Source organism: Pseudorasbora parva, chromosome 1 (genome assembly GCF_024679245.1).
Source record: "Pseudorasbora parva isolate DD20220531a chromosome 1, ASM2467924v1, whole genome shotgun sequence".
NCBI lineage: Eukaryota > Metazoa > Chordata > Actinopteri > Cypriniformes > Gobionidae > Pseudorasbora > Pseudorasbora parva.
The window spans coordinates 44,120,737-44,409,094 of NC_090172.1; the positions used below are offsets into that span (position 1 = coordinate 44,120,737).

The 288,358-nt window shown below is 37.4% G+C and overlaps 6 protein-coding genes and 1 pseudogene across 18 annotated transcripts; 3 read left to right on the forward strand and 4 right to left on the reverse strand.

Annotated features, from left to right (window-relative positions):
• Positions 1-817: 817 nt before the first annotated feature.
• tpma (alpha-tropomyosin) lies at positions 818-8,022 on the reverse strand. Of its 4 annotated transcripts, XM_067442197.1 has the most exons (10): positions 7,782-8,019; positions 7,381-7,506; positions 4,796-4,929; positions 4,122-4,239; positions 3,918-3,988; positions 3,736-3,811; positions 3,521-3,583; positions 3,261-3,330; positions 2,480-2,558; positions 1,832-2,148 (listed from the first exon to the last, which is right to left on the reverse strand). In XM_067442197.1, exons 1-10 carry the CDS (start codon positions 7,893-7,895, stop codon positions 2,145-2,147), a joined length of 855 nt encoding a protein of 284 aa, XP_067298298.1. In that variant the 5' UTR covers positions 7,896-8,019; the 3' UTR covers positions 1,832-2,144. The 4 variants fall into 4 exon arrangements, with proteins under 4 accessions (XP_067298316.1, XP_067298325.1, XP_067298298.1 ...); XM_067442215.1 differs by lacking the exons at positions 1,832-2,148; positions 2,480-2,558 and adding an exon at positions 818-1,489 and having other exon boundaries at positions 7,782-8,022; XM_067442206.1 differs by lacking the exons at positions 7,381-7,506; positions 7,782-8,019 and adding an exon at positions 5,371-5,540.
• A 5,626-nt stretch (positions 8,023-13,648) lies between these two features.
• tln2a (talin 2a) lies at positions 13,649-80,278 on the reverse strand. Of its 3 annotated transcripts, none has more exons than XM_067441870.1 (59): positions 80,171-80,278; positions 63,315-63,362; positions 59,291-59,459; positions 59,069-59,166; positions 57,570-57,699; positions 54,645-54,797; positions 54,040-54,182; positions 53,559-53,686; positions 53,216-53,279; positions 52,963-53,067; positions 50,942-51,097; positions 50,159-50,260; positions 49,872-49,948; positions 49,349-49,529; positions 49,029-49,142; positions 47,998-48,106; positions 47,615-47,823; positions 45,595-45,693; positions 45,339-45,506; positions 44,943-45,237; positions 44,333-44,499; positions 42,608-42,736; positions 42,346-42,459; positions 42,137-42,250; positions 41,883-42,017; positions 40,866-40,994; positions 40,637-40,739; positions 34,697-34,905; positions 33,857-33,976; positions 33,494-33,691; positions 33,267-33,406; positions 33,090-33,183; positions 32,913-33,002; positions 31,768-31,890; positions 31,523-31,666; positions 31,258-31,419; positions 31,011-31,151; positions 30,741-30,922; positions 30,515-30,647; positions 29,484-29,585; positions 29,204-29,374; positions 28,970-29,116; positions 28,737-28,838; positions 27,492-27,611; positions 27,259-27,405; positions 26,960-27,129; positions 23,678-23,861; positions 23,440-23,565; positions 23,207-23,275; positions 22,613-22,729; positions 21,452-21,637; positions 21,248-21,355; positions 20,421-20,526; positions 19,889-20,013; positions 17,480-17,605; positions 17,088-17,150; positions 16,818-17,000; positions 16,537-16,662; positions 13,649-15,689 (listed from the first exon to the last, which is right to left on the reverse strand). In XM_067441870.1, exons 3-59 carry the CDS (start codon positions 59,424-59,426, stop codon positions 15,561-15,563), a joined length of 7,701 nt encoding a protein of 2,566 aa, XP_067297971.1. In that variant the 5' UTR covers positions 59,427-59,459; positions 63,315-63,362; positions 80,171-80,278; the 3' UTR covers positions 13,649-15,560. The 3 variants fall into 3 exon arrangements, with proteins under 3 accessions (XP_067297971.1, XP_067297982.1, XP_067297990.1); XM_067441881.1 differs by lacking the exon at positions 80,171-80,278 and adding an exon at positions 79,874-80,103; XM_067441889.1 differs by lacking the exon at positions 23,207-23,275.
• A 4,615-nt stretch (positions 80,279-84,893) lies between these two features.
• Positions 84,894-149,236, forward strand: vps13c (vacuolar protein sorting 13 homolog C). 7 transcript variants are annotated; one of them, XM_067442325.1, is made up of 86 exons: positions 84,894-85,102; positions 87,185-87,228; positions 87,620-87,662; positions 89,227-89,322; positions 90,036-90,068; positions 91,119-91,220; positions 95,800-95,862; positions 96,115-96,183; positions 96,370-96,479; positions 96,604-96,663; positions 96,787-96,846; positions 96,958-97,038; positions 103,764-103,821; positions 104,732-104,859; positions 105,513-105,619; positions 105,702-105,873; positions 106,045-106,107; positions 106,205-106,340; positions 106,666-106,760; positions 107,117-107,259; positions 107,415-107,607; positions 108,409-108,523; positions 108,634-108,770; positions 108,857-108,989; positions 109,066-109,183; positions 110,028-110,163; positions 112,501-112,585; positions 112,804-112,904; positions 113,099-113,252; positions 113,345-113,424; positions 113,529-113,588; positions 114,266-114,416; positions 114,728-114,844; positions 114,965-115,068; positions 115,151-115,318; positions 115,565-115,597; positions 117,069-117,373; positions 118,031-118,178; positions 118,281-118,389; positions 118,466-118,593; positions 118,701-118,857; positions 119,009-119,088; positions 120,811-120,870; positions 120,948-121,101; positions 121,191-121,310; positions 121,637-121,740; positions 121,895-122,062; positions 122,138-122,442; positions 122,644-122,791; positions 122,969-123,101; positions 123,188-123,315; positions 123,426-123,586; positions 124,064-124,317; positions 125,603-125,826; positions 125,998-126,090; positions 126,742-127,197; positions 127,321-127,476; positions 127,896-128,154; positions 128,546-128,706; positions 128,853-128,974; positions 129,957-130,254; positions 130,901-131,290; positions 131,487-131,591; positions 131,681-131,842; positions 131,932-132,057; positions 132,145-132,278; positions 132,721-132,847; positions 132,929-133,164; positions 134,163-134,307; positions 134,396-134,536; positions 134,630-134,711; positions 134,821-134,890; positions 135,444-135,555; positions 135,751-135,864; positions 138,858-138,991; positions 139,105-139,186; positions 139,305-139,418; positions 140,803-140,878; positions 140,979-141,142; positions 141,278-141,323; positions 141,519-141,642; positions 145,199-145,313; positions 147,536-147,627; positions 147,721-147,844; positions 147,983-148,066; positions 148,509-149,236. In XM_067442325.1, exons 1-86 carry the CDS (start codon positions 85,003-85,005, stop codon positions 148,605-148,607), a joined length of 11,277 nt encoding a protein of 3,758 aa, XP_067298426.1. In that variant the 5' UTR covers positions 84,894-85,002; the 3' UTR covers positions 148,608-149,236. The 7 variants fall into 7 exon arrangements, with proteins under 7 accessions (XP_067298426.1, XP_067298436.1, XP_067298444.1 ...); XM_067442335.1 differs by having other exon boundaries at positions 112,504-112,585; XM_067442343.1 differs by lacking the exon at positions 90,036-90,068.
• A 1,466-nt stretch (positions 149,237-150,702) lies between these two features.
• On the forward strand, positions 150,703-213,014 carry rorab (RAR-related orphan receptor A, paralog b). 2 transcript variants are annotated; one of them, XM_067442382.1, is made up of 11 exons: positions 150,703-151,198; positions 192,125-192,154; positions 203,503-203,588; positions 204,523-204,664; positions 207,103-207,519; positions 208,052-208,173; positions 208,586-208,718; positions 208,836-208,943; positions 209,042-209,152; positions 210,328-210,440; positions 211,958-213,014. In XM_067442382.1, the coding sequence occupies exons 1-11, from the start codon at positions 151,042-151,044 to the stop codon at positions 212,120-212,122; spliced, it is 1,584 nt and encodes a 527-aa protein (XP_067298483.1). In that variant the 5' UTR covers positions 150,703-151,041; the 3' UTR covers positions 212,123-213,014. The 2 variants fall into 2 exon arrangements, with proteins under 2 accessions (XP_067298483.1, XP_067298489.1); XM_067442388.1 differs by lacking the exons at positions 150,703-151,198; positions 192,125-192,154 and adding an exon at positions 197,685-197,837.
• A 9,094-nt stretch (positions 213,015-222,108) lies between these two features.
• On the forward strand, positions 222,109-229,080 carry anxa2b (annexin A2b). The gene is made up of 13 exons (XM_067451029.1): positions 222,109-222,128; positions 222,940-222,997; positions 223,119-223,212; positions 225,052-225,146; positions 225,298-225,411; positions 226,113-226,203; positions 227,468-227,547; positions 227,671-227,730; positions 227,898-227,991; positions 228,069-228,164; positions 228,480-228,538; positions 228,645-228,767; positions 228,886-229,080. Exons 2-13 carry the CDS (start codon positions 222,947-222,949, stop codon positions 228,943-228,945), a joined length of 1,017 nt encoding a protein of 338 aa, XP_067307130.1. The 5' UTR covers positions 222,109-222,128; positions 222,940-222,946; the 3' UTR covers positions 228,946-229,080.
• A 6,986-nt stretch (positions 229,081-236,066) lies between these two features.
• On the reverse strand, positions 236,067-256,452 carry LOC137049847 (intelectin-like; annotated as a pseudogene).
• A 6,537-nt stretch (positions 256,453-262,989) lies between these two features.
• On the reverse strand, positions 262,990-264,831 carry foxb1b (forkhead box B1b). Its single transcript, XM_067451041.1, has one exon. The coding sequence runs from the start codon at positions 264,506-264,508 to the stop codon at positions 263,618-263,620; it is 891 nt and encodes a 296-aa protein (XP_067307142.1). The 5' UTR covers positions 264,509-264,831; the 3' UTR covers positions 262,990-263,617.
• Positions 264,832-288,358: the final 23,527 nt, after the last annotated feature.

Consider the following 288,358-nt stretch of genomic DNA (forward strand, 5'->3'; position numbering starts at 1 on the left):
TCCATCCTTTACCATCAGGTCAACTAATAGGTGTGTTTGTGTTTTGTTCCAGCATGAGGTTGTCTCATGCCCTAATGCCATCTTTTATTGGAACAGACTTGTTGGTAACATTAACTGGGATAGTGTGAGCTCTGCCCCAACCCATTTTTTATATGCAATAAAATCAAAAAAGTGTATTATAGAATGATACATTAGTGCTATCCTACAAAAATAAAAAAATAAAAAAATAATAATAATTATATATATATATATATATATATATATATATATATATATATATATATATATATATATATATATATATATATAATTTATTTATTTATTTTGTAGGATAGCACTAATGTGTGTGTGTGTGTGTGTATATATATATATATATATATATATATATATATATATCACTAATACACATTATGAAAGAGAAGATATAGATGTTTTTTTATTTATTCAATCTTATTTTGTTCCAGGCTAAATAATTTATAGACTAATGTATGTTTGGTAAGAGTAAGCCTTTTTTTGGACATGTAAAACTGGTTTCTGAAGTAAAAACTGTGAATCTTTTAAAATGTAGTATGTAATTGCTCTCTGGCATATAATATATTGTCTTTCTGGTTTTTTTGTTTTTTTTTATGTGTTCAGTAAAAATAAAATAAAATGGTTGTAATAACTGATTACATTTAATCTGGATTACATAATCAAATTAGTTACATTTTTCATGCCATTTGGAATCAATAACCAACTACAATTTGTAGGTAATCTACCCAGCACTGTATACTATATAGTATATATGTTTTGTCAATAAAGAAGCAAGAATTAGGCATTTTGAGATTCAATTATTTGTATTTTATTCAGGTATATTGATCATTTCGGCAGTTGCAAAAAAAATGTAAACATTTCTATTTTTGTACCTGAGGGTTGTGCATTTCAATTATCCATGTTACATGTGATAACCATGGATTGATAGTTTTAAGTGTCTTATTTACTTACTTGCTCTAGTCATATTTTCTGATTTTAGAAGTACTTCTGACATAAAGCCTATAAACAATCGTACAACACCACACACCTTTGGTAATGATCCAAAGTGAGTTATATAATGCAGAAGGCACTTACACCTTTCTATGTAAACTTTTCCCTCAACATAAAATACATTGAAAGGTCAGGTCTGTTAATCATATAATTGAAACAGGTTGCCATGTTTTTTAAGCTTTAGTTTTTGTGGATGCAACCCATACACAGTAAATTTATGCATTTGAAATATTTTTAGCCCTGACATAAAAAGATCAAGATCTCCAGTATCAACAATAACAGAATAACGAATTATGGATTATCTGTCATCACAGATAATTGGTTACTCTGTGTGCACCACAAACAATAGACAGAATGTAATATTTAGGTGTTGTTTTTTTCTTATAGTCAGGTTAGAATTCATTAAGTGCTAAACTGAGCTCATGTGAAAGGACCCGGTTTTTCTGGAGCTGTTGATATAGGGGGTCTGGTGAGAAGAGAAGAGAAGAGAAGAGAAGAGAAGAGAAGAGAAGAGAAGAGAAGAGAAGAGAAGAGAAGAGAAGAGAAGAGAAGAGAAGAGAAGAGAAGAGAAGAGAAGAGAAGAGAAGAGAAGAGAAGAGAAGAGAAGAGAAGAGAAGAGAAGAGAAGAGAAGAGTGAAAATTAAAGGAGAGGTGTTAGTTCCAAGAGCATTTACCCAAAATGGTTTATTAAAGATTATGCTGAAATCTTTCCTTCAATTCTATATTTACAATGCAATAGAACCTATGGTGAAAAGTCATAATGGTATGAATATGATCATAAGCTGTCGAAGAGAGAAGCAACATGAGGTGATGAGAAGGAGCTTTTTTTGGATTTTATTCAAGCTTCTCGACAATAAATTAAGGACATATGAAATCAAAAGAGTTAAGACATACTAAAGAGAGAAAGGAGTGGGGAGCTTACAGAGATGGGAGGAAGTTTTATTTTACAGAAAGCAAAAAATTTCTGTACAAGTGATGGGACTATAGTGCTGAGTGCTCCATCCCCACTGAGAATAGTGTGATGGAGTAAGCGGCAATAGAGAAAAAGAGAGAAATGTGGAAGAGAATGAAGGAGATGCCGCTCAGATGGTGCCCGGAGCCAGAGATGAGATGTAAAAAATTTAACTGTGTAGGGGGAAGAAAGAAAAAAAGAGTTGGAACAAATGATAGATAGTGATATTGAACAACGAAGGCCATGCAAGTGGTAGAAAAAAAAGAGTCATCATGCATTGCAAATGATATACAGTGTGTGTTTGTTTGTATGTAATCTTAACTTTTCTATATCACTTTATACTGAGTAAACCAATAGAACCACTTTTGTGATGCAGGCTCTAAAATGTATAGTGGATTCAGTCTAAAATCCATCAGAAAACTTCTATTACCAGACAGATAATCTGGAAATGCTATGAAACCAAAAGCATGCTTGCACACTCGAGTAACAGGTGGTGATAGTTACATGGAGGTCATGTCGTTGAGAGCGTGGTCCAGCTCCTCGCTGATGGCTTTGTACTTGAGTTTCTGAGCATACAATTCATCTAAAGTAGCCAATTAAAGGCCAGAACGGTGGCGGGTGTTGAATGGGGAGGAATGGAAAAGAATGGAGAAATAGAAAATAAGGGAGAGGAAGCAGTGCAAAGTCGGAATGAACAGTGACAAGTGGCCACAGAGAGACAAAAAAAAAGAAAGGCTAAGAAAAAAACTAAATTAAACTGAAATGAATTGAAATGAAGTGAAATTACCTTCTTCAATAATGAGACATATGACTTATGATCTTTTAAATACCCAAATATAGTAGTGCCAATAAGTACTCCTGCTAATGTATTTTCCCCTTTGAAATCACTGTAAACATACACTCTTAGAAATAAAGGTTCTAAAAGGGTTTTTTTCCCAGGGATGTCAAAGAATAACCATTTTGAACCTTTCAGTGATCAATTCTTAAAATAACCGTTTTCTTCATGTGAAGAACATTTTAATAATCTAAGAACCTTTTTCCACTATAAGGAACATTTTATGCAAATTTCATTGATTTTAAACGTTCTTTATGGAACCAAAGAAGCCAATTAACAACCATTTTTTTTAAGTGTATGAATGCAAAAAAGACTTGATCCTGTTATTGTAAGGATGTGACCAATGTCTCTATAAAATGAAAAATGTAAGTCTTACATTGATTCAAAATAGCTTGTTTTAACCCGTGTCTAATTGCAGCATGAAAAACAGTGAGGTACAAGCTGACATACCCTCCAGATCATCAATGGTCTTCTCAAGCTTGGCAACTGATCTCTCAGCAAACTCAGCACGAGTCTCAGCCTGGAACACAGAGAGATGTCAGGCCCTCTTATATCAATGCTCTCACACACACACATTATAGTGAGTGAGTGAGTGAGTGAGTGAGTGAGTGAGTGAGTGAGTGAGTGAGTGAGTGAGTGAGTGAGTGAGTGAGTGAGTGAGTGAGTGAGTGAGTGAGTGAGTGAGTGAGTGAGTGAGTGAGTGAACTCACCTCCTTCAGCTTGTCAGTCAAGACCTTGATCTCCTCCTCATATTTGTCTTCCTTAGCGGAGTACTGTAAATGGGAAAGACAGGATTAAAGGGCTGTCTATAAACACTAAAACACAAAACAAATATGCACAGATGTTCATTCATGCATACACATGAATACCTATACATACACACACACACACACACACACACACACACAAACATTTACAAGCTTACCTTCTCAGCCTGGGCCTCCAGAGACTTCATGGTGTTGGTCACAGTTTTCAACTCCTCCTCCAACTCAGAGCACTTGCTGTGTGAGGGAGTGAGAGAAAATATTGTCAGACAAAAATTGTTCCAACAGAGGTTAAGGTAAGCAGGCATGTTTTTTTTTAAGAATTCAATTTGCTTGTTTTTACCCCTCATTGAGCTCAGCACGCTCCTCAGTACGCTCCAGCTCAGCCTCAACAATCACCAGCTTACGGGCCACCTGTGCACCATCACAAAAGAGAAAAGTTGTGAGCGAGTGGAAGACATTATTCATGAAAATGACTTATTCATAATTGGACTTTGTTTATCTATAATGAATTATTAGAGAGAGAGAGAAAAGAGAGAAAACCAACCTCCTCATACTTGCGATCAGCCTCCTCAGCAATGTGCTTGGCCTCTTTCAACTGGATCTCCTGCAGCTCCATCTTCTCCTCATCCTTCAGGGCCCTGTTCTCAATGACCTTCATGCCTCTGAAAGAGAGAGAGAGTTTGGGTGTCAATATTGCTCCCTTAAAAAATGAGACCTATTACATATGTTTGACTATCTAATAACTACCGAGTTCACTGCATCAAAAGTAGCTAGTTTCGAAAAATCAAAAGTCTTTTCTTCTCTTAAAATTGTGAGTTTTGTTCTATCCTATGTCAGAGGTTTGGGCCTTATATCTAAAAATTAAAGTTACACTTTACCACAATTTGACAAAACCTACTGAATTGATATTGAATCCACTGTAATAAAAACTATAATATATAACTAGTTTTAACTAATTTGTTTAATTAACTTTTATTTGACTGATATAATTTTATATCTGTTTAATGTTTATTGCTCAAAATTTGCATATCATGGTTTTAAATTGTGTGCATAGGCTACGTCTCAATTTTTTCTTTATAATACTAATTTAAAAAAAACAGGGAACACATTTAAGGGAAAATTTGTTTGGCCTCCAGTTATTCACTTGCCATTTATTGGCAATACTTAAGAGTCCCAGGCCCTATTTTGTGCCTTGGTGATATGAGTTACCATACACACCTCTCACTCTCATCAGCAGCCTTCTCAGCCTCCTCCAGCTTCTGCAGAGCAGTGGCCAGACGCTCTTGAGCGCGATCCAACTCCTCCTCAACCAGCTGGATACGTCTGTTCAGGGAAGCGACATCGCCCTCAGCCTGCGCACAGACATCTAGCAATGAACTCACGACGCACGAATACGCGTCTGGTCTAAATCATAGAAATGCAATTTCACTTGCAGACAGAGTTCGCTGAATCTAGAACTTAAAAAACTCGCGTTTTTCTCAAACTAATAAACTAATAGGTGATCCGTTGTGTTGACCAATACCGCGCAACATATAACGCTTATCGACTAGTATTTTTGGAGAACATTAGCACTGAAAGACATTATACAGGAGGATGGGAGCTGTCAAAAAGCATCACCGCCCTCCCCCTCTTTTAAGCGCCAGTTGACAATCAATTATCGCGAATTAACTTTCAAAGGACGAAAACACGTTGTTTAAACATCCTTTCAACGACATTATCCTGCCTCTTGACGCGATGCGAGAACGCGCTACAGTTGGCCTGCTAATGCACTTAAATGATTATCGTAAACTCACAGATTTCCTGGCTGTGCGCTCGGACTCGAGCTCCTCCTGTAGTCTCAGTATACTGCTTTCAGCATCGTCTGCTTGTTCTTGCAGTGATCTGATTTTCTTTTTCACAGCCTCGAGATACGCCGTACCAGCCATCACAGATTATACGGGTCGTTTGAATGGTTATCACGGGGACAAATTGCATGCGCTCCGGCGAAGCAAGTCGTTCAACCTGATCCCTAGCCAGAGATTGGTAACGCTTTACCAAAAACCGGAAGTCAATCCATCTACGCTGAATTGTCGTATTTTAAATGACCGCTTTGGCCACAATATCTGTTTATAAATTGCATTAGAAATTTCATTTGTGAAGTGTATTATAAGAAAAATGAATGTTGCCATAAATAGGGGCAATGTTAAAAAATAAATAAAAATTCAGTGTAATGATTTGCAAAACTGCAAATTGCTAAATGTATTTAAAACGCGTTGATCTCTCCGTCTGTTATGTTTTACATTATAGCCTCTGCGGAGTTTGCACTCATTTAACTGTGATTATCTGAGCGCACAGCACCATCTTGTGTTATCTTGCTGTAATACAGATGGAGCACAATTTCTCAAGTAGGGGTCTGGCGTAAAAAATAAAAATAAAAATAAAAAAAATTCTCAGAAAATAAATAAAAAAATAAAAAAATCAACCCTTCTCTTTCTTTTTTAAATTACATTTATGTTTGTATTTTGTTAAATGATGAAATGATTCACGCCGTCCGCTTTATTGTTGCCATAATGTTTGCGTTCATTGGCAGTTAACAGTTAACTTCCGGTGGCCGTTGCCGTTCCATCAGCAGTTTTTGCTTAAAGTCCATATTTAATATAATAAATAGCCTAGATATTCCTATATGTAGGCTATGATATATTATGATGTATGATTGTTTTCGTTCGGTGAAACTAGGCAGCCTATTCTGGGCTTCTTTTCTGATTACATCCCAACGCCTCTTCCCCAGGAACTACAAAGAAATAGGGGGGCCAAAAAGCCAGGGGTAGGCTATATTATTTTAACATACGTTTTTTTAACATAAACATTTAGTTAGTGTACGCTAAATAGATGTTCCTCTCGAACATAAATTGCTTTTGTTTGAAGTGATATCTATAGCAACAGCTGCTCGAACGCAACAAGAGGCCATTATTTATTATAGGCCTATTAGATTAAGACATCACAGATAGCCTATTATACAGTGCGTCCTTAGTGTTTTGTGATCTGGCGTCGCTAGGGGCGCCAAAAGCTGAATGATCCTCCTTTAATTGCGCCCCAAAAAATTAATGACAGAAATCGTTTCAGGAACTGACTTGAGAGCGCGTCCATGTCCATTTTTTTAAACTAGGAAACTAGTAATTTTAAAAGCACGCGAAGACTGCATAAGTCTATGCCTATATTTATTAAAATCAAAATCTACATATTACTAATATATTACTAAATATGCCTACATATTGTATTGTGTTGTATATTGTATGTATAATGGGTTGCTATTAATTTTTAATCCTAGAACTATTATTGATAGCCTATAAATTGTATTATATATGCCTAATATAATTATGTGAATCATGGGTGATCGCTGCTGGTCTTAAGCTATAGTCTATCCAGCGAGAGTGAGGTGAAATTCTACACGGACCCTATTAAGACGCGTGTAGGTGGGCAAGATGAACCCCCAGACGCAATTGCCTTATAAAGCGCACTTCTAAATTTAACCTGCCGTTTGCTTATTACACTTTCCTGCAACTTTATATGACAGGCTGTATTCCCATCCTTGGCTTAGTTTACCAGGTGGTGCAACTACCCTTATGAATGGCCTTGTGTCATTAAAAAAACACTATTTAGTTGTTTCCGATAAAGTTTAGTTGGTAAAACATTGTCAAAGTAGGCCTACTTGATGGTAAATATGAAATCACGTTTAGACTATAGGCCTAAGTTCAAGACTGTCGGGCAGGGGTGGGCACAGGTTGCGCGCGATCAGACGGGACACCCTAAGTGCCCATGCTTACATCGGTAGCTTTCTTCTCAGCCAACTCCAATTTCTCCTGGGCATCCTTAAGAGCCTCGGAGTATTTGTCCAACTCATCCTCAGTTGCCTTCAGCTTCTTTTGCAGGGCGACCAGGTCATCATCAAGCTGCATGAAAAACACGTGTATCAATAGACATGTAGAGGCACAAGAACAACAGCCATTCATCAATTAATCGTGCAGGCCTCTAATAAAACAAGATGCTCTACAGTATTAGTGAGACATCTATCATGAAAAGCTGAAGAAGTTGTTTAAATAGAATACAATATAATATATATAGAAAGGCTGATTAAAAGCTTATTGATGCTAGTGAACATAAAAAGCAGACTTCATTAAGTCATATATAAAGGTGTAAACGAGACACCCAGATGCCCATGTCCAACCTGTTTGCTTCTGTCCTCTGCTCCCTTCTTATCGGCCTCAGCCTGCTCTGCTCTGTCCAAGGCATTCTCCTTGTCGAGCTTGAGCATCTGCATCTTCTTCTTGATGGCATCCATGGCTGTGTTAGTGTATGGGTGGTCGCACTGGACTGAGAGAGGCGAAGAGCGTCTGTGCTGAACCGAAAGCTGAGCTGGAGTGCGAGCTCGTCTCGCTGTAGCCTGTCAAATATGTGCCTTCACAGGAGCCTGAGAAGTTCCGCAAGACACCCAATCCTTTTTTTGGGAAGGGCCCTTGGCGGTTCCTCCTGTCTCGTCTTTTTTTAAGGATCTGGACGGCGATTCGCTGCCCTCAGACATTTGACCATTGAAATGCCTATATATGGGATCTGAGGGCCAAGACGTCTTACAAGGGGGCCGTGTTCCTATTTCTAACACCCTGAACCTGTAGTGAAAATGAGGAAAGAGGAGCAAAAGTGTCCGGAAAGCAATTTACTCGCTGTCCAATTCATGCTAAACGCTGCATATGCGAACACCCAAATATAAAATGTATTATTTCCCCTCGTAAACTCTACAAAGAAAAGTAAAAGCCTTTATAAGGAAAAATCGATTGACTTTATACAGCACACGAGGGGCTCATGAAAGTAATTATCTTAAGGAAAGGAGTTAGGCTACTATCTCTGGGTCAGTCTCGTAACACATGGGCATGTCAACGAGTCCCTCAGGCATTGTTCATAATCTGAAGAGCTTTAGATACGGTGGCTGTTGAACAACAATCTCTCAGCACGCTCGCATTCATCGCCAAGCACCGTGCTGACTTTAATCGGTCGTGGTAAAACCCCCCAAATCTCTTGGAATCACAACGACGTGTCGTGTGGCAAAGCTTCAGCTGTCGGCCATGCCGAGAAGATACAAGCCCCATGTAACGCGTCTATTTGGACTTTGCTACACCATTTAATAAATTGTCACTTATGACCGAGGTTACTTGGGTCCAAATATCTTATACTTGCACGTTTGGAGAGAAAATGGGCTGGGTTATATTTGTTCTACAGTTTTTACCTTCTTAATAGTTCTAATCTAAGAAGATCATAAAAGTGTTTCTACAAAGCTGAGGTGTTTGCACTAAACATTTGGCTAATTTCTCACTCTCACATTCCCACTGAACTTTTTCCAGGAGGTTATTTTTACCCTTCCCCTCCTGAAGGAAGCACCTGCCACAGTCTCTTCTTAGCTTTTGTAAGACAAGCTTTGCAACATGCACAACTAATCTTAATCATAGATCACACAACAGTGTTTATATCATTGTGTAGCAAATGTTCTAAACAATACCAATACATTTGTATGTATCTGCTTTTGTGCATGTTTAGTGCTGTTATTAATTAAATATGCATGGAATATATACAACTGACACTTTATTTGCTTTCATGGTCTTACATTGTGTTTAAACAACCTTTTTGTGTGCAGAGAAACTGATGGAAAAACATACACTTATTGCTTCTGTATGAACGAATATGTGTAATACCTTAAAAATGAACTATTGATTAATTATTTTCCTCACAGTTTTTTCTTCCATACAAATCAGACTAACAAATGGTAGCCAGAGACATTCAAGCAGACGTGCAAAGCTTCCTTATGGGGAAAACCTTTCAACGGCACATTTACGCCTGGCGCTCCAACCTGTTAAATGCCTTTGATTCAACTTCAAGATTTTCTGGATGCTGCTTACTTTGATACTATGTTGTGTCATTCGAATGATGTAATTTGCAGTAATACACACTCTTAAAAGGTTCCAAGAGTGAGTCTTCACTGCAATACCATTAAAGTACCATTTGAAACACTGAACATTTCTTAAAGTAGCAATTTTGTAATGTAAATAACATTTGAATAATCTAAAAAACCCTAAAGAAACTTTGTGCAATGGAAAGGTTCCATGGACCCATTGATGCGAATAAATAACCTTTATTTTTAAAAATGTAATCTAAAATTGATTGACAGAAAGCTGCAAAAATAACTGATGATAACCGACACTTTTAATGTTTAGATATGGTTATATTCTGTTTACTGAGATCTAAGATAAAAGTATTGCTGTTATTAAGTAATTGAACTAAATTGCCATAAACTGCATTATGCGGACACAAAACATAACTCTACACATTCTTCTCTTCTCACTATCGCTCCACACTAAAATGATACAGACGGTGTAATGCTTGAAACGTCTGCCTGAAAACATTTACATTTTGAGGAAATTTGTCAGTTCTACTTGCCAATCCAGTTGAAACTCTAATTGTACTAACTGTAAATCTTTAAACATGCATATCTGCTATGATCATCTCCCCTCAGGGGACTAAAATTAGCACCTCTCTGAGTATGTGATCCCACCCAATATAGCCCCATACCCTCATGCTGACTAAGACATACCACCTCAGCCCTACCCAATGCCAAAGACCAATGGCTTAAGGGGCAGCCAGCCTGAACGTAGTGCAGTACAGCCATACAGAGCTAGGACCAGATTACACTATCTTAGTTCACAATCATAAAGAACATACTGTCAGAATAATAGTAGAACCGGTAGAAACAGGACACAGAGCACAAGCTTTAAAATAAGGAGACAGAGTTTGTGCCAGTTGATTTAACAAGTAACTGAGATGCAAAATATAAGTATACTTTGTTTAAAATATATACATCTCACAAAGCATTACTATGGGGAGAAGGGTGAGAAAATTTGCTTCTAGGCATCTTGCAATGATATTTCTCCTTTTTTCAAAGGAAGATTTGTCACACACACACTAATATTAAACTTTGTGATTAACTTTTTGTTTCTAACACACAGTCTCTCAGCTGCCAAATATTTTATATTACTTTTTTACTACAAATGTTTAGTGTTTCCCTTGTTTAACACAGTAAACCCTAACACTCAAAATAATTAATTGGTTTGAGCCAACTCAAATTCATAAATGAGTTCGAACAAACTTTTATGAGTATTTAAAACTTTCTTTTGAGTAATCTGAATTGTTTCGTTGTTTTGATTTAATTTTCCAGCATGCTTTGCCATGATACTCAAAAGTGAGAGTAAATGCTAAAATTAAGTGTTATATAATGTTTTTTGTGTGTGTGTGTGTGTGTGTGCAAAATTAATGTTAATCGAGAAATGAGTGTTTAATGTTTTGCTGTTAGTTTAGAGTTGATGACCATCATGGTGACAAGTGAAGCATGAGCATAGTTTGAGAACAGATATACAGTATGCTAATCCCTAGTTCCATAAAACAGGCTTAAGCTAGTCCAGTGCTGCGTTCCACTACACTATTAGACACGCACTTGCAAACTTCCCTTAACACTTCCCCTCTGGGAAATTCCCGCCGCCGTGAAGTGGACAAGGAAAGTTTAAATGAAAAGACCCTTGCTCCCTCGATTTTGACCGAGGGAGCGAGTCTGCTTTATATGTACACTTCAACACTTCAGGAAGCTTCATATACCACAATGCAACATGATTGTGACATCACCGCATATCGTGTTTAATTTACCACACAAACGACTGATAAAATTATATTTTAAATATTTTTAAAAACATTTAAAACAACCCAAACACACACACACACACACACACACACACACACACACACACACACACACACACACACACACACACACACACACACACACACACACACACACACACACGCACACGCACACGCACACACACACAGCTGCATTAAACAAGTTAAAGGAACACTTAGGGTGTTCCAGTTCAGTCCATTGCAAAGGTTCCACCAAGTGGACACTCATGAGTCATGCAACGTAAGCAATGACACTGAGTGAACGAGATGGAGGGAAGTTATGCGTTCCACTCCACTATTAGACACTCACTTGCTAACTTCCCTAAGCACTTCACCTCGGGGGAATCCCCGCCACCATTTTGAAGTGCGTTCCACTTCATGAAGTGGACAAGGTAAGTTTATATGGACAGACCCTTGCTCCTTCGATTTTGCCCGAGGGAGCGAGTCTACGGCTGCGTACGAAAGTGGCAAAATGCTGCCTTCGGATGACACAATTGAAGGCAGGAAGGCATCGAGGCACGTCCGAATCTAATATTAGCTTCACTTCCTGTCTCCTGAGATCCCTTCATCTTAACGATTTCTGAAGGCAGCATACATGTATCCTTCGCTGCCTTTGATATCCCACAATCCTGTACTTTCCATTCAATGACATGCTGCGGTCCACTCCACTTTAAGACACGCACTTGCAAACTTCCCTAAGCAACGTCCCCTTGGGGGAATCTTGAAGTGATTGACCGCCGCCATTTTGAAGTGCGTTGCACTTCGTGAAGTGGACAGGGGAAGTTTGGCCCTGTCCCAAATGGTACACTTCATGGGCACTTTCAGTCTTGTGGACTTACAATGGGCATTGGGCCAGAGCGTAGGGTGTCCCATTCGTCATTTAAGCTTAAATAAGAGTGCTAGTGAGCGCCCCCTTTGCGGCTGCTATGCGCCCTCGATGCACACTTCAGCTGAGCCCGCAAGTTTGCGAGCTACGCAGAGGACTTCTACCCGGCAGTCAAAGCGGCATTACGTCGGGAAAGTGCGGATTCAGAGGAAGACCGTGAGGGTTTAGGGTGCCATTTGGGATAGGGCCTACATGGACTGACCCTTGCTCCCTCGATTTTGACCGAGTGAGCGAGTCTACTTCACATGTACACTTCAGGCAGCTTTATATACCACAATGCAACGCGATTGTGACGCATGTCGTGTTTAATTTACCTCACCACAAACAACTCTGATATTTTTAAAAACATTTAAAACAACCCAAACACATCCATGTACATATAGAATGCTGCATTAAAACAATTTCGTAAAGGAAAAAAATAAATAATAAATCAACTCCATAGTGGATTCCAAGGGCGTTCCAGTTCAGTCCATTGCAAAGTTTCTGCCAGTAGTGGACTGGACACTTATGCAACGTAAGCAATGACGCACAACCGAGTGAACGAGATGGAGGGACGTTCTCGCGCGAGTGAAGGGCATAATAAAAAACGATCTGGAACGCAGCACAGGACTTCAATGCATGTTTGAGCTTTTTTAATTAAAAGAATCTTGCACTGTGCAGTATGTCAGTGCCATTGTTTTATCTCAACATGCACACACCAGTAATGTTTTTTTCTAAGGCATGATTATAAAAGCTACTTAAACGCCAAAATTGAACTAAGACCTAATCCTGGCTTAGTCCGACTCAAAGCCCTGTCTGTGAAACCAGGAAAAGTTATATATTGCTGTACTCATTTAACAATTGCTATGCTAATGCCATCAAAATATTGTGTTACCAGTTTGTAAGGTAGAAAGTAGCTAGTTAAAGCTAGCCAAGATTAATTTAAATGTGAATAAGCTTGTTATCGAGTTAAGAGCAATTAAGTACAAAATAAAAAATCTACAAAATAAAAATCTGCAATTTCTGCTTACTTAAACTTTGCATTTCTTAACTTAAAAAATTTGATGTAACTGACTGCCAATTTATTCAGGTTTATAGTGCATGTTAAGATGTTTTTAATATGTACAATAACTACTGCTACCAATATTATTATTACTCCTGCTATTATTATTAAAGTATTAATACATTATTATTCTACACATTAAACTAGATAAGGGAAGTGACAGGCAGCGGAGGCCAGTGTAAATCTTTTTGTAACATACCACTTTAATAAATAAAATAATAAAATAAAAGGTTTGTGAGAGTTCATTCTTATATCATAAAATATAAGAAACCTTTTTAAAATAAGAACTGTGAGAGTTAACTCTCTAACAGTGTTCAGTGCACAACCAGCAACTACTGTAGTTTTGCAGGCAAGATACATAAAAACATTCCATATGGAGATGGACATCATATGAAGAGAACTATACTTCGAAACCCTTTATTTTAAGTTAAAATGTTCTTCATTATAGACAGATGCTTTACATGTACAACTTCAGGTCTATGCGTTTATTGCAATGTAATTTGTAAACTTACAAGTAATTATTCAAAGACACACAAAAATAAACAAGCCCATTTCCTCAAAGTCTGAAGTCACATTCAGGACTTTCTTAACATTTTATACACTTCTAGTTATCACAATGCATGAGATGGCAACACTGATCCTTCTGCAGCTCTTCCCATTAGAAGTCATGGAGCATGCACAAGAAACGCAGGGCAAACATGTGCTGTATTAACATAGTCACATATTTGTATATAAGCCATATACATTTACAGCAACATGGAGACAGACACTTTCCAGAACTAGCTAAAGGGGAAGCTGCTTAAAGTGATTGCACAGGACACTTTATGACATACAATGACTTGTTGCAGCAATTACCAAACTCCAACTTGTACTCTTCCAGCTCCGAGCATCATAGAGAACAAACGTAGTTACAGATTAGCAGCAACTCAGCTTTGACAGACACACTATGGTGAATGCAAGCCAAAATATTAACACCTGATCTTGTCTCCTAGTCAGAGAACTGATACGTTCATTTGATTGATAAACTAAGGCACTGAAACTAAATAAAGCCAGACATAGGAGGGCTGTCGTAGCAAAGCAATGAAGCACCGAGAACTGAACGGGATTTCCAGGATTGCATATAACCAACATACAAGCATAAAAGTGACATGCTAGAAGATAAGGTTAAAAATCCAAAAATCATACCAGCATCAAATGATTTAGATAATATGTAATTAAAAGAAAAAGAGAATCACTCAAACTTGTTACAAACAGCACTAGAAAATACTTCAGTGGCCAATCATTTCAGGATGAGAAGAAAAAACAGAAATTGAAAAATTAGTATAAATGTCAGTTACAGTATGTCTGGCTCTACATAAAGTGAAATGCAACATTCAGTCAGCCTTTAAAGCATACATCCTCACGCCTGCAAACAACAAATATGAGAAATTCTATTACATTTTAACACATACATTCAACATTTAGGGTTCTTTCATGTAAAAAAAAACTGCTGTGGTATTGTCCTTTTCTTACTTATGGTTTTAAGGGGTTAGAAGGGGTGAATTCCACAGTACTTTTGAGGTTAATATGGTTTTTTGATTCTCCATTTATAATCCACGAATCACTACATCCAGCCATTGCATTCTCAAAAAGTGTATGGTCAGAGAGAAATAAATCATTTGAGGATCTGCATTTTAGAGTGATTTTGTTTTACACTGCACATTGACGCATATTTCGCTACATAAATATCTTTTATTTGTTACTTTGTGAACTTCGAAGCAATGAAAGTAAAACATAAAAAAATGTATCTCACCATTACAAATGTACAAATGTTAAACATTCACTGGAGTTTAAAAGGCTGTTCTCAAACAATCTGCTTGACTTTGAACTTGATGTAAATAGCAAAGTCTGCACCTTGTTCGAAACCCTAAAATGCTTTATTTTAATGACAGCTCAAACAGAGGGCCCATCTTATTAGGTCATCCTCAACACTCCAATCCCAAGTGGAATCCCACTGTTCGGCACGCACATGAAAACCTTCATGCATACATTGACAAGTTCAGAATCATGCCATAAATCCAAAGCTTCTTCATGAGGGTGTGGTGGAGGCATGAACACATTCACGGTAAAGGAGACGAGATGGTTGTTGTTTGAATAGTTCTTTAAGAGTTTAAATATTTAAAAACTCACAATCCAGTCAACCAATTCAATGATCCATCATCGGTTTAGCAGGTATAATATGGACTGGACTAATCCATCTGCATTCTAAAAGACAAAAATCAAATGGTGGACAACTTGATCACGAGGAAGCCAACATATAATGCTTAGTCCTCATCTTCTCGGAGTTCACTTGGCAGGAACTTGTACTGCTGTTGTCTGATCTGTGCCAGCTTCTTACGGGCCTCTTCCAGCTCCCTCTCCTTCCTCAACATCTCCTCCTGAGCAGCAATAATCTGGACCAAACAGACAAAGGAAATCAACACAGCTGAAACATTAACTGAACAAAGGCAATATAGGACAGCATAATCTTAAAATGCAAAAAATAAAATAATAATAAAATAAATATTACCAATAAAACATTTATTTTTTAGTTATTATTATTATTATTTATAGTTAGCTAGCATATTGTACAACACAAGATGTATTCAGTGATTTTGTATTACATTTCTTATTAAATTCACACATCACTGGCTAGATGATTGTATTCATTTACTTAACCTTTATCTATTTAACTTAAGAAATCTATTTAACTTTACGAAAAAAGTTTTTTTTAATTAAATTGCACATTTACATAGATTTCATTTTCTACATAAATATTATTTTATACATATCATTTTTTGTTTATATTTAAATTTGGCTATTTATTTTATTTAGTGCTGGGGGAAAAAATATTACGATTATTCACAACCAAAATAAAAGTTTGTTTTTATATGATACGTGTGTGTGTACTGTGTATAATTATTATGTACTATATATAAATACACATATATTTTTATTACATACATACACACACACACGTATATATATATATATATATATATATATATATATATATATACACACACACACACACACACACACATATATACACACACACACACACACACACACACATATATATATATATACATAAAATCACAATTCATTTTTCCCCAGCACTAATTTTTATTATTAACAACAACAATCATAAATTAATAATTAAATTATAAATTAGTATTAAATTGTTTATCATACAAATTATAAAAATAGTACATTAATAACAAATATTTTTTTATTTTCAATTCAGCCAGGAAATATTACCTGAGCAATTCCTCCGACAAACCTGGTCTTGACCACGACATTGTCATCATCGTTCTTGTTGAAGGCAGCTTTCTGGGCAGCTCGAACCAGACTGTCAGAGGCACGTTTCACAGCATTGCCCGCAGCCTGCAGATACACACAAGAAGTTTAAGAAATATTTCTATGAAATACATGTTTAATGAGGATAGTACACCAAGGCTTCCATGTGAACATTTACAGTGGAGTTACTATTTAAATATCAGAATTAATTTATTCTCTTTTCTTTATGTAAACGTATATACCTGTAGCCTCCTCATAGCCTCTGAATCCTGGTCAGCTTTAACCTTGCACGCCACCAACAGCTGTGCAGTGGAAGCAGCCACTTGTTTGGCAGAAGAGATGAGCTTTTCTTCACTGGCATGGCCTTGGACTGACGCGTTCGCTGCCTCACAGAGGTTACTGGTGGCTGCGGCAACCATGCGTGCCTGTAACAGAGGATACAAAGCAGTCATACAGAGGTACAACATGTACACTTTACACAACAAGACACTGTTAAATGCTTAAGGACTTACAGCAGATATCAGCCCTTGGGACCACTGTCCATCATCCACAGCATTGGCAGGGATGGCTCCCACCTTCACAATGGAAAATAGATGGCTATTGTGACTCTATGAATACTATTATGAGTCAATGGAAAATTCAAGAAACAGCTGCTTTTAAAGTCACGCTATGAAATCAAAACTGACAACTCTTTTTTTGCAGTGCTTATTAAAATTATTTACCCAGTCAACCCAATCAATTCCTGATGGACAAAAATCAAGCCATGCCCTACATTTTTTTCCTCATTCAAGTAGGATATACGCCACTATATGGAAGAAAATACTATCACAACTTCTGTTTCATGATGACATTATACTGACTAATCAGATTAAAGCTTTTTTCGGTTCATGCTATGTTTTCTTACCTTGCCTTGGGCTACGAGTTCTCTCTGAGCTGCTGAAGCTGATTTTACAAGGGCACTGGTGGCTGCAGCGATAGATTTGGCTGCCTCAAGTATCTGCTCTTCAAAATTTAAACTCTCATCAGCTTGCTGCAAAGAAAAAATATCAACAGTTCAGTTATTTCATTTAATGGGTGGAACAACAACGATAGCAAAAGGTGTTTACTGAACAGGAATAGAAAATGTTAGCAATGTAGTTCCTTTAAGAGTTGATTAAAGGGGGGGTGAAACACTCAGTTTCAGTCAATCTCATGTCAATCTTGGGTACCTATAGAGTAGTATTGCATCCTTCATATCTCCGAAAAGTCTTTAGTTTTATCATATTTATAAAAGAAATATAGGCTGTACCGAGTCTTTCCGGAAAAAAACGAGCGCCTGGAGGCGTATCGTGTAAGCGGAGCTAAAGAATGACAAGCGCGCAAAGCGGTGACGTCCTCAAGCGTGGAGAAACCCATCGCTATCTCAGCTAATACAGATAATGATCCAGAATCAAATCTGAGGGAGAAATAAATTGAACAGGAGAAACGGCAACATCAGGACGTCCGTCTCTGTGGTATGTAAGTTACTGTATTTAGTGGCCTCTCCACATTTCTGTGTCTTTACTCGCAGTGTATGAGGACATGATTCGGTTTATGGACTATTGCATGCGACTAGACCTTAGAAGTAGCAAGCAAAACGGTTTTGCACGTCAGAATACTGTAACGTTATACAGAACAACAATGGAGTAACCGTTAGCGCATTTGAATGACGAAGCACGCGATCGTGTCGTTTACTGATGTTTACTCATGCGTCCGTAGCCAAAAGCAGAGACATTTGAAGCAGATTTACTCACCGGCTGCTTCCAAAGCAGGACCAAACCTTTATCGCTGGGACTGCTCCGTCAAAAACACACTTCTTTGGTATGATTTGGTAAAGTCATGACAGCAGTGGCGTGTAAATCCATTTTGAGACGCAACTGAAACGATGTTGTGAAGCTTCCCATCATTTCTGCGTTCAAATCGGTTCAAATGCAGCGCTGCCTTCCCGGAATGCTGTGCTGAAGCGTTGAAGTCGCTCGACGTCACCCATAGGAATAAAGAGAAGCGCGGCGCCACATAAGTGTTCACGGACGACTGGATCTGCATCTGAGAGACTGTTTACGGCGTGCTCTAGTCACGCGCGCGCGCACCCTACCGGGAGAAGAGCCCGTACGACCCACACAAGGACCTTCCGCTCTTATTAACGTCAAGTAGACCCATACTCGAAAAAAACTCGCCGAAACTTGTGAGAAACCGGAAGGAGTATTTTTGACACAGAAATACTCCATCAAACGTCCAACATTAGTTTTTGAAACTTTGTCTATGTTTAGGATGGGAATCCAAGTCTTTAACAGTGTAAAAAGCTCAGTATGCATGAAACAGCATTTCACCCCCCCTTTAAGAATTAGCTCCTGTAAGAAATGATAATCTGGGTTGAGGCAGACTCATGCTCATTCCCCAAAATGGCTTAATTATCATTGAGAAGAACAAAGTCATTTGTTTTATTGCTTCTGCATCACATCTTAAGCAAATGGTCATCAATTGTAGAGTGGGAACATGTGTGAGAAACTGAAAGCTATCTCAGACAATGGGGTGTCTGAACTTCATTAACACAGACCACAGCTGTTAAAACAGTAACAACTTCATTTATATGAGCAGTAGTAAATTGTAACTCTATAAAAAGGTTTGAGTTCAGGATGTTCAGGGTACATTCAGACTCAGTTAAAACCAAGCTTCTGTGTACTTTCTTACTGCTACGCTGCAATTAACTTTTTCATCGAGATATTCAACATCCTCATTTATTACACTAGCTTTATAATGTTGTATTATTTATATTTGCAGTTAAGGGGACACATAACATTCGGAAAAAATGTATATTTACATTTTTAATGTTATTATTGTGGTTATTAAAGTTATTATTGTGGTAATAACTTTTTCTTGTACAATAAAACTATTTATTTGTAAAAAATAAAAGTTTAAAAAAAGTTTTAAAAAAGCTCAAGTTTTTACTGGGCAAGTTTGCAGTTGGAATTCCAGTACACTACAAATACATGCAAACATATACAATTTTTATATGTATTATAGAATACAAAAATACATTATACATTTTTAATATACATATATTAATATTCTACCCGTCAAAACATTGGAATAATTAAGATTTTGATTAAGAACATATAATCCAATAATCGTTTTATATCAATTAAAATTGTTTTATATTTTATTATATTCTTCTATTACAATTTATTCCTGTTAAAACTGATTTTTTAGCATCATTGCTCTAGTCTTCAGTGTCACGTGAGCCTTCAGAAATAATTCCAGATATCATAAATAGTGCATTAAGCATGTGCATTACCCTGGGTTTGGCTCTTGGTTTGAGCTGCTCAAGTTTCTTGGCCGCTGCTTCAATTGAGGCAGCAGCTCCCAATAACTCAGTTTCAGCGATCACAGTAGGATCCTCAGGGTCGACCCACTCAGTGCCTAAACACACAACACACACACACTGATCACAACTGTTTGCCAGGCCTAGATTAAACATGTAGGTGGCATGCTGCTTTAACTGAATGTGTGTGTCAGTTGCATGGGCAATGGATGCTGTCTTTTAAAACAAAATAATCCTGAGTGTAATTCGTTTTGCCACAGTGATGCACACAAATTAAATGAATCAAAACAACTGAACAAGACACAAATGTGGATAAATAATTAAATGTTCTAAATGGAGTTTGGAAAGATGGATTAACATTTGTACTGGCACCGTATGGTACTTACCCTCATCTTGAGCGAGACAGGAAAGACAGGAAACTTTACTCAGCACAACAAATCCACAGATTACACTGAGAAAGTGTGTATGTGTCTTCATGTAGGTGTGTGTCTGTGAGCGAGGTTACCTTTCATGGCCTCAGCTGTTTGAATCAGTTCAGTAACAGCTGCAGCAACCTTCTTAGAGAACATCGCCAACTTTTGTTTCTGGTCCCCTGTTGGCTTTTGTAAGACCTGAAACAAATACATGCACATAAACTGTTCTGGTTAAACTGCCCCATTATGTTTTTTTCCCTCAGATATTACCGTTGATGTAGTGTGTTTTATATCTGTGAATGTAAAAGGGCTGGCAAAGTTTCAAATATCAAAGTGCATGTTAAATGGAATTGTCCTCCAAAAGAACAGATCGATTTTGAACTGCTTGAAAGAAGTTGTCAGTAATTCCAGTCTTACTTCTTGCATGAACCTATGTAGGTATGAAACAATTTTTCCTAATGCCAGCCTATAGTCTTCATTGGCTTCCTGCAAACAACGTCTGCTTTGACTGGACCAAAAACACTGTAGTGCCTAAAAAACGCTTTGTTTATGCTCTGCAAAAGCAAATCCAATTGGCATACAGTAAAACCAAAGCCATGGTTACTTCCTTTATATGAAGAACAGATCAAATTTAAGCTTTGAACATTTAAACAATGATCAATGAACATAAACAGAAGCTTAACCAAACTGCTTGTCAAGCGCGAACAAACCTCTTGTGGAAGTTCAAACGTGCTGCATGGATGTGTGTGTTGATGAATGTTTAAAATATTAATAAAAGCCTAAATTAAATCTGTTCATCATATAAAGCTATTGTGTCTCTTCAGAAAATGTGGACTAAACAGTAAAATTCATATGGATTAGTTTTACAGCAAAGCACCGTGCAGATGCATTTTGTGTGTGAACGAGTGTGTGTTTGTACCTGTAGGACATGTTCTAGGAGCTCTATATAACCATTGGTACATTCAGTGCCGTATAACAGAGCTCTGCTCCTGACGTCCTCACTCACTTCCTCATGATATGCCGCTTGCTGAGGTGGAAAATACTGAGTCCATTATGCACACCAAAACCACCTTCGCTACCTCACAGATAATAAAGCATAAATGGAAATGAGTAGAAAACACACCTTGCATGTGGTCAGCATATCAGCTATGACCTTGCGGCTGAGGTTCGCCGTGGAGATTATATCTTCCTGTCTAGCAGAGTTTCCTGCTGCAACAGCTTTGGCAGTTGCCGTGGTGATGCCCTTCGTCATGCGAATGAACTCTTCTGGAGTGGTTGACTTCTCAGGGGCTTCTTTAGACTGAAACAGCTGAGTGCCATGACAACAATTGTCAAGTGGGATGTTTCACATTTAGCTTTGTAAGCATGAGTGTCTGTCTGTGTTTGTGTAAGATTTGTAATTAGCACTAAGCATAGGTCAAAAATCAAGGTTAAACGAAAGAAAGGGATGGTTAGCGTTAAAGGCTTCTATATACTTCAAGCGAAGAACAAACTGGTGTGACGCTATTTCAAACAAAACCAAGACTAAGCAAAGTTAGTTTAGAGATCAAAACAGCTTCCCAAAAGCAAACTTTACCAGATAAGTACACTCCGATTGGTACACACTATTGGTCTGTGGTGATTACGTAATAAGTACTGGTAGGTGTGTGTTATGAGTCTCTGCCTTCTTTGGAAAATGTATCTGGTTAATTTCTTCTGTTCAGTTGGTCGAGGTCAGGCACAAGTGAAAAAACAAAAGAACTGGAGAGTAACTTAATAGTAGAAATTGTAGTAATTCTAAGTGAAAGTGATACCGACATTGTTTTAAAGCAATACATTGCAAAAAGTGGTACATAATGAATGAATGAATGAATGAATGAGGCATTTATATAGCGCTTTCAAATGTACTACTGTACACACAAAGCGCTTCACACTCATGTCAGGGGTCTCTCCTCAATAAATAAAAACGTGACTTGATTGAAGTGCCCTATTACAGAGCTTGTGCAAACGTGTGCATCCCAATGATCAGATGCGTTCTGCGTTCTCTTACAACTGTCATCTAAACGCTGCTCTAAGACGCATGGGTTGTGTCGGGATGTTTGCTAATAGTGTTCAGCTGCAGAGGTATTTCAAACTTTTTTTTAACCCCTAAATGAAGAATGAAAAATCTTTGCAATGAGTATAATAGGGCCTTAACCTTTTTTTTAAAATAAGTTACTGGCTGAAAAAAATAAAAGGATAGAAGAAAAGGTACATAACAAACCAGTCAATAAGGAAACCATTTTTTCTGTGTTTGCGGTCTTACTGTGAGTTCCTGTTTAATGCACTCGATAGTGGATTCCAGAGCTCTTGTTCCTCTTGAAGCCTCGTCCTCCACTGCCTTCACCGTTTTCAGTAAGGATGTTACATTAGTTACCATAACCTGAACACAGAGGCAGAGACACACAAACACACACGTGACACGTCACTTACATTTTCAGAATGAAGAACACCACATTCTTCGTGAACATTAATTACATTTTTACAGAAAAACATCTGAGGTCAAAATTCACTATTGCAAAAGCCTTTGGAAACCAGCTATTTATAGACTCCAAATTATTTTCTCCCATCTTTTTAATTAAAAAGACAAAAAATAGCTATTTATACCCTAAAACGTTATACACTTGCTTTATTCTAATTAAAGGATGAAAGGTTAAATTGATTAAACCACCATTTCTTTGAATTCTAAAAATTAATGACCCCAAACTCATGCAGAAGTATGCTATTAATAAAGTAGTTCATTTTATAGCACAATAGTTGGACTAAGTGTGCAATGGGAGGTATAGTAGAAGAACACAGATTAATTTTCTCGTTCATAATTAATCTGATAAAACGGCACACGCTGAAATGAGTTTCTCACCAGAACACTTCTACTGATATCTGAGTTAGAAGACATTTCCACCCCTGCGGCCAGACTTCTGAGGGACAACTGGGAGATTACAGTTTCAGAGACAAATATATGACAGCTAATTGTCTAGCTGGACTGTTTCTAGCCAAGTTCTGTGCTCTTGAGGTATGAAGGAACATTTGCAAAAGGGAGAATAATATTTATGTAACGCAGAAATGAGGCCTGAGTGTTTTTCGCAGTCCTACCTTGGCTGCACTCTTGAGCTGGTACATGGAGGGGTCATCGGCAGATTTTCCTGCCGCGCACTTGGTGGCACTAATGAGCTCAGCTAAGGCTTTAGCAACATCTTTCACTGCGTTGATCAACACCACCTACGAGGAGATGAACGATAATAACACATGAACATTCCAGAAAGATAACTTACGACTGGCTGCTGATAAATTCCTGTGTTGGACTTCTCATCACTTTCCCCGTGTCTCTCACCTGAGTTTCTGGGTCATCTGGGCCTATGCTGGCTGCTCCCAATTTCACCACATCTGTAAGTTGTGTAATGGTCTTGGCAGAAGATTGGGCGGCCTGGGCCAGCTTCTCTTGACTTGATGCAGCACCTGAAACAAGGTTCTTAGTGTCCTCCACCAGCGCTTTAGCCGTCTTCAGAATATTCTCCCTAAAAGCAAAAAAACAAAAATAAAGAGAGAGAAAGAGAGAGAGGTGATAAAAGTTTTATTTATAATGCTTATGTATGTGAATATTCTTCCTTCTTGGTTGGTCTATTGTACATTCTAGGGGTCAAATATTTTTGACTGTTCTCTCTCCCATGCTGTTTCTAGTATCCCTACCTGGCCTCTTTCCACTCACAGAATACAATAAAATGTAATATACAAATCAATTTCGAAACAAAATAAATAAATAACTTCAATATATTAAAGGGATCTCACTTTAAAGAATATTGGTAACAAATAGTTGATGGGGCCTAATGATTTCCATAGTATGGAAAAAAAATATTATGGAAGTCAATAGGGCCAACTGGGGCCTACACACATTCTTCAAAATATCTTCTTTTGTGTTCAGAAAGAGGAATAAAATTATATTTAAGATTTATACAGGTTTGGAACAACTTGGGAGTGAGTAAATTATCACAGAAGTTTCATTTTTGGGTGAACTATGCCTATATTAAATTCAATATATAAAATTAAATAAATTCAATAAAAATATATTCTATATTTAATGTCCACTTATTTAATATTTGGTTATCAGCAGTGTAATTAAGTGTGATATTTGTTAGTCACCTGGTAATGATCTGCAGACTATCTGCAGACACTATCTGCAGACGATCTTGCCCATTTTTTCACAGATAAAACCACACTCATCAGCAGTCAGTTCCCACCTCCACACACACACACAATTTTAAATCAGCCACATCCATAGCCAAACATCTTCTCTCGTCCTTCTCTAGACTCACTGAGGATGAAGTATCTAAACCCACAGATGATCCCACAGTAGCTGCACGAATCTCAAGCTGTCTGGCAGACATCTCGGCATAGGTTTAACATCCAGCTAGGTTCATCTTTCATTACTCCTTCAGGGTCGGTCAGAAATCTTGGAGTAATCTTTGATGACCAGCTGTCCTTCAAAGACCACATCTCAAAGACAGCTCGGTCATGCAGGTTTGCATTGCACAACATCAGGAAAATCAGACCGTTCCTTACGGAGCATGCAACACAGCTTCTTGTCCAAGCCCTGGTCATTTCTAGACTTGACTATTGCAATGCGCTTCTGGCTGGACTTCCATCTTGTGCAATCAAACCGCTGCAAATGATCCAGAGCGCTGCGGCACGTCTTGTATTCAATGAGCCCAAAATGGCTCATGTCACACCTCTATTCATCTCTCTGCATTGTCTACACCTCACTGCCCGGATCAAATTCAAAGCCCTGACTCTTGCTTATGGATCTTCCACAAGCTCAGCACCCGAATACTTCGACTCACTCCTACGAGTCTACACACCCACCAGAAGCCATCACAGAGAGGCATGAAATCCCTCTCTAGAACTTTTTCTTTCATTGTTCCTGGTTGGTGGAATGATCTTCCGTACTCCATAAGCATGACAGAATCACTCGCTTCATTCAAAAGAAAGGTAAAAACTCATCTCTTCCATGAGCACTTAATCTTACATAAAAAAAATAAAAATAAAATAATAATAATAATAAAAAAAACTCTTTCCTCCTTTATTTCTCCTTTCTTCTTCCCTTTTCTGGTTTTTGCTACTCTGAGCGGTATACAAATCTTGGTATTTGGGGCACTTTTTGTGTTTCTTTGCCTCTTCTTGACGGATCGCTTCCTGTTCTCCTGAGTTATAAGTCGCTTTGGATAAAAGCGTCTGCTAAATGCACAAATGTAAATGTAATAACTGCAAAATAAATAACTGACTGGATGCACATTATCCTGCTTTTTGCATGGCAAATAATAGATAATTAATTAGACATGAAATATTGATCAGAATCAAACACATCTATCTCTCTTGCTTACAACTGCCCATAAGGTCTGGGAGTTAGCCTAGAAATCTAGACGCACCCTAGCGGCAGCAAATCTAATCTGCTGCAAGTGTCGTCTAGCAACTCTCAATACACTTCTGAGCTGTAAAAACCAAACTCTGGTCAGGCCAATCACATCATGTATAGAGTTGGTGGGCAGGGCTTAACATAATGACGGCCGAGTTGCGCTTGCGTGTTACTAGTAAACATAGAAGCTGGAGAACGGCGGTCTTTCGAATCAGCTTTGACCGCGACTCTGGAAGACTTGGAGTTAAGCTTTTCTCTGAGAAAAGAACGACACTGAAGTCATTCTTAAAAAGGGAAGATGTGTTCTGAGTTTTGCAGACCGGATAAGGTGAAAGTTTAATCTATCAACTAGCTCCGCTTCACCTTCATTACTCTGGTTGGTTGTAGCGTTATCCAATTGTGTGCAGAGGGAGTTTGAAAGACAACTGTTTATCCCGCCCCTCGGATTGAGCCCTGTCAATGGTGAGTTTACAGACCAAACATCTTGATGTGGGTCTGGTTTGTTAGGCTAGCTGGGAGTTTAAGAAGGGTCTAGTTTTGGGTGTATTGTCATTGTCTTATTAGTATTGTTGAGAGTGTAAAGCACTTTGGTCAACTTATGTTGTTTTTAAACATGCTATATAAATAAATGTTGATTTGATTTGATTTGAACACCGTTTTGTTATCTTATAATCCATTACAGTGTACAAAAAAATCATTGCAAAAAGTCTGAACAAAATGACAAACACAGAAGCAGCTGTGTTCGTATGAAATAAGAGAGCGACATAATTAAACAACTGTACACAAATGACTGATTTGAGGTATAATTCTTAATTAGTTCACCAAACATACAACGTAAAAAAACGTCCCTAGCAAGTAAAGTGCCAACTTCAGTGACAGTTACTTGGATAAGCCTGTGTTAACAGTTTTTACCGGGTGTTATCGGAGGACAACATGGCGCAATTGACCAATCAGAATCAAGAATTCCACAGAGCTGTGTAATAATTTGCAATAATGACAGAGAGATGCACCGAAATTGTCCTTCTAAAAATTACAGCCAAAAAAGGGACATAATTTTTATTGCAAAAATAGTCTAATTTAAAATATAAATATTACATTTTTTGACCCAATGTGTCCAAAATGTTTGGTTTCGCCCAATAATTTTTATTTCCGGTGTATAACCAATGACTATAAATTACCTTGTTGTATTATGTATTTGTGTGATACCTGTGATCAGCGAAGGAGTCTGAATCGTTCTCAGCATTGAGTGTTCCAGCAGAAGCAAACATGATGGTAGTGTCCAGGTCAGCGATGATGCCTGATACAGCACTGGCTGCAGTGATACAGGCTTGAGTGCCCTTATTACCGGCTTGTAATGCAGACAGCACCATAGACACCTACAGAAAACACACACACATTAAAATAAATTCTACATGGAAAATCTCTTTGTACACTCTTACAACGTAAACTCTTTGATAGAAAGTTGTAAGTAATGCATCTGAATTTGTTGTGTGTTGTTCCAGTACCTTCTCAGTGACGGCTCGTGCACACTCAATAAGTTCCCTCTTTGTGAATGAGTCAGATGGACTGATCTGCAGTGATCCAGCTTTCTGAACGAGCACAATGCAGCCGTGTCCCAGTTCCTGCACGCGTGTCTTTATCTGGAACCCGATCTAAAATCAGCAAAACATGTCAGAGGTCAGAGTGTGTGTGAAATAAATATGAAGAGTGACTGACTGTGCATCTGTATGTCAATTACCTCCTCTGGTTCTGCAGTAACGGCAGCTAGACGTCCTTGAACTGCGAGCTGACTGTAGTCTGCAGTGACCTGTGAGGCCAAAGTGCCCAGATCCTCTGGAGCACTCACTGATTTAGTGATCTGAGGGAGGGAATAAAGGGATGCAATCAAATTGAACAAGGCTATGACTAAAATTTTTTTTATTGAAATTATACTGTATCGAGATGTTTTATACTGTATGTGTGTATATATACACACTCACCTAAAGGATTATTAGGAACACCATACTAATACTGTGTTTGACCCTCTATCGCCTTCAGAACTGACTTAATTCTATGTGGCATTGATTCAACAAGGTGCTGAAAGCATTCTTTAGAAATGTTCGCCCATATTGATAGGATAGCATCTTGCAGTTGATGGAGATTTGTGGGATGCACAACCAGGGTACGAAGCTCCCATTCCACCACATCCCAAAGATGCTCTATTGGGCTGAGATCTGGTGACTGTGGGGGCCATTTTAGTTCAGTAAATTCATTGTTATGTTCAAGAAATCAATTTGAAATGATTTGAGCTTTGTGACATGGTGCATTATCCTGCTGGAAGTAGCCATCAGAGGATGGGTACATGGTGGTCATAAAGGGATGGACATGGTCAGAAACAATGCTCAGGTAGGCCGTGACACTTAAACGATGCCCAATTGGCACTAAGGGGCCTAAAGTGTGCCAAGAAAACATCACCACACCATTACACCACCACCAGCAGCCTGCACAGTGGTAACAAGGCATGATGGATCCATGCTCTCATTCTGTTTACGCCAAATTCTGACTCTACCATCTGAATATCTCAACAGAAATCGAGACTCATCAGACCAGGCAACATTTTGCCAGTCTTCAACTGTCCAATTTTGGTGAGCTTGTGCAAATTGTAGCCTCTTTTTCCTATTTTCACGGTTGTGCATGAAAATCCCAGTAACTGAGCAGATTGTGAAATACTCAGACCAGCCCAACTGGCACCAACAACCATGCCACGCTCAAAACTGCTTAAATCGCCTTTCTTTCCCATTCTGGCATTCAGTTTGGAGTTCAGGAGATTGTCTTGACCAGGACCAAACCCCTAAATGCATTGAAGCAACTGACATGTGATTGGTTGATTAGATAATTTCATTAATGAGAAATTGAACAGGCGTTCCTAATAATTCTTTAGGTGAGTGTACACATTATAATGTATATGCTAAAGATATACAGCAAGAAAATTATGATTTCTCACCATCTCCTGTGCACTGACAGCAATAGCTTTGGAGTATCTCACCATGGTGGTCTGATATTCTACAAATGATCCTTCTGGTTCTGGTGGAGAACCTTCTCCTAACTACAGGATCACAGGATCATTTAAACATTTTACATGGCTGATTGCATATTTATAGACACTCAAAAGGTGCTCACTTAAATAGAATTAGTATATTAAGGCAGTTTATAATGCAAAAGTATGTGGGTTGTTACCTTCCCCATGGCATCAGCAATCGAATCCACCATGCCACTGACCATGCCAACCTCACTGGCAGCTTCATTAAGGGTCAGCAAGAGGTCATCCACAGCTTCCCTCATTAACTGTGCAGCTTCTGCTATGGCATCATGGGTATGAGCAGCCTAAAGAAACAGTAAATAAATAAAACAGTTGAAAGATTGAAATTTTACATGGAGAAAACACAGATTGATTGATTGGATGAGATGTACCTTAGGGTTTCCGCCACCTTCCTTGGCAGCGTACAGCATTTGTAGAGCAGACTCAGCAAGAGTCTTGGTCTGATCCAGAAGGTTCATCTGCTGCTGATGATCAAAGATTTTGGAGGCCATGCCCATAGAAGCTGAGATCAGCGGAGTGAAGTAACTGACCAACTGAGACACCTGAGGAACAGAGAAAGGTTTGAGTTCATACTTATGGGATGCATTAAGATGAGTTGAAAACCATATGAAAATGTATTTTAGACTGGAAAGGCTTCATCATTTTATTTACCTTATGTCCCAGCTGTGCTGCTTCTCCTTTTGCTGATGTGGAAATCGGCTCAATCAGGTGACCCACCTCCTGAACAGAGGATGTTAGCTGCTCCTGCAAAGCCTGATACAATACAACAAGGATTAAAGGGTTAGTTCTCCCAAAAATGAAATGTATGTCATTAATGACTCACTCTAATGTTGTTCCACACCCGTAAAACCTCAGTTCATCTTAAGAACACAGTTTAAGATATTTTATATTTAGTCAGAAAGCATATCCAAGTGTGTTTGCACACTATACTGTCCATGTCCAGAAAGGGAACAGAACATCATAAAAGTAGTCCATATGTGATTTTAGTTAGATAATTAGAATATTGTCCCGGTTTCTTTTCATTCCTCAAATAAAGATTCAAGCAGATTTGAATCGGCAATGTCACGTGATTTCAGCAGTTTGGCACGCGATCCGAGTCATGAATTGCTCCGTTGATTCATAACCGTTTGAATCTTTATTTGAGGATTGAAAACAAACACGGAAGAGAAGACAATGCTGAATAAAGTCGTAGTTTTTGTTATTTTTGGGCCAAAATGTATTTTTGATGCTTCAAGAGATTCTAATTAACCAACTGATGTCACATATGGACTACTTTGATGATGTTTTTATTCCCTTTCTGGACATGGACAGTAAAGTGTGCATACACTTGCATACGCTCTCAGACTAAATATAAAATATCTTAAACTGTGTTCTGAAGATGAACGGAGGTCTTATGGGTGTGGAACAACATTAGGGTGAGTCAATAATGACATAAATTTCATTTTTGGGTGAACTAACCCTTTAAAGATTCCTATATAGAAAACTCACTTTATTTCATCTTTCCAGACATTAAAACAAGATATGTTTAAAAATATATATAAAGGAGAACACTAGACTAGACTGGTTGACTATTCCAACACATCCCTAATTGATATGCTGCTCTAATGAGCACAACAGAGTTGGGGTTACAGCCATGAAAGTAGAAATAAACATCCAGGCAGCTACTGTAGAAACACATTTACCTCAGATGAAACTTCGTCTCTAGGAGGAAGATTCTGGCTGACTGCTGCAAGAGACGCTTGCTCAATATCTCGGATGCATTTATTGATATTATCAATGGCTGAGTCACATTCCTTCTGGCCAGGGGCTTTATCCCTGTAATACCAAACACATGAACATAAATTATTTGAATATTTTTCTATTCTGCCTTTCTTATACTAACAACAAAAGTGAGTATATATGTGTTACCTGATAGCAGTGATGAGGCTCTTGATGGAGTCTGACACGGTGCGTGAATGGCCCGCCAGTAATGACCACGTGGGCGGATCTTTAGGGTTCATAACCAATGACCGTGCTGTCTTTAAAAGGTGGGTGGAGCTGTCAAGCATAGAGCGTGCTGATTGGATGATTGGCTCCTGTGCAGCAGATCCCTAAATTGTGAGTATAAAAATATAAATATCATTAACAACAAGAAAGACCCAGTTTTGAATAATAGTTCAATGACGAAGAAACTTATACCTCTTTACTTATCTGTGCAGGCACACTAGAAAACTCAGGATTGGAAGCGAACGTGGTGAGATTGTCAACAGATTCAATGAGCGGCGCTGTTGCAACACGACATTTCTCACGGTTTTCCTCAGAGAAATCCCCATCTAATGCCTATGGTGGGAGAGAAGAGGCTAAATAAATGATGTTTGAAAGCAATCATTTGCTTTCATTGGAGTGGATAAAAGTTGGAATCGTTTATAAAGAGGAGTGGTTTAACCTTGATTGTTTTGACCAGGTTGGCTGTGCTGTTGGCCACTTCTTTGGCCGACTGCACAAAGTGTCGTTTAGCCACAGGGTTGGCAGTCTTAGAGGAAGCCAGTCGACAAGCATTACACAGCGCTGAGGTGTGTTTGGCAACAATAGTGGCAGCTGAGAGCACCTGCAACATGCATATTTTAATACTTTGGCCTTAATATTGCAGATTGATATGTTTTGGGCTTAAGTCCAAACACCATGCCCAAGATTTGACAGAAAGAAGCTACCTGTGATGGACTACTATCTGGGTCAACAAGATTTTGGCAAGCCATCTGGATTGCCTGATTAGCACGTGCAAACTGAATGGGATCCACTAAGCCTGGATGCCCAGATTGGCTGCTGGGGTCAGACACACCCACAAGGTAAGACGCCTAGAGACACATCAAAAAACAAGTATGAACCGTACATACACAAAGCAAAAGTGTTCAGAGGGAAAAAAATGTAATGGCTGAGAATGAATTTAGTTTCTTACCTGACCAGCTGCTTCGGTCAGTCCACACAGAGCTTTAGAGGCTCCAACCACACAGTCTCCAAACGCTGGAACATCTCCTGTCTTACAGTTATGAGAGATGCCAGCCATAGACTCACCGAGTATCTAACAGAATAATGTGGATTACAGATAAGTCATCATCTAGTGATGTGCATTTACATTTATCTGTATCAAAAGGCTATAAGAATGTTTGCAGTTCAGTATTTTAACAGACCATTTAGAATGCCAGATTCAACTGCATATTAAGGGTGCTTTCACACTAGTACTTTTGGTGCACACCCGGGTTCGACTGACATCAGAGTTCGGTTCATTTGGATGATGTGAACACGGTCTTCCGAACTCGGGTGTGCACACGCAAACCATACCCGAGTCCGCATAATGAGGTGGTCTGGGGTTCGGTTGATGTAAACTCCGGTACAGTTTGTTGCTGATGAGAACGCAATCGTACTAAATCGTAGAAGTGAACTGCTATTAATGACATATGATTTGATAAAGAAATGACATATGATTTGATAAAGATGTGTGTTTTGTGTGCGTTTCACTTTTACCTGACGAGCATCACTGACATACTGCAAGCAGAGAGATGTAGATCTAATCTCTGCTCGTCTTCAGCATTTTTTTTGAGCACTTGCAGTGCATTTGCGGCAAAAAGACACAGGTGCCATTACGTACTGAAGCTTTGGTAACAAAAGCAACAGTTCAAAAACAAAAATATAAAAGTGATGGGAGCAACGTTATGCATTTCGGCGGCTTCACGCTCGCTGTCGTTGCGAAGCAACCGGGTAAACCGCTGCTGCTTTGATGACGCAAACGAACCTCGGTTTAGACCCTAATAATATAATATGAACACAGTCCAGTGCAGGCAATCGAACCAAGTGTGAAAACACCCTGAAAGTGCTTAAACTACTCAATATGCAAACTTGATTTTGACTTTTTTAATAATGTATACTATTTTAGCATTAACGTTATAATATGTATATATTATGTATACTTTTTTAGCATTAACATTTAGCACAATCTTAGTAAATGACAAGTTCCTTTGTATAAAAAAGCTAATATGAATATTTGCAATAAAAATATGAATGGAATTCCAAGTAAAGCCTCCAATATAATCCTATTGCTGTTACCTTAGAGTTCTCCATGACACTTTCAATGCAGTCAAAGTAGGAGAGATCATTGACTGGCTCATTCGGATTATCCAGCAGTCCCCTAACAGCCTGTAACCCACAAAAAAGGCAACATTCCATTTTTTATTCAATAGTAAGATAAATTACTCTTTACTATGCATTGTTCATATATAATACCTCAAGCTCTCTAAGAGCATTGTCACATTCCCTCTGTCCTGGGGCATTCTGGGTACACATGGTAATCAGCTGATTGATGCTGTCAGTCACCGTTCTGAATAAACATAGGAGAGTGTGGTTAAAAAGAGAAACTAGAGCATATATAAAACGCAAATGAACAAACATGCCGTGAAGTACCTGGCGGCAGCAGCAAGCAGGTTCTTTGCATTTCCTGCTCCAGGGTCTACAGACAAAGACTTGGCAGCCAACAGCAGCTTACTGGAGGCCATTGAGATGTTCTTCAAATTCCCAATCACCTGCATCTGATCATTCTTACCCTAAAATCAACCAAGAATTACTTCTTAAGAAAAGAAAAGTAAGATCTATTCACTTTCTCATGTTCTGTCCTGCTCCACACAACGTACCTGGGTATGGCCAGCCATCTCAATGCCAGCATCTAGAAACTCATCAAAGTCCTCACTGAACTTTCCAGATGCATCTGCAAGCTGTACAGTGGTCCCTCTAGAGGCATGGACCACATCTCCAGCAGACTGGTTCAGATCGGCAGCAGTCTGGTTCAGGTCACTCTGAGCCTCCTGGAAGGTCTTACTGCAGGGAGGGAGCTGCAATAAATAAATGAAAAGTCACGAAACACTTCAGAGACACAAGGCTGCGTACATCTAATAATTGAGTGCACTATGTTGAGGGCAGAGAGAGTATATTAAGGAATAAAGCAATCTTCAAGTATCTTCAAGCATTTGTGGTAATGACAAATGTTTGTTGCTCACGGTCTCTACAAGTAGTTTTTTGCTGGCTTCTCCAATGCTCTTTAGAGCCATATCAACGTCTTTTTGTCCAGGTAGACAATTCACACACGCATTCAGTGAGTGAGACACAGCCTTTGCGACCTAAAACACAAAATAGAGAAATACACAATAATAAAGTCAAAAATATTACTTGAAAAAAAAAGAACAATTTTATTCAGCAACAATAGATTAAATTAATTAAAAATGGCTTAACAACATAACAATGTTAACATTTATTTCCATCAAGAGGTATGTAGATTTTTGGTCAAGATCTATGCAAAAGCCAAACACTCTGTAAAGTCTACTACATCCCAAAGACTTTCAATGAATTTGAGGTCTGGACTCAGAGGTACCAATTTAATGTGTGAAAAATATCCTTCATGCTCGCACACAGCTATTCTTTCACAATTTGAGCCTGAGGAATCTTGACATTGACATCCTGGACTATGGCCCTGATCTGTATTCCTACATATTTATTTAAGAAATGAAAAGCTACACACTCCATTAAATAGGGGTAGAAGAACTGTTGACAATCATATAACATGCTAGAAACAATCACTAAAACTGATCCAATTATAGACTTGTGTGTATATTAGTATTAGTCTAAACTGAAACCAACTAATACAGCTCTTTTCAAGGTTACATTTTTGCTCAAGCATCTTTACTACTACTCTTGAAATTCTGCACTGCTCATATTGTTGGCTCCTGAATTATAAATTGTGTGCATTTCCTAATATCCAAGTTAGAAAAATAGATATCTGATAAATTATTAAATGTTTTATTTAGTATTTTTCCCATTATATTTACATTTACCCCGCTCACCTGTGCTAGCCTCTGTTGTATCTCTGCATCACCAGGAGCAACCAGCGCCTCCTTGGCTTCAGAAATTAATTTAGCGGACCCTTCCATAACCTCACAAGCAGAATCCAACATGGCTGCGGCACCAGCAGGGTCTGAGGTGGTAGCAGCAACACCTCTCGCAGCCTGTGCTAATGCCTTGAGAGCCTGGGCAGTTTCGCTAGCAGCAACACCTGTGAACACATACAATTAATGTGTTTGGGAGTATATATAGATATACATGCGTGTGTATGAGAACTTTTTGGAGTATGTATGTTTGAGTTTACTTGGTTAAAAAAAAAGAAATAAAAAAAAACTGCCCTTGGAAGTTAATCTAAGTTGGAAGTTGGAAGAATCTTAATGAGACGAAACCTCTCTTTGGGAACATTCTCATTTAAATACAAAATGTAAGGTTACACTTTATTTTAAGGTGACGTTGTTAGTACAATTACACAAATAAGTAATATTAATTAAAGGTGTACTATGCAACTTTCCATCCCCTAGATGGCGCCTATTCAAAACAAAGGCGTAGTTTGATGACACCAAGTTTGAGCTCAGCAACTTTGAGTTTGAGCTCAGCAAAAACCGCTCTTCCGTTCCGATTAGAACATCAAACAGGTTCTCCCCACTCAGTGATGCACCCACTGAGGATCCTGTTGAAAGTGCCCTAGTTATTGGCGATTCTATTACACGGAATGTGAAAATAGAGACACCAGCCACCATAGTCACATGTTTACCGGGAGCCAGAGCGCCTGACATCAAAGCAAATTTAAAAGTGCTGGCTAAAGCTAATCGTAAATTCTCTAAGATTATTATTCACGTTGGCACTAATGATGTTCGACTTCGCCAGTCGGAGATCACCAAAATTAACATTAAAGAGGTGTGTAAACTCGCAAGTACGATGTCAAGAGCCGTAGTTTTCTCTGGTCCTCTCCCTGCGAAAAGGAGTGATGAAATAGTTAGCAGATTATCATCACTCAATGGCTGGTTGTCTAAGTGGTGTCTGCAAAATAACATAGGGTTCATAGACAATTGGAAAAGTTTTTGGGGCAGACCTGACCTGTTGAAGATAGACGGCATTCATCCCTCCTGGGCTGGTGCTGCTCTTCTCTCTAGTAATTTGGCACATAGTCTTAGAGCTAAACCTTGACTCACTGGGGCCCAGGTCAGGAAGCAGACAAACTGGCTAAACCAACCGTCTGCTAGCTGTCTCACGTCACCAAAGTCAGCTAAATCCCAGCACATAGAGACTCTTTCACCTAGATATTATCAAATAGAGACTGTGTCTGTTCCCCGAATTAGTAAATACAAAAAACCATCAAAACCATTCAACAGTAAAAATTTAATTGATGTCCAACAAATAAACAACAGATATAATACGGATGAACAATTGATAAAGCTTGGGTTGCTGAATATTCGATCCCTTTCGCCAAAAACGTTTGTTGTCAATGATATGATTATAGATCATAACTTAGATGTGCTGTGCTTGACAGAAACCTGGCTAAAACCTGACGATTACATTACTTTAAATGAGTGCACCCCCCGAGATTATTGTTATAAACATGAGCCACGTCTGAAAGGTAAAGGGGGAGGTGTTGCTATAATTTATAATAATATTTTCAGTATTACTCAGAAGTCTAGTTTCAAATATAATTCCTTTGAAGTTTTGGTGCTTTATGTAACGTTGTGTAGTGTAAATGATAAATCCCGTCTGACATTTGTGTTGGCTACTGTATACAGGCCACCAGGGCACAATACAGACTTTATCAAAGAATTTGCTGGTTTTGTATCGGAGTTAGTATTAGCTGTAGATAAAGTACTAATTGTTGGGGATTTTAATATCCACGTAGACAATGAAAAAGACACATTGGGATTGGCATTTAGAGACATTCTAAACTCTATTGGAGTTAGACAACACGTATCGGGACCCACTCATCGCCTTAATCATACTTTAGATCTAATAATGTCACATGGAATAAATGTTGATACTGTTAAAATTCTGCAGCAGAGCGATGACATCTCAGATCATTACCTAATATCATGTATACTTAATTTACCTAAGGCTGCAAAGCCATCCCCTCGGTTCAAATATGGCAGGACGATAACCGCTGCGACTAAAGATTGCTTTGTACATAATCTTCCTCATCAGTTCCATCTCCTCCGCATTACAGATAGCCAAGAGGAACTTGATGCTGCAACAGAAACTATTGACTCTCTCTTTACTAGCACTTTAGACATAGTTGCTCCCCGGCGCTTAAAGAAGATTAAAGCAAATAATCCAACGCCGTGGTACAACGAGCACACTCGGGCCCTTAAAACAGCAGCCAGAAAAATGGAGCGCAGCTGGAAGAAAACAAAACTGGAGGTTTTTCGCAATTTGTGGAAAGAGAGCATGATGGCATACAGAAAGGCCATAAAAACGGCTAGATCTGCTTATTTCTCAACTCTTTTAGAAGAAAACAAACACAACCCTAAGTATTTATTCGATACAGTAGCTAAATTATCAAAAAATAAAGCTTCAGCTTCTGATGTTTGTAAACAACACAGCAGTAATGACTTTATGAACTTCTTTACTAGTAAGATTGATAATATTAGGAATAAAATTATAACCATGCAGCCGTCTATTACAGTATCACTTCAGACAGAGCGCTGTAGTGTCACTGAGGAAAAATTACACTCATTCACTAGTATAGGAGGAGAAGAATTGGCTAAACTTGTAAAATCATCAAAATCAACAACATGTATGCTTGACCCTATACCGACTAGGCTATTAAAAGAGATACTTCCAGAGGTCATAGATCCTCTGCTTAATATCATTAATTCATCTTTGACATTAGGATATGTACCGAAAACTTTTAAGTTGGCTATAATTAAACCACTTATTAAAAAAACGCAACTTGATCCTAAAGAATTAGTCAATTACAGGCCAATCTCGAATCTACCGTTTCTATCAAAAATACTAGAAAAGGCTGTGTCTTCACAATTATGCTCCTTTTTAGAAAGAAATGGTATATGTGAGGATTTCCAGTCAGGATTTAGACCGTATCATAGCACTGAGACTGCTCTAATTAGAGTTACAAATGATTTACTCTTATCATCTGATCGTGGTTGTATCTCTCTATTAGTGTTACTCGATCTTAGCGCTGCATTTGATACTATCGATCACAATATTCTTCTGAATAGAATCGAAAATTATGTTGGCATTAGTGGAACTGCTTTGGCATGGTTTAAATCGTACTTATCTGACCGTTATCAGTTTGTAGCAGTAAATGAAGAGATGTCACACCAATCACAAGTTCAGTATGGGGTACCGCAAGGCTCAGTGTTAGGACCGTTGCTTTTCACCCTGTATATGCTACCACTGGGAGATATCATTAGGAAACATGGCGTTAGCTTTCATTGTTATGCTGACGATACTCAGCTCTATATTACCTCACGCCCTGACGAAACCTACCAATTCACAAGATTAACGGAATGCATAGCTGATATAAAAAATTGGATGAATAGTAATTTCCTGCAACTTAATTCAGATAAAACTGAATTTTTAATTATTGGACAGAAAAGTTCCACAAGTAGTAACCGAGAATACTGTCTAACACTTGATGACTGCTCTGTCAAGCCCTCGTCGTCAGTGAGGAACCTGGGTGTGCTCTTTGATACCAATCTTTCATTTGAAAGCCACGTTTCTAGCATCTGTAAAACCGCATTTTATCATCTTAAAAATATATCTAAATTACGGCACATGCTTTCAATGCAAAATGCTGAACAGTTAGTACATGCGTTCATGAGCTCAAGGCTAGATTATTGTAATGCTCTACTGGGTGGTTGCCCTGCTCGCTTAATAAACAAACTCCAGCTAGTCCAAAATGCAGCAGCTAGAGTTCTTACTAGAACCAGGAAGTATGATCATATTAGTCCAGTTCTGTCAACATTGCACTGGCTCCCTATTAAACATCGCATACATTTTAAAATCTTGCTTATTACTTACAAAGCACTAAATAGCTTAGCTCCCCGGTACTTAAGCGAGCTCTTAACGCATTATACTCCATCACGTCTATTGCGGTCTCAAAACTCTGGCCAGTTGATAATACCTAGAATATCTAAATCAACTGCAGGCGGTCGATCATTTTCCTATTTAGCTCCTAAACTGTGGAATAGTCTTCCTAGCATTGTTCGGGAAGCAGACACACTCTGTCAGTTTAAATCTAGACTAAAAACACATCTCTTTACTATGGCATACACATAGAACATTTGTAACTTTTTATTATTCAATTCAATTGACTGATTGTTAGGCTGCATTAACTAGGTCAGCCGGAACCGGGAACACTTCCCATAACACCTGATGTACTCGTTACATCATAAAAAGAGTGGCATCTACGCTAATGTTGTCTCTCTGTTTATCCCGAGGTTTATCCCGGATCTGGGCCCTGTCCGGATCGGATGGTGGACCTGCCTGGACATGACCAGCTCATCCTGGAGTGTCTGCTGAGCCGTGTCAAATGGTGTCTCCTCCGAATTTGCCTCACTGGCACGACATGCTCAAAACCCGTCTTCGGCGCAATAATTCCGATCTTTCATGTATTCATACTCTTGTGTAATCGACGCACCATCCCATCATTTATTTCCAAATAAATAAAATAAATCTGTCTCTTCCGTTATACCCTGAAATTTTGAATATTCCAATCTAATATGATTTCTGACCTGTAAGGTTGCCAGAATAATATTCTTACACGGTGTGTTAATAGGCCAGAGGAGAACTGGCACCCCGACTGAGTCTGGTTTCTCCCAAGGTTTATTTTTCTCCATCACGCCCTGATGGAGTTTTGGTTCCTTGCCACTGTCGCCTTTGGCTTGGCTTGCTCAGTTGGGGACACTAAAAATATGATTAAAGTTATTCAACTTATTATACAAATAAAATGTATGAATTAGGTCTTATTTAATTCTATAAACTTAAATACTGATCTGCCAACATTGTTGCTATATGATAAATTAAACTAAGCTGATAACATCACTGTTTTCTCCAGTACGACTGTACAGCCAAATCTAATTTTGTCGCAATATTATCCTGTTTGACACTGTGAAGCTGCTTTGACACAATCGTGATTGTAAAAGCGCTATATAAATAAAGTTGATTGAAGTTGATTGATTGAGCAACTGTGGTCTTCACCTTACAGCCGGTGGAAAATAGGACTTTGGCAGAAATCACGTTCATGAATGCGGTTATTAATGTTACTGTAGTGTGAAGCAGAGCAGGACCAAGTGTTGTGGAGCTGAGGACAGCTGCTGGAAAGATTGATACACAAACACATGCCTCGCGAGCACCGGGACATTTATTAAGACGAAATTCAGTTGCCGGGCGCCCGTGCCATTTCTGCTTTTCCAGTCATGAGTATAAGGTAAAGCAGCTCTGTTTATCCTATTAGATACATTTAAGTGCGTTTAAAACGATGTTATGACGTTACTCTGTGCGTTCGCTCGGCGTCTGCTGTGTCACTTGTTCACACAGCTAAGAGAAAAACGCTTCTGCAGAATAAAACCGGAAACCAATGGTAACGCAGATATGACACAATTGACAGGAGACTACCTCAGGCGCTATAGTGAGATGCCCCGGGTCCTTGGTTAAAATAGCAATTTTCTCACAATTTACAAATAGTTGGAAACTATTATTCCATGATTTTACCGATATTTTAAGTACTCAACTGAACAAAATATATAACACTGGTCTAGTGTTTTCTGGATATTTTTCTGCAAAAATACTACATAGTGCACCTTTAACCACATACTATACTATACTATACTATACTATACTATACTATACTATACTATACTATACTATACTGTTAAGGTGAGGATTAGTTACAGAGCTCTAAGGTATGTTTCCATTTAGCCAAATAAATGGGTTTCATTTGCGAGTGAGTGTATTACCTGTGTAGTGCTCATTTCCCTGTGCTGCACAGGTAAGCAGTTGGGCCATTGACGAGCCAACGGCCTTAGATGTACCACCCAGATCCTGAGTACACTTTTCCAACTAAAACAAAAAATTGCATCACACAATGGATGCATAATTCACAAAATCACTCAATATGTTCTAGCAAAGATCTCTTTTTTTTTCAAGTGTAAAAAAAAAAAAAAAAAGTATCACTGATCAACTCACTGATTCTCCAGGTAATGGTTTCAGCTGTCCTTCAGAAGTTGCTATTTTTGCATCCTGGAGTTCATTCTTAAGCGTTTGCACCGCTATAAGAGCAGAGTCTATCTCCATGGGGCCGCACGCTTCATGAGCCTAAATATCACAAGACAGGATTTCATCATCATCATCAACAACTTTATTTATATAGCACTTTTACAATGACGATTGTTTCAAAGCAGCTTCACAGTGTTAAACAGGACAATATTGCAACAACATTTCATTTGGCTGTCTAGTCGTTCTGGAGAAAACAGTGATGATTTCATTATTTCATTATTGAATAGTTCACCCAAAAATGAAAATTGTGTCATCATTTACTTAAGCTGATGTCATTTCAAACATCTTTTTAGTTCTGCAGAAAAAAAGAAATACACAGAAGATTTTTTAAACCATTTTGGTACCAACACTTTTATGTTCTACAGAAGAAAGTCCATCATCAGGGTTTGGAAGGACATGAGGATGGTGACAGAAATTCCATTTGCGTACCCCATTATTAAAATTTAAATTGTTCTCGGATGTCAGAAATTCAGAGTTCCCAGTAGGAACTTTAACTGGAATGGCCCCTCAAGTTGGGGATCTGACTCAGAAAATCAGAGGAACTGCAACAACCCTGACTTCAGAAACCAATATGGCTGCTCAGTGCATCAACAGTAGTGAAACAGTAGTAATATATTGTTTATTAGCATTTCTGTTTATCTGTGTCCAATAAACTCAGTGGCGCAGACAGCACTATCCAATCTCTATCAGTGGACATGATACAAATCGGCATTATCTGTGCACAATACCATTTTATTATGCATATGCACTCCGAAAGAGCAAGCACAACAAAGGTTCGCCTAGACACGGCCATCTTGCTTTTCCAACAGTGTACTGTAATGCGGTCAACTCTGGTGTGACGTCATTCCCAGCTTCGGCATCCGACTTTCGAGGTAAATGGAATGCAGCACTTTACTCATTAAATACATGTGTGGAGAGATTAAGTACCGTCTGTGCAGCCGTGCGGAGTTCAGCTAGGCTGGTGGCCAGATTCTTTGCACACTGCCCAAGCTGCATGGCAGCCGCCTGATCAGTCACAGTTGGCACAGAGGACTTCGCTGAAGATACCATCTTACTTCCAGGCTGGAAAAAATATATACATGGAATTAGACATTTTAGTACTGAAGGACAACTTTTAAAAGAGAGTGATGTAATCTGATGAGTGACAGGTGATGAGTATCAGTGAAAGGGTTAATGGTTACCTGAAGGAAGTTCTGGCTGGCAATGATAAGGGCAAGCTGGGCACTACAATCCTCTGGCTGACCCTGACTGCCTCTCACTCCCTGCACCAGCTGGGGAATATGGTCAGCAACAGCCTAACACACGTTAACGTATAGAGAATACAGTGGTATAAGCAATAGGAGGACTTCATCAACACTTTAGATATTTACAAACTAATACTTATACAAACCCTGCAGCTCTGAACAAGTTGTTGGTGGGCGGCAGTGTTCTTGTTAGAGGCTGCTGCATTCTGGGATGCCGCAATAGTTTGAGTGGCAGCGGCAGCAGCTTGTTTAGCAGCATTCTGGAAAGATAGAAAGCAGACACACAGTAAGTTCAGAGTTTCATTCAAACGGTTGGCTTTACGTCAAATATTTACTCCCATGCACAGATCACACGTAATTCTGCCTAAATTGAATTCATTTTCTCAATCATAACCATCAGTCACTGACCTCCAGTCTTGTTATGAGTTTTTTCTTGATGGCGTTCTGTGCAGCTGCATTGGTGGCCACACGTAGCCCCTCCGCAGCCTCCCGTAGCTTCTGCTGCTGGTCTTCATTCTCGGGGTACGCAGCAGCTCCCTAAACACACACACAGATGTTTAACAAGTCAATTGCATATGTATTAGGTCACAGCTTTATTAATCGGAGAGATGCTAAACCTTTAGAAAATGTCTCCAATTTATTAAATACTTAAAGGGTTAGTTCAAGCAAAAATGAAATTTACGTCATTATTGACTCACCCAATGTCATTTGACACCCGCAAGACCTCCGTTCATCTTCAGAACACAAATTAAGATATTTTTGTTGAAATCCGATGGCTCAGGCAGCCCTTCATTGACACCAATGTCATTTCCTCTCTCAAGGCCCATAAAAGGCACTAAAGACGTAGTTAAAAAATCCATCGAACTGAATTGGCTCTACAATAATTTTTTGAAGCGACGAGAATAGTTGTGTGCAAAAAAAAACCTAAATAATGACATATAGTGATGGGCCAATTTCAAAACAAAGTTTCAAACCGTTATGAATCAGTGTATCGATTCATGCTTCGGATCACCAATGAAACGTGATTTCAGCAGTTTGACCAGTTTGATCTGAATCGTGAATCAACAGACTGATTCATAACCGTTCGAAACTTTCTTTTGAAATCGGCCCATCACTATACAAGTCGTTATTTAGGTTTTTTTGCACACAAAAACGAATTCTCGTCGCTTTATAAAATTATTGTAGAACCACTGTAGTGAGATGGGCTTTGTAACAACGTCTTTAGTGCCTTTTATGGCTCTTGAGAGAAGAAATGACATTGGTGTCAATAAAGGCCTGCCTGAGCTCTCGGATTTCAACAAAAATATCTTCATTTGTTTTCCAAAGATGAACAGAGGTCTTACTGGTGTCGAACGACATTAGGATAAGTAATTAATGACATAATTTTCATTTTTGGGTTAACTAACCCTTTAACAATTTGTAAGTTTTTTCCTGATAGCTATGATTAATGCATCTCCTTAATTGGTATAAAAAAGTGGTTCTCAAGCAGGGGGCTGAGGCCCACTAGGGGGCCTCAGGAAACTTCCAATGGGGCTGCAGGATGAGGTATTTCAGTTAATAAAATACTACCACTCAAAAGTTTGTGCTCAGTAAGATTTTTTTTGGGTTTTGCGTTTTGGTTTTGTGTTAGAAAGTCTATTATGCTCACTAAGACTACATTTATTTGATAAAAAATACAGTAAAACACTAATATAGTTAAAACCTTTTACAATGTAAAAGGTTTTACTGTCACTTTTGATCAACAATGCATCTTTGCTGAATATAAGCATTATTTTATTTCATAACAAGAAAAAAAATATTACTGACTCAAAACTGAACAGTAGAGTACTGTAAATTAAATCTAACTCTAATCAAAATTAAAGCATTAAAACCCCCCCACATAAAATCAAGATGTAAACTGAAATCGTATTTATTTTTATTGTCCCTCAATAACTGTTTTTTTTATTGTAAAACATACGGTTCTTAAAACATGGAGTGAAAGTTGTCATAATTACAGCAGAAATATGTTCTTCAAGTCAAAAAGGTTGAGAACTACTGGTATAGGAAATTACAAAAATACATTTCATTAAATGTAAAGTCATTGAACTTATATGTTTCTACTTTCTAATGTGAGCCAAAGTTTGATCAACCCACCTTTGCAGCCTCGACCATTCGAGCAGTGGCATCTGCAAGCAGTTTAGCAGCCGCAAGAAGCTTTTTGGAGTTGTTTACATCCACCTCAACCTCAGCATCTGATCTCATGGCATTCACCAGGTCAGATGTTGCCTGGGCAAGAACCCGTGCTTGTCGGACCATCTCACCTACAGGACAAAATGGTAAATGTTTACTATTACACAGCCTAGAAGAACTACGAAAATAAAACATACAGGGATAGACTACCGTTCAAAAGTGTGAGTAAGGTTTTTTGTTGAAATCAATACTTTTACTCAGAAAGGATGCATTAAATTGATTAAAATTGAAAGTAATTTAATAATACAGTAAAATAGATGCTGTTCTCTTAAACTTTTTTTAAGAGGGGTGGGTGGGGGAGTATCAGAGTTTCCAACAAAAAAAATTAAGCGACAACTGCTTCACCAAAAGCACCAAATCAGCCTGTCAAAATGAAGAATCGTGACAGCTTTGCCATCACAGGGATGAATTACACTTTAAAATAAACAGTTTCAAGAGACTTTCCAAATCATTAAAAAAAATCTTATACACTGCCGTTAAAAAGTTTGTGGTTTATATGATGTATTCATTTTACCAGCATCACCCATGGAGCTGAATATACTCTCTGTAACCGTCATGATGGTGTCCGTGGCCTGGTCATAGCGTCCGATGGGCTCCCCGCGAGTGGCGTAGTTCCTCACATGTGTGAGTAGGTCGCTAAGAGCCTGTGTGACAATACCAGCTGCTGCACTGACAGCCTTGAGAAGCTCTCCATCACTGGTAGCTGACAGACAGGCCTTCACACAACCTTCTACTGAACGGTCCACCAGCTTCCCTGCTTCAATCAGCTGCTCTTGACACACAGGGGAGCTGATAGTAGGGCTCACAACCTGATACACAAACACACACAAAAACAAGGTTATCCACCTTGAAGAAATATTTTATTTCTTTTAACCAATTTGGATTAGAAGCACATGTTGGTGAACTCCACCTTGGCACAGGCCACGAGTTGTGAAGTGGACAGGGCACACTGGGTCGCAGCTGCAATAACCCTGTTCTGCAGGACGTTGTCTTCAGAAAACTGTGCCACGTTTTTGGCCTTCAGAACCATCATGGCTGCTGCATTAGCCACAGCTTTAGCTAGGTTCATCAGAATATCCTGAAACACACACATGTACGGTACGCTCAGGGTGATAAACACTCAAAAACACAATGTACATCATGCGTTTCATAAGACATCTGTGTACCTGGAAGCGCTCGTCTGTTTCATTCTCTCCAATCTGTCTAAGCAGATCTCCACTGGCTTGACCGATGCTGCCCGCAGCAGTCAGAACTGTCTGCCGTGGCTGCATGAGAAAACACATGCACACACACTCTTAAACATAGCCAAGTCACTCAAACATTAAAGAGTTAGTTCACCCAAAAATAAAATTAATGTCATTCATGACCCACCCTAATGTCGTTCCACACCCGTAAGACCTCCTTTCATCTTCTCTTCCTTGTTTGTGTTCAATCCTCAAATAAAAATTCAAACGGTAATGAATCAGTGTATAGATTCATGATTCGGATAGCCAGTGTCACGTGATTTCAGCAGTTTGGTACATGATCCGAATCATGAATCAATAAGCTGATTCAAAACCATTTGAATCTTTATTTAAGATTGAACACAACAAGAAAGACAAGACAATGCTGAATGAAGTCATAGTTTTTGTTATTTTTGGACCAAAATGTATTTTCGATGCTTCAAGAGATTCTAATTAACTAAATGATGTCACATTTGGACTACTTTGATTATGTTTTTATTCCCTTTCTGGACATGGACAGTATAGTGTGCATACACTTAGATACGCTCTCGGACTAAATATAAAATATCTATTGTGTTTCCCGAAGATGAAAGGAGGTTTTACTGGTGTGGTACGACATTAGGGTAAGTCATTCATGACATACATTTTGGGTGAACTAACCCTTTAAGGTCATGCAAAGGCATTTAAATCAGTAAAATCTGTCAAAAATACATTTATTCTTATCCATAGTAAGGTATAAAATATGATTCCTTCAGAAAGATTACCACAGAAACAATGAAAATATTAATTTAATTATATTTGTGTATCTCAAGACATTTAACTGCATTTATTGTTTGGAAAAATAAAAAACAAAAACTTTGGGAATGACAAAAAATGTACAGCACAATCAGGGCCGTTTCTAGCCTTCCTGGCACCATAGGCGAGATTCATAAGTTCATAAAAAAGGGCCTAGTGACGCCCATGGTTATGACAGTATTAGCCTACTTGATCAATTTACACTAAATAGCTATCTCTGATGTAAAATATATATATATATATATATATATATATATATATATATATATATATATATATATATATATATATATATATATATATATTCAAATTAACTGCTATAATGTTCTGCAACTGAAATGAGCATGGCGTGTGGTCCGTTCAGTACTAATATTCAGTGTAATGTTTTGCTCAACCTTATGATAGAGCGGCCAGCTTAGTAGAACAAGTAACCAATAAGTAGGCTAACATACCTGTATATTTCACTTTCTTTATTTATATTTCCTCTTTTTTCTTTTTACGATACTGAGCCCCTGATCGCTTTGACCTTTCCATGATGATTAAACTAAAGCACGCTGTAACGAGTAGAAATATAGTGTGGCCCCTTTAAGAGTTGCGCGCGCTCCCTGCAAACGAAGTCTGCATTTTGTGTATGTGCGCACTGAGTCTTGAGCTCCCATGTGTGTGGGGATTATTTTCTGTTTTCTGTTGCTAACAGTCAGTTATTTTGTTTTATTAAGTAATGCTGTGGACGGAAAGGGAGTTTGTGATGAGAGTTCAGCGGGAATAAAGTGCGATCTGTTTAATGTTAATCGCCTCCGTGTTTGCATCCACTCCAGTTACATTTTTTTCACTCGGACACAAGCGTTACAACGCCACGGATGACGACGTTCCCTGCCGCCCTCTACATGATCTCATTTTATTACAGCAGCGCCACTATCACCATGGCGACTTCACTCCAATAATCGCAACTAATCATAATGCCTTGAAATAGCAAAAGTACGAAATATTAATAATTAAATATATATGAAATAACTAAAAAATCTTGTTGGGGCGGGGGCTCATTGGCGCCCCCCAGCTGTTGGCGCCCTAGGCGACCGCCTAGTTTGCCTATGCCTAGAAACGGCACTGAGCACAATCCATCAAAATGCCAGATAGTAATCTTTTGCAGGACATCCTGTGCTCGCACCTCTCCTGATGTAGGCTCCACAGCTTTGAGCAGGTCAGAGACAGCTCCAGTGAGGGTCTTGGCAGCCCTCATGAGGTCATGCCCACTGCCCACCTCATCCTCCATCAAAGCTGCCAGCAGCTTCACACCTTTCGACATCTCCGTCAGATTAGAGGAGATTGTGGTAATCGCACAGCCCACCGCTGTATAATCTGTGTCCGTCGGATCACCTGGAAAATAGAATGGGAAATTGTAGATGTACAATCAAAATGTAAAGTGTAAGGAAGGGCTTTTCATTTTGAAGGGCCAGTCAAGTTTTTCATTAGTTTTTACAGTAAAGCTGCATAGTAAGTGTTGGAAACATTTCACTAATTTAATCAGTTTTAATTCGACCAAGGCTTTACCTGCAGTAAGATTAACCACAGAGGCAGTTCCAGCTGTAATTGCGTCCACCTGAGAGTGAATATCATGCTTGGACTCATCCATCTTGTTCTGAATCCACATTTTAGAAGCCTGAAATAAAAAAAAAAAACAATTAAATATGAATAAATAAAAATGTAATGGGTTCTTATTAACAAAATAAGAATACATATAATTTAAATTAACTATAAGTAAATATGAGACCTGCACACTCATAAGATATGCTTACGAACTATGGGCAAGATTTACTCACATACCCTCTTTTGGCGTAAAAAAAAAAAAAAAAAAAAAACTACTGTCAGGATTTACTAAAGATAGTGGAACAATTAGCACTGAAAAGGCATGGATAAGGTTATTTTTTTGGCTGACCTTATTGCATACGCATTTGTAGGAGTTTGCAAAATGTATGGGAGAAGATGTAAATTGTAAATTAATCGTTGCACTGTGATTTACTAAAGTTTGCACCGGTCAAGTTACTGGTATTTGCTCCTTTATTTACACCCAAATAAAGCATGTATTAAACCATACGCTGATTTGTAGAGCTCTTGGTAAATTGCATTGGTCATTATGGAAATGCGTCTGTGTTCTTTCAGTTGCACGCTGTCAGTAGATCACACACAGAACTGATAGATCACAGAACACACACAGTAGATCAATTCAGAACAAATTTCAGAATAGGATTAGATTTTGATTCACAAGCTTGTGATTTGATTTACTTTGATTCAATATTGAATAATTTAGGGCCTGTCAGGTACAGTATATGGTTAATTTCCTCAAAGAAAAATTCTCTCTAAACTAATGCTGTAAACTATACAGAGAACTCCAGTTGGTGGTACATTATAATATTAAAGGTTAAGCCATTAAAGATCACAGGTGCAAGAGACATCTAAGCTCTCACTCCAGTCTATGGGAAATTAGCCTATTTTAGATCCTTCTGAGGTTTATTGTGCTTGTAATGCAATACATTGCGCTGGTAACAAGAGTAAATGTGACGTGTCATGTAGCATTTTCTCACCATATCATCTCCAAGTGGTGGCAGCTCTTGCACCTCCTCCAGGTCCTCCTGTGCCTGCTGCACCGCTTGCATACTGGTGTTTATGGTTCCCACGAGAGCCTGTTGGGCTGCACTCTGATTGCCAAATAAAGGATAGCAATAATTACACATTCAGCCATTAACATATCTAAATTATGACAGCTGTAACCAATATGCGTTATGAAGGTGATATATAGACAGCAATGTGGTCTATAGCCTATATGAGGTTAAATAATGGACAATTAATTACCTTTGCTGATTAAGTGCTCCATGAACATGAGCATTGGTATATGTGGACTCACCAGTGGTGGCATATGCCCAAGATGCATCTGTCCAATGGTGATCTGTTGTTGTGGAGAGGGCATGGAACCCATGTTCAGGGTTTCTGGGCCGACAGAACCTGACCTCAAGATCCCAGGCAATGCCACCGAGCCATGCTCTACCTGTCCGGCACGGTTAAACTGCTGCTGCAATATAGTAGATCTGTGAAAGATAGTGAGAGAAAAAAAAAACAGATGAATTTACAAAGAAAGGTAAAAAAATATTTTTTTATTATTGTGTTTGTACTAGAGGGACTATTCAAGAATAGAAGACGTCGGCACTCTTTCAAAATAGGCTGAATATATTACTGTGCGTGGCGCAGGTAACCTCAGCTCAATCTTGATAAATAGAAACCAAGATAAGGTTTTTCCACAGTGATTTTCCTGTAATGCTGCACTAGTCTGATTACAGAAGTATTCGTAAGACAACTGGCAAGAAATTACAAAACCTTGAAAGGAAATATGGTCCTTATCGCTGCAGACTCAAAATTTGTACACGTCTTACTTTTTGGGAGAAACGGATTCCTCTAACATGGTGGCCTCCTCATCTCCCTCTAAACCAAAACGGTCCTTGCTTTGTTTCTGCAGGGGCAAACATGCATACAATACACACACATTTACACACAAGACTCAGGTATAATCTGGTAACATTGTGCATATTGTAATCTGAACGCTGTTAATCTGTAATACAAAAACCCTTCATAATCCAGGAGATTTTCAGGAAAAGCACACGATAAGATTAAATGTTGAATATTTTATGAAGGAAAGGCAGATAAAGGAGTTAATACGAGCCTTCTTGAGAATGATATCGATGTAACCAGCTATAAGTTGCGATATCTGCTCCCCCTCAGTGGTTTGAACAGAGTAGTAGCTCTCCTGATACTCTCCGAAATCCTGCATATGGGGAAAAACACAGGTGGTCAGACTTTAAATAGAATTAATGGGTATAAAATGTGTGTGTGTGTGTGTGTGTGTGTGTGTGTGTGTGTGTGTGTGTGTGTGTGTGTGTGTGTTCAAAACTTTGGTGTCAGTAAATTAAGAAATTAATACATTTGGGCAACCAAAAGAAGTTAAATTGATCAAAAGTAACAGTAAAGACATTTAAAAATGTTACAAAAGAATTGTAATTTGACATAAATTATGTTCTTTTGAACTTTTAATTCATAAAATAATCCTGGAAACAAATTATAACAAGGTTTTCAAAGAAATATTAAGCAGCACAACTGTCTTCAACTAATAAGAAATCTTGAGCACCAAATCAGCCTATTAGAATGATTTTTGAAGGATCATGTGACACTGAATATAAGTATTGACTGCAGACAATTCAGCTTTGCCATCACAGGAATAAATTACATTTAAATTATTTAAAAATGTCACAATATTATTCTTTTCATTTTAATTTTTCATCAAATAAATGCAGCCTTAGGTGAGCATTAGAGACATCAAAACCATTTTTAAAAATCTTACATAGCCCAAACTTTTCAACAGCAGTGAATATATGAAAAGCCCTGAGCCCTTCAAGCCATCTGGATGTCAACGTGAGACTGTAAGAAGATGTATATGTTATGTAAGTACCAGTGTAAAGCTCTTAGGTGAGGCGGCCCATCTCTTTACTGTAGTGAGTGGCCACTCTTGAACCACATCTTTGGTTTTCTCATCCACTCGCATCACTGATTCTTTGGTTATACCCAGCAGTCTTGGGACAAGTTTATTTTTACTTTTCATTTTTTCCTGAAAAAAAAGAAACAATACAAAAAATCTATACAAAATGAAAAGTTGAACTCAAAATGTTCCAACAATACAAATGATACACCAAAATCTTCCTGCTGTGTTTACATTTTTCCACTTATTTTCACATACACTCTTCCAGTATCCTCTCAGATTCTCTAAAGCCTACTGTCTTTCTTCTTTTTCCATACCTTCTCTCTCTCAGAGCTGTCAGCAGATGGATGAGCTGAGCTGAGCTCTGCTCGCCTGTCTGAGTTTCAGAGTTGTGCCGTGCCAATATTTCTCACTTTAGCTTTTTGCACAACCGCATTTTCCATTAAAAGGTCAACGTTTTAATTTATGAATACAGAGAACAATTTGGTCATAAGAGATAAATAAAAGCCAGAACAAAACTAAAATCAGTAACTTGTGATCTTTATTTTAGGCATAAGCACATCTGCTCCACCTTAACTTTACAACTCAAGCAGAGCTGAATTGTAATCAGTCCATGAGTCATGCAGACCACCACTGGCCAGGAATGGGGGTGGAAAAGATGGAAGAATTCTGGAGGTGGAATTCCTCTCAGATGATGAAAGCTCTCATGAGAACATTGATTGGCAACATGTACATCAAAGAACATTTCTGGACTCCTGACCTCAAAACACCTTTACAGTATGTGAGCGGATTCAGAAATAAGATTTGAAGGTAAACACATAACACAACATGGGCGTGTCCATATGGGTGGTCCTGGCCAAAAAATTTGATTGGCCATCCCAGCTGCCGGATATTCGAATTAACTAGGGGAATCAGACCTTTAACACGCACACGGAAATCAAAGCAGAAAACGGTGTACATTTTTGGTTGTACATACAAAAAAAAAAAAAACACAGCACACAAACACACAACCAGTGTTGGGTGAGTTAGTCTAAAAAAGTAATGAATTACCATTTACTAGTTACATCTACAATAGGTTAATTAGATTACTGTATAAACTACTCTCTCCAAAAATTATTTAATTACTTTTTACTCTCCAAAAATTATTTAATTACTTTTTACTCTCCAAAAATTATTTAATTACTTTTTACTCTCCAAAAATTATTTAATTACTTTTTATACTCTCCAAAAATTATTTAATTACTTTTTACTCTCCAAAAATTATTTAATTACTTTTTATACTCTCCAAAAATTATTTAATTACTTTTTACTAATTACTTTCTAAATCTCGGGACATGCTAGCTGGCAACATAGGATTCCATTCATTATGCTAAGCTAAGCTGCCGGCGACCCTGCCAAACTAAAACAATGCATGCACTGAGACAAAAATGCATTTGCCCACATATCTAAATGTAGGAAAGAAGTTAAATAAGCCCTATTTCTAAAAACGGTGGTGTTCCTTTAAGTGATTCAAGGAAAGACATGAAACGACTTCATTCAAATAAATAATATAAAATGACAAATTATTCTTATTAACTGACCAAAGTATTGCAAATGTGAGAAGGACACATAAACATGCACTTTAAAGTTAGACTTTAGATTTTTATTTTATTTACACTATTGTAATAACTATGATTCTTCTAGTCTGCACAGTATTTAGTTCAATTACATCAGAAGTAACTAATTCAATTACAGAAAAAAATTATTCCTTACGTCAAGAAAAAAGTAATTAAAATTAATTACCAAAAACTAATTACTAACTAGTTACACCCAACACAAAACCAATAAAATCAATGTATTTATTTGTATTGCCATATCAGCATCCGTGGCTATTTTCTTTATAAATCAAATGTAAGCTATTATTTTCATCATCATCATCAGGGAAGTCTGTTCATTCTACTGTAACAAATATAGCTTATATAAGCAAGTACAACACAAACACACATGCGCTTTACCTTCACCAAGAAGAAAGACACTCCATATGTTCTGAGTGATCTCGCAAGCTTCACATATTTCACTTTGGCTTCGATCTCTGTCATTTCTCCACATGCCTTATGTTCCTGTAAAATACATGAAGCGCTTATTCATCTAATTAGTTCATTTATCTCATTCATCTCTGCTTACAAATAGTGAAGTTTAAGATAAAACGACAAGTGTGTAAAATCATAATATCCATATAGAAACAAATTGCAGGATAAACTGAGCCACCTGAAAGATCTTCTTCTCTGCTCCTCTCTGTTTGATGTATTCCTTCGGCAGAAACTCCTTCAAGCTGAACGAAATGAAATGAACATTCAATGTGAAAAGATTAGAGACAATATACTGAACTGCAAACTGGCATTATACGATAAGCATTAAATATTTAAATGCAACTAAGCACTTTTCATTTGAGTTTGTTAAACTCATTACCTGAATGGACCATATGGTCATTACAACATCTAGATTTCACACATCATTTCTTGGCTTTTAATAATGCAGCACCCTTGATTATAAAGCAGAAGGACAATAAATGCTGTGCACTATAATCGAAAGTACTGGGACATAGCCTTACTCTAGAAATCCAGATTTATGTTTATGTTCTATATGAGGTCCGAACTGGATCTGTGTTTGAATTCCACCAAATTCACAAGCCTTGTCAAATGACACGGGATGAGAACCATTCAGGATGTCGTCACGCGCCTGGGAAAACAAGCAGGAAGACACTTTTGTTATTAAAGCCTTCAGAAATCACACAGCAGAAATGATCCAGATCAGCAACTGAGTCCCTGACAGAAGGAGAGCTTATAAAAAGGTAATAGGGACTGCGCTACTTATAGATCGATACAATGTGTATAACAGCATGCAGTGCAGCACTCAAAAAGGCTTTTATGGTCATACGTCGATAAGAGATTTACAGCATTTCAATCCATGTATCCATATATTGAACCGTGGAATCATATCATTTAGGTCAATATGAGGCTGTTGACAACTGATCAAGGCTTTCACCTCACATCCCTATAAAATAACATAAAAAGACAAGAGGTGTTTCTAACCTGTACATAGAGCAGATTGAGCTGCACCGGATCTCGCGAGTCCACATTTTGATCGGAGTAGAAAAACTTTCGTCTCAACAGTAGAGTTTCGCTCTCCTCGACTCCCTGCTCTCTAAACGTACGCCCATGATCCAACCAATTCACTGTGAGAGAAGCAGAAATAAACCATTTATATATTTTTGTTATATAGCAAACTGTTTTTACACAGTTATTCACAAAAGATACACTATAGTTCAAAAGACTGCGTCATGCATGCCAAGACTGCATTTTCTGATACAAACATAAAGAGTAATATTATGAAATGGAAATAAATAAAAAAAATTACAATATATGTACTGTCAGTACAGTATGCTACTGTCTCTTTTGATCAATTTAATGCATCATTGCTGAAGAAAAGTACTAATTTCTCTCTATATATATACATACACACTGACCCAACATTTTGAACAGTAGTTTACATACTTAGAATAAGTAAAATATAATGAGTGACTAAAGGGAAGCACAGATAAACCCTGAAACAATTTTAAACCTGAACTATATTGACTTATTTTGGCCTGTTTTAAAGCTAAAGCATGTCTACATATGGTGGCTGATGTGTTACCTACAGTCATCATCTGTGTGCAGTTTAGCTTTGAGTTTCTCCATCTTCCTCTCTTCCCTCAGTAAAGTCCTGTCTTTCTTCAGTGTTCCCGTCCCTTCATCTTTCTTCTCCTCTACCACCTCCTGAATGAGAGAGTACTCTTCATAGTTTGTGATTCCTGGAGGGAGAAATGATACAGTTATAGACTTGTTATGGCCTGTGTTGAGTGTATGTGTGTATTTAACATCAGAAGTACTGAATATATATCCACAAATTACGGACCTTTTTTTAAGGGGTGATGAATTGAGAAATCAACATTCCCTTGAGCTTTTGATATATAAAAGGTCATGGTAATATAAGATTATCCTGTACATTTCAGAGCTGAAAAAGTCCTTGTTAGTCAAAGAAAAGCTTTTATAGACACCAGGCCCAGAAAACGATCGTGTTCGCATCTTGACGTCATCGACTGATGAAACAACACCTTTAAAGAATAATAAGCACGTGTAATTCAGTAGCCCTGCCCACCGGCTCATAGAGCTGTTCGGATCACGCAAGCAGCAGCAATAAACATGCCGAAGGATATAGCAAGATATTGCGCTATTCCTGGTTGTGGAAGAACACAGTCGCTGCATAAGCTTCCTTCGGGGCCTAATATTAGGAATGTGTGGTTGAACTTTATATTTAATGGATGTTCCAGCTCACATGGGGAAGACATAGGTGTTCACTGAATTTCACTGTGGGATCGTTTGTAAACAAATCTCACAATGCTTTTCTTCTATATTGGATCCAACAGGAGGAATGGTGCAACACACTTATGTGAGTAAAATGTGTTTTATATATGTAATAGTATTGCATTGTTATAGATCGTTTTGATCATGTGTACGTGTCTAACAGAACCATACCTTTAGCACGCTGGACGCTCGCAAAGCCCAACGTCCCGGGGCTGTGTTACCAAAATGGAAGCCCGTCGGCAGGCCGATTAATCTCATAATATTCCTTTCTTGTTCTGCCCCATTCATTCTCTCGACTTGACATTTGAAGAACTCATATCGACATTTAAGTTTGCGCTTATATCGAACGATTGTGCAGGCTATGTAATGCATAAATAATAGTCAAAAAAATCGTGGGTGGATGAGTAATAAATCATTGTGTTTGTTTGATAAAGAAGTACTTGAATCATTCCGGTTGCCGCTTTCAAAACAGCCCCTACATCATGTGAACCGAACTGACAGGGGCATAGATATGACAGGAGCTGAAGCTCATTAAATATGCAAATGTGATCCAATCCTAGCCGTGGGCGTTTACTTCCAAGTCTCCAGTGTGTCCATCAAAACCCAGTGTTCAGGAGAGAGCCTCAAAACCAGAGTAGAAAATAGCATATTACTTACTTAGTTATGACGTTTTTGAATGAAAAAAAAACACACAAACGTCATTAGTTAAAATCAGACAACAGTATAAAAAAAAAAAGTCAGTTCATGACACCTTTAAACAAAAGTTTGGGGATGGTATACAATTTTTAGTGTTTTTGAAAAAGAAGTCTCTTATGCTGACCAAGATAGCATTTATTTGATCAGAAATACAGTAAAAACTGCAATATTGTAAAATAATATTCCAGTTTAAAATGTTTTTTCTATCTACATATATTTTAAAATTTAATTTATTCCTGTGATGGTAAAGCTAAATTTTCAACATCATTACTCCAGTCTTTAGTGTCACATGATCATTCAGAAATCATGTGAATATGTCGATTTGCTGCTCAAGAAACATGGTCAATGTTGAGAACAGTTGTTTATTATTAACTTGTTTAACAGTTTTTCAGCAGGCTTTAATGAGTTCAAATGCATTCATTTGGATTAGAAATCTTTGGTAACATTACAAATGTGATTACTTTTACTTATCATCAATTTAACGCACCCTATGTACAAAACAAGCATTTGTCTTAAAAGATATAGCAAATAATGGTCAGTCCAATGGAGCTGAATCTATGTGCAAATCATTGGAATTTGAACCCAGGTTGTCCTTTAACTTTAAAGGTGTCATGAACTGGCTTTTAAAGGTCCCGTTCTTCGTTCTTTTCACACAATTAACTTATCTGTACACCGCTGTTTTCTCTATCCTAAAAACGGCCTGATGATTTCCTTGTTCTGTGAAGTCTCTCCTTCAGAAACACGTAATGAGTTCTGATTGGGCCAGCGCTTCCAGTGTTGTGATTAGACAGCAGCTTAGCGCACTTTGCCCGGAAAGGTCCCGCCTCTTACCATAACGGGGAGATGCAAGCGCAAGACAACGCCCCCTATTTTGCATGTACTTGTGGGCGAAGGGTTAGTCAACAAACGGTTCTAGTTACGTCATTCAAGCAAGGAAGTGCAGGTCTATAGTCCAAACCAGCCGTTCGCTGTAGGCTTTGAAAGGGAACTTCTGTTAAATAAAATATCTCGCTTGGCATTGAACTTTGAGCTTTATAAATTTATCTGTCAGCTCCCCTGTCAGTTCACATGAGGGAGAGATTGTTTTGAAAGTGGCAGCCGGAATGATTTTCTCGATCACATGGCTCATAAACGTCTTTATCAAACAAACACAATGGTTTATTGTTCATCCACCCGCGATTGATTGAACTATTATTTTTATATTACACATAGCCCGCACAATCGGTCGATATAAACGTGAACTGCGTGCGCACACACGTGCACGTATGCCCTTTAAATGTCAAGTCGAGAGAGACAAGAGCATTCATCGGCCTGCCGGGCTTTGCGAGCCCTTGCCCATACGTGTCTGAGTCCAGCATGCAAAAGGTATGGTTCTGTTAGACACATACACATTAGCAAAACGATTTATAACAATGCAATACTATTACATATAAAAACACATTTTACTCACATAAGTGTCAGGACTGCCACAGATGCCCACTCAAAATAACACATATTTATACATACAGTATTGTATTCCTGACCTATTCTACTGCAGATGGTGACAAGGAGCTCTCCCACAGTTTTGGAATCATCCACCATGATGGTTTTCACTGCACCATCCAGCATTTTTATCTTCTGAGGTCTCTGTTTTTTCTTATACTCCAGTATATCCTGAGAGAGAGAGAGAGAGAGAGAGAGAGAGAGAGAGAGAGAGAGAGAGAGAGAGAGAGAGAGAGAGAGAGAGATGAACACTTAATTAAAGGGCGCATTTAACGAACACTATGAGAGAGAGAACAAATCATTTTAAAGTTTAAGATGTTTTGATGAGCATAAAGCAAAAAAAAAAATTAAATATATGCAAGGAAGACAATAAAATTTAGATATAAGAAATAAGATCAATGACCATTCAGTATGCTGATATTATGATAACATTTTTAATGCCGTTTAGATTTGCAAAACCAGATCTAACCTAAAACAGATTATCTACAAAAGTTCTCTAACTAAAGCGTATTGTGTTGAATTATTTGCACAATTGCAAAAAGAACAAATCCTAACCAGAATGTTTGAGGAATACAAATGAACTGCTGCCTTGCAAACACTGTAAGGAATGTGAATGTGTTTGTGAGAGAAACAAGAGGAAAGGGATATGTAAAAAGTGATCTGCGTGCAAAATACAACAAATTAGACACGCAAAACATGTGGCTGTGAGAGCTGAACATCTGTGTGTGTGTATGAGGGAGAAGAAGAGATCTTTTCATGTCAACTTCTGACAAAAGATGAAACTGCTGACGAAATCTTCATTTAACACTTCTCAATTTACCCCGCAGACAGATTTTTATGTCTTCCTAGGAACAAGCATTCATTTGTTTTTAATATATATATACTCAGAAAAAAAGGTACAGTTCTGTCACTTGGGCAGTACCCTAAGGTACAAAAGTGAAAAGGTACATCTTTGTACTTTACTCACCCCTAAATGGTACATATTAGTACCTATTACATATCAGTACTTAATTAAGAGTGCAAATTAGTACCTTAAAAGTACATAGTAGAACCTTAAAGGTACATATTAGTACCTTTTCGATTTTGTACCTTAGGGTATCGCCCCAGTGACAGAAATGTACCTTTTTTTCTGAGAGTGTATATACACACAACACTTCACACAAGCACAGAGACTTACAAGCTTAAACAAATACAAACAAAAACCACATGGTGCAGTGACCAAAGTCCTTAAATCACAACACTGTAGCTTGTCCCAGAAAGTGTAGACACTAAGGGGAGCCATTCCTCTCTCACATACACAGAGACTATAAAAATAACTAAGAGCAGAGTTAAGACCTCTTCTCATCTTTCAACACACACACACACACACACACACACATACACACACACACACATACACACACACACAGATGTTTTGAAGACACGTCACAAAAACAAGACAAGAGTCCAAAGACATGTGACAGAACATTTGACAGGAGCTTGTAAAATAGGGAGAGCGAGAGAGAGCGAGAGAGAAAGAAAGAAAGATCAAAGAACTTACCCCATTTCTCAGCATGTAATAATCCAGCGTCCGGCCCCCTTCCAGCCAGATGCCTTTCCTGGGGTCTTCATCTGACAGAAACAGCCCATATTCTGAAGCTGAGAAACAACAGGCACTGTATTAAAACTTATATTTGGCAAAATGATACAACATTATCAACTAGATTTGCAATCATTCTAAATCTTATTATACAAAGAATAACGGAGATCAAGCAAGTCCCACCTTGTCCTGTCTGGGCTTCCGGAACCCTCTCTCTGATGACCCGGCATGCATCATACACAGCCGTTGATGGCTCAAACTGCATCGTCTTCACCACATTACACTGTCTCACACAGATCTTCAAAGACAGCGCCACCATCCTGCCAGGTCAAGTATTACAAAGATTCTGCACCTGTGGAGAGAGATGGGAGATGAGAGGGACAGAGAACAGATCGTAAATTTTCTGAATTATGACTGAATTATTAAATAGATTTCACATTCTAAAAAATGATTTGCAAAAACTTTGCTCTGTGTTATAGACACAGTGGTTCGTGTGTGTGTGTGTGTGTGTGTGTGTGTGTGGGGGGGGGGGGATATGTCATACTCCTGATGATTTATAGACAATTTATCCCTTCACTGCCATGTGTTTTTTTTTTGGTCAATTTCCCATTAACTTCCTATGGTCGCCATTATTGACTAAAGACCATGATTTTTTTTTTTTACGACCACTTAGCCTGTTTGAAACATGCCCTAGTTTTTTTTGTGATTTTTAACATTTCAAAATGTAAAATTCTCCAGTCAGAAATGACCAGAGAACACTAAGGGTTTTAAAGTTTACAACTCATTTTCGTTTGACATTGTGTGTGTTGCTAGGAAGGTATCTGGATTCTGTTCCCTCTCTCGCCCTCTCTTTCTTTCTTTCTATCTCTCTCTCACCCTCCCTCTTGTTAGCACCTGAACATCCAGTCAGCTGTCTTTACTCTTTCAGCACTATCCAAACTGCACATTATATGAAACACTGTCTAGTTTACACACACACACACACACACACACACACACACACACACACACACACACACACACACACACACACACACACACACACACACACACGAGGATAGAGTTTCACTTTGAAGGTTCAAACCGCTTTGACTGAAGCATAAAGAGAATTATAACGGTTCATTCCCTCCGCCTGCACTTCTAAATCAGCATGAAATCAACATCCAATATAGAACCAAAATTATTATATTAAAGTCAGAGTATCTCTCAGCATTTAGCTAACCTTTACTCTGTATGCATGTCTGTGGATGGAAGATGCCTTTGTGCACAGTTGGCACACTGAACACTGGCATGGGTTTGGCAGCGATCTGACCTAGTATGTCAGGGACAAGCTGTAGAGCGCTAAGCCGTTTTAGACAGACATATATAGACCAGGAAACGCATTGTCAGAAACTCAATAGTCATGACACAATGTCTCGATTTAAATCTGCGTATATATGTACATAAAGTACACAAAACTCGTTTCATTTTAAAAACAGACATGACAAAACTACCGAGTCATTGAGTCAAATGTTGATTGAGTAACTGCTCTGACACAGTCAGTTCATTTACTGAAGGATTCATCAGACTGATTCACACCATAAGCTACATATGTTTGTGAATCTTTTAGAAACACTCATTAAAAAAACTACAGGTTTACAAGAGTCATTTGCTTGTGAATCAGACTACACTGGTTGCACTGGGCTGTGTGTGCAGCCCACAAAGACAATTCAATAGTTGGATGTGTTGTGTTTTCTTGTCATTATTGCTTTTCATCCCATTTTTTTATAGAAATGATGAAAATTATATTTAAAAATGTATACCAGAATTTAATTATAATTGGTATATTTCCCACCCCAGCACCTGTGTGGTGCTTTCAAAACATTAATAAAAAAAAAAAAATAAAAAAAAATTCTACCTCATATTAATGCCATGAGTTTAGGGTGGGACTATTCTTGTGTTCAAAACATGGTGGATTGAAAGAGATGAGGTGGAAGAGTAGTGTTCTGAAATCCTCTTTGGGGATCAAATTTTGTTTGCCAATTTACAGAATATAACTAATATAATTAGGCCTAAATCTAAATGAACTATAGTGTTCACTGTATAATTAAATGTAGATTAAGCTTTGTTAATGCTGTGTTTTGTTGTTTGATTAACATTCACTTATTGGTTGCTGTCACTTTAAGTCCGAATGCTTTGATCCGATATTGATAGCCAGTCAGTGTTTTGTTGGCATTGGTCTGGGTTTGTTTTCTCCCGACTGAACATGTTCAGTCGCCGTTTGTTGAGCCGTGGAATATCAGAGCATTGTGGTATGATTTTCCTAACAAACTCTGACTTAATCTGACCTGCAGAGTGCCCAAGAACCGTTACCTTGACTACGAGGCAAGTCCCTTGCGAAACTTTCAGGTTTCTGGACAAATCAGAAGACAATTCCAGAGAAAGAACAAGATGATATTCGCAAGAGAACACTGGGCAAAGTTTGAAAACGTGTCTAATAAGTTATTATGTGCTGCATGCGAGCAAGTACTCTCATGTTACAATAATGCGTTCTTGACATTTAACGGCATAGAAACGGCCTCAAATGACCTATAAAACAAGCAGTAGTAGTGCCTGAAAGCTGCAAAGTTTTATTTTTAGTGGATTAAATGAATGGGAAGTATATAATTTTACGGCATTAAACGGCACATATTTTCAGCTCATATTTGGCTGCTTTTCTCTTTTGACCAAAAACCTAAAATGCCATTTTTGGCCAATCATTTTTGGTGCATCCCTAAGTAAAACACCAAACCCCTGTACAGAAAACCAGCCCATGTTGTACTAATGGAACAACACAAAAATCAGACGTAAACTCTTATTTGCATATGCATGGCACACTCTTCTGGATGTTTGCAAGCATATTAGATCCACACACACACACACACACACACACACACACACACGACCAGCTCGCCGGAGACATCATAACCCTCCAGAGAATGCTCTTCCATTTATAGACGTTTAACAGGAACACATGCTACATTCAGGTTAGCAAAGTGACTGAAGTCTGATTACTCACTCAAGTTCTTACAGTAATGAAACACACACATGCAGCCATTCAATTAACACAGCCTTTTATTTCCACTGCCTCATATCAGCAAGACTCAGCAGCTATATTCTCCCATAGAGTCATACACTCATACACTTCTAGACGTGACTCATGTCATGTCTGTCACCAGTGTTTCTATAGTAACTGTGGGCTACTGAAATATGATTACGGCGCTAAATATTTTGTAGACGGTGGAGTTACGTTAATCTGAACTCCTCAAATAGTGTATGAATGTGTATAAAACTCAGATTACTTTGAAAGATTTTAATAAACCTAAACTTATATATATATATTCTTTTTTTTTTTTTTTTTTTTTTGCACTAAAAACTTCACTGCATTGTTGTTCACTTCATTGATTTGCACTATATCGGTTATATTTGCCTTGAGCTGCTTTATTTTTAATTTTAATTATAGGTCTTTTTTTATCATTACCTTATTGTATAGTTGTACCTACATTTTATATTTGATCTAGTTATTTTTTAAGCTTTCATGTGAATGTTATCTGTATGCACCGGGGTCTGAGAGTAATACAATTTCGATTCTCTCTATGTATGTATGTACTGTACATGTGGAAATTGACAATAATTTTTTACTAATTTGTACTCATTTTAGTACTTTACTCAATTCCATTTTTAACTTAATTGAATTGTCTGCAAGGCAACAATTCTAATTTTCTTGTTATTAGTTTTTATCCAATATTTATATTTAACTTTAGCTTTATTTTAATTACCAAATTACGATGTAGTTTTTCAACACAAGAAACGCTTGTGTTGTGAAGCAGTGTTGGCTTTTTCTTACAACCAAATGTTTTGGCAAATCAAACTTGCATAGAAACCCCTTCAGTTTGAAAAGAAATGACTGGTTGAGTCAGTTTTTTACCCAAAGTATTGATTGTCTTTTTTAGTTGAAATGTGAATAACTGTAGTGCGTAATGCTAATTTTAATAATGCTGATGCTAAATGATATCCAATATTAAAAAAATAAAAATAAATGAGCCCTTACTGATGGGGCTGTTTGATGTATAAAACCAAAAAGGCTGGAAAAAGACATTTCTTCAGCAATGAAAGACAACGAAAAGCAGCACCACTATATAGTTTGGGGGGGGGGCATTTGAAAGAGGTACAGATAGTTTGGTCTTACCGTAAATTTGAGGTGTATCCAACTCTAAAGCACTGCAGATATTCACAGCTATGGAGACAGTAAGAAAGAAAGACTGATGTCAGACAAGCAAATTAGGTGACATTAACAATAAAGACCACAGTAATATATGTTGTATTGGACCTGACAAGGTTTTCCCACATAATAGTTTCAATAGAACTGGGTGTAAGAAATGTATTTCAATTAATCATAAAATGGCCCTGTTATGCCACTAAACATTAAGAAATCATGTTAATTTCAAATTTAATTTCGGCATCCGAATTGCCAGATCTGCTCTAGTTAAGTTTTCCTGCTGGATCCTGCAGACAACCTCGAGTCAGGGGTGGGGTGGGAGCTAGTGATCGCAGTACCAGTTTTGGCCACAATCTTACATACACTACCTTTAAAGTTCTTAATCCATCACAACTGCCAAAGAAGACGTTTATCAATTTAGCCATGACAGATTATTCAGTCCAAATATTATTTCCATTAGCCATGATGGGTGGAAGATATAACAGATGGGCAAGTTTGAAGAAAAAAAAAAAAGCTACTTTAAGAAGGAAATCCTACCAGTGATGGTGTGTGTGTGTGTGTGTGTGTGTGTGTGTGTGTGTGTGTGTGTGTGTGTGTGTGTGTGTGTGTGTGTGTGTGTGTGATAGCCTCATGAGGGATGAGTTAAAGCCGCAGTAATTAACCCAGGTCTATCTACTAATGATCTCATGATTGAAGAGCTGACTCAAGGCCAGAAGCCTATAAACACACTTAAAAGACAAGAGCTTATATTAAACTCATAAATTACCAAATGAGCTTATTAAATAAAAGGTGAAATTAAAGGTGATCAAGTTAGAGCATATAACACTGTTTTAACACATACTGTATACACTTCATCATCTTACAAAAATAACATTTAGAACATTAACAAAACCATCTTACAAAAAATATCAAGAGTCAGACAATAAGTACTTCTAAATCTAAAGCTCTTCTAAATCTGAAGACAACAGCATATGAAATTACTGTATGACTGCATGACGTATAGTCTACAAGTCAAGTCATCAACTGTGACTAGCCCAGCTAGCAGATGAGGGTCATAGAGCTGCTCCTGTTGTATTGAGTTGCATTGAGTGTGTGGTAAGTGACCTCAGTGAGTGGTAGGAACATCTGCGCAGCAGCTGCTGCCATTCAACCACTACAGAGGTCAACAAGAGTCCAGTACAGATCATTAAATTCACACTGAATTATCACAGCAACCTCACAAATAAAATAAAACAAAAACATAAAAAATGCTGGGTTGTTTGTTTCAACTTATCCAATTATGGACCAACCAGTCTTAATTTTTAAATTCAATTGTAATTTGTGAAAAACAGCATAAAGGGTAGTATGTCACAATACACAACAATAGGCAAATAGTGATGGGGCGGGACAACCTGTCACTCAAATGAGATCACCGCAATAGCAAACCACAAAAATCCAACCATCCAATCCATTTAGGGACTTACAAAATTAAGTCCCGCCCTACATTTTTTTTTCTTGTTTGAGAAGTTTTCACTCTGATATACGTCACAATAGGGAAGAAAATACTATCAAAACATTAATTTTATATTTTCATTCTTCAAAACTCTCTTTTTGTGCTTCATTAAAGAAAATCATGGAGGTTTGGAACAACAAGGGAGAGTGACAATTTAATTCTAATTAATCTATTCAGACTATTGAGCTCTTTATTATTTATACCAAGTTGGAAATCTAATAGCTTCTGAATTAATTTTCAAATTTAATCACAAAAAGTAGATCATAAATAACCATTAGAGAACTATAGTATAGTAAAAAAGTACAATAGCCATTTTAATTAAATCTCAAATACAAATATTCAGAAATCCTCTTCCCCTTGCCACCAAGAGCACTGCATAAAATAAGGGAAAGGTTGGAAGAGAGATGGATAGAAAAAAAAAAAACGAGTGACTGGTAAAGCATGATGCTTGAGAAGAGAAGGCCTGTGTGATGAACAGCAGACATGGCCTTCACTGGCATGGCTTGCATGTGTAGGCGGTGAAGTTCACATGACCATGCTGGCAACACACCAGTGCATCAGACGGCTTCTCAATGACTCACCATCACTGAAAGACAGAGTGAACAACCCCCTGCAGCATGTTCATGCAGGACTACAGATCAGTTTAGAGCCAAATTCAGGCCATGTTTAACATATTAAAGCAGAGCCCATTTACAGTTTATGTTCAATGAATAACACAAATCTCTCATTAAAGAATCACGAGGAATCAAACTGTCCCTGATCTTTTGAGATAAGAGCTCAATGTAAAGTTACAGTGTAACTTTAAGAAATTAAAACTTGCATGAGAACAAAAATCACTGGTTCTTGTGCATCATGCAAGTATGTTTGAGCTGCTTTTTGTGTGCACTGTAAAAAAAATACCCGTAAAAAAACGGAAATATTCCGGCAGCTGGGGCGCCAGAAAAAAACGGTAAAAAAACAGAAAATAACCAACACGTAAAAAAACGGAAATATTCCGGCAGCTGGGGCGCCAGAAAAAAACTGTAAAAAAAACAGAAAATAACCAACACGTAAAAAAACGGAAATATTCCGGCAGCTGGGGCGCCAGAAAAAAACTGTAAAATAACAGAAAATAACCAACCCGTAAAAAAACGGAAAAATTCCGGCAGCTGGGGCGCCAGAAAAAAACTGTAAAATAACAGAAAATAACCAACCCGTAAAAAAACGGAAATATTCCGGCAGCTGGGGCGCCAGAAAAAAACTGTAAAATAACAGAAAATAACCAACCCGTAAAAAAACGGAAATATTCCGGCAGCTGGGGCGCCAGAAAAAAACTGTAAAAAAACAGAAAATAACCAACACGTAAAAAAACGGAAATATTCCGGCAGCTGGGGCGCCAGAAAAAAACTGTAAAAAAAACAGAAAATAACCAACACGTAAAAAAACGGAAATATTCCGGCAGCTGGGGCGCCAGAAAAAAACTGTAAAATAACAGAAAATAACCAACCCGTACAAAAACGGAAATATTCCGGCAGCTGGGGCGCCAGAAAAAAACTGTAAAATAACAGAAAATAACCAACCCGTAAAAAAACGGAAATATTCCGGCAGCTGGGGCGCCAGAAAAAAACTGTAAAAAAAACAGAAAATAACCAACCCGTAAAAAAACGGAAATATTCCGGCAGCTGGGGCGCCAGAAAAAAACTGTAAAATAACCAACACGTAAAATTACAGTAATTTTTCATAGTTCAAAATACAGGTTTTATCTGTCATTTATATGAGTTTCTATATTTAAACAAGAAAATTATGTAAAAAAATAAGGATTACAAATTGTGGAAAATTATGTAAAAACTATGAAATTACCAATTAGATTGAACATTGCTACAACTCAAATAACCACCCTAGTGCAAAAGATTGTTTTTGTGCCATTTTTGATGTGCTCTATTATAGCCTGACAAGCCAGACCCACATCAAGATGTTTGGTCTGGAAACTTAGAGCCCTATAAAATCCGTTTTATTTTTTCCCAAATTCCGTTTAATTTTTCCCAAATTCTGTTTTTTCCAGTTTGTTTTACCCTTAACTGTTATTTTGGTGAAAAAAGAGTGTGCTTTTAATATTAATATAATAGAACATAAAAAAAAAAATTAGGAATTACCTTAAATTTATTGAGGTAACAAACATCACATTTACTTTTAAGGACAAATACTGCATGATGCAACATAACACTGCACTTCAAGTACTTCAAATATTAATGGTTATTAGCTTTTAACTTTCTGGTAAAATACATTATAGAAGTTTATATAAGTTAAAATGAAAGTGCTCCATTAGCTTTTTCTTTCAAATAAAAATAAATAAAAAAGAACTAAAAAAATCATAAGAATCATCTTTTACATACAGTACTATTAAGTAAAACATTTAAAGCTGAAAATGAACATGGAAAAATAACACATTTCACCATGAAATCATGTAGTGAAATGTTCTGTGTGTTTAACAATCACCATTATGATATCCAGAGCTGTGAAAAATAAAGATACACGAAAACACTGCCAGAAGTTTTTTCCCCAAACCTCAAAGGCCCCTTTAAATGATTAAAACTAGATGCTTATCTTAACTTTAAGGTTACTTTTATCATGTAAACTACCCATATACAGCATGTTATATGTCTTTTGAACAGAGGGGAAAACGGTCGCATTTGCAGCAGATATGCATTGCTGTCTAATGTGCCCATTATAAATCAAAGCACGAGATGACAGTGGTCGAGAAGAACACCGGAAAATCTGACAGAATGGACAAAATTTGTCTGTCTGTGCAATACACGAGCCGCAGTTCAGCTGCGCGCGACCAATGCTGCCTGCACAACGAGCGCGCGGCTCCCGCTCTCAACACGCAAAGCTTCTGCACTGCCTGCGCGTGCAGTGAGGAACCGCCGTTAGCGTTTACTTTTTCGCTGCCGAAAGCAGAGCGAAAGAGAATTTCATTACAAATATGTAAAATTCCGGGGAAATCTGCATTAACACCAGATTCCGCGTTAATATGCCAATTCCGCGATTCCGTCCACGATTCTGTGATCGTGGAAATTATAGGGCCCTAGAAACTCACCATTGACAGGGCTCAATCTGAGGGGCGGGATAAACGGCTGTCTTTCAAACTCCCTCTGCACGGCGTGCATGGAATTGGATAGAGCTACAACCAACCAGAGCAACGAAGGTGAAGCGGAGCTAGTTAGATAGTCATCATGAGCTATCTGATATTCTGATTTTCAAATATGTGTAACGTTAAAGCTACACTGTGTGATATTTTCCCCCATCTAGCGGTGAAAAGGTATTCCAGTGAATATTAGTTTCTGTTCCTCTCAATTCTGATTTAGTTTTAATTCCTACAGTGGCCGATTTAGTCCAAGATTAACACGGCAATCCCCCTCTTCACATTCGACACGGTGCCATCAACTGTTAAAACGCGAAAGGTGAAGCTTGAATTTACGGGTATGTTAATGTACTTTCAAGATGGAGGACCAACATGGCGACCAGCATTAGAACCCCTCACCCGTATGCATAGCTGTCAACCCTCCCGTTTTTCCCGGGTTTCTCACGTATTTTAGCTCTTTTCCCGGTGTCTTCCCGTTTTAGTATTTTCCCGTAAAATATCCCGTTTTTTACGCTCTGATTGTGTTAACTACGCAACTACATCTGTGTCTGAAGCTTTTAACGGTCTATGCTGTGTGAAGTGGCTTTTGCACTTGGGTTGCTAGACCTCCAGTCAAGCAGGTGGCAGTATACAGACAGTAGCTTACTATCGAAGAAGAAGACAGTTGCAGCGGCGGGCGGGAGAAAGAGGGAAAAGGTAAGTAGTGAGAAAAAAAAAATCTGTATTTTTTTTACAATCTAAGGCGGGAAAACTTCAAGTTAGAGTAGTAGAGTAAATAAATGAGTGTGATGATGATGGATCAGGAGGACGCAGACGGCCAAGATCACAGGTTTAACCAACCAAAACCAAAACCGAGGACATTGTGTCGCTATTTAACTAAATGGGAGACCACCTTCCACTACCTGAAAAGCAGCCATATAGGCCCAAACTATGCATTCTCCAAAATTTGTCGTTGCAATTTCAGTGTTAGTTATGGGGGGAAAAATGACGTTTCACAGCACGACAAATCAATAAAACACAAGCGTGCGAGTGCGGTAAAGTTAGTTTTCCCTGCCATTGTTCTATAGATTGGCCAGTCTTACAAAGATATAAACACTATGATCAGTTTCAAGTGTGTAACCATTGTATATCGACATGAAATATCAATTCAAAATCACATACATGAATTATAGCTGCATATGTATACTCGAAAACGCTTTTACTCGCTATCACGGCGCTTGATGCCCAAGAAAACGTCCGCCAATTCCAAGTGGTTGAAACGTATAATTTTATGAATTGAAATTACTTTTGTTTAAATGTTCAAATTCCAATGTTGTGCATTTTTGAGTCAGTTTTTTTACAATACAACCAAGCTGTGGAATTTTAACATGTCTGTTTTTAAATGTTAAAGTAATTTTAATTCATACAAATATGTTTCAACTGCATGGTGGAATTGGCAGACGTTCCCTTGGGCATCAAGCTCTGACAGCGTGTAAAAGCGTTCACGAGTATAAATATGCAGCTATAATGCCTGTAGGTGATTTTGAATTGATATTTCATGTCAATATACACACTTGAAACTGATCGTAGTGTTTATATCTTTGTAAGACTGGCCAATCTATAGAACAATGGCAGGGAAAACTAACTTTACCGCACTCTGAGAGCCCCCTAGTGGTCGGGAGCATTTCCGTTGTGCTGTGGTTTAATTTGGTACGGCTGCACTACTGGGCCACCATACTTTCTCATTCTGTCCCCCAACATTAAGCTAAAACATGTAGCAAATGAAAATGTGTAAGTAATGTTAATTTGTTCCTAAATAAAGCACTTCAAACATATACATTGGTCTGTCATTCTTTAATAGATATTGTGTAGTGATAAACTCTAGACTGTTAATGATTAGTGCTTTTTTTTTTTAGTTTGTGGGATCATGTATAAGAATCATGTATAAAAAAAGCTATACTCTTTACTGGTAAATATTACAGTAAACAAACATCACAGACAATAGACCAAGGCAGCTCTGGCATAATGTCAATAACATTATGCTTAATATATATTGTGTAGTTATAAACTCTTTAGACTGTTATGATTAGTGCTTCTTTTTTTTTCTTCTTTTTTTTAGTTTGTGGACAAGAATCGTGTAAAAAAAAATCCCTTATTTTGGGGATGGATTCCGGGAAATCTCCCTTATTTTCAATGTTCAATGTTGACAGCAGTGCCCGTATGTATTTTCAATGGCATATTATAAACTTACGAGAATACTTTATTACTTGAAAGAAGTAAATATACATTACATATATTTTTGAAAGAACTAAGTGTTTTTAGCTAAGAATAAGCTAAAAAAAAGTTACACAGTGTAGCTTTAAGTGAATGTGTTTTTTCATAATGATCATGTCAGTTGATCTGTAATGCGCGATGGGCACCGCTATGTTAGTTTGCGACTCAGAATCGGATCTGTTGGAATTACATAACGTAAATTCATCCTCGTCTCATGAAATACATAAAAGTAAGTGACAGGTGAACTCTGGGAAGAATAGAGTAAACTATAAAGTAACTTATATAATGTGTGTCTGATATGAATAAAACACAGTTAAATTATAACTGTCAGAAAGGAGTTATTGAAAACACTGAATTGTTGTGATATGTGACGAGAACTGAGCGTCTGTCACTTGCTCAGCACCATGGCGTGAATGCAAGTTTGATGGCACCGAAATGAGGAACCGAAACCTGTGTTTTGTTTCGTTCTGGTACATACCGGTTATATAGGTACCGGTGCTATATTGGCACCGGGTTTTGGTACCCAACCCTAGTACTACTGACCCATCTTTCAAGATAAATCTTTTAGCGAGATCGAGATTTGTGAAGCAGTCGTCAGTAAAATGACGTATGTTCTGAATAAAGTTGTACGCGGGCGGAAAATGTAGCCCCTACAACCTAGGCGGTATTTTCCAAATGTCTTACTTTTTTCTAGTGACTTAGAATCGTTACACAGTGGGATTTCGAAATACAAAGGACTCTTATAGGTGGTATAGGAGTAGATTCTTTCATTTGGGAGACAATAACTTTATTCATCATGCACTTTCGACTTTAAAACTTTGCAGAACGTTTTACACAAACAGACAGCTATAATACACACTGCATGAAAGGGAATAATATGGTTCAAAAAAACAATATTGATGGGCACTCCATTCAAGGAAACGGAGCTGCAAAATCAGCTCATTTTGAAATCTCTGGGTTTCTGACAAAATGTAAAGTCTGTGTTGTCACAGACCAGTTAGCTGTTAGCAGGTCTGGCTCTTGAAAGACAAGCAGCATTCCTGCTGGATCAGCAAAACTCAGTAAGCTTCCAGGCTAGATTAACTCACAGCAGGAATACAGAGTCTAGTCTGGGCACAGGGGTGTTTGAATCATTTTAAAAGAAGGAGGGCACATTAAAACATCAGTCTAAAATAATTATCCCTTCACAAAGGAGGCAGTCAAATGTAGAAATTTCTATTGCACTGGCAGCAACGCATGTTGTGGATCATGGGATTGACATGGCTTTACACAGCTGGAACAGCTACATGGTGTGACATCTGTTTAACACAAGTAAACGGATATGATTGAAAGAAAAAAAACTGATATGCATACACTGATTAAATTTCATGAACATTCCCCCCACTCTTCCACCAGTAAGTCAAGATGGGATTGGGAGGCTCAAAATTTACACTTTGAGGAAATCAACGTGCTTATAGTTTCACTGAGATGGGACACATACACGCACTCTCATACTCCATTCAAATAGAGATCATTTCCATTCAAAAGTTTTAAAGCAAGTCTGATCAGCCAATGAATGGCTCAAAATAATACCTCTTCAACATATTTTGCAAACGGTAATAGTTAAACAGTTAGCAAATGGAAATAGACTTCAGTCAACCCCAGTAACATCTGCAAAAGCATCTCCTGCTGCAGCCAATCGGCCGCCTCCTGCTAGTCATTAGCTTGTTTAATGACTGTATTTTTACTGACAATCAAGCTTGTTTAACACGACTGGGGCAACATTTTACATACTGCACACTTTCATAAAACAGCTACTCCAGAGAAAAATGAGCAGCGCTAGACAGCTTAATCTGAAGTGTCACTAAAATGGTGGGGATTAGCAACTAAAACCACTGCCAGTGCCAGCTAATGAGGCTATTAGTCATGTAACAAAAAAAAAACAAAAAAAACGGTAGATTCAGTAGTGCACTGTAGTACAGCCACAAGAGCATCATCTGCAAACTTTAACAAATGACTTATACACTGCCAGGAAGAACCACAGTTGGAATTCCACCCACATGTAAGGTGCAGATCATATATTCCTCTGAGCTACAACTATGACCTCAGAGCAAACAGCTGTAACAGATCACACGGATCTGGTTATGGACATTACGTCCTGTACTACGAGATGCACCTTAGAGGATTACACCACATAGCACATGCCAGTGAAGAGCCTAGATAGTCAGTTGTATCCATTTAATTCAGCATTAGGGAACTGCAATGGCATACAGCACAAATAAAAATCTATTTTCAAGCATTTAATTAACACGGAGCTCTCCACATGTAATCGAATCCAGCTGGAGTTCTCATGACACCCTTTCAAAAAAAGTGCTCCACAGAGGGGGAGAAAGTATACAGGGGGGAAGGTAACAGTCACGGAGCAGGACACCCAGGTTTGGCTTTTCCCGTATGTGTGGCTATACAACACTAAACCCTTGGCTGGAATCCCACTGGTGTTGTTCTCACCCATACACACAACAAATCTCCTTATATAGAGTTACGGGACATGTATGCAACATCTGGCTCCAAACCCCTCGTAGCCTTCAACATGATCTTGTCCAAATAGGCTGTAGGGGTTTGTGGAAACAACATGTATTTTTAGGAACCTGTGTTTGAGCAGAAATGTCACATCTTCCACTTCTTTTTTGGTTACAATTTTCTGAGTACGAGTTTGGACTTATAATGACTCAAACTGTTTATCAAGTGTGTGAATACACCATTCACCCCTTTGGCAAAATTGAGAATGAGAATACTTTAAAAAAATAACTTTTTTTATGATTTACCAATCCCTGACCTTTGATGAAGGCATACATACACAGTCCATAATTTCGACAGATGCTGTCAACACAGGGCCCCGTGAAGGTTAAACGGATGGTCAAATATTATCATCTCTACGACAAGGCAGATTCCAACTTTAGAAGGCAGAGGGGGGCCAAGAAGGTAGTAAACTGAGATTGAGAGTGATAGACAGACAGAGAGACAGATAAAATTGGACACAGACTAAAACACCACATGGCTCATCTTCATGCAACAAAACACTGCCAACATTTACTAAGAGCTTTAAATGCTGAAACTTCAGGCATCTTGACTTCTTGGACAAATAGGTGTCAAATACATTACACCCTTTTCCAACAACACATCAAACATGCGATCAAAACACTTTTACAAAAGAATAAAACATACTCATATCAAGTAAAAAAAAAGATTTGAAAAGGTTATGACAACACAAAAACACAATTATCAGAAAATAATAACTAACATGAACTGAATGGTCTTGAGATGAATCCATGCTATGTTCAGTCTATAGATCCATCTGTCATTTAGGACCAGCAGGGTCCATTTAAAGAACTGTGTTGCCAAGCTATATATAAATATATAGCTATATAAATGTAACTTAACTTGCATGTTTATAATACTTGAGATATGTTGACGATGTACCAAAATAACCCAAGTGAGTGAAGATAGATAATTTCTGCAAGTTCAGTTTACAAATATGTATCACATGATCAACTTCTCTAAACTCTGTGCATGTTATGCTTATAGGTCCCTAGACTAACAACTGTTTAAATTTTACAAAAGAAAAAAGGAAACACACCCTCCCATAATTAGGATTGTACTGATATTCAAATTATTAGGCTGACATTTTTACTTTATGATTTATGACACTTAAGATAATTGTAATATTTTGAAAGTAAATTGAGGTTCAAACAACACTGGACCCCACTGACTTTGATTTTCAAAAATAAATAAATAAATAAATAAATAAATAAATCACAAAGATGTTCCATATATTTATCCATATATTTTGTACAATGTAAAAAAAAAATGTGTCTACATTTGTCAGTTGTCCGAATTTAATTTCTGTGAATTCAATGGCATCAATTTTACAGAAATTAAATTTGGCCAACTGAAAATTTTTGATGTGATCAGTCATTGGAAAAAATTTCAATTGGAAACATTTTTTTTTTTTTCAGTGCACGTAATAAATGGTAACAGAATTTGTTGGTGAACTCTCCCTATATGTTTGTTCAGGTGAATGGCAAAAGGTTAACCTTAATAATTATCTTTTAAATCCATTGTCTTTTCTTAAAATGGAGAAAACAATTATTTTCCCCAAAAACAAAAAACAGACAAACAAACAAACAAATTAATTAATTAATTACTAATATAAAAATAATATATTAAAATAGTCTACAATACAGGGAAATGCTAGATCTCTGCAGCATACGCCACCCAGCAGCTGTAGACTGGCTCAGAAAAGCCCTTCTCGACTCTCTGTTTCCATATTGAGCCTCGTGTCAGAGGGCAAAAAAAAATACCTTGAATTCCCAAAAATACCCTGACTGAAAAAGCATCAGAGTGATGGGATGCATGCAATGTTTTACCTTTGGAACTATTCATTAAAACGAGCACCTGGGACATGTTCTTTCCCCAATACATTGTCCAACAATCCATCAGACCACTGTATTTTCCTTTCAACACCTTTCTTAGATTACTCATCTACTACTCCAGTGGAATGTGTTCCAATGAGAGCAGATCGCTTGAAGCCTCATAGCAGCTTGAATGGTAATTGTACCTGCCCTTTCTGGCAACCAACTCTTAGTGAGCACAAAAGATCACGGCGAGCCAGTTAGCCATTCTGCTGAACGGGAGGTAGCAATAGCAGAAGCTCCTAATATAACAGACTGACCTGGATCCTTTTTCGGCACAGAGAATGTGGGGGTAGAAACAGCCTCAGGCCTCCAGAGTCAAACTCAAACTACAAGGCTCCATAAGGTGTCCTGTGTCTGCCTGTATGGAGCCAGATATTTTGTTGGGTAAACACTTTCAGACAGTTCAAATATGCTTGTATTTCATATAATATATTATATATGCTCACCGGGATTGCGTTTCTTTAAAAACAAAGTAAAATATTGTGAAACATTACAATTTATAATAACGTTCTATTAATATATATTAAAATGTAATTATTCCTGTGATGGAAAATCTGAATTTTCAGCACCATTACTGCATTCATCAGTGTCACATGATCATTCAGAAATCATTCTAATATGCTGATTTTGTCTATACAAATATTTCCTATTATTATCAAATGTAAAAATGTAATGTTCTTTTTTTATGATACTTTGATCAACAAAGTTCAAAATAAATATTTTTATTTATTTATGATTCTCTGATGTCATTTTCATTCAATATAAATGCATCCTTGATAAATATAATTATAAACTTCATAAAAAAACCCTGAATATATACCTTGATGGTATATGGTAAAAACAGTGGTTTACATCAAAAGTCAAATACTAATACATATTATAATGGGGGTTACTTTATGTCAAACATAAAATATATATTCATTCATTTATTTATTACATGAGGGTGAATAGTATTCATTTTAGGGTGAACTATCCCTCAGCTGGCTATATGAACACAAATTTGAGCTAGACAAAATGTCTGTTGTATTGGTTCTTATGACAGGTAATGATCACAGGTAACTAAATTAGAGGGTTTTGAGGGATCACAACTCAATAAACCTAAAGCTTTACTAAAACTTCTAAAGACTGACTAAACGGTAATTTTCATTTAAGAATTTATCTGAAGGTGCAGATGAAAGAGAGTGGCAAAACAGGGAAAGAGGAGTTGAAAAACAGAGAATGATGACATTGTAGTGTGTGGAGGTGTAGTGTTTTATCAGTTGCTATTGGCAGTCATGATCAGAACTCACTGGAGCTAAAGGATGTGACACCCGCATACCCAACGACACCCCTGCTAATTATAACCACTGCATTTGAGGAAGAGTTTCAGTTAGACTCCCACCTAACCTTAACTTTCTGTGTAAATACGAAGTGTTCAGGGAATAGCTAACAAATTAAAATTCTGTTATGATTTTCTCACCATCATGTTGTTCCAAACATGTACAACTGTATTGCTTCTATTTTACTCTAAACTATTGCAGAGGGGTGGATTTTCAGTGGAATAAGACTTAAATTTACAAACATATACACCATTCACAAGATGTGATTATCATATTTGTCAGCTTGACGGCAGCTGCTCATTCACTAGTGTGAACATTTTGCTAAGTTTCTCCTTTTGTGTTCAATGTAAGAAAAACAATCCTACAGGTTTGGAAGGGCATTAGGGCATGTGAAAGGTATGGTTGTCTGAATGTGGTATTGAGAATGCCAGGAATTTTTACATTTGTAAAAACCTTTACACGGAAAAAAAAAAAAATTCTAGCGGTTCTCTGGAAGAATGGAAAATTCTGCACTTGTCCAAGGTGAAGTGAAGAACATGGCAGGTGTGCTGATACTCGTTCGAATGCACATACACATAAATCTGTTTGCTACAATTCCTGATCAACATTAAACAAACAAAAATGCCCTTCAAAATACCAAGAATGCAGGAGTCTCAAAGTTACAAAGTCATGCAGTAGCTTATTCATTAAAAGTTTGGGGTCAATAAGGTTTTTATTTCTAAAGAAATAATTGTTTTATTCAACAAGGATGGGTTTGATCATGATCATGGTATTATAGTCTAATAATCAAGAATCCTGAAAAATTATTGTGGTCACCGTGATGTGAACGGTTTTTAACATTGATAATAAGAAGAAATGTTTCTTGCACCAAATCAGTACACTGGGTAAACCCAGCCTGATCTGCTGGCAATTTGATTTCGCCCTGCATCTCTACTGCTTCTGTTACACTTTTGCAGAAAACAATCACAAACTGGCGTATCCATCCGGCGCATAGAGAAGGATGGGTTGATGCCTGTTGTTGATCATGCCTCATGTGGTCTGATTGGTTAAAGGATTATCCAGTTGCGTACAGAGTTATTTGAACTATGCTTGTTGCTCACACCTCTTGTGCAGTAGAAAATACTCTCAGGGAAATTGCTCTCAGAGACTCCCCAGACCAATGTTCAATTAAAAAAAAATTGAGCTTGGTCTGGTGATAGCCAAACAACCAATTGAATCAAATCAGCATATTAGAATGATTTCTGAAGCATCATGTGACTGAAGACTGATGTTATGATACTGATGAAAACTCAGCTTTACCATCACAGAAATTAATTACATTTTAAAATATATTAATATAGAAATGTTAAATTGTAATAATAATAATGACAATTCGTGATTCGCATAATGGATTTGGCAAAAATTTTACGGTACACTGGCGTGTGACCTCTTGTGGCTAGATTAATAATGATGACAATAATATTTCTCAATATTACTGGTTTTATTGTAGTTTTTATTTTATTAAAAAATGACTACAAAGTGTTGACAATAAGTGGCAATTAGTGATGAAAGCCATTTTTTCTAAACAAGCATATTCCTAACCTGTGTTGGCTGACATATAGCTGGGTAAAATCAATATAATGAAGGCTATGATTAGCAGACAGACCTCATTTCTCATGCAATATTGTTCATAAAAGCAGCAGGCTTATCTGAACCACAAGTGCCTGGCAAAATAAACAAATACATTTTGTGACCAGTGGCCATTCATAATTTAAAGAAAAGAGAACAAATAAATGGACTGTTTGACGTTCCAATATAAAATAGCATGTTTTACTCATTGGTCCCATATGACATATGCCTAACTCTCCCTAAAGAAACCATCTGATCTATGGCATTAAGGGAACCCTTTCCTTTATTTAGTCACGTTTAACATTTACACTCGGCTAATGGCCTTTCAAGTAAATGGTATTTTAACAGAGTATATGTGGGACACTGTTGGAGTGAAGAAAGCGACAAGTGATGAGTCGCTAGCAGAAGTCAATGAGCTTGTTCATCTATACAGTGTACACATGCTGAATACCAGGAACCTTGCCAATGAGGTACGACCCATGGGCACGCTACCAATAAAAGTGACAGCCGTGATAAAAAGCAGCTGCAGTTTATCAAAAGGACAGCAGACAGTACTCTGCTTGATGCCTTTTCCTAAGCTACTGGATTCATCAGCATCAGCAGTCCATCACCACATACACAGTAAGCAGACCTGTCTGTCTCCTTTACATCAGACATTAAACATTGTAAGATGGAATTAAGACTTTAAAAGCAAAGTAGGTCTACAGTGCTGATAAAAGGTAAATGCGAAAATAAAACACAGTCCTGCAATGCATGCGTCTCAAAGAGAGATTACAAGCTCTTAGAACGAGAAGGATGAGTTACACTAGCTCACAATAGTGCTTCAAAACTTTAGGAATGTGCTGGATACATGACTCCTGCTCTTGATGTAGGAGAAACCATCTTTACCTGACTGTCACTAAAAAAACACATTTAAAGTTAGTTCTTGACCCTGAAGCTGAAGAGCCAATGCAAAAAGAAAATAGTTGCATACCTTCACATAGTTACAAAACTTATGATTAACCTATGCAAATCAACTAATTTATCAATTTAACAACCATGTCAATGAAAACTCATGGAAAAGAAAGTTACTTTATATGGCATCTCCTTTTTTATAAAAATGGCAAAGAATAAAAGTAGCATAATGTTGGGACACATTGTACCACAGAACGTTGTCACAATGGGAACCTCCCAATAAATAACTTATAACAGGATTTTCAGCTATAATCATCATTAAAAACATGGAGAGAAAAAAAAAAGAAAACTAAAAATGAAATAACTCAACTCATGAAATAAATAGCTAACATACATTATTATTTGTAACAGCCTACATGTTTTGACCAAAGTAAAACTCTACAGTATAACATTACACAATATAACAGCTGCATTGAACAAGGTGAAAAATGTAATTCTAGAGAAGACACATTTGTGTAATCAAAACATTGTCGATATTATGTTCAACTTAGCCTGAGTTTCCCCTACTATTTTTTGTTCTCAAAACAATAAACAGGTTTTGTAAATTGTTGAATAGCCTATGCAATTCGGCAAAATAACAGCGAATTAGATTTTTTTTTTAAGTGAGTAATGTAATAAAAGCCAAACAATTATATCCTAAAAGAACAATGACGAATCCACAAGTATACATACAAAAGTCTAAGGGGATGTTTAAATGTGATGACACAGAGGGGTGTGGCGTCAGCATGCTGCATGTGTCTGGGCAATCACAAAAGCGTTCTCTCCCACTGATGAATTGATGTAGTTAAAAGTGTTTAAATGTTTAAACAAGAATACATTTAAGGTAAGACAATGTCTGGAAGTAAAACATTCGATTAGAATTCAGACCTCGCGCCTATGCTCATTTCATGATATAGCCTACGCACAATAGCAAATTGAAGCCTAAATGGCGACTTCTAAAGAAGTTCACTTCTGCCCAGATAAAGCATGTAAAATATTAAATACTGGGCTACTTTAAAAACGTAGGCCTTCGCTACTTTTTAAAATCTGAAATGAACTGAATAAAGGCAAAGTTTTATTAAACAAATAATGTGCGGAATATGACGGTAGCCTACAGTTGCAATCAATAAAAAGTTATGTATTGCATATTTAGAAAAACACAAACTTTCAAGTCTTGGCGAGTTTGAAAAAAAAAAAACATATTATAGCCAATAAGCCGTTTTGATCCATCCACAGCCTCCCTCCGTCTCGTGAAAAACGAGAGCGAACATTTGCCTCAATGCAAATATCCAATCACCATCATCCGTCTTCTGCATTATAAAGACAAGCGTTTAAGTAGTTGAACTTACCAATTACAAAGCAGATACCCACAATGTTCCCATCGATTAATGTGCGCGTCAATTAATTCTCCTCATTAGCAACTGGTGAAGCATGTGTATCATGTCAGATGAGATAAGGACTCTAAGCACGTCTCTGTCCAGCACACACTGCTTATTTCCACGCACCTCCAAATCCCAATCCATTCAACACTGCATGTGAGATTGGTCTTGCCGTATTAATATATAACACATTGAAACACAAAGCGACCGCGGATCTTTCTGAGCACAATTCGCCGAACACTGAAATCTGAGCACAGTGGATCTTACCGGTGAGTTTGTTTACCGCAGTTTCATTGCAAGCTCTCAGCCGCTCGATGCAGAGTAAACTACGGTCTTGTCCTGCCTCTTTGGAGTAAATCCCTTTTCGCCTCACGGAATTTACCGAGCCCAGCCGATTACTAAAGGTGGGACTAGAGGAAATGCGTCATGCAGACCGGAATCAAGGGGAATGTAGTCTTGGTAGTCGACCTTCTGTGCTTTAGTAGCCTACGTTTTTCATTCAATTATATTACATTATATTTTAATATATAATATTTACCATGAAAAAAGGGTACAACGGGCTATATAGCGAAAGTAAAATATCATTTGGATGTGAACTTGAGAATTATGGCAGAAGTAGCCTATAGGCTATTTGAATGTTTTATGAATGTGAATTCAGACAAAGGCCTACCGGTATGATAGCCTATCATTACATTCTGCTTTTTAGCTATAGTTAGGACGGAGATACTACTACGTGTGTAGCATTCTTCATATTGATATGAGGCAAATTCTTGGTTCATAGCTAAAAAAAAGTCACAGCATTTAAAAAAAAGAAACTTTCGCGAAAATAAATATTAGTATTATTGACAAAAATGTATCCAAAAATATTGTCAAAATTCCACAGAAAATGAATAAGCAATACGAATTTAAGCATTCTTGGGATAGTGATAGGCCTACAAAATTATTTGACCCAATGACCAAGAAATATGAAAATGATATTGATGGGGACAGCAACACGTTTTTAGAATAATTAACAGAATGTCAAATAATTACAAATTTTCATTAATACAATATTTAATAAATAATAGCATGCCATGTCAATTTGACCCCCTTTAAGCATTCTTAGTGATACAAAATTTTGACCCAATGACCAATAAATATGAAAATGATTTTGATGGGACTCAGCAACACGTTTTTAGAATGATTAATGGAATGTCAAATAAATAAAAAATGTAATTGATACAATGTTTAATAAATAATAGCATGCTACTTCAATTTGATCTCCTTTATGCATTCTAGGGTTAAATTACAAGTACAGTAACGAGCTTCCCGTATCACAAGGAAAGATAAGTCATGTCTTTCTCTTTCTAACTGTGCTACTCACTGTTTTTGATTCGCAGTTGTAAATCATGCCTAGTTTTAGTGGACCTAGCCTTTAAGCAGTCATGGATTGTATGGTCAAGCACCTGGAATGTGTTACAGAGGTGTTGACCCAACAAAGCTCAAACAGGGGTGAGCCCACAGCAGCATTCCACACATTCTATGGAGAACACCTATCCTACCCTAAAAACTAAAATAATGCAATTCCTCCCTATCACCCTCATGAAATGGGTGGCTTTCAAAAAATATTGACCACCCATGCTGATCTTAATTGCAATGAAATGTAGACTTTGAATCCCAGATCATCAGACTCTAGTTTTTGTCTGTAAGTGCCTAAATGCTGCTCTCTATGGATCAAAGTGTTGTATTACAGCACAGTCCTTTGTATGATGTTACCATGGCATCAGGCTGTCACAATTCTTAAATGATGACTAGGTGGGTATTTGACACGTGTAATAATGTAATTTCTTAATAATCAACGATTCACATTTAGGAATATTAGGGTGCAGTTGGTTTAGAGAAGAGCTCTATTGCCCCTTATGGAATTAGCAGGAAACTGGTTCATCTGCTGTCTGCTTTAAGATGACTTTTTCAAAAAAATGTGAAGCCAAAAAAGGTAAGGAGTATATTTGTAAAATTATGTATGAAATGGGATTTTAATCACCCGAAATTAATGTCTAATCTTGTTGTAACTTGTCATTCTCTTACTTTATGACATATACAGTTTTGTTCAAAATAATAGCAGTACAATGTGGCTAACCAGAATAATCAAGGTTTTTCGTATATTTTTTATTGCTACGTGGCAAACAAGTTACCAGTAGGTTCAGTAGATTCTCAGAAAACAAATGAGACCCAGCATTCATGATATGCACGCTCTTAAGGCTGTGCAATTGGGCAATTAGTTGAATTAGTTGAAAGGGGTGTGTTCAAAAAAATAGCAGTGTGGCATTCAATCACTGAGGTCATCAATTTTGTGAAGAAACAGGTGTGAATCAGGTGGCCCCTATTTAAGGATGAAGCCAACACTTGTTGAACATGCATTTGAAAGCTGAGGAAAATGGGTTGTTCAAGACATTGTTCAGAAGAACAGCGTTTTTTGATTAAAAAGTTGATTAGAGAGGGGAAAACCTATAAAGAGGTGCAAAAAATGATAGGCTGTTCAGCTAAAATGATCTCCAATGCCTTAAAATGGAGAGCAAAACCAGAGAGACGTGGAAGAAAACGGAAGACAACCATCAAAATGGATAGAAGAATAACCAGAATGGCAAAGGCTCAGCCAATGATCACCTCCAGGATGATCAAAGACAGTCTGGAGTTACCTGTAAGTACTGTGACAGTTAGAAGACGTCTGTGTGAAGCTAATCTATTTTCAAGAATCCCCCGCAGAGTCCCTCTGTTAAAAAAAGGCATGTGCAGAAGAGGTTACAATTTGCCAAAGAACACATCAACTGGCCTAAAGAGAAAGGGAGGAACATTTTGTGGACTGATGAGAGTAAAATTGTTCTTTTTGGGTCCAAGGGCCACAGGCAGTTTGTGAGACGACCCCCAAACTCTGAATTCAAGCCACAGTACACAGTGAAGACAGTGAAGCATGGAGGTGCAAGCATCATGATATGGGCATGTTTCTCCTACTATGGTGTTGGGCCTATTTATCGCATACCAGGGATCATGGATCAGTTTGCATATGTTAAAATACTTGAAGAGGTCATGTTGCCCTATGCTGAAGAGGACATGCCCTTGAAACGGTTGTTTCAACAAGACAATGACCCAAAACACACTAGTAAACGGGCAAAGTCTTGGTTCCAAACCAACAAAATTAATGTTATGGAGTGGCCAGCCCAATCTCCAGACCGTAATCCAATTGAGAACTTGTGGGGTGATATCAAAAATGCTGTTTCTGAAGCAAAACCAAGAAATGTGAATGAATTGTGGAATGTTGTTAAAGAATCATGGAGTGGAATAACAGCTGAGAGGTGCCACAAGTTGGTTGACTCCATGCCACACAGATGTCAAGCAGTTTTAAAAAACTGTGGTCATACAACTAAATATTAGTTTAGTGATTCACAGGATTGCTAAATCCCAGAAGAAAAAAAATGTTTGTACAAAATAGTTTTGAGTTTGTACAGTCAAAGGTAGACACTGCTATTTTTTTGAACACACCCCTTTCAACTAATTGCCCAATTGCACAGCCTTAAGAGCGTGCATATCATGAATGCTGGGTCTTGTTTGTTTTCTGAGAATCTACTGAACCTACTGGTAACTTGTTTGCCACGTAGCAATAAAAAATATACTAAAAACCTTGATTATTCTGGTTAGTCACATTGTACTGCTATTATTTTGAACAAGACTGTATATTACAATTAAAATGTGTGTCTCTGAAAATGTAGAGACTGTCTCCCCCATAAAACAGACTGAAAAAGCTCTTACATCCACTCACCCGTAGATGTTGCTGTTGCTCTCGTCTTTTTCATGAATAAATAAACAACAGCTGTTTTTTCCATGACAATGAATTTAGGTGGGGGGATAATTCATCTATTTGTTATTGATTTGTTATTTGCATCCAAAGTCTAACCCAGATGCTGTTCTTTGTAGCATACAGTGGCTTGTGGGAAAACAAAACAAAACAAAACACTGGAGCAAAAGAGAACAGGCAGAGCGACATTATATAAATATGAGAACTTTTTTCATTTTCATCTCACATTTGACTTTACTTGCTGATATAGAAACCTGTGAGAAGCATTTATGCAGTAGGCTACTTATGCAGTACTTGCCAGCATTCTATATATTACCTATATTAGCTAATGTATGATTAGCCTCCTTTTTATCTTACAATAGAATAGGCCTATGCCTACTTATTCGTGAATGTATTAATTGGATGATTAATTATTAAGGTTTGTTCCTAAATTATATTTTATCATTGAACATCTGCGCAATGTAATATGAATACTGTACCAAGCCTGGAAGTCTTGTCTACACACAACAGCAGCTTGCAGTGTGTCTTTCAGTGTCTGATTACAGGTTCGAGATCCTACAACATGTTTGGATTTAAAACATTCAGCACAGAGACAAAAAGCCTCTATGTGCTCAAACATCATAAGATTGCTACCAGATTTCCTGGGGACCACGTGGACCAATCTGTCTGAATAGCCTGGTATCTTGTCCCTAAAGGAAAACCACAGTCATGTAAGGGTAGAGTTTGATGGATGCATGTGAAGTGGGAAAATGCCATCACAGTCACATTCAGGGCCCTCCATCCTAATGTTATCTAACAAATTAACTGTGTCTGTCTAGGCTATATCAAATAATTTCATTTGAATTCAGTATGTATCAGCAAATAAAAAAAGGTGATGATTAATACATTTTCTCACATTTCAGAATATAGCCATTCTAGTTTACATTAGTTAGTAAAATGTCATTAACCCACACAAATACATTATAGTGAACAGTAATTGTATATCTTGCACATTAATAAGCAAGTCTTCTTTAGGCGTATCTCATTTGGTATACAAATAAACATCATGCCACATCATTGCACTTTCACTTTGCAAACAATGTTCTTGAATCAACTAGCCAGCCTGTTTATAAAGTAATCCCGCGACCCCAGATGCAGACAGTGTGAGTGGATCGCCGAAAGAGTCGATCTTGCCTGTCACACAGGGAGGGAAGTAACCTTATCACATGCGTATTGTGGCATTTTAACGTGTTGTCTGCGACAGTGTCGCTGTCGTTCTCGACTCACCATGGTGTTTGAGTCTTTAGTTAGTGATCTATTGAACAGATTCATTGGAGATTATGTGGAAAACCTGGACAAGTCGCAGCTAAAGATTGGCATATGGGGAGGTAAGCGTATAACGTTATCCGTCAAACAGCCTGCCATAAACTAACGCTCGTCTTATCTTATGTCTGTTGTAAAACGTACCATACCGAGATGCAATGCAAGCTGGATGTACATTTACTGCATTGTCCATTAATGTCTCGTGTTTGATTGGTTTCTGTTCTGTAAGATTGGCAGTCTGTCAATTTGCTTGCACGTCGATGAAAACAGCCATTATTTATACGGTTTACTTTAACTATTTATAGAGTTTCTACCTTATTATGTTTTTCATCTCAGTCATAAACATATTCAAGCCTGTTAATTCTCACATTATGTATACATGCATGTTTGTGTACACACACACACACACACACACACACACACACACACACACACACACACACACACACACACACACACACACACACACACACACAATTATATTTTTGATATGACAGAAAATGGTTTGACGTGGACCACACCTTCATTTTCCTGAAAACTTTTGTTGTTTTCTGTTGGTACTGCTTTGCACTTACTCTTTATATCATACTGTAAATTCAGTGTCACAAAACAGATTCATGATCTTGGAAAATGTACATTCTAAATACCTGTTTTAAAAACCTAGAGCTCTATATTTCTACAGATAAATGGCAATGGCTCTTTGACCCATATCACTCTTATCAACACCATAATGACTCCACTTTAGAGTTATAGCATGTAGACATTTGTACATTAGGTAAACAATTTACTGTACAATTGGTTGTATATCTTTTTCTGGGGGAAAATAAAACACAGATTTAATGTACATGAATTTTTTACATTCCAAGTTTCAAATATTGCAGCTGTGGTTCAAGTCTAACATTTACTATAAATTATCAAATTAATTTGCTATAATTATTTAAAATAATAATTCATTAGAAGCGTTGTTGGTGAGGTCCATTCATAATTCCCACTATCACTGATGGGAACATGACCCTCTCAATTCCCATTAAATTCCCATCTGTGCTTAATCTTTCTTTTTGTGTGTTGTTTATGTACTGTATTGTTCAAATATGTGTGTTGATTCAGTTCAGTTAATCTTTTAGTATATGTTTTGAAAGGAGACATATATCAAATTACTATCATTCTGCAGTGCTATTATAGTCACGTTACTGGATGTGTCATGGCCAGAACAACTCCAACTAGATTCTTTCAGTTAAATTCCAAGGATATTTTGAACCCGCTTTCGTTAGAATCAAAAGGAACATTTCCTGGCAAAAAAAGTTTACCTTATCTACAGTATGGTCTTAATGCATGTTATAGATTGTATTGTGAATGATTCATTTATGTATATGTTTTATTTAAACCATGTCATATCGAATCAAAATGTCATTACTGGATCTTCCGGTGAAAACGGAAGACTTTTCTCTGGTGACGTATGCAGGACTTCTCCAACCGTTTGGTCTGCTTATAATGCTGCCCCTGCAAGCTCATATTCATCTGCCACAGTTTTTTGAGTACAACGTTTTTTTAGAGTGCGATGCGTAAAACCAAAAAATTGTCAGCAGTTGTTAAAGCGAGAGGAGAGGAGGGAACTGCTTTAATATATTAAACCGTCACCTTTCATAGGTGTGAGAGACTCTACGGGGCTTAGACAAGCCATGGCCAGATCAGCATGGGTGCCCTGTTATTTTGTCAGCATGCCGTTTGATATGGTGACATCTTTATCCCAGTATCAGATAAGCTGCTCTGGTTGACATTTATTTCTTTTCTGTGATGCCAATTCAATTATCGTCAATGTCAAAAGTGGCCAATCATATCTGCATTCAGTTGTTTATGCGTTTCATGGTGGTATTTTTTTTATCTTTGACTGTCAGAATTATGAGTTTCTGGTATTGGATGAATGGATAAGCTGTATTGTTTCATAAAAGGCAAATTGCAGTGATAAAAATTGACTGAACACAGACCACAAAAAAAAAAAAAAAAAAAAAAAAAAAACAGTGAACGTGGACCAAATAATACATGCACAGTTTGCAACATTATGCCATTGAATACCTAATATATACAATTTTAAATGTAATAATTGTTTTCTTTTTCACTTTTTTTTTTTTTTTTTTTTTTTTTTTTAGGAAATGTGGTTTTGGAAAATCTGAGGGTCAAAGAAAATGCTTTGGTAAGTTTTATGTTGGACAGTGTTAACCACATGAAACAAGTTTAATTAAATGTTAGATATTATTTTCATTTAAATTTATATGTAATTTATTAACTAGGTCGACTCTTGTTTCAACTTAGAATATAATAAAACACATTTATACATTGTATAATAAATAAATACATATATACATACATGAAAACAACCATATTTATCTTGAAAAGTGTGTTTGTGTATGTAACACTGTGGTCGACTCTTAAGCGCCTGTGGCTTCTGAGTGTTAACACGATGAGATTTGCTGATGTTTCCAAAACTAAATGATAATAACTAGTTTGTAAATGTCTGCAAAAGTGTTTTTTTTATGTTGTTTTGTTTTTCAAACCCATTTACCGGTTTTATCTTTGTTCTTTAGAGTGAGTTTGACGTCCCTTTTAAAGTGAAGGCTGGTCAGATCGGTGAGTATACGACTTTGTCTTTATCAGGGGAATCTGTGCTGCAGGAAATTGTAGCATGTGTTGTGTTGTGAAAAAGTCTGAAATGTTTTTTAATATTCTGCCTTGTGTGTTGATAACCTGTAACCAAGGAGATTTAGTGTGATGAATTGCACTTCCTATATTGTGCAGCTCAAGACCGACTGAACCTTGCAATAACAGTCAAATAAAAGTGATTTTATTTCACTTCCTGGTGGTTGTAGGGAGAGATCCCACTCAAAATGGAATTAAACTTGAGCAGATGTAATGCTTGAAGGATCTGTTCTGTTGTAATATGCATTTGAATATAGACATTTCAAGTTTGTTGTCTGCTTTCACAGTTTCTCATTTTTCCTCAATAGATTTGTCTGTTGGGTTAAGCAGTTTTAACAGATACTTCTAATTCAGCAAGCATCACAGCACGGATGTCTTGCCAATAAGAAGGAGCTTGTTAAAACAGTCATCAGTTCATGTTATCACATGATCCAGTCAGATGACTTTAAACATCTGCTGGACAGTGTGCCTAGATGTCAAGTTGTAAAAAGTAATTGGTATACAAGGAAGACATGCTAGTATGAGCATTTCTGTAAAATTCCCTGCATATTTACTACATTTACAAAAAAACTTAAACAAAAAGGTCTACTTTGATTCTGCTTTTTAGACGTGCTTGATCCAAAGAGATATACCCACTAAAGATGAATCATTAATCCAACAAATCAAATTTGTAAATTTTCTAAAATAAATAATGTCATTCCCCAATGTTTAACTGCTCTCGTTCACTAACAAAAATGTATAACTGACTCTGATTCTGCCTAATAACCATGTTTATATTGTTTAATGTGTGTCATAGGGTCTGTTTGCACCTGGTCACTTCATGTGTTTTAACTGATCGGGTAGCTATCGGATTTGTTAAAATTGCTCCGTTTATACTTGGCCACATAAATGTGTTAATGAAAAACGAATATAAATCTTCAATTCCTGTACTATACGCAAAAGCAACAGATATCAGTAAATTCAAGATCAAAGACTGCAATAGGAGAGATGGCGGCACCAGCACTGGCACTTTTAATAAAGATGATTGTGTATTGATTCTGCGACGCCTTACTTTCACTTTCATTTGCATCATGTTGGCTTACTGTACAGATACTCATCTAATCATCTGCAGTGATGCGTGTTGCAGTAGCCCTTGTCATATCCGACTAAAATGTCATAGCCAATAATGCTCTCACGCCATCATTTTTGTTTTATATTAGGAGTAAAATTTACATATGTGGTTTCAACAACCAGATGCATTTACTCTTTTTGGAGTTTGCACAGTTTGGAATGAATCTCAAACCACCTCCTGAAGTGGGTTCAAGTGGGTATTTACATAGTCTTTCCACAATCGGATAGGATAGCTAGGTGACCGGGTGTAAAAGGCCCTTACTTTTAACTGAGACGCATGGAATGACATAATGCTAATGATTTCAGAGGATCTGTCATCATTCGCTATTCAAGTTTTTTTTATCTTCCACATAGTCACAGTGAACTGAAAATACCTGCTTTTTAGGTAAACTGACCCTGAAGATCCCTTGGAAAAACCTTTACAATGAAGCAGTGGTGGCCACATTAGATGGATTATACCTTCTGGTGGTTCCTGGTGCAAGTAAGTGCTTATAGTTTTTTGTTTTACTTAAAATGTTCTTAATGCAACACATCTTTTAATGTAGAAGTTTAAATGGTTCATATATCTAGCCTTAAGCGTCATGTTATTCATTTCATGGCACTTTACTGTCTTTAACTGTCTGCAAAATGCTTTAATTTCTTGTTATAACATCTCCTCTTAAGAATAATTGCATGATTTATTATTTATAACCTAGAGGTTTCCTGCCTTTTAACAGAGGGTGGATAGAGTTGCTGAATACGGAACCGCATACTAGTATAATACTCTTACTATTTTACAATACTTATACAATGTTTCACTGCAAAGAAACTTTAATTATCAGTGAAGATCATATTATGGAAAAAATGCACTAGACAAAAAAAAAAAAATATACTGTATACTTATACTTTTGATATACTGTATTTGCAATTTTAAAAAATGCAAATATATTTTATTAATTACAGTTCTTAAAACCCTGAAAATTCCTTATAATAGTTTGGGGTGTTAAGCATTGAGAATGCACAATCCCTTAAAAACAGTCAGTAACTCTTACACCTTTTGATTATCTCAGACTAAGAACGATGTGAAGATGCTATTTTTATGTCTACTATAGCAGCAATTACAAATGTACTGAATAACTGAATTTCTTTGACAAAGTCTATATCTTCTATTTCTACTGGGCTGTTTCGACTGACGTTGTCTTTTACATGTTACAGCTGAGTCTAAGTTTTTTTCCTCACCTTACAATGGTAAGCCAGGTGTAGAAGGTGGGTAGAAGGGTGGTGGCTTGGGACCCGGACGGATAGGCTGCTCTTGTGTGTATCTGACTCTGATTATTATGGCAAACATTATATTTTCCCTGTGGTTAGGATGTTTAATCATACAAATACAGATGTTGGTTTTGGAGAACCTTTGATAGCATGTATTGATCTCTCAATCAAGTGTTCAAATATGTAACTTTTTTGTTAATATTTATTTTGTTCTCTGATTTACCTTATAAACCAATCAATTGTGTATAATGCATGTATTAAAACACAATAATCAAATAATTTTTTAAGCATGAGAGGTTGTCTCTGCCTGTCTCTGGGATTGAAGTCAGTCAACTTCTAAATCAAAAGTTGTTGGTCTTTTTAAGGTGTACACAAGCTTTTCTCTTTGGGAGCATACACATATTTCAGCCACATATGCTATATTGCTGAAAAAGATGTGCTACGAACCTTGATTTCTTCAGAATGAGATATTGGAATGAATACACTATCTCTCTAATGGACTGACTTACCTCAGGAACTCCTCAAACTAATTTTTTCTAATTTCTTATTTAGTTTATTTTGCCTTTTTTAAAAGAGCCACTTTGGAATGGTGTCCGTCATTACTCTAGTTAAGAAAGATAAACAGTGCAAGCTTGTACAATAGCAGGCATTAGGGTTTTTGTTTCTCATGAATTGGTCTAAAACCAGTCCTTCCTGATAGAGCTTTATGGGTGGTTGCCAAAGCAAAGGACATAACCGCAATGAAAATCTTAAGTCTGCTTGAGTAAGCATCATTAGACTTCAGCTACTTATAAGCCACAGAGCAAAGAGAAAGAGGTTACATGGTTGACCGCTCAGTGTGTGTGTGAATCTGTATTAGTTTTTTTTTCATGTGTACATTTGTGCATATCCAAAGACAGCGTTAGGGGGCAGGTAGATGTAAAAAAAAAATTGTAATAAACGAAAGACTTGTCATGTGTGAATGATATGAATGGTGTCTGCAATGTTTGTTTGCCTCTAACCATGTGTGTGTGTGCTGTGTGTTTGAAGCGATTAAGTATGATGCAGTTAAAGAGGAGCGATACCTTCAGGAGGCCAAACAGAAGGAGCTTCAGCGCATTGAGGATACTCTTCAGCTGGTTGCTCGCAGAGGTGAGAAACCCCTAGTCTCTTTGAATACACAGGATGTAATCATTCCTTGAACCTGTGAATAATCCATTTTTGATTATGGTCATAATTTATACCTAGTTGTTGGATGTATACTTTTATTAACGGATGTTCATCAATTCATCGCACCCATCCATCTGTTTATATACCATAATCAGTCTTTTTCAACCTCATTCATCATTCATTCATCAATTTATTTAAGGTTGCTCAATAAATCTACATCATGACAGTTTATCATTATTTGAGTCATTCTATATTTGGGGTACATTTCAGGTCAGCCAAAAATTTAGGAAATCATTTTTTTTTATCAATAAACTAGGAGTTGAATAATATATGCTCTTAAAGGTTTAGTTCACCCAAAAATGAAAATTATGTCAATAATGACTCACCCTAAAGTCGTTCCAAACCCGTAAGACCTCCGTTGACCTCCATCAATCCGCTGATTCATAACCATTTGAATCTTTTTTTGAGGTTTGAAACCAAACCCGGAAGAGAAGACAGTGCTGAATAAAGTTGTATTTTTTGTTATTTTTGGACCAAAATGTATTTTTGATGCTTCAAGAGATTCTTATTAACTAACTGATGTCACATATGGACAACTTTGTTGTTTTTATTCCCTTTCTGGACATGGACAGTATAGTGTACATACACTTGGATACGCTGTCAGACTAAATATAAAATATCTTAAACTGTGTTCTGAAGATGAACGGAGGTCTTACGGGTGTGGAACGGCATTAGGGTGAGTCATTAATGACAAATTTCATTTTTGGGTGAACTAACCCTTTAATGTGCTAAATTAGTTATTTGGCAAGATTAAACTCTAATTACTTTTTTAAAAATGGTAATGAAAATCAAGATTTGATACATTTTGTCAACTGTGTTACGGACAAATGCTGTTTCATAAATCCACATTATGCTAAATTTAGTATTATTTAACATCCTTACCAAGATTTCCATCTCAAGACATATCCCTATCTATTTGTATGACGGTTTAGTTCACATTAAAAACATGCATAAAAACCAAACATAACACAGTTGACAGACCAAGTAACACAGTTGACAGGATGCATTAGGAAAAGAGAAAAATCTTTAAAATGAAAACTTTCTTTTAATTCAACAAAAATAAGTACAAGCAATTAATACAATTTAAATTAAATTGTCAACCATGTAAATCCTTATCAACTGTTAAAGTCGATGGTAAATTGATAACACAATCAATTAATCTACTCTATGTGCAGACAATAATATAGATCATATATTGAAGAGAATGTTATAATTTACCACACTGTCTTTAAATTTACCTCCGAAAGAAGTAATGACATCATTTGATGTCGGACATGTGACTTTGGAACAAACCGTTGCTGATTTATAAGAGATTTTATCATAGGATTTTATAGGCAGGCAAAAATGACGTCAAAATCGTCCGAAAATGCACGACTTTGAGCCGAATCTGCCCGAGCAGACGGATATTAGTATATCTCATCACACAGGCAACCAGTTTGCGCGTCTATCAGTGGTATAATCTGGTTTTTAGTCTAAAACAGTAGCGTTAAGTAAATACCTTGTCCGCTTGGGGAGATGTGCTCGCAGTCAGCGGAGTCAGGCGAAAGTAAGTTATTAAATCAGCACTAGGTAACTTTTCAACCTTCATAATATATTTTTTAAGACTCTTGTGATGATAAATCGACTTACAATAGGTTGAATGACACGTCTGCCATAGCCTGATGGGGTCTGTATCGTTTTTAATCGTACTTTTAAACTTCGGGTTTCGGGTAGTAACCCGAGAACAAAAAGAACTACAAAATTTGACTGCTTTACGGCATATACGTCACTTCCACCAACACACACACTTCCTTACATTCAGACGTGCGAGCACAACTTTGTTCGTCGGATAATATAGTCATGTCCGAAGCAGCACAGACACATAAGAAAGAAAATGTTTTGTTGGAGGAAAGCAATAAGAGGAAACGAAAAAGTGATGGGATTAAAGGCAGGACTAGGATCAAAATGTGACCAGGGTTTGCTCGTCGGCGTGAGCTGGAGGAGGCGTGCCCGACCGATGCTGTCCTGCTTGTTACGGTGAGCTACCACTCAAACATTGAACTGAAGTATCATATAGATTCTGTAAAACGGTAACCAATAGACTAACTGTTACTATAATGACGCTGGCTTGTAAACGTGAGCATCGTGATTATTTGGCGTTTGAAAAAAATAAAAGCCATGAAATTATATTCATATGACATGCTGAAGCATATGCCACTGACTGTAACGTTACCTGGGATGAAGACATTTCACACGCGCCGCCAGAAGAACTCGAAATCCTCTTGCAGTGTTCAGGGGAACTGTTAGTGCTGCACCATGTGCTGCACCGATCCGCAGCGCCACTTTTATGAAGTTATTTGGCCGGCACCGCACCACTGTATATATTTTTACAACCCGCCGCGCACCCGCGACCATTAAATAGACATACGGGGTCCGCGGGTTATGAGACGAGCCACGCATCACTAGTTCAGGGCTATCAGGGTTGTCATGTCAACAAATGCACGCGCGATGGCATCCCCTGTTGTAGGATTACAGCGCTTACGACAGTAGTTGAGGACATTATTTTTTTCCAAACTGTAGGGGGACCCCGAGAGCAAAAGTAGCCAAGTGGGGCTTTAACGAGGCTTTTTAGGCAGTCATTCATGATGTGGGTAAGAAGTTAAATGTGACTGTTTACTTTTTACAATCGCGTGTTTCCGTTTCATATGAGGACATAAACGCACGTCCGTCATGTCCAGAGCCGCTCTGGGAGACTTCATCAGCATTTTACTGTTTCATTTGAGAAAAACTACCGTCATGTCATACACATACAAACTCAGAGGCACGGCAACCCGTCAAAATAAAAGTTTGGTTTAACTTGATAAATATATCACTGCTGTACAGTAGAGACGTCTCAGTGTAATAATAATAATATCAAAACTTTATGTTTTAAAAGTAATATCCATTTTTCTTTCATGTTTTAATTTTAACAGTAAAGCTCAGTTGCAAAATGTTTCATTAAGTATAAATTAATATTATAATTAATAATTATAATATAATATAATAATTGATTACCAGGAAATACACACACAGTTGTGGGATATATATATATATATATATATATATATATATATATATATATATATTTGTTTTTATGAATTCAATTAGCTATTGTTAACCCCTAACAGTTTTGGTTAACACTATAGTAGCTATACCCTATATTTACTGGTAAATATTACAGTATACAAACATTACATGCAATGGCAGACCAAGGCAGTTCTGGCATAATGTCAATAACACATAAATAACTTGCAGTTTCTGCACAGTTATTGATGTATCTCTTAAGTACTGGAAAAAGGTACCACTGGGTACCGGTACCGAATTAAAATATAAACGGTACCCAACCCTACTGTTTACACAATAGCTGATGCTAGAGTAAGTGTAACATAAAGCAATTTGGCAACAGTTAATCTCTTGTTGCATGTGATGCATTTGTAACAACATAGGGCTTTTTAGATAAACAATATGGCGAGTGTGTTGTTTTAGGCTAATACACCAACAGCAAATCGGTGTAGTACCCAGTGGACCTTCTGAAGTGAATTCATGGGTTTTGTGTAAGAAAAATGCCCATATTTAAAACTTTATAAAGTAAAATATCTTGCTTCCAGACTGCCTTCCTTATGCTGAAAGTGTACGTCCAACGTCATAGTACGCCAATTACGCTTTTTCAGTTGGTTGAATCTGCTGGAAGCTATTTTACTTTAGAAAGTTTTAAATATGGACCTTTTAAGATTGCTTTCTCTTTAAGAGCACATGTGGAGGGACTTGCTGTGTGCATGTAACATTATCAAAGCTGTATGTGTTTTATCCATCGGGAATTGATTGGATGGTTGAATCGTTGTGGTTTGCTATTGCTGTGATCTCATGTGAGTGATGGGTTGTCCCGCCCTTATCCCGCAAGAGAAGAGGTTATGATGCTTCAAGTGGGAGGGGAAGTTATTTTGATTAAATATTATGAGGGCATTTGTTTTTAAAAAATAATAATGCGTTACACCGATCAATAATTTATAATGAATATCCAATATTCCATGAAAAATTACATGGAAAAAAACAAGAATTGTCAATTTTGATTTCATGACGATTTTAAGCAGCTATGTTTTATTATTATTGTTTCTGATTCCTAAAACGTTAATACATTCCATTTTAAAATATATTAAAATAGAAAACAATTATTTAACTTCCTAATATATTTTTACAATGTTACTGTGTTACTAGATTTTTGATCAAATAAATGTAGCCTTGGTGAGGTAGTGTATTTAACACACAAATTCAGTAGCTACAGTAGGACAGAATATCAATAGTATTTCAATATTGGTGAGTCCCTACATTCCATCACTTCACACAAAACATTCATCCACCCGTCCCTAAATTAATTTGTGAACCAATCCATTTCTCCATCCATCCATCCGTCCCTCTGTACATTCAGATCTCTATCCCTAACAGCTGTATGTGTTTGCTTTGTGCTGCATCTGATGGACGGCAGGCTCTCAGGCTGGAGAGTTTGTGTTTAATCTGGAGAGTTATGTGTATAAGAATCCACCACGGGGTATGTACAGACCCATTCCTATAGCAGGCCAATCATACACCCATCTTCTGTTCAAAAATCGATTTAAAAAAAATCAGCAACAGTGTTTACCGAGGGTGTATGTGTAGATATATGTTTTCCTTCTTTCTGCTTGGTGTGCTTTTGTGCATTTTTACTCGTGTGTGTTTATTACAAGGGTGTGCGTTTATTGCTGGACTATGATTCTTTTCTACCTCACCAACTTTTCTCTCTCCCCCAATGCTGCACTCTAAGACAAAGGACATAAGCTTAAAAAGCATAAAAAACCCTTTAGGAGATCTAAAAAGTATGAACATAAAGCAGGTGGGTGGCCCGAAGCGACTGCGATCGACTCATCGTGGCAAATATGAGCGCATTTTTAATGGCTTTATTCTGTTTGTTGAATTAAATATGTTTACACAAGTGTTGGATTAAGGCATTAGAATAGCAAATAGGATGGAGTTAAGATAAACCCTTCATTTATGTTTACTGAATTGTTTTTAATTTCAGAGAAGACTCATGAGGAAAAGAAGGACACGTTCACTGAGAAACTGGCTACGCAAGTTATCAAAAACCTCCAGGTCAAAATCACCAGCATTCACATCAGATATGAGGATGATGTAAGTGTTGAATCTACATACATGTCTTCAGTAATGTGTATTTTTGAATGTACGCATTGCATATTAATGAAGATGTACTTTTTAATCGTGTAATTAAATGGTATAATTTATTGAACTTCTTCAGGTGTCAGACCCTCAAAAACCTCTTTCTATGGGCATGACTCTTTCAGAACTCAGTCTACAGGTGATCTCTCAAAATATTACCATAAATGCCAAAAAGTGAATCAGGCACGGTTACAATTAATTTGAAAAAGCAGTTCTTATTTGCACACTCAGGTCTTTAAGTATCAGTTTTTCTCTCTTATAGACAGCAGATGAGAATTGGAAGACTTGTATTCTGAATGAAGCAGCCAAGATCATCTACAAAGTAAGCCTCCAGTATGAATATACATGACTTGCATTCCATAATAATAAGATTTCACATATCAACTGTGATTGTGTGTCTAATGTGTGTGTCTGTGTGCATTCTCTACATAAGCTGGGTCGCCTGGAGTGTTTTTGTGCCTATTGGAACGTGAACAGCCCAATCTTCTACAGAGGTTCCTGGGAAGAGATAGTGGTAATGAGCCTTTCATATTTTCGAAAGACTGCTATTCTTTCATCAGGCATTGTAAATGGTGCATCATATTAAACCATTTAAAACTGTTTAATCTGATCTAACATATTAAATGCAAAATGCTGTCATCAGTTACCCTCATGTGACTTTCGTTCATCTTCAAAACACAAATGAAGATGTTTTTAAAAGTTTTCTGCCCCTGCATTGAAAGGTCATACAACCAAACATTTGACACTTAAAGTTGCACATTGTAGGATTTTTGCAGTAAAACAGAGTCCTGTTTTACCAAGTCCTGCATTTTTTAAATACCGCTCCCGGACCTGAAATAAAATCAGTTTAGCATATAACACTATATAGGCCTATATATTTATTGCCAGGTTATACAAATTAATTACAGCACCGCGCCACGTCTTTAAAATTCGAACACGTTGTTTTCAATGAGTGTAGCCTACGCACACCGGCGGTGGCATTCGGCGCCTTTTCCGCAGCGAATCCTGCCGTGCCACAGAGCGCCAATTTACTGATTTCACCGTGCTGTCCGGCGCTGAGTAAGTGAGCTTTATACTACAGTAACGTTAATAACCACATCCATGAAAGTGATTTCTGCCTGAGTCCTATCCTGATCCTTTTCCACCAGCTGTGAGGTGCAGACCACATGTTCCAAGATTCTGCACTCAAACTTGGCGTCATCAAACTACACCTTTGTTTTGAATAGGTGCCATCTAGCACAACGTTTCCCAACTGGGGTGCCGTCTAACGTGAGCAGGGGTGCCGTGTAAAAGGTGCTGGCTCGCACTTGCACCGCTGTTCATCTCACATCTGATGACACATCTTTAATATGGGTTGTGACTTCCAAATAATGCTTTATTTATGTTTCTGTCGATGGCCACGTGCTGGCTCAGTTATACACTACAACAACAGCGATAATAAAAGACAAATGTGGGCAAAACGGTCTCTCTTTGTAAATTGTGTTCAGTGCATGCGAGTGCTGCCGTATGACCAGTCATTTTCGTCGTCATCATCACATGGGTATATTCGCCAGAAGACGCGAATGAGAATGCGCACGCTGTAAGAACATCTGTCTCTGTGCACTCAATAGGGTGAACTCATCCGAAACCGTGCACACGTCTCACAGCGAGCAAATATTGAGTTCTCTTTTTAAGTCTTGCACTTGAACGGACAAACTTACACAAAAAGTCAACATGTCCATCTTGATAAGTATCCTAGCACACATAGTCTGAATATGCCTTAAGTGAACTTTATTGAGTCGAGAAAGACGATGCATATCCTTGCATGAGGTCTTAAAGGGGCAGTAGCATTTACTACTGTTTGTTTAATGTCAAACAAAAGTTAAGGAAATCACTCACTGCTTTTGATTGCTCAAAATAGGTTTTGTAAGTTTAATAAGGATTAATCTTTCATTTAAACAGTTTTTATTTAAACAGCACAGTACATTTGTGCTGCTGCCTAAATTTAAGTTATTTGTTCTTATTTTTATTTATTTTTTATTAGTCCTTTTTTCCCTGAACTTAGCAAATACCGAACCGTACTGAAACCGTGAACCTAAAACCGTGATACAAACCGAACCGTGAGTAATCTGTACAGTTACACCCCTAGCATAACATATGCGAGGGGGTGCCACAAAATGTTCAAAATGTTCTTTGAAATTTTCAAAGGCTGCCATGACTGAAAAAAGGTTGGGAAACACTATTAAAGCTGCACTATGTAACTTTTCCGTCCGCTAAAGCAAAGACATTGTAAAAGTAATTTATTTACATTTATTATTATTTTTTATCCAAAGCGACTTACAAATGAGAAATAGAGGAAGTGATTCGTCATATACGAATAAACGCAAATTGCTCAAAATACAAAGTTTCAGACATTGTTTGGAGTATCACAAACTAGAATAGGAAGGAATTAAAGAAAAGTGAAAGGATTTTTTATAAAATAAATATAGTGGTTTAAGCCAAGTCTTCTGAATATGAAAGTCATATGACACAGTAGCTTTATGCGATGAACCAATTTAATTAAAATTTTTATTCATGTATTCACATTGATTAATGCACATGCACTGAGCACATCAGATATGATAAATGGAAGCTTAACTGAACTGTTGATAGTATGGAAGTCCTGAACCGCAAGGTGATACATATTTTTTTTTTAAACACAATTTTCTTGTAATAAAGAGATCTTAGGCCGTTTTAACTACTTCTTTTCTCGTAATAACGAGATCTTATGTCGTTTTAACTACATCTTTTTTCGTAATAACGAAATATGTCGTAAAAACAACATAATTTTCTCGTTAAAACAACATATTTTCTCCTAATAAGGACATGTGTTGTATGATGTGTACAAAATATGCCTTTATTCACATTAGAGAATTTATAAAGCATATGTGCCTTTGTCACACTTCCAAAAAGTGAAAAGCAGAAGCTCAGCGTAATCTTCCGCTGCCTGTATCAGTGGCAGTGCACAAAGCACAACATTTTTGTATGTTATTGATGTAGCTTACAGTTCATAACAGATCGCCATCTTCTAAATGGACCACTGGTAATTTTGACGGACCCCGGTGTAACCATGAATATCGTAACTATCCATAGGCCTGTAAGACATATATTTAAGATGTATTAAAAACAGAAAGACTATAATTTCAGCTTCACTGGAAACAGGCCAGTGGGTTCGTTACGTACGCCGGCATTCTTGATTTGCTTCTTATTTTTATTAAGTATACCAGCAAATATTGACTAAACATTGATCAAAATAAAGAGAGAATTTCTAAAAACAAAACATGAAAAATTGTGGTCAAAATCGTGTCTAACCCCACTCCGTACTTCAGACATATTGTGCATCTTATAATATGGTAGCTATCTTATGCTGCTCACTTTTCATATTAAACATATGAAAAGTGTAATAAAACATATAAACATATAAGCTATATTAGCTTATAGGCTAATATTTAAACCATGAAATTAAATTTTCACTCAATATGTAATTATGTAAAAAAAGGCAAATTTTGAACTTTTGTAGTACAATGGACTTGGATGTTTGTTATTTCAACTTAAATTATGTTAAACTAACTTAAAAAAAATTAGTTACATCTTGTATATCTAATAAAAAAAGTTTAACATTTCTTAACGTATTTTGATGAGTTAAAACAATGTAAATACATATGTTGTCATAACTTATTGAACATATAATTTTTTACAGTGTATGTATTAACCCTCTCTGTCCGACGAAGGTGCAGGCAACAACTCACAATACTCCATTTTTATCCATGCAGATGAGTTCAAGACATAATTATAAAATATATTTATTTGTGTCTTTATTTATTTGTGTACACTAAAAATAAAAGCAAAGGCATTTGGATTCAGATTATTTTGCATGCACCCTACTCCAAATGCTGTCTTTATATAAAAAAAAAAGTTTATTAAATGCAAAATATTTTATTTTAAAAGGATTTCTAAATTCAGTTCATGTTTCCAACAAACAAAATTCCAAGTAGATAGGGATGTTGAAATTAATTGTTTCTACAATGCACTGTAATGCAGACATAGATGATTATACATCTATGCATTAATAGACCATAATTGATTATAGCCTACTGACGTTTCTCTGACGTCATTCGTCGCATATGCGGTTCTCGCACTAGCATGAAATGACGGAGGGAGGCAAAACACAAAAGCGAGTAATAAAAATTGCACCCACTATTTTAACATTTACAGCGTATGTATGCGAGCAAGCGTGTGCATGCAAGTGTGCGTGCATGTTCAAGCGTGTGTGTGTGTGTGTGTGAGCGAGCATTATTGAACTACCTGACAGTTTCATGCGCTTTTAGTATTTACCAGTGTTTGTTAGTTCTAAAGGCTCCTGTTGTCTGCTGTGTTCAGACTTGAGTTGTTTTAGATTTTTGCTACATTCAGAAAGTGTCGATCTTGGTGCAGATAAAATAAAAAGAGAGTTCATGTATCTGACTGCTTTTATTTCTTTGCCGAAAATGTAGCAATGTGCAATTTTATTGACAACTGAAGATGCAACGCATCGTGATATTGCATTGTAACAAATCGCTTGATATTAGTAATAGAATTTGAATTGTGAGGCCAGTGAAGATTCGATAATCTAGGTTTAATCTTGTGTGTCATGCAAGCATGTTTGCACTTTCCCAAAACCAATTTTATTTAGTCTCGCACATCAAGCAAATACAGTTATGCTCCCATTTCCCATATTTAATGTTCTTAATGTATGCGTGCTGATTAATGTGAGTAAAAGGCTAAATTAAATTTGTTCATCATATAGTGATTGTGTATCTTTAGAAGACTTGATTAAACCACTTCATTCATATGAATTGTGTTTACGACAACTTTTTGAATAGTTGCATGGACTTTCAGTGGGGGGGGGGGGACTTTTCCCCCCTTCTATATGTAAAGCTCTTTGAGTGTCTAGAAAAGAGCTATATAAATGTAACAAATTATTATTATTATTATGAACAAAAGTCTTATGGGTTTGGATCAACATGAGGGTGAGTAAATGATGACAGAATTTAAATTTTTATGTCCACTAAAATTTCTTTTTAGAAGAAGCACATGCAGGAAACATGAATTGCTGTGTTTTTTGAAATGCTTGAAATTCATATTGGTTAGCAGTTAATAAGCATAATATTAAGTCATTAAGGCATAAATATACATTTGAACTTTTATTTACTTATTTTATGATGATCATATCTGAAAGAAAAATTGATGATTGCAGTTTATCATGAATGTGATGTGTGTACTGAAGATAAAGGTCTTTGATCGGTTGACATTAACTAAGCAGCTCAAAGCTCTAACTAACGGTTAGTTTGTGAGTCAGTCTGAAGACTCGAGGCATCGTTTGACTCATCTCTTATCTCTTATCAAGGCTGGTGACATCTAAGTAAATGCTGTGATGTTTTTTATCTTTTAATCTCTCCCTCTTACACACACTTTAATCTCTTAATCTTTCTCAGTCTCTCGGAGAGGCAAAAGCAGTATTTGAACTTGTTTTTGCAATCAGCTCAACACAGACTGCCCCACACTGATAACTAACTAGACTGCACATGCGCTTTGTCTAACTGTCCAGGCCTGAATGTGCTGTCTAACTGCTATTAAAATCCCTACTATATGAACATCTAAACTTTGGTAATGTTAGATCTGTCGATCTGTATTTACAGTAACAGTATTTACAGTGTCCCTGGTCTATATTTTATATCTCAGAAGGGCCTGCTTGAGTTTTCAGCTCTAATTGCTTTATATTAACACTAAATAAATACATTTACTAATTAAATGGGCATGATAGCTTTGATATCTTGTAGAGTTTATTTAGTTAACTAAGCAAAATAGCGTATAGCAGTCATGACTGGTTTCTAATGGTGTGTTTGAGGGTGTGGTTTGTATAATCTGTGTGGGGGATGCTATGCTTCCTGATAAAGACAAGTGGATATACTTACTTTGTAAGAGGCCTTAAATACACACTAAAATAAAGTGCTGCTCAATAATAAGATTGTAGCTGTCAACCTTATTGTGCGAGGGCCGAGGATGGCTTTTCCACTTACTTAAAATGCACTGATCAGGCATAACATTACGACCGCCTTCCTAATATTGTGTTGGTCCCCCTTTTACTCCCAAAACAGCCCTGACCCATCAAGGCATGGACTCCACAATATCCCTGAAGGTGTGGCATGGTATCTGACCGTAAGATGTGAGTTGCGAGGTAGGGCGTCCAAGGATCGGACTTGTTTTATTCAGCACATCCCACAGATGCTCGATTGGATGTAGATCTGGGGAATTTGGATGCCAAGCCAACACCTCAAACTTATTGTTGTGCTCCTCAAACCATTCCTGAACCATGTTTGATTTCTGGCAGGGTGCATTATCCTGCTGAAAGAGGACACAGCAGGGGATCAGAGGTCAGCATTGTCACCCTGACTGGTCTACAGTTATGCAGCCCTTACGCAACAAACTGCGATGCACTGTGTATTCTGATACTTTTTAAAATCAGAACCAGCATGAACTACTAGCTCATCTGTTTGATTGGACCACGCAGACCAGCCTTTGCTTCCCACGTGCATCAATGAACCTTGGCCGCCCATGACCCTGTCGCTGGTTCACCGCTGTTTTTTCCTTGGATCACTTTTGATAGATACTGACCACTGCAGACTGGGAACACCCCACAAGAGCTGCAGTTTTGGAGATGCTCTGACCCAGTCATCTAGCCATCACAATTTGGCCCTTGTCAAACTTGCTGTCTTGCTCAAATCCTAACGCTTGCATATTTTTCCTGCTTTTAACACATAACATGATCAAATAATCAATGTTATACCCTTCACCTGACAGAGATCATAAAATTATGCCTGATTGGTGTATATATAAGTCTGTCTGACAATAAGCATTTTTGTCAGGTTCCTATGTATAAGTTTCTACCTAAGCACTGGTACTTCTTAATGGGCTGAGGCTGAGATTTAGTGGGTTTGAAGTGAAAGTATTTTATGAACTTCAACAACACATACGGAGAGCATTCACTCTGTATCGTTATCTTTGACCAAAGTGGCTTTTAGAGGCATTTGCATCTAAACTCTTCATATATATGAAAATAATTTAAACCTAAAAAAGCATTTTAATTAGTTATCTCAGACTTTTGAACTTTGCTGTATTAACATTTTTACATATTGAAAAATATATCTAAAATCACTTGATATTGTTTTTTTGTGTTTGCAGGACAAGCTGAAAGCAGGAATCAGCACAAAAAACGAGGAGCTGCGAGACTATCAATACAGTATGTATTATCAACTACACTTTACAAAAAGGTTTCATTAGTTCACTACTTTAGTTAAAATAAACTTAGAATGAACAGTACTACAGAATGTATTAATCTTAGTTCATGTTCATTTCAACATTTAATACATTATTAAAATCAAATTCATTGTATTTGTTAACATTAGTTAATGCGCTGTGAACTAAGTTGAACAAACAATAAACGACTATTTATTAACTAAAATTAAAAAAGATTTTTAAAAACACTGTATCAAATGTATTGCTAATTATTAGTTCATATTAGTTAATACATTAACTAATGTTAACAAATGAGTCCTTATTCTAAAGTGTTACCGTATTATCTTGTCCACAGAAAGTTCATGGCAAATTTATAATTATCTGGCCTTGTGCTCATTGGTATATCTTTGCCAGTATGTTTTGGTATTGTGCTCAACAGAAGAGTTTTAGAAAGAATATCAATATTAGACATGACAACATGGTGGATGTTGAAAACCTTATTAGTAAATAGTAGATTGTAAGTAGTAAAGAATGAATCCTGTTTCGCTGTTGCAAATCCTATTGTTTTCATGCTGATTATTCTGGGTGTGTGTGTTACCTGCCACAGTTTCTTTTTGATTTTCTATTTAAACAGGCTATGTGATCTCAAACTACACACATGACACACCTCCTTATAGCACACAAACTCAAGTTATCACAATGTGTACTATTTCTACTTCAGCTCAATACATACAAGTACTAAAGTTAAACCACAAATGTCAAGATTGGTAATACGGTTCCATTTAGCATGCATATGAATGTACTGAGCATTTACCAGTTAATGGTTTGATGGTTAAAGGATTTGTGACCAGCTTAGTGTTAGCATCATAACACGTGGCACACATCATGACAAACAAATTTTTTTCTTCATACAGTTTTCAAACCCATATTTGCCTCTGCAAGGATGTGCATTAACCCTAATGCTGAAGTTGAGCTAAAATCACCCAAAGCAAACCTGCACCTCGAGGTTCAGAACATTGCAATTGAGATGACCAAGCCTCAGGTATGGTACAATATGGCATGTGTCTTAAGCATACTCTCAAATTACCATTCAAAAATTTGGGGTCTTTTTAAAGAAATTAATACTTTTCATTAAGTAAGAATAGATGCAATTGAGCTAAAGTAACAGTAAAAACGTTTACATAGTTACAAAGTAAAAGGCTGTTCTTTTAAACTTCATTTCATTTCAAATAATACTGAAAAACATTTATTGCTGTTTCCACAAAATTATTAGAAAGCACAACAGTTTTTAACTTTAATAATAAGAAAAGCACTGAATCCATTAGTATATTAGAATGATTTATGAAGGATCATGTAACATTGAACACTGGAGTAATGATCCTGATAAATCAATGGAATAAATTAAAATTTTAAATCCTGTATATTAAAATAGAAAATTATTATTTTAAAGTGTAAGAATATTATATGTTTTTACTACCCTTTGACTAAATATATGCAGCCTTGGTGAACATAAGAGACTTCTTTCTAAAACATTTAAAAAATCTTACAGACCCTAAACTTTTGAATGTAAGTGTGCTTGTGGGAAATTTACAGGACCTCTCTAGATAAAGAAATCATTACAGACATAATATAAATACATTTAGTGGTGAATTGTCTTGGGTGAAAGCCAGCAATGTTGTTTTGGGGTGATTCTAGTACCTGTCTATGGTGGATCTGTTGGAGTCTATAGACTGCATGGTGAAGAACGGCCCATACCGAAAGTTTAGGCCTGATGCTCCAGTCCACAGAAATGCCAGGCAATGGTAAGTGCATTAGATCTTCTTATGATGATTGGCTGATTAATTGGAGCTTGGTGTTTCTTACATATTTCCTTTGATTGGTCAGGTGGAAATACAGCATCAACAGTATACTAGAAGTGCATATCAGGCGCTTTAACCAGATGTGGAACTGGACCAACATCAAGAAGCACAGGCATGCACTTAAGGCTTACAAAGCAGCATACAAAGTCAAACTCACACAGGGCAAAGTCCAACAAGACACAGAGAAACAGATCCAGGTATTAGCTACAGATGAATGCAAATACTAACAAATCAAAAATGTATTTTATTAATTCAACTTTTCATACAAGTTATGCTGATAAAATAGCTTATAATGATACAACTAATTTTATCATGTTGATTTATCATGCATGATAAATCTTAAATGACCTTATCGTGTTTCCCCCCAGGAGCTGGAGAAAGTTCTGGATGTGTTCAACATTGTATTGGCCAGACAGCAGATTCAGATGGAGGTACTGTATGACAACATGTACTAAAACAGAAAGCTACTGATATTTTGAGATTTTTATATTCAGTGTAGTATTGTAAGTTTACTTTCTCTCTCCACAGGTGATTCGGTCAGGGCAGAAGCTGGTCGCTAAAAAGGCCGCCACTCAGAAACCGGGTGGAGGTGGTTTCTTCAGCAGCTTTTTTGGCAAGAAAGAAGGAAAGAAAAAAGAGGAAGAGGAGGATAAAGAGTCTGAGAGTAAGTGTTTTATCTCTGATATAAACTATATTGCTATATACTGTACCAAAGGTATTGGGACACCCCTCCAAATCATTGAATTCATGTATTCCAATCACACCAACCCGACAGAACAGCTTTGAGATGAAATAGAGCTAAGACTGCAAGCCAGGTTTTCTTAGTGTTAGTGTCTAACTTAGTGTCTAACTTCAGTGCCTGATCTCACAAATGTTCTTCTAGAAGAATGGTCAAACATTCCCATAAACACACTCCTAAACCTTGTGGAAAGCCTTCATGTGGATGTAAAAATGTTTGACCGTGGTAATGTACATGTATTTGTTATCAGGTCTTGATTCCATCATGACACCTGAAGAGAAAACTAAACTCTACACAGCCATTGGCTACAGCGGGAGCTCACATAACCTTGCCCTACCAAAACATGTGAGTGGAAAATACAGTACAACACTGTGAGGGTGCAGTCACATTTCATGAAATCTAAACTTTTCTACAAAAATTTATGTGATCAGTATTTTTGATTGAGAGCGAAATACTTCCCTACACACATTTTGCAATTTGGTCATGTGGATTCAGCCCATTGACTAACAGACATTTTTTGATGGTGATTTTTGTGTGAGTGTGCTTTGCACATAGCTACAGCTACACTATCGCCGATGGACTTTCGCTAATGTGACCTCACCTTTTTAAAACATATTGCAAAAGATGTTTCAAATACCTTATTTTAAGCCTACCCTCTTTAGCTTGGATAAATAAAATATGTTTATGTACCATATGTGCAGTATGTAGCTGTGATTGTCAACTTCAAGCTGTTGAGCACCTCAGTAACATTCAGAGAGGAGCCTGGCGTTCCAGAGATCCTGAAAGTGCAAATGATTGACCTCAGTACATCCATCTCACAGAGACCAGGAGCACAGGCCATCAGGTATTTATCACCAACACATACAGGGAAACCCTTAGCATTGACCTATAGGGCCTTATTTAAAGTACACAGAGTCTTTAGGAGTTCAGTTAGCTTGGTCTTGATATGGTTCAGTATACATTGTGTGCAATTATATGAAATGTGTGTGTGTTATGTAGAGTGGAGGCTAAACTAGCGCACTGGTACGTGACTGGTCTGCAGCAGCAGGGGGAAGTGCCGTCTCTCATAGCGTCAGTCGGGGGCTCTGACTCCTCTCTTCTCAGCGTGCTCTTTGAGCTCAATCCAGAGGACAGCCCAGCTGACCAACTCCTCAGAGTCCATTCACAGCCAGTAGAGATCATCTATGATGCTGTAAGAGGCCAGTGCACGCACACTGTAGTTGTCCCTTGATTTCGGACAGAGCTATTGGATTTTTGGACCAAGTGGATTTTGGAAGCAAATTAGAACTGTTGCTATATTTTATTTTATTTAGTTACTCAAATGTCATATAAAAAAGTATTTGTCTAATTTGTAACAATGATACATTGTTACAAAGTTAAAAAATTATCTACATTTTCAATCATTTAGATCATTTTAATTACATCTAAATGTATATAATTAATAATTGTAATTAATTAAAATAAATGCATTTTATAAATAAATAAATACTTTTTCAAATTATCTAAATATATTTATTTTATTGTATTAAATAAAGTAAAAAAGAAATACACATTTAATACATACATACACACGCACACACATAAGGTATGTGAGTGTGTTTATATATGTATTAAATTAATGTATAAATATACTGTATATATGTGTGTTCATACTATTAAATGCCTTTTTTAAACTTTATTAAATATAAGTATACAATGAAAATATATAGATAATTCTGCATTATGTATTTGTTTATATAAATATGTATTTATTTTGTTATGCATTTTTAAATGTTTTGTAAAACAATATAATAAAATAAAACAACAAGCAGCATAATTACAATTTAAGTGATTGAAATTAAAATAATTTGACTAAATATAATTGTTTTTATTAATATTAATTGGTTTATTATTAATATAAATTCATTGAAATTATTTAGATAATTAGACTAAGTATAATTAAAAGAGGTAAATCTTGTATTTTTAGTGTACTATTTATTTACCTGTTTTATAGCTGACTGTCATCAGCATCACAGAGTTCTTTAAGACTGGGAAAGGAGTTGACCTAGAGGTCATCACCTCAGCAACACTCAGCAAACTTGAGGAGATCAAAGAGAAGACAGCCAGTGGTAACCCTCTCTTCATTCCCCATCATTCTCCTAGAGAAATGGTCACACTGGGAAAGGGTATGTCAAGTGCCATCTGTAATACTTTTTCCTTTGTCTTTATCTGAATCCAGGTTTGTCCCATATCATTGAAACCCGTAAGGTGCTGGACTTGAGAATTGATCTAAAACCCTCCTACTTGCTTCTGCCCAAGTCTGGATTCTATGATGGCAAATCAGACCTGATGATTGTTGATTTTGGTTACCTGCAGGTGAGGGAGGGAAGTAAAAACGTATTTAAGAGAGAACTCTTTCTGCTAATATGTCTGAATGTATATTTGTGTGCGTTTGTGTGTAGTTGAACAGCGTAGATCAGGGCAGCCATCAGCAGATATCTGCAAGTTTCTCATCAATAGAGGAAATCATGGATAGAGCATATGAGAGATATTCATTGGAGCTTCGTAGTGTCCAGATACTCTACAGCAAATCAGGTAAACACAGCAAAGAACTGAACTACCCGAAAAAGCTATTTTATTCACCTCATTTTAACGGCGGCTCTTTTTGAAGGAGAGAAATGGAAAAGTGCTCGTCTTGAAGGCTTCTCCCATCAGCACATTCTACAGCCAATGGATTTCACTCTTCAACTCGCTAAATGTATGGTGGACAAAGATTCCCGTATGCCCAGGTTAGCATTTGCTCTCTATCGCATTTCTCTCTTAAAGGGATAGCCCCCCCTATTTACTCACCCTCAAGCCATCCTAGGTATACATGGCATTCTACTTTCAGACGAATACAGTCATTATAATGGCAGTAAATGGCAGCCCAAAATTTGAATCCCAAAAAAGTGCATACATCCATTATAAAATGAGTCCATATGCCTCCAGGAAGTTAATAAAGGCCTTCTGAAGTGAATCGATGGGTTTGTGTAGGAAACACTTTATTGAGTAAAATATCTAGCTTTCGCCGGACCGCCTTCAGTATTTAACTTACAACTCACTCACTCCATTCAGCAAACTCAAACCGCCTCCATCTTCCCAAGATTAAGCTCAGCACTATGGACCACTATGGACCAAAAAAGGACCAAAAACATTTCTTTTAGGAGAACTTATGACTTTTAAATATTAAATCTATTAGTATTTTACAGTTTTTAAATTATCTTAACTGTAGCACTTTGAGATTTGTTCCAAATGTAAAGTGCAATACAAAGAAAATGTAATGCCTCTCGCTGTTGAACATGGAAGGCGGTTTGGAGGAAACTAGATATTTTACTTTATAAAGTTTTAAATATGCTACCAGAGGCGTGTGAATTACTTTTATAATGCATAATTTTTTTTTTGGGCTTCACATTTATGGCTGCCATTCACTGCCATTATTAAGCTTGGAAGAGCCAGGACATTTTAAATGCAACTCAGATTTTATTTGTCTGAAAGAAGAATGTCATATACACGTAGGATATACATCATGGGGTCATTTTTAGGTGAACTCTCCCTTTAATCCTCACACAAGCACTAACGTCTGTTCCTTTCTAGGTTCAAAGTATCAGGGGAGCTGCCATTACTTCATGTGAAGATCTCTGACCAGAAGATCCAGGGTGTTCTGGAACTGGTGGACAGTATTCCTCTCCCTCAGACTACGTCGACCCCTCCTAGCAGCCCAACAGCAAAGGTCAGAAAACACTTCAAATGAAAAAAAGACAGTACAGACTCTGTATTGGCTGATGTGTTGCTTCATCTCACACCTGAGTAAGTCATGCCTCACAAATGGTAGTTTCTTGGTAGGATGCCACAGGTATTTGATACTATTGTCTATTGCTTTTGTTTTTCTGAAATCCATGAATATTTCAAGCCTCTACACTAAAATGAATTGCTGTGTGCTTATTGCTTTTAGAGTCATGTGCTATGTCTGAATGCAAAACAAAGAGTTGCTTGCTTTTATATTTAGTTTCTGAATTTGCTCTGTGAGCGTGACAGTGCAGCTTCAGTCTCCACAGATTACTCAACTCAGGAAATGCATTATCCACAATCAGCTTCACTGTCTTTCTACCCAATGAACCATGTGCTGTATCTTATTAGTGGACTTGCTGCCTCAACAAGCAAGAAAAAGCCCTTACTAATTTACTTTGCAAAATAAATGTTGAAGGATGTTTTAGATATCATCTAGATAAAAAAAATAGATTAAATATAAGTTTGGGGTCATTAAGATTTTTAATTAATACCTTTATTCAGCAAGGATACATTAAATTGATAAAAACTGTACAAATATTTTTGATGTTACAAAAGATTTCATTAAATTGATAAAAACTGTACAAATATGTTTGATGTTACAAAAGATTTCTATTTCCAATAAATACTGTTCTTTTGAACTTTCTATTCATCCCACACACAAAAAAAAAAAACACACAAAGCAAAACAAACATAGCATAAGTAATAATGAGCACATTTAATCTAGGCCAATTATAGAGTACAAATAAAAGATATATTACATCTTTATGTACTCAAACCCATTATGTACTCACTTACGAACTGGGGAAACCTTTCCACAGAATAGTTGACAATTCGGTCCCTAGATTATTGATATAGGGCCTGCAGACACTATAAAACTGGTCTGTCTGACCATTAACTAGACAAGTTAAGTATTCCAGTGAAATTAGTTCCATCAAAATCTTTTGCCAACCCAAATTAGTCGGAGCCTTGTCAGTTATCCATTTCAGTAAAATGTCTTTTTTCTTTTGATAAAGTCAAAGATTTATTGGGCAGACCAAGGATAAAAATAAAGGATCCAGTACCCCCCTTATTAAAGATGCATTTCAGAAACTATCTTGGCCCAATATATTTATAACTGATTACATGACCAAAGGCAATGCGTGAGTGCACCAATTTTTGTTTTGCACTTAAGGCACAGAGAAGGTATTATTGAATGCATGTCTATAATTTGGTGAGATATGCATACTATGTACAATATTGAACTTAAATAGAAATAGATTGAATACTTCCAGATACTACCCCAATCTTCCTCACTAATAGAAATAAAAAGTACTCTCTCCCAACCAAGTCTAGTGTTCAGAACTACATTTCCCTCAGAAGTAGCATTGAGAACCTTGTATAACAGACACACTGACTTCTTTCCAGGTGTCTGAAATAGTTTTTTTCTATAGGAGACAGACTTCTGTTATTATGTAATAATAATAATGTATTTTTCAGAATATAGCTTCTAATCTGTAAAGAAATGAAAAAGTCCTGCTCACATAATTGATACAGCTGTATCAACTGCTTACAAGACATCAAACCTTCTTCATCAAGCAAGTCTATATGTCGATTAGATAGGGATCATTTGAATTGGGTGCAGGAGCTTGGGGAGAACAGTCATTTTTATAAGAGCCACTATACCTAACCAAGAGATCAGTCCCAGTGATTTAAATCTTCTCTAATTTTACTAAGCAAAGAGGTGCAGTTGTCATTGAATACATTGTTGAGAATACAGGGCACTTGAATGATTTCTGGAGGATCACGTGACACTGAAGACTGGAGAAATTATGAAAGAAATTACACATTTAAATATATTAAAATAAACAACAGTTGTTTACAATTGAAGTTATACTTCACAATATTACTGTTTTTATGTATTTCTGATTAAATAAATACAAATTCATTTAAAAAAAAATCAAAATCTTATCGACCCCCAAACTTTTAAACAGTAGTGGAAAAAAGGGGGTTCATTTTTTTAATTATTAAAAAAAAAATACTTTCTCCTTGAAATACATTTCTACAAAAATGTTACCAATTGACAACAATAAAAACCAATCAGCTTCGTTTAACACCTTTTACCATGTTTAAAATCAATTATGGTGATTTTCCCCTAATGTTGCCACAGAAAACATTTAGTTTTGGTTGAGAGTATGAGCTTTCTGAACATGTACAGGAAGCAAACAGATTGGGAAAATATATATTTCCCCCCCTCATAATTTCCTGTTATTTGTATAATAATAATGATGATATTCTTCAGAAGGTGTTGAGGATGCCGCTGTCTGATGCCAGGCCAAAGGTCTTGAGTTTAGACCCCACAGTTCTGTCCTATGCTGTTGAGTCAGGTCAGAATTCATTCATACTCGCATGTACTTTCACACAGAAGAAATTACTTTGTTAATTTAGAAAATTAAAAATTTTATTAAATTAAATTAATGCCACACTAGTTTTTTGTTTTAAATAGACACCTTTCGTATATTTATACAGATTTTTTTCATTGTTATAATATAATATAATATAAGCGCATATGTATCAGTCTGTGTCTTATTGTGCATGTGTTCAGAATCTGACGAAGACATCAGTGAAAAGTCTGTGGACGAAGACTCTCTCAGATCAACCTTAGAGGAGCTGACTGAAGTGCAGTTTCAGTTTGAAGTCAAAGCGGTACGTTCTTCATTACTTTGTTGACACCATTAAACTCTCCTTTTAAAAAGGCGTACTGTCATCAGTGGGCACAAGAGCTTTCATTCCATCAGTTAATTACAACTATTTTGTGTATGATTCCTGTTTATGTTTGTGTTGACCATTGTGTGTTTCAGTGTGAAGTTATGTATATGTGTCTATATATGTGTATATAGGTGTTGTTGGAGCTTACGAGGCAGGCCGCTCAGGAAGATGTTGTTTTGGCTCTCAGTGTGTGTCAACTGGGTGCAGAGGGCAAGATACGAACCTTCGATCTCAGTGTAACATCTTACTTGCGCAAGGTCAGCCTGGATTACTGTGAGACAAAAGGTACATTCACGCGCATAACTTTTAGTCTTTTGAAGTACTTCCTGTTGTTTCTGGGATGATTTCTCTCTCATTCTTGTGTTTATGTGTTTCAGATGCGCAAAATCAGCCACTTCATCTAATTACCTCTTCAGACAAGCATGGCTCTGATCTTTTGAAAGTAGAGTACATCAAAGTAAGCATGAGCATCTTACTCATCAAACACAAGACTCTTAATAGGTTGTTTTAGCAAAAAGGTTTAATTTGTGCTGGCCTTTATGACATTTTTGTGTCTTTTAGGCTGATGTGAATGGACCCAGCTTTCACACCTTGTTTAATAATACAGAACAGACGTTGAAGGTATGATTTAAGTTTTACATTTCCCAATAATTAAACGCATTCATTCATTCATGCATTCATCCATTCATTCATCCATCCATTCATTCATTCATTCATTCATTCATTCATTCATTCATTCATTCATTCATTCATTCATTCATTCATTCATTCATCCATTTATTCATAAAAAATGAAAATATTTTTTTTTTAGTAAAAATTAAATGCATTTAATTTAGTAACATGTATTTATCAAAATATATGTACATCAAATACATACCTGTATAAAAATATTTTCTGTTAAAATTACATTATTAAAGCCTGTTCATACCAAGAACGATAAATATTAAAATAACTATATTAACATCCAAACGTAATGCTATTGCTCAGTTTTTTTATAAGCAGCAGCTTTGTCATCTTTTGCTTTTAATGTCTGGGCTCTTTAAAGCTGGTTAGACTCTAATTGGCTGTCAATGCTTTTCATCTTTCATCATCTTGAAGAAAATCTTAATTCCAGTGATATCGTTCCTCTATACCATTATCATTATAGTTGGGGTGTGGCTATTCTTTTACATTTAGAATAATTTTTAAAACTATATCTTTATCTTTATAGTCTTTGGTGTGAACAGGCCTTTTAGTCTTTTTTGTTTCTATATTCCGAAACAAATTTAATTAAGTTATTGATTTATTTCATTTCACAGGTGGAGTTTTCCTCATTGGACTTCATGCTGCACACTAAAGCTTTGCTGTCTACCATAAACTACATGACTTCTGCAATACCACAAGATCTCACAGCCTCTAAAGATGGAGAAACCAAGAGACGAGACGGGAAAGCAGCAGCAGGAAAGACAGGTGGGTACACAGGCATGTACACACATTGAAAATACACATTTGTGAAAACAAATGCATTTTTATCAGGTAGACCCTGGATATTGCTCATGTATCCATGTTGTCTTTGTCTCCGCTTTATAGGTTTTTTCATGGGTAACTAATGTTTTTTTTGTTTTTTTGACCTTGCACTGGTCTTGACATGACATACTAACAGGGGTCTGAAACAGTATCTGTTTTGGTTATGTTAAAGCATGTTGCAGACAGTGCTTGTTTCAGACTGTCACACAGTGTGTTGTTTGAGTGTTTTAACTGGAGTTTCTATGTTTTCTTAGTGTCCAAGGGTTCAAAGGACTCTAGTGTTGTGAACTTTAAGCTGTCCGCTGTGCTTGGCTCCTTCAGAGTGGCTGTCTGCGACGACAGAAGCAACATTGCTGACATACGGATCCAAGGTAGAAAAAACGAAAGTGTCTGTACATCGAAGTCTCATTGTATTATATATTTATTTACTTTCTTTTCCATAAGAATATTTTCTGCAAGTTAACCAAACATGCTACTTTCATTTATGTCAGGCATTGATGCATCGGTGGTGGTGCAGGCCAAAGAAACTGATGTTTTTGCCCGTCTGCGTGACATTGTGGTTCTTGATGTGGATCCTAAGACCATCCATAAGAAGGTGAGAGATTAGTCCTATTGTTTTTGGCACATTTGCAGATGCCAAGATTGTGCTCCAGTTATATTTGTGTGAATACCACCAGGCGGTGTCAATTGTTGGAGAAGAGGTGTTCAGCTTTAAAATGACCTTGTACCCTGGGGCCACTGAAGGCGAAGGCTACACTGACACCTCCAAAGTGGATGGGAAAGTTATCTTGAGACTTGGCTGTATCCAGATCGTCTACTTGCACAAGTTCCTTATGTCATTGTTGGTGAGAATTACTGCAAATGCACTTACTTTTCATATCTGTGCTCAAATGCTGTCGTCTGTATTATTCTTTCATCTAAAGTTAATGCCAATAGATAAGTCACTTATAGTTGTAAGGGACAAAATACAGTGTCTGTATTTTTTTTTGTATTGTCTGGACATTTATGCCCCCCCTCCTCCCCTTTTTTTCCTTCTCCCACACCTTTTTCCCTCCTCATAGTTTGTGTTAACTGTGTCTTCCTCTTTTCAGGAATCTTTTAGCTATCAGTACTCTGCTGATGAGGTACAGGTTTGGGCATGCTGCATTAAAGTCTTTTGCTTTGCAGCTTAACTTCAAATGCACCTCTGCACACATTGAAATACATCTACACCCCACTAAACTGTACTGGATTTGTTGTGCACATAATTAAACCTTTAATTTCATTGCAAGATAGAAACGTTAATTCCAGGTTAACAACATTTACAGCAATGTTTATGACTAGTGCAGTGGTTATCAACTAGGGGGCCTCAGCAATCTTTTAAGGGAGTGGCTGGATGACTAAAAAGTATTTAAATTAATACAGTTCATTAAAGAAAATTATTTTTAAAAATGTATAAAAATATATATTTTTGTACCTGTATATAAAAACCAAATATTTTACTATAACTGCTGTTTTTGCTATGTTTAAAAAACATACATTTCTTGAAACTTCTGGATTTACAAAATTAACTAGTTTATTCATTTAATAAATAAAATATATATTTTAAATATTTTGACATATTATTTTAATTAATAAAAAAAGCAGCTTTGTTATAATTGCTGCAGAAATATCAAATATATTGAGGGGCCTTCAACTCAAAAAGATTGAGAACCACTGTTCTAGTGGCAAGGTCATACTAATAATTAATACTGGTTAAAAAATAAAGAATAATATTATAGAAAATGTATATTCTGAAAGCTGGAATACTGTTTAGAAATATTTAGCTCTGGTGCATATTCATGAAAATGTAATTAGAGTTAAACTAAACAGATGCAGTTTCCAAGTGTTTTTTACAAACTATGGACTCCGCCATCTTCCATTTTTTGGAAACAGGTCAGAAATGCCATGTCTTTTCTCGGTATCGAATTCTTTTTGCTGCTGCTAATGTTACAGAGAGTACATACTGGAGCTTTAATGTTGTATTCTGTTTTTTGTTATTGAGTATATTAGCATTTAATTTCTTAGTTTTAATTGTGAGGTATCCCTTTTCTAACTGTGATATATTGTTAAAGAAGTGGGCATTAATTTATGCAGATTCACCCTATGGTGTTCTTTACATGCTGTAAGATGCAGCATATTTAAATGACTTGATCGTGAATGTGTGGATTTGCATGTGTGCCTGTATGTCATACTGCATACTGAAGTAGAAATCACTGAAATTTGAGATGGAATTTCGCACGATATGGATGCCTTGATTTTACCGGTTCTACTTTTCATTCTCTACATGCTTAATAGAAACAGCTCACCTGCCATACCCAAACAATATAATTATCAACTTTACTACTTTATCTTATAAAAAAATATAGTTTCACCCCAGTTCACACGCACTGCTTTTTCCACCCCTGTTGAATTTGCAACTTTTCGTTGTAAATTTGGCTTTCAGGCGTTTTAAAATACAAGAACATCCCTGCATGAATTTTCCCTACTATGGATCTCAAGCTGTTACATTTAAAAAGCTTTCTTCACTCCTACTGAATTGTCTTGTCACACTAAGCTGTTGGTTGTCTTCCATAGATGTTTGTGGATAACTTCCAGACAGCAAAAGAGGCTCTCAGTGCCGCCACGGCTCAGGCCGCGGAGAAAGCAGCTTCCAGTGTGAGGGATTTTGCTCTGAAGAGCTTCAGACTTGCCATGGACATCAGACTGAAGGCCCCCCTTATCATAATCCCTCAGTCCTCCACATCCTATAATGCATTTGTGGTTGACCTGGGTCTCATTACTGTGGGAAACAGCTTCTCACTGCTGGCAGCTGAGGGCTTCCCATTGCCTGCAGTTTTGGAGACCATGGATGTAAAACTCACACAGCTCAAACTATCTAGGTAACAAAGAAAGCTGGAGATTTTCAAAATTAATTTATGTGATTTAAAGCAGATTTTACAATCAAATTAAAGAATAGTGAATCTTATTCAGGTCTTTATTTTCTGTCAAAACTGTATTCTCAGTGGCTGTATTTCAGTATTATTAACAAACTATTAGTATTTACTATAATATTATTGCTAAAACTATAAAAACTAGTATTTATCGTGTGTGTGTGTGTGTGTGTGTGTGTGTATATATATATATATATATTTAAAATTAGCTTTTAGTTTTATATATATATCATATTATATATTTAAAATTAGTTTTTAAGTTTTATATTTTTAGTTTTTATTTTAGTTTTAATGCTATTAGGAAAAACAAATAAATATGTTTTTATATTTCTATTCATATTTATTTGTTTTTCTTTTTTCTTTTTAGTAATTTTAGTGCTTCAACATAAATTTATTTAATTAAGTTAGCTGGCGAGACAACATTTTTTGGTTAAAAAAAAATGTGTTCATGCGTATACTGTATATCAGCTTTTATTTCATTTATATTAAAAAATGAATAGTTTTACTTTAACAATAACAACTGATCTTCTGGGTGTGTTTGAGTAAGATGATTTCGAGAGAGCTCCTAACTTTCTCAGTCTTCTATATTTGATCTTCTTTCTCCAGGACTGTTCTGAAGCACGATGCTGCTCCTCTAGATATTGAAATTCTGGAGCCCATAAATCTAGAGCTTTTAGTCAAGCGTAATTTGGCTGCCACCTGGTACAACAAAATTCCTGGAGTGGAGGTCAGAGGAGTGCTTGTGTCAATGAACGTGAGTTTCGAAAAAGGGTTTAATCTAAAATCTAAAAAGGGACCCAATGATTGCCTGGAGAGAACTATAGACTAAAGATTAGTGTTTTTCTGGCATCTATAGATGGCTCTTGGCCAGGAGGATTTTGGGGTCCTCACGAGAATCCTAGCAGAGAACATTGGAGAGGGAAGCAGGATTGCTGCAGTGGAGGGATCAAAAACTTCTGCTAAAGGTTTAGTCTCTCACTGAACTTCACATCAGTAATGTTTGTCTTTGAAAGCTTAGTTTTACCTTCTTTTCCTCCACAGATGAAGCTATTATAGATGAAGGAATGATAGAGACTCTTCCTGTGGGGACAGGGCTTCAACCTGCATTGGCCAATGGTGCTTTTACTGAGAATGTTGTTAATGTGCTGCTCAATTTTGAAATCAAGGAGGTAATTTAGGTTTGCTTAAGTTCTTTTTTTTTTAGTTGTCTTGGAGTCATAACTCCAGATTTGTTGACTAGGAATCTGGTGTGTACTGAGAATTCTGTATCTTATAGGTTATGCTGAAGTTGAAAAAGTCAAAAAATGGGCAAGAGTCTCCCTTTTTGGTTCTCCATGTAGCTCAGCTTGGAATTGATACTAAAGTTCGAAAATATGACATGGAGGCCACAACATACATCAAAACCATCTCCATGAAGTGCCTAGAGTTCCCTGGTTTGTATTGCTTGGTTTAAAAACCTCACAGTACAAAGCAACACAATTTCATAAATTAGTAGAATCAATTTATATTTGTGAGCCTGTAAACAGACATTTTAAATATATAATACAAATGAATAATTTTATTTTAACTTGTTTTTTTTCTCAGATTCAAATGGAGAGCCGCTCTGTATAATCAGTTCCTTTGTGGAGTCAGGAGCAGATCTGTTTGAAGTCAAATATTTTAAGGTAGCTGTTTCTTTCTGATGTACAAATGTGAACGCATTTCAATCATTGCATTATGCATTATTACATAAGTACTAGCTTTAATTATAAAACTTCCTATACAGACATTGTTAGAAGCCTCTTATATTGTTAAGCCTATATTGGTTATCCTATATTGTTAAAGGTGCTCTAGAATGATTTGAAACAATATTTTGTGACTTTTTGGTCAATATTTGTCTGTGACTTATTTAAGTTCAAAAATTGTCCAGATATGGTTGTACAGGTCCATTTACAACACTAGAAATTGTCTCTAGGATGTAATGCTCTGTTTTTGCCTTATTTGGAAGGGTCATGAATATTAATGCAAAGTTCTGCTCTGATTGGCTGTTTCACTGCATGGCTAAATAACAGCTAACACATCGAGTAACGTTACAGTTTGACAGTAGAGTACTGATTAAAAAGTTGATTTATTTAGCCAAACAAAGTAATGTAGAAGCCACTCAAAATAGTCAGTGTCATGTTTACTACTCACCCGCTGCAAAATAATCATACTTCAGTTCTCAAACAATTATATTTATTTAACAAATTGACTAGAAGCCTTGTCAAATGACTATCGTTTCAACTTAGATGGTGAAGGTGACGTTGGCTACAAGGATCGAGTGAGCGATCTGTAAGCAAACAGTAGTAGTAAACGTAGTTAGCTTCTGATTTATGTGTTGATGATGAAATATAGGCTAATTTAGATTTCAATCCGTCAAAAGGGATCGACATGCGTATCTACTGTTGTATTTTATGACAACACTGGCAGGAAATAATATTAACCTTTGTCATTTGACAAACTGTTATGTGTGCTACTTGCGGTTTCCAATACTAGCATCTTGCGTTAGATCTAGACAACACGGGATATTATCGTTAATGTTGTCTTACTAAGAAACTTTCAATTTAATCAGAAATGGGTTTGAGAGTCTAGAAGTGGATAAAATCACTACTAACTGCTTGCAGGAATATGGTTGGAATCGGCCCTTTCTTCAGTTTTAGACGCTGAGCGAAGCTTCATATTGTCCGAGGTTATAAAAAACGGTCCGTGGTGAAATGGGCCGAGCAAATGAACAACTTTGAATTAAATTGTTGCGGTATCCGATTGTAAATAAACATCAACCATGACTGTTGACATTTTTTTATCGGTGGGAAGGGTATAAAAAGTCCTCACATCCCCAGCACAGCCTGGATCATAACATTTATTTAGATAATCTGCCGTTATCGCTATCCTCGCGTGACGCTTGCTTACCTGAACTCTCGATGATTCGGCTGCGCAGTTTCACCTGACAATGAACATTGGCTGGCATGCAAATGTTAGGGGCGTACATATTAAGGATCCCAGTGATTGCATCACAGTTGGTGTTATGTTGAAAATAGCCTGTATTTCCATGGTGTTTTTCACAAACAAGATTTACATATGAAGGAGAAGGCAATGGTGTTTGAGATTCACTGTATGTGATGTCCATGTACTTTTGTTATTTAACTATGGCAAGGTTAATTATTAACCAAGGGTAATCATTCTTGGGCACCTTTAAGCCTATACATTTAAATGTTTTGCCTATATAATCCTATATAGGATTATTTATTAATGTATTCCTTGAATTACAGTAGAATTTTATTATTGAAGACAAACAAGTAACAGTCGTTGAGAGCTTTCAGGACACATGAATGGAAATCTTAAACTTGTTCGATTACTCTCTTTTTTAGGCTGATCGAAATGGGCCCAACTTTGCTAGTGTTTACCAGAATACTGAGCAAAAGATCAACGTAAGTATCTGTAAATAATGTACAATAAAATACAGTTTTGGAAATTGGGGGTGTAACATGCCTTTGTGTGTCTTTAGGTGGTATTCTCTTCCTTAGACTTGATGTTGCACACTGAGGCTCTTCTCTCTACTATGGACTTCCTGTCTGCTGCCCTGTCCACCAGCAGTCTGCCCTCACCTGAGAGAGAAAGCAAAAAGAGTGACGACATGAGAACTACCTCAGCTAAATCCAGTAAACACACTCACTGAAACTGACAAAAACTGAATTCTTTCACACATTTTAAGAATGAAGTAATGAAGAATTGTTTTTTTTTATTTTAGCTGCACTGAGCTCTCCCTCTGATGGGGACATCATTGACCTGATGGTGAATATGCAGCTTGGTGCATTTAATGTGTTGGTGTGTGACCAGAAGAGCAACATGGCAGACATCAAGATTCAAGGTTTGAATCCCCCCAAAAAAGTTTAATTAAAAAACACCATATGCTATATATGTTGTTATAAACGTACTGAATTACTGCGACTGCAGTGCAATAATACATTAATACAGGTACATCATTATTATTGTAATTACAATATTATGCATATGCTATTATATACTAACTTTTAGTATTTTGCCAGAAATTGTTTTAATCATTTTGAATTATTGTATAGTTTTTGCAATAATTCCAAATGCTGTTTTCTGCGTATCGTCTGCTTGTATATATTACTTGGTTATTCTAAAGCTGGTTTTGTTTGGTAGTTGATTATATATCTGCTCCTCCTGTAGGTTTGGATGGTTCTCTACGAATGCAAGGAGCTCAGACACACATGTCCACACGTCTGCGTGACTTCATTGTCATCAATGTGGATCCTAAAACAATTCACAAGAAGGCAAGTTAGCCAGACATTTGATGTCATTTTGACAGATTGATTATTTTATTTACAATGTTATGTTTTTAATTTGGATTTTATTTAAATAAAGTACAGCTGAAGTGAAAGTAAAGTGAACTGCAATATTTATTTTTGGTTATTTATGGTTCTCTAGGCCATCTCCATCGTAGGCGATGAGGTGTTCAGCTTCAGCATGAGTCTAACACCCAAAGCCACTGAGGGGGCTGGGTATACAGACACTTCAAAGGTTGATGGTAAAGTGAAACTCAATGTGGGCTGTATTCAAGTGGTCTACCTTCACAAATTTGTCATGTCGTTGCTGGTGAGTTTAAATTACACACATGGCCTCTCTGCTAATTCAAACACACCATCTTACCATTACTTTCTCTCTCTATAGAATTTCAGTAATAACTTCCAGGAAGCTAAAGAGGCTCTCAGTGCCGCCACGGCTCAGGCTGCGGAGAAAGCAGCTTCCAGTGTGAGGGATTTTGCTCAGAAGAGCTTCAGACTTGCCATGGACATCAGACTGAAGGCCCCCCTTATCATAATCCCTCAGTCCTCCACATCCTATAATGCTGTGGAAGCGGACCTGGGTCTCATTACTGTGGGAAACAGCTTCTCACTGCTCCCAGTGGAAGGTCGTCCACTGCCTGCTGTCATAGATAATATGGATATAGAGCTCACTAAGCTAAAACTGTCCAGGTAGTCTATTTTCATGAAGCTTATCTAGGATTCTCAGACTTACTTTTCAAAGTATAATTATATGCAGCATATGTCCATTCACACATCTGACAATTAACTGAACAGAATTAATTTCATGAATTTTCAATCCCAGCATTCTAGTTGTCCATTATACAATTCTATATGTGTCCTCTCATACATCCTTTTGTTCAATATCATCAGAATTTCCATGGAGCAGGACTCAAATCAGCCTAGTTCAAAACTGTTAGAGCCAGTCAACCTGGTTCTGTCTGTTAAACGTAACCTGGCGGCATCATGGTACCAGAAGATGGCTGCCATAGAGGTGGATGGAGATCTGAAGCCCATGAAGGTCTGATGCTAGAACGTATACTCTGCTTTTTAAAGTCACAAATTACTATTTTTATTAGTTATTATAGTTTGGGCCAGTCCATATATTCTGGGATCTGGTTATAATTAATATAATATATGTAATTATAAAATTACGAGTGATTGTGGAAAAATTAATCAAGAATCTCACATGTTCTAGGTGGCTCTGTGTCAAGATGACTTAACTGTCCTGCTGCGGATTCTGATGGAGAACATCGGGGAGGCGGCCAGTCTTCAATCTGACGCAGCCCTTAAACAAGAGAGTGTGCTTGTCAGAGCACGTACGGCCACTGGTGAGAGAAGACAGTTAAACAGCTGTTTTGTTTAATAATCTTGCTTATAGAGAAAAACTCAATAGATGGCCTTGTTTCATGTGTAGGCTCTGATGTTCTTGTGGAGAAGCTGTCTGAAAAAAAACTGAAGGAGACAGAACTTCTGGAGAGCGTAAAATTCAGCTTTAATGTTGAGTCACTTGGTCTCACACTCTACAGTAACGACCCTGTACAGGTGTGTATAAAGCTTACAGACTGGTGAACAGATCAGTGACTCTTTACAGTTAAAGTACTTTGAGAAAGAAAGGGAACATTTTATCTCCTTCTCTGTCTTTCTTTCTCTAGCCCTCTGTACATCAGGAGCAGTTGTGTTTGGGTGAATTTATGTTGCGTAAATTGGTGACTTCAGGCAAAATGTTTAGTAATGGCAACATGGAGGTTTCAACCATCCTCACCACATGCACGCTGGATGACAGAAGGAGCGGCATTAAAAGAGTCACATCCAGGTGATTTACACATAATAATATATAATTTCATAATTGTTTGTTATAAAATTAGGTATTATTTACAATTTACAATATATGTACTACTGGTCAAACTGGATAATTTTTTTTGTAATGTTTTTGAAAGGATAATGTGAATAAATTACATTTTAAAATATATTGAAATTGAAAACTGTATATTTAAATGAAAAAATAAATAAAAACATAAATCCTTGGTGAGCATAAGAGACTAAAAACAATTGAAGTAAAAAAAAGAAGCTTGTTTTCTTTTTTCATATTTTTTCTTTATATGAACACTTTCAAACACTTCATTACAAACTAAGAACCCTTTTTTATGTGACTACTTAAAAATGATTAACCTACAGGGAGCATTTCAGAAGAAATAAGCATCTACTTCGTGTACAGTCCTGTTTCTAGGTCTCATTCCTCTGGTTTGGTCACTCAAGTATTGAGTGTACAAGTATTATTTTTCCCATATAGGATGCTGGGAAGGCGTGATGAGGAGACAACAGAGCCCATGATTGATGTGACATACTCTCAGAGTGTGGATGAGCGCTCTGTTGTGGCTGTGCTGCAGAAGCTCTATCTGTGTGCTAGCGTGGAGTTCCTGTTGGCTGTTGCTGACTTTTTTGTGCAAGCCCTGCCTACCAGTTCACCTACACAGCAAGACAAAACCAGTCAGCTGCCGCTCAAATATGTCTCCGAACCCAAAATCCAGTGTGACCCTAAAGCAGGTGTGAATGCTACTACTGGAAAAATTAGCTATTGCATGTTAAATGCAAGGTGTTATATTGCCAGTTATAAAAGCTAGTATATTGTAGGTTTACACTGAAAAGAACAATTAGAGTCTACATTTACATTTACATTTACATTTATGCATTTAGTAGACGCTTTTATCCAAAGCGACTTGCAACTGAGGAGTACAGAAAGCGATCTGTCATGAAGAGGTGAAGAAATGCAAAAAAGTGCCCTAAATACAAAGATTTGGATATTACTCAAAACTAGAATAGGAAGGGAAAAGAGATTTTTTCTTTTTAATTAGGTGCCTTGTAGACGGCGAAAAGCAAGAAAATGTATATCTGCATTAGGTGGATGAAAGACAACAACTCCCAGAATGCACTTGCTTCGCTGCCCTACAAAAGGCCACTCCCAAAGCCATTGCTACTGGATCACTGTCCCACTGCAGGCTATGACCCTACCATTCAGTTCATTTTCATAAAATCATTTAGTTCAGTTAGAGAACAGACACTACAAATAAAAACTGAACATGTCTGTTCAATATAATGTGAGTGAGCCGAGCGAGTGTCACGGCACAAACGCAGCAGGAGTCAGATTACATTCATCACAAGAGCGAAGAGCTAAGATAATTCTGCCACGTTTTCAGATCATGTCTTTGGAAGCTTAACTTTCTTAGGAATTAATTTGAAAAGTTGAAACGCTCACTTTGCTACGCAGCGCTCTGTTTACATGAATTCCCGCAGCTGCCCGAGCCGAGAGCTGTGAGTGCGATCCCATGGGCAGGTTGAAAACATGCAGAACTAGCTCCTTCTACTGGCTGTAGTCAGGGAGCACGATCATTCAAATATACTATGGATTTCTACTGATTCAAAGCTTAATGCTAATTGCTGAAGTAACCCTTTAAGTTTGTCATTTTTGTGCCACCTGCAGCATCAAACTGAACTGCAAAACTAATGTTTGTGTCTCACAGTCCTGGAAAACAAGGAAATGTCAGGGAATGTGATTTCCAGATTACCTGGAAAAGTCATGGAAATTAATAAAATATTCATGGTCATGAAAATAGTTAAATTCAGTGATATACTGTATTTAAAAAAGAAGTTTTAAAAAAAAAGTTTTAAAGTGTTTTTTGGCTAGAAATAATAATTGTGAGTACAATGTCTATAAATAAAAATAAATGTAAATCATGGAAAATTTGCCGATAGTCATTGGTTAAAATTATGGAAACTTTCAGAAGCAATTTTTTTAATGATTTTTTAAATGTAATATTTGATCTATCATCAGCTCCGTCTCCGAGAACAAAACTGCGAGCAGTTGTGGTGGACCCAGAGGTTGTGTTTGTGGCTAATCTGATGAAGGCTGACGCTCCTGCACTGGTGGCCTCATTCCAGTGTGATTTTAGCCTGCTCTTTGAAGACACTGGCCAGGCCATGAAGGCCAATGTCAAAAGCCTCAAAGTGCTTGCCTGCCCCTTCATCAGGGCAGAGGGTGACAAAGCTGTGACCACCGTATGTTTACTGATGTTTGCTAATGTATTATCTGTTTTAACTTTATTTTAAAACTTTATTTTAACTCTATTGTTTTTTTTCAAGAGGTGCATCAAAAATATATTGCATGTTACGGAACTGCAATTGTCTATCCATAATATTTAGCAAACTATAAATTTGTATTTACTGCAGGTGCTGAGACCATGCTCTGTTGAACTTGAGACCAAAATGCCAACCAATGCCCCATTAACTGGTTCAGTAACTGTAGAGGAGGTCATAGTAAAAGTGAGTGTTCTTACCATATTGATATCTTGTGAAATATCTAGAGGAACATATACATTAACGTTCAAAACTGTGAGATTGGTAGTTTTTTTTAAATGTTTTTGAAAGAAGTCTTACCAAGGCTCCATTTATTTGATGAAAAATACAGTTAAACTGTAATATTTTGATGATTTTTACTCCAGTCTTCAGTGTCGCATGATCTATCAGAAATCATTCTGATATACTGATTTGTAGCTCAAAAAGACATTTCTTTTTAACAATGTTAAAAACATTTTTGCACTTTAATATTTTTGTGGAAACTGTGATACTGTTTTTGCTACAATAGAAATGTCTTTACCTTCACAGTTAATCAATTGAATGTGTCCTTGCTAAATAAAAGTATTAATTTCTAAAGAAAATGTATTAAAAAATCGTACTGACCCCAAACTTTTGCACGCTAGTGTATTTGCTCCCTAAACTGTAAAAGACTGTCCCTTTTTCTTTTTTTGTGTGTGTACAAGGATTCTGTTACTGGATGTTAAGTTTATCTGGACTATTTTTCTGTGTACATTTATACAGTATTATGCAATCATATTATGTTTTCATTACATATCATTTTGATATTTGCTAATCTGTGTTAAACTAAAATGCTGTTTCTCCGTCTTGCTGTTTCAGATCTCTCCTATCATTCTTAACACTGTCATTACCATCACAGCAGCCATGGCGCCCAAACCTAAAGAAGAGCCTTCACAGCAGACTTCCGATGACCTGAACAGTCTCTGGTCTTTAATAAAAGTCGCTAATGCAAACTACTGGTTCCTTGGTGTGGACACGGCCTCTGAGGTCACTGAGAGCTTCAAGGATGTGGACTGCAGTAAGGACGGAGAGAGTTTTAGGATGAGCGTGAAGGTGGTGCAGGTCACATTGGAGTCAGGCTTGGGGCATCGGACCGTTCCCTTGCTGCTTGCAGAATCAGTGTTCACCGGTACTGCTCAGAACTGGTCGTCATTGCTCAGTGTCTCTGCAGATATGACACTGGAGGTGAATTACTTCAACGAGACTCATGCAGTATGGGAACCACTGCTTGAGAGAGTGGACAATGGGAAACAGAGGTGGAAGCTCAAATTAAACGCAAGTAGAATCTCACTTTTTTTTTTCTTTTCTTCTGCTTATAAATGTGAATCCACATTTTCACTCTGTTGAAAATCTTGCAGGTTGTTCGGTTACTGATTATTTGTGCGTTTCTGTGTGTAGATGAAGAATAACCCCGTTCGAGATAAAAGTCCAGTTCCTGGGGAGGATTTTATTATGTTGCCAGACCCCCGCACAGCCATCGACATATGTTCCAAAGACACCATGAACATCACAGTGTCCAAGTGCTGCCTCAATGTCTTCAACAACCTGGCGAAGGTAAACAAAAAGTGACAAATTCTTTATAATGTTTCAAAAGATTTCCATTTCAAATAAATGTTCTTTTGAACTTTTCATTCATCTCAGAATCATGTAAAAAAGGTATCATGGTTTCTATAGAAATATTAAGTAGCACAAATGTTTTCAACATTAGTAATAATAAGAAATGTTTCTTGAACAGAAAATCAGTGTGACAGTGAAGACTGAAATAATTACATTTTAAGTAGTTAAAATGCATTAATATTTCACAATATTTCTATTTTAATGTATTTTTGTTAAATAAATGCATACTTGTTAAGCATAAAAGATTTTCAGAAACATAAAGAAGTTTACCAACCCACACTTTTGAACGGTAGTGTATGCTGTACATGCAGTTCTGGAAAAAAATTTAATTTGCTCATACATTTCTCTCTTGTCAGGCGTTCTCCGAGAGCACAGCCTCCACTTTTGACCATTCTCTCAAGGAGAAATCCCCCTTCACCATTCGCAATGCATTAGGCATTCCTCTCATTGTTCAGCACAGCGCTAACCTGCGTTTGGTTGACTCATCCTCACCGGGTAAACTGCACGAATTGCCTGTGGATAAAAGTGTGGATTTAGAGCATTCATCCTTTGAGCGTTCATCACGACAGTCTGCCCTGCAGAGGCAGGAAAGCTGCTTATTCAATCTCAGCATAGGTCAGTAACATGGATAATATACACCTTATAAACTGTACAAATGCCTTTGGTTGCGTTTCAAATCCTAGTTAGCTGCCTACCTAGATAGCATTATAATATGCACTTAGAAAGTTCAAGCATGTCTATGATGCCCAAAAGCCTGTCGTAGTTGATTTTTAGAAGACTCAACTAGCCAAAAAATATAAACCAAAAAGCTATTACTACTTCTCAAATTTTTTTACTTGACATACCCATATAAACATAAAGGAAATTAGATCTTGTTATTCAGTTTGTTATAGTTCCCTTTTTTTCTGTTATCAATAATATTTGAGCTATAGTCTAATCATTTGTAGTTCATGAAATATAGTTTAATGCAATACCCTAATCCTAATGTTAAATGTCCTCTGTGTAGTTCCCTCAGGTTACAGTGAGATTTCAAATATCCCGTTGGGTAAGCCTGGCCGCAGACTGTATAATGTCAGAGGACCCATGCAAATGGAAGCTGTGTCTGTACTGCTTCAGATTGATGCCAGCGAGGGCAACAAGGTCATCACAGTACGGTCCCCCCTACAGGTTTGTCTGCTCACTTTGCCTGCAGAGAGCATACATCTGTCCACCTGTCTGGATAAAGAAATACTCCCTCATGAAAATGACCTTATTAAAATCACGGTGACATTGATGTTTTGTACTTGAACTGTATGTTAATTATGTGTTAACAGATAAAGAACCATTTCTCAGTGCCTTTTGCCATTCTGAAGTACTCTTCTGAACTTGGAGTGATGGTGAATGTAGGGGTTGCTGAGCCTGAGAAGGAGTGTCATGTTCCCCTAGAAGCTTACAGGTATGGACTGAGAAGTGGAATTGCCTTGTTTCAGTGCATTTGAATTTAAAACTGTAAAGAAGGTCTTTGACTACATATCATGCATATTTACAATTCAGTCACTTTACCAAGGGTGTCAAGCATATTGTTTTAATGAACTAGAGGCCTTTAGAAAACATTTACAGATGAAATCGCCAATTAGAGAATATTAATCAAATTACATTTATGACAAGAAAAAGAGATGCAACTTACTAGATTTAGGGTGTGTTCACACTTGGCATGTTTGGTTCGATTAATCACACCTGGGGTGTGATTGCTCTGTTAGTGCGGTTCATTTGAACACTGCCATCTGAACCCATGTGCACACCAAACAAGCGGACTGAGACTGCTGAAAAAAATGGGTCTCGGTCCACTTCCAAATGAACCTTGGTGCGGTTAGAGTAAAATACGAATGCAACATGGATGAAAGACATGTAAACAAACCAAAAACAGGATATCAGGTAACAAGATACAACCCTAAAAAGGACAGAATGCTTAAGCATACCTGTTTTTCTTTCTTGTCATAGTCGCAATGTTGCTAATCACAGTTCGTTACAGGCATCAGAACCACGTCTCCTCACAGCAGATCTTCGTTTGTGCGTGTGACATAGCACTTCGTGCCACTGGTTTGACTCCTTTACACAATTTATAAGCTCTTCATAAGTTCTCAGCTGGTCAAAATACTATCATATGTAGGCTATGCACATACAGCAAGCACATTTAGCCCACAGCCCATCACAGAATATACATAAAGTAATAAAAGCCGACCCGTCAGGTTGTAAATATATCCCTCTACCTTTAGGTTCGGTATCTTAAAGTTCAATGCTAAAATTCCATTGTCCATGCTAAGCAGATCAGAACTAAATGTTTTTTTTGGGGTAAATCTGCACTATTCTGTAAATTGCATTGCCTGTGTTTTTTGTGCTTTATATTATAACATTCTCCACTATATGTATTCCATTAGGAGTCAGCTTTTCTTGCTGCCTGTTGGTCCATTAGAAGATCTGTATCGCGCATCATCCACATGCATCTCATGGAAGGAACAGGTGCACGTGAGCTCAGAGGTTCAAGCAGTCCTGCAGTGTCCTGCCATAGACAGCAGCTTCCTGCCACTGGTGGTGAACACACTGGCCGTGCCTGATGACCTCAGCCACATCGCCAGCCACGGGGAAGGGGACTGGGACCCTGCTTATGTCATCCACCTGCACCCAGCTGTCACTGTCAAAAATCTGCTGCCTTACTCAATACGCTACCTGCTGGAGGTCTGGAATATTGCACTTTTAAATACACAGTACCATTAAAAAAAATTTAGCCAGTAAGATTTTTTATTAATGTTTTTTTTTTAAAAAAGAAGTCTCTCACCAAGACTGCATTTATTTGCTATCAAAAATGCAGTCACAACAGTAAATTTGTAAAATATTATTACAATTTAAAATATTTTTACTTAATATATTTATATATAATATATAAACTTAATTTATTCATGTGATGTCAAAACTGAATTTTCAGCATCATTACTCCCGTTTTCAGTGTCACATGATCCTTTAGAAATCATTCTAATATGATGATTTTGTGATCAAGATACATTTGCTATTATTTTAAATGTTGAAAATAGTTTAATATTTAGCTGCTTATTGTTTTTGTGGAAACCATGATACTTTTTTTTAGAATTCTTTGGTGAATATAAAGCTCCAAAAAACAGCAATTATTTGAAATCAAAATCTTTTGTAAAATTTTATATTTCTATAGTGTCACTCTTGATCTATTTAGTTTGTCCTTGCTGAATAAAATGTAAAAAAATAAAAATAATTTACTGACCTAACTTTTAAATAAAAAATCTGTATGGTTTATTATTTATATAATATTAGCCTGCAGTCACTTATTAAAACATCGTCATGTCTCTCATAGGGTTCTGCAGACTTCTATGAGCTTCAGGAGGGTAACGCGGCGGATGTGCTGAATTCGAATGTTAGTGGTGAAATAATGGAACTTGTTTTGATCAAGTACCAAGGCCGCAATTGGACTGGCCGTTTGAGGGTTAGCAGAGACATGCCTGAGTTCTTCTCCATCTGCTTCACCAGCGACACCACAGAGGGACTGACCTTGGACGTGGGGGTGCATGTGTCTCACGCGAACAGCAAAATTGTCCTTTCTGTTTATAGTCCGTACTGGATCATCAATAAGACATCCCGCGTGCTGCAGTATCGTGCCGAGGATACCTGTGTGAAACACCCATCCGACTTCAGAGACGTCATTCTGTTCTCCTTCAAAAAGAAGAATCTCTTCAGCAAGAATAAGGTTGGATTGGGGTCTTTGGCAGTGTTTGATGGATAAATCTGTACAGCTATTAGCCAAACATCTAAAATAATCAAATCATGAATAAAATGTGTTTGTGCTATAATCATATAGAAAATGGCTATAGTCAGAAAACCATTTTCTAATACAAAATGTTCTAATATTCCTTTCTAAATTGACATGCTGCTCTTCCTTTCAGTTGCAACTTTGTGTGTCCACCAGCTCCTGGTCCGATGGCTTCTCGCTGGACACTGTCGGCAGCTATGGATGCGTGCGCTGTCCAGACAAATGCGGAGACTACCTGGTAAATGCTTTGAACATTTACTGTACATGTGAATTTAGACACAACAACATTATAATGTACAGTACGGAAAATCGCATTTGATGTACCAGGTTGGGGTCAGCATCCAGATGAGCAGCTTTAATCTGACACGAATTGTTACCATGAGTCCCTTCCACACGCTGGTCAATAAGTCTTCATTTGAGCTGGAGGTTGGAGAGGTGCAAAATAACAATGGTCTAAGCAACAAGTGGCACTACATCTCCTCGACTGAGGTCAGAGTTAATTTTAATTTTTATCAAAGGCAGCAGTATGTGTACACACACTGTATGTGTCTTTGACTGTACAATTGTGTGTGTTACAGTGTTTGCCTTTTTGGCCTGAGTCAAGCACAGGGAAGCTGTGTATACGAGTTGTGGGATCTGAATCTATCTCCAAATCATTCTTCTTCAACAAACAGGACAGCGGGACTCTGCTGCGCATGGATCAGGTGAACATGTTCTGGATGTAAAAGTGATGCTAAATATATTTTATTAAACCATTTTGACCACCTAATTCTAATCTTCTTTTCCATCAGTATGGTGGCGTGATAGTGGACGTGAATATCTCAGACCACTCCGCTGTCATCAGCTTCACAGATTACTATGATGGAGCTGCACCTGCTTTGGTTGTGAACCACACGCCAGCAGCCACTGTCAACTTCAGACAGAGGTCGGCAGCACTAGAAATATTTTACTTCATGTGATGAATGAAAATAATAATACCATGGCGAAGAAAAAACTGGAAACTGGAAAAAACTGGCATTTTAAAAGTTTGTGGTTATACTTTTAATAAGCATGGATGATTAAATTGTAATATTTCACAATATTACTATTTTTAGTCAGCATTGTATAGTACATAAAGTAATGAATAATACATCATTTTTTATTAGCGGCATTTACAGTACAACGAAAGATCTGTAAAATCTGATTCAAACGGTCTAATGCGCAGATTCAATATATTTGACTTTTTTTTTTTTTTTTTTTTTTGTAACCTGGCTGTTTACATACAACTTAAATCATGTGGTACCAAAGCACCGGTACATCTTTATTCTCTTATTGAGTGTGTGAATGTTTCATAACTCTAATCTGTGTCTGTGTCTCTGCTTGTGCAGAGGATGTGAGGAGTCTTGGGCACTGAGACCAGGTGAAGCTCAGCGTTTTGCATGGGACGATCCAGCAGGGGTGAGGAAGCTTTGCTGGAGCTGTCAAGACCACAGTGGGGAACTGGACCTTGTCAAGGTTAGAGAGAGATTCTGGGTCAGTGAATCTACTGATCATCTTATGTTGCTGTTTATATTGTTCCCATGTTATTTTCTTTAGGACGAATGTGGGCAGTTTGCTTATAGCAGCTTAGTTCAGATTCACTGGGTGTCTTTCCTGGACGGCCGACAGCGGGTGCTGATCTTCACAGAGGATGTTGGCATAGTCACAAAAGCACGGCAGGCGGAGGAGCTAGAGCAGTTTCAGCAGGAAGTCAACATCTCATTACAGAACCTGGGCCTGTCACTGATCAACAATGACATCAGGCAGGAAATTGCATACATTGGCATCACCAGGTAAATAAATCCGACCCAGCATCTAGTAGTGTTGTTTACTAGAATTTATAATGCTTTTAAGCAGGGCTTGAGAATAACCTTTTTGTTCACCAGCCACTATGACTAGTGGTTTTCCAAAACTGCGCCACCTAGCATTTTAACTTGGCCAAAATGTTGTTGGTAGGAATTTTTTTGTTGGCTATATATAAATGACAACTGTACACACCCATATCAAGTTTACATGAAATGTATAGATGATAAGGTTGTGTGTAAAGCTCTTTAATCTAGACAAACACTAACAGATTCAACACTAAGATTTTTTGGTGTAAACATAATTTATTCTCAAACAATATTCTCATCAGTGTTCTATCACCTATGACATTTAAATCCAGCATATTTTTATGTGATTTGACAGGTTTTTTTATATATCAAAAATCCAATGGTTTTATGTCTGTAAGTCATCCTCTTCAAATGTTATTGAAGTTAGAAATGTGAAACAATGTTTTATGTAACTTTAGAGAGGTTCCTAAATTAATGAATATTGAACATTGTCTAACATCAAGCCAAATGTATACCAGTCACATCAGATGCGTTCTGGTTTTGCTGTGATCTTTGTTTTAAACTCTTTTCTCTGCTGAAATGGAACAAAAACGTCAATCCCTGAATGATGAATGAATCACCTACGTACATCGCATCTCTGCTTTGTTGTTTATAATGAGTGCTAATCTGAATGCTTCTGATTATTAGATTTTGCATTTGTAAACTCAATAGAATTGCGTGTGATTGGAAATAATGCGCAACCCGTTTATAGCAGATGCCTTTTGAGAATACTAAAGTCCAGCCTGCCAAAGTGGCTAGTGGGAATGACTGTATTACATGCCAAAGCTGAAATCCACCCGCAAATGGCAAGTTGGCGGGTGTTAATGTCAAGCCCTGCTTCTAAGACTTTAAGGGGAACATAAATGCCACTTGACTGTCAAGTTGATATTTGAAGATGATTGAATTGTTTTTTCTGCTAGTTCTGGTGTGGTTTGGGAGATGAGACCAAAGAACCGCTGGAAGTCCTTTAACCACAAGAACATTGGACTGTTGGAGAAAGCCTACCAGAACCACATCAGCAGCAAGAGTGAACCATGCTGGACTAGACTAGAAACTGGCCTAGAGGTAATGAAGGACTTGACCAGGAAAAGTTTAATGATCATTTATGTTGCTTAGACTTTATAGTATTGTTTTTTTGTCTTTATTAAAACAGGTAAACTTTGGAAGATTGCCCATGTTGATGAGACAGCCATTTTCCTGCCATATCAGGAGAAACTTCCTGCCTGGCATTCATATTGAGTTGAAACAGTCGCCTCACCAGAGGAGTCTACGTGCACAGCTCTATTGGCTGCAGGTAACACCCACACACAATGTACTTGTTGAATATAACACTTCTGTCATTTCTGGCAGTCGTTCAGTTATTATGTGCACCATTTATTTGTTCCAGGTGGATAATCAGCTGCCGGGAGCTATATTTCCTACTGTGTTTCATCCTGTTCCTCTTCCAAAATCTATTGTTCAAGACTCTGGTACAGTACAAACATCAGCTTAACATGAATGCTGCACTAAGCTAATACACTTCAGAGTGCATATTTGGAGTGAGTGGACATGAACACACCATATCCCTTTTATCTTTAGAGCCAAAGCCGTTTATTGACGTGAGCATCATCACAAGGTTTAATGAGCACAGCCAAGTCATGCAGTTTAAGTAAGTGATGACACGTTGATTACGTTTTTACTTATGTCACCGTCTCAAATATACTAATTCAGATCAGTTTGGGCTTAGTATGATTTTTTTTTTTCTTTAATTCAGCAAGGATACATGAAATTGATCAAAAGTGACAGTAAAGACTTTTACATTGTTACAAAAAAGAAACATTAAATTGATAAAAAGTGGCACTTTTCAAGTAAATACTATTCTTTTAAATGTTCTGTTTGTCAAAGAATCCTGAAAAAATTGTTTCGACAATTACTATAAATTGTAATATTTTACAATATTACTGTTTTTACTGTATTTTTAATTAATTTGATTCAGCCTTGGTGAGCATAAGAGACCTCTTTTAAAAACATTAACTATCTTACCGACCCCAATTTTCTTAGGTATTTAAAAATATTTATTTAGTATTCAAAAAATACAATTTGTTCACACATATTTAGTGACATGTTATTTTGTAGCTTTGATGACTATTTTATTATTATTTGGTAATTAAGTAGAATGAGTAGATCCAAATATTTGACTGGCAGTGTTTGTTTTCCTTTAGGTACTTTATGGCATTAGTGCAGGAGATGGCAGTGAAGATTGATCAGGGTTTCTTGGGGGCAATGCTCAATCTGTTTACCCCTGCCACAGACTCCCTGGATAGTAAAGAGAAGGTAACTACTGCATTCTCTTAGAGGTGTTTATATTCTGTCACATAATGTTACTAATGAAATTAATTCATAATGATCGCAGTGGTAAATACTTCCTCCATCATTACATTCTTCTGTTTTTGTTTCAGTCATGTGGCTTTATGAAATGTGAATGAAAAGGGGGCTGGAGATGTTAGTATGTGTTTCTCTGTGCTTCAGAATAAGCTGATAGAAAAGGATCTGGAGGGACTGCAGGCTCAGCTGATGGAGAGCTCCATGACAGACACCTCGGGCCTGAGCTTCTTTGAGCATTTCCACATCTCCCCTATTAAAGTAATGACTCGGCACCACATTCCACTTCAAAACACAGCACATTCTTTTCAAGATCACTTGTCACCAAGATTTTAAATAAAACCTTATGCCTAGTTTCAGTCTTCCACATTCTACAGCGTGATTGAACAGTTATGCACTACTGTTCAATAGTTTGGGGTGGATCGTTTTTAATTCTTTTAAAAGAAGTTACTTATGCTCACCAAGGCTGCATTTATTTATCAAATATACAGTAAACAGTAATATTTTGAAATATAATACTGTTTAAAATAACTGTTTTCTATTTTAATGTATTTAAAAAAAAAGTAATTTATTCCTGTGATAGCAAAGCCTTCAGTGTCACATGATTTTTCAGAAATCATTCTAATATGCTGATTTGGTGCACAAGAAACAGTTATATTATTATCAATGTTGAAAATAGTTGTTTTTCATAATATATTTTTGAAACTGGGATGCATTTTTTCAGGATTCCTTGATAACTAGAAATAACAAAAAACAGGATCTATTTGAAATAGACGTGTTAAATATCTTTACCTTCACTTTTAATATGTCTAATGCATCCTTGCTGAATAATTTTTTTTATTTTTATTTTATTTTTTAAGATTTTACTGACCCCAATCTTTTGAATAGTTCAGAGTTTTTTTTTTAATAAATTCTATTCATTTATATTATGTCTATTACTTTCAAAAACTCCATTATTAATGTCTTTTCAGCAATAATTGTGTTGTGTGGCTTTTAGTAAATACTGACAGTAGTTTTTAATGCCAAAACGGGGATAATACTGCCACAAACTTAGTAAATCTGGCTATTAATGAGCAAATCACGGTATATGACATTTATCTACTGATTGAGAGAGGAAATACTACTGTAGATTGACTAGAATGCCCCATTTAATTGTCATGATGAGGGAATATTGTAGAAAAAGTATACACTAAAATCAATACTGGTATGGAAAGCCCCACAAAATGATGCTGTGGGGAGAATATTAAAATATGAATATTAAAATATGACCACAGAGAGAAAAAAACAGATTTTTAAAATGCATCAAGGTGCCCTCAACTCTAACCCTGTATAACGACAAACTGACAAAATAAGGGAGAAACACGGAAGACCGTTTAGGCCCCAATCAGACAGAACACGTTTTTCAGGTTTGAAAACATGGTTAAGGGGATACGTCACCCGAAAATAAAAATTTGATGTTTATCTGCTTACCCCCTGGGCATCCAAGATGTAGGTGTCTTTTGTGTCTTCAGTAGAACACAAATGAAGATTTTTGCTTCATGAGAGCTATGAGAGTAAAAAAACCATACACATTCCATATTATAATATAATCCATATTAAACCCTGCGGCTCGTGACGACACATTAATGTCTTAAGATCGGTTTGTGCGAAGAAACCAAGAAAAAATTATATAATTTTTACCTCAAATACAACACTATGTACATCAGTTTTCAGTGTGCCATCACTTCCGGTCCGGTAAGTGATGGCAAAATACACAATATGGGCTGCGTCCGAAAACCAAGACAGCTGACTCGTTGCTTGCTGCCTTATCAGGCAATGGCTTGTAAGGCAGCGTTTTGTGCATGAAGGCAACTCACAAAACTAATTTCAGACAGACTTCTAAGGCAGTGTAACAGTTTAATGATCTACAGCAAAATAGAGTGAGCTTTGGTGAGAACTAAACGCATTTAATTACTACATTAGTAATTTCTCGCTAGAAATGACATCAGAAGTGGAAAATATTTGTAAAAAACATATATTTATACATAGAGTCACCAGCAAACGCAACTTTCGGATGCCATCTTATTTTTCCAGCTCAACTGTCACTGAATGGAGAGAACAGGATTGTGTGATCATCAAAGGCAGCGAAGGATACATGTATGCTGCCTTCAAAAATCGATCAGATGAAGGTCTCTAAGGAGACAGAAAGTGAAGCTAACATTAGATTCGGACGTGCCTTGGTGCCTTCAAATGTGTCCCCCAAAGGCAGCATTTTCCTGGTTTCGGATGCAGCCATGGTGTAGAGATACGCATGAGAGCTCACTTCCGCCGCTTGATTTTTTTTTTTTTCTTTTTCTTTTTCAACTTTATGCATTCAGAGTGCTCATACAAAAATGTGAGGCGCAGCAGGTGGTTAAAAACAGTTTGCAAAATGCTCACTGCTAATAGAAAACAATTAAAAAAGGCGCCTCTCACGCATTCTGTCTTATCCGCGCATTAAAAGGTCTAATAATATTTTCAATACATTTAGGGGCACTACAGTCTCTTAACAAACTACACACATCAGTTTAACACAGAAAGAATAAAGGCTACTTTTTTGCCCATTCTACTTTGAATTTTTGGTCACACATATTTTTTTTTACACACATTTCATTTGAAGACGATGTAATTAAATATGTGCACTTACTGGTTCATGCTTAGAGCATTCGATTATATAAAAAATATGTCTTATATAAAAGCTTGAAACGCTCCTGCTCTTTTGTCTGTTCTAATGTATATGATCCATGTAGTGAGCATTGTTAAACTCATTGTGGCGCTCCGTGCAGAAACTGTTCTCTTGTGCAACTTGTGTGGTTTGAAATCTCTGCGGTAATGCGATCTGAGCTGTGCCATCACTACAGTGCGACGGTGAAAATGGACCTCTCTCAAACAGTGTCACGATGCGCCACATTCCAAACGTTGTTTAAGCGGCATACACCGGTATTGCGGTATAATAAAAATTCATATCATAACAAAAATAAAAACTGGTATGAACCGCTATAACGCCCAGCACTATACCAACATCAACAGGTTTTTTAATATTATTGATGCGCTAGCCTGTATTTTCGTATGAAAGATTAAACTGAATCAACTGAATCTTACTTGTCTACCAGGATATGAATGATTTAATAATAAGAAATTGTTGATACATTTCCTTGATGGTAAACTGCATCAAACAAAGTCATGTAATTGTTAATGTTTACCCTTCATTAACATGTTTTTGTTTATTTGTATAGCTGCATCTGAGTCTATCTCTGGGCTCCAGTGGAGATGAATCTGAGCAGGGTGATATGGTGGCCATCCAGTCCGTCAACCTCCTTCTTAAAAGCATTGGTGCCACACTCACTGATGTAGATGATCTGATTTTCAAGTAAGGCTTTCAGATGTGCATGCATGCACTCTAATACTGACTGGCATGCTTCTTTGAAAAGACGATTCACTTAGGCATTGATTGATGTCTTTTTGTCTCGCTCTTTTTTTCAGACTGGCTTACTTTGAGGTGAAATATCAATTCTACAGGCGAGAGAAACTGATGTGGGCAGTGATCAGACACTACACTGAACAAGTGGGTGATCTAAATACACACTAATACAATGTCAGAGGTCGTTGCATGAGCAAACACACTTACATTTTCACTTCATCACTGTATCTGAAAGAAATTGAGTCTTTTTCTCTCCTTATAGTTCTTGACACAGATGTACGTGTTGGTTTTGGGTCTGGATGTTCTTGGAAATCCATTTGGCCTGATCCGAGGCTTATCAGAAGGAGTGGAGGCTTTCTTCTATGAACCCATCCAGGTCTGACAAATGCTGTTAATTTATCTCTTCATTCATTTAATTCAGTACAAATGTGAGTGTATTCTCCTTTAAATGTTTAAGTACTTAAAAAATATAAGTACATGTTTAAGGTATACAGATATTTAAGGTATATTTTTTACAATCATCATTGTAATGCATGTGTAATGGTATTATGCCTAGTGGGAACTGATATACACTACATTGCCAAATGTATTTGGACACCTCCAAGTCATTAAATTCAGATGTTCAAATCATGTCCATGGCCACAGGTGTATAAAATCCAGCAACTAGGCATGCAGACTGCTTCTGCAAACATTTGTGAAAGAGTGGGTCGCTCTCAGGAGCCGTGATAGGGTGCCATCCGTGCTAATAAGTCCATTTGTGAAATTCCCTCACTACTAAATATTCCACGGTCAAATGTTAATAGTATTATAACAAAGTGGAAGCAATTGGGAACAACAGCAACTCTACGTAAAATGATCAGAATTATGCACAGTGCGCAGAAGTCACCAACTTACTGCAGTCAATAGCTACAGACCTCCAAACTTCCTGTGCCCTTCAGATTAGCAAGTGTACAAGTGCAAAGTGTTGGATGCAGTGGTGTTAAGCACGGCACCACTGGACTCTAGAGCAGTGGAGATGTGTTACTCTGGAGTGATGAATCACGCTTATCTGTCTGGCATCTGATGAAGAAGTCTGGGTTTGGCAGTTGCCAGGAGAACGGTACTTGTCTGACTGCATTGTACCAAGTTTGAAGTTTGGTGGAGGGGGGATTGGGTGGGGTTGTTTTTCAGGGGTTGGGCTTGGCCCCTTAGTTCCAGTGAAAGGAACTCTTAATGCTTTAGGATACCAAGACATTTTGGACAATTTCTTGCTCCCAACTTTGTGGGAACAATTTGAGGATGTTCCCTTCCTGTTGCAACGTGACTGCACACCCGTGCACAAAGCAAGGTCCATAAAGACATAGATGAACGAATTTGGTGTGGAGGAACTTGACTGGCCTGCACATTAACCAGACAGAAGAGCTTTGGGATGAAATAAAGCGGAGACTGTGAGCCAGGCCTTCTCATCCAATATCACTGCCTTACCTCACAAATGTGATTCTAGAATAATGGTCAAATATTCCCATAAACACACTCCTAAACCTTGTGAAAAGCTTGTGAAAAGCCTTCCCAGAAGAGTTGAAGCCGTTAATTACGTATTAAACACTAGGGATTAAGAATGGGATGTCATTAAAGTTCACATCCATGTAAAGGTAGACGTCCCCAAAAACGTAAATTAATTTTTTTATTACTTTTTTGTCTCAAGGTTTCAACAGTTAAAAAAAAAATTGTTTTTGTGGTCTACTTAATATTGGTAACATTTGTGATGTTTGTGTGTGTAGGGGGCTGTTCAAGGACCTGAGGAATTTGCAGAAGGTTTTGTTATCGGTGTTCGAAGTTTACTGGGCCACACAGTGGGTAAGGCACCTTGCTTTTTCTTGCTTGCTCTCTCAAACCCACATGTACTCACTGAGGATCCTTCCTGCACACTTGTTTTGTTTCTACATTATCTTCCTAGGGGGCGCAGCTGGCATGGTGTCCCGTATAACTGGCTCTGTAGGTAAAGGCTTGGCTGCCATCACTATGGACAAAGAGTATCAGCAGAAACGGAGGGAGGAAATGAACAGACCCACTAAGGACTTTGGAGAAAGTCTGGCTAAAGGAGGAAAGGGTTTCTTCAAGGTACTGAAGTTCCTGAAATAAAAACACATTCAAGAAAACATCCAAGCACATGCCTTTCTATGTTATGCATTATATAACAAAGTTCCATTGTGTATAGAATGAACTGACTTTTGTCATGTGCCTGTACTCCTTCAGGGAGTGGTTGGTGGAGTAACAGGAATTGTGACAAAACCGGTGGAAGGTATGGCAGTTTACTGCTGATGCATCACACTTAAATCGATTGAATCTGTTTTTTAAAAAAGTTCAACAGTAACAATTTATTGGCCATTGACAATACACAAATACATATATAATGGCAACCACTGATGTATAATCAGTATAATGTATAACACCAAGAATGTATAATATGTAATTTAATATTCTGCCATGGGTTTAGGAGCGAAGAAAGAGGGTGCTGCAGGCTTCTTCAAGGGCATCGGGAAAGGCCTGGTTGGAGTGGTGGCCAGACCTACAGGGGGCATCATAGACATGGCAAGCAGTACTTTTCAGGGCATTCAGAGGTGAGACACACATGCACATGAATATTACATCTATATACACACATACAGACATGCACAGTCAGAGAACCATGTACATACTATACAATATGTTTGGGGTTAGTTTGATTTTTTTTTTTAAATAAATAAATAAATAAATACGTTTATTCAGCAAGGATGCATTAAATTGATCAAAAAATAATTTTATAATGTTTATAAAACATTTTCCCCCATCCTAAGTATAGCTTGGAAATCATACTTCTTGCTATAGGACAGAGAGAATTATTTGATGTATCGTATTATGTAAGCGCAGATGTCATTGCACTCTAATTTAAAAAAAATATTATCTAAGCAATCTTTTGGAACGGAGAAGCATATTGAGAAAGAAACATTAAATAATTACAATTTTCCTGTGGTGATTTTCTAATGTACAGCAGACTCTCAGATTAAGATGTATCTAATTGTGTCGGTGTCTTAATGTGTGTGTCTCTTTTGTTGTCTAGTTTTTCTTTCCTCATGTAGTGTTGCTTTTGTTTTCCTGTGTGTAAACTAATTTTGTGACTCTTTCTTTCATGTTTTTCATAAGTTAATTCCTGGATGTGTTTGTTCTTTTTAGTTCAGTGAGTATATGGACACTCATGAGTGTATGTGTACAGATGTGTGTATGAAGGTCTGGATGACTGAAGCTTGAATGTATGTGTATTTATGCCCATGGTACCCAGAGAGATGACAGTGAATGATCCCTCTTGCAATCACTCTGTTGAGTTTGCTTGTTTCCTGGGTCAAAAAAAGAGCTAATTTGGCAGCATGAATGACTTTTTAATCTAACAGGGTGTGAATTGTTGAAAGGTAAGTATTGCATCATGGGAAGCAAAGAATGTGAGCTGTAGCACAGAGCATTCTGCCGTAATCTACAGCTCAAGAATCCCCTTATAACTGGATTCATCAACATGTGCCTATTTTCCCATCATTGTAACATTTGCTTCTGATCTCCACACCCCTTTCACTGGTGCATTTTGGGGCCAGTGGTAAGTCTGATGAGCAGAAAAGGAGCAAATATGATGTATAGAGGAGCGGGAATACAGATAAACACATATACTCACTTATACTCACATTTAAGGGAAGCGGTACTTTAAATAAATAAAAAATGTACTGGTGTTTTTATATATAGTGTCGCAAAAATCAAACATAGTTAAAGGGATAGTTCACCCAGAAATTGGGGGGAATTGTTTTTTGTCAATACAATGAAAGTCCAGTCCTGTTTGGGGCCCCATTAACTTTCATTATATGGAGAGGAAAAATAATAAAAAAGTTGAACCTCATGTAAAATATCTTCTTTTTAGTGCTATCAACGTTACTGCTCATTTTTTATTTTTTTATTACATTTTTGTCTAGCGTTACATTTATATGATTACGTTATTCATGCAAATGCTTTTAAACCATTCAAACATGACAAGTCAAAAGAGAACACGCTGCTCTTCAACAAACAGTAACTTACACAATTATGCCAAAATGTCTGTTTTGTCTAGTATCCTCATAAGAGCAGTCTTAAACGGGTTAAATAAATTTGAATGAACGTAAATAGTTACATAAGAGTTAAGAATGATATGCGTGTGAGATCAGCATCATGCAGCAGAGGCAGGTCTTAAAGTGACAGCCGCCACTAATGTCTGTCATTTAAAGTCCCTGTAGAGTCAAAATTAAATATGTGTCCTGAGTTTGTCACACCACAGAAAAATGTATTAACCACCCAGCCAGATTTGAATGATAAAAATCGCCAAGTAAGTCTTAAGCAAATAGCTTATCAAAATCCTACAATCAAAATAAGCAGCATTCTCAGCTCTCAACTGAAACGGCTGAAACCTAAAAAGCTGTAAGCGCTCAAGACAACACTCGTTGGAAACATACTTCCGACGATGGCACATGAAGGCCGGGCTGGGAGATAGTGGGTTCAGCCTCATTCTGCAGTGGAATATTAATGAATCCCAGTTGTCTCCGATGAAAGTTTGTAAAACTGTCTGGTGTAAAACGTGGTGTAATCACTGCAGAGGCAGGTGTTGGTGATCCTCAGCTATCCATCAAGGTGGCTCTTCACAATGAATCCACCTCTTCTTGATATAATGGCTTTTGTTTTTAAAGCTATTTTGCAACCAGGTAATGTACGTGATGAAGGCATAACTAGCTAGCAAACTGTAGGCTGTAGTAACAAACGGTACTGACAGTAACTCGCGATTAAGCGGGCGAACTGATGCGAATGTGCTCCAGTTATAGGTGAGGGGGCCATAGTGGCTCCAGTGCGTCATCGAGCCACAGTTATACCCCTGCCACCCATAAAACCTGTTTAATGGTCTAACTCCACAATTCAGTAACATTTCTAATGTTTAGAAACATCTCAGAATTGCCTTTACAGGGACTTTAATGTTTATTAAAGAATAAAGGTAACAGAGAAAATGACTCGCTGCTCTTGACTAAAGAATAAGGATTAATCTATATTTCATTCATAATTTATGCAGTACGGAGGGTTTGATAACCAAATTCAATTTCCTACCTGTTAGACAGCTGTTAAATCATTTTCATTAAGACAGCATTATAAGTATCAGTGATACTGGCCTTCATTTATAAAAAGATGCCATTAAACAAGTATTTGAAATGTAGTCTTTGTTGTTTCTACATTCATTTGGAGATTAACTGTGAAAGTGTTACATTAAAATATATTAAAACCGTGTTTTAATCCGAACAAATGAGTGATTAATCTAGTTCATTTTTTGAATGGATTGAAAGCACTTTTATGTTCCATGGAAGAAAAAAGTAATGCAAGTTGGGAACAACACAAGATTAAGTAAATGACTTTCATTTTTTTTGGGTGAACTTAGCATGATGTCCCCCTCACTCTCCGACTGCTCTGCTTGTCAGACCAAGCCCACTGCACGAGCTCACTGCACTGCTGATGCACTGGACTCTATGGTGTAACCACCTGCTCTCCAGCAAATAGCAAAAGAAGCATTATGATTTCAAAGGCGGTCGACAACCAAGCTAACCAATCACATTTTTCACCCATTCCATTAATTCTGCCCTGAAAAGATGAGTTGGCAAATCTGTTGTGTTTTACGGTGTTCCCACCCTTGGCTTTTTCATGCCAAACCTTTCCCGGCGAAAACTGGAACAGCCCCCCCACCCCTCCAGTGATTCTCTAGCATATGCGTTTAATCATCCATCCATTCGTTATGCTCTCCATATTATACACCTGAACAGATCAGCACCGACTGTATGAACTAATCATGTTGCTTTTCCATGCTCGCACTGTAGAAGTAACCAAAGGTGAGAGAGGGCTTAAGGAATCAGACACTGCACGCAATAGTACAAAGAAACTTTGTAGGTTGATGCTTCTTAAATGACTTTTGAGATGCATTGCATTTGTTCAAGGCTGTTCAGGCATGCTCAGATGAACTTTAATTGAGTAGATTCTGTTCACTAAGAATGACTCACTCGTTGCCCACGCTTTTTACATGGATATAAAACCACTAGATCACAGGATGGCGTCTTTGTCAGAGTTATCTAAGGTGCCGTTTCTGATTTGCAGGGTAGCAGAATCTACTGAGGAGGTGACTAAATTAAGGCCAGTGCGTCTCGTACAAGAGGACGGCATCATACGGCCCTACGACCACAATGAGTCGGAGGGCTATGACCTCTTTCAGGTGAGGTCACCTGTCAACCCTAGTGACCAGGCTACTAAACCCAGATGAGATGGATTTTAATCAGCATGACCCTCTGTTTTAATTTAACAACTACTAACAGCCAAATTGTTTTGAAGGATGGAAGTCAGTTTGACAGAATAAGGCAAGAAACTACAGGCTAAAGGCCCCAATATACTTTAAGCGAATGTGATGTCATTTCGAACTAAATCAAGTCAAAAGTGAATTTCAAAAGGTCAAAACCATTTGCAAAAGCAAACTTTCCAAAAAAGTTATACGGCTAGTAAACACCTTTGCACTACCATTGGTCCATGGCAATTACGTTATAGGAAGGTGTGCGGGGAGGCTCTGCCTTTCCTTTTATATAGAAATCTTTTCCGGTTCATTTCTCCTGTTCAGACCGCTGAGGTCAGATGTCCGTGTGCCGCTTTATAGTAGAAAATTAAGTTGCACTTCTGATGAAGGTCATGTCATTTCAAACTTTGTGTTACCCCTTAGCAAGGGACAAAGAAAAACTTTGCCATGAGTATATAGAGGCCTTAAACCAGTGGTTTGTTCTTTTTCATCAATGGTCAATTATGAGGATTTTAGGCTATATTTTAGTCTTCTTTCAGATATTTCACATTTAAGTGTTTATTTTAAGTGTACACATTTAAGTGTATATTTTATCTATTAGTGTCTGTGGATTTTGATTACAGTACATATCTTTAAGGGCCAACTTTGCATTTTTGTTCCTATTTATTGCTAATGGTTTTCTGAGGGTTGATGGTATTTTGTATAAATTTGAACTGTATAAAAATCCACTCTATAAAAATATTTTATAACATCCATAAAAAAATCTCTGTCAGCAAATTAATTTTGAACCTAATTTTATTAAATGTTCAGATTTGTTATGCTATTTAACTGTGGATTTTTGCCTTAAGCTCAACCAAATTCTGAATCCCCTTGTTACAATTCCCGTTGTATTCTTCATTGAAACTGACCTTAAACTCAAAAGTTGAACTGACTCCATCCCTGCTGTGAACAAATGAATTCCTGCTGTCATTTTCATTTAATATTTCGTATTTTCTCTCTTTTCTGTCCTTTCCCAAATGCAGCCTGAGGAAATGTAAAATGGGAGTGGGAGATGGGAGATGGGATTGGGGCTATTATCTTAAAGATCCATGTTATTAAAAACATTTGAGTATGAGAACACAGAGATATTGTTGCACTTAAATGAACCAAACTGGATATTCAGTGCTAGATCCAGTCTGGCCTGCTCCACCTACAGTAGAATGTTGAGTTTAGGAAATTACATAATATCCTAAGTCTGCATCTGAAGTTGTCTTGTGCACCTTTATGGCTTTGCTAATTTTCTTATCTAGAAAACCTTTTTTGTGTCTTTTAATTTTGCCAAAAATAATTTCAGCGTTATACCTCAGACATTTTTATTACATTAGTTTTATATCACTATATTCTTTATTTTTTATCAGTTAATGCCAAATAAATCCGAACATAACCTCATTAGTCAATATAAAAATGTTCCCAAAATATATTATTTGAAATGTAAGAAAACAAGGTAGTTTTAAGACATCAGAGCCATATGATGGCAAACAATTATAGATTTTCGGTATTAAATGGTATTTTTAAAAAAACTGATTAGATTAGATTTTTTTTTAAGACTAGGATATGAAGCTGGCAAAGTTTGTCTATTTTTCTAATCTTCATTTTAATTTCTTTAAACATATGTCTGTAAATGCATTTCCATGCATCTGAACTCTGATAACAAATTTACAGTCTATATAAAATATATTTATCAACATAATGTTTATTCTTAATCATTGTGAATACATAAAATGTGCATATTAATATATGCAAACTCATTTATATGCAATAAATGGGCATTTTACAGTGCATGTTGGAATGAATGTCTGATGTGTTTTCCTATATACTTTATTTATCTAATATACGTAACACATGGTTCATAATTGTCCTGTAATCATTCGTTTTAATGTGGCTTTACTGTGTTGTGATTGTCAACTGAAAAACTTGCTTGATTCCTGTGATTGACCTTGAATAAATCAATACTCCTCTTTGACATGATTACAATCATTTTTATGCATTTCAGATGATTTATGATTTTAAAATGATTTTGATTGTTATTCCTGAAAGATTATATGTCCGGAGCCATAAAGTAGTGTGCTGTATTTTGTGTATAGTGCTGTATAAGTGTGTATGTTTTTCAGAGGTCTGAGATTAAACAGTTGGATGGAGAAATCTTCAGAGAACACTATGAGTACCCAGGGCACAGAAAAACAAACATCATTATCACCAGCAGGTATTCAAACAACAGAAAAATTATGAAACTTGACATTTTCCTAATTGTTTCTCTTTTCCATATGCTGTGTGTGTTGGTTTCTTTATCATCCAGGAGAGTGATGTGTGTAAAGGAGATCGATGTGATTGGACATTTCAGTAAAGAATGGGAATGTCCATTTGAGAATTTCCAAAAGCCTCCAAGCACAGAGGGAGGAGATTTGAAGATATATTACCGGGTACATAAATGCTACTCTTAGTATTAGCAGATATATGTAATTACATTGATAGTAGATTGACAATTGTACAGGTTTTTTCTAACTGATATATGGTGAATGAATTAACATTGCTTGACAATAATCTGGATGTTGGTGCAGGAACAGAACAAATTGAACCTCATTAGGAAGGATGGACAGCCGCAAGTAAAAGTGATTCACATGAAACATGCTGACATGGCTGAGGTAAACATCACAGGCGTGGTTTCTAAGTTAAAACTGCTGGTGAAATTTTGTTCGCTTTTAAAGGGATAGCTCACCTAAAAATGAAAATTCTGTCATTTAGTCACTCATTTAAAAAGGTTGGTAACCAGACAGTTGGCGGCACCCATTGACTTCCATAGTAGGAAGAAAAATGCTACGGGAGTCAATGGGTGCCATCATCTGTCTGGTGAACTAAAATGACAAGCACATTTTCAATGCCCAGTGCTGAATATGGCACTGGGCATTTTATATTAGCATGCTATTTCATAGATTTTAAGTTGTGATCAACAGTTAATCTAGTTAAACCAGTTTTATCTCTTTTAGGCTCACAGAGCAAAAGTTCATAGCTATTAAAATGACTGCATTTCATTTTCTGTCAAGATCAAACTGTGGCCTCTGACATATTTTGCTTCACACTCCACAGAGACTGCGAGAAGGAATCGACAATGCCCAGTTTGCACGCAAGCAATATCAGATGGCAAGACAGAAATCTCAGCGCTTCATCAAAATGGGCAACAGTTAAACCATGTAAACGGGTGCCCACGTGTCCTTAGATTATTATCCTGCCTATAGCATTCAAAGCATCAATTATGTTTATGGTTTGGTTATTTGGCAAATATATTAGTTCCACTCACTTAAGTTTTAAATGTATTTCTGAAATGTTGCAATTAGCACTAGACTTTTTTTTTAAATGTTTCACTGAATCGAAGCACTTGCCTTTATTATTTTTATTTTTTTGGGTTCTTGAAAACAAATATGGTAAAAGCGATTATTCTGTTGGCACTTTGTATTAAAAAAAATCACTGCACTATACAACTGTCATGTGCAATGTTTGGCTCACTTGGTCACAAATACTGTTAAAAAAGAAGACAAAAAGCTGGCATAATGCGTACCCTCGTTTTCTTTACTAGATCATCCTTTCACAGGCGTTACATAAATGTACTCAACAATGATGCATAAAATTGCTCTTCACTTCTTAAAAATTATAACCTCGCAATGTTTTATTTTCTTTTTTATTGTTTTACGGAAAACACAATGCCTTTTTGTCTCTAGCACTGCACTTGGAGACATGGTGTACTGTGACTGAAGTGAAAATGGTGTGTCTGTGTCACTGTTGTTCCACAACTCATTAAAATGGCAGACCACACCTGTGATTTGAGGTGGAGACTGTGCTATAAGCTTATAGCGCTACCGCTCATGGTTACATGTTTGTTTTGGGAGTAACCATGACATGATTAAAGGGGTGCGTTCATGGCAAGGAAATACTGCACTGTATTCCACAGTTTTCCCACAACGATGCAGTGAATGTCGTGTCAAATCACCTGGCAATGGATCCTCTCCATGTTGCTAAGTAACTCGGCTTCCTGGATGTGGGTGCATGTAAACCCTGTTGGCCTGGTGTGGGCAGGAAAGGAGAGGATGGTTCTCCCATGCCCTCTGCGGTGGGTCTTTCCATGTCCTCCTATTTCCTATGCATCAGTAGACCAGACATACGCCCACAGGTCAATGCTACTGTGTAGACAGCTGTAACAGCTAAATACACCGAAAATTTCATAAATCTCAACTAATCCAACCCAAACATTAATGTCATGCTTTACATAAGAATTTCCTGATCTCATTCACCACTCTAATGAAAAGCACTTTTCAGAAACATCTGTGATCACATCCTCTTGTAAGTCAACACAGCACAATAAAACTATTTGATCTAGGATAAGTCTTAGACTGAGCTCTATTGTGAAAACTATGCCACTGTATAGGCTATACATGAAAACTCAGTTATTTCATTATTTTTATCCATAAACTTTTTAACTAATAGCCTGTTCTCTACACAATGTAGGGATGTTTTTCATGATTAAAAAATTGTAATTAGCTGTTTATGCTGAGAGGGCAATGGGGTCTGTAAAGGTTTAAATTCTCATTTGTATACAAAAAAAGAAAAAGTTCAGTTTAAGAAGCTTGAAAAGACGGTCAATTGCTGACACCAAATACGTTTTAGGCTTGACATAAATCTGTTGTTTGTTTGTCTTTCTTGTATTCAACTACTAGCCTATATTAAATAGTTGTTGCACGCAACTTGAAGTCCACGCATTGCGCGCCTCGACGCTTGCAGACTCACTGCGTTTAGCGGAAGTACGTCAGCAGCAGCATGTTCGCTCGAGTCATCACGTCAAGCATGCCGTTTGTGTGTGTGAGAGAGAAAGGGAAAGATGCTAAGACCGTCAACATTTGAATAACAGAGTAAATACCTATATTTAGCCTACTAATAACCTCTATTTTGGGACAACGTACTTTAAGTTTCGACGTAATTATTATTATAAATAAAGTTTGGCGACGTGCCTTTCCCACTCACTTGTCGGACTGAGCTGATATAACGTTAGTCAAATATTATTAACGCGCGTGAGACATGGATGAACATATTAACTTGTCTTATTTGGGAACGAACATCGTTCTGTTGAGTCGGCTATTTTAATAAACCGGTTTAACCGGTTCACAAAACCATGCAGTCTAAGCGAATCGTTTTAAAATGAATTTAATAAAATTTAAAATAGGTAGTTTTTATCATTTGTTTAGTTATTTTAAAGATTATTTTAATTTTTACTTTTTCAAAATTATTGTAGGCTATTTTTGTAGCCTGAATGCAAATTATATTTATATTATAAGCTGAATCGTGGCTGCAATCTGAATTTGGTCGCAATAAACATTCGTGTTTTTTAAAACTTAATATATGCCACATATGTCTTTACTGGAATGTTTTAGAGAGCATGTCAGTATGTTTGGCGTGACCGTCTCTCGCGCTCAACAGCGCTGTCTGTGGACAGAAGAGCCACACCCGCTCCCATGAACACAGATCTGTCACACGCTCAAGTGCAATCCGAACCAAAAAACGATGTAAAACGATTCCGAATTGTTCTACAAAGCGATCCCATTGTAAAAGTAACTGAAACCCGCAGACGAACATGGAGTCTCCTCCGCCAGAGTCCGTCACGGTGCCGCGCAAGACCGCTTCTGAAGCGGGCGCTTCGGTGGAGGACAGCCCGGTGAAACTGGACAGCAAGGCTGAAACCGACAAACCAGCTCCAGTTCGGCGGCAGAGTTGCTCAAGTACCAACAGGGGTAAGCTTGAAGAACAGAGCTTGCTTGTGGATTGTTTTCCATTTTATTCAAGTTCACGAAGATCAATTTTGAGTTGTAACTTCAGCCCTTTCGTGTGACGTGTTTCACATTAGCTCTGAATTCACAATGAATTAAACAGATTAAATATGTTATTTTACACATGGAGGCCTGGTAGTAGTCTAGCTAGCACATGCACGCTTTGTGCAAATTAATGTGATGATACACGTTTAATTGTAAGCGAGCCCAAACAGTCCTGGTCACTGACTACCTGTCATTTCTGATCTATTACTCGCATGCTGTTTACTAGTTAATCAAGCACTGTTGTCATTTTTCAGGACTGTCTCCGCTTTTAATCCTGTTCTCACTGTGTATAGTCGATGCAGTGTGGCCAACGTGTCCATATGTTTCAATAAACACTTGAATGCAACGTCTATTCTATTAAATGTTTTAGGTCACTGCAGAGACGAGACGTAGGCTATTTGCATAGCAAACTGGTGATTTCATAGTGTGTAAATATAAGCATAAAGCCATTTTTTACATGGGACTGCCACACCCCTTTTGTATGTCTCTGATTTGGGGATAACGTTACAAGTCAAAGAAATGTCGGTTAATGTGTCATTCGATAGTTGAATCAGTTTAGTCGGAGCAGATTTCAGGTCTGCTTGGCTTTGGCAGTCATGTCTGTATCTGTGCTTTAAAACATGGTTGAGCTTCCTACACATGTAGCATTTTCGGGTGCCAAATGCTACTGTGTAGCCTTCAAATGCTGTCTAAATAGGCAGCTTGTTTGGTATTGAGACGCCGCCCGTGTGTCTGGCAGGCTGTGCGCGTGTGTGTGTGTGTGTGGAGAGAGCTGTTATGTAACAGGTTAAGTCACACACAGAAGGAGAGGATATGAAGGGATATTTTCACGTCTTTAACTGCTTGTATTAACAAATGTGGTTTCATCTCTGACTACTGCGGTATTCTTTAAATGTATATGGCAGCATTATTTTTCCTTTGTGTTGACACGATTGCCGCGTTTTCTCTTCGCGGATACACGCAAACGGTCTCACTGGCTTGCCCGGTTACGTAACTAACGGAGGCAGGTACGCTTCTGGATCCGGCCGCTCGAGTTTCATTTGGGCTCACAAAAAGGGTCTGACACTTCGAGTTTCATTTGGACTCACAAAAAGGGTCTGACACTTCTAACCCGCTAACCTATATTCTCAAAGGCTCCTTCTTGTTTAAGATCACTTTCTCTGAAATTTGGCCAAATGATTTGCCCAGTGTTGAAGAATTTCACGGTGGGCGTGTGGAAAACAATCCGTTTTACACTGGGTGAGGGTTAAGTCATAGCATATGGTTAAGGATACAAAATTGTTACACATTAAGTTTCTGGATGGTCAACTTAATGAGTCACTGTAATCCCTTCGATGGCCCTCTGTCCACTTCACAGTCAATTCATGAACAAGTTCACTGGCATTGATCAATATGTGAATTAACCCTTACGAAACGAAAATATATTTACCAATATATTATTTTGAAATATATTATAATATATTGTAAATACATGGAATAATATATTGATGGTATAATTCAATATATTATATATTCCTGTAACATATTGCAAAATATTCAAATGATTGCCGCTTTCATATATTGTAATTTATTGGAGAATATAAATATTAAATCCCATATATGTGAATATATTGTCTAATTTATTACATGATATTTTCCAATATACTGCAATATATTTTTGTTTCGTTAGGGAAATGTTTGCGTTTTTTATTTTTAGTATCAAACATTATGAAAAGGAATATTTTTTGTAAATGCATTTTGTCGTCTTATTATGAATGATTCATCCATACGTTTAATTTAAGATTTCTTTCATTTTAATCAAAATGTCATAACTTAGAGTGAAACAGACTTCCCTCAGGGGATGTGTAGTAGCTACTGGACTTCTCCAATCAATTTGTCCACATAAACCCCATCTCTTTGTTACAGTTATCTCCAAGCTAATATTCAGATCTGCATCCATCCAATTAAACAACTGAAGGATAAAAGTCCCCACCCTACATTTTTTTCTTTCCATTAACGTAATAACTTTCACTCAGCCATATGCCACAGTTTACTGAAGAAAATATTTGTTGGCTCATGACTTTAAAATTATTCCGTACCCTCATACCCAAGCCCAAACAATGGAAAGGCATACTCGCCCTTGTGTTTTTTCAAAATACATTCTTCAAAATACCTAATTTTGTATTTATTATTTTTGGGTGAACTATCCCTTTAAGGAGTTCTTCAGCCCCAGCAGCTGAGACTCTTCCTCTCAGCAGTCTGTCTAAAAGCTCCATGTTTTATACAGTGCAGGGACTACTACCCAAGCTGGTGTTACATAATTCTTGTTTCCTCAAGTTCTTCACCCCAGTGGAGTTGGTGGGCCTCAGGGTGGACAAGTGGCTACACACTAGCACTCAACTAAAATTGTGCAAGGACATCGCTGAGCATCTTCTGTCCTCTTGAGGCTGTTGTGTAGTGGGGCACAAGATTGTGTCTGACTCAGTGCTCAAATGCAATAAATAAACGAGGAGAATAGCTGTATTACATGTTAAAGCAATGGACTTTAGCTGAAGGAGAATGATGCGTCAGCTCATAATGATTCTACTTGAGTAGAAGCGGCCATTCTGTGTAATGTTAAGGTGTGTTCACACACCTGGCATGTAGGAATTACCAAAATGATGTGACTGTCTTGTTCATGTGTTCATGTCCTCATTGAAGTCATAATTACAAGTTATTCTGAATTTTTGAGCGCTCCAACTTGTACCACCATGACTTTACAATGTCATGCGGAAACACTCAAAAGCGCATGCAGCTGCTTTAGCAGTAAAATGTAGTGAAGCAGTTATGTCATAATATTTCTATGTAATTCTTATAACTGACACTTGGTAACATTTTAATTATCCCAAAATACACACAGTACAGTTTAATGTTGCTGGCACAATAATGATTTAATGATATTTGCATAACTGTTAATTGTTGTATTGTAGTTTTATCTGTTACCGTAATTACTCTAATTTTAACAAGACATAGCTGCTTTCACAAAGTAAGGGAGCTATGACATGGTGGTGGCAGTAGTAGTAGTAGCAATAATAATAATAATAACAATAATAATTTCATCTCAGTTTTATGTGACTTAAACCAGTCAATAAAATGATTGCAGATACACACTACACTCTAGGTCTGGGAGGCTCTCCAACGTAATTACTCTAATTACACAGATTAATTTTGACATTCATAGTTTTGCCATAGAAGATGAACAGCTCAGAGTAGGATGTCCCAGGTTGTCATTAATAACGATAATTACAACATTTTGTGAACGCAGCCTTAGTTCCATCATCTATTGCCATGTCAATGTTTTGTCATTTATTTTTCAAGTAAATGTAATATAAAATAAGCATTATTTTCATCCATTTTAGACCTCCTTACTCTAGGTGTTGATCAGACATTTGCTATTAAAAGGCTTTGTTTTAAAAGGTATTGATAACATAAATATAGGAGTAAATGAGGAAAAACTGTCTTGGGAATGGGATGTGTGAGTTGTCCAGTGGCATGAAATGAATATGTAAGAAACCAACGGGGCATGGTGCCTTCAACACCAGTGGGGGAATAAGGGAAGTTTCCAGAGTCCATGCAACTGGTGTTTTAGAATTGGCTTTAACAAAGTCTTGTCTGGAATTGAACATACACTAGGAAACATGCTCGCACAGAGCGAGAAAACATCCTAGCCTGTCTTTTTGTACAGCAATAGAGTGTTATTGCAGTGGTGACAGTAGTAATTGGCTATAGGTGCACCCCATCTGATGCTGCCAGGTTAGAAGCTTCCAAATGATCTACTCACTCTGGGCTAATTGGCTTTTGATTCTGGGCCTCACTGCAACCTGAGAATTGCTGTGGATTTAGACGATTCAGAAGCACAGGACATTGAAGTGATTGGGGTTGTTGAGGAGCTGCCGATATGAAGGCGAGCTCTGGAATAGATACAAATCATTAACTTCTCTTTTAGGTAGAGGAGAAATGCATTGTCCATCTGTTGGAATATTTGATTACATGATACACTCCGATGTTTGGAATCTCACTTTACACTCATTTACTAAAGTCAGTAGGTCCAGGAAATTGTCCATTTGTCATGTAACGCTTCCATTTCTTCCTATTTAGTATTTTGTTAGAAATGCCAAATACAAAATGAAACCTTTGCGGATGTACCCGTTTATCAAAATCAAATATCTCCATGACTTGCTTTGTAAACTACTTATAATAAGTCAGAGAGATGATGAACATGTGGTTAAAGTCTGGCCAACACTAAGAAATTAAAAATGCCCAATTTTAACAAAATAAGGAATGCTATTTCTCTTTAGATTAGAAAATAATAAACCAAAATGTAATATTTTTAATATTTTGATATTGTAATAATTTCAGATTCTTTCAAAATAATGTAGAGACAATTTTAAGACAGCATACTTTAAATATTTGTTGTAATGGCTCTTTTTCTGAATGAAGGCCAGTACCACTGACACCAATGTCTGAAACATTAATGACATTACATTACAGTATAAATTAAATCTACCCAATCTTGTAATGTAGTGTGTGGGTGCCTTAAGAAGACATTCACAGGATTTTTGTTGTTGTTGTTGTTGTTGTCGTCGTCACTTTTTCACTTTCTTGCATTTCTGGCTCAGGCTGAGTTTATCTGTATACGCGGCACTGTACTCTGTGTACTCCCCGCCGGGTTGTAACCGTGGATCGGGTACCGTTGCTTGTCCTCTGCAGCATGTACCAGAGATCTACTAGATTGTTTACATTAAAGCCTCTCCACCTCACAGGTTCCCCATAATTCATTCTGCTATATTGTGTAATAGGTTGTTTTGATTACTAGGTCAACGTTTGTGCTCCATAGGAGTTGAGCTAATTGGTTAGTGGAGTAGACTAGCTCAGGGGCGTTCAAAGTGGGGTCCTGCTTTCTAAAGACCATCTGAAGTCAAAAACCATGAAATTAATTGCAATTATTTTATTCTGTTGACAGGCCACATTTTTTTTAACAGAATTCAAAATATTCCTTTTTAGGTTTATACATCTAACTTTACTGTAATAGTATGCAGAAAAAAATAAAATAATGTATGCCCTAGTGAAAAAAAAGAATGAATACAAAGAATGCAGTTTTTGAGTTTTCTTCACCCATTAGTAAATAATGGTCTTGGTCTTGCTTGCATGCCGAATGAGCTGCCCAGAGGTATTGTAAATATCACTGCTGAGTGAACTGTTTTTGAAAGTTTCTTTCTTTACAGGAATCTTTTGTTGGGTGTCTATTTCATCATCACTTTGATGATGATGTTCACAACATTCTTGTGACCAGAAGCTTTGAGTTTATATGAATCATCTAATCTGTTTTTAATTTGATAAATTGTCAGTATAAGCACACTGACCTTCCAAGAGATGATGTTTGTGCTGAATCCTTTTTTCCATTGCGCTGAGTTCCAGTCTAAACAGTGTGATAATCTCTTTATCATTTGTCAGAGTGTCATGTCAAGGAGCCTGGACAAACATCCTCCTTTGTCTTATGCAGCTGGAGTAGGTCTGCATGATATGTCGAAATTATCAAAACATGTATATATTGAGATATGGCTTACAAACTGAATGATTTTAGTACTTTAATTTTTCAGTTGAGGCAGACAGCAGAGAATAGACTGGACACATGATTGTTACAAACATGTGGCATGCCTAATGTTATTAGGTGGAATAAGCAGTACGTACTGCCACACGCGTACATGAAGTTGTGTCTCGTAATCCCGATTTCAGTTGTCTTCCACAGCTTGTATGGTGAATACACAAAATTATGTCAAAATTCCCATCTTGCCGAGTTGGTTGTATAGTACATTGAGAGAACATCTGTTTTTCCATAAAGCTATTTTTCCCCCTTGTAATCAGTGTTGTAATTGCATAAATCTCATAGTGCTTTATAGAGTAGCAGAATTTTTTCAAGTAAATGCAGTCTGTTATGTCAATATATTGGATCTGTGCAGCTTTTATTGTGACTAATAAATCTGCTTCCATCTGTGTGCTTAATGTTAATCAAACAACAAAAGACAAAGAGAACGGAGTAACTTTTGTAGCTTGCAGCTTTATGAATGAACTACTCGTTTAAAAATCTTCCTAGTCTAGAGACATTTATGACGACATCCGCTTCAAACATTACAATGATCATTTTAACTTTTGTTAATGCTACAAGAAGTAAATCCACTTCCTAAGCGAATTACTCTTGACAGTGAGGCCATAGAAATATACAGAGCTACCGCAAAAACTGAAGTTCAAAGTAAAATATATATTTTTCATTTGATTATTTAATTTATGTTGTTAAATAAACCTGTACGCCTACCTAAAAACCCCTGGTTTACACTTACGTTAAAATTACTCTTACTTTTTATGTAGCTAATGCTATAGTAAAACACTGCTCTTCACTTTCAGAAGTTGTAGGGATTCCTCTCACAAAAAGAACACACACACAGAGTCTCTCTCACACACATTCCTGGATGGATGCATGATTCGTGGCATTGGCAGAAAGTTACACTTTTGTTGAATGATGTCAGAGCAGCTGGCAGACAAACATAATCTCAAACAGCACATTGTTAATTCAACATGGAGAAGTGAGTGAATTAAACATAGGTGGGTGCACTCTGCTTATTACGCACACAGAAAAGTGCAGTAGCACACAAACATTTTCTAAATATTAAAAATCAAAGGATTCCTGGAGAAGCATTCAGTCTTTTTTGTTTGCAATTTCCGCCATGTAAATATGCCCAAAACACACCCATGACTCATTAAGAGACTAAACCTTTTTCGACCATGTGCCTGCAGCACCGACCGTGTTTTCTGTCGTTAAATTAGCAAAAATGGATTCGGACACGCCCAAAGTGCACCTGTGCCATGCGCTCAGATCATTAAAATAGGGCCCTCAGGATGTGTTGGGTTTTACTTTAATGTGACCTGTGTTACTTTAATGGACTTTACAGATGCTTTGTCTAAAGTGACAAACATTGCACATATTTTATCAGTTCATGCATTCCCAGGGAATTGAACCCATGACCCTGGTGTTGCAAGTGCCATTATCTACTGTATGAGCTAAAGGAATACTGGAATGCATCAAGACATATGTAAAGAAGGTTTGAGAAATCAATGTTAAGTGGTCTCTTATTTTTTTCCAGAGCTGTAGCTTAGTGCTTAATTTTTAAATATTGTACAGTAATTACTGTAAAGCAGGCCTTTTCGGGTTACAGAATTCAGCCTGTTTGAAAATCAAGACTATCCATAATTTTGATGATGTACATTTTTACCAGAGAAGTCATTGTTCTATAAAATATAGTGGCAGTTGATCTTTTTAATGTGACTTCTGTTTTGTTTATTGTAGCAGTTATCTCATTTGTAGTATATTATTCCATTATTAAAAAAAAATGCTGTCTCGACCCACTAAAGGTTTTTTCCGTTTGCCACTTTTGTTGATAAATAGCCCTGCTGCCCAGTATACTATGCTTCTTTTTTTTTATATATAAAATGAAACAATATATGAAACAACAAGTATATGAACATTTTTTTATATGCAACATAATCTAGCATACCACTGTGTGAAACATTTAAGTCACATTGTTTCATGTTTAGTCAGTGAGATCATCCAGTTATCCTTTCATACTTTACTTGATCCTTTAAAAATTTGTACATACAGGCCTACTAAACATTATTTATAATTTTATATAAAATCTGTTGGGTATGAATAGGTCATTTTGCCGTTATGTTTGGCCTCTGCCAGGTAAGAGTAAACATCTCATTTATTAAAGGGATCCCATGGTGTTGAGACTTGTATGGCTTAATATAACATAAATGATGTCTCTTACTGAATTATGTGGTAGAAAACCCATGAAAGATCTACGTTATTTAAAAAATCGATTTTATATTTGGACCATGGGCGGCGCCATTTTGTTTGCGTTCTAGGTTGATGACGTAGAGTGGTTGAACTCCTCAATCAGCTGGCGTTACCCGTAGCTATTTTTACCACAACGCAACTCGAAAATTGTTTCAGAGTTAAACAAAACAAATGAATTGCTTTGTAATTGTACTTAAAACACATTCAAACATACATGTGCACACAAACTCACCTACACAAGTCACAAACAGATCGGCGGGCGCGCACACACACACCTCTGACAGACTGCTCTGTCTCAATCGCATGCATCATCACCAAAACATCCTGCCTCTCTTCCTCACGTTACTTTATCCCATCGTCCTACCTAGATATTTCCCTCTGCTGGTCACATTAGGCATTATAGTTAATCTACTATCAACAGTCTATCTAGGGAACAGGATGTGTTGAACAGGATATCAACACGAATAGATTGAGGGTTATGTATGCGCGCACGCAGTGCGTGTGTGTGTGTGTGTTCGCGCCGATCTGTTGGGGTGTGTGTGTGTTCGCGCCGATCTGTTGGGGGATGTGTGTGTGTGTGTGTGTGTTCGCGCCGATCTGTTGGGGTGTGTGTGAGTCTGTGTGAGAGAGAGAGTTTGTGTGCACATGTATGTTTGAGTGCGTGAAGTCGGACAGCTGTTTGTAAATCGGCTTACACTCGTTATTGCAGTGGAACGTGAGACTGAATGACTGCACTCGAACATGTCCACTATGGTGTCGGACAACACTACAAATGTCCGTCCCTTCAAATAATGCCCTATTTAAGGGTATAGGGTCGATTTCAGATTCAGCCCCTGTCGTGGAGACTGAGCAGCCCAACATCTCGATTGAGACAGAGCCTGTCGTGTGCGCGCCCGCCGATCTGTTTGTGACTTGTGTAGGTGAGTTTGTGTGCACATGTATGTTTGAGTGTGTTTTAAGTATAATTACAAAGGAATTCATTGGTTTTGTTTAACTCTGAAACAATTTTCGAGTTGCGTTGTGGTAAAAATAGCTACGGGTAATGCCAGCTGATTGAGGAGTTCAACCACTCTACGTCATCAACCTAGAACGCAAACAAAATGGCGCCGCCCATGGTCCAAATATAAAATCGATTTTTAAAATAACGTTGATCTTTCATGGGTTTTCTACTACATAATTCAGTAAGAGACATCATTTATGTTATATTAAGCCATACAAGTCTCAACACCATGGGATCCCTTTAAGCTACTGGAATGAGGCCAGGCTATTCGTCTTCTGTGACAGTTTTCCCACTGGTTAAGGCAGGTGGTTCAGCTACCCTGACACAGCACATCTGCAACTGAGCTGGTATGTGAGGCATTGTAGCGGTGGTACAGTACAGTGAGAGAACATCTGTTTTTTCATATTTTTTCCCCTTGTGATCAGTGTTATAATTTACTGTTATAACTTGAAGGACTTTGTAATTAGACCTTTTAAACCAGAGCACTTATATTGATATACTGAAAGGCCAATGTCAGGCAGAAGTATTTAGTGAACCTGTAATGTAATTTCATAGATCTCATAGTGCTTTATACAGTAGCAGATCCAAAGTTACAGTATTTTAACCATCCTCTGGGTTGTTACCACAGACCTTCTTGTTGAAGTTGTACTGTAACTAGAGTGACCATAGAGAAGTACTAGTTCAGTTTTTGTATTCTGTTCTTGTTTTGTCGTTGCCCTGAAAACAGACACAGTTTATTGCACACTATAGCTTATGTAGCCCCGCTCCTTTTCAGCGCTGCGCTCGTTGTTGTCTTCCGGTTTGTATTTCCACAGCATGAAAGTTAGATCTTATCGATTTATGAATGAGCTGCTCGTTTTAAAATCCTACAAAAAGTAAATCCACTTCACCAGCTAATTACTCTTGACAGTGAGATAATAGAAATACGCAGTGAAAAAACTGAAATACGCTAATGAAAAAACTGAAGTGCAAAGACAAAATTCTGAAGATGGCTGTGCGCTTGTTCCTTTGGCGCACAAGTTCAGTCTCAGTGGAAACCTGTAAATAGCATATTTAGTTTAGGGTATGAGTTTACTGCTAAATATAGACAAATTTAGTAAAACAACTAATTAAATAATGTTTAGTTTAAAGTTTTAGTTAACCCAAAAATTGTAATTCTGACATTAATTTCTCACCCTCATGTTCTAAACCCGTACGACTTTTTAATCTTCGGAACACAAATTAAAATCTTTTTGATCAAATCTGAGAGCGTTCTGTCACTCCATTTGACAGCCACGCAACTACCACTTTGACGCTTCAAAAAGTTCATAAAGAGATTTGTAAAACTAAAGAGGTTTAGAAGGGATAGAAAGATCTTCATTTCTGTTTTTTTTTTGTCTTTTTGTTTTAACGATGATTGAAAGTCTTATGGGTTTGCAACAACATGAATTTTCATTTTTAGTCAGTTTTTGTGCTCAAGAAACATATTATCAATTATCAGTGTTATTATCAATGTTGAAATCAAAAAGTTTTGCAGCATTATATTTTTGTGGAAACTGTGAAATGTGCTGTAATTCTGGGGTTTCTTTGATGATTAGAAAATCAATTCAAAAGTTCAGCATTTTTTAGAAGAATATATATATTTTTTTAAATATAGAAAAAAAACTTTTTCAAAACAATGTAAAAGTTTTTGTCATTTCATATAATGCATCCTTGCTGAATAAAAGTATTAATTTCCAGTGTGACAGCTAGTCCTGGTGCCCCTTGTATCACATACATTCAGTTAGTAATGTATTTCTTTGTGTTTGTCTCATGTCCACACATAGCCAGCAGCCATATCACCCTGTAGCCCAAGCCCACTGAAGCTAAGCAGAGCTGAGCCTGGTCAGTACCTGGACGGGAGACCAACTGGGAAAACCAGGTAGCTGCTGGTAGAGGTGGTAGTGAGGCCAGCAGGGGGTGCTCACCATGTGGTGAGTGTGGGTCCTAACGCCCCAGTATAATGATAGGGACACTATACTGTCAAAAAGCACCGTCCTTTGGATGAGACGTTAAACCGAGGTCCCGACTCTCTGTGGTTGTTAAAAATCTCAGTATGTCCTTCTGAAAAAGAGTAGGGGTGTAACCCTGGAAACCTGGCCTGCCCATTGGCCTCTGTCCATCATGGCCTCCTAATCATCCCCGTCTCCTGATTGGCTTAATCACTAGGTCTCCTCTCCACCACATCAGCTGGTGTGCGGTGAGCGTTCTGGCCCAAAATGGCTGCCGTCGCATCATCCAGGTGGATGCTGCACATTGGTGGTGGTTGAGGAGATTTCCCCCTTCAATGTAAAGCGCTTTGAAAACCCAGAAAAAGCGCTTTATAAATGTAACTAATTATTAATTATTGTTATTATTTTCAGTCACTGTTTTACTTCTTTCTCTCGTTCTCTTTCTCTCTGCTCTTACACCAACACTTAGAAAATGCGAGTGAAATAGAGTGGTACATCTGTGTACATTCGCCTACATAGGGAAAGTTTTAGGCGTGATGTTTTAGGCTAGCCACATCCAAACAGGGCAAACCAGTTGTCCCAACCAGCGCATCAATACAACTAGGCGTTATATGTGCGAATCTCTCATTTCTCTCATCAGGCAACTTTTGCATCGTCAGTTCGTCACGCTTCTTATTTATCTTTGAATGAGTAGTGTGAGCATGCCAAGAGATAACATCTCAAATGGGTTTGTGCTGATGAACGATCTTTGGTGATTTTGAGATTGTGAGGGATAACGGCACTGTTGGAAGCAGACAGACATGACCGTGGCCCAGGGAAATCTGCATCCAGGGTAAGACCGATGTGGAATTCTAAAAAGATGACGTCAATAAAGCCATTACATTTTTCCATTAAACTCATCCTCCATCCTGTTAAACACATGCAGCCACTAGGACCAATATAAACACACATGCGTTCACCTTCACCAACTTTTATTTTATTTTAAATACACCTCTTTCAAGTGTGATTGAGCAGAACGGCTCTTAAAGATGCTTCATCATCATGTCTGTCACTCCTCTGTGTCTACTTGAATTGTAATGTTATGGCTGGCGGTGTGTGTGTGTGTGTGTGTGTGTGTGTGTGTGTGTGTGTGTGTGTGTGTGTGTGTGTGTGTGTGTGTGTGAGAGATGGAGAGTGAGTGAGTGAGTGATTTGGTGACTCAGATGCATTAGCTGCTCTGTTACACCACTTTCCTTCAGTGGAGGAAATGGCACTCTGATTATTTACATGGTATCTCACTTTAAAGCATCACAGTGCCACTGGTGGGTGCTACTAAAAATATACACGTTAGTATGCGTTGATTTTTTTTTTTTTTTAAACTAGCAAACGTCAGGAATTAAAATGCATTCTGACAGTTACCTTTTCTGAGATTAAATGTTTCATTTAATCCAGACTATCAAGTGAAAACATGAGTGCTGGTCGCCTGGAGAGGAGATGCTAGTGGAATTGTTGTTAGTGGAAACCTGGCAGTGGCTGAAATGAGTAATTTGACAGATGCAGCATCCGGATGGGAGGGAGGAGAGAGCCGAGCCGTGGGCTTATGTAAGATGAAGCTAATCCTTAGTGATTGGGATTATATAAAGTCTACATTCAAAGTGTATTTTATTCTCTCTCTCTCTCTCTCTCTCTCTCTCTCTCTCTCTCTCTCTCTCTCTCTCTCTCTCTCTCTCTCTCTCTCTCTGTCTCTCACAGCCTCTCCTTCTGTGCTCTTTTTTTTATATAACTTGGATAGAAATACATTATTGAAAAGACATTCTTAATAAGGAAGAATACAATAGGGACTATAAATGCTGATAAACAATAAATGCTGTTATTTTCCCCTTTTTATTTTGCCTGTTTAATACTGCTCAATAGTCTGACTCTGTGGATTTGAGATTGAGTTGAGATTATTTGATTACATGCATTATTTTTATGTGCCATGGGGGGGTGGTAGTCTTCATAAAGCTGACATCATGACCCTTTTCTCATGCTGTGAAATGTGATCAAATCTTGTAGCGCCATTGAGAGGGTGATTCATAAACACAACATATTACATAAGAATCTATACTGGCGTCTGCCCACTATGCATCTGTATATCAGCATCTGGTTTTATGAAAAGATTATTGACAGAACAGCAACTGCTCCTAGTTTTAGCATAAACACATTGGTTGGCAAAAGTCTGAGATTATGCTGAAAATATGGGATTTCAAAATTGATTTAAAACTGGAAATAAAAAGGACGTTTGAATATTTTAAACATTTGTAATGAAACATTATGACATAATGAAGAATACATATTTCTTATTCGACACTAATGTCGTTTAATAATTAAGTAAATTTGTGACCATTATCATGTGAACTCCTTCATTCATATTTTCTTGCCTCCATTGAAGCTCAAGATTCTTTTGGATTATTTTCAAATCACGCTGGATAACAACATTGAGTGCTGCTTTATGTGTACAGGTGCTGGTTGTATAAATAGAATGTCAGCAAAAAGTTGATTTATTTCCCTAATTCCATTCAAAAAGTGAAACTTGTATATTATATTTATTTGTTTCACACAGACTGCCTAACAAGTTATAATTGATGACTAACAATTTATAATTGATTATAACTGACAACTAAGGAAAATCCCAAATTCAGTATCTTAGAAAATTAGAATATTACTTAAACCAATACAAAGAAAGGATTTTTAGAAATCTTGGCCAACTGAACATGAAAAGTATGAGCATGTACAGCACTCAATACTTAGTTAGGCCTGAATTACTGCTGTGATGCGGCGTTGCATGGAGTCGATCAGTCTGTGGAAGCATGAAGTGCTCTAAAACTTCCTGGTATATGGCTGCATTTACCTTGAACCTCAGAAAACACAGTGGACCAACACCAGCAGATTACATAGCACCCCTAACCATCACTGACTGTGGAAAATTTATACTGGACCTCAAGCAACGTGGATTGTGTGCCCCTCCTCTCTTCCTCCAGACTCTGGGACTCTGATTTCCAAAGGAAATGCACAATTTTATTTCATCAGAAGAAACAACTTCTCAGAAGTCCTTTTTGTCTTTAGCCCAGGTGTTTTGTGAATCTCCCCACTTTTTTGAATGGGTTTTGTTTCACAATCCTCTCCAGGATGTGGTTACCCTTATTGCTTGTCCACTTTTTTTACCATATCTTTTCATTCATCTTTCACCTCTATATTTATGTTCTTTGGGAACAGTTCTGTGAATAGCCAGCCTCTTTTGCACCTTGTGCAAGATGTCAATGGTCGTCTTTTGGACAACTGTCAAGTCAGCAATCTTCCCCATCATATGTAGTATACAAAACTAGACTGAGAGGTCTGGGCCTTTGCAGGTGTTTTGAGTGAATTAGCTGATTAGAGTGTGGCACCAGGTGTCTTCAATATTGGACCTTTTCACAATATTCAAATTTTCTGAGATACTGAATTTGGGATTTTCCTAAGTTGTTAATTATAATTATCAAAATGAAAAGAAATAAACATTTGAAATAAATCAGTCTATGTGTAATGAATGAATGTAATATACAAGTTTCACTTTCTGAATGGAATTAGATAAATAAATCAAGTTTTTGAAGATATTCATGACGTGTGTGTGTGTGTGTGTGTGTGTGTGTGTGTGTGTGTGTGTGTGTGTGTGTGAGTGAGACAACGTCCTCACTGTAAATTAATTATAAATGTTTGCTAGATTATGTTCACGACATGTCTACTTATGTACGTTTTTTTCAGAAATATAATAAAATAATGGTTTGTATTTCAAAATATATCTAGGCTATGGCATGTCGTTATGTGTCTGTAGTGAGTTGTCTCATGTGATTTAAGTTCCACGCTTCAGAATTTCTGTTAAAGCTACACTGTGTGATATTTTCCCCCATCTAGGGGTGTAAAGGTATATGAGAATCCAGTGAATATTAGTTTCTGTTCCACTCAATTCCGATTTTGTTTTAACTGATACAGTGGCCGATTTAGTCCAAGATTGACATGGCTTCAAGTTCGACATCGTTCATGACTGCCATCACGTGTTAAAACGTGAAAAGCGAAGCTTGAATTTACAGGTATGTCCCTCTTTGTCTAATGTACTTTCAAGATGGAGGGGCAACATGGCGACCAGCATTCGAACCCCTCACCCGTATGTATTTTCAATGGCATATTATAAACTTACGAAAATACTTTACTACTTGAAAGAAGTAAACATGAGCACATATATTTTTGAAAGACCTAAGTGTTTTTAGCTAAGAATAAACTAAAAAAGTTACACAATGTGGGTTACACAGTGTTAAGGGAACATGGAGAGCATTGATGCTCCCTGGTTTTCATGGTGCATGGTACTTTTTAGGGAGCGAACGTTTCAGTGACATGGAAGGAATCTGCATTTGAGGCAACCCTTAAAATGGCCGACTGCCTAATCAGCACCCTGACTACTGAACTAGGGAGCTGATTGAGACATGGACTTGTTTTTTTTGTGTTTTTTTTTCAGTTACCGGTTTTCTTTGTTCTAGTTTCCCGCCAGTCATTACTTACTATTTACATTAATTCAGTCATCACACCTGTTCGAGTCATCATCATCATCATTATGTATTTAAGTTCCTCTTTGTTCTCAATTGAGTTGTGCATTATTGTTGTTCCCACATGCTGTTACGTTGACATTTGCCTGCTAATCATCTGTGCCTAGTTGCATAAAGCCCATTGCACATTGTTATCAGTTGTAAATGTATAATTAATGTTTCAAGTTTTTAATACTCTAATCAACATGGGTATGGACAAAGTATGCATGCTTTATGCAAATTTGTGTTTATTTTTAGTGAAACCATACTCAACATAGCATGAAGACTAGACATATAAAAGGTCATAGATGTTTTTCAAAGAACTTGTTCATGTTTCTGAAAGGGTTATTTCAGCATATGGCTTTGTATCAGTAGAAACCCAGAAGTATATTCGAATGATCATGAACATTCGCTCGGCTTACATTATATTGAACAAACACGTTCAGTTTTTAATTGTAGTGTCTGTTCTCTAACTGATCTAAATGATTATATGAAAATGAACAGAACGGTAGGGACGTTGCCAAGGTGGGAAAGTGATCCAGTAGTGGTGGCTTTGGGAGTGGCGTTGTAGGGCAGTGAAGCAAGTGCATTCTGGAAGTTAATGTCTTTGATCCACATGAGACAAAAATACATTTTGTCTTTTCACAGTCCAGAAGGCACTAAATTAAAAAAAATAATTTCACGTTTCTACTAGGGGTCTGCACGAATATTCGAATAGTCAAATATTCTAACTGTAATTAACATTCAAAAACTAAAAATAGTATTTGAATTTTACTGCGTTGATTTGCTGGCTGTAAATGCAGTGAATCCATGAGAAATCCCTCTTAATGTGGGTGGCACTGTGGAGTAGGTTAATAAGTTAAGTGTATTTGATCACAATCGTCTGCCTCGCGATGTTTGAATTACTTAGATGAAAATTGAAAATGATGTTACAAAATGGAGTTACTTTTGATGAAATCAATTACTGAAACTGAGTTATCATAATATCACCACCACAAACAAAAATCACATGAACTTCAAACACCAGTGGAATGAGCGATCACTGCATTCAAGAGAACAGGTAAGGGCATCTGTACCCTGAGTGAGAGTACGATAACTTATGATAGCAAAATGATCTCGAGACAAATGCTTCCTTTAAAGTTCTTTGAGGGTTTATGAACAGAAAACACAGTGCTTCACTCAAACTTCACTTAAATGTTATCTTTGTCTCCACAAAGCCTGTCAGTGGCGCATTTTCTCACCCGAGAATGTCATACTCCAATAATATTGTAGTTTCTCTCAACATGAAAATGTGAAACAATACAAGCACGACAGCCATATATGACGTGTGTGTGTGTGTGTGTGTGTGTGTGTGTGTGTGTACGTTCTGCACGATAACTGTGCTCTTTATAAGTGTTTCTTACCGCTTGCGCTGCTTAAGCTTATAATGCTTTTGTTCTTTAGGCATTTTTTTTAAACACTGTTTAATATTTTAAAAACCTTAAGAAATAACAAGCGTGTTGTGTAAATTGTCTAATCATAAGCTTGTTGAGAAAAAAAGAAAAAGAAACGTCTCTCTCATTTTCTCAAAATACCTAATTTAAATAAACGAATATTCGATTTTTATGAGCTCAAATATTCGAATACAATATTTTGGGAAAATGCCCATCCCTAGTTTCTACTACATTAATGACTCAGTTTAAATACAAAGCTTAATGCTAAATCACTGAAGTTAACCATTTAAGCCTAAGCTTAAAAATTCAGAATAAGCAGTGGTTTCTCTCATTTTAAGAAAATAAATAAAGGGAGTTTTTACATAGCAGTTTAGTTTAGAACAGGGCACAGTTCGTATGAAAGATTGGTAATGATTATGAGAGCTGTCATGCGGACCTGGGAGCGAGGAGGTTGTAACGAGAAGGTATATAGTGCGGCCCCTTTAAGAGATGTGCGTTCCCTATTGAACTGCCGGTATTTTGTGCGCGCACCGAACTGTCCTGCGATTCACGTGACCAGTGTGAGAAACGTGGACTTGGGAGCGCTCTTGTTTAGAAAATTAACTTGCATATTCGTTTTAGCCAATTTTAATGTATTTAGTTCAATAAAACGCATGTACGCATGTAGTAAAACGCACCTACTGTAAGTGGTAATGGTGTTAATGATTTACCTCAGACATGAGCGAGAGTGAGCTTGCAGTGTATTTGTGCATCGTGCTCAGCAGAGGTGGACAAAGTACACAACTCTATTACTTGAGTAAAAGTACTACTGGTTGAGTAATTAGTAAGTATTACTTCGTTACAAGTGAAAGTTCTAAAAACTGATTTTTACTAGAGTAAAAGTACAAAAGTGTTTGTTTTTAAAAGTACTTAACTATCAAAAGTAAATGTAATTTTTTAATCTCAATGCATTAATTTATTATTGTTGAATTGTTCATGGTCGGGTAAGCCAGTCAGTGATGCTCGACCTTAAACTAATTTCAATAAAAGTAACGAAGCTCTTTACAAAGCTGCTGTCACTTTAAGTCTGAATGCACTGATACACATCTGATATTCTATACTTTTTACTCTTCTCTTTCTCTCAGATGTGTACATTGTTTAACATTTTATGAGACATGCATCAATTTTATGCCAACTAATCTATAATCTTTTCCTAAAACTGAAACATACTTTGTATGTATGGCCATGGGTGCACACACTGTGCTGAGGAACCGTATTCATCTATTTTGCTATAAACTGATCAGTGTTAAAAATTTTGGGGGAAACTTCACATGAGCCTACACAGGATTACTGAAAGGCTGTCTGCAAAAAAAACTAAACTTTTAACGTCACCCACAAAAATCACCCATTGACTTGAAAGCTGCTACAGAAATTACTTTTGACTTTGAGGACCTTGATAGAAATGTAGTGGAGTAAAAAGGGCTGTGCAATATATCGAAATATCGCAAATGTACATATCGCAATATTCATATCGCATCCAAGCAATTGCTAGCAATCTAGCACTCGGAAAGCGTTCCACCCATAGGGGCGGCCATTGCTAACCAAGCCATCACCTGCTGTTAGCATCCCATTGACTCCCATTCATTTTTGAGTCACTTTGACAGTGAATAACTTTACAGTCCCTGACAAAAGTCTTGTCACTTATCTATTTTCTAGAAATACCTGATATTAACCTGACTTTTAATTAATTCATTGGTGTTAGAAATAGCTCATATGAAAAGCTAAAACCCTCCAAAATGATGTTTAATGCACTGAAATAAATCATTTTCACAGAAAAAATATTTATAATTTAATCAAGACAGAAAGGTCAAATTTTGGCAAGACAAAAGTTTTGTTGCCTATACAGAAATTGAACAAATTTACAGCAAATACAAAAATATGTCAGCAAATTAAGTTGTGGTGCTGTGAGATCCAAATTTAATATCTTGTATGACTTCCATGGGCTTGAAGGACTCCTTCCATGCGGTTTGGCATGGATTCATACAATTTATTGATGAAGTCATCAGGAATGGCTAAGAAAGCAGTTTTGCATGCCTCCCAGAGTTCATCAATATTCTTTGGTTTCGTCTTCCATGCGTCCTCTTTCATCCTACCCCACATATGCTCAATGATGTTCATGTCTGGTGACTGGGCTGGCCTATCCTGGAGCATCTTGATCTTCTTCGCCTTGAGGAACTTTGATGTGGAGATGGAAGTATGCGATGGAGCACCGTCCTGCTGCGGAATTTGGCCTCTTTTATGGTTGGGAATAAGAGGTAGCTAATATTTCTTGTTATTTTAGACTATTAATGTTGCCTTCCACCCTGCAGATCTCTCGCACACCCCCATACTGGATGTAACCCCAGACCATGATTTTTCCGCCACCAAACTTCACTGTTTTCTGGGTGAATCTCGGATCCATTCGGACACCAGTAGGTCTCCTGCAATATTTGCGGCGACTGTGGTGTAATTCAACAGAAGATTCATCTGAAAAATCCACCTTCTGCCACTTTTCCAGCGTCCATCCTTTTAGCAGGCTGTGGGCCTTGGCAAATGCCACACGTTTTTCAATTGTCTTTTGTTTAGTGCTGGCTTCTGGGCACTGATTCGACCATGGAGGTCATTTCGAGGCAGAATCCTACAAACTGTTCTTGTTGACACAGGGACTTCAGGTGACCAGGTCTCGTGGAGCTCTGCTGCAGTGGAAAATGGGCTGGCCTTGGATTTTCGAGCCAACAAACGGTCCTCTTGAGTAGTTGTCTTGCGGGGTCTGCCTGACCTGGGCTTGTCAAAAACGTCTCCAATCTCTTCAAATCTTTTTTTTATCCTCTGTACTTGACGCTGAGACACATTGAAGGTGTCTGCCACATCAGCAGTGGATCTGGTCTTCAGCCTCTTGATAATCAAAACTTTAGTCTCAGGGTGAATCTTAGGCATGTTTGCAGAGGTCTAGTTGCAGTTGATGTGAAGGTCTAGTGTACTGGGGTTCTTTTTATACACACCTGAGACCTAATTGATCCATTATTAGTCACAGGTGAAGCTCCTATGACAATGTGACAACACTTATGTCTTTGCAAAAATTGACTCAATGGGCTTTACCAAGCTGTGAATATTAGAATACTTTTTGAAAGTTTAGTTTTTCACTGGTGGGATTAAAATTAGCCATTTCTTGTAAAAAAAAATCTTGATTAGAAATATATTTCAGCGGCACTTTAGGTCAATTTGTACACAAGCGACAAGACTTTTGTCAGGGACTGTATATCTGAGGCGTTTAAAGACTCCATTTGTCCATTGTTTATTTATAAAAAAACACGACAATGCATAAAAGGCTCCATTACCTTGTATCTTACACTATCGCCCCGTAGAAGCTGTTTTTGTAAAAATAGGCTAGCGATTGCGTCATAACCAACGCGACTCTGTCGCACAGTTGAAAAATTACCGTATAGACCTGAGGAGACGCTCGCAGGCAGTCTTTTACTGTCTATGAGGCCGTCGGGGGGACGTGGAGACATAAAGTCTGATAAAGTCAAGGGAGAAGAATGGGGAGAAGCCCATAGTGAGCCAAAAACAACGGGAGAAAACCATTTAAACAACGTGATTCAGATTTCACTTTCCACAACTATTAGAAGACCTACAACTGTCAGACAGGTTGCTTACGTCACATCGACGTCGTCAAGCTCAGTCTGAGCCTGCGCAGTTCGCTCAGCCATCAGGAAGTGAGTGCCTCTGATTGGCCTCATTTTTCCGCCGTTGAAGTCAATGGGATAGCTCTGTCCATTTCTTTTACTGTCTATGATCGCAACGGCTCGCAATATCTGAATGATTTTAATAGGCTACATCAACATTGTGAAAAGTGTATGTTTTAGGTCACACATTGGGCAGAGAATAGACTGGGGACATTACTGTTACTTATGTGACTTGCTTGACGTTAAAAAGAGTTATTAAACGCAATAATTTGCAAAAAAACAATAATTTGCAGTCTCACGCTAATTCACACACACCAAAACGTAAACAATTTGTGACCCAAATTTTTTCTACAACACAGCGGGTCACTTTCAGAAGTTGTAGCAATGCTTTCTTTATCCAGATAGAATGTGAAACGCAAATGGGTTCATTCTCAGTTTTTTACACACTAATTGCAATATCGTATCGCATATCGAATATTGCATTATTTAACAAGATATCTCATATTGCATTTTTCTTAAATATTGCATAGCCGTAAAGTACGATATTTGTCTTTCAATGTAGTGAAGTTAAAGGGGGGGTGAAGCACACAGTTTCAGTCATCTTGAGTACGTAGAGTAGTATTGCATCCTTCATATCTCCGAAAAGTCTTTAGTTTTATTATATTTATAAAAGAAAGATCTTTCCGGAAAAAAACGAGCACCTGGAGGCGTATCGTGTGGGCAGAGCTAAAGAATGACGAGCGCGCAGCTACTGCACGAGAGATTGCTGAAAGCTGTCATCCTCAAGCGTGGAAAAGAAAACGTTACTCTAATAAACCATGGCTATCAATCAGATTCAACTAATACAGATATGATCCAGAATCAGATCCGCAGGATGAAATAAATTGAACCGGAGAAACAGCAGCAGCAGGACGTCCTTCTGTGAGGTGTATGACCTTTACTGTATTAGGCCTGCCAACATTTGTGTGGGTTTACTCTCAGTTTATGATGACATGATTTGGTTTATGGACTATTGTATGCAACTAAACCTTAGCAGTAGCAAGCAAAACGGTTTTGCACGTCAGATGCGTTTAGCATCTGTAAAAAGTAGACACTTTTTGAGCGTCCCCTAGCCTAGCTTTATGTTTGGGTGGTTTTAAAATAAACAAACTGACAAATTAGTCAGCTAAACAAATGTATTTAAACACACACCATACATCGCATGTTCCATTGATAAATTAACTAACGTATACACGATCGTGTTGTTTACTGATGTTTACTCACGCGACGATAGCCAACAACACGGACATTTGAAGCAGTTTTACTCACCGCCTGCTTCCAAAGCAGGACTGTGAACCTTTATCGCTGGGACCGCTCCGTCAAAAGCACACTTCTTGTTGATTTGGTGAAGTCCTGACAGCAGAGACCGTGGAGATCCACTATTGCGACACGACCGATGCGTGATGTGACTCTTCTCGTCATTTCTGCGTTTAAATCGGTTCAAATGCATCGCTGCCTTCCTGGAATGCTGTGTGGGCACGTTAAAGTCGTTTGATGTCACCCATAGGAATAAAGTGTAGTGCGGCGCGACATAAGTATTGCACGGACGAGTGAATCTGCACCTTGAGAGCAGTGTTTATGGGCGTGCATTTGCTCTTTCGCCTCAGTCACGCGTCCGTGCACCGTTCCGGGAGAAGAGCCCGTATGGCCCATACAAGGACCTTCCGCTCTGCCGACGTCAAGCGGACCCATACTCGAAAAAAACTCTCCGAAACTTGTGAGGAACCGGAAGGAGTATTTTTGACACAGAAATACTCCATCAAACGTCCAACTTAGTGTTTGAAACTTTGTCTATGTTTAGGATAGGAATCCAAGTCTTTAAAGGGGGGGTGAAACACTCAGTTTCAGTCAATCTCATGTCAATCTTGAGTACCTATAGAGTAGTATTGCATCCTTCATATAGTTTTAGTTTTATTATATTTATAAAAGAAATATGGGCTGTACTGAGTCTTTCCGGAAAAAAACCGAGCTTGTGGGCGGAGCTAAAGAATGACAAGCACGCAAAGCGGTGACGTCCTCAAGTGTGGAGAAACTCATGGCTATCGAGCTCAGCTAATACAGATAATGATCCAGAATCATTCAGAGGCTGAAATAAATTGAACAGGGAAACGGCAACAGCAGGACGTCTGTCTCTGTGGTATGTACTGTATTTAGTGGCCTGTCAACATTTGTGTGTGTTTACTCGCAGTTTATGAGGACATGATTCGGTTAATGGACTATTGTATGCAACTAAACCTTCGCTGTAGCAAGCAAAACGGTTTTGCACGTCAGACTAGTCTACATAGAACAACAAAAGAGTCCGTTAGCCCGTTATTTGAATGACGAAGCACGCAATGGTGTCGTTTACTGATGTTTACTCACGCGACGTGCCAACAGCATAGCAGTTGAAGCAGTTTTACTCACCGGCTGCTTCCAAAGCAGGACCGAACCTTTATCGCTGGGACCGCTCCGTCAAAAACACACTTCTTTGGTATGATTTGGTAAAGTCCTGACAGCAGTGAACGGTGGAGATACACTTTTGCGATGTTGCGATTTTTAACACAAAAAATACTCCATCAAACGTCCAACATTAGTTTTTGAAACTTTGTCTATGTTTAGGATAGGAATCCAAGTCTTTAACAGTGTAAAAAGCTCAGTATGCATGAAACAGCATTTCACCCCCCCTTTAACAGTGTAAAATGCTCAGTATGTATGAAACAGCATTTCACCCCCCCTTTAACAGTGTAAAAAGCTCAGTATGTATGAAACAGCATTTCACCCCCCCTTTAAGGTCATAAATTTCCAGAAAAAAAATAATACTCAGGTAAAGTACAGATGCTCAAAAAGTGTACTTAAGTATACTACTCAAGTAAATTAACTTAGTTACTGTCCACCTCTGGTGCTCGGACTACAGAGAATGTGCTCAGTGTAAAAACACACTTTCATTTGACCTGGAGTCCAATAACAGTTAAACCGAAAATATAGCTTATGTAGGCTTTAACTTCACTTGTTTTAGAAAAGTAATGTTTATGTTAACACTTTTCATTCTCTATTAATATTTGCTGCTACGTCCTTTACGTCTATGGCTTATCTCAATTTCTCCAAATACGGGCTAGGCCACAGATCAAACAGAAAATGTGCGGATTGGTGCTTGCAACAGTTATTACAGTTAATTCCCAGAGCCTGATCTGATCATCACTCAAGTGAAGTCCGGTCATGAACGAATCATTCTTTTTTTAACGGTTCTTTTGAACCGGTTCTTTTTAGTAAACCGGGTGAACCAGTTCACCAAATCGGACTGAATCGTTCTAAACGGTTCGCGTCTCAAATCAGCGCTGATCGCACACGTTACTTTAGTTGCTCACTTTCTGACATAAGGGACAGTCCCTCCGAATATAAATAAACTAATGTCTTGAATTATATGTTGTAACTCCAACCGTTCACTGAACTGAGACATGTTTTGCTGAGAGATCTGATGAACTCACGAGCCGCTGATACTGAGCAATGCGTGAGTAACTGAACGAGCACCGGTCGGATCAGCAGTTCATAATCGAAAACTGTTTCTCTCGGACACGTTCAATACTGAGATCCGTCGAGCCGATGATAAAGAGCCTCTTCATACACACGACGCTCTTCCTCACTGGACTGTTTTTCCGGCTACCGCAGGACTTCAGTGCGAGACACAGCAAGCCGCCTAAAACAGGTGAATTTAAACAATGGCTAAGTGGCTAAACGCATCTCGTTGTCATGTAATGGACCTGCTGATGTTGGACAGACATTTTAATTGCATTTTGTGTCTGTTAAGAGGCACAAAGACACCCTTTACCTGTATGCCCCCAAAGTTGCCGTTTTAGCTGAGGGGGGGCTTTGGGCATAAACTGTAATAACTCCGTGTTGCAAGCACCAATCCGGTTCGTTTTTTTTCTATAGACTGTACTCACAAAGATATAACGATCAAGATAAACTTAAAAATTCGCTGGAGTTGTCCTTTAAGTTGTTTTATGCAACCAGTAGAACCAAATCAAATTAAATAAGTTCAATCAAATGAACTTTTCTGAGTATTTAGAATTTTCTTTTTCTTTTGAGTTCACAAAACTTTCATTGTTTTGAGTGTTATGAACTAAGTGACCTAAATTATATTCAGCAAGCAAGTTAGCTATGCTAATGCTATCAAAGCACTGTGGTACCAATTAGCAAGGTAGCATTTAATGAAGGTGCAAGTTAAAGCTAGCCAAGTTTAGAAATTTTGGACAAACATGACAAAAATATACAGAAAAATATTTTCTGGTTCTCTGTCTGTTGTGCATGGTTAAACCTTTAAATTCACATATCCCAGAGTCCCTGGAAACCAGATTTTATTAATCCCTTTGGAGGTTTAAGCCCTGTTATCCTGCTGCTAACATACACTCTCCATGATCTCTTTATGTGATCTCTCGCTCTCTCCCTTTGGTGCATAAGCGTTATTTTCCTCTCCGCAGTATGAGCTGATAGCCCCCTCATTACGCACGGCAGGGGAACATCAACATGCTTTTTCCTAGCAGAGATTAACATGCAGAGCTGGTCATAAGCAATCAACTGAGCTGGTGTTGGCAGTCCACTTCACGACCACTCGTTCCCCTCCCTTTATCTTCTTTCTTGTCTTCTCCTCCCTTTTCGTACCTCTTCAGTGTGCATTTGTTGTTCTGTGTAACCCAGTACTGCTCTACTAACCCAATTTGACATAATCTCAGTGCTGTGCTGTAATGCACAGTGGGAGTGTTTGTGTAAGTGCTGTCTGGATCTCTGTGGGTGTGTGTCTGTGCGCTCGTGTGTGTCTATTACGTAAATGCGATCATCATCTCTTGTAAGCCTGTCAGCCAGAAATAGACTGATGGAAAAATACAAAAGAAAGAGTGTTGTGAAGAATGTAAAAATGAGACAGAGGAAAATGGACTAGAAAGGCGATTGAATATAATGTGAAACTCTACCTGCCTAATGCTCGATATTCTCCAATTCCTTTTGCTTCCTTATGAAACGGAAGTTTTTTTTTCCTTCATCCCTATTGTGACATAAAGTATGTCCAAGTTAAACAGCTTTTCGAACTAGAAAAAATGTTGGGTGGGACTTGGGGAATTGATTGAATTGTCAGATCATTGTGGTTATTGCTGTGGTTAATGTGAGTGTCAGGTTGTCCCGCCCTCACACCAGTAAACTGGTCGTCAGAGAGCAGAAGAGATGACGCTGCAAGAGGGAGGGGAGTTTATTTTGATGAAAGATTATGAGGGCACATGAATAAAAAAAAATGTGCACTGATAAATCATTTTATAACAAGCACTGCAATATTCCATAAAAAAACGCAACATCTGCTAAATGGGGTTGAATAGCAGAGGTTGCTTGCTGCTTTGACCTATCCACCTTATTCCTGATGAGCGTACTGTGTTTTGAATTATTAGTGGAATTCAGGATTCGAATAAGTTTCGGAATTTTTTTTTTTTTAGTATGGCCCTTAATGACTTCATAAATGGTTGTATGGGCACTTCTCCCGGAAGATCACGCCCATCAACGAGCTTCGTTTAGTTGCAGGAGGCATCGGCAGATGACAAAACTAACAAAACTATCATTTTGTTTTTAGACCACGAAATCAACAATGTCACTAAATAAGTGTTTCTGGTTGTGAGGGAAAGATAACCTTGTTCAGCTTCCAAAAATAACCCAGCGTTAAGGAAACTGTGGATGCAGTTTGTTTTTCTAGAGCAGCAACAGCGTTCTGCTAGTGTGCTTGTTTGTTCCCAGACATGAGTTAAAACAGCAGGCGTTGAGTGAAACTACATCAGATGTCAGTGTTTTGTTGGCAGTCGGTGTGTAAGTGCATAAAATGTAAACAACCCGAATTTAGAGTGAATAGAAAGTTATCCAATAATAATTCCATGATGCATTTTGTGTGTGTGTGCTCGTGTTACTTTAACTATAAATAGGCCTTTTTAAAGGCCTCTTATAAAGACTCTTCGGAGATGTGAAGAATGCAATGCTACTCTTTAGGCATCCAAGATTAACATGAGACTGGCAGAAACTGTGTATGTACCTTTTAATGATTCAGGGCTCCAAAAAATTGATTACAACAAAACTAAGTTGTCTGGGGTACGGTTTGAACTCAATCGTATTCATTTGCAGAAGTGAACTGCTGTTAATGACATATAATTTAATAAAATGTGTGTTTTTGTGTGTTTCCCTCACTTTCTTGATGAGCGGGACTGGCGTACTGCAAGCAGAAAACTGTAAATTTAATTTCTGCTCACCTTCATCGTTTGGAGGGTTAGACACAGATAGACGCACGCAAGTGCTGTTACATACTGAAACTTTGGAAACAAAACCAATAGTTCAAATGCAAAAAAGTGAGGATGAGCAACGCTATGCCTTTTCTCCTGTGCTGCCGTTACCAAGCAACTCTGGTTCAGACCAGGCATTCGAACCGAGTGTGAAGGTCCCCGTAAGTATAGACCATAAATATACATCATACAAATGTAACTGCAAAATGTCTCATGGTTTAGTGAGGGAGTTAGCTGTAAGCTCGGTTATGGCACTGAACAAATTGCTGTCTTATTTTTATTTTTTTGGGACTTATTTTAAGGTCGATTGGCATTAGTTTGCAAATCGATTCGAACTGTTTTTCTTGTTGCAAACTTGTGATGGGAACATTAGATTAGATCCTTCAGTTACTTTAAGTGACAGATGCAAACATGGACTGCTCAATATATCTGACAAAACTATAGACGTTCAGTAACCTGCCGTCTTCATACTCAGTATATGAGTATGATACTGCTCCTTTCGGCTGTGATTATGGGATGTGTTTCAACCAAACCAGGAAAGAAAATTCCTCTGTGTCACTGGTCATTATATAGATCAGTGTCTTTGCACTCAATTGGAGCTGCACTACAACCAATCAGAGAAACGGAGTAAGTGGCTCACGGTGGAAGAATTTGAGGATGAGTGTAAACGAATTCTTGCTGGTGTTGTAAAAAGAATTTCCGGATACACTTACCAACACGATCATCATTTTTTACAGTAATGGTGAATGCATATACGTTCTCCGTGCTAGTTCTCCATTAAGGATTACAACGAATTCAGCTTAAGCACTTTTTAGGGACGCTTTTTGGTATCATTTGTCCATCATCATATAAAGCCCGTCCTGACAATTTGATTGCTCCACAACGGATAAAGTCCAGACTAAACTTCCTGACCTCAAATGTTGTGGGCGGGGCTAAGTTCGGCAGGCATCCAGACCTTCACAGATTTATCAACGATTGCCTAGATTTAATATTATTATTTATCGCAGTCATATAGTCAGTTATTATTTGTCACATTTGTGACTGGTTTAGTTGGCCTTTAAATTGGCAAGTATGCACTGTGCAGTACATTTTTATTTTTATTTTATTTAGATAAAAATAAATAATTCATAATAAATCCAATTCATATAGCAAATTACATTTATTGATATCAGTAATCTGAGTAAATAATTGTTCCGCCAAGTAATATAGTTCATCAGCTTAGCCATTGTTTGTACTGGCCAAACAAAGTAGAAACTTGGCACATTAATATAGAATCTAATCAGATTCCAAAGTCTGTAATATTTGTTTTATAACATTGCTTTAATGCTGCATCAATTTTGTTTGACGTTGATGAATTCAGGGGTTTATGATTATGTTTGTGCCCCAGGGTGTGTGCAGAGCCAGAGCCGTGTGAGTGTAAAGCCTGTCATGGATGTCAGTGAAATCTTCAAACCTGAGAATTTCGAAGAGAGAATATTTATCAGTGTAACTGGCAGTCACTGATACCAGCACAGCTAAGAGTTTTTAAGGGCTAGTTCACCCAAAAATAAAAATTCTCTTATCATTTACTCACCAAGTTATTCCAAATAGAAAGATATTTTTTGAAGAATATGGTTAACCAGTTGTTGGGGAGATTCACATAGTATGAAAAAAGAGACATTATTCAAGATCAAAATTCAAAATCATCTTTTGTGTTCAGCGGAAGAAAGCAATTCCTTCAGGTTTGGAAAGAATTGAGGGTAAGTAAATTATGACAGAATGTGGATTTTTGGGTGATCTATCTCTTTTAAAAACAACTGAAAGTGTCAAACAGAGTGTAAAAGAGAAAGGAAAGGAGGGGAATGAGTGAGTTGTAACAATTTTATGGCCTGCATTCCAGTTTCATAAAAGAATGTGTAAGAAAAACAGGTCCTGTGAGCATTAGCGTCCATTTGAACCCTTTGACCCTTGCAATACTATTGTTGTAGTGATTTGTACAATGCCTTTTTTTGGTCAAACTAGCAATTAAAGTGGTCTTGCAAACACAGAGAATTAGATAGTGACAATGATTTCTTCTTGTGGTTTTCAATATTTTTCAGAATAGAACAAAATACAGCTCTGGAAAGAAATTAAGAGACCACTTAACATGGAGAAATCATGTTAAGTGGTCTCTTAATTCTTTTCCAAAGCTGTAGAAAACTGTATTAACTGTACAACTGATATTTTTAAGAAATGTTCTCTCGATAAACAACAGCTGTCATAAATACATGCCTAATAATTATACAAAAATCAATTGTTATTTGTTACTATAGTAATGGCTTTTGCCTAATTACATGAAACTAAACCAAACCTACCCTAATAATTAATAATACATTTATTATATATTTATATACAGTGCTCCATTTGATTTGTATATATATATATATATATATATATATATATATATATATATTATATATATTATATTATATATATATAATATACACACACACTCACACATCCTGCTGGAAGTAGCCCTCAGAGGATGGGTACATGGTGGTCATAAATGGATGGACATGGTCAGGAACAATGCTCAGGTAGGCCGTGGCATTTAAACGATGCCCAATTGGCACTAAGAGGTCTAAAGTGTGCCAAGAAAACATCCCCCACACTATTACACCACCACCACCAGCCTGCACAGTGGTAACAAGGCATGATGGATCCATGTTCTCTTCTGTTGACGCCAAATTCTGACTCTACCATCTGAATATCTCAGAAACAGAAATCGAGACTCATCAGACCAGGCAACATTTTTCCAGTCTTCAACTGTCCAATTTTGGTGAGCTCATGCAAATTGTAGCCTCTTTTTCCTATTTGTAGTGGAGATGAGTGGTTCCCGGTGGGGTCTTCTGCTGTTGTAGCCCATCCGCCTCTAGGTTGTGCGTGTTGTGGTTTTCACAAATGCTTTGCTGCATACCTCGGTTGTAACGAGTGGTTATTTCAGTCAAAGTGGCTCTTCTATCAGCTTGAATCAGTCGGCCCATTCTCCTCTGACCTCTAGCATCAACAAGGCATTTTCACCCACAGGACTGCTACATACTGGGTGTTTTTCCCTTTTCACACCATTCTTTGTAAACCCTAGAAATGGTTGTGCGTGAAAATCCCAGTAACTGAGCAGATTGGGGGTCATTGTCTTGACCAGGAAAGCACCCCTAAATGGATTGAAGCAACTGCTATGTGATTGGTTGATTAGATAATTGGATTAATGAGAAATTAAACAGGAGTTCCTAATAATCCTTCAGGTGAGTGTGTGTATGTATGTATGTATTAGTGATGCCACAATACTCAATATAATATTGAACCGTTCGGTACGGCATTAACGGTTCAATACGCGCTGGTGAATTGCGTTTTTTTTTTCAGTTTTGCATTTAATTAAAAAATGTTGCAAACAATGGACCATATGAGATTCCAAGTCACAGTTCATCACTTAGCAGAGCGCTCGTGGCTCAACCGGTCAAGACTGTTTTCCAAGGTGGCGCCTGTCCGTGAACGCGTAATGCACTGTGTTTATAAAGTATCTTCTTATTAAACTGTTTGTACTCTTACAAAGTTCTCAATGCTTCGGTTTGCATGTAGTGACCCCTTATTATGCTACTGTGTTAGTGTGAGGCTTTTTTTTAGCCTTGTTAGTGATATTAACTAGCGATTTAATTTTACTACTGTGTGCCCCATAGACTAGTGTTATAAGCTAATCTGTTTTTAGAGATAAAACTCTTTACATTCGATTTCCATAAAAATGCACCCCAGAGAACGATCTACTCTGTAACCATCTGTTAATTACACCTAGGTTTAACATTTCTTAACTTATTTTGATGAGTTAAAACAATGTAAACACATATGTTGTCATAACTTATTGAACATATAATTTTTTACTGTGTAGTTATTCACATTCAGGAAAGTTCATTATTTTAAACAATCAATTTGCGTGCTTATCCACGTTTTTAACAGGCGCTTTTCCAGTGTGCGCACTGACTGCCTGTCAAACACATGATTACTGGACTAAGTAGTCGTATTACTGCGTTAATACTGTCAAATACACACAAGGTTTACATAAACACAGTCGGTTATGTCTAAAGTGAAAGTAAAATCGGCATGTCTGTATATTAGATGCACGCAGGTCTTAAATTGGCAGCAGCGCAGCCAAGTGAACACGCGTTGACCTCTAAAATTGTCATTATTTACTCACTCTAATATTGTTCTAAACCTGTATTTATTTCTGGAGGTTTTATTTTTGAGTTAACTATCCCTTTAATGTTAATACAACAACAAATGATAGAGAAAATCTATCACTGCTCTTGACTGAAAAACTAATACAGTAGCTAAGAATCGTTTTTATTAAAGTAAAGTTCTTGGTTTAAGTAAGGTTTTTCAGTTATTTTAAGTAAAATAAAGAAAGAGTATTGCAATCAAAAATAGTATTTTTTTTTCTCCTTAACTTATTGCTGTTCCTGTGGCTTATATATTATATATATATAAATGCTGTTCTTTTGAACTTTGTTCATCAAAGAGTCCAGAAAAAAATATGTATCATGGTTTTCACAGAAATATTAAGCAGTATAACTGTTTTCAACATTAAAGAAATACAAATGTTTTGTTCGTTCGTTCATTCATTCATTGGTAAGCAGCTTAGGTTGTAGAGATGTATAATTTCAGCGTACGAGGGAGAAGGTTTTGGGATTTTGGGATTTGTGTTGTTTGTTCAGGGAATGAATCTTTGTGGATCATGTTTTTGATTGAAGATCTCTCTTATCATGGATTTTGTGCTTTGAGCGCTATAAATACTTCATCAGTCACATCAAACAAAAGACTCCACATCATCAGGACTACTTCATAAAATAAAATTAAAAAAAGCTTTTCAAAAAATCTTTGAATTTCTGATGTGGGGACATGAGTTTTTAAACATGGTGATATATTGCCCCAACCTGATTAAACATTAAACCTGAACAATGAATAAAACATAGCAGATTCTTAAGTTAAAACCTCAAAGATTTATGTACTCACATCCCTAACTAACCCTCAACACGGTCAGCTCATATGAATATATCTGTTTCAAAATAATGTGCAACTCCAACCTGACATGAGCCCATTCAACTCTTAATAACTCAAAAGTACCAAATCTGATTTGATAAAATCAGAGGATTAAGTAATCAGACCCCAGGGTTTGAGCTGAAGAGACCATATGTTTATTTCACTACAACAGTAAAGCAGTCATCATAAATGCTGACATTTTATAAAATGTGTAAGGGTATATTGATCATTTATTACCATTGTTAAACAACTGTGTAAAGAAGCTTTATTGGGCACATTATTGGATGATGTCAGTCCTCCTAGTGTCCGGTTTAAACAGGATTGAGAAAAGCACCAAGTCTTCACCTCAATCCTGAGGCAGTTTCTGTGTCATTCAGCTCCGACTAATCTCTCAAAAAGATTGAAAGCACACATGTTCACCCCTAAAAGCCATCCTAAAAAATTTAATAACCCAATATGCCCTGCATCCTGCCAACTGACACACATTTTGAAATACACTAGGCTGTGTCCTCCCTGTCTCTTTTTTTTTTTGTGTGTGTGCAGGTGTTATATTGTAGCATAATTAATCATGCAGTGAGTAATAGATGATGAAGCCTTGGGTATATAAGTATAGTATAAATTAGTGTTGTCAATCGATTAAAAAAATTAACTAATTAATCGCACATTTTTCTGTAATTCTCTCCAAATGTATGTATAAACAATTTAAAAGCAGTTTATTTTAAATATTTATTGCAAAGGTATCTTTTTATGAATGAAGGCTAGTATCGAGTAAATTTTACAGGGTACAAGCTGTCCGTCTGACCTTTGCTTTCCATAATGTTTTAGTGTTATTGCAGTCTAATCCTCTCAAGCTTCAGCCATTTTTTTTTCATGCACATCCACATAGACATGCTCTCTGTTCTTAGGAGCCAAACTCAGCATGGAAGGAGAATTACAGGGAAATTTCAATATGAACAGACAGAAACAAAGAGACTCAGGGGGAGGCTGTTTGAGACTGAGACAGAGGAGTTAAACCAATTAGAAATGGATGGAAAGAACAACGACTGGAGATTCGCTGTCATTTCACTGCTGAGTATCATCAGATCTGAAGCCCCCTCTTTGGTAGCGTTGTGAATATAGAAATTATACAAAGCAGGCTTGTTGTTTTCATGCCTCTTCTGTTTCATTTAATAAATAGATTGATAAATAAAGGTTTGCAGTCAGATTCACTCTTTTCATCATTCTGATTTTCAGCTGGAGAGGAATAATGAATGTGTCTGCCCAAAAGCCGTAAGCCAGAACATTTGTTCTGGTCCAGCTGAAAATAACACATGAGAGAAAGAGCTAAGAAAAGAGAAAGCTCTTCTCATCAGTTTAATGAATAGTCTGGTTTATATAAAGTCATTATAATCTCCTTCTTAAGATCCTACAGTCAGAATCTAACGATACACATTTTAATACAGCTACTTGAGGTTTTCAACATTATCACTTTCGTAGCCGTGATGAAAATAATTCTTGAAAAATATAAGCATTTTCACGTAATACCAAGTACCAGTTATTTTTGGTACCTGCTGATAGACGGTTGCTTTCAAAAGTGGTCTGTGAAGAGCATCAAAGATTTCGATTTACAACGCTTGTTTTTGAAGAACTGAGCATTGTAACCAATCAAAGTCAGATCTGTTGCGTACATTAATGCAGTGGCCAATCATTAGTGTTTTATGCTAAACAGTGTGTAGACCAGACACAAGCTGCACAATGAAATGCATCAAAAGCAAATAGAACCCATTATAATCAGCAATGCTGTCTACACTGGATGCGGCACAGCACTACAAATTCTAGACTGTAAACTGATGCCCCATTCTATTTACTTACTTCAGAAACTCACGCTACTAGTGATATGACGAACAAGTGGATTTGCACCAGTTGCTTTGTTGCATCTAGTGTAGACAGCCGAGATGTTGCAATGAGATGTGACATAACAGCTGTCACGTCCGGTGTAGATACGGTGTTAGTCAAAATCATAGACCGTAAAAAAATATGGACAACGCGACTTCATCTGTTTCCGCTGACCAGAGTTGAAGCTTTCAGACGCCTCACACGGAGCTGACATCTTGGGAGTGGAGTCTGCGCAGTAGAGAGCAGGAAGTACAGCCGTGATATCAAAAGCCCACCCACAGATGCAGAACAATTAATTATGTTGGTGTGAAGTAAACAGTTATGCAAAAGTAGAAATTAAAGCTAAAGCTCCAATCTGCTCCCAAAAATCCAGAAAAAAGTCCATTAGTGCCTCAGTGACAAACTCACTCAGAGAAGACATCGATCTCAGCTGTCAATCATGAGGCCCCCCCAATTTGATTGTTTAGTTTGCTTCGCGTTCATTATAAAACACGGAGGGGCGACTATACTGAGACCACCTGGGGGCAATCGAGGCACGGAGGTTTATTTTCTTAGAGGAGTGCTGCAGGCTTGTAGCCTGGTCTTACCAGACTCTCATACCTTTCATTTGTACATAGGGTCTGGTCACTCTCCATTGACAAGTGCTTATTTCCGCAAAGGCGGGTACTCTGTTGAAGTTTAAAACTATTGGATTCTGCCCTGAGTCACTCTGGATCTGCCATAACCAATCGCTAACGTTTGGTCGTGAATAAGTCATGCACCCTTGCCTGTTTCACACAAATCTGTCAAAATAAATGTGCACTTGTGCAGGCCACCTCAGTGATAAAACTATAGGATGAAACCTAAAACTGGTGCATTCGGATTGTGATTTATTCACGCCACGGTGGAGGGGAGAGTTTTCTGATTGGGAACGTGCTGCTCACGTGGTCCGTAACATGATTTTATGTTGTAAATAAAATGTCATATGCTTGGGATGATAATAAATGCTGCTATAAATAATGGACCAATTCAAATGTTTAAGTGCTTATATTTTAATTAGTTTGAGCGCTGATGAAATATATTGCTCATGTAGGCTAAATACTTGCCAGCATTTTAAAGGAATACAAGTCTAGAAATGCATCCAAATAGCAGCAAAACGGGACCGTACAATGCCCTGCAGTGGTCAGAACTATTTCTGAAGGAGGGACTTCATCGAACAAGGAAATCAACAGGCCGTTTTTAGGACAGAGGAAACAGCGGTATACAGATAAGTAAATTGTGTGAAAAATACTGTGTTTTTTTACACGCGAAACATGAGCTCATGTTATATTGCACACTGTAAACATAATCAAAGCTTCGAAAACACGCGAAGAACGGGACCTTTAAAAACTCAGAGATGTGGATTCGAACAGCTATTACATCATCACACGACCTCAGTGTTTGTCAAAAGCCGTAGGTAATTTGGCCGGGGATTTTTACGCGGGTGGTGGGAGATAATGCTGACGGCAATAAAAAACTGACTAGCTCGGCCCCTGTAAATGATGGCAACACCTTCTGAATCTGACCCCACGAAAAACAATTAACATCCGAATAGGGATTCAGCCAACTCCTTCACCACTAACTGAGTGAGCTGGAAAATTAAAACTTTTCCCGAATTCACCCTGTTGTGGAGGAGGGCCACAACATCATGGCCACCAACAAACCCCAGCAAAGATTGCTATTGCTCCGGCTTTAACTTCTGGATGTTCGGCAGCGGTGCCACAACGGAATGAATGGTTTCGTTCGCATCTTTCTCCGCCACCATTACTGAACTACAACTCAAACTGGCGCACAACATCAACGTTATTGTTGTCAGCCACTCCCTCTGTTCGCTGATTGGACCGGTAAAAATGTATTCGGAGAAAACCTAAGAATACACCGCAGTCCCAGACATCGTACTGAAGGAAAATGAAAATTGAGTGGAAGTACGTAGGAGGGCAGAGCCAGGTTAGCAGGCTTGGTCATAATCCAGAGTTTTCGTTCAGTGCACACTTTATGGTGCACTGAAACTCTGCTCTGTGCGCACTGATAACCCCTAAAATGCCTCAAATTTGGAATGTGTATGTAGTAGGGGTTGCACCAACTAGTTGAGTAATCGACTAGTCGACTTTAATGCTCTGCCATGATGCTTTAAACTTGACGTTGACTAGTCGCTGGCTTATAGAGGGCACAACAGGATAAGCAATTTCCTGACATGCAGGCTCTTTCAACAATTAAAAATGACAAATAAATGCACTCCTAGAGCTCTACACAAGACATGTTTGATTATACCATCTGGATGCTCAAAATTGATCTGGAGAATGCACGCTTATTGTACACGTAAACCAGTGTTGGGCAGTAGCGACGCTACTAGCTTAACTACATTTTTCAGTAGCTTGTCAGTAGCTCAGTTAATTTTAAAACAGTGTAGCTTATCCAGTAGCTAACTACATTATACAGCAAGTAGCGGAGTAGCGCGACCAAAAGCTACAGTCTGTTTTTGGGTTCTGAATCTGACGAACGACGAGAACGAGCCTGTAAGGAGCGGTGCTAAACGGTGTGACGGACGCTCAGCTCAATAATGCGCTGCACACCAGCTTCACTCCTGAGCTGCTCAGCAGTAAAACAACATTGTAAATAAACCAAACTCAGCAGGCTACTTGCCTTACAGACATGAGATGTATCATGTGTAGGCTATAGAAAGCTTGAAATGTCCACTTTTAAACTAAACCATTCGAAATGAAAATAAATAGACAAGCAAAGCGTCTGCACCGTTCATGCGAGCAGCTCATGATACTCACAGCGGTTCTGTTCATAATGCTGCGCTCCATCACTGCATGTGCTGTGAGTTTAACCTGCATTTGAGACTAAACCTTAGGGTGTCCACCCGTCCCGCTTTACGTGTACCGTAGGCTACAGCATTTTCACCCCTTGTCCCGCATGTCGCTAGCCTGACAAGCCAGTCCCACATCAAGCTTGTTAATAGATGAATCATTCGCCGTATCCGGTCGGCAAAACTCCAAACACATCTTCCCTTTTTAAGAATGACTTCAGTGCCGTTCTTTGTTCTTTTCTCAGAGAAAAGCTTAACTCCAAGTCTTCCAGAGTCGCGGTCAAAGCTGATTCGAAAGACCGCCGTTCGCCAGCTTCTGTGTTTACTAGAAGAATGCAAACGCAACTCGGCCGTCGTCATTATGGCCCCGCCCACCGACTCTATACACGATGTGATTGGCCCGGCAAAAGTTTGGCGTTTACAGCTCAGATGGGTATTGAGAGTTGCTAGGCGACACTCACGGGCAGATTAAATTTGCTGCCGCTAGGGTGCTTCTAGATTTCTAGGCTAGCCTGATGCATATTGAGAAAATGTCCCACATTTCCATCAGTCTGTTAGTTTTTAATTTTCATATTAATAAATGCATCTGTTCAGAAAACTACTGGATCATTCGGTAAATTGGATATATTGTTAATATATATTTATTTGTTAATTATTTATTTTGTTGGGTTTTTGTAGGACTTTGTAGAGTACAGAACTCTTTTAAAAATAGTTTATCTACACATGATGCCTGCTGCCTTTGGGCTCAGTGATGTTGAATTTAAATTACATGTAAAATAAATGTGTCATGTTACATTGTGATTTAATAGTGTTTTCTGGCTGGGACTAAACAACACAATATTTTTATCAGCTGAAAGGCAGAATACAAATGTTTTTATTAATTTAGACATTATATAACAGTTTCAGGTTATGTTTTAGTGTTGGTAACATTTCTCACATTGTCCCACACAAACTCAGTAATCGTCCCACATTTGGTTTGTTTGATAGTGGTAAACCTAATCCTGACTCCTGAATATTTAATTTAAGTTATATACATTTTGTTCTTGCACTGATGTTACATTTTTAGCCCTGTTGCACTTTGACAGTCAGTTTGAGATATAGGCTATATTAGATTATTGTGTTTATTGTATCAATTATTCAAATGACCCACGCATCACTCAGGGCTATCATGGTTGTCATGTCAACAAATGCACACGTGCATCCCCTGATGTAGGAAGACAGATTTTACGACAGTAGTAAGGGACAATGCTGTTTCCCAACTGTAGGGGGACCCCGAGAGCAAAAGTTACCTGGTGCTGCTTAAAAGGAAGTATATGTAAGATTGTGGCTAAAACTGGTACTGCAATCACTTTCAAATTACTGTAGAGTGGAGTATCCCCTCTCCCCCTCCACCCTGACTTGAGATTTCCAGATATGCTGCAGGATCCAGCAGGAACGTTTGTAGCTGCAGCTGTGGTAACTAGAGCAGATCTGGCAACCCAGATGCTGAAACACTACTGACTTCATTATTGGTAGATAGGTGGAGGGTGGAGCTTCAGGCCAAAACACAACATGTCAACATCAGTTAAGGGCTGCAACAACAACTTTTAAATGACAATATCCTGGCCGGACTACTGTTGTCAGTGATATAAGTATTTGAAATTAACATTCTTAATGTCTAGTGACATATCAAGGCATTTTATGATTAATTGAAATACTACATTTCTTACATACAGTTCCTTTAACTTCGTTATCTTGGTCTCTCTTCAACATCTTGTCAGCAGGGCGCGTTTTCTCATCCAATATAACACATCATCCACATGATATTATTGTTTTTTCTCAACATGAAAATGTGAAACAATATAAACACGATAATCATATTCTGACTCGAGTATAAGTTCTGCACAGTCTGCTTCATTAGCGTTTGTATTCCCACTCGTGCTGCTTGAGCTTAATTATAATGCTTTGGATGTTTAGGCCTATATTTTTTGTGTACACATATTGTTTAATGTTTTGAACTGAATGAAAACCTTAAGATACTGTATAACGTAAGCTTGCTTTGTATATAACCTAATCATAGTTTGTTCAGAAATTGTGATGACAACTTCATGAATAAAAAAAAATGTCTTTATTTTCTCAAAATAATGTAATTTAAATAAACAAATATTCAGTTTTTTTTTTTTATGACCCTAAATTTTAAAATCGTACTCGGTTACTTAGCGTAATCTCAGTTCCCTGAGGTAAGGGAACGAGTACTGCGTCGAACTGGGAATACTCGGATACTGAAGTCATTTGTAAAATCACGCAGTGCTACTGCCCAGTCAAGACATCTCGCGCACTATTGGCTGGCCAGTGGTAACTGCCTGAACCAATGGCAGAACAGTGTTATCTGAGCAAACCAATGAGCACAAGCCCGCAAAGCTGGGTTCAAAGCCTGCGAAGTTGAGCACAGAAATCCGCAAAAGGGACATATAAAATATCATGCTGTTACTGTCAAAAATGTCAGATTAATGTCCTTCAGCGACGATCTCCGTCCTTGCTGATAAACTCGAAGCTAACATTACACCACCTTCTCTGAGAAAGCAGCAGTGTATGAAAGTTTTATTTTTAATGCTGCTGGGTTCACTGCAAAATTTCTGGATTTATAACTATTTAAATATGCGTTGAATCCAAAACTGTAATGATTGGCAGTGATATAACCTTATAGCAACAGACAAGACAAAACAATCTGATGCTGTATTAATGCAAAGATGCCACTTTTTCTATGCCTTTGTTTTATTACGAATTTTTCATTTGATATTTGAAGACTTCCCATGCAAAAGCCACTAAAAGCCAACTCTGTCAAAAATTATATAACGATACTGAGTATTTCACTCAGTATTGGCTCTCTGCACATAGTATATGTTCATCAAATACTTTCACTTCAAACCTGCTAAATCCCAGCCTCAGAGAATCACAAGTACTGGTTCTTAGGTAGAAACCTATACATGGGAGCCTGACAAAAATGCTAATTTTAAAGAAAACGTCAGAGGGACTTAAAGGCTTTTTCATCTGAAGTCTTCATTTTTATTAACAGTGTTTACTTATAAATATTTGAGCTATATTATATTATTATTAAGGCTATGTGCCGATGCTGTTTACAAGTATTCATTAATTATAATTATTATCATTATAAATTAACATAAATTAATATTTTTATTTTCAAATAGTTAAATACATTTGTAAAATTGTTCAAACAGTTTGGTACTGATATTAGTATGAATACATTTCCATGAAAAAGGTATCTCATTTTCCTTGTGCTGTGAGTTGGACAAGAACTCTTTTATTACTGAGTCTAATTTACAAGCCGATGGAAATTCATTTGGCACAAATTACTGGTTAATGCTTTGTTGATTGGCAGTTGCCATTTACCACTTGTATCGTGTTTCGACAGTATCACTAGTCATGACAGATAGTATTTCTCTCAGATGGACACTTTACATCACAATAGAGCTGGCTGTAGTACAATAGCCCTGATTAAAGGGAGTGGATGGATTAATGGTGATTGACTGCGCTGGCCTGAGTTGCCCTGAATGTAAAAGCGCAAACCAGGGCCTGTGATGACTTGGGATTACAGAGTGCCTTTAGGGTCCGTTCAGAGTGCTCTTCCATGCAATTCAATAAACATGAATGTGTAATTAATGCTCTCTATATGTACTATATTTTATTTTTTTATTTATAAATATATTTAGCAATATACATGACATGGTCTATTAATTCACTAATGTTTGCCATTTTGAGATTATTGGCTGGTGACTAGTCACCCATGCTCTCTAGATATTAGCATCCATCAGGAAAAAACCCATAGCTTTTTAAGGCTAAATTATTTTGGTATCTAAATCAAATTGAATAAAAAAAATTCTCATGAAGCAGAGGTGTAAAAAGTCGCACAAAATTGAATTTTACAGTGCAAAATAGAGAAAATAGCCTACAACAGAACCAATTTACAACAAATTAAAACTTTATAAAAAAAAATATAGGCACATTAGGTGCAAGTAAATGCGAAAAACAAAACCGTTCACTCACACCAAGCATTGATCCATCATATACTTTATCACAAAATAAAATGCTGTTTTAAGAGTCCTTTCTGAAGAAAAAAAAAGTTTTATATATTGTTTCAACCATGGTGCTTTGCAGTTAAGGCTGCATAAACTATAGTACATGCCCTGTTTAATATTCATTTTATTTCTTGTCTTTTTCAGACGTGTCCTCTGCAAAGAAAACACACACGTGTAAGTATAGTTTTCATGCAAGTGTATATTCCTGCCGCCACAGATGTTTCTGTAACATATTTCATTTACATGTTAGACAAAATGCTCTGGGAAGCTGTTAAAAAGTAAATTAAGAGAGGAGACTACAACAAACTTCTAGAAAATTCAAGAAAATGAGAATTTAGACACCCACTTTGACATCCAGTTCTTCTTTGGTCAGATTTGTTTGGGTTATTGTGAGAAAGTGACAACATATGCTTTGATCTTCAAGAAAACACAGATCAGATGACGGTGATAATAAATGCTGATTTTAAAAAGTGCTCTCCCACCAACACCCATCACTTTTCATTAAGGTTTTATTTCCTAACAAGTAATTGTTGCACCTCCTATAAGATCGGTGGGAGATATGTTTGTAGTTGCATCTTAAAGTTGTGTTCATCAGTTAGTCAGTGGTGTAACTGATCTTTCTCACCTCCTCGCACCCCACAACATGTTTACTGTACATCTACAATCTCTCTCTCTCTTGCGCAACGCACACAATCAAACACGTGTGTATCTGCATATATGCATATATTATATACAATACAATTTATCATAAATTATAATTTATTATAATATTCCCATGAATTCCAATTTATTTCATTATTTTCATATTTTATATTTTTATATTAAATTACATTATAAAACATTATGTAAAAAGTAAACCCTATATTAATGTTATTAATATTTTGGTAACACACTTTATTTTAAGGTTCAGTTATTAACTTTTAACTAGTTGCTTATTAGCATGCATAATACTGGGATATTGGCTATTTATTAGTACTTATAAAGCACATGTTAATGACTTACTCTGCATGACCTTATTCTACATCCCTTAATCCTACCCAATACCTAAACTTAAATGCTACAAAAAATACCTTACCAACTATTAATAAGCAGTAAATTAGGAGTTTATTGAGGTAAAAGTTGTAGTTAATAGTAAATGTGTGTTCCCCATACTAAAGTGTTACCAATATTTTTATAAATCTATAACATACACTGAAAAATTTTGTTTGTGCATACCACTCTAAATAATCCAGTTATTCTCGTTTTTGTTAATTGATGTGCTCTACATACTCTTACTAAACTATATACACATGTTAATGGAAACAGAAGAGAGTCATTTCTTATATATTGTTTCATGTTGAAGAGTTTTGCCTGCATGGCAGAAAAATGTTGGTCAAGGTGAGAGGAGCTGCTCAAGAAAATAATTGCACACTAGTGGGCTGCTTCTGTGGTTTACCAACAGAGACTTCCTGTTTGTGCACTGAATGATTTGAAATCCCCTTTACTGGCTGAGATGTCCCTTGTGTACTTGAAAATACTGGAAGCAATGTTTTACTTAAAGCTACACTGTGTAACTTTTTTAGTTTATTCTTAGCTAAAAACACTTAGTTCTTTCAAAAATATATGTGCTCAGTAATGCATATTACTTCTTTCAAGTAATAAAGTATTCTCTTAAGTTTATAATATGCCATTGAAAATACATATGGGTGAGGGGTTCGAATCCCGGTCACCATGTTGCCCCTCCATCTTGAAAGTACATTAGCCAAAGAGGGACACCCATAAATTCAAGCTTCGCCTTTCGCGTTTTAAGACACGATGGCACCGTGTCGAATTTCGTTTGAACTCCTACGGTGGCCGATTTAGTCCAAGATTAAATCGGCCACCGTAGGAGTTCAAACGAAATCAGAATTGAGACGAACAGAAATTAATATTCACTGGATGGTCATATACCTTTTCACCGCTAGATGGGGGAAAATATCACACAGTGTAGCTTTAAGAACAGTGTGAAAAACATTCAAACTAGAATGTGTTTATGTGCTGTACAATGCCAGAGCTTAGTTGCATTTTGCATTTACATTCTTAAAAGGTTAGTTCACCCAAAAATGAAATTTATGTCATTAATGACTCACCCTAATGTTGTTCCGTAAGACCTCCGTTCATCTTTGGAACACAGTTTAAGATATTTAATATTTAGTCCAAGAGCATATCCAAGTGTAGGCACACTATACTGTATACAATTAAAGATTCAAACGGTTGTGAATCAGCGGATTGATTCATGATATGGATCGCGTGTCAAACTGCTGAAATCACGTGACATTGGCGATCCGAATCATGAATCAATACATTGAATCATGACCGTTTGAATCTTTATTTGAGGGTTGAAAACAAATGCGGAAGAAAAGACAATGCTAAATAAAGTCGTAGTTTTTGCTATTTTTGGACCAAAATGTATTTTCGATGCTTCAAGAGATTCTAATTAACCAAATTGATGTCACATATGGACTTCTTTGATGATGTTTTTATTCCCTTTCTGGACGTGGACAGTATAGTGTGCCTACACTTAGATACACTGTCGGACTAAATCTTAAACTGTGTTCTGAAGATGCACGGAGGTCTCACGGGTGTGGAACGGCATTAGGGTGAGTCATTAATGACATGAATTTCATTTTTGGGTGAACTAACCCTTTAATGGAACACGCTGACTTTTTGGGACTTTAGCTTATTCACTGAATCCAAGTTAGATAAGTCCATACACACCATTCTCATCTCTTTGCGTGCCATAATTCTGTCCGACGCACCCACCGCTAGCTTAGCACAGAGACTGGAGATAAACAGCTCCAGCTAGCCTACTGTTCAGTAAGTGACAAAATAATGCCAACATTTTCCTATTTACATGTTGTGATGTGTATAGTTACATTGTGTACTAAGACACAATATATAGTTACATTGTGGACAGAAAATAAAAAGTTGCGATTTTCTAGACCGATATGGCTAAGAACTATACTCTCATTCTTGTGTAATAATCAGGGAACTTTGCTGCTGTACCATAGATGCAGAGGTGCCATCATATGTCTATGGGCACAATGATATTATGCAGCTCCTTAAAATAGGCTAACTTCCGTTAACATAACCGTGTCAACCTGCTTGCACAGAGAGTGTGCTGGGGACTATTTTCAGGCGCTGCGTAATATCATTGTGACCACTGAAGCAATAGTATGGCAGTAAGGTTCCCTGGTTATTACACAGGGATGAGAGTATAGTTCTTAGCCATATCTGTCTAGAAAATTCTGTCTGTCTTAGTATACGATGTAAATAGGAAAATGTTGGCGTTATTTTGTCGCTAGATGGAGCCGTTTACCTCCATTCTTTGTGCTAAGCTAGGCTAGCGGTGGGTACGTCAGACAGGGTTGTCGCACGTACGGAGATGAGACTGGTATGTATGGACTCATCCAACTCTGGGGGATATAGTGAATAAGTCCCAAAAAGCCGTAGTGTTCCTTTAAATAAGAGAACCTAGTGTGAGAGAGTCACTGTGGGTGTTTGCACATTTTGTTTGTACGTGTGCATATGTGTCTTGATTTTTGTGTTGGAGACACCAAGCAAACAAGCAGCAGCTGGGAGCATGTATTAGCATGTCTGTCCTGCTGAAGTTAAACCCAGCCCAATGAGAGCTTGTGTTCAGGATTGCAGAGGGATGAATTTCTCTGTGAGAGTGAATGTCTCACAACAGAACCCCATCCTCACGCTGCTGTCATGCCCGTGTGAAACATGAGACCTGCAGAAGCAGCTCCAGCATCTCTATTTCAACTATCCAGTCCTCAGTTGGACAGCATATGGAAGATGTTTCTAGAAGGAACATGATTTAGAGCCTCATGCTTAAAGCAGTGGTTCTCAAACTGGTCTGCGATGTGATTGAACTAAACTAAACTGAAATGAATGAATGAATAAATAATTAGAAAAAACAAGCATTAAATAGCTTTGTGTTCCGCAAAAGAAATGCATATTGGTTTGAAGTCTGAGCAAATGTTGATAGAATTTTCTTTTTGGCTGAACTGTTGCTTTAAGGTCACGTAGCCTGCATCTTTAAAACATGTTTACCTGATAAGGTTAGCCAGCAGGTTCTTACCTACAGCTTCTGTGTTGCGTAACAGTGATTTTCACAACTGCAGAGATGGTTTTGCGCGATACTTGGTTCAGTTAGCCGTGTGGCTTCTTTGAGCAGACCTTTTGGTGATAGTAGATTGGAGAGGGTGCAGTGTGTTGTGTTGGGTCCAGGCCAGATCATTAGCATTCAGATGGCCCCGTTCTCCTTAGATTCAGCCAGACCTGTGTATGGCTACATGCGCATGTGTTTGTACCCCACACACACATATGGGTAGAATTTCAAATAAGCCAGTTATCCTGTAGGCAAACACATGCAATTTAAAATCCCTGCTGTGCTGCTGATGGCTTTACTATATATGGAATATACAAATAAAATGCAAATACATTTATTAAATGAATACCTATTTAATATTTATCATAATTTGTTTATTAATAATTCATGTATATAAAATTTAATCTTGTCAAAATTCTAAGCTATTTTTATGAATATGAAATATGAACGTACAGATTAAATTCAAATACATTTATACTTAAAACACAATTTATCATTATAGTTTTTTTCCGTAATACATTATCTTAATTTTGAACATGAAATAAAATTAACCTTTTTATTTGGAACAAAATGCTATCAAACATTTCTAACATATATACACTACTGTTCAGAGGTCAGTAAGAGTCTTTCATGTTTTTGAAAGTAGTCTCTTATACTCAACTAATCTAATGTGAATGTGTACTAATGTGAAATTGTATTACCATTTTAAATAACTGTTTTCTATGTTAATATATAATAAAATATTAATAATAATATAAAGCTGAATGTTAAGCCTTATTACTCGTCTTCAGTGTAACATGATCCTTCAGAAAATCATTCTAATATGCTGATTTGTTGCTAAAGAAATATTTCTTATTATCAATGTTGACGACAATTGTGCTGCTTAATGTTTTTGTGGAAACCATGATTACATTTTTTTCAGGATTTTTTGATGAATAGAAATTTCTAAAGAACAGCATTTATTTAAAATAGAAATCTTGTGTGAGATTATACATTTCTTGAATTTTGATCAATTTAATACATCATTGCTGAATAAAATATATAAAAAAATAACTCTTACTGACCCAAAACTTTTTAACAGTACTGTATATTCTTACATTCAACACAGTTTTTGCATTAAACATACATGCATTTTTTTTATTTCTTGCAGTAAGTTCAATTTAAAAAAGTGCAACACAGTACTTCCAGGGTGAAAAGTCCACTCAAACCATCTAGATCATTTAATGTATAATGTGCTAAGTAATAATAGTGATGACATATCAGCAAAAACAAAATAATTACAGATGGTGTGATAACGGCGATGCCTCTCATGGAGGTAGGCAATATGTTTCAGTTTGCTCTCATAATGGAGCATTAACTGCAGACAACTTCCTGCATACAGTATAGTTTCATTGAAACATGTTGCAGAACATTGCAAGGTGAGCCAACACCAACCCTTTAAACCACAGTCAACTAAAAACTTGCTCACTAATCAGCCATTGGGTGACACAGCTGTCACTCAAAGGTTGAGGGGGCGGGAAGAAAGGGTTTTAGTCCTTATGTCATGGTCACATGGATTCTCATGCGGTAGAGACGAGAGGCAGAGGGAGGCACAGCAGCGCTACAGTCAGCAGCACAACGCTTGTGTCCAAACCTGCACATGCTCTTGAGGCAAGGCTGTTTGACGGTCCTCTGCATGGCCACAGAGCCTCAGGATGTACTTAATGATCACAGCCATGAAAGGTAGGAGAGGACTTACAAGTTGGGAAAATCCATTGAAATGCATGCACTTGAGAAAGTGCATGATAAATGTCTCTGATACCTCTTCTTGCATGTATAATGTGGCTGTTTTGCTTCCAAAACGTCTCATGGACTGTCTTGTGCTGTTTTGCATGTTCATTTACATGCTTTCTTCGATTTTGAATTGCAAAGTGACTATTAGCTTTTTTGTAATTTGTAACATGCATTATGTGTGTTTGTTTGAGGGAACATCCAAGTCCATCTGAAACTGCAGTGAGCATTGGTTAATAAGTCAGCAAGTGTGTGGTGTGATGTGATGCGATACGATGGCGTCTTTCTGACAGCTCATACATAGGCGGCCATGTTGGCTGTTTGGCACGGCATGGGAATGTTGCCATGCTGAATGATTGGGGAATGTTGTTCCACTGACCTATTTATGGCAGGCAGGGGTGGACTGCCATAGGAACGCATGGCTGTTTATTCCACCAACGGCTGAGTCTTACTTAATCCCCCCACCCCCACTCTGAATCACCGCGCATATACTCGCATACACAGGCAATGCAAAGTCTTGCTGGCAGCTGTCATTATCTATTAGTGATAAGGTATAGGGCAGTGGAACATCTGTGTGAGCCTGCGCTGTTTCTCTTTCAAAGAGATTAGAGATCATTTCAGCACTTCAAATGTGTCCTCCTACGCTGTTTTCAGATCAAACTAAAATGTTTGGGTATCGCTGATCTTTTTTGTCTAAGAAAAAGCTAGAGATTTTTGTGTTTGCCTGACCTGCTGACATCCAGAACAGAGGTTAAATGAGATTAAAGCGCTTCACCCTGAGACTGACATGCCAGAACCGAAACTCACTTACACGTGGAACACAGTGGCTTCATTTACTGTCAGATTAAGGCTAACCATGAATGTTAATTGTGTCGAATTTAAAGGGCTTGGTCCCCATTCAGTTTGTTCTTGGAGCAGATCATTTGTTCATTTATAAGTGTTTAATTACAGATAATGACAATAATGATTGATTGTGCATTGGGCTAATAAGAAAATGTCGATGTCCAGGTTTTTGCAAAAACCATTTCAGTTTGATGATGGTTCAGTTTAAGACTAATTCATGTGCCAGAATGTTCTTTTCTCCTTTGTTATGATGGAGTGTTTATCTCAACCCGATGTGAGTCAGTGTTGTCAACAGATTACAGAAGGCCCAAAGGGTGGGAGGGAAGGGGGAGGGAACGCATGTGTATGTCTGTGTGTGTATATCTGCAGGCTTTAACTTTGGTTGGGTGTTGTGTTTTATGTTTCCTACTTAGACAGCACATCAGCACTTTCACACCGGGAGAGAAACCAAACATGTTAAACCACAACATCTCATGAGGAGGAAGCGACACTTGCAAACAGAAATAAGAGTTTTGTTGTTCGAAAGTCTGCGTTTGTGGATAATGGTACACGCTTGTAAAATTTTGGTTGGTTTTTACTAGATGCTTGTTTATAAAAATTATTCAGAAGAGATAAAACGTGTAGTGGTGGACTGGTATGTTTTTTTCAGTTTACTAATGTTAACACAGATGTGCTATATTATATGCAACTTGTAGGGTGATGACCAATCCACATATTTAACATTTTATTAAAGATAATATTAAATAATGTGCATGCGTGCGTGTGTGCTTGTTTTTGTGAAATTTTAGGATCAAATGTGTATAATAACATGGGTATGACATAGGTATTACATGGAGAGGGTGAAATATGAGGACATTACGTCTTTTCCCATTATCCCCACTTTTCAGGCGAATAAATTATACAGAATGAGTTTTTTTAAAAAGTAAAAATGCAGAATGTTGAGTAGGGGCAGTGAAGGGGGATGGAAAATACGAGTTGTACGGTATAACGCCATTACGCCTATGGAATGTCCCCACATTTCACAAAAACAAACGTGTGTGTGTGTATGTATGTATGTGTGTGTGTGTATGTATGTATGTAATATATATATACATACATATGCATATATATATATATATATATATATATATATATATATATATATATATATATATATATATATATATATATATATATACACATGCATGCATACATACATACACACACACACACACACACACACACACACACACACACACACACACACATACACATACAAACATACACACACACACACACATGCATACATACATACACACACACATGCATACATACATACACACACACACACACATACACACACACACATACACATACAAACATACACACACACACACACATGCATACATACATACACACACACATGCATACATACATACACACACACACACACATACATACATACATACATACATACATACATACATACACACACTCCTAAAGGATTACCTGTTCAATGTCTCCATAATGAAATTATCTAATCAACCAATTACATAGCAGTTGCTTCAATGCATTTAGAGGTGTTTTCCTGGTCAAGACAATCTCCTGAACTCCAAACTGAATGTCAGAATGGGAAACAAAGGTGATTTAAGTAATTTTGAGCGTGGCATGGTTGTTGGTGCCAGACGGGTCGGTCTGAGTATTTCACAATCTGCTCAGTTACTGGGATTTTCACGCACAACCATTTTTTTGGGTTTACAGGGTTTACAAAGAAACCCAGGGTTTACAAAGAATGGTGTGAAAGGGAAAAACATCCAGTATGCGGCAATTCTGTGGGCGAAAATGCCTTGTTGATGCTGGAGGTCTTGGTTGTGGTGTAATGGTGTGGTGATGTTTCCATGTCCATTCCTTTATGACCACCATGTACCCATCCTCTGATGGCTACTTCCAGCAGGATAATGCACCATGTCACAAAGCTCGAATAATTTCAAATTGGTTTCTTGAACATGACAATGAGTTCACTGTACTAAAATGGCACCCACAGTCACCAGACCTCAACCCAATAGAGCATCTTTGGGATGTGGTGGAACGGGAGCTTCATGCCCTGGATGTGGATCCCACAAATCTCCATCAACTGCAAGATGCTATCCTATCAATATGGGCGAACATTTCTAAAGAATGCTTTCAGCACCTTGTTGAATCAATGCCACGTAGAATTAAGGCAGTTCTGAAGGCGATAGAGGGTCAAACACAGTATTAGTATGGTGTTCCTAATAATTCTTTAGGTGAGTGTGTGTGAGTATAGCCTAGAAACCTAGATGCACCCTAGCGGCAGCAAATCTAATTTGCCGCGAGTGTCGTCTAGCAACTCTCAATACACCTCTGAGCTGTAAACGCCAAACTCTTGTCGGGCCAATCACATCGTGTATAGAGTCGGTGGGCGGGGCTAACGTAATGACGGCCGAGTTGCGCGTGCGTGCTACTAGTAAACACAGACACTGGCAAACGGCGGTCTTTCGAATCAGCTTTGACCGCGACTCTGGAAGACTTGGAGTAAAGCTTTTCTCTGATAAAAGAACGGCACTGAAGTCATTCTCAAAAAGGGAAGATGTGTTCGGAGTTTTGCCGACCGGATACGTCGAAAGTTTAATCTGTGCAGAGGGAGTTTGAAAGACAACCATTTATCCTGCCCCTCGGATTGAGCCCTGTCAATGGTCAGTTTCCAGACCAAACATCTTGATGTGGGTCTGGCTTGTCAGGCTAAGGATTTTATTTGTATATATTTTTTTTTATATATATATATAGATATATATATATATATATATATATATATATATATATATATATATATATATATATATATATATATATATATATATATAATTTTTTTTTTTTTTTATTAAATAATGTATACAATACAACATTTATAATGCATGTGTGTGTATATATAATGTGTATGAAATTAATGCACATACATTTAAAATTTTGTAAAAAAAAGATAAATAAAAAAATTACATTTTAATACATTAAATATTTTTAATAAAATTATAATGATTGTGTGTGTATACATATATAAACGATCATTTTATTAAAGAAAATATACAAATAATAATGCATGAACTGTAGGCTATATATAAAGTCTATATAATATTTTTTCAAAATATAAATGTCATATATAGATCTTATATAATTTATTATATTCTATATTTCTAATGTGTGTGTATATGTGTGTGTGTGTGTGAATATATGTATAAAGTGTGTACACATGCACGCATATTTGTGTAATTTAGTAAAGATTGCAAGAAAGTGTGTGTGTGTGTGTGTGTGTGTGTGTGTGTGTGTGTGTGTGTGTGTGTGTGTGTGTGTGTGTGTGTGTGTGTGTGTATACAAACACACATACACAAAAACACTTATTCTACACAATTTTATTAATTATTACAATTATTCAGCCTAGGTGATATATCGATCCGCTACTAAGAACAACAATCAAATCTCTTTACACACACCCTTGTATTGTTGTGCAGAGTTCATGCATTCACAATCCTCATCTGTATTTGCCTTCAAGAACGTTCCTTTTCTGAAGTCTGAAATAGCAGCTCTGTAAGCCGTGCCCTTGCATCAGAGCCGAACAGCGGTACCTACTGCTGCAAGACTTCAGCGGCTGCTCTGGGAGAATGTGCCTTTGATGTATTAATCCATAATTCAGACCAGATTAGCGTCTTGTGCTTTGGAGTAACTAATTACTGCCGATTGGTTTTACATATCTAATGAGAGAGAGAGTGAGGATGCCCTTAATGAATACGGCATGCAGAACCAAAGGGGATTAGCCCTTTCTGTAATCATGAGAAAATAGTCATTCTCAAACTGCTCTGATGCCTTTGCAAATAGAGTCCACAGCTGAAGAAGAAAAAAAACATACTAGTCTGAGCATATGTGACCAAAAGAGAAAGGAAGAGAGCACTCTGGTGATGAGATGCATTTTACTTTTTCATCCTGTACTGTATGCGCCTCAGGGCTGCCGGAACGACTGCATCGCTCTTCTCTAAATGGATTTCTCCTCCTGCTCTATTCCCCCAGCACTCCTCTCAACAGCCTTGCACACCATCTCTGCCTTCTCTTCCACAACCAACCGCAGTCGAGCCGCTGAGGGGCTCATGCACGACTACGACACACAATCCAGAGCACACAGACACCATCTCCAACTAGGAGCGCATTGTGACTTTGATATTTACTGAAATGCACCACAGCGCTGTCATGAAGCAAGCTCATGGCTTGAGGGAGGATGGCATTGTCATACTGTAGTTAACCAAATGAATGTTGGATGTTAGGAGAGCAGATTGTACTTAGTCCCCGTGGGTGGTTTCAATAGTCATAGCCATTTTTTTCCGCTTGAATAAATGGAGTGTTTTATGTTGGGATGGGGTGTTTTCACCGTTGTTCTGCTAGCTAAAGCCTGAGGTTACGCACTGCACAACAAACCTAGGGCCTTGTTCTTTCTGCATTAGCTAACTCAAAGGTCAGGAGCTATGGAATTAGTCTTGATGTGATTATGGTCTCAGCTGATCAGTTTAAATGAATAAGAACCCTTTTTTTTTCAAGAGAAAAAAACAAATATGCTTTTTGAAACAGTGTTAAATTAATGTGTCCTATTGATTTGAGATTGGTAATGCTTCATATGTAGTCAAAGAATATGTTACAAGTTTCCCAACCATACTGCCCATTTTCGGTTGTATAGGCTAAAAAGCCCACACTCATGCCACTTGGTTGAACCGGTGTCTTTTTTGTCTTTTTATAGCTCAGATTGAGAGTATTCCCTGTAAAATCTGTGGAGATAAATCATCAGGGATCCATTATGGTGTTATCACCTGTGAGGGATGCAAGGTAAGACGACCAAAAAAAGAAACATCTCAGTCAATCATTTTCTTTAAATCATAATCTTTATTTATATTATACACTTTCAGAAGTTTTGGGCCAGTAAGTTTTTTTTATAATACATTATACATATAATACATGTATAATAGTGCAAAAGATTTCTATTTCAAATAAATGGTGTTCTTTTTAACTTTCTATTCATCAAATAATCCATGGTTTCCTCATATATTAAACAGCGCAGCTGCTTTTCACATTGATAATAATGTTTCTTGAGCACCGGATCAGCACATTAGAATGATTTCTGTAGGATCATGTGACACTGAAGCCTGGAGTAATGATGCTGAAAATTCAGCGTTACCATCACAGGAATAAAATACATTTTAAATATATTCAAATATAAAGCAGTTATTTTAAATTGTAATATCACACAATTCTTTTTTTAATGCATTTGTAATCAAATAAATGCAGCCTTGGTGATTTCAATTACAAATATTTCAGTTACAAATATTAGAATATTTCTGTCCCAGATTCTTCACTTTCATTCATGTTTTAATTAAAATGGCCCCATTTTTTCCCATTTATACACACACAAGAATGCTTTGTCAAAGCCTTGTTTATACTTTCATGTGAGTGTGCCGCGAACCACCACATAAGGTGCATGCGCACACCCGAGTGCTCTAGATGCATTTACACTTTATGCATTCTTCATGCATCCGAGTTCATTTGTAGCTCGCATAACGCACCACTGCATATTCCTTTAGAAGTCCATTATGTGGATGGGAATATGCGAAATGAATGTTAGGTCTACAGTAATCTGTATAGACATGTATTTGGTTACCTCGCTGATTTAAATAGATCATAAATCAATCTGAATCGTGCTGCAAACATCAAAAATTGATGCTGGAGGTGACCTATTGTTGTGTTTTCTATCTCTTTCTCCCAGGGTTTCTTCAGGAGGAGTCAGCAGGGCACTGTGTCATATTCATGTCCTCGGCAGAAGAGCTGTCTGATAGACCGTACCAGCAGAAACCGCTGCCAGCACTGTCGCCTGCAGAAATGCTTAGCAGTGGGCATGTCAAGAGATGGTAGGCTCTCAACTCCCAGTATTCTGAGTGATGTGCATGTGGCTGCCTACTGGTGTATATAAATCTTCCTAGATGTGTAGAGTATGACAGTAGGGGTTTTAGGTAAAAATCCCATAAATTTTATCCATAGAGAAACTTACCATAAATGTTGATGTTAAGCAGTGGCATATGCTAAAACATTTGCATTTATTCGAATATTTTGTAATTCAATTTAAAAATTTACACCTGCAGTGCTTTAAAGGGTTTAGCTAGTTCACCCAAAAAGTTATATTTCTGTCATTAATTGCTCACCCTCATGTTGTTTCAAACCCTAAAGTCCTTCGTTCATCTTCGGAACACAAGTTAAAATATATTTTTGATATATTCCGATAGCTTTCTGACCCCACATAAACTGCAACACAACGACCACTTCAAGGTCCAGAAAGGTAGTAAAGAGTAAAGACAGATTAAATAGTCCACGTGACTACTGTGGTCTGACCTTTATGTTATGAAGCGACGAGAATACTTTTTTTTTCTTGTCTTACCTGTCACTCTCTTACGCTATTCACGTTGTTGGGCTGTTCACATGCAGAATGGTGACTCACTATTGACTGAGCACCGCATGCATGCATAGCAGAGTGACACGAAAGAGAAGAGATTGCTGAATAAAGTCAATAAACTCTGTAGTAGTGCTGGGCGGTATGACCAAAAATGTATTTTTCTTAATTATACCGGTTTCACGGTATGACAGTATTTTTTTCCCCCATGCATGACGGTATTAACCACATTTTCTACTGATTGAGAGAGGAAATACTGCAGTAGATTGACTAGAATGCCCCATTTTACTGTCATGATGAGTGAATATTGTAGAAAAATTCCACACAGGAGTTAATACAGGTTTGCAAAGCATATTGGGGAGACAACAATAAAACACAGATCACTAAAGGGCCCCTCACAAAGGGCACCTTGAGCATTTTATATATTATTTTCATATATAAGAAACTGCCAAAACGAGGGAGAAATGCAGAAGAACGTTTAATAATAATAATATTTTCAATACATTTAAGAGGACTACAGTCTCTGAACAAATGACACGCATAAGTTTAACACAAAAAGAATAAAGCAGTTACTTTTTTGCCCATTCTTCTTTGAATTGTCAGTCTATTTATTAACTCACATCATTGTTTTCTGTGTAGCAGAATAATCCATCATGTCATCGCGTGATTAGTACGGCTGTATCGGTGTCCTTGTTTGCACATATATTTCTTCTGAAGAAGACGTGATGAAATGAGTGCAGAGACATACTGCTGGTTCATGTTTAGAGCACTAGTAGAGTATATGAAATATTTCCATAAAAAATGTAAACGTGCTTGCTCTGGTCTGTATCTGATGTGGTATATGATCCATGTGGTGAGCTTTGTTAATCTCATCGCGACGCTCCGCACAGAAACCGCTCTCTTGCATGTTGTTTGAATTCTTCACTCTAATCATAGGCTGTAATGCAATCTCAGCAGTATCCTCACTACAGTGCAACAGTGAAAAGAGACCCCTCTCAGTGTCACACTACGTAGCGTTCCAAATGTTTTTTAAGCGACATATACCGGCATTGTGGTATAATCAAAATTCATATCATAACAAAACTAAACACCCGTGTTCGGTATAAACTAATATACCACCCAGCACAACTCTGTAGTCATGGACTATTTTAACGATCTCTTTGCTACCTATCTGGGCCTTGAAAGTGGTCGTTGTGTTGCAGTCTGTGTGGGGTCAGAGAGCTCTCAGATTTCATTAAAAAAATTATTGTTGAATTTATGTTCTGAAGATTATTGAAGGTCTCACGGTTTTGGAACGACATGAGGGACTGTGAGTAATTTATGACAGTTTTCATTTTTGGTGAACTGTCCCGTTAAGGCATGAGTAGCTCCTTTTACTGATTTTGGCCACTTTACAATACGGTTCTATTTGTTGGCATCATTTAATATAAACTAACTATGGAAAAAGCATTTGCTTTTTTTTTATTATGCTTAAGCATTTACTGGTAACACTTTAGTTTAGGGTACAATTCTTACTATTAGCTAGTTGCTTATAAGCATGCATATTACTAGGATATTGGCTGTTTATTAGTACTTATAAAGAGTATATTAATGCCTTATTGTGCATGAGCATATTCTACATCCCTTAATCCTACTCAATACATAACTTCCTTACTAAACTATTATTAAGCAGTAATTATTTGGGGCAAACTTTGTAGTTAATATTGAGAATTGGACCCTAATCTAATGTGTGACCATCTTAATTGATGTTAATTCCAACGTTTACTAATACAATATTCAAATATTGTCAATATTAAAAAGGGACCTAATTGTAAAGTGTTACCGATGCTTTAAAATATGTGATGATAATGTCAGTAGTGATGAAACGACGATTTCAACTTGCTTGTGTTTGGTCTCTCACAGCTGTGAAGTTCGGGCGCATGTCTAAGAAGCAGAGGGACAGTCTTTTCGCAGAAGTTCAGAAACACCGCCAACAGCAGCAGGAGGAGAAAGTGGGTGATGAAACCGAGAAGGGGCGGGAACCTCAACCTCCAGGAGAGGCAGAGCCACTCACACCCTCATATGCCCTGTCCACCAATGGCGTCACAGAGCTCCCAGATGACATCAGTGGATACGTGAATGGTCAGACCCCAGAGGAGGGAAAGGCAGATTCAGCAATTGGTGGATTTTACCTGGACATTCAGCCTTCTCCTGACCAGTCAGGTCTAGACATGGATGGCATTAAACTAGAACCTGTGTGCGACCTTAGCTCAGACTCTGGCCTAGATCAATATTGTTGCTATAGCAATGGAGACTCTTCACCTCATGACAGTGATCTAGGTAACAATTATAAAATACTAATCAAAAATATATTATAAACATTAAGAAAAGATTTCTTACTTTTATTTATTATATAATTTCTTATTTTGGGTGCTTGAATTGAATACATCATATATATCATCAAAGAATGTTTTGCTATTTTTAACATAGATTAGCTATTAGTTATGTTGGCATCGTTTGGCACATAATCGGAAAGAAAGGAAATATCAAATTCAATTACATTGCCGCCCTAAATAATTACAAAGGACGCTGCCATTACGAGCATGATTGACAGCTGTGGGGTTTAAAACAGCAGGGGTCTGTGAACTCTCCTCCATGGCCCATTTAACATGTCATTAGTAAGAAGTGCTTCGTTAACACAGACCAGTAAAAGAGTTCCCTTTTACTGAAATTAGTCTTAATGAATTTGTTTTAGAAAACATAATGCGGCAATGATATTCATCTTCAAATATGTCTGATGTACATTTCTCAAACTCAGGAATGTGTGTCAGCTCCAGCTGTTTGACTCTATTTGTGTGTTTTTCTAACACAGAACATCTGTCAGAGAACATCTGCAAGTCTCACCTGGAGACGTGCCAGTATCTTCGAGAAGAGCTACAGCCCAGCAACTGGCAGACAGTCTTACAGACTGACCTGGACACGTACCAAAAGAAGGTGTTTGGTTATGTCTGTTTGGCTCTGTGCACACCTGGTATTAACATCTCGGGTGATCTTATCACAAGTTGTCAGCCAAGACAAATCGTTTTCATTTCTCATATCTATTTAATGACCACCACTTGATTTTATAGGGCTGCCAAAGATTTGTCTAGTCGACTGGTAGTCATTCAAGCCATTAGTCGACTACTCGCACATTTATAATATTTATTCAACTAATCATTTAAGTTAAAAATGCATATTGTGAGTGCGGTTCTACTTTAGCATCCGCATTCCACACAAAATATGTAATAGTACACACTTATCTAGTTTAATGTTAGATTGAGCGGCCATAAAAAATGTCTAATAAATGATGGTGGAAGGGGAATAATCAGGTGTGCGTACTAACAGACCCTCTCTCTGCACTATCTAGTCTCAGGAGGACATGTGGCAGCTGTGTGCGGTTAAAGTCACTGAAGCTGTGCAGTATGTGGTTGAGTTTGCCAAGCGCATTGATGGATTCATGGAGCTCTGTCAGAACGATCAGATTGTGCTGCTCAAAGCAGGTACACCTCAGATAAACCTAAACATATCCTAGTTCTCATAACCAGCAACAGTACATCAATGTAGTGACAAACTGTGGCAGAACCACTAAATAATGAGCGTGTTTTTCTGTTTCCCAGGTTCTTTAGAAGTTGTGTTTGTGAGGATGTGTCGGGCATATAACTCCCAGAACAACACTGTCTATTTTGACAGCAAATATGCGGGGCCAGAGGTCTTCAAAGCTCTGGGTGCGCATTAAGAACTAGGTTTTGTTTTCTTTTTTTAAAGCAAAAGGGAATAGCAAATGGAAATGTGACGCATTAACCACTGTTTTATGCTTTTCTAGGCTGTGATGATCTTATCAGCTCTGTGTTCGAGTTTGCTAAGAGCCTGAACTCTCTGCAGCTTTGTGAAGATGCGATTGGCCTGTTTTCAGCATACGTGCTGATGTCTGCAGGTGAGGGAAGAAAAATCAAGACAATGTCAGAGAGATTCATTAATGGGAGTTGGGATTGCATCAGTTATGCAGAGGCATTAATTCTGCATTCTCTGAATACCAGAGTTGTGCACCTTCAGTAGTTAAATTTGAAAATCTCAGTGCATCTCCTGAATTTGAATGGGGTTATACACAACAAACTTCCATACTCTGTTAATCAGGTTACATCATTTCCGGTTCAGGCCTTGTGTGTGCTTTAATTATATAGAACCATTTTACTCAAGATACCTTCAAAGGAGCGAGCAAAGATGAGCATAATGCAGATTGATATCTAAAAGGTTTTTATATATATATATATATATATATATATATATATATATATATATATATATATATATATATATATATATATATATATATATATATATATATATATATATATAAATAAATATAAAACGGGAACAACAAAATAGAACTTGCTAGGTTAGCTGATAAAAGTCCATAGCTATCGGTGTCAGGTCATACTACCCTTAACACTGTCTCAGAGTGTCTGAGTCACAGACTGTCTCACTGTTTTCCTGTTTGTTCATGTGACATTAGACATAAAGCCTAATGAAGTAGCAAAATTCATTCAGTATTGGAATTTGAATTTAAAAGTTTTTAGGTAGGTTTTGTAACAACAACAACAACAATTGTTGTTTTGAATTTTCTATTCATCAAAGAACCTTAAAATCATTCAGTTTCCACAAAAATATTAAGCTTTTTTTAGCATTGATAATAGTACGTCATTTTTTAGATCTAAATCAGCATATTAGAATGATTTCTTATGGATCATGTGACACTGAAGACTGGAGTGATGATGCTGAAAATTCAGCTATGTGATCGCAGGAATAAAGTACATTTTAACATTTATTTAAAAAAAGGAAAAAGTTCTTTAAAATTCTAATAGTATAAGTACTACTATAAGTAAGTACTGTAATGTAGACCCCAAGTATTTTAAAAGGTAGTGTATATTTCATCATATTTAATACATTTTACGTAATTTTAACTTTTAAAATAAAATTAACTTTTGCAGACCAGGGTGGAAGAACACTTAATTTCCCAGAACATTACTTGTGTTGAATTTCTTTGATTTTGATTTTTTTGCTCAACCCTGCTGAGTCCGTGTATGGGCTGAACTCTTTTTGTTTGTGTAGATCGCTCCTGGCTGCAGGAGAAGACCAGAGTGGAGAAACTCCAGCAGAAGATCAAGACTGCCTTGCAGAACCTCCTACAGAAGAACCAGAGGGATGAGGGAATTCTCACAAAGGTACATACACGTAGGAATGCAGTTACATTTGTAATAACTACTATACTAGTTATTTTTACTCATCAGATCAGTGTTATATATATATATATATATGCACACAACTCACCTAAAGGATTATTAGGAACACCATACTAATACTGTGTTTGACCCTCTATCGCCTTCAGAACTGCCTTAATTCTACGTGGCATTGATTCAACAAGGTGCTGAAAGCATTCTTTAGAAATGTTGGCCCATATTGATAGGATAGCATCTTGCAGTTGATGGAGATTTGTGGGATGCACATCCAGGGCACGAAGCTCCCGTTCCACCACATCCCAAAGATGCTCTATTGGGTTGAGATCTGGTGACTGTGGGGCCATTTTAGTACAGTGAACTCATTGTCATGTTCAAGAAACCTATTTGAAATGATTTGAGCTTTGTGACATGGTGCATTATCCTGCTGTAAGTAGCCATCAGAGGATGGGTACATGGTGGTCATAAAGGAATGGAAATGGTCAGAAACAATGCTCTGGTTGGCCGTGGCATTTAAACGATGCCCAATTGGCACTAAGGGGCCTAAAGTGTGCCAAGAAAACATCCCCCACACCATTACACCACCACCACCAGCCTGCACAGTGGTAACAAGGCATGATGGATTCATGTTCTCATTCTGTTTACGCCAAATTATGACTCTACCATCTGAATATCTCAACAGAAATCAAGACTCATCAGACCAGGCAACATTTTTCCATTTGTCCAATTTTGGTGAGCTCAAGCAAATTGTAGCCTCTATTTCCTATTTGTAGTGGAGATGAGTGTACCTGGTGGGGTCTTCTGCTTTTGTAGCCCATCCGCCTCAAGGTTGTGCGTGTTGTGGCTTCACAAATGCTTTGCTACATACCTCGGTTGTAACGAGTGGTTATTTCAGTCAAAGTTGCTCTTCTATCAACTTGATTCAGTCGGCCCATTCTCCTCTGACCTCTAGCATCAACAAGGCATTTTTGCCCGCAGAATTGCCGCATACTGGATGTTTTTCCCTTTCACACCATTCTTTGTAAACCCTAGAAATGGTTGTGCGTGAAAATCCCAGTAACTGAGCAGATTGTGAAATACTCAGACCAGCCCGTCTGGCACCAACAACCATGCCATGCTCAAAATTACTTAAATCACCTTTCTTTCCTATTCTGACATTCAGTTTGGAGTTCAGGAGATTGTCTTGACCAGGACCACACCCCTAAATGCATTGAAGCATCTGCCATGTGATTGGTTGTTTAGATAATTACATTCAAGAAAAATGTAATAGGTGTTCCTAGTAATCTTTTAGGTGAGTGTGTGTGTGTGTGTATATATATATATATATATATATATATATATATATATATATATATTTATTTATTTATTTATTTATTTATTTATTTATTTATTTATTCGTACTGAAGTATTTGAGTGCCTAACTTTTCTACCCAAGTCAAATTTATCATACGAGCAGTCTTATCTGGTCGATAATGAACACTGTATTTTTGATCTCCTTCCTTTAGCTTGTCTGTAAAGTGTCCACCGTTCGGATGTTATGCCGTCGCCACATGGAGAAACTGAGTGCATTCAAAGCTCTTTACCCAGAAACGGTCCAAACACGCTTCCCTCCACTCTATAAGGAGCTGTTTGGCTCAGAATTTGAGCAGGTTCTTCCTCAGGAAGCCTGATAGAGACTTATCCTAATACTGCACAGATTCAGAAAAATAAAGACAGCGAGAGAGAGATAATACTAACATGCGGACAAGAACTCTAAGCTCACCTCAGCCTCAGTTCATGTACACTGCATTCTCACAAAGCACTTCTCAGAGTCCAGCTACACTTTAAACTTGCCCCATTGGCCGTGCACCAGAAGGCTGACAGTCTGAAGAAGAGGAGACTATAGATGCGAGGGGGAAAAAATGGCCGATATTTTGTAATGTGCATCAGAGCCTTCCTCAATGCCACAGCTTTATCTTTCAGCCTCCTGTTCTGACTCTATGGGATCTCAGTGGAGACGCCCACTGCATTTATCTGCCTCAGCAGCGCCCTCTACTGGCCATAGAGAGTAATGAGGTGTTTGGCTGAGGTAGACAGAGACAGGAAATGAACGTCTAGAGCTGAAATCCCTGTCTGTCTTCTCCGTTGACACAATGAACAGCCCATGTTGGTGCTAGAATCACAGCACTGCCCTTTACTGACCTCTTCCACTATACAGACATTCAGCAGGGACATCGTTTGGCAAAACCACTGCCTCGGCCGCAGGAGAAGACCGTGGACAAGGCATGACATGGGACTCAAACTTTGAGACCTGAATCACTATCGTAGTGAAACTTTCACAAACAAATGGCATATTCTGAGGCAATGAGCTCAAATACGTGCATATATACTTGTTATATGGTTAGTTAAATCATGCAATGTATGATGTATAGAACCTAACGAAAGGTAGCACTTTGTGTTTTTCCCAGCAATAAATGATTTCAATTCAATTTGTGAAAAAAATCTGAAGGAACATGCTGTTATTTTAGATCTGTGAGATCTGAAATACTTGTCTGTGTTTTGTCAAATCTCTGTCTTTTAAAGCCAGCTCGCGTGTGGTGTGACACCCTGTTGTGCCATATTGATTCTGTAATTAGATTTCCGTCAAAGTGAGCTGAGTAGAGAGATGATTGACAGACGAGGGGCATGTGTTGACATTCCAGGGGATTTAGCAGTTTGTATTAAATGTCGTGGGGATGGAGGTGGCTGGCGTTGTTCCTAACTGACCCTTTTTGAGATGTGTCGAGATATTTTTTGCACCTAGTAATGCTCATCAGGGAAGAGGAGAGAATAAATAGTCACTTCTTTGTTTCTTTCTTTAATTTGCAGCTGTGTACACAGGCTTGTTTTTGTTTTTTTATAAGTAAAAATTGTGTCAACACTTTTGTGCCCCTACAAACACGCATTTAAACCAAATTGAATGCATTTAGCACGCAGCCTACATACAAGGACAAGCAATAACCTTAGTAAAGATGTTTCGATCTAACATCTCTGTTTAATGTTTTTTTGTAAGGGCTGGCACTGCTTTACCTGTAGTGTTCTTGTTCGTATCTGTTCCGTGAAAGACAATCCATCCGATATCTGACCTCATTAAAGGGTATTTTGGGACTGCTCAGGGAAACTGTTTTATAGTTGAGGAGGAGAGTCAGAAACTGCAAGTATAGTACAGTCGTTTGAAAAAAAAAAATGCGTAATAAGCACAGTGAAATATTGTGAAATTGTTCTCTTCGAGCATCAGGGTCTGGTGTGTAAATGAAGAATTATCCAAAACAATACTGAGCAGAAAGCAATAATAACGGCATAATCATGTTTTGAATATGAAAATTGCATGCAAATGCTTTAAATGCAGAACTTATTTTGTGTTTTTGTTTGGTTTGAAATTCGCTTGGTTTGGCCTCTCCCATGTCCCAATGTCTTTATCCCCTTTCCTGTTTCTTTAGAGACCTGATTTGGCCTGTGTATTCTCTGTGAATATCTTTTTAGCAGTCCTCAATCCCAGTTTGTGCTGGTTCTATCTAAGTTTTTGGTTGGCTGTTGAAGAAGTATTATGGCACTTAAATTTCTTACATCAATTAAACGCTTTTTGATTTCTGACCTTATCAAGGTTTGGTATGAATTCTAGCTGTTTATTATTATGACGTGTAACGTGTGGTGTTCTCTGTGTGCTAGTCCAGAGGCCTGGAATGTTCTTTCTTTAATTTGCCAATTATCCTTTAAATGTCCATCACTAAGGCAGTATTGTATTTTTCTCTTGCTTTGGTTTTGGGGCATGAGTACTTAATCTTTCTATGTATATGTTAAGACATCACAGTAACACAGTCCCTTTTAAGGTTGTCATATTTTCACTGACAAATGACCAAATGTTTTGTATGATGATATATACACCATAATATGCTAATTTGTGAGTAATGCTATCATTTGAGTGGATCACAGTTTGTACTGAAGAAAAACTTTTGTTTAGAAGTTTTGGGTTTTTCCTCTGTACATTTTTCCATTCTTAATTTTTTAACAGATTAACCAATGGTCTTCTTTTGATTTAATTCACAAGCACTCTTCAACTAGTTTTCCAGTACGTCTGTAGAAAAAGTCTTTCTTCCTATTTGTTCGTTTTGAGGTATTTTGCCTTTGTTTTGTATATACACCTGTACAAAAATGCAAAAGTATTGTTTTCTTTGAAATACAGTTTTCATCTAATGTTGTGATTTTTGTATTTAGAGGTTTAACCCCCTAAATTACTTTTATTAAAGACGCATGTCACACATTGACAAATAGTGTGTTGAACGTGCTGATGACAATAAAAAAATCCCACAGCTTGTGATGAAAATTAGTTGTCATTTTTTCTCTTGTTGTCTTTGCCATGGTTTATTCATTCTGGAATTACATATTTACATACTAACTTCTTCTAAATTTAAGTGCTAATAACCCCTCCAAAAACTGACATTGTAATTCCTGTTTTAATCGGTCCCCAAACTAAACTAAGCAGTTTTCATAAGATGATGAATTGAGTGATGTCCTAAAAGGAATATACAGACAGGAAAATTAATTAACTAAAACTTTTTTTTTAAAAAGCAACAGGACCAAGCATTAAAATGAACATGAACATACACTATATTGCCAAAAGTTCTGGGAAGTCTGCCTTTACATGCACATGAACTTTAATGGCATCCCATTCTTAATCCGTAGGGTTTAATATGGAGCTGACCCACCCTTTGCAGCTATAACAGCTTTAACTCTTCTGGGAAGGCTTTCCACAAGTTTTAGGAGTGTGTTTATGGGAATTTTGACCATTCTTCTAGAAGCGCATTTGTGAGGAAATTGTTCTGTCGGGTTGAGTTTAGGACTCTGTGCAGGCCAGTCAAGGTCCTCCACACCAAACTTGCTGATCCATGTCTTTACGGACCTTGTTTTGTGCACTGGTGTGCAGCCATGTTGGAACAGGAACGGGCCATCCTCAGATTGTTTCCACAAAGTTGGGAGCATTAAAATTTCCAAAATAACTTTGGAATTATTGTATGCTGAAGAATTAACGCCGCATTCACACGGGGCGTAGGCGTTAACGCTTGACGGAGGGCGTGGCTGAAGCTGGGTGCTGACGCGATCGTCATAGTGACAACAGCCAATCACATTAACTTGCCGCTTGGACCAAAACACAACACAAAAAAGCGCCTTTTTTGGTTGTATGTGCGAGTGCGATTGCCCGTGTAGTTGTTGTCAGCGCACTGCACAGGTGCACGAAGCTGTTAAGTACATTAAATCCTGAAAAAGCGCCGACAGCGGGAAGAATATCACGTAGTGGTCCAGGAGCTGCGTCTGGATTTTCAACGGTCTATGGTCTGGATGGTTCACGGAGCAGTAATGAACGCAATTGGCTAGCGTCTGCTGTAGGATATTTGCATACGGCGATCTGATTGGATGACGCCTGCGCTGGCGCTTGAAAAGTTGAGAATTCTTCAACTTCTGCCGCTTGCAACGCGAGTGAAGCGCCGCGACGGAACCCACAATTCAGTTCGGCAACGGATGATGTCACCCATTCAAAGTAAATGGGAAGCGTTAACGCCTACGCCCCGTGTGAATGCGGCGTAAGAGTTCCTTTCAATGAAACTAAGGGGCCAAGCCCAACCCCTGAAAAACAGCAACACACCATAACCCCCCCTCCACCAAACTTTAACTAGGCAAGTACCATTCTCCTTCAAACCCAGACTCGTCCATCGGATTGCCAGACAGAAGTGCGATTCATCACTCCAGAGAACACGTCTTCACTGCTCTAGAGTCCAGTAGCGGTGTTCTTTACACCACGGCATCCCACATAAACCCCAGCATGTTGTCAATTATGTAGCCTACTTTTTTTATTGACATGACAAATTGTAGCAAAAATGACAATGCTCAAACAGTTGTTTGCTGAATACATTAAGGGGGGGGGGTGAAATGCTGTTTAATGCATACTGAGTTTTTTACACTGTTAAAGACTTGGATTCCCATCCTAAACATAGACAAAGTTTCAAAAACTAATGTTGGACATTTGGTGGAGTATTTCTGTGTCAAAAATACTCCTTCCGGTTTCTCACAAGTTTCTGAGTTTTTTTCGAGTATGGGTCGGCTTGACGTGAACAGAGCGGAAGGTCCTTGTATGGGCCGTACGGGCTCTTCTCCCGGTAGGGTGCGCGCGCGCGTGACTAGAGCGAGAGAGCAAATGCACGCCCATAAACACTCGCTCAGCTGCAGATGGACTCGTCCGTGAACACTTCTGTCGTTATTGTCCGCGCCACGCTCCACTTTATTCCTATGGGTGACGTCGAGCGACTTCAACGCTTCAGCACAGCATTCCAGGAAGGCAGCGCTGCATTTGAACCGATTTGAACGCAGAAATGACGAGAAGCTTCACAACATCGCGGACCTCCACGGTCACTGCTGTCACAGGACTTCACCAAATCATACCAAAGAAGTGTGTTTTTGACGGAGCGGTAAAGCGATAAAGGTTCACAGTAAAATTGCTTCAAATGTCTGTGCTGTTGGCTATCGTCGCGTGAGTAAACATCAGTAAACGACACGATCGCTTGCTTCGTCATTCAAATGCGCTAACGGTTACTCCATTGCTGTTCTATGTATAACATTACACTAGTCTGACGTGCAAAACCGTTTTGCTTGCTACTGCTAAGGTTTAGTTGCATACAATAGTCCATAAACCGAATCATGTCCTCATAAACTGCGAGTAAAGACACACAAATGTTGACAGGCCACTAAATACAGTATATACCACAGAGACTGACGTCCTTCTTTTGCTTTTTCTCCTATTCAATTTATTTTAGCCTCCGAATCTGATTCTGGATCATATCTGTATTAGCTGAATCTGATCGATAGCCATGAGTTTCTCCACGCTTGAGGACGTCACCGCTTTGCGCTTGTCATTCTTTAGCTCCGCCCACACGATACGCCTCCAGGCGCTCGGTTTTTTCCGGAAAGACTCGGTACAGCCTATATTTCTTTTATAAATATAATAAAACTAAAGACTTTTCGGAGATATGAAGGATGCAATACTACTCTATAGGTACTCAAGATTGACATGAGATTGACTGAAACTGAGTGTTTCACCCCCCCCCCCCCCCCTTTAATAAATAACAATTGACATTGAACTATGATATAGATTATAATGAAGACCAAGTTCCAGTGAAATATCTTCACAATCCTCTATGATGTCTTTACATCCATTATTATGTGTGTATTCTGAGTGGCAGTTTCTCTCTGCATATGATGAGGTTATATTACATGACAGCTTCTGAAATACACAATTAAGTTCAGAGTTACATCTTTGAGTGTCTATTGACTGTGCACCTCAGCATGCGCTGACCAAGCTCTATGATTTTATGTGGGCTTCACGAATGGGCTTATTGCACAGGTGGCAACCTATCACTTTCCCACGCTTGAATTCACTGAGCTTATGAGAGTGACCGATTGTTTCTCAAATGTTTGTATAAGCCGTCTGCATGCCTACCTAATTGATTTTATACACCTTAGACGTGATTTGAACACCTGAATTAAATTATTTTGAGGGGCGTCCCAATACTTTTGGCAATAAATTGTAAGTGAGGAACCTTGGAAGTTGTATGAACCTGGGGCATTATTTATGGAAACAGTTTAATTTGTTTCTCTTAATATTTTCATTTAACTTCTGGTGGTGGGGGGGAGTGAGTGAACATGCTCTCTTCCACTCTCATTACCCACAATTGAGGTGCCCTTGAGCAAGGCACTTAACCCTCAATCACTCCCTGGGCACCACAGCAAAAATGGCTGCCCACTGCCCCGTGTGTGTTTAATACTCACTACTGTGTGTGTGCTTTTGGATGGGAGAAATGCAGAGTACAAATTCCAAGTATGGGACACCATACTTGGCTACACATCACTTAACTTTCGTCTCTCAGACCAATATAGTCCATGATAACCCTTAAATTTGTTTTTGAGATTGTTGTTGTATTGTTTTTTATTGTTATTATATTGCTGTTTTGTCCGATCAGTTTTCCTGCAGAAATTCATCATTGACATTTGCTTTAAAAAAAATTCACATACACTTAACCGCACAACTGTATGATACCTCAGTAAAATAATTCGTTTTAAACAGTCTCCATAAATGGAACAAATTATCTTTTAGCGATATACGCAGCCCGCAGGGTGAGAAAGTGGGAATGGTGCGCATGAGTTTGGTCTGTATATACAGTGATCACCTTTTTTCCATACATTGTAAACAACAGTGTTTGCATTGTATTCTGTTTCAGGCCGGTGATCTTATTTGCTTCATTATTTCCCAGTGTTCATTTCTTTTTCTCTCTTATTGTTAAATTACTATATCACAATACAATGTTATATTGTCTTTCAATCATTGATCTATAGACAATGGTTAGGACCCTCCTATCGATACTGAAACTTTTTAGTTTCCTAGACCTAAATGCTGTCGTGCGTTCTTGTATATGTGGTCTACACTTTCCTGAAATGAGAATTTATCATCAATTATTGTACCTATATTTAATTCCAAGACTATACAGCCAGATGATTTTCCATTGACACAAACTCGTTGGGGCCCATTTCTTAAACAATTCTCAATCCATAAAATCAACCAACTGCTTACACCAAAATCTTGCAATCTTATTTTTCTTTTCTTTTTTGGCAGTTGTACAGTATTAAAGGCTGATGTAAAATCCATAAAAATAATTCTGACATGAGCATTCATTTTATAGTGTTGGGCCTTATGTAATAAGCTCAGAGAGGCATCCACCGTGCTCCGATTGGGCATATAAGCAAATTGTAATTGATCTACAAAGCCTTTTAATTTGTGCTAACATTTCTTTACATATTATATACGACCCATGCACTTGCACAGAACAGATGTTAGCGCATTTGGGAGAAAGTCTTTAAGAGCTCTGGCCTGAGGAGCTTTAGCTACTGAAATAACAGCAAACTAAAGCTAAAGCCTCACTGATTAGATCGACTTTAAGGAACTGTCTTTTTTTGATTGACAATTAGCATACAGTTTGGATTGGCGGTATGTATCTGTTCTCCCCACATGCGGATAAACCCTAAACAGAACAGAACAAATGTTTTGCAGATATCATTAATGGAGGGGATGGAGAAGGGTGTGGAGAATGGAGAGGGGATGGAGAAGGGTACAGCTCCCGAAAATGCCATAAAGCTGCTGATAAAATTGAATGGACCTTATATTGGGATGCTGTGATAGGTTTTGTATTCTCATAGGTAAACGTGGAGGGTCAGCTGATGCAAGCTTGACTGGTGGGACCTGCCAGAACTAAATGCTAAATGTGAGTCTTGGGAGGTTCAAACAAGCTAATTTTACAAGCTACATAGCATTGGATGACAAACTGAATTTTGCAGTATTATTTAGTTTGAAAAATGTAAAGTCATATGTTAACAAAGAGACATGAGTGTACTTGTGACAATTGATGGTTCATTTTAAACTCAGATTAAAATACATATTGTGATGATGGTATTCGCCATCACTGCACAGTTGGTTGGACCCTTGTTTATGATTATAGAATGAATTACCTCATTGTGGTCATTACTCAGTGCTTGTTGCATATGTTGCCATGGATCCATGTCTAGAACAATGTTTGCTAAGGAAACACGTGAACCTTAAACAAGTTGGACTTTTACGACCGTAAATCTATTCTGAGCTACTGAATCAGTCATCCTCATTTAGACTTACTCGCTTTTGCTTTTACTTAAGTATGGCAAAATCAGCAGAATAGATTGTAATCTACTGGTTTGAGGTGTGTGTAGACATCAGTGTACTGTCTGTTCTCACTATAAAACCCAGCCCACTGTTATCACTGCTGCTCGGACTGAGAGTACAGTTAAAACTCAGTTGATTGAGGAATACTTCTCCTCCTTCAGCAAACAAACGTCCTTTGAATTCCTAAACCACCCCCATGATCCTAGTATGTGTTAAGTGGTTTTAATGCAACATATCCAAATTGACATGTCCTGCTAAACATAATGGCTGTTTAACTTGCTCTTCACAATTAATCTGTAATCCATAAACAATTACATCAGGGAAAGTTTTGATGGTGGTTCATCCCGTACATTTTTGATAGCCAGTCAAATGTGTACTTTTTCATTCCCAATAATTTTATGAACTGCATAGTGCATTGTCATTTCTGTTCTTGTCGTTGTAAGTTACTGAGGAGAATGTTTATTTAGGAATGTTTAACTGGGATTAGTTGGTGCTATATTGTCTTTATTGCCTTATATAGCGCCACATGCAATTGTCTTAGTTCATGCTTTCTCTGTCAAGAAGAGGGTGCTGAGAGAAAATTCTAGTGGTGCCCTACGCACAGCGCATGATGGGAGCGGCGGCACTGTTTATTATAGTTCTAGACTAAACGTGAGCAGGCATTTACTCATCCCACTTGCACCAAAAAACAGATTAAATGTTCCTCTTTATTTGTGAAGAAAGGAAAGTTCAAGGAAGTTGAACTTTCTTCTCCTGCGTCCTATTCTTCTGAACTCCAAAACGGTAGGCTACAGCTGAAAGGTTTGTTTGAGCTGCGCCCTCTACTGTACAGTCTTGAATTTGCATATCCTTCAGCCTAAAGCTTATTCGTTTCACTTTTAGTGTGAGGCGCAGAGCCCCTAAAAGCAGGGTTCCTCAGACTCTGGCCTGGAGGGCCACTGTCCTGCAGACTTTAGCTCCAACCCTGATCAAATCACATCAGGGTATGAGCTAAAGTCTGCAGGACAGTGGCCCTCCAGGCCCGAGTCTGAGGAACCCTGCCCTAAAGGAACATAGTGAAGGAAAGAAATATGAGAAAGAAAAATGATTTATCAATGCTTTTCCATACTCTCGCAAATGTTTAGCATTGCTCCGGGAAACGTTGCATTCCCTCAAAAGCTCAAAAGTTTTAGTGAGCGATCACAAAGTTTCTCGGGGGAATGCAAAACATTTGCAAGAGAATGGAAAAGCATTGACATATTTTTCTTTCAATATCATTTCTTCCCCACCACCATGTCCAATATTGAAATGCATTACATTAAAAAGTATCTTTCCCCAACTCTGTTCAGATGAGTGGGTTTTGCGATTCATAATTGGCAAATCCTTGTATTATCCTTGTATAATTCCATAAGAATGACACAGATTATTTGTTTTAGAAACTGCATGCGCATATTTCAAAACATCTGACATCAGTATTACTCAATTTAACTTTTTTGAGTTTTACATATAAACAATTTGGGAAATGTGTTCATATTCATTGTATGTTAAAACCACTTCCAAAATGTGGCCAGAGATATGACAAATTCATATCAAACTTTTAACAATGTAAAATGATTAACCTTTTTATTTTATTTTATTTTTTACTGTTTATTATGGCATTGATGGTTTATTATGGATTGAAAATGTATAGTTATACTGCAGTAGCCTTAACTGTTGTAATTAGGACGTTTTGGCACAAAGTGTGATAACATTGTTACATTTTTGTAAGGAATGTGTAGCCCAGTAAATGGATAACTAATACATGACTTTTGGGTCTGCATCTTGAGTGGGTGTGGGTGTGGATTGATAGGAGGACACGGTGAGTCATTGGCTGGCTGCATTTAAGAGGTATTCCCATAAAGAGAGATACCAGAGAAACACCTCTCCACTCCACAGCATCGAAGGTAAGACTCTTATCCTCTGTTCTCTAAACTTATGTTCTCTACTGGTTATAGAGTAGACTGAAATATAAACTGCAATCTCTTGATAGGACTACTGCAGTATTGTGAATAATATCAAAAGTATAGCATTGTCCCCCCCCCCAAAAAAAACCCTTCTGATTGTACTGCATCTTGTTTACTAGTTTAGTATAATCTGCAGAAAGAGCTTTAGTGGTCATGTTTTGTGTGATGGGTAGGTTTATGGTATAGGGTTGATGTAAGGGGATAGAATACACAGTTTATAAAGTATATAAACCATTACATCCTACGGAGAGTCCCCACAAAGATAGTGAACTGTGTGTGTGTTGGTCAGAAGTTCATTGGTCTGTGGAATGTGTCCTGGGTGTGCGTTCGGGTGCGCCTGAACAAAGTTCCAGCAAACCTTGTCTCCTTCACAACTCACCTCGTAATGTATACTTTAGAAGGAAATGACTTCATGTTAGCAGCACTGCAGGGTGCGAAGTTTAACCGCTGTTGTGCTGCTAAGGAACAATAACCAACCAAACAGTTGTTATTCAGCCTTTAATATTAACGTACACCTTTCTTATTGACACCTTTAAGGCCAGGAAAATGGCTTATTGACTTACATAATTGCCTGTGATGACTTTGAAGCCTTTATCTACACTGCCCCACTAATCACTGTATCTATGACAACCATCACTTAGACCTTTGAAACTATGGGCGAGGTTGTATTTTACAGTGGGTTAAAACAAATTTCTCTCTTATTTCTCCACTCGTTTTTAACCTTGTATGATTGTGTGTTCTCTGTCCTCAGCAGGAAAATGGCTTTAGTGTCTGAGTTTTTGACAAAACTTACATTGAGTTATGGAGGGGTAAGTATATATGACAATTAAATAATAACATAAAATGCAGTATTATCAAAAATGCAACCATTAAGATTAATCGTTTGATTTTGGCCAAAATTTATTTTTGCGTTTGTATGTATTTTCTCAGGAAAGAGAACCTAAATGCCCTACGGTGGTGGCAGCTTATGATTTTAACCCAGAAGCGGATGCAGCTAAAATAGAGACAGCCATCAAAACCAAAGGTAAGGTATAATGACATCAATACATTATCCCCAAACATTTTCAAAGGGACTTGTTATGGTTCTTGTGGAACACTAAAAAAGCAGTCCCTAATGGCATTTCATAACTGTTTCAATGAAAGATTTCTTTCATTGTTTTAATATTTGCTTAGCAAATAAAAATATCTTTGGCCTTCTTTTTTGGCCATCCTTCAACAGGATGTGTGGTCCTTTAAGACTCTGCAATTCAGGTACAATGGGTGGAGATTGAGAGCCCTTCTCTGTTGAAATAGTATTTGTGAATAAAATGGTAACCAGCAAATATGAGTAAATGTCTTGGGTTTTGTTTTTATGTAGCATCTGCAAATATATGATTTTCATTCATACATCATTTCAGTTCAGTAAAAAAGAAAAAGAAAAATGGGGTTGTGTTGCACTGCCTGCTAAGACTTATTACATATTACAGAAAGAACAACATTTGTTGAATATCTCTCGCAGTGGTATTCAACAAATATTTTTCTGAGCAACATTCAAGTCATGCAGTGATTCTATAAATTGAGATTGGAGGGGGAACAAACTGTTCATTAACAGAATTTTTTTTCAGTATCATATTGAAGAAAAAATAATACATTTAAATAATTTAGTTAATTGCTTGCTTTTTTCTTCTTTTTTTACTTTAAACGAAAAATTAATTTCTTTATATTGTTTGTCAGCTCTGTTACAAATTAGACAATGTGTAGAAATAACAGCGGTGCAGAGTTAGACAGTAACAGGACAATTTACTTTTTAAAATTGACCATTTCAAACGTTTTAGCCAAAAGCTCCACTTGCTAGCATAAATGCTAAGAGCACATGGCACTAATGAATTCATGATTAAAATACTTTTAAACAACCCACGGTGATCAATGATGAATTCTGTTTTCCTTTTGCTACTGTGGTAACAATTTAGATGTTTTAAAAAATAATTCTAGGTGTAATAACCTTTTGTATTCAAATATTTTCTTAGAGAGAGCACACATACCTTTCAGTGCTTCAGATCTCAGTCAGGGAAAGTGACATTATTTCCTGTATATTTCATTACATACATAGTTGTGGAAAATAACTCCACCAATTTAAAGGCAAAGTAGCCTATGGTAAGGTAACAGAATTGACCCAATATTTATTGACACATTTTAGATAAACAATTTAATGTTGTAGAATTAGGAAAATTATTATTTAGGGCTTTTATAAATAAAATACATGAAATATTACCAAAAGAAAAGTAATATATATATATATATATATATATATATATATATATATATATATATATATATATATATATATATATATATATATATATATATATATATATATATATATATATGTATATTTTACTTTTCTTTTGGCAATATTTCATGTATTTACCAAATACATTAAATGTTTTTTTTTTTTTGTTGTTGTTGTTGTTGTTGTTGTTGTTTTTATTATTACACAATGCAAATACTAAATACACAAAAATACAATTAGGACAAGAAGAAATCTTTTTTTTTTTTTTTTACAGAAAATATTGTTATGGCCTATAATATCTTGTGATCAATAACAATGACTAGCAAATTATTAAATAATAAAAAAAATTATCATTTGAGGAAGGAAAAAAAAAGACTGGACAAACAAATCCTCCAGCTAAGTGTGTGGGATTGTGCATTTGATATGTAGGCTATGCTAGTAGCGCAGTGCCACATTAGATAATGACTGATTAATGGTTTTATACTAGGAAATAAAAAGGTGCAAATTTAGTCCTTAAAGGCCTTATCTTAATAATGCTCTGGCTTTCTCAATCACATCTTATCCTCTCATTCTCGCCTTCATTTGTCATTTCAGGAGTTGATGAGCAGACAATCATTGACATTCTGACAAAACGCAGTTGCTCACAAAGGAGCGAAATTGCGTTTGAGTATGAAAAACGTGCAAAGAAGGTAGGCCCTACACACCATATATTTTTTAAATGTGTATTTTCTATTTAAACTGGATCATCTGAATGAAAACTATATTTTAAAATATTGATACGTTAATATATTATATTATCTATCAATGTTCCAAAAAACCCACACGCAGTTTGTGTTGTAGGATTTGGTAAGTGCCCTGAAGGGGGCGCTCTCAGGATCTTTGGAGCATCTCATTCTGGGATTGATGAAGAGCACAGCACAGTATGATGCCTCTGAACTGAAATCATCAATGAAAGTATGTTGCATTGATCTGTAATCGTTTATAAAATCTCTGCTTGCTTTATTTGGTCAAAATGCATTCAAATAAATATATTGTACAATATAAGTGCAATTTAAAATAACTTTTTCTATTTTAATATTTTAAAATGTACTCATTACTCCAGTCTTCAGTGTCACATCTCACATGATCCTTCAGATATAATTTAAATATGCTTAATTGGTGCTCAAAGATATATATATTTTTTTATTTTCAAAGTTAAACAGTTGTGCCAGTTGTGAAGTTCCTAAACATACATTGTTATACAGGATTGAACCCATCTAATCTTTGAATTAACTACTGGTGTTCTGCCATTCTCCTACGCTAAACTCTTAACCTACCCTTATTTCCCTACAATGAAAATATAGTGTTGATAGCACCTTGCTCCGGCAACAGCTGTTTTGGCATTTCTCCACCTTCCCAACTCCACTATAACATAATTTAGGCATCTTACTACCAGACTCATAGTCTATGCATTAGTAGTCCTACTGGGGAGTATATAAGCTTTAATTAATGGGTTAATGCTGCTTCCATTAGCCCCTTCACTGTGAACAGCAAGCCAAAAACGTTTAAGCTTATAGCTAAAAGATTATAGGCAAACTTGTGAAATATTTTATAACATTATAAATGTCTTTGGTTTCATTCATTGTATTCATGTGACAGCGCCATTTGTTTTGCAGGGACTGGGCACTGATGAGGAGAGTCTTTTTGAGATGGTGTGCTCTCGCAATAAAGAAGAGCTGATGGAAATCAAGAAGGTCTACAGAGAGAGTGAGTGCCCTTAAAGGGATACTTCACCGCTTTTTCATATTAACCTTTCAGATTTCAGATACCTCTCTCGTCTGAGTGCGTGCTCTTAATCTCTCTGATGCACGGTGACATTCTGATAGCATTTAGCTTAGCCCACTAAGCCCAGTTCATTCACTATGGTACCAAACAGAGATCAAGTTAGACGCATCCAAACACCTCCACGTTTTCCCAATTTAAATACAGTTACACGAATAGTTGAACGATCAAGTATGATGACATAAAATAAAACGTGGCGCTTTTTTACGCGGATTAAAAAGGAGAACTATAATGTATGGCGGAATAGCACTTCTGAGAGTACTTCGGCTCGGCGCAGTAAAAAGTCCCGGCTGAAAAATCCTCCCTCACTCTCATTTCTGTTAATAGGGGGGAGGGGGAGATGTGATGGAGGCAGAGTCCTGCATGGGTTCGGGTACCCGAGGACAAAAATATGTCTTGCCTGTATTTTAAGTTAATCAAATAATTTTAAAATAATACCAGGTTATTTGAGCTTGCGTCACCGCGCAAGCTCCCGGGTTCTCTGACTTTCAAAAAATCACACAAGGCTTCAAGGGGGTCGCACACCGGAGGGGAAGCTCAGCGCCGAACACGCACATTATATATGCCATGCGCGAGCTCAGTTTTGAATCCACTTCTGACAGAAGAGCTGCACGATGTGTGCATCTTGTAGCACAGGGTGAAATCAGTAGCCTACATTGGCGCTCTGTGGCGCAGCAGAATTTTGAACAACTTCCTGAGTCGCCGCAGACAGGCACCGAATGCCGCCGGCGAGTGCGTACACAAATTTTAAAGACGTGGCGCGGTGCTTTACTTACTTTTGTATGACCTGTGTAGGCCTATAATGTTATATGCTAAACTGATTTTATTTCGGGTGCGGGTCGGGTGTCGGTTCTATTTTAAGCGGGTCAGGTGCGGATTTTAATTAGTGCTCTGTGTCGGAAAACGGGTCGGATGCGGTTTAACGCACCGCGGGTACGGGTGGGTGCGGATTTACAAAATCGGACCTGTGCAGGACCCTGGAGGGAGGATGTTTCAGCCGGGACTTTTCACTGCGCCGAGTCGAAGTACTCTCAGAAGTGCAATTCCGCCATACATTATAGTTCTCCTTTTTAATCTGCTTAGAAAAGCACCACGTTTTAGGTGAAGCAAAAAAGCGGTGAAGTATCCCTTTAAAAAGCATAACAAGCACACATACACACTGGTATGCATAACCCCTTTTCTTCTGCAGTGTTTAAGAAGGAGTTGGAGAAAGATGTTGCTGGAGACACATCTGGTGATGTTGCTAAGCTGCTCCTGGCCCTTGTACAGGTAACATCAATTTCTCATACATATTTCACAATATGCAACGGGTAATTCCTTTACCGCCAACATAGACTGCAAATTGCAGATCCTGTATTGCTGTGCTCGTACTGTATTCATTTATGTCCGCAGGGCAAGAGAGATGATCCGAGTAATGTGGTGGACTATGAGAAGATTGACAATGATGCAAGAGTGAGTAGAGCGTTTTAACTGCAGAAATTCAATAGTCATAGTCGAAAGAGTATTATTCAACATGTTTTAAAATAATATTCTGATAAACCATTGTGCATTCAGAGGACTCCTGGAATGACCAAAAATGATACTCTTTGAAATCCTGTGTCCAATATGGTGATATGTAGGCTCTTTATGAAGCTGGAGTAAAGCGAAAAGGAACTGATGTGACCACCTGGATTTCAATCTTCTCTGAAAGGAGTGTCCCACACTTGCAGAAAGGTGACACATGAACAGAGATGCATTTAAATTCAACTCATAATTTGTGCAACAACCTAATCAAAGTCTCTACTTCTCAGTGTTTGATAGGTACAAGAGATACAGCCCATATGATATTAAGGAGAGCATTCGAAAGGAGGTGAAGGGAGATCTGGAAAAATCCTTCCTCACATTAGGTATCTATCAGCTGTCTGTTCTTCATATAAGCTGTCATCCAACTGTCAGAACACTTAACACTTTGTGCTTGGCAGGTTTGATGATGGCTATGTCGGCTGGCTCAATTATATTTTCACACTCTTACTTCCTCCCTTGGGGATCCCTTTACCATGTCTTATTAAATATAATCACAAACTGTTTGGTGAGGAACATTTGTAGAAAGCCCTGTGGAAATGCATTAGTGGCAAGAAGCCAGTGGAGAGCTGAAGAGAGACTCCTACCAAAGGCTGAGAACCTGTAACCTTTTCTTACGATTAATATCTGTCTTTCTGCAGTTGAGTGCTTGGAGAACAAACATCTGTATTTTGCCAGTAGACTCAATGACTCCATGAAGGTGAGTATCTAATTTTGACCACATGTGATTTGACATGTAAGGAGATGACACCGGCTGAATTTGAGTTATGTCGGTCAGTTTCTTCTATCGATTTTGATGTTTGCAGAGTAAAAGTGTGAAAGAGAAGGTAGTAACCCGCATCATCGTCTCCCGCTGTGAAGTTGATTTAATGAAAGTCCGTACAGAGTTTAAGAGGAATTTTGGAAAATCTCTACACCAGACAATTTCAGTAAGTATTCAACTTTCTTATGGTGTGTTATTATCTCCCTCTTATTTTCTCTCTGCTCTTAGTTTGCCTTCATTCAAGAAGCATTTGAATAAAATCTAATTGTCTTTTTTCTCTTCAGGAGCACACTAAGGGTGACTACCAGAGAGCGCTACTGAATCTCTGTGGAGGAGACGACTAAACATAATCTATAATCTTCTGCTGCAGATGTCTAGCAGTGACTTTTCAAAACAATTAGCTAAATTGCAGTATTATTATAAGAATTGTGTTTTCTTGAGCCAGTATGACGGATTTTTACTATTGGGTAAACCAATCACATTTCAAAAGACTTACAAAAGGTTGTTTTGTTGATATTAATAAAAACAATTGTAAGTACACATGGTTTTGAATGTGTAAAATATTCACTTTACAATGGCCATGGAGGGTAATCAAAGATTGTGGGTTACATTCAGTGGATAGTATATGTAGGCTATAACCGCTGGTAATGATGGGAGAAACTAAGCTTTTCAAAGATTCAAAGCAATTGTTTCAATTGATTTGCAAAATGATTCAAGATTTTGTATCTGCAGGTTGGAGTAATGGGCATGAAGTAAGCTTTCACCTCGTGGCATGCCAACTTTCGGCATGGCCATTACTTTGACCTGCAGCTAACCCTGTCTCAAACGATTTACTCTTTTTTCAAGCGTTCAAAACCTATGGTTCAAAATGACACACTAGTGACACCTGCTGGTCAAAACGATGTAAATGCAACAAAAAATCGAACCAAACATGCATAAAAAACAAAATATACCTATCTTCTTTATAAGATAGATGCAGAACCACACGTCAAAGCAGTCAGAGGACAGCAGCGCCAGAACTAAAATATGGAGGACCAAATTACTCAAAATGAAATAATTAAATAAATAATGATGGGATGCTAACAGCAGGTGATGGCTTGGTTAGCAATGGCGCCCCTATGGGTGGAATGCTTTCCGAGTGCTAGATTACCCCCTTCGTGAAATGTCCTCTATTATTATGAAAAAACATCTTTGGGAAAATCTTGCTTTGGAAATGCATGATTCGTCAAATAGGCGTCTTTCATAAATGCATATTATAATGGAAAACTTATTTTTGATAAAGCACATTAAATAATGAAAAAAATGATTTTTAAACAGCAATAGTGTGTGTGAAAGAGGTAATTATGAAATATATTAAACAATTTCATATAATTTAAAAAAATAAATAGATACATTTATTTATTTATTTATTTATTTATTTATTTAATGATCTAATTAATATTTAATTAAATTAATTATCTAATTGATTAATTATTTAATTATTTCAGAATAAACTGGTACATTTAATGGTTGTTTTATTGAATTCATTATTTATTGATTTATTTCAATTCGAGTAATTTGGTCCTCCATACTATGGTGAGGGTGATGCTGTCAATCGCTTAATCCACCCCAACAACCAACCAAGTCAGGTAAAATTATTTGCAAGTATGCGAATGTCCCCAGTTAAAACAAACCCCAGTTAATCCATGCACCGGAGTATCCAAAGTTTAAAACTTTAAAAGCTCCTACCTCTTCTGGAAAGAGGGTGTGGAGTAGCACATGAGATGCAGACTTTAAAGGACATGCCTTCGAAGGCCAAAAAGTTCAGAACAATTTGTATATAATTTTAATTGTTATTGACGCTTAGCAACTGTGACAGCTGCTGTTGATGAGTGACAGTAATTTAAATGTCTTGGTATGCTGAAGCATTAAGAGTTCCTTTCACTGGAACTAAGGGACCAAGCACAATCCCTGAAAAATAACCCCACACCATAACCCCCCTCCACCAAACTTTACACGTGGCACAATGCAGTCAGACAAGTTCTCCTGGCAACTGCCAAACCTAGACTCATCCATTGGATTGCCAGAAAGATAAGCATGATTTGTCATTCCAGAGAATTCACCTCCACAGTAGACTGCTCTAGAGTCCAGTGGCTCCACTGCATCCAACGCTTTGCATTGCACTTGATATAAGGCCTGGATGCAGCTGCTCGGCCATTCCACATAGCTCTCTACACACTGCTCTTGAGTTAATCTGTAGGCCACACAATGTTTGGAGGTCTGTAACTATTGACTGTGCAGAAAGTTGGTGACTTTTGTGCACTGTGCACTGCATGCACTGACCCTGCTCTGTGATTTTATGAGTCGCTGTTGATCCCAATTGTTTCCACTTTGTTACAATTCCACTAACAGTTGAACTTGGAATATTTAGTAGTGAGGAAATTGAGCTGGAAACGGAGGCTGCATTTCAAGGAGCCTTCGAATTGAGACAGCTTTCATCGTGCTGCGGTGGCACATTTGGCCTTTGAAGGGTGCAGCCTCTGAATTGGCATAACTTGTTAAAGGTACTTTTTTTTAGTACTGTGAAGCAGTCGGACACACTTGTTTTAAGTGACACTGAGCAGAGTTGAGCTGAAGTGCAAATAATACAATGTAAACAAGATTGCAAGCTGATCCAGAGAGTTCAATCAGTTCTATATACATCTCAGGGACCAGCCAAAAGCAACATTAGACATCTCTGAAACAGAGGGAAAGGAGAAAAGCAGGACTTGAGGCAATAAAGATAAAAGGAGGGATAAGCTATGTATGTGCCCTGAATGAGAAGCAAACACTTAAATGACCATCATCCCTACAGATGGGTCTTTATTTCACTTCAAATCAAAACTCTGATATGGCATGATGTTCACAACCCCCTATATGTTCTTTTGAAAGACATATTCAAAAAAAGAGACTTAAGGAAAATACATTCAAAAGAAAAGCTTGTGATAAACTTATTTCTCATGAAGTCATAAGAAATCTCAAGGGCTGTGACTGTGACTGTAAAGCAGCCATGCTTTCTGGTGCTTATTTTTGGATATCTGGAAAATGATGAGGAAGAATATGAAAAATTTGGCTTTCTAGACTAGTAATTGCCTTCATTATTATATGTAATATTAAGCACTATAGTGGCAGGGCTCTCAAGTCTCACGCATTGGGCGTGAGACACACGCATTTCAACCCGTTCACACGCTCACACGCCACACCTTGTATTTCTCACGCAGAGAAATCGCCAGGGTAACACACGCGCTATTAGAGGAATCAATCAAGCGAGTTCCCCATAGAGTTCTGACGGCCCTGCCACGCACCAGTTAATCTAATAAAAATAGAGACCGAACAGCCAATCATAAAATAGATTTGCTGTATCTGGGTAAGATATAGATATTCCCTCCACCCACACGCACGGCCTCGCTCATTGAATCAAATGAGCAACTACAAACCCCGATGACAGACGCAGAGACACAAAGATAACGGTGTCAAGTTAAGTTTCTGACAGCACTTTGTTTTCTGTTCTTAATCCCTCAACAAAACTTAAAGGAAGCCTTGTCGCAATCATGATTTGCGTGAAATGCATTTTGCTATCGTATGTTATTGCGCTCTCACTCAGTGAACATCTGTGCTCTTCTGCACTTGTGAATGCGGTGATGGACAGCTGTCCTCATTCGACTGGTGTTTGGATGTGAATTTTTTTTAACTCCCTTTCATTAATTAATTTATTAAAAGTAACTCCATTCTGTAAGATCATTTTCATTTAAAGGGGGGGGGGGGGGGTGAAATGCTGTTTCATGCATACTGATCTTTTTACACTGTTAAAGACTTGGAATCCCATACTAAACATGGACAAAGTTTCAAAAGTTAAGGTGGACGTTTGATGGGAGTATTTCTTTGTCAAAAATACTACTTCCGGTTAGTCATAAGTTTCGGCAAGTTTTTTGAGATCATGCGTCCCCATTGACGTTAGTGGGGGCGGAATTTCCTTGTATGGGCCTTACGGACAATTCTACCGGAAGCGCGTGAGAGAGAGCGAGGGAGAGAGCGAAAGCAACAGCCTACGCCCATCAAAGCGGGGCTTGTAGGATGCTGGACAGGTGACAATTACACATAGCACATAACAATGTCACCAAAAAAGTGGGTTTTTGGTTGCCAGACCAAGACAGTCCTGCACAGATTCGCCAAAAACCCCGCGTTAAGGCAACAGTGGATGTAATTTGCGGATCAGCAACTGAGTTGCGCGAATGTTTATATCTGTTCACTGCATAAACAAGGCCCAGCTCGACGCCGAATTTTCCCAATCGCCTAATGCTGAAGGATGGAGCAGTCCCAACGTTAGAAGGGTGAGTGAGACTGCTTTTAGTCCGCTTACTGTCTACACAAACCACGCGTAAACACACAAACACACGTGCACAACTGCACTTCCCACATGTACACCTTCAAAGACAAAAATACGACGATATAATTCAATATGTAAATAACACAAGCCGCTAAGCATATTATATAGTTAGTGTATAACTTGTAACTTACCACATACAGACGTCCTGCTCTAGTCGTTTTTGCTGCTGCTCCTGTTCAACTGCAGCCTCTGGGTCTGATTCCGGATCATAGATGTATGGCTGTATCTGATTAAAAGCCATATTTTTATTTTGAATAAAGTTTTTTTCCGCTGTTAGGGATGACGCTCGACTCAACACACAGCGCGCTGCTGCACACGTCATTATTTAGCTCCGCTCACACGACACGCCCCCACCCGCTCGGCTTTTTTCGGAAAGACTCGGAACAGCGCATCTTTCTTATATAATTATTAAAAAAATAAAAACTTTTCGGAGATATGCAGGATGCAATGCTACTCTATAGGTACTCAAGATTGACATGACACTGACTGAAACTGAGTGTTTCACCCCCCCTTTAAGTAATTCCAAACATCACGAGGCAGACGACATTAGTGATCAAATACAGTCGAGTTATTAACACGCTCCACAGCACCACCCAGTGGATTTAGTTATAACTGCGAGATTGAGAGGGATTTATAATGGAGTCACTGCATTTAGGCCAGCGAAGCAATATAGTAAAATTTCAATATTATTTTTATTTTTCGAACAATAATTACATATCAAATATATTCGTGCTCACCCCTATTTATGGAAGCTGAAGTGTAGCGATATACAATTTGCAATGCAATATGTAAAATGGCAATGCATTTCAAAATTTACATTTACATTTTCCATACCATGTGTGCAACATTTGGAGCAAAATAATAATTCAAATTGAATAATATAATTTACATTTGCTATTTCCTACACTAGTTTTAACATAAAATTTAAACATAAATTGTATATTGTAATACTTTATATTAGTTGCAAAATTAAAATTAAAATGTCTTACAGAAATAATTAGATGTGTTTAACATGTTCAAGCAATTCCAAAAATTATGCCACATCACCGCACTAGCCATTATTTTTAATAGAAAGGAGACATAGGTGTTATTCAACCATTAATTAAATTGTGCATGGTGGCAAAATTTTTTTTTTTTACATTTTGTTATTTTAACTGAATTCAGAAATGCTTTTGAAATTAAAAACTTTGCTTTTAATAAACAAAATACATATTTGAAATAAAGACTGTTTGGAGTTGGGTGCTCCGTCCCCTGAATCCACAGTCTTTGTTGTTATTTTGAGTGTGTACACAAATAAAAGTAGACAGTTTATAATTATGTCTTGTACTTAGCCTATCTGTATGGCTAAAAAATGATGGTGTATTGGTGTGGGAGTTGTTTCCGCTGTCATAAAGAGAGGAAAAAATACAACCATACTGATATAGCAAACAATAATCATAGGCAGCTTGTCTAAGATTATTTGAGAGTAAAATAATCTCTGTTGTAAATCACAGCTCACTTCAGCGTGACCGTGCTCATGTTAAGGTGCCACCAACCTCTGGGCTGAAGGCCTCAAAAACCTGCTACCAACACCAATACACAACACTAACCATTCTCTCTCTCTCTCTCTCTCTCTCTCTCTCTCTCTCTCTCTCTCTCTCTCTCTCTCTCTCTCTCTCTCTCTCTCTCTCTCTCTCTCTCTCTCTCTCTCTCTCTCTCTCTCTCTCTCTCTCTCTCAAACACACTAATTAAATACATATTTATTTTATTTGTACGAATTTGTCATTTTTCATATCAGACCCCCGTACCCAGCCAAACCCACGGCCGAAATCTCACTCTGAACTCAGGTCAAAACTTGAGAGCCCTGTAGTGGATTTTAGCAACTCTCAATACACGTCTGAGCAGTAAAAAAAAAAAAAAAAAACTCTGGTCTGGCCAATCACATCATGTATAGAGTAGGTGGGCGGGGCTTAACGTAATGACGGCCGAGTTCGGCTTGCGTGCTACTAGTAAACATAGAAGCTGGCAAATGGTCTTTCGAATCATCAGTTTTGACCATGACTCTGGAAGACTTGGAGTTAAGCTTTTCTCTGAGAAAAGAACAAAGAACACCACAGAAGTCATTCTTAAAAAGGAAAGATTTGTTCGAATGAAGATTTGAAGATTTGTTTTGCCGACCGGATACGGTGAAAGTTTAATCTGTCAACGAGCTCCGCTTCACCTTCGTTGCTCTGGTTGGTTGTAATGTTAGCTCTATCCTGTCGCGTGCAGAGGGAGTTTGAAAAACAACCGTTTATCCCCACCTCGGATTAAGCCGTCAATGGTGAGTTTCCAGACCAAACATCTTGATGTGGGTCTGGCTTGTCAGGCTACCACTAACCTGCTGCGCAACAGTAACCAGACAGACACCAGACAATGCCTTGAATATTGCTTTAATCGGATCATTTTCAGAGAGAAGCCCCACAGCAAAAAAAAAAAATACAACTGTTTATATAGGATAGGTACATTAAAGGTAACATATTATTCAGCATCATCATCACACCATTTGTCTCTAATATGATTGGTTCTAACCATAGGGTTCTAACATATGTGCAAGTTTAGCAACCCCCCTCCCTCATCTGTTACTGCATGGCAAAGTAAATTTAGATCTACCCACTTTGGCAAATTGCTGGGGAAATTCAGTTTTCAAAAGCATACAATTCCTCCGAATCCGGTTATATTAAGGTTTTCATAAAACATTGTCAAAGTATCTTGTAGAAGCTGAACTGAAGTAAATGTTGATTTTGATGTCTAAAAGTATTACAAAACTACATGTTTTATTTGAACATTATGCATTTGTATGCATTTTTGAACAGTTGTAAAAAGAAAACTGAATATTCATATGTGTTAGAAGTGAACTAGCAATATATCTGGTTTGGTTGTTTTTTTCAGTTGCAAACATATGCATTCAAAGATTACAGACCAACATAGAGGATATATATCATGAAGAAATGCCTTAGCAAATAATTGTGTATGAAACATTTATGTTCATGCAAACTTCTTGCAAAGAAGGAAAAGAAGCTGGCGATTTTAGACTGAGTGTCAGCGATAAAATAGAAGCACGGCGGCTTCGTTTATCTCTTTGGAAGCACTCCATCCTGCATTAGTACCATAGCCATCCCAGTCAAAACTGGCAAAGTCCCCACACTGTCTAGGGACCGCCTCAGGAAAGTGTCCACCTCCACCAATACAGAACTGCAACAATATGAGTAGATTACTAACAACCCAACATACGTATGCACTTCTTCAAACGACAAACTTGATTTGTAATGTATTACTATCAATGCATTTACTATTTATACACACTGTAATATGAATTATTGTCTGTGGTGATTAACAGCATGTCACAAATGCTATCAATTGACACTAATTTAATTAATCAAGAATATTATTTTAACTCACATGTTCAGTGTGACAGCTGAGTAACAAAGAGCCATGGCTGCCCTTTCAGTATTGAAGACTCTGAATGTGATGAATCCAGGCGTAAATATTGCTGTGAAAATGCACAGAACTGAAGGGGGGGATTTTGAAATCCACTGCCGCTTCAATATACCTGTATTTATATCCTAATTATATCCTAATTATATCCTAATTATATCCTAATTAACTTCATAATCAAAACTTTAATCAATATCCTAATTAACTTCATAATCAAAACTTTAATCAATATTTATCCTATATTATTATAATGATTCTATCCAGTTATGATTTTGTTTTGTTTCTTGTTTTCTAAAGTGTGTATTTGGTCTCTGAGGAGTGACTGAGGGTCTGGCCTAGAGTTGTGTGATGTGTCACTAAACACTGGCAACACGGTCGTGTGTTTGGATTTTTGAGGTATCACACACCCCTAACATGTCAGGAGTGCAGCAACAGGGTTTGCTCACTTAGCCCGGCTTCCAGATATGAAATATGGATTTGTCTTTCATTTAATTTATTATGTTTTATTCCTTTTATATTTCCTTTTACTGCAACACTAAAGACTCAAGATGAATATTGCCTGTACTATTGTGTGTCCCTCTCACTGAAAGAAAGCACATGTTATCAGTATGTTTTGGTAAGAACTAGTTAGAACTGGAGCTTAATCAGCTCCAACCTTGGAGAGACTGTATCTGTGTATGTGCGCAATATTCTATGTTACAGATCAGAATGGTGTTCAATGGGCACCCTAAGAGATGGGTGGACTTGTTGTTCTGGGCAAGCTGGCGCCTGCTCCAGATCTGGAAGGTCACTACGGGCCTAATTCTGGGTGAAAGCATCAACAAGTGACACGTCAGTGGAAACGTGCATCAGATTAACTGACTCGAGTGGAAATTTACCATGACTGTGCATTGTCTCTGAGCCAATCAGAACCATCCACATTGCAGTAATGACGTGGATAAGACCTTGAAAACGGTATAACTGTTGGGACAATTGTATGTACGATAGGGCGAGTCTTAAGAGACGGTGAGAGAGGGAGCGCGGCCTACGAACTCCTTGTGAGACTTGAAGCTGGCTTCTGCTTTTGAAACTGCAAACTATTCTTAAGTAAATTTTTCTTTTATTTAATTGGAATCCTGACTCTGTCTTCATTTCTTCACTACTGGTCCTGGGTCATAAGCTGTTAACCCCTAACAGTTTTGGTGGAGGATGCGCGGGCAATGATTCCTTGGTGACACCCCTGGCAAAACAACAAATAAGGTAGTAGAAAGCTTTAATTATTTGGTTAGGGCTGTCTGACTGGAAGAGATTGGGTACGGGGAGCGAGAGAGCTTCATTTCGATAGGAATGGGGATTAATTATACTAAGTGTTTGTTTTTTGGGAACAGCATAAGGGTATAAGAAGGTCGCTGAGAGCACGCCACGTTACTACGGGCAACGGCTAACGCGTAGCAGACAGCGCAAGACACGTGTCTAATACAGGGGAGAGCCCATTGGGGGCCACTGGTGTAGCACCACCTCTACAGGGGCACGTCTCTCTGGTGTGTGATCTGTTTGTCTGAGTTAGAGTCTTAAGAGACGGTCACATGGACCAGGGGGCATCGCAAACCTGCTCTCTCTCTTCCATCTCAGATAGGGGTACCCCGAACTTAGTGAATCAGGCAGTCAGGGAATAAAATATTAGTTATTAGTTAAACAAAATAAAAATTGATTCAGGAGTTGTTTTGCCAGTGATGCATCTGGAACGATCCCGAGTAAAATAAAAATTGTGACCCAAATTGGCACGGACCTGTATGTGTGACGTTTTCGTACAAGTGTCCTTTGCAGTTTCATCACGCAGAAGCCACAGCTGTGTTGGGTAAAGATCGCCGCCTCCATCTCTTGCTGTTTCGGTGAGTATGAACTTTGACTAAAATATGGCTGATAAATTGTGAGATGATCAGTAACTTGATCAGTCTTGATAATATGTTGAAATGAAAGAGAGCAAATGCTGTAACTAGCTTTGCTCTGAAGCCCTCACTTAAAAGAAATTTGCAGAACATAAAAATAAAAAAAATAAACATGGCAGTAAGGTTTTAATTCAGACTGAAAAGTTAAATAGCAACTTGACTGGCTACAAACAAAGAGTGCTTATTAATGAATTTGTAAAATGGGTGGGGTTTAACCCCTGAAAGAAAAATCCCAGAAGATTACTGAGGGATGGTATAGTCTAATTGCCAAACGTAATAAATTGTCTGAAATTACTGGAATTGAGGTATAGCCTGAAAAAAAAAAAAGGGCTTGAGATTGTTTTTGAAAAAGCGAAAACACCAAGATGTGTGAGCAGCCAGTCTTATCTGCCCCCTCCCCTCACGCACGCTCTTCTCTGACTGTCCGAGTGTTTGCCGCTTTAGGCACCGCCTTACAGACTGGGAACTAGACTGAAACATGCCAGTTGCTGAAGGACAGAGAGTTTTAATTGTGGTCAGCAGGGCCATTTTGTATGTAACTGTAACTTCCCACCCATAAGGTGTAGTAATGGTGGCAAATCAGCCCATCAGATTCAATTTTGCAGATGAAACAAAGTAAGAAAGTAACAAAGAAGTGGCTTACACTCTGTTTAACAAAATAATGAAATATGAATATAAGGTCTTAAGTAATTATTTTTGAAGGAAAGATCTATGAAAATTAATTAAAATTATGAGGTAAAATTTAAGACATTGACTGAAAAACGTGAGGCAAGAAAATGTATAAATAGTAACGTAGAAGGTTAAATGACAAATTTATGAAAAAGTTGGTTCATGTCACTCTAACTCTTGAAAAATTCTAATAATGTTAATTTGCCTCAATGTTGGTAAAAACAGTTTTTATAAGATAAATTGGTGTTAATATGTTAAAAACCCTAGATGCTGGTGTTTTGGTTTCAAAAAGATAAGCTGGTGCAGAGCTGTAATAAAACAATTCGCTTATCTGAATCTGGCCCCCACCATTTCTGGTGCTATGGACAAACTTGAAAGAGTAACAGAGACTTAATCTGAGAAATGTATAGTTTCTAAATTAATTGTATGGGAAAAAGACAAATATAAAATTAATTAATTGAAAATGTGATCTCTGTCTAAGGATAGAGTTTAAAGGAAATGTTTGATGTCTTATTTGAAAACAATTTTAATTTCTAGCCAGATCTTATGCTGAGCTAGTGTGAGTAGTATAAAGTTTATGAAAACACAGTGAACCATCCTGAATAACTCAGAGTCTCTCTCTCATTCAAAACCAGCTCAATGCTGTTATCTGAGCCTGTGTCTTAGGTGATAAGAGATTTATAGTAAAAGCACAGTGCATCAGTTGAAAATCATAGAGACAGTGATTTGTTAAAAAGAGTGAAAGAGTGCCATTAGGAGGGCAATAATAAAGGTCTAAGATGTTTTCAAATACAGAATTTTAATGAACTGAAATTTTTAAATAAATTATTCCATGACCAGTGACATCTTTGTCTAATCTTAGCCGCCACCATGCACAGGACCAATGGATCAGGTCAGAGTCAACATGCAGGACATTAAATTGAATGGACAGTTGTTATGGCTAAATTCACTGAGTATAATCTACGCACTAATGTGTTGCGGTTTGGAAGATGTAATTGATATCAGTGATTAAGTAGTGTTACGATTAACCTGTCTCCATGTTCTACCTATAGTAAGCAGACTAAATGGCTCTGGTGACTCTTGAATGCACTTTCCCCAAGACTCCAGAAAAACATCTGATCCATTTTAAGGGTCAAAGATCTCAAGCGATGACCAATGTGAATGAGGGTGATTTGCCGAAGACGGGTAAGATCCTCTTTTGGCCAGCAGGGGGACAACCTAAGACATGGGGGTCACCGCCATTGGGCACTTCCAAGAAGGGAGGTGTTTTTATGTGAGGTGTGTATGAGAGTTGAACCGATGTCTGTGAGGCCAGCAGCATCAGTAAGGGGGGACGCTGTGGTTGTAGGGGCCGAGAGTCCAGACAGGACACAGCACGGCCTGCCCTAATAATGGCTCCTCTATACCGCTCACTCAAGTACCGCACTGTTTGTGAATGCCAGGGAAGACCCTGAGTGAAAGTTATGATGGTAAAGGTCATTCAAGAGCCAGCTGAGACCATGAGGTGATTGTCATTAACTTTTGTGGAGACCAGAACAAAAATGCATTAACTGAATCAGTAAAACTGTGATATTGAACTAATATTTCCATATCATGAGTCTAATCCTGCAGGTCATTAGATATGGCAGAGGAGAATTTGAAGGCATGGTGGTGTCTAAAGATAAGAACAGCTGTTGAAGTTTAAACAGGAGGTCTGGATAACAAAAGGTATTTAACTAAAGTAACTTGAAGAAAAAAAAATTCATAGCATAACTTATTTTGAGATGATTATATAGCTCTAATTTGAAAGTTAAACATTTACATTTCTAAACTTTGTAAAGGTTAAAGGTTAATGAATTTAATATAAGAGACGGTGAGAGAGGGAGCGCGGCCTACGAACTCCTTGTGAGACTTGAAGCTGGCTTCTGCTTTTGAAACTGCAAACTATTCTTAAGTAAATTTTTCTTTTATTTAATTGGAATCCTGACTCTGTCTTCATTTCTTCACTACTGGTCCTGGGTCATAAGCTGTTAACCCCTAACAGAACATATCATTGACGATAACCTGTCATGTACACGTGACATTCATTCATCCAAGGGATTGGATCTCAACGAGGATAATGCCTTGTCAATTGTACACCATCACTTAATAAAACTGATTTTCTGACTGTTAATGGATGTAGCCACTTTCATTAAAATATTTGATAAAATATTGGCTGGTTAAATTAAGAAGAAAAAAAGCCTTACTTCTTGAATTGGGCCCATACAGATTTTTGTTGTATTCCACATTTCCGATATCATACACTATTGGAATAGCAGGCCCATTATCAGTGATGCATGCCCCTATTCCAAACCTCACAGGGAATTTCTGGGATAATTGAAAGGGACAAAATCTGTTAATCAGTGTAATTTCACAACATTTTATTTTTATGAATGTTTTAAACCCTAAATTGTTGAAGTTTATCTGACTTTGAATCAATTGTAAAGGTTTCCTCCATAGAGAGTTAAGAAGTGATTCTCAGTGTGGTATCGCAGGAGGGAGTGAGGGAACCAGAAGTCCAACTCCAAATTATTAGGAACATGCCACACAGACACATCTTTTGCTGCAATGTCAAAGTATCCAGGATTCTGTGACAGAAAGGAAACATACCGTCATTTCAGATTCTAGTTAGACATCCTTTGATCATTACTTTAGTGTCCTTTCTGTTGCTTCTATTTAACTATGGCTGGAAAACCATAAATGTAATGAAAATACCTTATAATCATCACTTGTAGAGGCATCTGGAGTTCCAAATGTCACTGTGTTTGCCCATGTCCCGTCACCATCAGGCCAGTTTGGGCTACTGCCCTGCTGACTAGACCAGCGATCACCTACAGTACACTTTCCATACATGTTGTTTTCATGAACACTGGCAACCAGTGTCCAGCCTCCACCAGCAGTGGTCATATCACAGAATTTGGTAAAGGATCCCTTTTGATGAGTTCAGATAGTATAGGCCATCTGCTTGGACAGAAGCACTGCTGAGTCACTTAAATGCAGACCTTACGTTATAATACGTATTACTTACAAATTATATGTGGTGCTTCTTGTTGATCCACTGCAATGTGAGGCAGATATTTAGTGGGATATATTGTGATAACATTTAAAAAAAAAAAATCAATCAAAAAACGTATTATTTACAAATTATTACACTTGCAGTCTCACAGAGCCATACATTCAGTGTAAGACTGAAAAGAAGCCCGAAAAACGTTTTTGTAAACATGATCTGCAAACAAAAGGAGAAAAGTTCTTCACAATTACAATCTAACATTTTATTTTAAGAATACATTTGTATGGTACACAAATTCTTACATTTGTTTCTTGTCTTGTGTTTCTCTCCTCTGAGTTGTCGAGGCTTTTGGCTTCTGTCCGAGTCAGAGAATAAAGCTCAGGAATACTTTCCCAGTACTTATACTCATGAGAGGAACGCAAAGAATTAAAGATGTGCTGTCTGAGTGAGTGGAACGTGGAACATGAAAAAAGATACCTGAGATTAAACAAGACACGGGCTATTTTTCAAATAATATTTAGTTTCGGCTTTGGCATGTGAAAAGGAAGTATTCTGGCGTCATGCTTTATTTTTCTGCCAAAACCAAAACAAAACACCAACTGACATTTCTCAAATTTTCTTTCTTTTTTTTTTTTTTACTGTTCTTTCAAAGAAGAAATAAAGTCATAGAGGACTGGAACAACATGGGGGGTTTCTTAAATTATGATAACGTTTCATTTTTGGCTGAACTGTCCTGATAAAAAAACACCTTAAAATAACACCTAAATTATAGGAGTGAGTAAAGATTTTTGATTTAACTCTGCGTTACAATGTGCCCTAATTAGAACTGTGCTGTTATATTCTATATTTTTATGATTTCTATTGAGAAACCACAAGAAAATGGGAAATAATGTTTTAACTGTGCTATATAGCTGTGTTTTGTGGTGTTTTTTGTGAAATTTAAAAATTAGCATATTTTTAATAATTAAAAATAACATTTTATTTTAAAAAGTTAATAGTGTTTTATTGACAAATAAAAAATATATTTTTGTTTGTCTAGGATATGGATATAGGATTTTTTTTTAATTATTATATCAACATTTTCAGCTGTCATTTGGTCATGTTACAATGTGCCCCTCACATTTTACATTGTCCCCTCACATTTCACTTCTATTCTTTTGGGATAAATCAATATACACTGTCACTCTAAGGCTAAAACATGGCAGCGCTCACGCTCCACGAGTCGCAACAGCCAGAGTGTCGGGGACCTCGACCCAAGATTGCGTCGAACCCTGAGCCTAGGGATGTCCCGATCAGGTTTTTTTGCCCTCGAGTCCGAGTCCGAGTCATTTGATTTTGAGTATCTGCCGATACCGAGTCCCGATCCGATACTTCTATAATACATTAAAAAAAAGAATAAAGAAGAGCGAAAAAACGAACCAGGATGGTCTTTATTTTTTATTTTATTCACCTTATTTTAACATTCAACAACTCTATAACAAACAGATCACTTCTATGAGGTAGCTTGCACAATCAAGTAATAAATAACATAAATTCTTCACTTTTAGGATTTTAGTGCAACAGTAGGCCTAAATATAAAAAACACTTGAAATGAAATCATCGTGATGATAGCTGCCTACAATGACATAAACTAACTTTGGGGAAAAAATAATTGAAGTGTAATTTGATTGAAGTGTAATTAACAATGCTTTTCAGGTTTTTATAGGTCTAACATTAGTTTTTAGGTAGAGAAATTGAATAAATAGGCTAATCAAATGTAAAATAGCTGCATATTTAACTGTTTAAATTAAAGACTAATCCTTACAAAAGCTATTCAATCAAGAGCAGTGAGTGATTCCTTCTCTTTTGTTTGACATTAAACAGACAGCAGTAAAGGCTACTGCCCCTTTAAGACCTAATGGAAGGCTCTGCGTCGTCTTTCTCGACTGTATAAAGTCCTCTTAAGGCATATTCAGACTATGTCTGCTTGGATACTCATCAAGATGGACATGTTGACATACTTCTTGTGTGAGTTTGTCCGTTTAAGCACAAGACTTGAATGAGAACTCAATATACGCGCGCTGTGAGACGAGTGCTCGCTTCCGAAAATGACTGGTCATTTTCGAACATACGGCAGCACTCGCATGCATTGAACAAAGTTTACACAGATCGACCGTTTTGCCCATGTTTTTCTTTTGTTAGCGCTGTAGTAATGGATCACTAAGGAGCCAGCACGTGTATCCATCGACAGAAACATACATGACGCATTATTTTCAAGTTACAACCCATATTATTGATGCGTCATCAGATGTGAGATGAACCGTGGTGCAAGTGCGCACCTTTTACACGGCAACCCGGAATATACATCCGAGTCTTGATCGGGATGTAATGTCCGATTCCGATCGAGTCTGAAATCACGTGATCGGGCCCGATTTCCGATCACGTGATCGGATCGGGACATCCCTAGTCAAATCTGATTCGAAAGACCTCCGTTCACCAGCTTCTGTGTTTACTAGTAGCACGCAAGCGCAACTCGGGGGGTCATTATGTTAAGCCCCGCCCACCGACTCTATACACGATGTGATTGGCCCGGCCAGAGTTTGGCTTTTACAGCTCAATGTGCAGATATACTTGTCCGTGCAACACTTCTGTCGTGCCACGCTCCACTTTTTTCCTATGGGTGACGTCAAGCGGCTTTAACGTGCCTGCATAGCATTCTGAGAAGGCAAATTTGAACCGATTTGAACGCACAAATAACGGGAAGCGTCACAACATCACGCTTCAGTCGTGTCGCAAAAGTGGATCTCCACGGTCAGAAGTGTATTGAGAGTTGCTAGACGACACTCGCGGCAGATTAGATTTGCTGCCACTAGGGTGTGTCTAAATTTCTAGGCTAGCTTTAAGGCGGAACGTTCTCTCTTCTCACTCGCTGATGCTTGGGCAGTCCGTAGATGGAGCGCGAGCTATGAACATTGCATGGATGCGTTCTAAATTTCTGTTGCTCTTTGCCATTTATTTTTCTGTTTAACACAGTTGTCAGTGGAGTGTTTGCAAACTGCCCCAATGTATGCATGGGATCTACGGTGATAATAAACCCTCTTTGAAATGTCTGATATGTGAGTTTTACTTGGCTGCAACCATTCAGGCCAGCTATCCGGCCTCCCTGTGGGAAGCATATAATACAACATACCATATTAATCAAAATAAAGAAAAAATTGTCATTGTTGATAAGAGTTCGCTTTGGAATAAATGTGCGCTATTCATTGTGAACTGCTCTGCACTGAAGCATTGGTGTGCGAGCCCGTAGAACACTCAGAATCAGAAATGTGAAGCTCACGTTATCAGCTGGTTCTAACTTGTGGCTGATTGTTTGGCGTAATATATGCATTATTGTATTGGCAACTTTTTAGTGCTTTAGCTTTACTAGCAAGTAATGTTATATTTATAGTTCATCATCACAGCAACCTTGTGCGGGTCCATGATGAACGCAATATTCGCGTGTGAAAAGTATGTCACTCTGTAGTAGGCTACGTAGATCTTGCAAGATCGCAAGAAAGATTGATGTGTGCCTGCAAATTATTTAAGATAATTTTCTATTTCTGTTGTAGATTCCCCTGTTGCAAGTCTGCGGTGGGCACTTTTTACACTGTCCGAGCTCTTTCATGGTTGACAACCCGTTGTTAGCATAGGCTACAACATCGATTACACTAGAAGACAGAATCACAATTGTGAATGGTAGCAAACACAATTATATTCAGGAAAAGCATAATGTATTTTACAATGAATGCTGATGGAAGCAGCCAAAATGGTTTAGGAATTTGTAAGGAAAAGATTTTAGCATTGAATTGCTTCGAGCTGTTTGAGCTATACAGCGTGAGTGTGCGGAAAATATACGGAATATATATATATATATATATATATATATATATATATATATATATATATATATATATATATATATATATATATATATATATTAGGGCTGGTACACGATTAAAAAAGTTAATCTAATTAATTAGAGGCTTTGTAATTAATTAATCGAAATTAATCACATTTTAATTGCATATAAATATTTGACCTGAGAAGTAATTTTTCACATGGATTTTTAGTATACCATTGAATAATGACTGAATACATAAGCTTAATCAACAAAATATTGTTTATTTATTTAAGTCCAACAGACCAGTGCAATGTTTGCCATTAAGTGTAGCAAAAGCATATTTGTGATATTTGAGGCTCGATGTGCTGCGGTAATACGCAAATTCCTTGTTGTATAGTTTGCACACAACCCTGCTCTTGTCGACGCTTCCATCCTTTCGTTTTTTTAAACAAAATTTCCCATCCACGGAGCTAAGCAAAGCAGTTTCATCAGCTTCTTTGTTCATGTTTGTTGTTGTCGTTACTCGTGAGTGCTAGTTGGTGTTCCAGTATAATCAGTCCGTCGAAACTCACTCATTGAAAAACGTTCCGCGGGTCAAAAATAAGTGTGTTTAAAATTGTGTTTTTTTTTTGTTTTTGTTTTTTTGCCTAATTAATCTTAATTAACGCGTTAAACTCCCGTAATTAATATATATATATATATATATATATATATATATATATATATATATATATATATATATATATATATATATATATATATATATACACACACACACACGCACACACCTCTTATCATTGATTAGCTTGATGTGCTCCACTCATGTTTAATTAGGTTTAATTATCTGCACATGCTCCTCCCGAAATTTTGTTAATAAAAACATCACCAAAACAACATTATTTTACTTACCCCATTGGCAGATTATTTAGCTTATTTTAAGCAAAAACTCTCTTAAATTTGAGTTATTTTCCCCCCAAAACAAGACAATATATTTTACTTGTCTAGTAATTGTTTCTTAAAGGTCCCCTACAATGAAAATTTTAATTAACCTTGCCATAGTGAAAAAATAAAAGTGCAGTACATGGACATCACATACTGTGAGTCTCAAACACCATTGCTTCCTACTTCTTATGTAAATCTTGTTTGTGAAAAACTCCACGGAAAAAAAAGTGCTTCTCAACATAAGGCCAACTGTGACGCAAGCGTTGGGGATCATTTATATGCACACCCCCAACATTTACATCTGTCCAAACATGTGCATTGTCTGGCGGAACTGACGGAGTCGAATCATTGAGACTGTCTGCAGGTAAAAAACGACACTTGAGGTGAGGATAGCAAAAACGGCAGCTCTCATCACACGTCATGTTTAGGCTGTGCAGGGGACTGTTGTAATATGTGAACATTCATGGTTGAGGTTTATTTTAATCGGATACTACAACAAATCATTCGTTTGTTCGGCCCATTTCAAGCTAGCTTCACTCAGCGTCTTAAGCTGAAGAAAGCAGCTGTATTCCTGCAAGCAGTAAGTAGTGATTTATCCACTTATTGACTAACATTGGCTGTTTAAACAATTTCTGATTAAATTGAAAGTTTCTTAAGCCCCTTTCACACTGCACGTCGGACCCGCAATATTCCCGTAACAATTTAATAAGTGTAATAATGTACAGTCAGCCGGTCTCTGTTGTTTGTCTGCTGTACATGTAAACTGCTGTAAACACATCTCTGGTTGTACATAGGCTTCTGCCACAAGAGGGCAGTAGATTAACTTGAACTGCCCTTTCCAACTATAACTGCGGAACATATCTTCTGCTTTACGTACTCCAGACAAACTGGACGTTGTTGTTGTTGTTGTTGTTGTCATTTTATTAAATACTAACAGGCGATTTAATTATAAAGTCATAATAAACTTTAACATTCACAGATAGGACCACTATGACAGCACAAAAACATAGTGATACTTTTTATATAAAGTTTAATTTGTTTCACTGTTTTGTCCTGGCTTTATTTGTATGTTTACGGTTTTGTTTTTATAAATCAATGTTTTCAATATTTTAATAGTACACATACAGATTATATAATATTTAATGTCATTATAGGCCCATAATCTTAATTATCTTTAATTGAGGTAAAATTACAGGAATGCTGAATAAGAATTGAAGAAAAGAATATGATGTATATATCTGTCATTTGAACATAAGGTATTTGGTGTCTTGATAATGCATTGTTGAACTTGTGTAGACCTGCAGTCCACTGCTGCACCCCGTGTCGACATTCTGACCCTTGGTTATTGTAATTGAGACCTCCAGGTCAACGATATTGCTATGATCACAGTCTAAAAGAGCATGAATAATAGAGAGTGTGCACTGCTGTGTGTTTTCTGAAGGTGGATGGTAGTACATCATCAGACGTGACAGTTTTTAATCTTCCAGATTAATGTCATTCCTCAGAAGCAAGGAGGAAAGAGCGATCAATGTGGGTTATGTTGTCATTGCTCCTCTTCTCTGGTTTCCCTCTCTCCTCTCATTTCCCTCTCTTTTTTTCCAAAAGCTCCACTTTATAATAAAATTAAGTCGATATGCCTAAATGCTTGGCCTATATATTATCTATTTTGTGATGGCATCAGAAGAATATTGGTTTAAACCTGGCTAGGGTGAGTTGATTTTATTTAATCGCCAATCTAAATACTTAGTTTCATCAATGCATAAATCCCAGAACTCACTCATCTGATATTTTTGTAGATGTTCACAGGCAAGATAAGATAATTTTTCATGAAATGAAACAACAGCTACAGGCTGTTGCTATGGGCCGGCGTCTAGAAAAGCCCGCCAGCACACCCTCACAGAACTAAACACATATTTGTATTACAAAGCAAACTCAATTGTGCCATAGAGCAACCCTGATCAATCAGTCATATGCTCAGAGACAAACCCAATCATACAGGCACAACATACTCTCACATACACAGCGATTCTAATGAACTGGAAGGGTAGGGGAGGCCAAATTCTGCAGGCCACATATAACATAAACATTAGACGTCTCATTGAATTAGTATCACAGTGTGAAAGACAAAGCACTGGCAAATGTAAATGAGGCCAGACATGCAATACTGCTGATTGGACTTATATAATTAGAATAATATTGCCAAGAGTCTTATTAAGAAGCAAAGGACATAAATAACCAGGGAGATGAGTTAATAGCAGCTCTTAAATATGCTAAGGCCAGCTATTTCTGTTTATCCATGGCCCAATGATAATCTGATTATTGATGTGCGGGTGCTATCGGAGGTGAACGATCCCATCCTTGCGGTGCTGGAGGCAGTGGCTATTTTAATTTCAATTATATAGCTGAGTAATTAGAGTGAAGACAGCCGGTGAATGGCATCCTTCTCTGCTTTAGAAAAACAGTCACCGTAACCACTCAACTGGAAAAAAATATTTTTATGTTGACAGAAATTAATACTTTTATTTACCAATAATGCATTAACATCTAAGGCGTTTAGATTTAACAAATACATTTCAAATAAATGCTGTTATTTTGTATAATACATGCTTCCACAAAAATATGAAGCAAATGTTTTCAACATTTTTTATAATAAATAATGTTTATATTACTAAATCAGCACTTCATTGAATTCATGTGTTCCAATCACTTCCATGGCCACAGGTGAATAAATCAAGCACCTAGTCATCCAGACTGCTTCTACAAACATTTGAGAAACAATGGGTCGCTCTCAGGAGCTCAGTGAATTCAACCGTGGTACCGTGATAGGGTGCTACATGTGCAATAAGCCCATTCAAGGAATTTCCTAAATATTCAACGTTCAAATGTTAGTGGCATTATAACAAAATGGAAGCAATTGGGAACAACAGCAACTCAGCCACGAAGTGGTACAGGCCACATAAAATCACTTAGCTGGGTCAGTGCATGCTGAGGGGCACAGTGCGCAAAAGTCACCAACATTCTGCAGTCAGTAGCTACAGACCTCCAAACTTTGTGTTGCCTACAGATTATCTTAAGAACAGTGCGTAGAGAGCTATGTGGAATGGCCGAGCAGCTGCATCCAGGCCTTACATCACTAAAGTGCAATGCAAAGCATCGGATGCAGTGGAGCCACTGGACTCTAAAGCAGTGGAGACGTGTTCTCTGGAGTGAAGAATCACGCTTCTCTGTCTGGCAATCCGATAGACGAGTCTGGGTTAGGTGGTTGCCAGGAGAACACTACTTGCCTGACTGCATAGTGCCACGTGTAAAGTAGTTGGTGGAGGGGGGATTATGTGATGATGGTGTGAGGTTGTTTTTTAGGAGTTGGGCTTGGTCCCTTAGTTCCAGTGAAATTAACTCGTAATGCTTCATCATACCAAGACATTTTGAACAATAATGATCCTAACTTTGTGAGAACAGTTTGGGTATGGTCCATTCCTGTTCCAACATGACTTCGCTCCAGTACACAAAGCAAGGTCCATAAAGACATGGATGAGCGAGTTTGGTGTGGAGGAACTTGACTGTCCTGCACAGAGTCCTGACCTCAACCCGATAGAACACCTTTGGAATGAATTAGAGTGGAGACTCAGTGTCTGACCTCACAAATGTGCTTCTAGAAGAATGGTAAAAAAAAATCCAATAAACGTACTCCTAGACCTTGTGAAAAGCCTTCCCTGAAGAGTTGAAGCTGTTATAACTGCAAAAGGTGGGCCAGCTCCATATTAAAACCTACGGATTATTGAATAGGATGTCATTAAAGTTCATTTAAAGCCAGGCGTCCCAAAACTTTTGGCAGTAGAGTATATGAGGACAATTCAGTATTATCAGCAGCTTATCAAAATTGCCCAGGAGCAAGTTACCCTCCATCCCCAGCTTTTATTTATTTATTTATTTTTATTATGTATTCTATTGTATATTGTTACTGCAAATTATTCTGATTTGTCACCATTAAATGGTCTTGCTGGCTAACATGTTGAGGGTTTTGTAGAAATGTTTTGTGATGGTTTCAAAAGCCTCACTGAGAATGTTTTGAAAGCTACAAACCAATGCTGTCATTTTCCAGCAAAAGTGTGTTTATGGCATTTAATATAGCTACATTTAAAGAATTTTCAAATTGTTACAAAAAAATAATAATTTGTGAAACAAAAAAAAGAAAGAAATTAAAATATCATTAATTTGTGGTGGGCTCAATGAAAATGGCATTCATCGTACTGAGAAAGAAAGAAAAAAGAAAATTTAAAGTTATAGCGTAATCTAATAAGCAAACAATAAAAGGCAGAATGCATTCATATTTATATGGACACTATTAAATATTGCTTAAATAAAAGCAGACAGACTGGGGGGAAGTTGCATCTCATTATGTGCACTTTAAAGCAATGCAACCGTCACATTGTGTTGGCCTCTGCTGTTTTACATATAGATGCTGTGATTCTGTCATGGACCCCTATTCTGGTGACACCAGCCCTTTGCTAGATTGCATGTATAATTTATAGACAGGGGTCCCATGAGTTCATTCGGTGTTGTTTACATCAGCTTTGTACTTTTCTTAATGCTAGTTGTTGATTCCTCTTGAGCGTGTCAAAACCTCAGTGCTAATAATTGATTTGGAGACTGAAATTTCTGCACAGGTTGTTCTGGCCAAGAACGTTCACTCACAGAGCTCTTAGAGATGAATATATGATTTCCCCCTCTTTCTGCCCTACAGCTTTATGAAAGATTGCACATGAAGGAACAAAAAGAATACAGAAACAACTTATTGTCATATCTCGATTTCTTATTTTGACGGAGGTGTACACGATGAGAGGATGTCAAATGAAGGAAACTCCTCGGGCCTCTGTCACTCATACAGCTGTCATAATAAAGGTGGATGCCTATGTATCAAAAGGTTATTGGTTTATTATTAGTTTCCTTCTCACTAACTAATAATTAAGATCATATTTCACCCTTCTTACAGTGATTTATAAAACAGTGTATGCAATATAAATACAGAATGTTTAGAAAAAAAACATTCTGGTTTCATTCATTTATATTTACTCTCTCATTTCAGATGGGTTGTTTGATGCCTCTGTCACGAGGAGACGTTGTGTTGAGTGCTCGTTGGGGACTTGCGCTTGCCCCGTGGCCACGAAGAGAGTGCAGTGCTCTCTCTCTCTCAGCCTGCAAACAGAGACGCTTTCATTTCCGCGCCAAGTGCTTCCGCCCTGGGTGAGTTTCCCTTTTTTCTCTCCCTCTCATTCACTCTCTATCCAAACACACTCACTGCATTGGTGCTGTTACATACACACTATCAGTAAACAACAGATTTAGGCCTAAAACAATGTGACTCCCTGTGGACTTCAATTATTTATAAAATCAAACAAGTACGGCTGTTTGTTATGTGGGCGGCCTTTGATGAATATAAGATAAATGCCCTGCCACAGTGAACAATCCTGCTTCCTTCCAAAAGCAAAACAAAGTAAACTTATGAGAGGCCATGCACATTGTCCTTCTCATGTGTCAGCCAACCGCTTAAAGGCTGATTTTAATACTGCTGTTTAGATGAAGCACTTTAAATCAGTATTAAACAATGAGAAATAGTTGTCAGAGAGAATAATGTAAATACACTACCGTTCAAGGTGGATAAAGTGTGTGTGTGTGAGCTCTTGTGGTAATTGATGGAGTTGGATGGGCATTTAATGTTGCGTGTTATGATGCTTGAGATTTTATTACTGAACTTAATTACTTTTTCGTCCTTTGTTTTCTTTACGAAACAGTCTTGCCACAACAAATAGAATAACATCTCAGGAAATGGTTAGGTGAACATTGTACCATGCATGAAAGGAATTAAATATTTAATTGAAGATGCTTAAAGCAAAAAAAAAAAGATATTTTCTGCAAGTCAGCATTATCGTCTTAACAGAAAGAGACTGAAGTCCATTATCATGTAAAGCTATTATAATTGCATAATGTGGTAAAGCATGTTTATTAATACTTTGTGGGCTAATAGGCGACCAAAATGAAAAGCCTAAGCCGAAACTGAAGAAAAAGAAAGCGTGGAAGACACATGACCATTTACATTGATTCTGTTGTATGGATGTTAATTATATTTAAATTATGTGATTTATAATAATGAGTTATCTTAATATTGTTTTTCAATATTTCAAAAACATAATTTTATATCATATAAGCCTTTCTGATTAGTTAAAATTATAGTTCATTCAAAAATTCCAAAAATGTTTTGTGTGTGTGCGTGTGTGTGTGTGTGTGTGTGTGTGTGTGTGTGTGTGTGTGTGTGTGTGTGTGTGTGTGTGTGTGTGTGTGTGTGTGTGTGTGTGTGTGTGTGTATGTGTTCCACAGAAAAGCGAAAGTTAGGTTTGGAATGAGATGAAGCTGAGTAAATGATGACATTTTTTCTGAGAGCTATGACTTTATAACAGTTCTTTCAATCAGCCATATATAATGTCATGAGTCCAGAGATGTTTTTTTCTTTCTGTATATTTTCATATTTATTTAATTAATATTCAATCAAAGCCTATCTTACATATTTTTCACTACAAAACAAGTGGAAGAATTCTAAAAAGACTCTGCAATCCCCTAAAATATTAATGTCTGATGTGTGTTTTCTTCTCTGCACCACTCATGGTGTTTCTGATGAAGAACAATGAGGATATATCAATGAGCTCTGTGGCCTCTGTCACTTCTCCCATCCCCTCATCTTCTGCATGCTAATCAGCGAGCTGGGTGCGCCGCCCTACTAGATTATTATAAATGCTGTTTATGGTCCTGCTATGACAACTGTGAAGGGCACGGGAAAGAATTTATCATGGGACGGTTTCCCTAACGTCAAAATGCGTTATGGTATTGTAAATGACCCTTGATAATGAAAGAAGATCCTCTTGTTTCCTGCAATAAGAGTGAATAAAACATCAGGCACTTCACAGCCAGGTTTATTGTTCGAGCATGGCTCATTGCAATTTGACATCTCATTACGAAATATTTTTTTCTTATTTCACTTTTGTGGAAGTCATATCGTCAAATAAAACATCCATCACCTCTAGTGTTAGTGCAGTAAAAAGCAATCTCGGTTTTGTTTTTAAAGCAACATCTTAAAATTTAAACATAATCCACCAAGCAGTTAAATTAGGCCACCATGCGCTTAATATTTTGTCCTGCCAAACGGGTAATGATACATGCTAACGGAGCCAAACAGGGTGCAAAGCTCATATGTTTGTGTAAGTATGCAAACATATGGCAGTGATGGAGAGGGAGGCATGGCCTCAGGGAACCCTCGGCAGGCATGGCACCCTCTGCATCATGGCTCCTCTACAAAGGCAGTCAGAGAGGCTCCACAGACCTATCAGCTTCTTCCGTCTGTCAGTTATTTGTTAAAGTGCTTAAAAAGAAATATTGGATACATATTTAAATGTTAATATATAAAATCATCTTGCAAAAAAAACATATGTGACCCTGGACCACAAAACCAATCATAAGTCACATTGGTATTTGTGGCTGTACTGGTCAAAATTATATATTTTTTCTTTTATGCCAAAATCATTAGGATATTAAGTACAGATAATGTTCCATGAAGATACTTTGTAAATTCCCTACCGTAAATATGTCAACAATTTATTATTAGTATTAATATGTGTTGTTAAGGACTTTAATTGGATAACGCTTTAGGTGATTTTCTCAATATTTCGATTTTTTTTGCACCCTCAGATTCCAGTTTCAAATAGGTCAAATATTGTCCTATCCTAACAAACCATACATCAATGGAAAGTTTATGTATTCAGATTTCAGATTATGTATAAATCTCAATTATTAAGACTGGTTTTGTGGTCCAGGGTCACATAGGTACATTTGAGATTTTTTTGTTTTCTAACTTAAAAAATCAATTTGTGATCACACCAGTACATTCGTGAAAGTAAACATGAAATATGAGTTGTCAGTAAATTTGATGTTCTGTTTTCTTTTAAATAAGTAATTTTGCATAATTTACACTGTGGATAACCAACAATTGTTAGCCTAATGCATTCAAGTTTATTTAGTGATAAAATTAGTATAAAATCATAATTTGATTTAATACAAGCAGTGCATTTAACTCTTGGGTTAGCTGACAAAGAAAAAGCGATAATATAAAAGTATTACAGACTACAAACTAAAAGTATGTGAACATATATTTTTTAGAACATAAAATGTTGTAGAATGAAGGTCTAAAAATGTTTAGTGAATACAGTCCCAGACCAGTTGAGTTTGAGCTTTACAGCCAACAGTAAAACATTTTCAGAGCTGAAGAAATTTGGGTCTCGCTGAAATCTGGCCCCGTGTTGTCATGGATGACATACGGTTATTTTTCGTGAGGCTGAGACATATTTTATCATAATCAGTATATGACGAGAGAGTGGGGCCTTGCACACATCATTGGCTTTTCTTGCTTAGTTAGATGGTGAAGGTCAGAGTTCTTAGCCTTTATGGTTGTTTAACTTTAAAGAATTATGGCATGTAAAGAACACACCCCATTTATTTTCTCTTCAATTGGAGGCTGGTTTCTCGAAAGTATAAGTGGTTTTCTTTACTACAAAAATAGAGGCATTAAATACTTTCAGATTTTGAAGCTATATGCTCATTTAAAAAAATACAGTAGATCTTATTTAATTCATTTCAGTGCATTTATCCTTTTTTTTTTTTACAATTACTTACATATTTACTAGATCAGAAAATCAGGTATCATTGTTAGAATGTATTTCAATATTCTATATTTATCAAGGGGTTTATAAAATGTGAATCAGCATTCATATGGCTCTGCTGTCAGCAAGTAGTTTACTTTCTCTGTTATGTTACCCTACTTTGGTGTAATGTCATCTGTAAACCACGGGTAACCGTGTCAATTTTGCATTAGATTACCAAGTTTGAAAGAGCAGTGATTATGACCACTAGAGGGAGAGAAGAACCACAGTTATCAGTGAATACAAACTCAAATAATCCTAATCTAAGACCAAAGAAGATTATTATTGTAATATGCTTGTGTAATGATATAATAACCACTTTAAATTTATTCCAAATTTTATCATGAATTTAAATGAAAAATGTACTTTTGTCGCTGATTTTGATCCACTCTTAAACTCCAGCATCCAGCTGGAAAAAGATAGTTATGAGGATCTTCTACTTGGTGGCAATTCCAAGGAAAGCTGGGAGGTTTGTTGGCTATTTCAGACTTTTAGTGAGGGACTGGCTATGTCAGAACCTCTTGTATACTTCAAAGCTACCTGTGAATGAAAGCTACCCGTTGTTCCTTTCAAACGCAAACTTGGGAAAATTAAAAGTGCTTCACAAGCGCATTAGACCACCAAGCTCTGAATTACCACTCCAATAAACAATGTGATGTTGACACCGCCCCCTCTTCAGTCCTGTGGAGCTCTAGGGTGGGAGTCTTTCTCTTTTTCAGTAAGAGGCTTTACTCCACTCTTACCCTTGTAACTGTCTCTTGTTGTCCTCCTGAGTTGGGGTCTTTCTGGGTGTTTTAAATGAGTCAGGAGTGGGCACCATGACCCATGAATTATAACATTTCAGGATGATGACCACAGTACAGTGTACAGAAATATTCAACGTACTTCCCTCGAACCATCTATTATTACATTTTTACTAGACAAAAGGCCCTTTTTAGGAGCCCATATGGTATGATTTAAATATACAGTAACAGAAAATATATTTAGATCCCTATAAACCACTATCAAATATCAAAGTATCAAGTGGTGTTTATTTTAAAGAAATAGATAGCACAAGCACACTTTTAAAGCAAATTCATGTGTTTATTCTGTTGCTCCTCTCTTGATGTGAACTGACTTGCTAAAAATGACTTTTTAAAACAGTTGGTTAAAAGCAATCAAAATGGCTCTGAGAAAAGCCCTTTGACTTTTTGCATGTGATTCATATTTAAGTGTGATTTAAGCGGTAACTCCTTTAAGCAAATATTCTACACAAATAGGTTTTCTTCTTAAAATTGACAATCAATGGGGAAAACTTTTCCATCATATTTCACTTCATGACGTTCTATAGCAGGGCGATTGTTAAAAAATTATTAAAAACTTTTATACTGAGAATTGATGAATGACCAAACTTCCCACTGATGATCAGATATATAAACTTTAATAATGAGCCTAATTAAACCGTCAGAACTTTATTCAAACACTGTCATCAGAGTTAGACGGTTTATGAGTTCCTGAGAGCTTTGTTTGTTGTAATGGAACTTTACCAGGAGGCAATCTGTTGTCACGGCAATCAGCTGCCACTGCTTGAATAAATCATTCTATTCAGCTTCAGCGTGTTCTGTTTGATTTGCTTTGACCTAAATAGTACAGCTCACATCGAGGTACAGTCGCCCTTTGTGTGTGTGTCCATCTGTACCTCTCAGACCTTCTAGGAAAAATGAAGCCTGCTGTTTGCATTTAGTTAAATAATCACTTTTATAGACTCCAAATGTATATTCTGCAGTCAAGAGTTAAATAAAAAATTAATAAATAAATCTGCAGATTTAACACATTAGTCAACTTGTGTCACACTGTAATGAATTTCATATTACTTTTTGCATATGCTTTTGCTTATCATGCCTGCAAAATGTAATAATCACATTCCGGTTTTGAATTGTAAAATTAATAGTCATATTGACTAGTTCACAGTTACTGTTCTGTTCCTTCTTTGCTGTAGATGGGAGAAGTTGACTTGGAATGAAGACCAGGCCAGTTTCCTCCATCCATTGTGTGATTATCAGCTGTAGGGTAAAAGGGAACAATCAAATTGACCCTTATTTAGAAAGAGAGCTTTTATGGAGGCTTGAGTAATTTACTCTCACAGACTACTAACTGCTTCCACCATAATCATCCCACCTCTTTCTTGAGGCCACGCACCTGTGGAAGATAGTGCCCATCCAGGTGGATATAACGCGGTTCTGTGTTCATATACACCTTGTTTGATGCAAAGTCAGACTACAGCATCTACAGATGCATGCAGATTAGGTCAGTTACTCACTCTCATGGTGTTCCAAACCCATAAGACTTTCCTTCATGTTCCAAACAAATCCTTTTAATGAAATCTGAGAGGTTTTCATTCACCAAATTTAAACGCACTGTGTATGTCCACTGATCAATTTTTATAAAAGTGAAAGCGATCTTGTCTCTTTAGAATACTTTGATTAAACCACTCGATTCATATGGCAGCATCAGAATTTTGAGTGAATAGACTTGGAGGTACAGAATCTGTCATTTAAAAAAATCTTCATTTGTGTTCCCGAATTGATTTAAAGTCTAATAGGTTTGGACATGAGCGTGATAAATTGATGACATATTTTTGGGGTGAACTATCCCTTAAAGAAACATCACAACATTTAGAGTCGGCCTAATTTTAAACTAACATTCAGCACAGCTTTGTTTAAAAATGGAAGACAAAGTTCTGCTTGAAGGATTTGAAAGGCAAGTAGTGATTTGATGGCATTTCAAAGTACGCTACTCATTACTAATTATCTTCTCATTGACTTTGTAAATACACTGACAATAGAACAAAGTTAACGTGAACAAAGCACACAGGAGTTAATCCCAATTACAAAAGATCATTATTAGTTCCTGACATTGGGAAGGATTTAACACAGATCAAAGAAACTCAGGCCATTGTTAAGAGCCAGCAGAAAATGTACTCTTCCTTCCTCTTCATGCAACATGGGAGAAGATATTGTAGGAAATGTTTCAAAGGTATAAATAATTGGCTACCTCGGTTAGTACATTTCCTTTTGTAGTTTGTTACTTTCAAGCATTAAAATCCTTTGAGTCTAAATGTAGAGTTAGGTTAGATATGATTCCAGTGACCTACTGAACGAGGATCATTTGTGATATTTGGGTTGTCTCTTCTGGGATTCCTTAAAAATGTGACTCAAAGCTGGAAGCAGCACCTGACCCTCAGCGATACGTGACCCTAACCCTTTATCTGTCCATCTCGCTCGGTGCACAGAAACACGCTGCCCTCCGTCACCTCAGGTGCGACTGACCCTTTGAAGTGTCATAGAGGTGTTAGTTTATGAGAATCATGGAAGATTGCTACTCGGCCTAAATCAACTTGTCAGTCAGTGGCTGGAGGGGAAACAGCAGAACTTAGCCTGTCATTACACTGAGACCTGAAGACGCCCTGGAGCTTCAGTTAAGGTTGAGTGTTAATCATTGCATTGTTATTGTAAAAAATGGCTATTTATGTAAATTGGTTGTTAGGAAAAAGTAATGTTCTAAAGTGTAGTTATCATGTAAAATATTTAATGACCTCTTATCTATATCCCAGTAGCTGTTAATGTGCAATTATACCCTCCGTTACGCTCCTGATGTAATGATTTCAAGCTGTGTATTAGTTTGTAGAGTTTCATGCCTGTAATTTTGCTTTATACCAATTGGACCACCCGGGACTTGTAGCAATATTTCCTTAATTGAACTTGATTCAACTATAAAAAATGTCTTAAACAATTAATGCTGACGCCTCTGTATCTCAGTAAGGGATTTTGTTGCGTGTCTCTTTCAGCATAGTTCTCAGCATTACACAAGAGCAGCACCTTAAGGCCCTGTCATCTTTAGGGAACTGTCAGTCATCTGCTGTTATGAAGGTATGGGGGTCACTGGCGCCACCTTATCAGATCAGAACCTGACTTTGTAATATTGAGTGTTCAGACACTGAACTCCTTCAGGGCTTCTTCTTATTACAAGCCCTACAACAAAACACGGAAAGGATTGTTTTTTTGTTTTTGTTTTTTGGAACGAAGAAATATTACAATAAAAATGACTGTTTTCTCTTTTAATATATATTTTATAATGTAATTTATTCCTTTGCTGTCAAAGCTGAATTTTCCAAATAGAGAGAAGGAAAATGGTATTGTCTTCCTGAATAAAAGTATTAATTTCTTCTTCTTTTTTTAAATGATACAAAAAATACAACCGTTTAATGTTAAAAATGATCAAGTTTCAGGTTATTGTTCATTTACCCATAGTACCATAAATGATTGTTCTTCTGAATGAATCAGAAACTCTAACTATTGTACTTTTTTAGTGTTTTTGGCATTGAGCAGCAGCCACTTTTACATTGTGCGTTGTAAACTAAAAAATGTACACACACAAAAGCGTGCTGTTCTTCTCACTGGAGGTCTCTTAGTGAAACAAAGCAACTGCATTTGCCCACTCACAACACCAAACACACAGACACGCAGGGGATTGATCACTCAGACCAGCATCGCTGTGTCAACGGACCCAGTCGCCTGGCAACATGTTGAAAGGCCTGAAGTGCATTGATGGGACACAATAGTCCTGGCCACTGTTTGCTGGGTGATGTTTTATGGCTGACCAAACAGTTCTTACCACTCCCACTCTACTCCAAAAACTTGAGAATGTTTACTCACAGCACTTTCTTTTAAATCGTTTTGGGATAAGTCATCAGTTCAGGTGACAGAAATAAGCAAGGCAATCAATGTGATTGAATAAGTTATAGGTTTAAAAACAATTATAATAAAATTCTAAGGTATTTAAGAAACTTTACAAGACGTCTATACTATATTTTAAGATCATTTTGACAATATTTACTTTAAGTATTGGAAGCCCAGTGGTCAGTGGATGACATTTGTTGCTTGAGCTAATATTGGCAGTCCCACCCAGCGGTGTAATTTGTCTCACAGTCTCTGCTTAGAAGCATGAATTAAATGTTGACACAGTGATTTCATGCACACACAGGCATTTGGCTGGGTCGAACAGAGAGTCTCCCTTGCACCTGCTGCTGCTTTTGGCTACAGCCATGCTGATTATTACGGGTTAGCTCACATATCCTTGCACTGTGAATCCTGTACAAGAATCCTTGTCAGGAGACAAATCAGGCACCTTTCCTATTCAAACAATGATGCCTCGTGTTGTCTAAAGTGATGTCTTATCTCATTGTTTGGTTGCACAAATGATCAAACTTTCATTTCCAAACAGGCTCTCACTGAAGTGCTGTACTTTTTTATACTTATTAATTTTCATAATTCATTAATTTATTGATATTACCTCAATTATTTAATTATAACATTTCTGATCAAAAATGCATAAATGCTGAGCGCCAAATCATTTCACATTACCGGTATTTCAGAAGTGAAACCCCTTTGTTTAGATGTTTTGCAAAGAAAAATGATATTAAAATCAGTTATTTTAGAAGAGTGGTCCTTCATTTTTCTTAAAAGACCTCTGTGTTTGTGTGTGTGCATGCGTGTGTTTGATTTTCAGTCTCCAGGCTCCAGCTTGTTGATTTACGGCCATATAAATATCCTTGCCATCCCCTGCCTGAGCATGTTCAGGTATTTTGCTCATAAATATGCACGCCCCAAATTAATAATGTCACAGCGAGAAATAAATAAGGCTATTTAGCTTACTGCAGGCAAAATTTCTCACCAAATAAGTTCTATGAGTTGATTTCAAGCTTGATGACATTAGTCTTTCTACAGTGTGATTATAAATAACAGGTTCCTGTCCATTCCATCTCCTGTGTCCTGGGTTAAGGATGGCTCATTATTTAGGCCACTGGCATTAAGAAATGGATAAATTACACATGCTAATTGCCTTGAATGTTTCTCCATAATGCATTATTTTAATTAAATGCATGCAAGTGTATGAAATTCTACACACTGTATTGAACAAACAGCCTACACTAACCTTCATGAGAGCCACTATGTTAAGACTGTCTTGAGGTAAGAGGTAATCATTCTTATTTTTTTATTCAAATTAGACCAAACTAACATTTTATGTAACTGACTTTAAAAAGCAGGACCAGTCTTGAAAAAAACCAACTGATGATTAACTTTTAAGAGTAGTCTAGTAGTCTAAGCAGTTTATGCATCTGGCGGCATATTACTGAGTTTATGGCATACATTTTAACATTCTGTACACAAATATGAATATAATTACATACAGTATATGTTTTGACAGCTTAAGTCAATGATTTTTAAACTCAGAATGACAGCAGAAAAATATATATTATTCAGTTTTATTAAAATATTAAAATGTATATATATTTTTATTGATAATTTTTTTTAACATTTTTTAAAATAAAATTTAAAAAAGCATGCCGGTCTCATGACATGCTTTAGTTAATTGATAAATATAGGCTATATATATGTGGGCTCAAGTTATTTAGACACTTAGAAATATAAAAAATCTAATTCTAAAATTATCTAATTGCAAAAATAACCAAGTGGAAGCTGCAAATAAATAATGATTAATCATTTCCTCAGAATAAACTCTGAATTCTGGGCTTTTTTTGCAATAAGTTGTTGCCGTTCCCCTTAACTTCACCACATGCAGGCTTTTCATTTCTTCTATATTACAACTAAATAGACATGTGCATAGACATCCAATGCAGTTAAGCAAACAATAATTGTCTTTATTTTTGAAGAGTATAACTAATGGTGTAGAGAAATTGTGTGGCTTTTGTCCCCCCTGAAAAGTGTTTTAGTGCCATCTTTTTTAATGCAACTTTGGTTGTTATTTTGTTAGCCAAAATAATATATCATACATTTTATTAAATTAAATTATTAAAAAAAAAAACTAAATAAATTATTATTTGTTGTTGTTAACATCCTTTTAATACTTTTAAATAAATACTTTTGGGTCCCTAATGTGGATGTTTTTCATAAAGACAGTTGTCAGATGACATGTTTCATTTGTAAATGGAATTTAAAAGGTCCATGCAACTAGCCACTGATTGAGGAAATAAGCAAAATACAATTTCGACCAGTTGATTTCAGTTAAGTTACCCTGCCATATTTTCTTTAACGTATTCATTCCCCGCCGATCTGACTAAAGTTGTGTAATACAAAACATTAAAACAAGTCATCTTTAACCGACAACCGCCAAGACAAGTGGACCATGAGCTCAGAATTCTGTTCCTTTTAATTTCACAAAAGTGTTCGATGATATGCTGTTGATTTAAATCTCTTACTCTGTAAAATGAAGAATAGAATATTGACCAACTCCATATAGACTACACAAATTAAAATGACAAGTCTCAGTTTTTTTTAATGAGGTTTGATGACAAAGTTTATAATTTATTTCAGGTATATACGTGAAAAGCAGCATGCCAGTACAGTATACAGAAAACTTATATACAACAGCTTTCAGAATATTTTCAACGAAGCTGATAAATTAGACTGAGCATTGTTCACGGAACAATGTTTGATATTTGTAACGTCACACCAAAAGTGCATTGTAGGAGTATTTCCATTTTATTTTTTTTACACTGCCACACGGAAAAGCTGCAGCATCTGTGCTTATACATGCAATCCTCAATCCCTTTTAATTGATGTCGATGAGCTTTAATGGGTAAACAGCCCAAAATGAAGCTGTAAATTACAAGTAAACTGATCTACATGAAAATGATCAAAAACTTTAATCATAAAGTAGCCTACTGTCCTAAACTCTTCTCGCTTTGTTCTAGCATTTTCGTAGTCCGTTGTGCAATTTTCAATAAGATTTTTGAACTTTAATTAGATATGAGGTAGCCTAATGACATTTCAGAAAAAAATTGAGCTATACTCAAACAGAATATTTAATTCCACTATATCGACTTAGCCATTTTCGCAGATAAGTCTATATGTTTTGTGAGTTTCTTTATCTTGCCTTTTTGTCGGGTGGATGTGTAAGAAAAGTTTCAAGTCCCACTTAAAGTTTTAAGTGACCTCTTGGCAGTGCACAGCAACCGAGTGGAGCAGCGAGGTCGGGCTCGGTGTGGCAGGGCTGCTCTGGCCGGGAGACGTCGGGCTCAGGGACTGTGGAGAGCCGGAGAGGAACGCTGGAAGGCGCGCATGCAGCGTCGGGATGGACGGGACCGGAGCTGGGGCGGGTTTGATTGGCACAGGGATCGCCGGTAAACATTGCGCGCCATGACTCAGGGATTTGAGTGGTACTCCATAGGCAGTGTACTCAGCGTCTATCACATTACTGCTATACATGTGGGGCCAGGCCGTGGACAACTGATTGTGTATTTGATAACCCGTAGACATGGAGTGCATGGTAGAGAAAGCAAGGTTTCCTGGCATTTTGTAATCTCTGGCGATTATATTTTCAATTGCAAAGGGGTGTTTGAAAGTGGAGGGTTGTGACACACTTAAGTTGTAGCTGGTCATCTGAGGTAGATGTGTCCCTAAAGCAGTCATTCGGAGTTTTGCTTGTTGCTGAAGGTAATGCGCCGCGTCTGAGGGTTTTTGCAGGTGCTCGGAGGTGATCATCACTTTGAATCTCTTGCGGCGCCTCAAGAAGCTCCCGTTTTCAAACATGTCACCGCAGCTGGGATGGAGAGCCCAGAAACTGCCTTTTCCCGGCTGGTCCGGTCTTCGCGGGATTTTGATGAAGCAGTCGTTGAAGGAAAGGTTGTGGCGCAGGGAGTTCTGCCAGCGCTGCGTGTTTTCTCGATAATAAGGAAACCTGTCCATGATGAACTTGTAAATTTCGCTGAGCGGGAGCATCTTCTCCGGGCAACTCTGAATGGCCATAGCAGTTAGCGAAATATACGAATACGGCGGCTTCTGATCGCTGTACGTGTTTCTTCCAGGACGAGGCATTCTCCCAACTGAATTAGTTCGCAGTGTCAATGATGAACAGCTTCAAAACACTCCGAGTTTGCTGAAAATCTCACACTGATCCGAAGTGAAAAGTCAGACATCTTAATAAAAACAGGTGCTTCAGTTGACACTCACTCAATTTCTATTCATTCTTGTAGCTTAAAAAAGTTTTGAATTATGCAGTTCGTTTCATTCGTTTGTTTTAAGAGTTTGTGGAATGCTGTCCATTGTAGCTATAAACTTCAGCATGAAATCGAAACCTCAACGTCTTCTCTCATGGCCTCACTCGGAGTTCTGTGTGTGTGCTCAAGTCTCTGAGCGGCTGTCCCCCTCTTTCTGTCTCTTCTCTCTGTGTTGTCACATGACAATCTTCCTCATAGGAGGGGCGCGCGCACTGTCTTCTAAACAGTTTTCATTTACACCTCTTTCACGGGACCCGCTGAACCAATAAAATTCATCTCCGCCTGAGAACAGCAAGAGCACGGCAAGAGGCGACTGGGTGTGAAATGACTGCACCTGGCTATTTTGCACGGGAACTTTGTAAACAATGCAGAGCAAAAGTAGGCACACTGGCAGTGATTTAGGGAAACTAATAAGTGAAGCCTTTTATGTCTTCTCGGTAGCTCTATATAGGCTAAGGCTTGTGACTTTGATGTAAGATAGGCTAGACTAAAATCCTTTCGAAATGATTCCGAAGCGGATCTTTTCCAGTTCTGTTATTATTTTACTTTAGGCCTATCCTACTTGTAAGCTAATTGGAACGTAGGCTAGATATTTTTATATATTTTTTCTATGGCACCTAATTGGTCTCTTAATTAACGTAATTATGTAGGCCTAGCTATTTATTTATACAAATTGATCATTTAAAAAAATGCATTTACTTGATAAAAATGTTTCCAATTTGTGTTTTGAAATTTTTATAGTCATGATTTAATTAATTTTCAATTCGATTTTCTTTATCTAAAACATGCATATTCGATAGACTATATACTTTGGCATCGTTTGGTTTTACTTAAACCAAAATTAAATTAAAATTAAGCTAATTTAGAGTGTAATTTTTGTAATCATATTAACCGCATGTCTTTGCGTCCCATAGCCTACTTAAGGCTACTTGTTCCTTTAAGTCATTCTTTTATGTTAAGCTACACAATCACTCAGGAGCACACGCAGGCAGATTCCCATTCACACTGCTGTTGCTGAAGAAGAAGAAGAAGAAGAAGAAGAAGAAGAAGAAGAAGAAGAAGAAGAAGAAGAAGAAGAAGAAGAAGAAGAAGACTATTCATAAGCGCAATTGCTGAAATATATAGCTATATATATTTCTATAAAGCCTATATAAATATATATATACCTTATATAAGAATTGCATGCGTTTATCATCAAAACGATTTTGAATTAAACCCATTACTGCCTCAACGATTGACAAGACATTTATTCTCAATGTGAAGGTTTGTAGTCGTTTTTTATCCTTTAGGACCTCCGCGTGAGACTGACTGCTAATCATTTCATAACTATTTTATTGTTTATTAGTTAGCCTAAATAGTTTTGTAATTAATACATTCATTTTTTTAATGACGTTTAACAGACGAACATTTATTTATTCTTAGCCTGTTAGTGTATTAACGACATGGGTTAAAAGAGACTTCAGAGTTCAAACAAAAGTCTAATTTAAATATGCATGTTATGCATGTAAAAAATAAGTGCTGCACTACAACAGAATGATTATGTAGCCTGTCTCAATCAGTAAGATGAAGACTGTCTTAATTGGTCTAAGGAGGGGTGACGTCAAGGGCATTTGATTGGAGGATGAACTTCCAAATCACAGACCAAACCAGAGTTTTTTATTATTATTTTTTACCTATAGGTTATTTATTTGGCCTAACAAGAAGAAGTAACAATGAACTTAAAATATGATCTCTCTAATTAATTTTTACAATTTTAGCATTAAAAAGAAAACATCATTAGTTAAAATTAGGTCAGTAGCTTTTTTTTCTATATGTCTATTATGAGATGTTATGTGAATATTTTATCTCTTATTATTATTTTGTATTTTATTGTTCTCACCATTCCATTTAGACAGGCATATAGCTCCGGATGGAGTGCTGTGTGTGTGTGTGTGTGTGTGTGTGTGTGTGTGTGTGTGTGTGTGTGTGTGTACTTTATATTACATTGTGGGGACCAAATATCCCCACAATGTAATATAAACCTGAGATCACCTACATTGTGGGGACCAGCCAGCAATCTCCACAATGTAAATGGATTTATAAACATACTAACATACTAAATTATTAGTTTTTTTGAAAATGTAAACATGCAGTATGTTTCCTGTGATGGGTAGGTTTAGGGGCAGGGGCAAAGTTTGTACACTGTAAAATCCATTAAGCTTCTAAAGTCCCCACAATTTACAAAAACTGTGTGTGTGTGTGTGTGTGTGTGTGTGTGTGTGTGTGTGTGTGTGTGTGTGTGTGTGTGTGTGTGTTTGTGTCTGTGTCTGTGTCTGTGTGTGTGTGTGTGTGTGTGTGTGTGTGTGTGTGTGTGTGTGTGTGTGTGTGTGTGTGTGTGTGTGTCAGTGAGTGTAGATGCTGCAGTTAACCCTTGACCACTATCACAGGGTAAGACTGGGAGCAGGTTGATGCTGTATTCTGTGATGAATGATATTTAGTCTAATGGAGAACATGTGACGCATCTGTGTCTGATAGATGATGGCCTGTAAATATAGCCCTCACGACCATGTTGTCTCATTCTCAGCCAGCCCAGAGCCTGGCTTTTTGCGTTCTGTTCTGTTTTTCTGTTTCTTTGCTGTATTTACTTATATTTTATTATATTTTTTTAGTTCAGTTAAAAGGTGTTTAAAATAATGAGAATGTGCAGAGTAAATGAACTTACAATACTAATACAACTTGCAATATTAATACTTTTATATACAGAACTTGATGGGGCAGCACTGACAGGTCACCTAAAGTTCATGCAGATAACCAAGGATTTGCTGCATGTGGCTGTCAGCATTACAACCAGGCCTCACCAAAAGCATAGGGCAACTATTTGTAATATAAGAATGAGCTCTGATAAAGCACTGACAGTTTATTCCTGTAATAATTAGCGGAGGTATGTAACTACATTTCTGAAAATTTGGAACCTGTAAAATTTGTTTATGTCCTTGAAAGTTCTTGAAGTCAATTTAAACTGAGATCTTAAAGGGTCCCCATTAATATTTATTGCTTTCATCTGTTTTGTTTCTATTTTGACAGAGTATTCATTTTTAAGATCATCAGAGTAGCTCACACCAAAAGTAAATGTAGACCCAAATCTGGGATTTTTTATTAAATAGTTAGATTTCAAATTTGCTTACAGTCTGTCAGTGAAATTGTAGATGTTTTGTCATTAAACTGAAAGCACTGAGTGGTCAGTTTCCTTCGAAAACAGCTCTGAGTTATTATAATTCGATTGTAAAGTGGATTATTGACTTCTCAGCCTCTTATTTTGTTCTCAAGAGTCACAACACATACTCCCTGTGATGTTTGTTTCTGCCCTTCTGTTTATTAATGCTTGAGCGTCTCTGCTTAGAGGTGTGTGCTTGTGTATGAATGTGTCTATGCGCATACATTATGCTCTCTGCAGGCTGTCTGATAGAAGTTTGGGTGAGTGGCTCTAGAGTGCAATGGTTGATGATGAGCATGTTTCATGCAAGGATGCAGCTCTTCTTCCTCTTAAGCTGGCTGTGCATCTCTGGTCCTGCTGCAGAAATATCTTTCAGATGGTAATGAGACCAGAGAAAGTGTTGTGCCACTGCGTGAACCCTCTCAAATGCAGGGGTAAGGTGTGACCATGCAAAGGTAGGCTATTTCATTACAAATAACCATGTCCTGACTTTTGCCATTATGATATTACATTATGTCATTTGATTACATTTTTTGTTACAGATATCCTTGATGTATTAAATACAGCTATTAAAATAAATAAATAAATAAAAAATAATAAAATAAAGATTTGGTGAAAAATGTAAACTTAGGAAAACAAATAAAAGCTGGTTGTCTTAGGAATTAATTTAAATAAGTTAAATGCTAAAATTACTAAAAGTGAAATTAAAAATAATTTAACGATAAATAAAAATATAAAAATGTATATTATACAAATAATAAAAGCACATGAAATTACTAAAACTTAAAGGGTTAGTTCAGCCAAAAATTCTGCTCAAATGAAGATATTTTTGTTGAAATCCGATGGCTCAGACAAGCCTTCATTAAAACACATGTCATTTCCCTTTCTCAAGACCCATAAAAAAGGCACTAAAAACGTCATTACAAAGTCCATCTCTCTACAGTACTGAACGGTTATGAATCAGTGTATCGATTCATGATTCAGATCGCCAATGTCACATGATTTCACCAGTTTGACAAGCTATTCGAATCATACTCGATACACTGATTCATCACCCTTCGAATCTTTGTTTTGAAATCGGCCCATCACTGTACAAGTCGTTATTTAGGGGGGGTTTGCGCACAAAAACAATTTTCGTCGCTTCATACAGAAAATGGGTTTTTATTGGAAATTACACTGCTGTCATTGAAGGCCTGTCTGAGCCATCAGATTTCAATAAAAATTTCTTAATTTAAGTTCCGAAGATGAACGGAGGTCTTACAGGTGTCGAACAACATTAGGGTAAGTAATTAATGACGGAATTTTTATTTTTGGGTGAACTAACCCTTTAAACTATTTAAAATGAAAACTAAAAATACATTTTAAATATATTAATAGTTATGATGTATTGGATGTACATGTCTTATCCGTTGTTTTTTATTGCCAATGTGTGAACAGCTTAAAGGTGAACTATGTAGTATTTTTGCAGTAAAATATCCAAAAACCACTAGGTCAGTGTTATATATTTTGTTCAGTTGAGTACCTGCAATATCCCAAATGTTTCCAACTATTTGTAAATTTTAACTAAGGACCGGGAAGTTTCAGCATAGCATCTGAGGAAAGTCGCCTGTCAATTACGTCATATCTGCACTATTTGGCAGGAGCCCTTTACTCTTAGCAGTGTGAACAAGTGAATGCACAGAGCAACGTCATAACATAATTTTCAACACACTTAAATGTATCTAATATGATAAAGAGAGCTGCATTACCTCGTAACTTCATGTGAACTTTCGGTCTTGTGGACTTACAATGGCCATTGCGTGCGCGTGTTTGTTAAGTCCACAAGACCGTATGGGTGTCCCATTCGTCATTTAAGCTTAAAGAAGGGTGCTCGTGAGCGCCCCCTTTGCGGCTGCTATGCGCCCTCGATGCGCACTTCAGCTGAGCCCTCAAGTTTGCGAGCTACCCAGAAGACTTCTACCCGGCAGTCAAAGCGACATTACGTTGTGAAAGTGCGGACTCAGAGGAAGACCGCGAGGGTTTAGGGTGCCATTTTGGACAGGGCCTAAGTTAAATTTTATAGGTTCATTTCAACGCTGCTTAGCTGTCACTATGGGAATACCTTCGGTGTGACGAATGTCTGAAGCCCTTATATTAGCATGCCATTTTATTGGCCAGTAGTGCTTAGCACTGCCCAGAGAATACGTCACTTTTGCTCCCCCCCCCCCCCCCCCCCAGCTAAAACGGCAGTTATGGGGGCATAAACGTAAAGGGTGTCTTTGTGCTTCCAAACAGACACAAAATGCAATTAAAATGTCCGTCCAACATTAACAGGTCCCTTACATGACAACGAGATGCATTTACCAACTTAGCCATTGTTTAAATTCAACTAAATACTGTTTTCGATGGCTGTATTTTGCGCTGAAGTCCCGTGGGAACACAGTTGTAGACGGAAAAAAGGCAAATAGTCCAGTTGGGAAGAGCATTGTGTGTAAAGCATGATTATTTTATTACTACACATCTTTCCTCAAGCCATGTGTGCCCAAATAGAAGGATAAATAAAGTTTACTTTACCTCCACAGTGGTTGCACCCGTCTTCGACTACAGAATGACATTTTTCTTCAACCGGACCCGCTGTGTTGTGTCATCCTTGTCAAAGTGTCCGCTGCAAATTTTCACATTCTGTTGCCACAATTCGGAAAGGCACAAACGCGAACCATTTCTTCTTCACTTGTGAGCCCGATCGGATCACTCTAGTGATGTCCAGTTCACGAAAGAATTGTTCTTTTTAACCGGTTCTTTTTAGTGACTTGGGCGAACCAGTTCACCAAATCGGACTGAATCATTCTAAACAGTTTGCGTCTCAAATCAGCGCTGATCACACGTTACTTTAGTTGCTCACTTTCTAACATGAGTGACAGTCCCTCCGAATAGAAATAGCCTAAACTAATGTCTTGAATTATATTGTTACTCCAACCGTTCACTGAACTGAGACATGTTTTGCTGAGAGAACTGATGAACTCACGAGCCGCTGAGCAATGCGCGTGTAACTGAACGTTCCGGATCAGCAGTACAGAATCGAAAACCGTTTATTTCGGACACGTTCGATACGGAGAACCGACGAGCCGATGAGCAGAGCCTCTTCATACACACGACGCTCTTCCCAACTGGACTATTTGCCTTTTTTCTGGCTACAACGGAGTTCCCACGGGACTTCAGCGCGAGACTACAGCTAGCAGCTCTTAGCTCTTAAAAAGGTGAATTTAAACAATGGCTAAGTGACTATACATGCCTAATAATGCCTAAGTGATACATACCTCTCTCGTCTGACTCGTGGTGACAATCTGATAGCATTTAGCTTAGCCCACTAAGCCCAGTTCATTCATTATGGTGCCAAAAAGAGATCAAGTTAGAAGCGATCAAACACCTCATTTAAATACAGTTACACGAATAGTTGAACGATTAAGTATGGTGACATAAAATTAAAAAAAACATGACGCGTTTCTAAGCGGATTAAAAAGGAGAACTATAATGTATGTCGGAGTAGCACTTCTGAGAGTACTCCTACTCGGCGCAGTAAATAGTCCCGCCTGAAAAATCCTCCCTGTTTTTCCGACAACAATATTGTTGTCAAAACGATCCAGTTCACACGGATCCGCGTAAACAATTACAAACGCTGTTTTATGCAGGCCAGGCTAGTAGTTGGCGAGGTCAAAACAAGTAAAGGTAACTACATGCCAATCGATTACACATGTAGCCTACGCATAACATCACTGTTTTCATAAATTTGTGCTTTTGTAGTTTACACGGAGACAATACACGCATCATTTTCAAACAACTTGCACTTTGATTCCCATTTTTAAAAGTGTGCTTTTTCAGGTCCTAAACAGAACTTTGAATAAGTAGGCTAGCTAATTCTCTGCCGCTAAAAAGTATGTTCTATATAATATGAGTGCCGTGGAACAGAAGGATGCAGACAGGTAACTAGTGTAACAACAAAGTTTATTGAGCAGACAGCAGAGGTACGGATAACGACAGGGGTGCAGACTGGTGAGTAAAAATTAGAATTAATAGAATGATATGATATGATCTAGAAATAATACACCCGTCGTTTAGTTTCAATGCAGATGACTGGAGGGCAAGCAGACCACAGGAAGATGGCTAAAGCTTGGAACATACTCTGCAAGAACAAAGAAATTTGTTCATTTTCTTGAGGTAGCAAGAACAAGAACAAAGTTCGTTTTGGCCAGTACATTCATACTTCACGAGAAAAGCAGGTGCCGATCATCTGCGTTTCTCGACATTAACCACGCCCACTTTAAATCTGACCAATCACACAATAGTTCTCGGACACCCACAAGAAAAAAGTTCTGCTCAGGCGATGTGTCGAGAACAAGCTGCGAGAACTCTCAAACCAGGGCTACGACGTCATTTTGTTCTCGAAGCCCTGGGAGCAAGAACTTTTTTGTATGTTACAGCCTTAAGGCTGTTATAGCAGGCCGAGTTTGTACAGTGTTTCGTAAGAATGAGACCATACAAGGGAGTGAAAGAGATGTGTGTCTTTATAGTAAATGCTGATGATGAGGTGCAGGTGCAGTGTATCAGAATTCCAGAGAGCGTGAACGAGTGGGCGGAGCTTGCTGATCTGGTGAGGATGGTTGTGACTCTGACGGGCTCAGTCCGAAAACCTAGGCCACTGACTTGTTGTCAGGCAGTGTTTGTGCATGAAGGCACCTCAGAAAACAGACTTCTAAGGCAGCGTAACAGTTTAATCGTATACAGCACAATAGAGAACACTTTGGTGAGAACTAAAAAATTATTTAATCAGAAGTGGTCAAAATGTAAATTTACAAACCAACTGACCATCAAACGCAATATCTCAGGAGACAGGAAGTGAAGCTATAACATTAGATTTCGGACATGCCTTGATGCGGTCAATGTGTCCTCCGAAGGCAGCATTTTCCAGGTTTTGGATGCAGCCAATGAGTGTGTGTAGTATGAATGTAATCTGGACATACTACATTCGCCATGTTGTCATTTATTATGTGACCTACCAGCACCAGTCACTTCACTGGCATTCACAAATTCCTCAGTGGCCTCATGGGATAGTAAAGTGTCCATCTTATCATGCACTCCTCAAAAGAAATAGATAATATGGGTTTGTGTTGCTCTTTTGTAGGCTACATACTTCTTTTTTCACATAGGCCTACTGTTTTTAACATATTATATAGTAAGAAAAGTATGTGTTTATGAATGCAGCCATACATTACATGTGCACGATTGCAAGCATGAGCAATAAGTTGTTGATGATGTTGAGCAGTACTGATATTGGTCTCTTTTAAAGGGGTACTTCAGCGCTGGAAAGATGAATCTGTATTTAAACCGGGTCATTAATGTAGTAGAAATGTGAAATTATTTTTGAATTTGGTGCCTTCTAGACTGAGAAAAGACACAAAATGTATTTTTGTCTCATGGGGATGAAAGACAACAATTCCCAGAATGCTTTGCTGCCCTGTGAGGCCACCGCTACTGAATCACTTTAACTTTCCCACCACAAAGTTTATCTATATAAAATTAGTTCAGTTCGAGAACAGACACTACAATTAAAAACTGAACGTTTCTGTTCAATATATTGTGATTTAGCCACCGAGTGAGTATCATAAACACAGCAGGAGTAAGATTACACATCATGATGAATGAGCTGAGGTAAGAGCTCTCATGATGAGAGCTGAGGTAAACGTGCGATCCAAGGGGGTAATCTAGCACTCGGAAAGCGTACCACCCATATTTAGGGCGGCCATAGGTAACCAAGCCATCACCTGCTGTTAGCATCCCAGTGAACCTCATTCATTTTTGTGTCAATTTGACAGTGAATAACTGAGGCGTTTAAAGCCTCCATTTGTCCATTGTTTATTTATAAAGAAACACGAAAATGTATACAAGACTCCATTACCTTGTATCTTACACTACAGGAAGTGAGTGCTTCTAATTTACTTAACTTTTCGCTGTTGAAGTCTATGGGGTCACTGTGTCCATTTCTTTTACTGTCTATGGTGCGATCCCACTCCCCATGTGCGAGTTGAAAACATGCGGAAATAGCTCCCTCTGCTGGCTGTAGTCTTTAGCCTCTGGCCAAATTTTTTACAGATGACGCAAATTGACGATATTTGAATCACTGGAGTAATTTTTCCAGAAATAAAATGCATACATCTCTTGTCTCAGGCGGATATGAGGTTGAAAGCACAATCATTTGAATATACTCCAGGGTTTCTACAAAGCCATATACTAATCACTGAAGTAAGATTTTAAACAAGGTGGTCAATATTGATCCATTTTTAGTACCTTTTTCTGTAATTTATCTTCTTAGGTTTAAAAGTACTTTCAAGCTTGTTAACAACTGAAAAACATAATTATTTCATACAATACTAAATATTTGTAATTTATATAATGGAAATGCAAAATTGGGAAAAACAGACTCATATGTGCTGATTACAAGAAGTTGTGAATGCAGTAAATTAATGCAGCATACGCTCGCTCTGAGTTCTTTAATTGTCACCCTCCCTTCCACTCAGAGGGCATTGTTAATATTTAATAACTCATTAGCAACATATTTTTTTCCTCAGGAGTCATCACAACTCTAATTGCATTGTGAATTAAATGATAAGCAACATTATGGGTGGTACCCATATACTGTGGTGTCAGGAGAGTTAAAGCAATACCTCTCTGATCAAAGAGCCTTAATCGGGAGGCAAGCAAGCTCACTAATATGCCAATAAGACATCTCTTTCAGAAAACATACTGGGAGGAGCTATTCTAATTAAGAGGATTCAGAGTAGCAGCCTTTTCACTTATGCTTGCATATTCATTTCAGTAAATGCACTATGCAAATCGAATGTGGTGGTGTGGTAATGCCCTGTTAATTTATTCAAATTTATCAGAGCAGATTTCAGATTTATTAGAACACTTGTAAAATGGACCACTCTAATTATGGGTCTGTCTCAGCTAGACCACTTATCTTGATGTGCATTTTGTGTCATTGTCAAAGTCAGAAGTTTTTGGTTTAGATCAGTTGTTAATGTAATGTTCTGCATGGTAATATAAATCGCAATGCTTGCATATGAATACATGAGTGTTTGTTCCTTTTTGTAATCATGGGCATTACACTATCTCACGACCAATTAGTATGTGTATCCTCTCGTATTAATTAGATTTTTAATAACTTAAATTAAAGGTTAAAATGTATTTATTAATAAATAATTTATGTATTTTTTTCATAAATATAATGTAACATCAAAAATAATAATTAGAGCCCAAGCACAAAGGAGTGAATCGAGGTGTCACGTACAGAACAAAGGAAAACTGGCGCATGGACTCAAGTGCAGATAAAAAAAAAGATTTTATTTTAAAATAAACATAAATACAAAACAAATGAGGCAGGGACCGAGGGAACACAGGTGGGGCAAATGAAACCAATAATGAGATAACATGGAGGGAGGGAGGGATCAAAAAAAGACAGAAGTGCACGGCCACACTGACAAAACCCACATGTGCACACAAGACAGGAAAGTATGTGACACGAGGACTGTCTTGGATATTATTACTCATCCCCCTCAACTTTCTTTGCCAGGACACTTTCATAAAAAGGAAATTATAGAGTCGAACAGCCTACCAGAAAAGACATATTACAAATAAATATCTAAATGAAATTATCCAATACCACCTAATGTTATCAAACATCTGTACGTGGATAATACAAGATGTTGTCTTTTGTTATCCCACCACTGATTAGGCTTTCTTAAGTACACATGCAAATACATTGTGCTGTCTCTCCATCATCACCACACACACATACTCTTTCCTCTTTCCACCTGCCATATTACCAGGGTGGATTTATGACATCATTAGCTTAAAGTATTAGATATGCCGGGACAGACCATGACTTTTATTAATTAGATTAATCTAAAGGCCCTTACTCAGAGTGTGATTAACCCCACATGCCTCAGAGAAACATATCTGTCCCCTTGCTAAGGCTTTGACATGAGTGTCGCAGCATGACCTCTATACCATGCCTATTTATTATGAAAACATAAACCTTTTAAATAGTTAGTCTTTGAAAGAAAATATCACGAAATAGAAGTGATTTGAAAGGAAAAATCATGATAACACTTTTATTTTACCCTGTATACTGTCTCTCACTTATTTGCAGAACTGAAGAACTTTAAGCATTAAAAACACTTATTTTATCCTACAACTTAAACTTTCACATTCAACAGAAATAACTAAGCACACATGGTATCAGCTACAAAAGCAAGTATAAGCACATAACAGTCCATTATTTATCATACTCATGCTCTCCGCATGAAATTGCTTGAGTGACAGAACCAGTCTACACTGAGCCATGGGGGGGGGGGGGGGCACAGAGCCAAGGTGATGGATACACACCACTGTGAACAGGAATAAGTGCGTTTGTGTGCTTGATAAAGACGTGAGAGTGGCGAGAGGTGGAGACTGAAGCTGATTAAAGGAGGGAGAAGCTCCACTCCATCTTGTCTTGTGTCTTGCGTGTCTTATGATATCTTATCATTAGTTCCCCTGACAGTGATTTAGCAGCTGCTATTCTCTCCCATTGCCAGGGAGCAGTGTTTAAAAGTAACCTTCTTTTAATAATCGTGGCCATTTATCACCTCCACTACTGTCAGATTCGAGTGGAGGTAGTCAGACAGTACTTTTGTGGTGTGTGCGTGCGTGTGTTTTTGTGTGTCCATGCGTGTGTGATTTTTTGGCTTAAAGGTCTCAGAGGGCTCAGTCTAGATGGAGGAGTCACCAGGCCTTCAGGAGAATATCTGAACCCTTACATCCACTTATGAACACTGTCAGAAAAAAGGTACATTTCTGTCACTGGGACAGTACCCTAAGGTACAAAACCAAAAAGGTACTATGTACCTTTAAGGTACTAATAATACGCACTCTTAAAGTACTATGTACCGTTTAAGGTACTAATATGTACCTTTTGTTTTGGTTCCGCCCCAGTGACAGCACTGTACCTTTTTTGAGAGTGAAGAGTCCAGGTCAACCCTGAATCAGATAGGCTTATCCGGGCCACTTTGCTAAGCATTTGACCTAATAGGGGTGTGTACCAAACTGGCATATGCATGGGGACCCTCAGAGGGGGTACTAGGGAAACATTGGAGAGAGAAAACAATTTTTGTAGCACTTTATTTTACAGTGTCATTGTTACATATATGTTGCATGTAGTTAGTAATAACTATAAATTATCCATAATTACAAGCAGCTAACCCGCAACCAAACCCTAGAACATGTAGTTAATTAATATTACTGAGTACTTAATTACAGTGAAACACAGACACCTTAAAATAAAGTGTAACCGAATTTTAAATTGAACATATTAACAGTAATAAATTAGATTTTATTTAGGAAGAATGCGTTAAATTGATAGAAATGTGACATTTATTCTAGTGTTACAAAAGATTTCTATTTCAAATAAATGCTGTTTTTTTTTAAATGTTCAACTCATCAAACGTAAACTTCATGTGACTGCAGACTGGAGTAATGATGCTGAAAATTCAGCTTTGCCATCGCATAAATTAATTAGATTTTAAAATATGTTAAAATAGAAAACAAAACTGCATAATTTGTTAACAATACAATACAACAATACATTTTTGATTAAATAAATGAAGCCTTGGGGAGAATTTTTTTTATTTTTATCTTATTATTTACATAAAAACCTTTAAAATATTTTACAAAACTATGCATATTTGCTTTTCATTCATTTCTGTTCTAATAAAGTACAAGTACAAACTGTTTTGAAAATACATTTGTATTACAAATATACAATATATTATAAAAATACATTTTAACTGAAAATGTTTATATTATATTCTAATAATGAGTAAAAAGATACAACAGTAAATTGATACAAAGACCTCATAAAAAAAAAAACTATAACCTAACAATAAAGTCATATTTTGATCATTTATTTTTGGATTTATCACTGTAAAACACATAAAAACTGACCATTTCATTTATTTTGTTATCTTATTACAGGTGCTGGTCAGGTGCTGTTTGTCTCCCTCCGTATAAATTTAGATCTTTTATTTAGCTATGTAAATGTAATGGCTTTTATGAGGGGGGTACCTTGTAAGCGGATTCTCAGATTTGGGAGTCCCCGTCATTAAAAAATAAATAAAAACCCTGGATTTGTCTGTGTGTGCGTGTGTGTGTGTGTGGCTCAAATAAACCCTATGTATGTTGACCTTGTGGGAGACATCCTTAACCTTGTGGGAGACATTTTTGGTGTCCCTGAGGAAAACAGATTTTAAATCATTATTTAAATGTATAAAGTTTAGGTTTAGGGGTAGCGTTAGTTTAAGGGGGATATAATATACATATTTAGTATAAAAAAGTCATTATATCTATATATGGAAAGTCCCCGTAAAACATGAAAAGTGTGTGTGTGTGTGTGTGTGTGTGTGTGTGTGTGTGTGTGTGTGTGTGTGTGTGTGAGCCTGTTTATGTGGTTTATGAGGACACAAATTTGTATAACTACATGGGTATTACACTGGTATTACACTATAAATGTGGTTTATGAGGACATATCAAATGTCCTCATAATTCAAATGGCCTTAAAAACATACTAAATGATGTTTTTTTGAGAAAGTAAAAATGCAGAATGTTTCCTGTGATGGGTAGGTTTAGGGGCAGGGGCAGTGTAAGGGGATAGAAAATACGGTTTGTACAGTATAAAAACCATTACGCCTATGGAGAGTCCCTGTAAACCACATAGACCAACATGTGTGTGTGTGTGTGTGTGTGTGTGTGTGTGTGTGTGTGTGAGCCTGTTTATGTGGTTTATGAGGACACAAATTTGTATAACTACATGGGTATTACACTGGTATTACATTATAAATGTGGTTTATGAGGACATACCAAATGTCCCCATAATTCAAATGGCCTTAAAAACATACTAAATGATGTTTTTTTGAGAAAGTAAAAATGCAGAATGTTTCCTGTGATGGGTAGGTTTAGGGGCAGGGGCAGTGTAAGGGGATAGAAAATACGGTTTGTACAGTATAAAAACCATTACGCCTATGGAGAGTCCCTGTAAACCACATAGACCAACATGTGTGTGTGTGTGTGTGTGTGTGTGTGTGTGTGTGTGTGTGTGTGTGTGTGTGTGTGTGTGTGTTTGCTGTCATTTACGAGAATTGTAGAGTTTTGTATGAGTTTAAGTTTTCTATGTTCATTGTGTGCTTGTGTATGGTAGAGTAGGCTATGTTTTGAATCTTCATATGAGATCGATAACTCTTAGTGTGCAGAGAAGGTTTATCATGAGTCACTCTGACAGCACTCATTTTTCCTCATCCTTGTTTTCTCAGGCATCTGTGTTCTGTAACGGCAGAGAGCTGCAGTCTTCCATATTCTCATACTCTGCTTGCACATGCAGGCATGTGTGTGTGTGTGTGTGTGTGTGCGTGTGTGTGTGTGTGTGTGTGTGTGTGTGTGTGTGTGTGTGTGTCGCCTGCATGTTTGAGGAGAGATGAATGAGACTGTGTTGGATTCGGTGTTGTTGGTGCGAATGTGTTGACATTTCGTCAATACAGTATTGGCATTCCGGTTAAGCTGAGGATTAAGTAGATAAATGTGTAGTAAATGGATTGTTTGCTGTTTTGCCCACCATAAATCAGGTAGCCCTACTTAAACGCACACACATACAAGGTTTAGGTTGCTCTCTTTTAAGTTATTACTTTACAATGGCAGAAAGGCCAAGTTCAGTAGAAGGCCATTAAAATGTCAAACGTCATATTTGTACAGTGTTTAAATTCGTTTCATGTGCTAAAGTAGAGAAAGTGCAAGGTTGAACTCAAGTGTGAAATCTTAATTTGAAATCTCTCATGAGTAAAATAACACCACTTCTCGTGATTTAACTGTACCTCCAACTTCATACGATGTGTAGTTCTGTAAAAATATTGGATTTCATTTGTCTATGCTCTGCTTAATCGCATAATCAGTGTGAATTAAAACATTAATGTAGTTTCTGCAGGGTTAGGATGAATGATAATCTATTTGACACTAATGGAATGTGTTCTCTGTTCAGCAGAGGTTGAACAAGTCATGAATCAAGAGATAATCAGAATGCTTTATGAAAATACGATCTGCACACTGCACACTGTAAATTAATGGATATTGTAACTTTTGTCACTTGTATTTTTGGACAGCAAATATGAGAATTCAAAAAATGAATGTGATGGTTAAAGGGATGTAGTCCACAAGTAGTGGAGTTTTTTTTACTGTCATGGCTTTAACATTTTAAATATGTTTTATGATTTTTTTTGGTTCTGGATTTAAATTGGTTTTGAATTGTCCATAAATTTAATCTGGAAATGGCTTCTGGTTTTTTTTTCCTGTGTTGTAGCAGGCCTGTTTGATTATGTTGTACTTTTAGTCAAATGAATCATAAGGATACTGTATTTACATGTTTATTGATTGTGTATTAGCCATTGGTACATATCCATGTGATCTAAAGTCAGTTTGTTTGCACGTCATATTTATTTTTATATCAAGGCCAGAATTTCATTGTGTGGGATATACGGTGGCGCATAGATGGATTATCTGCATTGATTATCTGCGTGTATCATTAATTATCTAGGAAGTTCTCTCAAGGTCACAGGGCTGGAAATTTAATTATGCTGCCACTTTATTAAGTGGTCCATTTAAAAATGCTGAATCGCAGTAATTAATTTGGGGGGCAGTATTCCCACAGGAAATTATTATTTTTGCTCCTCCCTCCAGATTAAGGGTGTGTATGCGTAAATGAACATGCGTAGACAGTATTTCATTTCTTGTATGAGTTGACAGCTGCTTTATTGGTCTTCTTCTTTGATGTCAGGGTCCTTCCATCTACAGTACCATCATGCATGCAAACACTCAGGTCAGCCTAACCGGTTGATCAGTTTGAGCTCAACGCAAACAGGATTTCTGCATTTTATAGTATATGCCGTGGCCTGCAATTTGCATAAAAACTGTATGTTTTCACTATTTTGTGTGTGTGTGTGCGTGTGTGCGTGTGTGCGTGCGTGCGTGCGTGCGTGCGTGTGTATGCAGAAATCTCTCAGGTTTAGTTATCTAATGCCTGGTTTCACAGACAGGGCTTGGGTTAAGCTAAGATTAGGCATTAGTTCAATTAGGACAGTTGTAGCTGCAATACTGGTGTGCATCTTGAGACGAAACAATGGCAATCACACACTGCATTTTAAGAAATGTCAATGCGAGTTGCTTTCAGATAAATCAGCTCAAACATGAGTTTTAGTCTGGGAATATGCTTAAGTCTTTACTTCTGCAAAATAAAATAATTTCTAAAATAATCTATCAAGATATGTGCAATTATGTAGTGTATGCAATTTGTCCTGAGCAACACTGCATTCAGTAAATGTTCAGTTAAATGTACTTTTATATATTGTATAAAATGTATATACTGTATAATGTTTGGGGTCAGTAATTAAAAAAACATTTATGTTTTTAGAAAAAGAAGAGTATTTCAAATAGGTGGTGTTCTGCAAAAGAAGATGCTGTTCTTTTGAGCTTTCTATTCATCAAATAATTCTAAAATATCTGCACCAAAAATATATTAAGCAGCTCAACTGTTTTTTTTTACTATTGAGAAATGTTTCTTGAGCATTAAATCAGCATATTATCATGATTTCTGAGGGGTCATGAGATGCTGAAGACTGGAGTAATGATGCTGAAAATTCAGCTTTCCCATCAGAGATATAAAAACATTACAATAGAAAACAGTTATTTTAAATTAAATATTAATATTGCTGTTTTTATTGTATTGTTGAGTAAATAAATGAAGCCTTGATGAGAACAAAAGTTTTACATTTAAAAATACATACAAAAAAATTGTACTGACCCCAATATTTTGAACGGTTGTGTGAAGAAAAAAAAAAGTGTGGCAAACTTTTTTAATAACAATGTATTGTTTATTATTATCATCTATATTTTTGATAGTTACATTTTTCATTATTTAAACTAATCAGTTAATTATTTCATGATATATATATCATTACTGAATTAATTCTTAACCATTGCCACTAAACAGCCTTTAACCTCATGCATTACAATAGCAAAATGCGTTACAATGAACCCACGGCACTGAATAAAGGCAGAGGAGCAGAATGAGGAGAGGCTAATCTGTCCTGCTCCAGCAGTGGGGGAGGATTCACTGTTTAACTAGGGAAAACTAGCATCCTGGTGTTTGTGGCTGTTAAGGGTGAGCTTGGTCTAGTGGGCTGAAAGGCAGTCATCTGAAACAGGGAAATATAACTTAAAACGCTGTCCATCAGAGACCGTGAGCTGTCAGGAGTCACATTGATTCATCTTTGTATTTGAGCTGAACAGGATAGGATCTAATAAAAGGAAGGTCTTTCTCCTGGTATTCCACTAGTTCCCATGTTAAAATAACATCAGCCACAGAAAGGTACAAAGTTTGTATTTATCTTTTTTATTTACAGTACATGCTTGAAACTATTTTACCAGTTTGATTAGATTTTCTGATTTCGATAAAATGTTAATTTTGCTCTACGTCACCTGACATTGTTTTGTTAATTAGAATAAATGGCCTCAGAATAATTTTGCATTTATAATGCTGAAGCTGTTTGAGAAAATATCCAGTTTGTGCTTAATCATGCTGTATACGGCAATGGGAAAATTAATTAAGCTTATCCCAGTCTCTGGGGCATTGTTGTGTTAATTGTTCTCATTGACTTGTGTAATTATTTGTTTGCTGATCACATTTGCATACTCTTGAAAATCCTGCTGATGAATGGTGTAATGATCGGTGATAAGCTCTGCTGTCTGTAACAGCCTGTGTGCTGTAAAATGCAATCAGATATATGAGAGAGAGACTCTTAATGAAAATCAGCTTAACTCATGGTTCATGAACAGTGATAGGGATGGAGGCCTAACTCAACACAGTACACTGGCTTGTGTCCCATGTAAATGAGGGGTGTGTTGACCCCAACCTGCTCTGACAGGGGTCAGAGGTTGAGGGTGAAAGTTCCCTGTAAATAACATTTACTGAGTTACTGAGCTCATAAGGAACATTGTGTACCTCCAAAGACCACATTCAGTTTATCTATCTATCTATCTATCTATCTATCTATCTATCTATCTATCTATCTATCTATCTATCTATCTATCTATCTATCTATCTATCTATCTATCTATCTATCTATCTATCTATCTATCTATCTATCTATCTATCTATCTATCTATCTATCTATCTATCTATCTATCTATCTATCTAACTAACTATCTATCTATCTATCTATCTATCTATCTATCTATCTATCTATCTATCTATCTATCTATCTATCTATCTGTCTGTCTGTCTGTCTGTCTGTCTGTCGAATGATCAATCTGTCTGTCTGTCTGTCTGTCTGTCGAGTGATCAATCTGTCTGTCTGTCTGTCTGTCTGTCTGTCGAATGATCCATCTGTCTGTCTGTCTGTCTGTCTGTCTGTCTGTCTGTCTGTCGAGTGATCAATCTGTCTGTCTGTCTGTCGAGTGATCAATCTGTCTGTCTGTCTGTCTGTCGAGTGATCAATCTGTCTGTCTGTCTGTCTGTCGAATGATCAGTCTGTCTGTCTGTCGAGTGATCAATCTGTCTGTCTGTCTTTCGAATTATAAATCTGTCTGCCTGTCTGTCTGTCTGTCTGTCTGTCAAGTGATCAGTCTGTCTGTCTGTCTGTCTGTCTGTCTGTCTGTCTGTCTGTCTGTCTGTCTGTCGATCAACGGGTTGAGCTGAATTATTTATCTATCTATCTGTCTGTCCGTCCGTCCGTCCGTCCGTCCATCTATCAGTCTGCTTGTCTGCCTGCCTGTCTGTCTGTCTGTCTGTCTGTCTATACATCCTTTCTTAGTTTGTGTTCAGATGTAGATCAACTGAAAATATCACAAAGATTTATTTATTTCCCTGCTTGAATTCTCAAAAAAAAGTTATGTTATTTGATAAATGTATCATCTGCTGACCACTGACTCTGAGACATTTAGTGAAACAAAATCTTATGCGATCTTGCTTATTTATCTTGTTGCTGCAGTCCCATTAAAGAGAGTCTTTACACAGCAAAACAAGAGTTGTTGAAACAATGTCATCCAGCAAAAGTGAGTGATACTGAATAAATGTTAGAATATTCCACAAGCCAACAAAAAACTGAACAAATGCATCAAACTGAAGGAAAAGGTAAAAAGTCCAGCATAAATGAAGTGTAGAATAAATCTGTGGTGTAGTGGTCATGTTTTCTGATTTCTAAGGTAATTCAGTTTGACACAGTAATTAAATGAAGGAAGCAGCTCCCATTTCTGCCAGCCTCTCTGTATCCATCATCGTTTAAACCCCGCCATCCTCCACTGCACACAAACACACGCTCAAGAGGAGATGAATAAGCTAAACGAATGCCATTATTCCAACACAGAGAGAACAGAACCATTGATCAATGTTGATGGTTTGGTTTGTGTTGAGCCCACGTTCTCTCATTGTATCCAAATAATTGCATACTATTTTTTCATCTATTTACCAGGTGCCTTATTTGCATTCTCTTAAAAATGGAATCATTACAAGGATGTGTCGTTTCAAATATCTCTATAAACACTTCCATTCATTATCAACATCAATTTATGAAGCTAAAGCGCAGTGAGTATTTGACTAAATTTCTTCCAAACTATGATTTATCAGTAGTTTTCCCTGTGTAGATGCTTATTCGAGCATCTGCTGGCATCTTAATTTGTCTGTGTAAAGTGTTACTAATGAAGAGCTGGATTTTGTCTCAGCTTCTGCTTCTGGTCGGATCTCTGAGCTTTAGCATATCCTTTTTATTGTCATTACAAAACTGAAAAGTCTTCAATTTGTTTAGTTAATTAACTAGCCTAACTAAAATTATTTTGTAAAATTAACATAAACTTAAAAATAAAAATGGAAATACAATGTTGAAACAGTGTGCAGAATCTTTGAGAAACATTAATTGTTGATTGCCCACAGGTGACGCTAAGAAGCTTTTCATGCAATCCTTTGAATAACACAGAAGAATTGGATTTCCTGAAGTCATGAACATTTCCACTAAATCTTTCACACTTTAAAATAAAACAATTGGTGAGTCCTTTGTATTGCAAATACAAATGTACAGTATAGGCTATAAAGCTAACCTTTTATGTAAAAACAAAAACACAAATTTATTATATTTATTATACACATTATATTGTCAAAATCTTTAATTGTATAATTGATCATTAATAAATTAGGTTTACCATATCACATGTCTCATATTTCATCTCAAGGATGCTTTTCACTGGCATTTTCATACTTGGTAAACAAGTGCTATAAAACAGATATTGAAGATATGTTATTTGAACATGTAACCAGTTATTTATTTAAAACAAACTATTTTCTTGAAGGGAAAACAATTTAGTTCACGTTTTAAACTTGCTTTTTACATTTTTTTTCAGTCGCTTTGGTACATTTCTCGAATCAAACTCACAATTTGCAAAACAGTAGTGCATTTCTCAAAACAATTTGTACAAATAGCAAAACACCAAGCATGGATAACCTGCAAAAGCCACTCTCTTACTCAAAACCCTTAGTTCATCACTCAAAAGTAAATATCTGTGTCAATGAACATGTCAGTGCCATCAGAATGACAAGTCCTTGTGTCATTGTGTACGGATAAGACAGTCAAATTGTTTAGTCATGTTGTCAATATAACAGTTTACTCTGGAGGGATGTTCTGATGGAAACTACGGCTAATGTTTTGATAACAATTATTGTCAATTGTAAGTTACATCTTAGTGTATGTGTGAGTGTAATTTCAAGAGAATGGAAAGATTCAAATTTACACTCTCACTGTTTGTAATGTATTTTATTAACATCTCATTGAGATACAAAAATGAAAAGACAGCACTGAATAGCACACACACACACACACAAAAAAAGACTTGTAAAGACTTATGCTATGAGCTTGTGCCTAAATGTTGTCGGGGTGAGACTATCAACAGAGACCCAATATAATACATTTTGATCAACAGGACATAACCGATAATGTAGGAAACAACAGAGAATTGTACATAATCATTTGCATTTGCAACTTGTTCAAAGAAATGAGAAACTGCTTTTTTGATGTGCACAAGTGACACAATAATGTGAGAATTGAACAGGTACTTTTGAGAATTTCAATTCTGATCTGAGAAATGTACCAAAGCGACTGAGAAAAACTGTTAATCAGCAGCAGGTAGGTTTTACTCTCGGGATCCCCCTACAGTTGGGAAATAGTATTGTCCTCTACTACTGTCGTAAACTCTGTCATCCTACATCAGCACGTGCATTTGTTGACATGACAACCATGATAGCTCTGGTCCCTGAAAGTGAACACTGCAGGAGGAGTTCACATGCAGGTGTTCTGCTTGCAACGTGTGTAAAATGTCTTCATCCCAGGTACAGTGGCATATGTTTCAGCATGTCATATGAATATAATTTCATGGGTTTTATTTTTTTCAAACGCCAAATGATCGCGATGCTCACGTTTACAGTTTTCCAAGTTTACCGTTTTACAGAATCTATATGATACTTCAATTCAATGTTTGAGGGGTATGTATTAACTATATATCGTCAATATCATAATCAACCCGATCACACATAAATGCGTATAAATAGTACGAGTGTGCAATGTCGTGGAATGTATACGCCAAAACTCTTTTTGGCGTGCATATGATACGCTGTTTTTCGTGTGCATATGATACGCACTTTATGGCGTATATATGACACGCGCTTGGGTAGGTTTAGGGTAGTGGGGCGTATATATGACACGCGCTTGGGTAGGTTTAGGGTAGTGGGGCTTATATATGACACGCGCTTGGGTAGGTTTAGGGTAGTGGGGCTTATATATGACACGCGCTTGGGTAGGTTTAGGGTAGTGGGGCTTATATATGACACGCGCTTGGGTAGGTTTAGGGTAGTGGGGCTTATATATGACACGCGCTTGGGTAGGTTTAGGGTAGTGGGGCTTATATATGACACGCGCTTGGGTAGGTTTAGGGTAGTGGGGCTTATATATGACACGCGCTTGGGTAGGTTTAGGGTAGTGGGGCGTATATATGACACGCGCTTGGGTAGGTTTAGGGTAGTGGGGCTTATATATGACACGCGCTTGGGTAGGTTTAGGGTAGTGGGGCTTATATATGACACGCGCTTGGGTAGGTTTAGGGTAGTGGGGCTTATATATGACACGCGCTTGGGTAGGTTTAGGGTAGTGGGGCGTATATATGACACGCGCTTGGGTAGGTTTAGGGTGGTGGGGGGTTCGTATGTATAATACGCCATAAAATGCGTATCATATGCACGCGAAAAACAGCATGCCATACACGCCAAAATGAGTTTTGGCGTATACATTCCACGACATTGCACACTCGTACTATTTATACGCATTTTTGTGAGAATACCCTGAAAATATGATATGATTTTGTACGTCTTATGTATTTGGGTGGTTGACATGACATGGCCTTTTTTTTGGTCCAATGTTTCAAAGTTAAGTAAATTATAAAAAACAATTCAAAAACTGTTGTGATATTGTTCAGAAAGTGCTGTTATATATGGACATACAGAGCATTTATAGGATTCATCTTTAATTTTTTCACAATTTTCAGCAAAACCAGAAAAAGCTCATATGGCGTGACTGTCCCAAGCACATTTCACAAATTTAGATTTTGAATAATAACAAGAAAATGAATTAATTTTATGTTTGTTCAATCATATATTGATAACCCAGATGTCTACTTGTGAGTTTGATTGATTAAAAGTTTAGGCAAAATATTTTGAAGCCAACCGGCCTTAACTAAAGCATTTTGTCCCAAAAATCATATGTATATATCATACGGTGTGACACCATATTCCTTTTTTAAACGGGCAATTGTTTGGAGACCTTTGGGGAGTGGGGGTCCTTTTTCTTTTAGGAGGAAGAACAACACTCAGAAGGACACTAAAAATTACAAGGTGAGTTTTCTCTCGTTTAAAAAAAAATCAAGTATATCCGGCACTCCTGCTTCAGTTCCCTTTTGCGCTGTCTTTTGGTGTGATGCATTTTACACAAAAATGCCTAAATTAAATTACTTTTCAGTCAATATTACCTTTAAAACTATATTGTCATATTGTAGTTAGCATGGCTTTAGAATGTTAGCATAAAAGCACATTGATTAATATCATGCTAAGTACATAAAACCTCATATGGGGTGACACAACATCATAAGGTGTGACAGGGTTTTCTTGTAACACCATATGATTATTTTGTCATACTATTTGATATGAACTGTATTTAAAAACATAAATTATGGTCTTAGATACATATTTTATAGCTAATAGTTAAGTTTATTGAATATTTCGTAATTTTAACATTTTGATACTATATTATTCATACATTTAATATCTATAGA

Excerpts from the sequence above, each read along its gene's own strand:
- anxa2b (XM_067451029.1), top strand. The coding sequence starts at position 222,947 with ATGGCTTTAGTGTCTGAGTTTTTGACAAAACTTACATTGAGTTATGGA. Across the intron at positions 225,412-226,112 it reads AACTGAAATCATCAATGAAA|GGACTGGGCACTGATGAGGA; the intron begins GTATGTTGCATT and ends TTTGTTTTGCAG. Across the intron at positions 228,165-228,479 it reads AAAATCCTTCCTCACATTAG|TTGAGTGCTTGGAGAACAAA; the intron begins GTATCTATCAGC and ends GTCTTTCTGCAG.
- tpma (XM_067442197.1), bottom strand. The coding sequence starts at position 7,895 with ATGGATGCCATCAAGAAGAAGATGCAGATGCTCAAGCTCGACAAGGAG. Across the intron at positions 7,507-7,781 it reads CAGAGGACAGAAGCAAACAG|CTTGATGATGACCTGGTCGC; the intron begins GTTGGACATGGG and ends TTTTTCATGCAG. Across the intron at positions 2,559-3,260 it reads GACCATTGATGATCTGGAGG|ATGAATTGTATGCTCAGAAA; the intron begins GTATGTCAGCTT and ends TGGCTACTTTAG.
- tln2a (XM_067441870.1), bottom strand. The coding sequence starts at position 59,426 with ATGGTGGCGCTGTCTTTGAAGATCTGTGTGAGACAGTGTAATGTGGTG. Across the intron at positions 51,098-52,962 it reads TGTCTTTCTTCTTGGTGAAG|GAAAAAATGAAAAGTAAAAA; the intron begins GTAAAGCGCATG and ends CTTTTTTTTCAG. Across the intron at positions 33,003-33,089 it reads ATGCTCTTAGAGAGCTTGAG|GCTGTTAGGGGACTGCTGGA; the intron begins GTATTATATATG and ends TGTGGGTTACAG.
- foxb1b (XM_067451041.1), bottom strand. The coding sequence starts at position 264,508 with ATGCCTCGTCCTGGAAGAAACACGTACAGCGATCAGAAGCCGCCGTAT.
- vps13c (XM_067442325.1), top strand. The coding sequence starts at position 85,003 with ATGGTGTTTGAGTCTTTAGTTAGTGATCTATTGAACAGATTCATTGGA. Across the intron at positions 105,620-105,701 it reads CACAGAAATGCCAGGCAATG|GTGGAAATACAGCATCAACA; the intron begins GTAAGTGCATTA and ends TTGATTGGTCAG. Across the intron at positions 106,761-107,116 it reads ACCTTGCCCTACCAAAACAT|TATGTAGCTGTGATTGTCAA; the intron begins GTGAGTGGAAAA and ends CCATATGTGCAG.
- rorab (XM_067442382.1), top strand. The coding sequence starts at position 151,042 with ATGGAGTCTCCTCCGCCAGAGTCCGTCACGGTGCCGCGCAAGACCGCT. Across the intron at positions 208,944-209,041 it reads AGAGGTCTTCAAAGCTCTGG|GCTGTGATGATCTTATCAGC; the intron begins GTGCGCATTAAG and ends ATGCTTTTCTAG. Across the intron at positions 210,441-211,957 it reads ATGAGGGAATTCTCACAAAG|CTTGTCTGTAAAGTGTCCAC; the intron begins GTACATACACGT and ends TCCTTCCTTTAG.